Consider the following 288358-nt stretch of genomic DNA (forward strand, 5'->3'; position numbering starts at 1 on the left):
GAATGGCTGAGCGTGTGATGCATTGTGATGGACCAGTGACGTGTCCTGCATGCCCTTCTCCCAGGATGTCCAGGATTGGCTCTGGATCCAACCAGTAATTAATCAGCCTCATAACGAACTCAGGCCTCAAAATAAATAAATGAATAAATGAATATATAAATATATATAAATAAAAAAAACTGAAAGTAAACTCTGGAGAAGGTAATGATTAATAAGTGAAACAGGAAGAATTGCTGTTTGTGTTGAATATCATCAAACATTCATGAGTGTGAGAGGAGACGATCTCTTTATAATTCAGTCGGCCGCCTCTCTGTTTTCGGCTGTGCTCTGTACTGTCTGCATCTAAAGCGTGAATGTATTAGTCTCTGTCCGAGATCCATTCAGCCATTCATCTTCTGCTGCTGCTGCTTTATTATTGTTTCTTTCTGGTGTCACATGTAAGATTAATCCAGGCATCATATAGTAGTTTAAAACGTCTGGTCCAGAACCAGAGCATCAGTGCAAAGGTTCAGTTATTTATAATGTCAAATTATGATGTAAATAAGACTAGTTTAACATGTTATGAAACTGCACTGGGATCAAACAAGTCATGGTTGAGTATTTAGACAAATAAAAGATATATACTATCAGATATACAAAAATACAACATACTAATTGCCACTAATGAATCGTAATGAGAAGCTTTAGTTGGATAAACAATCATTCACTACCTGAGGGAACCGCTGTTCATACATAGTGAACATCTAACATTTCTAAGCAGTAGGATTGATAAGATGCTGAATGATGCTGGGTAATCTACAGAGGCCTCTTACTGGGTGATGTATTACGGATGACAGATAATCCCAGTTCATCTGCTCTGTACGACTGGATTTGGCTGTAGCTCCGTAATGCAGACGTCGGGCGGTGTTGCAGCGTCTCTGTCAGTAGATAAGATGACCCCCCCCCACACACACACACACACAAACACACACATACACATCACATGCAAAAAACTACATATACTATCCACCCCCCTTTCTCCATCACATTATGATCCAACTATTCCCTTCCAAATGACATAAAAGAATCTACACACACACACACACACACACACACACAGAGAGAGCAATTTAGTAGCTCCAATGAACTTGACTGCATGTCTGTGTGCTGTGGGAGGAAACCAGAGAACCTCCACACAGGAAGGACCCACTCCACCTAGGAATTAAATTTAGGAATCAAACCCTGGACCTTCTTGCTGTAATAAGCACTACTCATTGCAGCACCATGACACAACCACTCTCTCTCTCACACACACACACACACACACACACACACACACACACACACAAACATCACATGCAAAAACCTACATTTACTATCCACCCCCTTCCATCATCCCTTCATTATGATCCAACTGTTCCCTTGCAAATGACATAAACAAATCTACACACACACACACACACACACACACACACACACAAACACTACATGCAAAAACCTACTTTTACTATCCACCCCGTCCTCCATTGCATTATGATCCAACTATTCCCTTGCAAATAACATGCAAGAGTCTACACCACACACACACACACACACACACACACACACACACACAATATATTTCACCAAACAAAGTAGTTTATTCCTTTTTTATTGGATCCTATTAAGTTAAAGCCCACAAATTAATAATGCAACAAAAACATGTTTATAAGAGGTTTGTGAGAACATCATGCATGCTGTTGCTGCATAATCAAAAACTGAACTAATTCCTACCCAAACAACCTAACAACACCCTCAAAACATCCACAAATACAGAGGATGAGGAGTTGGGGGGTAGACAGATCATTACAATTATTCATTTTTGATCAAGATGATTTTTCAAGTGTTTGTGAGAAAGTCAAATCAGAATCAGTTCATCATGGTGCAAAATCTGGGTACGATCTCCACACTGAAGCTGTGAATTATTATTATTATTACACACACACACACACACACACTCACGGGTGTCCTCATGGGTGTTGTCTCTAAGCGCTTGTTGTAGATCAGTGCCAGAATCCGGCCTGCAGCAGAAGAAGCAGGACACTTTGACTGGGTTCAGTCCCGGGGTGTTTGCCCTTTCCACAGCATTCAGCAGCTGTGCTGCCCCCTCGAGCCGCACCACATGGGTACCCGATGCGTTCCGGCCAGCTGCCATGACCGCCGGCACTGAATACCCCCGTCTGTGCACTACGATGCTGTAGTGAGTCACACTGAGCTTCACCCAATACACAGACAACACCGTGACTTTCAAAATGTGCAGAACGGAGATAAAGTTACAGCTTCAGTTCATTCAAATGGATTTTACATATAAAATGGGGATGTGGTGGCACGCGGGCACAGCTGGCACAGCGGGTGGCAAACAGCAACGTGGTTCTTAAGCACCTGTGTTTAATCCTTGCCTCTAGTCACTGTAGGTTTTTCCATATGTCCCTGTGAGATTCCTCTAATTATTTCGGTTTCCTTTTCATCTCCTAACACTGCTTTATCCTGGTCAGGGTCACAGTGGGTCTGATTCCCATGCAAACTCCACACAGGAAGGCCGCGCCCTTTTTGCTGGAAGGAGACAGCACTACCCACTTTGCAACCATCCATCATGTCTTCTTCAGATTTTATTTTATTTTAATTTTGGTTTGAGCTCGGTCAAGGTTGTATTTCTGCTTCATATTCAGACCCTCTGTGACCTTGACCAGGATGAAGAGGTAAGTCCAGTTAAATTAAATAAATGAACATTGGTATGTTAATCATGTTTACACAGCTTGCCTGTTTATTTTTGTATTTAATGTGTTTCCATTCTAGGCGGCACGGTGGCTCGGTGGGTAGCACTGTCGCCTCACAGCAAGAAGGTCCTGGGTTCGATCCCCAGGCGGGGCAGTCCAGGTCCTTTCTGTGTGGAGATTGCATGTTCTCCCTGCGTGGGTTTCCTCCGGGAGCTCCGGTTTCGTCCCACAGTCCAAAACATGCAGACAGGTTAATTGGAGACACTGGGTTGCCCTATAAGTGAATGGGTGTGTGTGTGTGTGTCTGCTCTGCGATGGACTGGCGTCCCGTCCAGGGTGTTACTGTGTGCCTTGAGCCCATTAAGAAGCTAGGCTCGAGCCCATATATATATGGAATAAGGAATATGCATATGGCCACGGATTGAATCCAGACTCAAGGGCCTCGTGCAGCACCCACACTGCCAGCTGTGCCAACGTGCCGCTCCCTCAGATCATGATGAAGGTAAATAACGCTGTGTCATACTCTTTCAGACCTGAGGTGTTTGATGTTTAATGTTTAATGTGGTGCGGGGCCCGGCGGTGCACTCACTGTGTAAATACTGAGGCGGTGATTAATTGGGAAAAGGCGCCACATGTCGCGTCTCTGTCATGTCATCAATCAAAACAGCTTGTGAGACGCTGATGACTGATGAATGTTAACGAGATGAAAGCTCACGTCTCCATCAGCCTTCATCTTCATCAGCGACGAGCTTTATATTCTTCATGATCTCCATTCTACATGCTGATGGGATTTGCTTTAGATTTCGATTACACATTAATGTGCCACCATTAGTGTCGAATAACAAAACACAAGAGTTCAAAAAGCAGTTTAGTATTTTTAAAAGCACCTAAATTCCTTGTGCAACTGATTTAAATCAGACATCCTGCCGGTTTTCAGGCATGAATGGCTCGGTGGGTAGCACTGTCACCTCACAACAAGAAGGTCCTGAGTTTGATTCCCAGGTGGAGCAGTCCGGGTTCTTTCTGTATGGAGTTTGCATGTTCTCCCCGTGTCTTTGCGGGTTTCCTCTCACAGTCCAACATATTAACATGTAAGTGAGGTGAACTGGAGATACAACATTGACCGTGATGTTTGACGTGTTTGACATTAAACTTGAACTGATGAATCATGGGTAACCTGTAACTACCTGTCCTGTCATGAATGGATTTAAAGTGTAAAACATCACAATAACATCCTAATACACAAACAAACTCACCACATCAGTTTATTGTTTATTCTGTTTCTTTTCATTCGCATGTGAACTTGCTGTTGTACTTTGTATCTACGGGTATGTCTATCTAACCAAGTCCATCTCAAATTCAGCAGAAGAACAGATGACCTTACATTCTCTTTAACCCTTTAATGGTCTGCTTAACCATTTGGTTGAGTTTACTTTGAGTCTAAATACTTGGGTAAAATAAGCTGTATTTAATTAATCTAGTTTGGGCCGTATCTACACAGGGACGATGTAGCCAAGTGGTTAAGGTACTGGACTAGTAACTGAAAGGTTGCTGGTTCAAGCCCCACCACCACCAGGTTGCCACTGTTGGGCCCTTGAGCAAGGCCCTTAACCCTCAATTGCTTAGACTGTATACTGTCACAGTACTGTAAGTCGCTTTGGATAAAAGCGTCTGCTAAATGCCAAAAATGTAAATGTAAATCTACTCCTTGGTTGACGTGTGTTAAACTCAAATGAACTCAAATATATTGGTAGATGGTTTTAAGAAAACAGCTTTTCTAACCTTTATGTTAGCTTGAAGCTAGTAGCTGAAAACCATCTATGAAAGTCGCATCATTTTCATGCAAAGAAATCGTTTTTTAAACATTATTTTCTTGGTGAGATCGTTAAAGGGTTAAGAACATGTCATCCAGGTCCCAATACATCCAGGCACCACCAACACCATCACAGTACCACCACTGTATCTGTCTGTTGCTATTCTGTTCTCAATATACAGTAAATTACTGTATGTAGAGGCTAGCGAGGCTACAGGCATCTGCAGTTATTTAGTCTTGTGTTTTTCTCTTCTGGGATGTAATTTGGATAAGTTGTCAGTGAACCCCTGGAGAATATATTTTTTTAGCATTTACTAGTTGCTTTATTAGGAGATAATGTCTCTCACTGGTGGATCTGAAAGTCCTGGAGCTTTAAATATGACTCTGTAATCCTCTCCAGAATCTCTCTCACTATTTTTTCTGATTTTTTAGATTGAGGTATAGTGTTTCTGAAGAAGTCTGTTTAGGTTCAATTGGAAGGTTCAGGAGGTTTTTTACCGGGCTGTTACATCTAGCCTGGCTGTGTTTAATTAGCCAGACTGGTTTAATAATGAAATCTGTTTGACTGGTTTATTAATCAAATGAAGACGCCTCACAGCAAGAAGGTCCTCGGTTCAATCCCCATGTGGGGTGGTCCGGGTCCTTTCTGTGTGGAGTTTGCATGTTCTCCCCGTGTCCACGTGGGTCTCCTCCGGGAGCTCCGGTTTCCTCCCACAGTCCAAAGTCCTCCCACAAAATTGTCCTATCGTTACCTATCGTTTCCTGTCATGAATGTAACCAAAGTGTAAAACATGACGTTAAAATCATAATAAACAAACAAACAAACAAACAAACAAACAACAACATTGGTTGCAAGCTGTACAACATCAGTGTCTGACCTTAGGGACATTTTGGAATAATTATGCACAACCTCCTACAGACCGACTCCAAAATCATGTGCAAAACTTGCTAAGAATGGAACTCTATATGTCCATGGTTTTGAAATGCAGTGTCCGACAATCTTATGGTCAGGTGTCAACATACTTTTGCATAAAATGTATGCTAAAGGTGAAATTCGCGAGAATAAAATTACAATTATAATAACAGCACTGGCGAGGCAGATATTTGTACTGAAAAGAGAGCATTTACTGCGTCTGAATCCCTCATTCTGCCCCCTCAATCCAATTCTCGCTGTGGCAGGCGCTGTTATGAGCGCTCGTTTGACGTAGTGCCTACAGCAGGCCAAGAGATGAAGTTCAAACGGTTAATTGTTGGATTTCGGCAGCAAATTGGAAATGCAGGTTGATGTACCCACACAAATTAGGGTTGAGTGATCACAGAGGCCTCTGTACTGTTCACTTCTTATCACGGTTTAATGTATGATCACATTCTTAAGGCCCTCATTATAGACTGGCGCTATTATACCAGTTAATGACCCAATCATTCATGCCAGACCAACTGCTTTTTTTTCCTGCACACTGGGGCACAATAATCACTTAAGCAAAGCAATGAATCCCTTAACCTTCTTATTAGAAGGATATCAGAAAGTGTTTTCTAAATCCAATAATGTGAGGAATGAGCTCGAGCTTCTGGGAAGAACATGAGTGGCTAATGACCTTACAAGCATAATAAATGGACAATCCACCCACTGTTAGCATCAACAGTTTACATCAATCCCATTAAAATGCGGATTTCTACAATTCTCTTTTTCTGTAACTGATTGTGATGGACTACAGCTGATCACGTCTCTGTAAGGCTGGTTTTATTTGACTGCATCTATTAGACTAGGTCACAACATTGAAATGGGAAAGTCAAAGTTCTCAACAGATCTCAGGAAGTGCATCATAAATCCCAAATAAAAACAAAATACTTCATGTTAGAAAATATGTCAGGGCTGCAGGACATTAAATCTGTGTTAGTGTTTTGCTGATCACATGGACAAGGGAAAACGTCTAGAGAGGAGATTTGTGGTCAGATAACACAATGACATTGTCATAATTTACAATAACCAGATGTATGTTAGGGAGGCACAGTGGCTCGGTGCGTAGCACTGTCGCCTCACACTAAAAAGGTCCTGGGTTTGATTCCCAGGTGGGGTGATCCAGGTCCTTTCTGTGCTGAGTTTGCATGTTCTCCCCGTGTCCGTGTGGGTTTCCTCCCACAGTCCAAAAACATGCAGTCAGGTTAAATGGAGACACTGAATTGCCCTATAGGTGAATGGGTATGTGTGTGTGTCTGCCCTGCGAAGGACTGGCGCCCCGCCCAGGGTGTTACTGTGTGCCTTGTACCCATTGAAAAGCTGGGAAAGGCTCCAGCACCCCCTCGTGACCCTAATTGGATAAGTGGTTAATAAAATGAGTGAGTGAGAGATGTACATTTGATGGAAAAAAGGTAAGACATTCAAACCCAACAACATGGTCCTTGCTGTCAGGCATGGTGGTGAGATTAGGTTGCAACAGAACTGGTTAATTGAAGAATGTGGACAGAATTACAAAGGATGAAAATAACCTAAAGATTCTGCAGCTATCAAAAGCAGCTGATACTAAATATAGGTTCAATGTTTATCCAGATTAAAAGATTAGAAAGATTAGATGTTATGCTCCAGTATAATCTGTATATTAGTATTTTGCTGTTTTGTGCATTAAGGCCGTATAGTCATGTTGTTGCTCGGGGTGTGGCTGGGAGTGGAATGCACAGAGATAAGCAACATGTCTGACATTAAGCTGTTGTAGAATGTTGTAAGCAGATACGGAACAACAGTTATCACAGAATAGAGGTTTCAAAGTCCAACACCCATGCTGTAGAGGAAGTGTTGAACTGTAACATGACTACAGCGGTATAAAGAGAGGCCCATAGTTCTGTTCTTCATACAGTTCACATAGTTCTTCAGTTTGTTTGTTTATTAGAATTTTAATTTCATGTTTTACACTTTTGGTTACATTCATGACAGAAACAGTAGTTACTAATTACACAAGATTCATCAGTTCACAAGGTTATATCGAACACAGTCATGGACAATTTTGTATCTCCAGTTCACCTCACTTGCACGCAGACACGGGGAGAACATGCAAACTCCACACAGAAAGGACCCGGACCGCCCCACCTGGGGTTTGAACCCAGGACCTTCTTGCTGTGAGGCGACAGTGCTACAGTTCTTCAGTTCATACACCGCTGTAAGAACCCACGATCATGCCAATGAATTCTCCAATCCAGTCAAATGTAATGTTGTTTTCTTTTATCATCTGACCTCTTTTTTTTTACAGCACAATCATATTCCAATCATTCAGTTACAAAATAAACAGTTGCAGAATCATTTAATTCTCAGTACTGCCATAAATACTGTCATCTTCTTTACAACTGACCTTATCTGAATGTTGCATAAACAAGTGTTAGCATAATCGAGTCTTACCATGTTAGCGTCAAGAAACTTCTTTTAAAAAGAAAGTTAGAGTAGAAAAGACAAATAAGAAGAAAATAAGGTTTGAGTTTCATCCTGTGCTGTTTGGATGAATCAATGCTTGAGTAAATAGGTGTTGATTCTATCCTTCCTGACTGACAGCAGTATTAGCTCAGGTATCGAACGACTCCCGTCATCAGCAAACATCTGTGTGAAAAGCTCAGAGGGAGAAGAAATAAACAAGAAGAAACAAAATAAAGATTCAGATCAGATTCTTCATCTCAACAGATGCTTAGAAGTTATTAGACAGTAAGAATTAGAGTTAGGAGCAAGACTGAGACACATTCACATTTTATTTATTCGCTCATTCATCGGGTGAAAGGAAGGATACACCACAGACAGGTCGGCAGTACATCACAAATCAGAAACACACACACACACACACACACAGACATAACAGTTTCTAGTATCTTTAGTTGGCCTGACTGTATGTCTGTGGACGTATAGGAGGATACTGGAGCATCCAGAGGAAACCCACACTGATACAGGATAAACATGCAACTTTCACTCAGAAAGGACCCTGGCTGCCAGGTCGGGAAATCGAACCCAGGCACTTCTTGCTTAACCATTGCACCACCGTGCTGCCCACATTTTATTTATTTATTTGCTGATTTTATGATTCAGTCTTGCTGGAATTTTAAACTTTTTTGGGCGCCTCATGGGCGCCTCACAGCAAGTCCTGGGTTCGATCCCCAGGCGGGGCGGTCCAGGTCCTTTCTATGCAGAGGTTGCATGTTTCCCCCGGTGCTCCGGTTTCCTCCCACAGTCTATACATGCAAATGAGGTGAATTCTCACTCACTCACTTTCTTAACTGCTTATTCAACTAAGGTCGCGGAGGATGCTGGAGCCTATCCCAGCTTTTCAATGGGCGCAAGGCACACAGTAACACCCTACACGGGGTGCCAGTTCATCACAGGGCAGACACACATAAACACACATACCCATTCACCTATAGGGCAATTCAGTGTCTCTAATTAACCTGACTGCATGTATTTGGACTGTAGGAGGATACGGAGCTTCCGGAGGAAACCCACACAGACACGGGAAGAACATGCAAACTCCACACAGAAAGGACCCGGACCGCCCTGCCTGTGGATCGAACCCAGGACCTTCTTGCTGTGGTGCTACCCACCGAGCCACCGTGCCGCCCATGCGGTGAATTGAAGATACAAAATTGTCTGTAAATGTGTTTGACATTAAAAACTTGAACTGATGAATCTTGAAGTGCAGTTGTAGCCTAGCAGTTAAGGTACTGGACTAGTAATCAAAAGGATGCTGGTTCAAGCCCCACCACTGCCAGGTGCCACTGTTGGGCCCTTGAGCAAGGCCCTTAACCATCAATTGCTTAGACTGTATACTGTCACACTACTGTAAGTCACTTTGGATAAAAGCGTCTGCTAAATGTCAAAATGTAAATGTGTAACCATTAACTACCTGTCATCAATGTAGCCAAAGTGTGTAAAACACAACGTTAAAATCCTAATAAATAATTAAATTAATACATTTATCCAGTACAGTAGACAATACTTTAGCATATAAAGCATGAAACGTAATGAGACATATTAGAAAGCCAAGAGAAGCATAATCAATCACCATTTGATGTTATTATAAATATATAACTTGTATTTCATCTCATGTCTAACTCAAAATGAAACACTGTAGTAGATTTATAAAATCATCCAAGTCTCCATCATCCTGCTAATTAGTGTAACTGCTATTTTGGATCTCAATCTCCTGGCGTGTGATTTGGGGTCAATCATTGTTCTGTGAGAAATCTTCTCCTCGTGTAAAGCGTAATTAACAGACGTCTCTTTCTCAGCCGCTGGCAGCTCTGTAATACGGAGAGCAGGCTGTAATTTAGAGGGTACAGAATTTATTCAGCGGGCGTCAGGGATGCAGAGGTCAAGTCTCTTAGAAAAAAAAAAAAAGCGCTTTTACATCAAAGGTTTCAGTGGTTTTCTCAGAGCGACTGGATTTCCACCTCAAGTTTTCACTTTATCACACAGAGCTTCAGCGTAGCAGCAGGAAGATCCGTCAGACGTTCTGTTTGATATCGAGCGCCATGCGGACCACCTGACTTATTAAACGGACCACAAAGAGCTGCAGACGTTCAGCCCACAACATAAACATTCAATTCTAAACGATTGGAAAGCACTGCAGGATGCTGATAAGGCCGGAAAGAAGTTGGGAACATTTTTTGCTAGGAGCAAAGCACATGAAGGAAGAGCCAGAGACATCAGCTAGCTTAACTGGTACAGTGAGTGTTGTACAGCAACATGGGTCTTAGGGGCCAGGGTTTGTAGGTGAATGGGTGTGTGTATGTGTGTGTGTCTGCCCTGCGATGGACTGGCGCCCTGTCCAGGGTGTTACTGTGTGCCTTGCACCCCCAACCCCCCCTTAATTGGATAAGCGGTTAAGAAAGTGAGTGAGTGAGTGAGTTTAGATTTGGAACTATGGACCCTCTGATGTTGGATGTGCTGCTGTATTGATAAAGGCTGAGACAGACATGATTACTTCAGATTGATGAAGCACTTCATGAAGTGATGAATGAGAAATGATAAACAACCTGTGCACCTTCTCTCAACCTTAATGCCATTTTAATAAACTTCATTTAGTCTAATGCAGCATGAGTCTCCAGGGTATCTACTCTAATTATAAATCACACACACACACACACACACACACACACACACACACACACACACACACATACGCAGACTTTTAGTGGGTTGTTTTAAACATAAAACATTTATTGATTTTATTCTAGAATGTAAATGAAGCTGATATGCACTTGAAGTGGATTATAGTGAGGAGATTAATGTGCAATATTCTTGAGGCATGTTAAATAGGTCATTTGACTGCTCTAAATGACCCCTAAGTGAGTGAGTAAGTAAATGTTAATTTGTTTATTAGGATTTTAACACCATGTTTTACACATTTTGGTTACATTCATGACAGGACAGGAAGTTACTGGTTAACAGGATCATTAGTTCAAGTTTTTAATGTCAAACACAGTCATGGAAAATTTTTGTATCTCCATTTTACCATTTTACCAGACCTTGCACGTCTTTGGACTGTGGGAGAAACCAGAGCTCCTAGGGGAAAGGAGAAAGGACCCGGACTACTCCATCTGGGAGTTGAACCCAGGACCTTCTTGCTGTGGGGCAACAGGCACGTCCTGATATTGCAGAGTGAGATGTGGCCCTGGGTCAACAGGGGAGGTGCTTAAATTAAAATTGTTCAACCAATCACAAACTAGCTGCTGTGGCATCACCACATTTGCCATCACCACATTTTCCATCACCACATTTGCCGGGCCTTTCTTTTGTCTATTTTTACCCTCAACCAGAGAAGCTCTGTGCCATGCACTGAATCCCCTGCAGAAGGTCAGATATTTCTTTTAGAAGTTCCTTCTTATACATGCTTTTAACATGTAGTACTACTGCTTTTGCTTACACAGAATAATATTTTAGATATTGTAGCCTTGGCTTGGCTAATCTCTCATAGCTTTTGCTATGCTAGCTAGTTAAGCTAGCTGGCTAACCTAATGGTAAATCTGAGAAATGTATTGAATGCTTTCACACTGTTAAAATTTTGCTTGATGACAATGATTTCCAACAGTCTGTCAAATACTGAAAGTAAGACAGTTGCTGGATCTTTTAGCTTGCATACCCATTACCTAGCTAGATAGCTAGCATAGTTAGCCGACCTATGTAGTTTTAGGAAAGTCATGCCTAATATTTATTTGAAGACATCATATAGGATTCACTGTGTTAACCCAGAAGCAGTCCATTTTATATTAACTTAGCAGCAAAGTTCTAGAACTGACAGTTTAGCTTTAATGACACAGTAAGCTAGTTAGCATATTATGTAGTCCCAGGACCATCATCCATGTGGTACCAGGACCATCATCCATGTGGTCCCAGGAACATCATCCATGTGGTACCAGGACCATCATCCATGTGGTCCCAGGAACATCATCTATGTGGTCCTAGGAACATCATCTATGTGGTCCCAGGAACATCATCTATGTGGTCCCAGGAACATCATCTATGTGGTCCCAGGAACATCATCTATGTGGTCCCAGGAACATCATCTATGTGGTCCCAGGACCATCATCTATGTGGTCCCAGGACCATCATCTATGTGGTCCCAGGACCATCATCCATGTGGTCCCAGAAACATCATCTATGTGGTCCCAGGAACATCATCTATATGGTCCCAGGAACATCATCTATGTGGTCACAGGAACATCATCTATGTGGTCACAGGAACATCATCTATGTGGTCCCAGGAACATCATCTATGTGCCACATGCCTGTTTTTATCTATAAAAACAACAGATTTCTATTTAATAACTTCAATAGCTTTTAAAGTATTCAACATATTGCTCTAAAACAAGTTGGATATTATCAAGTGTAACCCACATTACATACTACAACTCTTACACTGACACTGTCACTTTTTATCATCAAGCAAAATTTTAACAGTGTGAAAGCATTCAATACATTTCTCAGATTTACCATTAGGTTAGCCAGCTAGCTTAACTAGGTAGCATAGCAAAAGCTATGAGAGATTAGCCAAGCCAAGGCTACAATATCAAAAATATTATTCTGTGTAAGCAAAAGCAGTAGTACTACATGTTAAAAGCATGTACAACCCCAATTCCAATGAAGTTGGGACGTTGTGTAAAACATGAATAAAAACAGAATACGATGATTTGCAAATCCTTTTCAACCCATATTCAATTGAATACACTACAAAGACAAGATATTTAATGTTCAAACGGATAAACTTTATTGTGTTTTGCAAATATTCACTCATTTTGAATTTGATGCCTGCAACACGTTCCAAAGAAGTTGGGACGGGGGCATGTTTACCACTGTGTTACATCTCCTTTCCTTTTAACAACACTCAATAAGCGTTTGGGAACTGAGGACACTAATTGTTGAAGCTTTGTAGGTGGAATTCTTTCCCATTCTTGCTTGATGTACAACTTCAGTTGCTCAACAGTCCGGGGTCTCCGTTGTCATATTTTGCGCTTCATAATGCGCCACACATTTTCAATGGGAGACAGGTCTGGACTGCAGGCACGCCAGTCTAGTACCCGCACTCTTTTACTACGAAGCCACGCTGTTGTAACACGTGCAGAAGGTGGCTTGGCATTGTCTTGCTGAAATAAGCAGGGACGTCCCTGAAAAAGACGTTGCTTGGATGTGGATATGTTGCTTCAAAACCTGTATGTACCTTTCAGCGTTAATGGTGCTTTCACAGATGTAGAAGTTACCCATGCCATGGGCACTAACACACCCCCATACTATCAGAGATGCTGGCTTTTGAACTTTGCGCTGAAAACAATCCGGACAGTCCTTTTCCTCTTTGGCCCGGAGGACACGACGTCCATGATTTCCAAAAATAATTTGAAATGTGGACTCGTCAGACCACAGGACACTTTTCCACTTTGCGTCAGTCCATCTCAGATGAGCTCGGGCCCAGAGAAGCCGGCGGGGTTTCTGGGTGTTGTTGATATATGGCTTTCGCTTTGCATGGTAGAGTTTTAACTTGCACTTATAGATGGAGGGACGAACTGTGTTCACTGACAATGGTTTTCTGAAGTGTTCCTGAGCCCATGTGGTAATATCCATTACAGAATGATGTCGGTTTTTAATGCAGTGCCGCCTGAGGGATCGAAAGTCACGGGCATTCAATGTTGGTTTTCGGGTTTGCCGCTTACTTGCACAGATTTCTCCAGATTCTCTGAATATTTTGATGATATTATGGACTGTAGATGATGAAATCCCTAAAATCCTTGCAATAGCACGTTGAGAAACGTTGTTCTTAAACTGTTGGACTATTTGCTCACGCAGTTGTTGACAAAGTGGTGAACCTTGCTTGTGAATGACTGAGCCTTTCGGGGATGCTCCCTTTATACCCAATCATGTTTCCAATTAACCTGTTCACCTGTGGAATGTTCCAAACAGGTGTTTTTTGAGCATTCCTCAACTTTCCCAGTCTTTTGTTGCCCCCGTCCCAACTTCTTTGGAACGTGTTGCAGGCATCAAATTCAAAATGAGTGAATATTTGCAAAAAAAACTAAAAAGTTTATCCGTTTGAACATTAAATATCTTGTCTTTGTAGTGTATTCAATGGAATATGGGTTGAAAAAATTTTGCAAATCATCGTATTCTGTTTTTATTTATGTTTTACACAACGTCCCAACTTCATTGGAATTGGGGTTGTATAAGAAGGAACTTCTAAAAGAAATATCTGACCTTCTGCAGGGGATTCAGTGCATGGCACAGAGCTTCTCTGGTTGAGGGTAAAAATAGACAAAAGAAAGGCCCGGCAAATGTGGTGATGGAAAATGTGGTGATGGCAAATGTGGTGATGCCACAGCAGCTAGTTTGTGACTGGTTGAACAATTTCAATTTAAGCACCTCCCCTGTTGACCCAGGGCCACATCTCACTCTGCAATATCAGGACGTGCGGGGCAACAGTGCTACCCACCGAGCCACCGTGCTGTCCAGTGTATTGACTTTGCTGCCCTGTGATAGATTTGCAATTGAAAAGCCCTCAGTAAAAATGGATTTGCAGTAAAAGCCCTCCTTTGTCTATAGACTTTCCACAAGATTTTGAAGCATACATGTGGGAATTTGTGCTCATTTGGTCAAAAGAGCATTTGTAAGGTCATGCACAAGGGCAAAATCATGCCTGTTCCAAAGTGTTAGCACAAACTTGAAAGTAAACTCTTTATTTTATATAATTTATTACTTGTGTTTTAATATTTGGAGATTTGGCAAACATGTTCAGCATAAAAACAGCTAAATCATCAACCCCAAGCTGCGGTGCTGATCCAGAGCGTGGATATATTTTTCAAGTCAAAGCTACAATACAAAATGTTCAAGGTGTTTAGAATTTGCTCAGGCTTATGCATGTTTATCCCTGCCAGGTGCCGTCTGTGATAATCCAAACAGCCAAAAATCAGCCGACACCTCCATGCTGTGAATCTGCTGTGAATAAGAACATCAGAAGCATCTGCACCAGTTCATGCTTGGCTACGAAAAATAAACAAGCATTTTAAGTTTGATGCCAATTACCAGGAATACTTTATATAAAAAGTAGGTAAATGCAGATACAGCAGAAGACTAAAGTCTTGTTGTGAGGGTTTGTTTGTTGACAGGAACGGTAGTTACTCATTTTACAAGGTTCTTCAGTTCACAATGTTGTATCGAACACAGTTCTGGACAATTTAGTGTCTCCAATTCACCTCACTTGCACGTCTTTGGACTGTTGGAGAAAACCGGAGCTCCCAGAGGAAACCCACGCAGACACGGGGAGAACATGCAAACCTTTCCACACAGAAAGGACCCGGACCGCCAAATCGGGGATCGAACCCAAGACCTTCTTGCTGTGAGGCAACAGTGCTACCCACTGAGCCACCATGCCGCCCTGTTGTGAGGGTAAACGTGGGGCGAAATGCCCTGAATCATTTAACAAATCATGGAAGCAAATATGAACATATTTGCCCTGGAACTACAATATTTAATTCTAATGTTCCTAAAGCAAAAAAGAACACATTGATACAACCTAACCCCCTTTAGAGATCAGAATATAGTAGGAAAGCATTTTGCATAGCATTAAATATATAAAAAAAAACCACAATATACAATTACAACATAAATGAACTAGATGGCAACACATAGACATCACATAAGCATTGTGAATAAGCAATTCACTGCCCTATGAGACGAATTCTATGTAAATGAAATGCAAATATGCAGCGCAGCATATACAGCAGCATCCTGTTTATAAAAGCTGCTGAAATAGCTGAACTGAAATACCAGAGTATCACATAAAATCTATAACAGGAGAATTTACACATGCTGTACATTAAAAATTAAACGGCATTTAAAAATGCTGCTAAAAAGGTTTAGTAAAAATGTTTTCTGCCTCCCATTGCATTCTCTGTGTGATGAATACCAACTCACTCAATCACTCACTCTCTTAACCGCTCATCCAATCAGGGTCGTGTGGAGGTGCTGGAGCCTATCCCAGCTCTTCAATGGGTGCAAGGCACACAGTAACACCCGGACGGGTCAGTCCATCGCAGGGCAGACACACTTACATACACACACACACTCATACACACACCCATTCACCTATAGGGCAATTCAGTGTCTCCAATTAACCTGACTGCATGTTTGTGGATTGTGCGAGAAAACCGGAGCTCCCGGAGGAAACCCACACAGACACGGGAAGAACATGCAAACTCCACACAGAAAGGACCCGGACCGCCCCGCTTGGGGATCAAACCCAGGACCTTCTTGCTGTGAGGCGACAGTGCTACCCACAAGCCACCGTGCCACCCCTAAATAGAAATAATAAGCCACAAAATATAATCTATCAGATAAGTACATCAGTAAATACAGTGTATCACAAAAGTGAGTACACCCCTCACATTTCTGCAGATATTTAAGTATATCTTTTCATGGGACAACACTGACAAAACGACACTTTGACACAATGAAAAGTAGTCTGTGTGCAGCTTATATAACAGTGTAAATTTATTCTTCCCTCAAAATAACTCAATATACAGCCATTAATGTCTAAACCACCGGCAACAAAAGTGAGTACACCCCTAAGAGACTACACCCCTAAATGTCCAAATTGAGCACTGCTTGTCATTTTTCCTCCAAAATGTCATGTGACTCGTTAGTGTTACTAGGTCTCAGGTGTGCATAGGGAGCAGGTGTGTTCAATTTAGTAGTACAGCTCTCACACTCTCTCATACTGGTCACTGAAAGTTCCAACATGGCACCTCAGGGCAAAGAACTCTCTGAGGATCTTAAAAGACGAATTGTTGCGCTACATGAAGATGGCCAAGGCTACAAGAAGATTGCCAACACCCTGAAACTGAGCTGCAGCACAGTGGCCAAGATCATCCAGCGTTTTAAAAGAGCAGGGTCCACTCAGAACAGACCTCGCGTTGGTCGTCCAAAGAAGCTGAGTGCACGTGCTCAGCGTCACATCCAACTGCTGTCTTTGAAAGATAGGCACAGGAGTGCTGTCAGCATTGCTGCAGAGATTGAAAAGGTGGGGGGTCAGCCTGTCAGTGCTCAGACCATACGCCGCACACTACATCAAATTGGTCTGCATGGCTGTCACCCCAGAAGGAAGCCTCTTCTGAAGTCTCTACACAAGAAAGCCCGCAAACAGTTTGCTGAAGACATGTCAACAAAGGACATGGATTACTGGAACCATGTCCTATGGTCTGATGAGACCAAGATTAATTTGTTTGGTTCAGATGGTCTCAAGCATGTGTGGCGGCAATCAGGTGAGGAGTACAAAGATAAGTGTGTCATGCCTACAGTCAAGCATGGTGGTGGGAATGCCATGGTCTGGGGCTGCATGAGTGCAGCAGGTGTTGGGGAGTTACATTTCATTGAGGGACACATGAACTCCAATATGTACTGTGAAATACTGAAGCAGAGCATGATCCCCTCCCTCCGGAAACTGGGTCGCAGGGCAGTGTTCCAGCATGATAATGACCCCAAACACACCTCTAAGACGACCACTGCTTTATTGAAGAGGCTGAGGGTAAAGGTGATGGACTGGCCAAGCATGTCTCCAGACCTAAACCCAATAGAACATCTTTGGGGCATCCTCAAGCGGAAGGTGGAGGAGCGCAAAGTCTCGAATATCCGCCAGCTCCGTGATGTCGTCATAGAGGAGTGGAAAAGCATTCCAGTGGCAACCTGTGAAGCTCTGGTAAACTCCATGCCCAGGAGAGTTAAGGCAGTTCTGGGAAATAATGGTGGCCACACAAAATATTGACACTTCAGGAACTTTCACTAAGGGGTGTACTCACTTTTGTTGCCGGTGGTTTAGACATTAATGGCTGTATATTGAGTTATTTTGAGGGAAGAATAAATTTACACTGTTATATAAGCTGCACACAGACTACTTTTCGTTGTGTCAAAGTGTCATTTTGTCAGTGTTGTCCCATGAAAAGATATACTTAAATATCTGCAGAAATGTAAGGGGTGTACTCACTTTTGTGATACACTGTACATAAATAGGTCTTTATCTACTGCACAAATCTAGTCGTCCAGAGACCTACTCATAGAAGAAGCCAGAGGGAATGCCATGCAAACTGGGTAACAGGAAACTTTAATAAAATCTTTAATAAAAAGTTCAATGATCAAACAGCCAACATAATAGAACAATAAATAGCATGAAATGACATTATGGGCTTGGAACTGAAATTCAATTTGCTGTTCCTGCCACACTCATGATAATATAAGGAAACTGAAAATTCACCTCAGCTGACGTCCATCTCTCTGGCCGCTGCTGCTCATATCTATAAGCTTGTTTGGGCTTGGTAATGGCCCTTTCTTATATAGCTAAACAAAATTTAGTGGACATGCACATTTCAGAGCACAGGAAATGTAATGTAATGTAATGTACTTCTGGATGTGACTATTAAATACTGTTTGCTGCCCTGTGAATACAATAAGCCAACAATATTAACTTAATGAATTAGATTTAAAAGTGATTAGCATGACAGATCTGTAATGCAGAGCTATAAAAAGCCAATGAGGTATTGCTTCAAGCAATAGAAATTTGAGGGTTGAAATTCCTACTTTATGTCATAAATATAATATTAATTTTAATAAATCTTAATAAACATGTACATTAAAATGATAATTAAATGACACTGTGCCCATTACAGAAGTAAACATATCAACTCTGATGTTACTTCAACCAGATGTCCGCTTCAAAAAGCCCAGTGTGTGGAGTCCAGGTTAAATGCACTGATGACATGAATTCTTTATTGTGAACAATGATGTGACAGATCGTATTCATATTTCGTATCTCATTTTGTGTTTACTTGCCCCATTGTTTAGTTTCCTAGTATCAATATCAAAACGAATCAAATCGTGTGTTATTATAAATAAATAAATGATCCGAAATTCTTCTAGGATAGAATACTGTACTTTTCACGACTTCTGCTTCACCACAATAGAATGGAATTTTACTACTAGCCACTGTTTGAGTCAGAATAACACTGGGACTGTTTGTAGGTATATGAAAACTGTAACGAAGACTCACACAGAGTTGTTAGGATGCAAGTGCAGGTTTATTAAATATTAACAGGCAAACAGCCTAAAAACAGAATCCAAAATCATAGTCACAACAAACCTGTGGTCAATATGCTAACAGGCTCTGATATTTCACACTCGTCCACAAACACGAGGGTTTAAATAGGCAACAGAGAAGGATGATAGCAAACTCAAAAAAGATGCAACAAATCAGGAGGATTAATGGAACTCAGGTGGGAAGTGTACATGGCTAAGGTACTAACATGCAAAGTACTAACATTTTGTGCGTGTTTAATTAAATATGTAATTAATAAACTACTGTGGATGAGTTGAGTCAATATTTAATTCACCTATACTAATAAAAAGTAGTAATACATGCAGATTCCAACTAAATCTACTTATTTTAGATTGTTAGCTGAGCAGAAATAACACTGACCTAACTCTGTTTAAAAATGTAGCATAAATTCTGTCCATTGAGTTTCCTTAGAGACCTGCAAACAACCCCAAACTTACATCTTCCTCTGGAAAAGCACTATAAAATAGAACATCTTTAATAAATGAACACACAAGAGCTGTTTGACAATCCTGTTTTATTTATGATTAGCTTTCAGGCTTTCGGGAAGCGAAATGGACCAGACTGTGGTCACAAAAACCAGCAAAGAGACAGATGAGCCAAATGCACAAATCAAACGGACTGATGGAAAATAAATGCATGGCATGCCTCACTGATTCAGGATGTCCAGTTTTCGTCTGAAGCTAGAAAACCTGTCTGACTGGCATTACTTAAATTTGTGGTTTGTAATTCACTCTGACAGAGGTAAAAGTACACTACATGGGAGTGGATAAAAGTACACTAAATTACCAGAAATATATAGACACATAAATATGTATGTAAGATATCCAACAAGATCATGGTTAGGTGTTCACATATAGTGTACCTATACTGTATTAAATTTACATGCTGTGTACCTGCTTTACATCTTGTATCTCCAATTATGAACAAAAATATACAATTTTATATAAAAAATATTATATATATATATATATATATATATATATATATATATATATATATATATATATATATATATTATATTAAACATTAATGGTGGTCCTGTGGTGGTCCTGACCATAGAGGAACAGGATGAAAGGGGGCTAACAAAGCATGTAGAGAAACAGATGGACTACAGTCAGTAATTGTAGAACTACAAAGTGCTTCTATGGTAAATGGAGCTGATAAAATGGACAGTGAGTGTAGAAACAAGGAGGTGGTTTTAATGTTTAATGTTTCTATGTTTATTTACATAATAAACATAAACAGATAAAACCACCAACTACATTTGCTGAACTACATTTAGGGTTACTACTGTTCACATTCATCTTTGGAATGCTTTTTTCGTACTGTATCTATATTTGTTACCTTGTTGTCTGTGTTTGACATTTAAAGACATAAAACACACAGACAGATATGCTATGATGCATCGTTCTCCTTCAAGGAGGGTTAAGCTCAACCCCACAATGCCCCACATTGATGTCAATGGATTTGAAATTGGATATCCAACAAACATGCTTGTTTTATTCACATCAGTTTACATTTCTTCGAACCTTAAGAGGATGAGGTTGTATTTGACTTTTATAGTAGCACATTTAAATAAACTGGAGTGTAATGAGTAAAATTAAATGCAGGAAAATTGAGCTTAATACTTTAATCCATAGCATTTCTACTGTATTTAATCTGTACTGTGGGTGGGAAGAACAAACATGTTTGGGACAGATGTATTTACCATTGGCTGATTGTATCACCAGTCTGGCAGAAAGATTCATAGATTAATTATCCGTTTTACACAGACCTGTCTGAGCACTGCAGGCTGAAGAACTGGAATTAACATTTAAAACACAGGAAAAGTCTCTGTTCCTTTATGTTCTGTTCTTAGACCTGAGGGAGAAGGAAGATTTTACAAAAGAGAAAGCTGTCAGCTTTGAGTAGAGATGGAAGACAATGCGGAGCCGGATACAGATGTGAAGATAACGATAAGTCAGGGCGGCTATAGATGGTCCTGTCCGCAATTTCCTCCAGAGCCTGTGCCTACAGAACACTAAATGAAGAAAACACATTAAAGAAAAGAGCTGTGAAATCCTATTACATGGGTGAATATTCTCCGTCTGTGGAGACTCGATGTGCAAAAGAAGTGTGACTCACGCATGCCAACACGGCTTTACTGTTTTAATGAGATCAAAAGATGAAAGAAGACAAAAAAATAAATAAATAAAAAGTTTAAAATGTTTTTGTCTAAAAATAGATAATAAATTAATGAAATATAAAAATTCTATCGACAAATTATAGATCATTATCACCACAAATGAGTGATTAGGATAAGCTAAGCCACAAGCTTGACAGTGTGAGCTCTGTGCAGATCTCAGAAATCAGATTATAAAACCAGAAATGACACATGGAGCCAGAAAATTATCCCTACGAGAATTATAAATACAAAACACATGGAACGGTGGTCTCTGTATTCAAACTCTCACCTTATGCCAAGAGGAAAATCGACTGGGTGAATAAATGTATCCAAGAACCACTAAAAAAGAGGTCTGCCATGAATTCCAAACTGCTGGAACCAAGGTGTCTCTAAGCAAGCTTAACATCACATTCGGCTTAAAGGTTGCCATGCACTAAAGAAGCCACTACTCCAAAAGCATTACATTCAAGCTTAAATATGTTTGTCACTCATCCCATGGCAAAAACCTTCTGAAATAGCTTCCACTGTTGGATACTAATTTGGACACAATAACCAGATATAAGTATGACCTTCATATTGTATTTGTACCTTTTGTTAAGCATGGTACTGGAAGTATCTGCACGGGAGCTGTTTTGCTGTCTCTGAAAAAAGAGTAGATGAATACCTCATATTTTCTGGTTCTTGAATGAAAATGGATTTTTTTCAGCAGATCAGTGAATCAAAACACACACTGATAATGGATTTTAATAAAAAAAAAAGCAAATTGAGTTTAAATCCTTGAAAATAAAAGAATCAAGAATGTGTGGGCTGTATATATTTTGTGAAAAGTCAAGTTTGTGCCAAACGTCTGGTTTAAATAACGCATTGACGAATGTCAGAAGCAGCTGATTGATTTAAACGTAGTATAATGGGCATATAGGTGTGCTTCATATACAGCGGTACCTTGAAACTTTACGTCAATTGGGACTTCTGGGACTGGTGGCGAGTTTTAAAGGCATTACGTTTCAAGGTATTTTTTCCTGCAAGGATGTTTGGGAAACCTGTTAATGAATTCCATGGTCCTGTGGAACTGCATATATTTTAAGCTATGTAAAATAATGGGGTTGTTTTTGACACTTATACACTTACACACTGAAAATAACACAAGTATAGGGTTACATAAAAGTAAATAAACCTGCACTTTAGCTTTACTAATCTTGGGAAATCGTATTCCGTTCACATGTGACAAAATTAAATTAAATTATAGAATATAAAACTGAAAAATGTCTAGTTTAAGAGAAACGGCAAGATTAAAGGTACAAAATTCTCTATGAAGTGCGTCGAGTATTAAAGATTTCGAGTCTAGGGGACGTCGACTTACAAGGTACCTCTGTACATGTTTGACCCAGCAGATTTGTTTATATTTTATAAAAACAAGTCATGTGTGTGTGTGTGTGTGTGTGTGTGTGTGTGTATGTGTGTGTGTGCGTGTGTTCCATTCCTTGGTTAAAATAATCAGTCATGATAAAAGAAGAGTTTCAGAAATAACTAAAACCTCTAACCTGCAATAAAATACACATTTCTTTATAGTATGTGAATTTAAAACTTAATAGTTTTGTGGTTTAAATAATTTAAACGACTTTGTGATAGAGAACAACAGGGTTGATTTAATGGTGCACTGTCACTTTAAGAGCTTAGCTTTCCCGCGCTTTGGAGGCTGAGGTAAAAAGAAAGTTTCAGGTAAAATTATGCTTTTCTTGCTCTAAACTGTATGTATATAAACTTTAAATAGCATATAATAACCACCTGAACTATTATTTAACCATTATATAATGTATTTTTGCTTAAAAGACGTTTTTGTGACATATTTTAATAGTATAGTGTTCTTTGTGTGGAATGGCTGGTGTAATCAGTTACTGAGGTGAAATAGTAATTAAACTGAATCAGTATTTATTTATTATTAGTTAAAATGCTAAACTGGTTTTATTCACACGTGTTTTTGTTCATCTTGCTGTCCGACATTACTGAATTATAAAAATAAATACTGAATTTACAAGAAATGAACTTATTCAAGTGTTAGGGAATCTACACCGATCAGCCATAACATTAAAACCACCTCCTTGTTTCTACACTCACTGTCCATTTTATCAGCTCCACTTACCATATAGAAGCACTTTGTAGTTCTACAATTACTGACTGTAGTCCATCTGTTTCTCTACATACTTTGTTAGCCCCCTTACCATGCTGTTCTTCAATGGCCAGGACCACCACAGAGCAGGTATTATTTAGGTGGTGGATCATTCTCAGCACTGCAGTGACACTGACATGGTGGTGGTGTGTTAGTGTGTGTTGTGCTGGTATGAGTGGATCAGACACAGCAGCGCTGCTGGAGTTTTTAAATACTGTGTCCACTCACTGTCCACTCTATTAGACACTCCTACCTAGTTGGTCCACCTTGTAGATGTAAAGTCAGAGACGATCGCTCGTCTATTGCTGCTGTTTGAGTCGGTCATCTTCTAGACCTTCATCAGTGGTCACAAGACGCTGGACTATTCTCAGTCCAGCAGTGACAGTGAGGTGTTTAAAAACTCCAGCAGCGCTGCTGTGTCTGATCCACTCATACCAGCACAACACACACTAACACACCAGCACCATGTCAGTGTCACTGCAGTGCTGAGAATGATCCACCACCTAAATAATACCTGCTCTGTGGTGGTCCTGTGGGGGTCCTGACCATTGAAAAAGAGCATGAAAGGGGGCAAACAAAGTATGCAGAGAAACAGATGGACTACACTCAGTAATTGTAGAACTATTATTAACCCATTATATAATTTATTTTTGCTTTCTAAAAGACGTTTTTGTCGTACCATGTTCACACGGTTACATTTTATGTTATGTGGTACATTAAATAAATTATATATGAAGTCTTGTTGATATGATACTTATACATGTGTCAGTTATTGGTTAAAAGAAGTTTAATGCAAAAAAAAAATACTACACAGTAAATTTAGCATCACTTTTAATACTTGTTTGTGCTACACTTTCACCCTATTGTTTTGCTCTGTAATTTGGACGGTGACTGATGTGGTGCCACTCAGCTTCATGTTGATCTGTTTTGTCATCAGATTCGCCACAACGCCACAGTCAGTCACTCTGGAGACATCAGACATTAAAGTAAGCCTTTCGTTTTGATTACAGGTACCGATTATGACCGTCAAACTTCATCTGACTTCTGAGTGTCAGAAAGAGCGGTGAGAAGATGGATAGTGTTCGGTGAAGACTAAAGGTAAGACTAAAGGTAAGACTAAAGGTAAGACTAAAGACACCGGGGACAGTTCCCTCACCTCCAAAGCAACACTATTCTGTAGACAATAGCTCATAAGTCAATCACTTCATATTTTAGTATTTAATAGTTATCTAGTTTATGTGAGACTTCAGAAGAACCTACATTTCTCATGGATAGTGTTATACACTGATCAGCCATAACAATAAAACCACCTCCTTGTTTCTACACACACTGTCCATTTTATCAGCTCCACTTACCATATAGAAGCACTTTGTAGTTCTACAATTACTGACTGTTTCTCTGCATGCTTTGTTACCCCCTTTTTGTTGACGTTCTTCAGTGGTCAGGACCACCACAGAGCAGGTATTATTTAGGTGGTGGATCATTCTCAGTACTGCAGTGACACTGACATGGTGGTGGTGTGTTAGTGTGTGTTGTGCTGGTATGAGTCCCTGCTGGACTGAGAATAGTCCACCAACCAAAAACATCCAGCCGACAGCGCCCCGTGGGCAGCGTCCTGTGCCCACTGATGACGGTTTAGAAGATGACCGACTCAAACAGCAGCAATAGATGAGCGATCGTCTCCGACTTTACATCTACAAGGTGGACCGACTAGGTAGGAGTGTCTAACAGAGTGGACAGTGAGTGGACACGGTGTTTAAAAACTCCAGCAGCGCTGCTGTGTCTGATCCACTCATACCAGCACAACACACACTAACACACCACCACCATGTCAGTGTCACTGCAGTGCTGAGAATGATCCACCACCTAAATAATACCTGCTCTGTGGGGGTCCTGTGGGGGTCCTGACCATTGAAGAACAGCATGAAAGGGGGCTAACAAAGCATGCAGAGAAACAGATGGACTACAGTCAGTAATTGTAGAGCTACAAAGTGTTTTTATATGGTAAGTGGAGCTGATAAAATGGACAGTGTGTGTAGAAACAAGGAGGTGGTTTTAATGTTATGGCTGATCGGTGTATATAACAACACATTTGCAGGAAACTATTTAAACACAAATGTTTCTGTTAATGCACAGCACTTTATGTTTGATGAATTTAAAATGATTAAACCTTGTAAATCTTGTAATATTTCGACTTTATTCTCTTAATATTTTGACTTTATTCTTAAAATCGATACTTAAAAAATTATTTTTCTTTAAAGTGGCCCTAATACGCCGTCGTACATTTCTTCTTTCAGTGTATTTAAGAAACTCGAGAGACTAAGTGTGTACATATTAATGATTTCTTCTTTATTGGAAAGCTATTTGGCAAAAAAAATTTGTCATGGCTGGTTGATCTTTGCAGTATCAATTCCCACTCTGCAGGATCTTGTAGAAAGTATACGTGCAGTAGCATTGTATATTATGATATATAATCCAGAATGAGCTGTTTTATATTGTGGGGCAGCATTACATCAGGTTGTCGACTTCAGCACTCTTTAAAAATGCTTGTTTTACACTGCAAAGATTGCACTTGCAATAAAGTTTGTTGTGCTGCCAACTATGTTGCTACAATTCAAGAAAACAACTTAATAAATATTTAATAGATCTTAGAGGAAGCTTTGACATGACGTAAGGAAATCATATTTGTGTGTAATACTCAGATACACAAACAGCTGACATGGAAAGAGTTGGATTTCTAATTGGATGTCCAACAAACTCATGCTTGTGTGTTCTCAGACGTGGAGTGAATAGACATACGTATAATCAGAATCAGAACCAGGCTTTATTGGCCAAGTATGCTCACACATACAAGGAATTTGTTTTTGGTTACACAGATGCTTGCAGTGCACGAAAAATATAATAAAGACAATCTTATTCACACAGCTCACACTCTCCTTAACACACACACTCATACCTGTAAACATGGAAAACATTGTAAACATCGGCATGTTCAATTCACATTGTGGGTTTCAAAAAGGTGCAGTGTTTTGTGCAATATAAAAACTATAGAAAAAAAATATATAAATAGAAAATGGAAAATCCGGTGTATGCACATTTTTTAAATTAAATAGGTTTTAGATGTACAAGTGTCCCGAGCATTAACAGTTCAGTACTGTTCAATTGTTTATAAGCATAATGGATTGTGGAAAAAAGCCTCTCCGTAACCTGGTCGTTCAGGTCTTCAGCGTCGGCCTGATGGAAGGCGCCGAAACAGGTGATGACCAGGGTGAGACGGGTCAGTGGTGATTTTCTCTGCACGCTTCCTGGTTCTGGAGGCATGCAGATCCAGCAGTGTGGGCAGTTTTACACCAGTGGTCCTCTCTGCAGACCTGATGATGCGCTGCAGTCTCTTGGTGTTGTGTTTCATGGCTGAGCTGCCCCATATAGACCATATAGTGTCAGACTTGTTAGGTTGTAAAAGACTGGGGTTTCATTCCGTTTTATTGCAAAGGTGTTTAAGGTTCCTCTCATTCTCACCGAGGGCCACATCTGCATTATGGTGGCCCTCAAAAGGCCGATCGTTACGTATCCTGCTGTGATTACAGTCTGCCTTTTAAGTCTTGGACACGTTATTGTTTTTTTTGGAGGCTAAATTCTGTGTTTGGTGTAAAAATGGCAAATTTATACTGTATATTTATAACGTATATCTACATTTATGTTGTACTCTTTTACCACAGACACGGCCTCATAACACATACCGACGTACCGGTTTCCCTTCTTAAAGCACAAACATGTTTTCACTTTCCCATCTTTTATTAAATTCTCCTCCTTCTGCTTCAATATTCTCTTCTTGTACATTTTGGGATTATTTGTAAATATTTCTCAGCATCACTTGTTGGAAAACCACCTCAGTTAAACGCTGATGTTGAAACACCGCCATCTAGTGGCACAGAATCAGCATGCATTGTGGGAGATGCTGTTTATGTATGATTTTACAGTGTATTTTAAGACAATCATACGTCTTTTAGGCTCTCGTGGGCCACATAAAATGACATAGCAGGCCAAATGTGCTCTACACCAAACTCATCAAACCAGGTTTTTTTTCTATCTCATTTTCTACACAAGGAACAGTAATGCTGAAAGGGCCTTCCTTAAACTCTTGCCACAAAGTCTGAAGCATGAAGTTTATTTTATGTAATTGGTTGTATTTCTCTTAGCAGTAGGTGTGGCTAAATTTTAAAGTCCAATTACTTTGGTAATATAATGCATTTATTCATTTGTTAAGTCAATGATCACCTTCCAAGTGTGAAGGGTATCATGCAGCGTAACTCTCAGGAAATAAGTGCAAACCAAAGTGACAACAACAGGATAATCAGTGTTTTACTTTAACACACGTACAGCTTAATTTTCTCTTTAAAAAGTGAAAACAGACTCATCATGTTAATGGGGATAATCACGGGTGATGCTGGAACCTAAACGCAGGAAGCTCTAATGCAATCATGCAATCAGAAAAGAAAACAAAGTGCACAATCATGCAATGACATGCTAACACTGTTTAACAGGTAACAGAAAGGTAACAGAAGAACTGAGTAAAACAACTATTATTTTTATGAACTATTTAATCAAATGAAACTACTTTTGTACTGTTTAGTTGACTATTGACAGCTTTGTTAAATGAATGATTATTATTGCATGTGTGTGAGTAGAATACACCTAATAACCAGTAAGTAAATGAGCACTTTTTTTTGGGTGTGGCAACAGCATCTGAAACAAAGAATTAGGAAGGGAGTCAGATTTTGACCATATAGTGCAGCGCTGCCCAACCTTTTTTGCACCACGGACCGGTTTCATATAAAATAAAATTTTACGGACCGGCGAGGGGGAGGGATTCAAAATAGAAGAACTATACTGCTCACAAATGAGCTTTTTTTGCTGCAACGAGACGCTGCTTCCACCTGGGGGTGATATGAGATGCTAAACACTCGTGTGTTGGAAATAGAAGCAGTCTCTAGTTTAGGAAGTAACATTTCTTTACAAGCATTTTTTAAATGCATTTTCTCCCCATTTTCCTCCCGATTTAGTGCTGAGGGGTACCCGATTGCATCCGAGGAGAGCATGTCGCTGTACACACCTCCTCCGACACATGCACAGCCTTCTTCTTCTCGCCCCTGCATTCTGCACAGACGTCTCTTCCACCAATCAGGGTCCTTACACAGCGTATGAAGACATACCCACCCACCCACACATAGCCTGGCACCCACTCTGCAGATACGGTGGCCAATTAGTATCTGCTACAGGCACTGCCATTTATACCCGCCAGATAACGCCCAGCTGACCGGTGGCAATGCCAAGTTTTGAACCGAGGAGTTCAGAATCTCAGTGCTGGAGTTTTAAGCCAAACCAAATGCCTGCAAGATCAGAACTTTATTTTTCATAATAAAACCAAAAGAACCGATGTGAAAAGAGCCGAGGTGCTGAACTTCTATAACTTATTTAATAACTATAGTCAATTACTGCCTTGTGATCAGTGTTTCTTGGTGAAAATAAGACATTTTACTTTAGATTATGTAACAATAAAATTGCTAAATATTTCTCAGGTACTGTTTTATGATTTATTTAAAAACAGTCAGTAAACTAATTTAATGTAACTCTCTTGTTTAAGGTCAACTTTATATTATATTATATTTATCTTATATTAGAAATATAAAATAGTACAACTTTTAAAATAAATAAAGCAGGAAATTAATCAAACACGAGAAACCGATGACAAAATCTGAATTAATAATATATTATTAAATATATGTAAATGTTAAGAAGCAGTTTTTGGGGAGTTGTAGCCTAGTGGTTAAGGTATTGGACTAGTAATGAAAAGGTCTCTGGTTCAAACCCCACCACGGTCAGGTTGCCACTGTTGGGCCCTTGAGCAAGGCCCTTAACCCTCAATTGCTTAGATTGTATACTGTCACAGTACTGTAAGTCACTTTGGATGAAAGTGTTTGCTAAATGCTGTAAATGTAAAAGTTGACTCAAAAGCAAGTAAGTAAAATAAGTAAAAATGTACTTTAAACTGCAAGAAGAACTTTAAAGCTCAGCGCTTTGTTCAACATTAGGAAAACGTGACTTAAACCTGCCATTTCTTCTTCATCCTGACCATCCAAGTTATCTTCTCTAGGATTGTACAGAAACTATATGTAAAGTAGTTTTGTATATTATGATTTATAATCCAGAATGACGTGTTTTAGATTGTGGAGCTCCGTTACATCAGCTTGTCGACTTCAGCACTCTTCAAAAATGCTTCTATTGTAAAACCAATACCTGCTCGATAATTACATTTCAAAATAAAAAAAAGCTGATGATCTGAGGTGCTGAGCCTGCAATAACATGTTCGACACGTTTCTCCACCATAAACAGAGAAACTTTACATTCAAACATGAAGTAAATTAATGTAAACCAAGTTGCTCAGGTTTTATAGATAGAATTAATATACACAAAAGCTTTTAGTCAAGACAAACAAATTTGAAAATGCCAATGCATCGTATTGTGTTACTATACAGTGCAAATCATACACCGATTAGGCATAACATTATGACCAGCCCAAACTAAATGCTTAATACATGCTAATTTAATGTTAATCTTTAACATAAGGGTGAATTTGAACTCCACAGGGTTCCGCAGGACATCATATTTATCTAAACTGAATTATAAGTAGGGGAGTCCACATACTTTTGACCATACAGTGTATTTGCAGAGACAGCAGCCAGATTTTTACACAGTTTAACTCTAAGGAAACACGCTTTTATTTTAGATTCCACCACAGGATTCCAGTATAGTATTATTATAATATGCTTATTTAATATTAATCTTTAACATAGTGGTAAAATAATTTGAGCTCCACAGGGGTCCACAGGGTAATTATGAGGGGAGTCCACATACTTTTGACCACATAGAGTATTTGCAGAAACAGCAGCCAGATTTCTACACAATTTAACTGTAAGGAAACAGTTTTTAGATTCCACCACAGGCTTCCAGCTCCTTCTGCTCTGCTTCACGGCTGTTCTGACAAGCTGTCAGAAAGGAAAAGGTCTGACGTGTCTGATTCATTACGTTTCCCCACTGGAATGTGTTAACACCTCACCCAAAAGGGCACGGGCTCACCCCACACTCTTTCAATTCCTTAATCTCGCCTCACACTGACCATTTCTATACACTCGGCTCTTCAGAACGAGTCACCCTGGCAACAGAGACGGCTATTGGACGGACTGAACGGTGGTTTACCAGCACGATGATATAAACAGAGCACCAGTATCTGGATCTGTTCTGCCACTATGACTCTCTCTGAAATAGCTGTTTTTCAGGCTGTACCCTTTCTGCTGGTATATTTCGGGTGAAGGTGCCAGATTGCCAGTTGGATTTTTTTTTTACAGCTGGAGGAAAATCACTGCACAAAGAAGTAAACGCAATACAGTGAAATAGTGCTGGGCGATATGACGGTACATACCGTGTACCGTCTTTGATTCCTCATACCGTATGGATTTGATTTCTCATACCGTAGCACAGTAAATACAACAGCTGTGGGCTTCAATAGCCAGCAAATCATATAATATTATTCACTGCTAAAAGCGCTATGGAGCGCTGTGCAGATTAGATACTGTTTGCCAGGTAGCGTTAGCATAACAGTATTAACCTATGAGAGAGGCTTCCTGGATATGGTGAAAAAAAAAAAAAAAAAAAACAGATGGAGGATGAAGAGAGGAGGACCAAATAACAGACTAAAACACTCTATACTGCACGGTTTGTCGAGCCACGGCTGTTGCAAACGACGACATTACGGAAGCAGTACCAACCCACACATGCAAGGACACGATTCCTCTTATAGACAGTCAAGAAAGAAGCTTTCAGAGCGATAATTAGAACTCTGAAGTCCAGGGATGTCTTACGGGGTGAAAATACTTCAGGTCAGTCAATAAACCATAAACGTAAGCGAACTGGAATCTGAGATATTTAAAGTCGTCCACTTTCTATGACAGACCCGTGGTCAAGCTGTACAGAAGAGTTTGCAAACATGGTTTTATCTGTTAAAGGGAGAGTTAAGGGTAATTGTACCATACTTAAATATTAAATAAACAATAAAAATTGCATTTATTACACCCGTTTCACACGTACTGATTCCATCATATATTGTACCATTTTGTGGTGCCGAGCAAAGCTTATAGTCCTCAAAACCTTCATTATATACATGGTGAAATTACAACTGTTTATTTTCTATGTACTTATGACAGTAGAATCAGCCACATATAAAGAGCCATACAAAAAAAATAAACATACGTGATATATCGTGAAACCGTCAGAATCTTAAAAAACACCATGATACATTTGGTCATACCGCCCAGCCGTACAGTGAAACCTCAGTTTTCAAATTCTCCTATAGGTCCTGGGTTTGATCCCCAGGTGGGGCGGTCTGGGTCCTTTCTGCGTGGAGTTTGCATGTTCTCCCCGTGTCTGCGTGAGTTTCCTCCGGGAGCTCCGGTTTCCTCCCATAGTCCAAAAACGTGCAAGTGAGGTGAACTGGAGACACTAAATTGTCCATGACTGTGTTCGATATAAACTTGTGAACTGATGAATCTTGTGTAATGAGTAACTACCGTTCCTGTCATGAATGTAACCAAAGCGTAAAACATGACGTTAAAATCCTAATAAACAAACAAATAAACAAACATCTATAATGACCAGTTCGGATTTCAACCATATTTTTAAAGAAAAAAAAATACGACAGTATTCTCGGGTTCTCTGTCATACAGTTTTGATTTTGCAAATGTCTGTTGGTCGGTTTACACTTTCACAAAAATTCCCTGTGTACACATCCCTATGTGTTTTTTGTATTATAGTCTTATTAAATAAGACTCCATATGACCACAGAAAGGAAGCAATGGCAAAACAAAATGAAAACGATCACAATAGAGGTGAAGAAAAGAACTCGATAGTGTCGTTTATGTGTCTAGCAGTTTGGAATGATGAAATCTACGATCAGCACCATGCTGAGAAATTAAGAGACCATCAAAGGAGCTGATATTGCAAAGGGTGTGAGAGCACTTAGTTGTTTAGTGGTGCAAAGAGACATAAAAGACCAGAAGGACACTTTTCTGACATTTTTATGGAAGGTGACTCCCCTTCCAAACAATAACGCCTCTCATCCTCTTCACCTTCCTCACCACCTTCCATTTAAGCCATTTAAAGGTACAGTGAAGCTATTTTTTGTTCATTTCATGATTAATGAGTTCAATGGGATTTTTTGTATGATGTTATGCATGTACTGTATTAATAATTAGGTTAAAATGCTTTATAATACATAATTATTGTGGTTCTGTGATGGATTTATCCAGTTGACATTGATTCCTTTGGGAAAAATTAATTCAGTTCTCAGTCGAATGGGTTTTTGACCAACATACTGTAACGGATTAAGTTCAGAACTGAGGTTCCACTGTATTGAGCAGCAGCATCACTAAGGACTCAAGACTAAATGTATTTGTTTCATTTGTAGTAGCACCATGCTGGGGTGTATGGGGGTGTCGTAGCCTAGTCTAATCACCAATGATGAATTAATCACAATTATAATGACATTCGGGCGGCTCGGTGGGTAGCACTGTAGCCTCACAGCAAGAAGGTCCTGGGTTCGATTCCCAGGCGGGGCGGTCCAGTCCTTTCTGTGTGGAGTTTGCATGTTCTCCCTGTGTCTATGTGGGTTTCCTCCGGGAGCTCCGGTTACCTCCCACAGTCCAAAAACATGCAGTCAAGTTAATTGGAGACACTGAATTGCCCTATAGGAGAGTGTGTGTATGTGTGTCTGCCCTGCGATGGACTGGTGCCCCGTCCAGGGTGTTACCGTGTGCCTTGCGCCCACTGAAAAGCTGGGATAGGCTCCAGCACCAACAACCTGCCGGGAACCTAATTGGATAAGTGGTTAAGTGAGTGAGTGAGTGAGTATAATGACATTCGTCAAACATTTGACAGAAATGTGCTCCAATCAGTCGTAGAAGAGAACAGTAGAATTCCGAGACCTCTATAAATCATGTCCCTTACATGTATATTTAAACCTTTGATTTTAACTATTAGTGTCTTCATTAAAAAAAAAAAGTAAAATATTAACAGCTTGGATGATAACACAGAACCAAACCCAACAACATAATGGATTTTAATTCCTCACAGTGCAAATTCTCCATCACTGTTCGTCCTCTGTCCGGTTGTTGCGGCTGTGTGCTGTGTTGTGTATAATTGCATTGAAGAGTCGGAGGGTCTGATTGACCCTGTGGTTCCGGTTTTTATCACTGATTGTAATGTGTGTTTGTACTGCTATAAATAGCACCGAAGGTCAAACACCAGTCTGGGGACATTCCACCACCTACAGAGGAAGTACATTCAGGAGGGTCTTACATACAGTCACAATAACAGTAGAGAAATTACCAATGTAATTAATATCGAAGTACCATATGCATTAATATGAAATTGATTTATTTATAAATATATACAATATATACAGTGTATCACAAAAGTGAGTACACCCCTCACATTTCTGCAGATATTTAAGTATATCTTTTCATGGGACAACACTGACAAAATGACACTTTGACACAATGAAAAGTAGTCTGTGTGCAGCTTATATAACAGTGTAAATTTATTCTTCCCTCAAAATAACTCAATATACAGCCATTAATGTCTAAACCACCGGCAACAAAAGTGAGTACACCCCTTAGTAAAAGTTCCTGAAGTGTCAATATTTTGTGTGGCCACCATTATTTCCCAGAACTGCCTTAACTCTCCTGGGCATGGAGTTTACCAGAGCTTCACAGGTTGCCACTGGAATGCTTTTCCACTCCTCCATGACGACATCACGGAGCTGGCGGATATTCGAGACTTTGCGCTCCTCCACCTTCCGCTTGAGGATGCCCCAAAGATGTTCTATTGGGTTTAGGTCTGGAGACATGCTTGGCCAGTCCATCACCTTTACCCTCAGCCTCTTCAATAAAGCAGTGGTCGTCTTAGAGGTGTGTTTGGAGTCATTATCATGCTGGAACACTGCCCTGCGACCCAGTTTCCGGAGGGAGGGGATCATGCTCTGCTTCAGTATTTCACAGTACATATTGGAGTTCATGTGTCCCTCAATGAAATGTAACTCCCCAACACCTGCTGCACTCATGCAGCCCCAGACCATGGCATTCCCACCACCATGCTTGACTGTAGGCATGACACACTTATCTTTGTACTCCTCACCTGATTGCCGCCACACATGCTTGAGACCATCTGAACCAAACAAATTAATATTGGTCTCATCAGACCATAGGACATGGTTCCAGTAATCCATGTCCTTTGTTGACATGTCTTCAGCAAACTGTTTGCGGGCTTTCTTGTGTAGAGACTTCAGAAGAGGCTTCCTTCTGGGGTGACAGCCATGCAGACCAATTTGATGTAGTGTGCGGCGTATGGTCTGAGCACTGACAGGCTGACCCCCCACCTTTTCAATCTCTGCAGCAATGCTGACAGCACTCCTGCGCCTATCTTTCAAAGACAGCAGTTGGATGTGACGCTGAGCACGTGCACTCAGCTTCTTTGGACGACCAACGCGAGGTCTGTTCTGAGTGGACACTGCTCTTTTAAAACGCTGGATGATCTTGGCCACTGTGCTGCAGCTCAGTTTCAGGGTGTTGGCAATCTTCTTGTAGCCTTGGCCATCTTCATGTAGCGCAACAATTCATCTTTTAAGATCCTCAGAGAGTTCTTTGCCATGAGGTGCCATGTTGGAACTTTCAGTGACCAGTATGAGAGAGTGTGAGAGCTGTACTACTAAATTGAACACACCTGCTCCCTATGCACACCTGAGACCTAGTAACACTAACAAATCACATGACATTTTGGAGGGAAAATGACAAGCAGTGCTCAATTTGGACATTTAGGGGTGTAGTCTCTTAGGGGTGTACTCACTTTTGTTGCCGGTGGTTTAGACATTAATGGCTGTATATTGAGTTATTTTGAGGGAAGAATAAATTTACACTGTTATATAAGCTGCACACAGACTACTTTTCATTGTGTCAAAGTGTCATTTTGTCAGTGTTGTCCCATGAAAAGATATACTTAAATATCTGCAGAAATGTGAGGGGTGTACTCACTTTTGTGATACACTGTATATATAAGGCTGTCAAGAATGTTCAGTCTTTTCCACCCTTATTTGTCTCAGAACGTTATTGCAGTTCATTAAACGAAATCGTGATTCACAAAGCCATGTGAAAACAACATATTTTGTTAAAAACAACATTTTATTTATTTTAGAAACAATGTTCTCTAACATGAATCATCCCTGTGAAAAAGTAATTGCCCCTTGGCTACTTAAGCAACCAATTCACCTAATCTTATTGATCAGCCAGATTAGTACATTAGCTAAATATTCAGGCCCAGTTTCAGAAAGGAAATTTTAGAAGAGTTCTTAAAGCCGCTCAGGTGGCGCAGCGGTAAAATATTCTAGCACACCAGAGCTGGTATCTCGAATACATCGTATCGAATCTCATCTCATCTCTGCCATCTGTCTGGGCTGGGCAGCTACATGAACAACGATTAGCTGTTACGACCTCTGCTGGCTGATTGCTGGCGCCTGTGCAGAGTTGAGGAATAATGCTGATCAGGCTGTGGCTCTAGAGGTGAGGCGTACCGCAATCAGGGTAATTGGATACGACTCGATTAGGGGAGAGTTCTTAAGAAGAGTTTTTAAAATTAATTCTTGAAAGTGTTATGAATCATATGTAACACTCTCGGACTTTCCTGAATTACTATGAGTGCCATTATCTGTTAAAGAAAACTTAACATTAATGACTCTACCCAGGAGTGGCCAAAATGCTTAACTTTTTATGAGCGCTTAGCATCAAGTCATTGAAAGAACACTAAACATAACTGAGGCTAAATATGTGTAAATTTTTTTAGTGTTCATAAAGAGCATAATATGAAAGTGGCAAATATTAATTTCATAGTTCAGTAGCCTGGTCAAAACTGTGTATTTATTTACCACTGGCGATAGTAGAACTAGCGTACCTTTAGTTTACCTAAAGATGCTTCAAGCATTTCAAGCTGTAACCTATACACCGAAGAGGCATAACATTATGACCACTGACTGGTGAAGCGGATAACACTGATTATCTCTTCATCACGGCACCTGTTAGTGGGTGGGATATATTAGGCAGCAAGTGAACATTTTATCCTCAAAGCTTGTGGGGTGTTCCCGGTCTGCAGTGGTCAGTATCTATCAAAAGTGGTCCAAGGAAGGAATAGTGATAAACCGACGACAGGTCTCATTGATGCACGTGGGGAGCGAAGGCTGGGCCGTGTGGTCCGATCCAACAGACGAGCTACTGTAGCTCAAACTGCTGAAGAAGTTCATGCTGGTTCTGATAGAAAGGTGTCAGAATACACAGAGCATCACAGTTGCAGGGCTGTTTTGGCAGCAAAAGGGGGACCAACACAGTATTAGGAAGGTGGTCATAATGTTATGCACCATCGGTGTATATCAACATGCAAATCAAAGTATGTCAGTGGCATTAAATGCATGTTTCTTTTGCACAAACAGTACTACCGCCTTGGACCCCTGGCATCAGTCGTTATGGCATGACTGCTCGAGGTCTTGATATTACTGGATGATGATGTTGTATCATGTTTTACACAATTTGGTTCAATTTATGACAGAACAGGTAGTTACTCATTATACAAGATTCATCAGCTCAAGTCTTTAATATCAAACACAGTCATGGACAATTTAGTATCTCCAGTTCACTTTACTTGAATGTTTTTGGACTGTGGGAAGAAACCGGAGCTCCCAGAGGAAAACATGCAAACTCCACACAGAAAGGACCCAGACCGCTCCACCTGAGAATAGAACCCAGGACCTTCTTGCTGTGAGGCGACAGTGCTACCCACCGTGCCATCCGATGATTGTGCTAACCGTACTGTTGTTATTGTGCTCCTTAATCAATTCAAACTGCCACATCACAACACTGATAAAAACACACAAACACAAAAAGCACTTGCTAACAGACAGACATGCAGCGAGACGCACTAGCAACTCTCCTGCTTTATGGTGATGCGCCAGCTCTTCAGCGATCCTCCCCTTCACTACTTCTTCTGATTGATGCCAATAGGAGAAGCATTCCTTCTCCGTCTTCCTCCTCCCTCGTGCTGTCTCTCCCTCCCTCCCTCAATCCATCCATCCTCCCCATGCTACCTCCCTCTCACCCCTCCTCCTCTCATGCTCATGCTCGCTCTCTCGCTCTCGCCTGCGCTCCCGCTCCTCGTCTCCACATCGCAGTAGCGCTCGCAGGGAAGGACCCAGAGAGACGTACGCAGACACCGGGAAACCAGGGAAAGGTAAACGGAGGGAAAGTTGTTTCCGTCGGATGAGCTCAGGTTGCGCGCTGTGGAGTGTCACACAGAGATGCGGGGTGTCCCACCCATGAGCCGGAGCATCCTGGAGCTGGAGTGACCTGGGGGACTCTCTCAGCGAGCCATCCGTGATTCCCACAAGACATATACACAGACACATCAGCCTCGGAGCTGACTCGGTACTCGGTACTCAGCTCGGGAAGGGACGTTGGTATGGCTTTAACTGGGTGATGGATATGAAAGCAGTTCTTAGAGAAACTGGTAAGTTGTTCTTCTTCCCCAGTGCATTCCCAGTTCAACTGGTGTAATCTCAGAATGCTTAATTGTGCATGATTTTGCTTAAACGTGCCTCATTTCGCCTTTATGTATCACCATATTTTGATTCTAAGCTGCACTGTGAGGTCCAGTCTGACGAAAACACGCTGTATGCAGTAAATCCATTGATTAATTACTGATTGCTGATTAATTACCTGATTAATGAACTGATTGATTGATTGATTGATGTCTGGCTGCGGTGACGAGGTAACTCTGGCTGGTTTTTCTGCTTCTATTTCGCCAAACTCTGCAGGAATTTATTATGCGTTCTGCATGTACAAGTGCCCAGACAGCGCAATCAGCAAGCGAAGAGCAAATTCATAATTAAGAGAGCTGCCACTTTATAGCTTGCCATTAAACTGCAGGGGGATCCGGAACTACTAACAAATGACGAATAACGCTCGCGCTCTTTGGACGATTCGGTTGTTTTGCTGTCTCTGACTTGTGTGACTTGAATCTATAATGCACAGGCTCTTCCAGAGAGGGTTTCTATCCAAAAAGACTCTCAGCTACAGGTCTAGGTAAAAATATAGATGAAGAAATGTCGTCAGGCACATAAACGTGTTACATAATGTAAGCCTGAGTCTTCTGGGGACCTGGATAAAGGTGTACAAAAGGTTATGGGTTCCTGGTGAGCACTGAAGTGATCATTAAAGAACCTGGCAGTGGTGATTCCAAACCATTTCCAGGCTTGGGCTTATTGCCCTGTTAGACAGGCCAGTTACATAAGAGCTATTTGTTCTCCAGAATGATATTCATCATTTCTTCTACACACTGACCATTTTATCAGCTCCACTTACCATATAGAAGAACTTTGTAGTTCTACAATTACTGACTGTAGTCCATCTATTTCTCTACATACTTTTTTAGCCTGCTTTCACCCTGTTCTTCAATGGTCAGGACCCCCACAGGACCACCACAGAGCAGGTATTATTTAGGTGGTGGATCATTCTCAGCACTGTAGTGACACTGACAAGGTGGTGGTGTGTTAGTGTGTGTTGTGCTGGTATGAGTGGATCAGACACAGCAGCACTGCAGGAGTTTTAAAATACCGTGTCCACTCACTGTCCACTCTATTAGACACTCCTACCTAGTTGGTCCACCTTGTAGATGTAAAGTCAGAGACGATCGCTCATCTATTGCTGCTGTTTGAGTCGGTCATCTTCTAGACCAGGCATGTCCAAAGATCGGATTCTATACGGCCCGCGCCTTCTGTCTTAAATTACATTACTTGTGGCCCGCCAGCAAAGTCAAACAGAAAAAAAATTATATTTCGTCGCTGTCTGATTAATAACACTTAGCGGTTTTTACTTTTTTACATGTTTTGATTGTGGGTATAAATCTCTGTCTGTTCATAGCAGCGCATATCAAAATAACCAATAAAAAGATGAATGAAATCACGCATTCTCTGTAACGAGTATCTCCATTGGCTGCTAGACCTGTCCATCAAACCGCATATCTCCGCCTCCTTCCCCTCCGGTACTGTTAGAGAAAGAAGTGAAACTCGTTTGCTGTGTGATGTTTCGTCTCTACAGTTTATTCAGGTTATTCAATCACATGGTTGTAAACATGATTTATATTTGTGATGTTTGTAGTGTTTTAAAAACACATTTGTATCTAATATTTATATGGACTAAGTGTTTACACGGACTGTATTTATTAACACAATCTAACTTTTTTATAGCAGTAAATAACATGATTTACAAAGTAGAGATAATGCCTGGTAACTTGATTTTTTCAGGTATTTATAGGTGTTTAAATGGTAATTTAGAACAGTATTTCCCAGTCATGTTTCTGCACATTACAGTATTAAAAGTTTTCTTAATAGATCTATGAAATAATCGTATCTGTGTTTTGATGCTTTATTAATGCATAATATTAGATCAAAATATTTAGAAAAGCATTATGTCTAAGTTAGCCAGAAAACTTAAGCACAGTGTCAAGGATTGTTCAATATGAACGTCTTTTTTTCTGTTTTGTCTTATGGTTCTGTATGCCAGGAAATACTCCAAAGGTAGCCATGCATTATTATACTGTAGTTTAAACCCAAACCATGTTTGGCACCTGAATGCTTACATTTGGTTGTTGTTCGCGGTGTGAAAATAAAATGATTAAATAACAGCATACTATATGCATATTTTATTGTTTTATATATATATATACAGTGTATCACAAAAGTGAGTACACCCCTCACATTTCTGCAAATATTTCATTATATCTTTTCATGGGACAACACTATAGACATGAAACTTGGATATAACTTAGAGTAGTCAGTGTACAGCTTGTATAGCAGTGTAGATTTACTGTCTTCTAAAAATAACTCAACACACAGCCATTAATGTCTAAATAGCTGGCAACATAAGTGAGTACACCCCACAGTGAACATGTCCAAATTGTGCCCAAATGTGTCGTTGTCCCTCCCTGGTGTCATGTGTCAAGGTCCCAGGTGTAAATGGGGAGCAGGGCTGTCAAATTTGGTGTTTTGGGTACAATTCTCTCATACCGGCCACTGGATATTCAACATGGCACCTCATGGCAAAGAACTCTCTGAGGATGTGAGAAATAGAATTGTTGCTCTCCACAAAGATGGCCTGGGCTATAAGAAGATTGCTAACACTCTGAAACTGAGCTACAGCATGGTGGCCAAGGTCATACAGCGGTTTTCCAGGACAGGTTCCACTCGGAACAGACTTCGCCAGGGTCGACCAAAGAAGTTGAGTCCACGTGTTCGGCATCATATCCAGAGGTTGGCTTTAAAAAATAGACACATGAGTGCTGCCAGCATTGCTGCAGAGGTTGAAGACGTGGGAGGTCAGCCTGTCAGTGCTCAGACCATACGCCGCACACTGCATCAACTCGGTCTGCATGGTCGTCATCCCAAAAGGAAGCTGACGCACAAGAAAGCCCGCAAACAGTTTGCTGAAGACAAGCAGTCCAAGAACATGGATTACTGGAATGCCCTGTGGTCTGACGAGACCAAGATAAACTTGTTTGGCTCAGATGGTGTCCAGCATGTGTGGCGGCGCCCTGGTGAGAAGTACCAAGACAACTGTATCTTGCCTACAGTCAAGCATGGTGGTGGTAGCATCATGGTCTTGGGCTGCATGAGTGTTGCTGGCACTGGGGAGCTGCAGTTCATTTAGGGAAACATGAATTCCAACATGTACTGTGACATTCTGAAACAGAGCATGATCCCCTCCCTTCGAAAACTCCCTTTTCCAACAGGATAACGACCCCAAACACAACCTCCAAGATGACAACTGCCTTGCTGAGGAAGCTGAAGGTAAAGGTGATAGACTAAACCCAATTGAGCACCTGTGGCGCATCCTCAAGTGGAAGGTGGAGGAGTTCAAGGTGTCTAACATCCACCAGCTCCGTGATGTCATCATGGAGGAGTGGAAGAGGATTCCAGTAGCAACCTGTGCAGCTCTGGTGAATTCCATGCCCAGGAGGGTTAAGGCAGTGCTGGATAATAATGGTGGTCACACAAAATATTGACACTTTGGGCACAATTTGGACATGTTCACTGTGGGGTGTACTCACTTATGTTGCCAGCCATTTAGACATTAATGGCTGTGTGTTGAGTTATTTTCAGAAGACAGTAAATCTACACTGCTATACAAGTTGTACACTGACTACTCTAAGTTATATCCAAGTTTCATGTCTATAGTGTTGTCCCATGAAAAGATATAATAAAATATTTGCAGAAATGTGAGGGGTGTACTCACTTTTGTGATACACTGTATATATATATATACAGTGTATCACAAAAGTGAGTACACCCCTCACATTTCTGCAGATATTTAAGTATATCTTTTCATGGGACAACACTGGCAAAATGACACTTTGACACAATGAAAAGTAGTCTGTGTGCAGCTTATATAACAGTGTAAATTTATTCTTCCCTCAAAATAACTCAATATACAGCCATTAATGTCTAAACCACCGGCAACAAAAGTGAGTACACCCCTAAGAGACTACACCCCTAAATGTCCAAATTGAGCACTGCTTGTCATTTTCCCTCCAAAATGTCATGTGATTTGTTAGTGTTACTAGGTCTCAGGTGTGCATAGGGAGCAGGTGTGTTCAATTTAGTAGTACAGCTCTCACACTCTCTCATACTGGTCACTGAAAGTTCCAACATGGCACCTCATGGCAAAGAACTCTCTGAGGATCTTAAAAGACGAATTGTTGCGCTACATGAAGATGGCCAAGGCTACAAGAAGATTGCCAACACCCTGAAACTGAGCTGCAGCACAGTGGCCAAGATCATCCAGCGTTTTAAAAGAGCAGGGTCCACTCAGAACAGACCTCGCGTTGGTCGTCCAAAGAAGCTGAGTGCACGTGCTCAGCGTCACATCCAACTGCTGTCTTTGAAAGATAGGCGCAGGAGTGCTGTCAGCATTGCTGCAGAGATTTACATTTACTCCTTTATTCACTGTCTGTTTTACCACCGTCTTATCTTGGTCAGGGTCGAGGTGGGTCTTATTCATTGGCGAAATGCCGGTCCATCACAAGCCAGACACACTCACACACACACACACACACTTGGGGCAGTTTTTTTTTCATATATTTTGTTTATGCATGTTTTGCTCCCGACTTTTAGCGTGTCCAATTGCCCGATTGCGTCACGCTTCCTCTCCACCAATGCTGATCCCCACTCTGATTGAGGAGAACGAATCTAACCCACGCCCCCTCCGACACGTGGGCGGCAGCCATATACATTTGGTCACCTACACCTACACTTTCAAGCTGTAGCCTAGTGGTTAAGGTACTGGACTAGTAATCAGAAGATTGCTGGTTCAAGCCCCACTACTGCCAGGTTGCTGCTGTTGGGCCCTTGAGCAAGGCCCTTAACCCTCAATTGCTCAGACTGTAAAGTTTAACTGTAATGTAGGTCGCTTTGGATAAAGGCGTCTGCTAAATGCCGAAAATGTAAATGAGTTAATATGTGGATCAGACACACCCTGATCAGCGCACTCTTTCCTCGTCTCTGTGCAGGCGCCATCAATCAGCCAGCAGAGGTCGTAGTTGCATTAGTTATGAGAGAGACCCTATCCGGCTTAATCCCACTCCTGTCTGAACAATAGGCCAATCGTTGTTCATGTGGCTGCTCAGCCCAGCCGGCAGGCAGAGCTGAGTCTCTATACGATGTATTCGAGATCTCAGCTCTGGTGTTCTAGCGTGTGTTTTACCGCTGCACCACCTGAGCGCCCACTTGGGGCAGTTTTAATTAGCTCCAACTGGCCTGACTGTCTTTAGCCTTGTGGGAGGAATCCAGAGCACGCGGAGGAAACCCACGCAGAAACAGGGAGAACATGCAAACTCTACATAGAAAGGAGCCGGGGTTCTTCTTGCTGTGAGCCGACAGCACTACCCTCTTCGCCACCGTGCCGCCCAATTGTCTGATTTGATCCCAATATCTGCAATCCTTGTTAGTTGTCTTCCCTAACAACACGCCACTGACATTCAGCTCTCCGTCCTGATTCGTTCTTAGCTTCAGAGCTGAATGTCGATTGGCCCGGCTGGTTGGGAAGAACGTATAAAGAATGAACGTAGCCTTACTCACTGGGTTTCTGGCAAATTTGGCCACGTTTATTCAGCTGTGGTTGATTTTATATGGCAGAATTCAAAATTCTTGTTTTATATCGTGCACAGAAGCTCCACTGCCTTTATGGACCCATTTTTTTACAATTCAACAAGGAAAAGTAATAGAAATAAATAAATAGAGTGAATGTATTCAATTTTGACTCCATATTTGCGGGGGTCAATCCTCCCCCATTGTGAACTGTTACAATAATAACAGCGCAGCACGGTAGCACAACTGGAAGAGTAGGAGCCACATGGCACCACGGGTTTGATCCTTATTTGCAGTCTGGCATATTCTCCCCATGTCTCTGCGTGTCTCCTTTGGTAATTCTGGTTTCCTCTATTTGCCCCTCGCTGGGAGTGAGTGAATGTGTGAGAATGTGTGCTGCTCTGTATTGATTCTGGTCCTGTCTGGGGTGCACCCTGAGTCTCTGGGTAATGGTGAACCCATCGACAGTTAGTAGGAACTAGGAGTGAGTGATACGTTCAAGTAAAATGCTGTAAAACGTAGCAGACAGAACCGGGAAATGTATTTTACTGTGCTAATCTTAGCCTCTCATTGCTCCTAGCAAAATTCAGAGACATAGTTAGAGTACAAGCTAAAATAATTGCCTGAGGCTCCAAATCGTAAAGGGCCCGTGAAGATGTTCAAATATTAGAACCCTGTAATATGTGATAACAGCAATAACAGACAGTAATGATGGCAAAATTAGCGGATAAGGTACTAGACTAGTGATAAGAGGGTTGCTGGTTCAATCCCCACCTCTGCCAGGTTGCCACTGTTGGGCCCTTGACCAGCAATTGCTTGCATTATTGTATACTGCCAAAATTTAAAAATGCCTGCTAAATTTCGTACATGTAAATAAACAACACTACACAACGAGACAAGCTGTAGCCTAGTGGTTAAGGTACTGGACTGGTAATCAGAAGGTCGCTGGTTAAAGCCCCACTACTGCCAGGTTGCTGCTGTTTGGCCCTTGAGCATGGCCCTTAACCCTCAATTGCTCAGATTGTATACTGTAACTGTAATGTAAGTCGCTTTGGATAAAGGCGTCTGCTAAATGCAGAAAATGTAAATGTAATATAAATGTATAATGTTACATTTAAATCTGTTTTATGTAGAGAATATATATAAGCAGTGGTAGCTAAGCGGTTAAGGTACTGGATTAGTAATCAAAAGGTTGCCAGTTCAAGTCCCACCACTTCCATATTGCCACGATTGGGCCCTTAACCCTCAATTGCTTAGATTGTATTCATTCATAGTTGTAAGTTGCTTTGGGTAAAAGCGTCCACTAAATGCTGTATATATGTACATACACTGATTAGGCATAACATTATGACCTTCCTAATATTGTGTTGGTCCCAATTTTGCTGCCAAAACAGCCCTGCAACTGTGATGCTCTGTGTATTCTGACACCTTTCTATCAGAACCAGCATCAACTTCTTCAGCTCGTCTGTTGGATCGGTCCACACGTGCATCAGTGAGCCTTGGCCGCCCATGACCCTGTCGCCGGTTTACCACTGTTCCTTCCTTGGACCACTTTTGATAGATACTGACCCCACAAGAGCTGCAGTTTTGGAGATGCTCCGACCCAGTCGTCTAGCCATCACAATTTGGCCCTCGTCAAACTCACTCAGATCCTCACGCTCGCCCATTTTTCCTGCTTCTAACATCAACTTTGAGGATAAAATGTTCACTTGCTGCCTGATATATCCCCCCCACTAACAGGTGCCGTGATGAAGAGATAATCAGTGTTATTCACCTCACCTGTCAGTAGTCATAATGTTATGCCTAGTCAGTGTAAATATATATATATATATATTGTGCTGTTGTTATGGTCAGTTCTTACATACCAAATGCATGAATCCATGTATTTAAGGACCTCATTAGCTGGAACTGGAAATTAGGAAACATATAATTTATATAATTGATTTTATAAACCTGTTAGCGATGAATGTGATGAAAACACCTGAACTTAATAATTAAGAGTGTTTACATACCTTAGGCCAAATAGTATACTTTCATTTCACATTCATCATCATGACAACGTTATAATATTCTAGAATAATTACAAAGATTTTGAGATTAGGTACTGAATAGATATTAAGAAATGGCCTCACAGCTGTACAGGTAGGTCGTATATAAAGTGGACAGATTGATGTAGATATGTACGATATGAAGATATTAATGAGGTCCTGCGGTACAGCAGCTCAGGTATGGATTAATGACGCACTTAGTGAAGAGGTGAAAAGCTCAGTGATGGAGAAACTATAATTAAATTCCCTAAAAATGTTCACATTATTATTTGGTATTATTTGGGTAGGTCAAGGTGTAGCTCAGGGCCATTTAAGTTTACAAAAATAACACCAGGTGAGTAACGAAGAACACAAAGACAGATGTATGACAGGGTACATTATTGATCCCAAACTTTGGGGAGTAATCTAAACAGTTTGGTGTGGAGGAACTGCTGTGGCCTGCACAGAGCCCTGACCTCAACCCCACTGAACACCTTTGGGATAAATCGGAACTTAGATTTCCAGCCAGACATTCTCATCCAACATCAGTGCCTGACCTCAGACATGCTGTCCTCACCAGTGTAATGATTTGGGCTAGACGTTACAAGAGAGGGGTGGACACACACGCAGAGATGTTTCAGAAAGTATTTTATAATAACACGGTTTAAACAAGACAACACACCAACACATGAACTATGCTAACTGCTAAGCTAAATGCTAAACTAAATCCTAATCTAAACATAAACAATGCAAAAGCTAAACTAAACATACAATGAACCTAACTAAAGCTAAACATGAGCTAGACTTCTAAGAATGAACAAACAAGAACATGAGCAAACTGGACCAAACTGAGCAAGGCAAGGCAAGGCAAGTTTATTTGTATAGCACCTTTCATACACAGTGGCAATTCAAAGTGCTTTACATAAGGAAAAATTAAAAGCATTAAAACATTCCTGAGATCTAGAGCCTCAGAAAGACTTCTTGCAAACATTTAGTTACAATTAAGAGAACATGAAATTAAAACAAGAGAGATAAAAAATTAAGAACATGAAAAACTAAAAGAAAATATAGTAAAATGAGGGCCACACAGACCCAGAGCCACACAGACTCTCAGTAAATATCAATAAATGGGGGCCACACAGACCCAGAGCCACACAGACTCTCAGTAAATATCAATAAATGAGGGCCACACCTTGAAAAGAAAACACAAATCAAAATAGTCTCCTCCGAATCATCCACCGGTGCCTTTTTAAATGCACAGAGAATTAGCCCTCAACAAGGTCCAGCTGTGGGTCTTTAACAGGAGACCAATCATACCGAGGGGGCATTGGCCCGTCACCGAAGACAAAATCTCATAATTACAGAGTACGTACTAGATTAGAGGAAGTACGCACTGCTCGGCCGGTAAAGAAGTACACACTTTCAGTACAGAAGTGTGCAGTACTACGTCCGCCATCTTACCAACGTCAAGTGATGACGTAATATCACCATAGTTACAGGCCGCATGCTCATTACAAGCCCCACTCGCCAAAATTTTGGACATTTATCGGCTCTTTGCGCTAATCATAACGTTATTTAGGGTCGTACGCAATAATAACATTTTATTTTGTTTATCTTACTTACACTTGTAAACCATTTTCCGCCATCCTTCTTGTTTCTTCTTCCGCTTCGAATGCCTACGCGGCTCCAGTTGAATTATGGGATACATTAGCGGCCCAAAAGTGTGCATCATTTGCATACTCAAACATGGCTGCCCAAGAAGTAGGTCATCCGGGTACTTCTCGCGTACCTGTTTATGTATACTACGTATTCGGACATACTAACCGCTCTCGCGTACTGCTTTGGCGTACTATTGAGTATGGAAGTATGCGTTTCGGACGCAGCTAAACACTCCTCCACCATGTGCTCCTGGAAAGGTGGGCGTGGCAGGTGCACAGGAGCTGTATTTGGACACAGTATATTCTGTATTTGGAATATAACCTGCAATAAGCTTATAATTTAATGACCACATACATTTGGCCACCTGGTTAATAGAGTAAAAATAAATATAATTATTGTCCTGGTGAACTGAAAGATTAAAGATATGATGAGGAATACCTGGTGATGAATGGAAAGCTTCTACTAAAGCTCCTTTAGCATTCTAACTGCTCACCAGGATGGATGACTGTGCAGATCCTTCTACCTTCAGACTTGTTGTCTAAGCGGATCTGATGCCACTTATCCACAAATGATCATAATATCCTCTAAAATGGATCTTAGTGGGAGCCAAAGTCAGTCTTCAGGGCCTGAAACAGTGCAGACGTATTTATTTAGAGGTGAATAAGCTTCTGTAAAAGATTAGCTGTCTGTCATTGTTGGCCAGAACATCCATCACTCCAGTGTGGAACAGGACACCAGCATTTTACCTATTTTGAAGAAAGGCGTGTGGCCACTGGAGCCTTGGGTGATACCTTCAGTAGAAAATCTATTACTGAGAGGATTAGAAAGTGGAGGATTCTGGGTAGCTGCCTGTGTTCTCCTGTATTCTGCCGTGAACCCTAAAGAGACACAGATAATGCCACCCTCAGCTCTCCGGCATAATGACGTTTTGTGAAGGTTGAGGATATTGGGCCTGGGAGAGATCGTTATCGGCCTGGACACATTCGCCACACTGATAGGGCACCACATGGCCTATGGGAGGTCAGAAGCCAGCCTAAAAATAGCCGCATGACTCAAGTCTGATGTGTTGAAGTAGTTGGAGTAATAATGAGAGTATAAAGAGGAAAACAAACAAGCCTCCTGTGGCATCCATTAAAAAAGTTGCCCATTTTAGAGACTATCTCCCTTTTCCTGCAGCCAAAAGAATGTGGACAGCTCTATTTATCGTGCTTAAGTATTCCAGCCACATATATTGTACACATTGTACACAAACTATATCAATATATATCAATTGTATACAATTAATTAATTAGACAGACAGATAGATGGATAGACAGATAGATGGATAGACAGATAGATGGATGGATGGATGGATAGATAGATAGATAGATAGATAGATAGATAGATAGATAGATAGATAGATAGATAGATAGATAGATAGATAGATAGATAGATAGAGGATGGATGGATGGATAGATCATGGACGGCCAAGGCTCATTGATGCACGTGGGGAGCGAAGGCTGGCATGTGTGGTCCGATCCAACAGACGAGCTCCTGTAGCTCAAACTCCTGAAGAAGTTCATGCTGGTTCTGATAAAAAGGTGTCAGAATACACAGATCATCACATTTGCTGGGCTGTTTTGGCAGCAAAAGGGGGACCAACACAATATTAGGGAGGTGGTCATAATGTTATGCCTCATTGGTGTATTTCAGCCCTTAAACTAGCGGAAACTTATTTAAACAAAACAGCAAAACAAGCAGCTACGATTTTGCTTCATTGGTCCAAATCTAGACGTTGTAAAACATGCCCTAGTTTCTGTGCATCATTTATTAATACTGTAAGTCCATTATAGCTGATGCAGCTGAATCTGGCTGAATTGATCAACTGTGTGTTGTCAGCATAAAAGTCAACATTAGAATTATGGATTAGCAGGTTCATCTCCCAGGTGCTGTATATGAAGTGAAAACAATAGCAGTGGTTCTTCAACTTTTCAGATCCTGTACCACTTAAAAAATTAAACAAACAAAAAAATCCCACCTATAACAGATCTTTCAGTTAACACCAACGCCACAAACACAACTGAGCCCTAAATGTTCAGTAAGCACTGACCATTTCAATATAAAGATGAAGCACAGTTAGGATGGTTTTGGTTTTTCCTCTATGCCATTAAACCCCAATCTTAGAACATGATTAACACCAGTTGGTTATCCATCCTCCTCATTCTCAACCGATTCTCAAGCCCAGTCCATCATGACAGCATCAGTGTGCTTCACATCTATACTTTTGGAGCAGCATGGTGGCTCGGTGGGTAGCACTATCACCTCACAGCAAGAAGGTCCTGGATTTGATTTCCAGCTTCAAGTACCAGAACCTACACCTTCCTAATATTGTGAACTGTCGAGGCATGGAGTCTGACATCTTTCTATCAGAACCAGCATTAACATCTTCAGTAATCTGAGCTACAGTAGCTCGTCTGTTGGATTGGACCACACGGCCCAGCCTTCGCTCCCCACGTGCATCGGTGAGGCTTGGCCGCCCATGACCCTGTCGCAGGTTTACCACTGTTCCCTCATTGGAGAACTCTTGATAGATACTGACCCCACAATGCTTTTGGAAACCACTACGCTTGTTACTACCAAAAAAGAAACATTTGTAGAAAGATAATAACCTGTTAATTTCCTATTTAAAATCATAAATAACGTCATTACTAATATCATCTATAGTCCAGTTCTCCAACATTCATTATCTTATCTGCTTATCCAATTAGGGTTGGGTTGGTGCTGAAGCCTATCCCAGCTTTTCAACAGTAACACCCTGAACGGGAGGGACGCCAGTCCATCGCAGGGCAGACACACACACACACACAAAGGGCAATTCAGTGTCTCCAATTCACCTCACTTGCACGTTTTTGGACTGTGGGATGAAACCGGAGCTCCTGGAGGAAACCCACGCACACACAGGGAGAACATGCAAACTCCACACAGAAGGGACCCAGACCGCCCCACCTGGGGATCGAACCCAGGACCTTCTTGATGTGAGGCGACAGTGTTACCCACTAAGCCACCGTGCTGGCCCAGTTCTCCAACAGCAAATCAATATTTTCCTCAACTTTTGACAAAATTGTCGTTTTAATTTACAAGACACAGGAAATGAGCATTTGCTTTCTCTCTCCACTGTTATAAAAACCCTTTTCTCTTTCCTACTGGCACCGGAATTGAACAATCATATCAATGAGAAGCAGGTGGTTCTGTACAGTGCGGTGTTATTGTGCCGCTGTCAGTTGCCGACTCAGATGGATGGAAATGCTTGCAGTGCAAGCTGTTCGGCACACTGCACTGCAGTGCCATATAACATAAAAGCTCATTACTAAAGTACACCCACATCGAACACGGCTCACCAATTATACCAATTACAGGCGTAAACAAGGCAAACCAGAGCCTGGTATTCAATGCTCTGGGACGTCTTAGGCTAGTGGTTTAATCACGGCGGTGCATCACTGCTGCGTTCCAGGCTGCTGCATTTAATCAGACACACGTCAGATATTAGATATGCTGCTGCCTTACTGGGAACGAGCCCTACATACAGATCAGGCTTCACCAGGACTGAGGAGTTTCACGTAGTTTAGGAACTTTGATAAGGCAAGGCAAGGCAAGGCAAGTTTATTTGTATAGCACCTTTCATACACAGTGGCAATTCAAAGTGCTTTACATAAGGAAAAATTAAAAATTAAAAGCATTAAAACATTCCTGAGATCTAGAACCTCAGAAAGACTTCTTGCAAACATTTAGTTACAATTAAAAACTTGAAATTCAAACAAGAGAGATAAAAATTAAGAACTTGAAAAAGTAAAAGAAAATATTGTAAAATATACCCTACAATTTGGTAAATACGAAATTAAAACAAGAGAAATAAGCAAATAAAACATAAAAACTAAAAGAAAATATAGTAAAATATACCTTACAGTTTAGAGAATATGGAATTAAAACAAGACTAAAAGAAATATGGTAAAATGAGGGTAATAGTAAAAATATCGAGCTCAATCATAGGCACAAGAAAAAAGAAAAGTTTTTAACCTGGATTTAAAGATTTCTATGTTTGAGGAACATCTAATATCTCCTGGCAGTCTGTTCCAGTTATATGCAGCCCAACAACTAAATGCTGCTTCACCATGTTTAGTTTGGACTCTGGGCTCTACTAGCTGACCTGAGTCCATGGATCTAAGAGATCTACTGGGTTTATATTCTCTGAACATTTCTGAGATGTATTCTGGGCCGAACCCATTCAGTGATTTATAGACCAGTAGCAGCACCTTAAATTCTATTCTGTAACTAACCGGAAGCCAGTGTAGAGATTTTAGAACTGGAGTGATGTGCTCAGTTCTCTTCGTCTTAGTTAAAACTCTTGCAGCAGCGTTCTGAATGAGCTGTAACTGTTTAATGGTCTTTTTGGGAAGTCCAGTTAAGAGACCATTACAATAGTCCACCCTACTGGAGATAAAAGCATGGATCAGCTTCTCTAGGTCTTGTTGGCACACTAGACCCTTGATTTTGGCTATATTTCTAAGATGGTAGAAGGCTGTTTTGGTGATGGTTTTAATATGGCTGGTGAATGTAAGATCTGAGTCTATTAGAACGCCAAGATTTCGGACTTGGTCTTTGGTTTTTAGAGCCCGGGAACTGAGGTGTTCAATGACACTAGACCTCTTTTCTTTGTTGCCAAACACGACAATCTCTGTTTTGTCCTTATTTAACTGTAAAAAATTCTGGCTCATCCATTTATTGATGTCCTCTAAACACTGACACAGTGAATCTATTGGGCTGTAATCATCTGGTGAGAGAGCCAGATATATCTGTGTGTCATCTGCATAACTATGGTAATCAATGTTGTTAGCCTGTAGCATTTGGCCTAATGGCAGCATATAAAGATTGAACAGGAGAGGTCCGAGAACTGATCCCTGGGGGATTCCACATGTCATAGCCACTCTGTCAGATTCATAGCTGCCAATAGTGACAAAGTAACTGCGGTTTTTTAAGTAAGACCTGAACCAATTAAGGACTGTTCCGGAAAGTCCAACCCAGTTTTCCAACCTGTCCAGCAGTATTCTGTGATCTACAGTGTCGAAGGCTGCACTAAGATCCAGTAAAACCAGAACTGATATTTTACCTGAGTCACTATTCAGCCGTAGATCATTTACCACTTTTATGAGAGCCGTTTCAGTGCTGTGGTGAGCTCGAAAGCCTGACTGAAATTTGTCAAAAGAACCACTGGAATTCAAAAAACTGCTGACTTGATTGTAGACAACTTTCTCAATGATCTTAGCTGTGAAAGGAAGATTTGAGATCGGCCTGTAGTTGTTTAACACAGATGCATCCAGAGTTCTCTTTTTTAGGAGTGGTTTAATGGCAGCTGTTTTAAGTGATTTTGGGAAATTGCCTGATGATAGTGAGCCATTAACTATTTGTTGCAAATCAGTTTTTACAGAGTTAAAAATAGTTTTAAAAAATTCAGATGGCAGCATGTCGAGACAACATGTCGATGATTTAAGATGCTGAACTGTTTTCTCCAGAGTTTTTTGGTCTATTGTATTAAATTGTGACATAATAGTCATGTTATTTTTAGGTGTCTGTAGGAGCAGCATGGTTTTATTGTTTGACTGAGTGGAGTTAATGGTCAGTCTAATAGTTTTGATTTTTTCACAGAAGAAATGAGCAAACTCATTACATTTCTCTGTGGACAGAAGTTCTGGCGTGATCTGTTTTGGAGGATTTGTAAGCTTGTCGACCACGTTGAATAGAGTGCGGGTGTTGTTGATGTTCCTGTTAATGATCTTAGAGAAGTGCAGAATATAAAGACTTATATTGGGTGTGCACAGAGCAACACATGGATTACAGTCAGTCATTTTTACTCAAAAAGTTAATCTGTGTGGCAGATGTACAACCCTAAATCAGAAAAAGTTGGGACAGCATGGACAGCGCAAATAATAGAAAAAAAGAACACAGAGTTTCTTACATTTACTTCGACTTTTATTTGATGTCAGACAGGATGAACCGGAGATATTTCATGTTTTATCTGCTCAACTTCATTTCATTTATTAATAAACATCCATTCCTGCATTTCAGGCCTGCAACACATTCCAAAAAATGTTGGGACATTAAAGCATTTACCACTTTGTAATGTTGCCATTCCTTTTCACTACAGTTAAAAGACGTTTTACAGGCTTGAAATGCAGGAATGGATGTTTATTCATAAATGAAATGAAGTTGAGCAGATAAAACATGAAACAGGAAATCAGGTTCATCCTGTCTGACATCAAATTAAAGTCAAAGTAAATGTAAGGAACATTTTTATTTCATTTGCATTTTGCACTGTCCCAACTTTTTCTGATTTGGGGTTGTAGCTTTTGATCAGTGAGTGACGTACTAGATTGAAAGATGTAGTTAAGCAATCTCCATTGACAAACAGTAGACACCACCAATGGATATCAAATCACTGAGGACATTTTGTCTGGATTGAAGAATTATGCTTCATGGTCTTTTTTGCATTTTCCCCAATTTCCACCCAGTCTTGTCCCAAAGTAGTCATATCCACTTACCCTATTGCATTTCGCTTTCTCTATACTGTTGCTGACTTCTTTTCTGATCGAGGAGAGCCGTGACAAACACTTACCCATCCTCCAAAGACTGCTTCTTTCACGAGGTGATATGGGGTTCATATGGAGCTCGGTCTAGCGTATGAAGAGTCACGCACCGATCTTCATTATCCCCCGTCGCTATGCAGACGCTATCAGTCCACCAGCAGAGGTCGGAATCGCATCAGTAAAGAGCATCAACAGACGAGCCAATCATTGTCTGTGTAGGCGCCAAGTCTGCTGGTAGAAGAGTTGAGCTACGAAGTAACACAGTATAGCAAAAGCACTTACTTTTGCAATGCAGCAGCTTACCCTGTTTACTAGGGATGTGACGATACACTCTACCCACGATGCGATACGATTCACCATACTGGGTTCATGGTACGAAGGGCAGTGGTAGCTCAGTGGTTAAGATACCAGACTAGTAATCATATGGTTGCCGGTTCAAGCCTTACCACCACCACTGTTGGCCCCCTAAGCAAGGTCCTTAACCCTCAATTGCTCAAACTGTATTCAGTCAAAATTGTAAGTTGCTTTGGATAAAAGCGTCTGCTGAAAATGTAAATGAAAATGTAAAAGACAAATTCTGACAAAGTTTCCTTTTATTATTTCTCTTTCAAAAAAAATAAAATACTGTCTTTGTGCTTATCTTTTATTTATCTAAATAATGAATTCCCTTTTATTTCTGAGGTAGGTACAAACTATGCACAATAGAGCTGGTTTCACTTTTTGTGTAAAAAAAAAAAATATCGCCAGTTCCCTCTGCTGTTTAAAGTGAGTATCGATTCATCTTAAATGAATAACCGATTCGGGCCGCTCAGGTGGCGCAGCGGTGAATACACACGCTGGAACCAGAGCTGGGATCTCGAATACATCGTATCAACTACATGAACAACTATTGGCCTGTTGTTTAGATATGGGCGGGACTAAGCCTGATCGGGTCTCTCTCCCATGACTGGTGGTAATTGGTGCAATTACGCCCTCTGCTGGCTGATTGATGTCGCCTGCACAGAGATGAGGAAAGAGTGCGCTGATCAGGGTGTGTCTCTCCAAACACAATGCTGAGCTGCATTGCACTCGTCAAAGTGCAGGTGATAAGATGTATACGGCTGCTGCCCATGTGTCGGAGGGGGCGTGGGTTAGCTTCGTTCTCCTCAATCAGAGCAGGGATCGGCATTGGTGGAGAGGAAGCATGATGCAATCGGGCAATTGGACGCCCTAAAAGGGAGAAAATGCATAAATAAAATATTTTAAAAATTGAATAACTGATTCAAATCGTGGCACATGTGCACCAATTTGAACTGTCTTGTGGTGCATCGTTACATCCCTACTGTTTACATCTATTTCCTCGGCTGCTCCCGTTAGGAGTCGCCGGCGGATCGTGATCCGCATTATTGATTTGGCACAGTTTTTACGCCGGATGCCCTTCCTGACACGACCCTCCCTCCCTATTTATCCAGGATTGATACTGGCACAACAATGCACTGGTTTATGCATCCTAGTTGCCGGGTACCTATAGGACATTTTAGTGTCTCCAATTAGCCTGGCTGCATGTTTTTGGACTGTGGGAGGAAACCAGAGCACCAGGAGGAAACCCACACAGACATGGGGAGAACATGCAAACTCCGCACAAAAGAGGGGTGGGGATTCTTGCTGTGAGGCGACAGTGCTACCCACTTAGCCACCGTGCCGCCCTTACCCTGTTTACTATAAAACATTCATTTAAAAGGTAAAAACGGTTTACAGTTGGTCGTGAGGCTGAGTTAGATGATAGGAATGTGTTATTTTAGTCTCATGGTTTTGTAATGTTTACAGGGCAGAGCTAAGCTTCCTAACAGCAGCAATTTAAATGCCAGCAAACCTCCAATGTATTAATCCTGAGTCACTGAACAACAGAAGCACAACAGCGTTCAATTTCTGGCTAAATTGTGCAAATCTCGGCAAACAACGTGACGTGTGTGTGTGTTACATAAATATAAAGGCTGACGGTGTTATCGAGCATCAAAGATTGCTGGGCTGCAGTAATGGTGGCAGATGCTCCCAAAACTCTGGTCAGAGGGGGTCCATCTGGAGTCTCTTTCCACTGATAAATGTGGTACTTGGGTGTGTACAGAGCAACAGATGGATTACAGTCAGTCATTTTTACCCAAAAAGTTCATCTGTATATAATGAATAATAAATAATCAGTAACTGACGTAACATTGTTTTGGTGCCATGACAGTAATGTAGCACACAAAGAGTGATCTACATAGAGTAATAACAATGCATTAAAAATACAAAATAATGAGGAAAAGTGCAAGTACAGACGTGTACACTCTCATTGTCCATGTTATCAGCTCCACTTACCATATAGAAGCACTTTGTAGTTCTACAATTACTGACTGTAGTATATCTGTTTCTCTACATACTCTTCTAGCCTGCTTTCTCCCTGTTCTTCAATGGTCAGGACCCCCACAGGACCACCACAGAGCAGGTATTATTTGGGTGGTGGATCATTCTCAGCACTGCAGTGACACTGACATGGTGGTGGTGTGTTAGTGTGTGTTGTGCTGGTATGAGTGGATCAGACACAGCAGCACTGCTGGAGTCTTTGAATACCGTGTCCACTCACTGTCCACTCCTACCTAGTCGGTCCACCTTGTAGACGTAAAGTCAGAGACGATCGCTCATCTATTGCTGCTGTTTGGGTCGGTCATCTTCTAGACCTTCATCAGTGGTCATAGGACGCTGCCCACGGGGCGCTGTTGGCTGGATATTTTTGGTTGGTGGACTATTCTCAGTCCAGCAGTGACAGTGAGGTGTTTAAAAAAACTCCAGCAGCGCTGCTGTGTCTGATCCACTCATACCAGCACAACACACACTAACACACCACCACCATGTCAGTGTCACTGCAGTGCTGAGAATGATCCACCACCTAAATAATACCTGCTCTGTGGTGGTCCTGTGGGGGTCCTGACCATTGAAGAACAGGGTGAAAGCAGGTTAAAAAGGTATGTAGAGAAATAGATGGACTACAGTCAGTAATTGTAGAACTACAAAGTGGAGCTGATAAAATGGACAGTGAGTGTAGAAACAAGGAGGTGGTTTTAATGTTATGGCTGATCGGTGTATACTGCTCTGTGGTCCTGGAGGAGCTGTATTTTACACCTCTGTGTGAGTACGTATTGACAGGCTGAAGGTAAAAAATAGACCTGGATTGATTTTTCAATGCTGACACAATTTGAACTGAATGACTGAGCGGCTTTTGTTATTAATAGAGGTGAAAGGTCAGTCGGAATAAGTTTCAGATCAAAATTTGCAAGTCTTCATTGTTCAGTTTATGTTTGAAGATAAAATTATCAGTCAGAGTCTCTATTACTGAACATGAATTGTAATCTCTGCTGCCTTCACTCACATTATTGGTCACATCTTTACTAAGTCCAGAGAAGGTTCTGTATGTTACTGTAAGTAGTTATGTAGCTCATTTGATACACTTCATTGCTTTCTCACTTACTAAATTAGACTCTCAGCACATTTCTAAGCTTTGCTTCAAGTTATGCAAACTAACAACCACCTTCTTTCCCCAAACTGTTGTTTTTATGTCAGTTATAGGGTGAGCCACCTCTAATCCCCATGTAATTCGAACCACGATTGAAATAGAAATAGGTATACCTTTATTTAGGTTCATGTGTACAGTACAATAAGAATTCTTTTTTCTTTATATCCCGGCTAAGTGGGTGGCACTGTCACCTCACAGCAAGAAGGTCCTGGGTTCGATCCCCAGGTTGGGCGGTCCGGGTCCTATCTGTGTGGAGTTTGCATGTTCTCCGTGTGTCTGCGTGGGGTTTCCTCTGGGGGCTCCGGTTTTCTCCCACAGTCCAAAGACGTGCAAGCGAGGTGAACTGGAGATACAAAATTGTCCATGACTGTGTTGGATAAGAGTAAAACATGACGTTAAAATCCTAATAATGAATTAATAAATAAATAAACATATCCCATCTTGCTATTGTACAGCGCCTTTTGAGCAGAGAGGGTTAAGGGCCTTGCTCAAGGGCCCAACAGTGGCTGAATGGCACAGCTTTTGGTTGATAGCCCACAGCTCTACCCACTAGGCTACCACTGTCATCTTATCATCTTGTAGGTGAACTATATTAAACCAATTATATTTTACTCCATGTTGGAATTATATACCAACATGACTACCTATAAAGACGACGTTTTATGAGTTTGTTGAGCTCTTTGCTCCCTAAGCTGTATATTTAATGCCCATGTGCTTTGAAACCACCTGCACTTGTGGCGAGCTTCTGAATCATATTTTTGTTGATGCATAAACGGCACATGATCTGCTGACATCACATGAGCTTGTCCTCTATATGTATGATAACACAACACCTGAGAGTGTTTTAATGAAGATTGAAGATGGAAGATCACGTCACTATCAACATCAGCCTCTTAATAAGCTCTCAGCGCTAATTACACCAGATGACACTTGGTTAAGATTTAAATTAAAATCTTCTTCTTTGGGTTGCCAGGCAAATTTTACTGCCGTGACTCTCGTGGCTACTCCACTGCCGGCAGCTTCATCTGTAATGAATCCCTCCAGCTTTTATCTTTTAATGGACCATCCACAGCCTTGACCACATTGCACTCCTTTTTTTTGAGTGATCTCCATTTAGTTCCCATGGAAACCCTTTTGTAACTCAAAAAATAAAAGAGATGAAAACACAGATACGGGGCTCGCAGATAAAGCCGAGCATGAGAGTCCACCTACTCAGAGCCACGCTGCAGACTCTCGGTGTAGGTAAAGAGCTGGAGCTCCACTCAACAACACTACACACTACACAACACTGAACTACACACTACACTACACAAAACTACACACTACAGACTCTCGGTGTAGGTAAAGAGCTGGAGCTCCACTTAACAACACTACACAACACTACACACTACACAACACTACACACTCAACAACACTACACTCTACACAACACTACACACTACACAACACTACACACTCAACAACACTACACACTCAACAACACTACACACTACAGACTCTCGGTGTAGGTAAAGAGCTGGAGCTCCACTCAACAACACTACACACTACACAACACTGAACTACACACCACTACACAAAACTACACACTACAGACTCTCGGCGTAGGTAAAGAGCTGGAGCTCCACTTAACAACACTACACAACACTACACACTACACAACACTACACACTCAACAACACTACACACTCAACAACACTACACTCTACACAACACTACACACTACACAACACTACACACTCAACAACATTACACACTCAACAACACTACACACTACAGACTCTCAGTGTAGGTAAAGAGCTGGAGCTCCACTTAACAACACTACACAACACTACACTCAACTACACAACACCACACAGCAATACACATCACTATACAGCACTACACACTACACAGCAATACACACTACACAACAATACACAACACTACACAGCACTATGCAATACACACTACACAGCACTACACACTACACAACAATACACACTACACAACAATACACAACACTACACAGCACTATGCAATACACACTACACAGCACTACACACTACACAACACTACACACTACACAGCAATACACAACACTACACAGCACTATGCAATACACACTACACAACACTACACACTACACAACACTACACACTACACAGCAATACACAACACTACACAGCACTATGCAATACACACTACACAACACTACACACTACACAACACTACACACTACACAGCAATACACAACACTACACAGCACTATGCAATACACACTACACAGCACTACACACTACACAGCACTACACACTACACAGCACTATGCAATACACACTACACAACACTACACACTACACAACACTACACACTACACAACACAGCACTATGCAATACACACTACACAACACTACACACTACACAACACTACACACTACACAGCAATACACAACACTACACAGCACTATGCAATACACACTACACAACACTACACACTACACAGCAATACACAACACTACACAGCACTATGCAATACACACTACACAACACTACACACTACACAACACTACACACACAGCAATACACAACACTACACAGCACTATGCAATACACACTACACAGCACTACACACTACACAGCAATACACAACACTACACAGCACTATGCAATACACACTACACAACACTACACACTACACAGCAATACACAACACTACACAGCACTATGCAATACACACTACACAGCACTACACACTACACAACACTACACAGTACACAGCAATACACACTACACAACACTACACAGTACACAGCAATACACAACACTACACAGCAATACACATCATTACACAACACAACACACTACACAACACTACACACTACACAACACTACACACTACACAGCACTACACACTACACAACACTACACACTACACAGCAATACACATCACTACACAACACTACACACAACACACTACACTGAATTACACATCACTACACAACGTTACACTGAACTACCCAACACTACACAACACTACACAACAATACACAACACCATTTACTGTTGCACATCACAGCACTACACTCTACAACACAGTATAATGCAGTTAAACACAAATAAAAACACACTAGATCTTGGAACATGACTGCCAGATTTGCTACCAATCATTTATAAGAACATTAGTTAAGTCAGGCACTGATGCTGAATGATCAGATCTGTCTTATAGTTTTTCCTCACTAAAACAAAGGGGGTGAACCAGGTCGTTATTCCTCCTCCACCAGACTTTACAGCTGACTCTGTGCATTTAGGGAAAATTTCCTGAACCATAATTCATCCATCAGGTCGTTAGGTAGTGAGGAATGATTAATCAATCCAGAAATGTGTTCACTGCTCCACAGTTTTTGTGATTTAGAGCTTTAAATCTGACGTTTTGCATTTCACATCATGATCCTGAGTGTGCAGCTGCTCGACCACAAAAACTGAATCTATAAAGCTCAGGATGACATTGTTTCCAGAGGCGGTTTGAAAGTCGTTGAGCGTTGGTTGTCCTTTATCTTAGCAAAAGTGCTCACCGTTTCTGTATTTTTCCTCTGGTTAATGCCATTCAGATTGGATGGTGTGTGTTTGACATGCTAAAGCAACCCCAGCAGTAAACGTGATCTAAAGCCACTTCAGTTCCCACTTGACGGAAGCGTGCTCTGAGGGAACTTGAGGGTCTTTTAGTGCATCATCGCTTGGACCTGATAAAGTTCCTGAGTCCAGAGACGGCTCACGCCGGCACGGTTTAATTACTATTAGTAAGAAAATGTTGCTGTGAAAATGCCAAGTGGATTACATCTTCGAAATATCCCAGAGAGCCATAACGCTAAATAGACTATTAGACATAGCATGATGCTACCCTGTATTAGCACAATCAGCTTGAGGGGACAAGGTTTTTGAACGAAGCCCGTGAGGAACGATGACTCACCTAAACACATTCACGTGCCTGGTTGGCGTTTTAATGGATTAGCGGCACGAAGATGAATCAATAAATAATAACGTGTGACTAATTATTTGTACTGTTAAATACTAATTATGTATAAATAACACTACACAACACTACACAGCAATACACACTACACAACACTACACAGCAATACACACTACACACTACACAACACTACACAGCAATACACAACACTACACAGCAATACACACTACACAACACTACACAGCAATACACAGCAATACACAACAATACACAGCAATACACACTACACAACACTACACAGCAATACACACTACACAGCAATACACATTACACAGCAATACACAACAATACACAACACTACACAACACTACACAGCAATACACACTACACAGCAATACACACTACACAGCAATACACATTACACAGCAATGCACAGCAATGCACAACAATACACAACACTACACAACAATACACAGCAATACACACTACACAGCAATACACACTACACAACAATACACAACATTACACAACACTACACAGCAATGCACACTACACAGCAATACACACTACACAGCAATACACACTACACAGCAATACACATTACACAGCAATACACATTACACAGCAATACACAACATTACACAACACTACACAGCAATACACACTACACAGCAATACACACTACACAGCAATACACACTACACAGCAATACACACTACACAGCAATACACATTACACAGCAATGCACAGCAATACACAACAATACACAACACTACACAACAAAACACAGCAATACACACTACACAACACTACACAGCAATGCATACTACACAGCAATACACACTACACAACCCTACACAGCAATACACACTACACAACACTACACAACACTACACAGCAATACACACTACACAGCAATACACACTACACAGCAATACACACTACACAGCAATACACACTACACAGCAAGTAGTAATGCAGGTAAGGAGCTGGAGCTCGCAACACAACACTACTGTGTGGCGTTTGCATGTTCTCCCTGTGTCCATGTGAGTTTCCTACAGATGCTCCGGTTTCCTCCCACAAATCCAAAGACATGCAGTCAGGCCAACTTGGAATTGTGTGTGTGTGTGTGTGTGTGTGTGTGTGTGTGTGTGTGTGTGTGTGTGTGTAAATTAATAAATAATAACGTGACTATTTATTTGCACTGTTAAATACTAATTATGGATAAATAATGCATGGAATCAGACATTAAACAGCCAGAAATATGTGGACAGCCCTTGTTATTGTGTTCAGGTATTTTGGTCACACCCATCACTTCAAGTTGTAAACAGATTAATAATTTAAAAAAAGTAACTTTATAAGAACTCTCTGCTTTTCCATCCATAAAGACACAGATCCGCAAGTTTGGTATTTACACCGAGCAGGCATAAAATTATGACCACCTTCCTAATATTGTGTTGGTCCCCATTTTGCCCCATACGCAACAAACTGTGATGCTCTGTGTATTCTGACACCTTTCTATCAGACCCAGCATGAACTTCTTCAGCAGTTTGAGCTACAGCAGCTCGCCTGTTGGATCGGACCACATGGCTCAGCCTTCGCCCCCCCACGTGCATCAGTGAGCCTTGGACCACTTTTGATCAATACTGACCACTGCAGACCGGGAACACCCCACAAGAGCTGCAGTCGTCTAGCCATCACAATTTGGCCCTCGTCAAACTCGCTCAGATCCTCACACTCGCCCATTTTTCCTGCTTCTAACGTCAACTTTGAGGATAAATGTTCACTTGCTGCCTAATATATCCCCCCCACTAACAGGTGCCGTGATGAAGAGATAATCAGTGTCAGTCACTTCACCTGTCAGTGCTCATAATGTTATGCCTGATCAGTGTGTTTGAATTAGCCAAAACTAATAATACAATAAAAGCCAGACATACTCGTGCCATGGATTCCTATTCTCAAAATACAGAACAGTACATGTGTTAAGGTACCAGGATGGATCTGAGATGACTAGACAGCTCCAGACTTTCTTACTCTCAACAAACCGAAATCCAGCATCATCTAAATCTTTCATTTCCTGGAGGTGAGGAAGAAAAGACATGGTTAAACATATATCTGTATCTATTAAATATTTCAGGAGAATTTAATGGATTTCTGCTTTTTATACCTCTGAGTCTGGCTCATTTACGCTCTATTCACCATCCTGAGGATTTCAGCTTACTCGTGGTCAAAAGGGCCAGAGATGAACATTTTAAAATCCATTAGAAGTATCTTTAATTTAAACAAACACGACACACGACTGATATACACTTTCGGACCAGAAATATGTGGACACCTGACCATGAGCTTGTTGGGTATCTCATACCAAAACCATTGGCATAAACATGTAGTTGACCAGCTTTACTTTCCATGGAAGACTTCTTACAAGTCTTTGAAAAGTGTCTGTAAGAATTTAGACACATTTAGTTGAAAATAGTATTTGTGAGGTCAGGCACTAATGTTGGAATAGAAGATCTGGCTCTTGATCAGTGTATCAGTTCTAGGTTCGATTCCAGGAGCTCCGGTTTTCTCCCACAGTCCAAAGAAATGCTGTACAAATGAGGTGAACAGGAGATACAAAATTGTCCATGACTGTGTTTGACTTTGACTAATGAATCTTGTGTAACCAGTAACTACCTGTAACAAGCAAAGTCTGTAAAACATGACGTTTTATAAATAAATAAACTTTCCCAAAGTGGTTAGTACGGTTGAGGTGATGAACCTGAACAGGTCACTGAAGTTCATTCACATCACATCTTTATGGACTTCACTTTGTGCACAGGGGAACACTCGTACCGGACGTGTTGCACCAAAGTTGGCTGCTTATTATTTATACATTATTATTACATTTATATGCCTGTTTGCAATGGGTGGGGCAGGAACAATGGAACACCTTGATCTGAACAATATCCAGGAGGAACGTACACATACAGTATCTTTGGCTACTGGATATTGTGGTGGAGAAACCCATAATGAAACACCCTGAAGTGCCTAAACTACAGCATGAAACAAGCTAGAATAAAGCACTAGAATTATTGTATATGTTAATCTATACATGTCTTCTGTGTAGTTAGAATGAATAAAGGTTGAAAGAGCTGTAGTGCTGGTATTCACCGATCGGGCATAACATTAAGACCACCTTTCTAAAATTGTGTTGATCCCCTTTTGCTGCCCCATACACAACAAACTGTGCTGCTCTGTGTATTCTGACACCTTTCTATCAGAACCAGCATTAACTTCTTAACACGTGCATCAATGAGCTTTGGCTGCCCATGATCCTGTCGCCGGTTTACCACTGTTCCTTCCTTGGACCACTGTTGATAGATACTGACCACTCCACAAGAGGTGCAGTTTTGGAGATGCTCTGACCCAGTCGTCTAGCCATCACAATTCAGTCCTCGTCAAACTCGCTCAGATCCTCACGCTCGCCCATTTTTCCTGCTTCTAACATTAACTTTGAGGAGAAAATATTCACTTGCTGCCTAATATATTCCACCATCCCATCTCATCAGTGTTATTCACTTCATCTGTCAGTTGTCAAAATGTTATGCCTGGACGGTGTATGTGGACAGTGCAATGTCAAAATCAGGCCCTATATTTACCTACTAATGTCATTAATACTAATTCTTCTGATTCAAAAACATACTCAACAGTCAAAAAAAGTTCGTCAATCCATCCATTACAAACAATTAAACTGTTCCTGTAGACGAGAGGACTGTTACTAGTTCTTGCGACCAGGAATCAGCTGAGTAACACAGATACGTTGAAGAAAACACCGGTAAAAATGGATCTGAGCTGTGATCACCGTCTCTCTAGATTTATTTTCCATTTTATCACTGATGCCGTACTGGGTACCAGATGATGTTGGTTGTGACTTTGCTCCTGTGGAGACATTTATAGTGTTCGGTCGTTACGTTTTTTGCTGTAAATCTGTCTGACCGCATGACCCCGGTTTTATTTGACTGCATTTCACAAACGCGCTCCCTCCACGTTTACTCCTGCAGCTCCGGGACACTGACAGTCATGTTTCAGCCGGATCCGCGTCAGTGAAAAAGGGGTACAGTTCACCCTGAACATGGTTCCAATTCATCACAGAGAAAAACTCACATATTTACTTACTCGGGGAATCAAAATTCAAGCTTTATTGTCACTACACAGAGTACAGTACAATGAAATGAAGCAGTCCTACTGGTGCGATCACATGTAACATACTATAGATAAACCCTGTCAAAACAACTTGTCTTTAGCTGTTTAGTTCTCTTAACAAAACATAGTCCTTCTTGCTTTTTTGGGAAGGAAATCTAGAGGAAGCCCACACAGATATAAGAAGAACATACCAATTTGTTGACATTCCTGGGACCTCAGGAACCAGCAGCCATGTAGCTGTACTTTACCCACCAGCACCAGGCGTGTCGTCGTATTGTCACACGACATTCATTTCTACATTTTTACTATCCTCTTCACCCCGGTCAGGAATTTGATTGGTCTGGCGTCATCTGAAACACGAGTTATCTGGGACTCGTTGAGGATTGAAAATAACTGCATTTAAATGTAACTCAGTGATGAGTAGTAACACTTATCCTAAGCCACTTATCCTAATCAGGGTCACTGGGGGGTGCTGGAGCTTATCCCAGCTCTCGGTGGGCGCAAGGCACTCAGAAACACCCTGGAGAGGGCGCCACACACACACACACACACACACATCTAAGAGCAATATGAGTATCTCCAATTAACCTGACTGCATGCTATTGTTCCGTGGGTGGAAACCGGAGCTCCGGAGGAAACCCACGTGGACACAGGGAGAACATGCAAACTCCACACAGAAAGGACCCGGACCGCCCCACCTGGGAATCGAACCCTGGACCTTCTTGCTGTGAGGTAACTGTATTTTGATTTTCATTTTGTAGTTTAATTCTGGTGATTTAAATGTTGGTCTCTTTGTTAAAGTCACTATGTGGAGTCTAAATACTGGTATTTTAAACCCATAATGTGGTACAAAAAAAGCCATTCAGATTTTAGTCTGTGTGTTAAGAAATAGTTAAAAATTAAAAATTTAAGATTTAAAATTAGGACTTTATTGTAAAATTTATTGATTATTGTCTTCATGGGATTATTTTCTCATGTTCTGTTTGGGGTCCCTGAGACCCCAGAGTCTCTTTTACAGCTGATAAAATCTCCTGAGCCCTTTTCAATCAGTTTGATACTTCATGACTATTCCTTAATTTTATAAAAACTGAAAACATAACAATATTTTCTGAACACTCCCGTATTTCTACACTTCTGTTTGGCCTCTCAGAGACCCCAGAGCTGATGCATGATTAAACAGAGTCTATTTTTATATGTATTTTGTTTTTCTCTGGTGTAGAGGGTTATTTTATTTTACCTCAGTGCTGTGTGCTCTCTGGGAACCCAAATAACACGGGACAGAACAGGTAAATTAAGTAAATTATTTGATACATATGAAGTGTCCATTTAGTGTTATTACACCCACATCAAGACAACAAATACAGTCAAGCCGGAAAGTCTGCACACGTTAGACTCATTCTATAATACATTGAGTTCTTTTTTTGCCTCAAACATTCACACACAATCGGCAATAATTACGAAGTGAAAACAAGGTTTAGAAAATATGTAATTTTATTTTACTGACAAAAATGATTTATTTAGGGGTTACACATCTGTACACACCCTGAGCCTTATACTTGGTTGATGCACCTTTGGCAGCAATTACAGCTTCATGTCTGTCGTCTTGGGAAAGAAGCTACGATCTTGGCACACTTGTTTTTGGACTTTCTGCCCATTCCTCTTGCCATATCCTTGCAAGCTCCGTCAGGTTGGATGGGGAGCGTCTGGACACAGCCATTTTCAGCTCCTTCCACAGATGTTTGATTGGATTCAGGTCTGGGCTCTGGCTGGGCCACTCAAGGACATTCACAGACTTTCTCCGAAGTCACGCCTTTGTTCTCTTGGCTGTGTGCTTTGGGTCGTCATGTTGGAAGGTAAACCTTCACTCCAGTCTGAGGTCCAGAGCGGTGGAGCAGGTTTTCTTCAAGGATCTCGGTGTACTTAGCTGCATTCATTCCAGCTGCTGAAAAACATCCCCACATCATGATGCTGCCACCGCCATGCTTCACTGTAGGGATGGCATTAGCCAGGTGATGAGCGGTGCCTGGTTTCCTCCAGACGTGACGTTTGGTATTCAGGCCAAAAACGTGGAGAAGGTGAAAGGGGTGTGCAGACTTTCCGGCTTGACTGTATGTACCTGATAGTTTTATTAATTGCAAACAAATGTTTGTTTAGATGGATTAAAGTCCAGTTTGTTTGGTGTGATATTTAATATGTCTAATGGTAATGCAAAACAGCATGTCAGGGTTACAATCCAGAGAAGGATTTATAATAATTCTGTAACAGTAATTGCGATGAGCCAAACACCGAGCGTTATTTCCGACTGCAGGGTCCGTACACGAAGCTCTGTAAACATTACACACATTCCCATTAGATATACCGCAGAGCCAAACAAGCTCTCTGTCGCCGTTTCACCGCACTGCATCTCCGGCTCATTTCATATTTTCCTTCACCAATTTATAGCACTGCAAGGTCATCTAGTGTTTAGATACTGAACACAGGCACCGGCGCAGTGATGGTCCATTTGTTCCCAGTCGCAGTTGCATCATTCAGGTCTAAAGTGAGCCAGGAAAGGAAGGATTTACTGGATTTATTTTCTGCAGAGTAGTGCCAGATTTCACTCATGTATCAAGAAGCTGTTAAAACTACACTATATGGCCAAAAGTATCTGGACACTTCTTTTTATTTCAAGTTTTAAGAGGTTTCAGCGACACCCTTTGCAAACAGCTCTAAAAAATCACTTCTATACTGTAAACTGCATTAAGTGCTTTTCCTGTCTCAGCATTAAAATGCACCAGCCCGGACCAAGGTACTCCAGTGACCTGCACAGAATCCTGATCTCAAACCCTTTAAACACCTCTGGGATTCATTTAAACATGGATTGTGAGACAGGCGTCTCATCCAGCATCACTGACTGGCCTTACAAGCGCTCGTCTGACCGAACGGGAAAATTCCTACAGATCCTGACCGATACGCTTCATATTATTGTGAAAAGCCTTTGAAATAGGTCACGACTCCCAGGATTCCCAGCAAACTCAGTACGTGTCCATATAATTCCGGACATATAGTCTACCAATTAAAAGTAAGCAAAAGCCAGTTTAAGAGCTAAAATACACACACACATAGATAGACAAACAGACAGATAGAAAGATAGACAGACAGACAGACAGACAGACAGGTAGATAAACAAATAGACAGACAGACAGATATACAGATAATAAATAAGTGGATAGACAGACAGATAGAAAGATAGATAGACAGACAGACAGATAAATAGATAGATGGATAAATAGACTGACAGACAGACTGATAGGTAGATAGACAGACAGATAGATAGATAAATAGACTGACAGACAGACTGATAGGTAGACAGACAGACAGATAGATATACAAATAGACAGACAGACAGATATATAGATAATAGATAGACAGACAGACAAATAGAAAGACAGACAGGTAGATATACAGATGGACAGACAGATAGATAGACAGACAGACAGATAGACAAATGGAAAGATAGATATACAGATAGACAGACAGATAGAAAGATAGACAGACAAATAGATAGATAGACAGACAGACAGATAGATAGATAGATAGAAATAGATGTTTGTGGTTCAATAATTAATCCTCACTTTTATGTATTTGCAATCTAGATCTATTTAAAGAGCTAAACGCACACACACACACACACACACACACACACACACACACTACAATTAGATCAGTAAATGATGGTAAGATTTGGAAACATAACTGAGAATTTTAAAATAATCCCCTCCACAGGTCTGCAGAACTCTTTCCCCACAGCTCTAACAGATTCAATTCAAATGTGTTTGAAAACAAGTTACTAAATAAAAGGTTGGACCCCTGTGTTACATTTCTATGAAAAAAAGTGTAAATTGGCAGGTTTGTTTAGAAGTGGAGTCGTGTGACGTGTATTACAGCTATTAGGCTAAATTCACATCCTGCTACTGGGTTCCTGGGCTTTGATTATAGAGTTTATGTGGGATCATGGGGCTCTGGGTTGAGATACAGTGCTGGATTTTAACTATTGACTTTGTTATTGGTCTTGACTTAATATGTTTAAATGAGAAGGTGGGTATTTTATAAGTGAAAATACAGTTCCTAATAGTAAATACACACGATACACTGATCAGCCATAACATTAAAACCACCTCCTTGTTTCTACACTCACTGTCCATTTTATCAGCTCCACTTACCATATAGAAGCACTTTGTAGTTCTACAATTACTGACTGTAGTCCATCTGTATCTCTACATACTTTGTTAGCCCCCTTTCACCCTGTTCTTCAATGGTCAGGACCCCCACAGAGCAGGTATTATTTGGGTGGTGGATCATTCTCAGCACTGCAGTGACACTGACATGGTGGTGGTGTGTTAGTGTGTGTTGTGCTGGTATGAGTGGATCAGACACAGCAGTGCTGCTGGAGTTTTTAAATACCGTGTCCACTCACTGTCCACTCTATTAGACACTCCTACCTAGTCGGTCCACCTTGTAGATGTAAAGTCAGAGACGATCACTCATCTATTGCTGCTGTTTGAGTCGGTCATCTTCTAGACCTTCATCAGTGGTCACAGGACGCTGCTCACGGGGCGCTGTCGGCTGGATGTTTTTGGTTGGTGGACTATTCTCAGTCCAGCAGTGACAGTGAGGTGTTTAAAAACTTCATCAGCACTGCTGTGTCTGATCCACTCATACCAGCACAACACACACTGACACACCACCACCATGTCAGTGTCACTGCAGTGCTGAGAATGATCCACCACCTAAATAATACCTGCTCTGTGGTGGTCCTGTGGGGGTCCTGACCATTGAAGAACAGGGTGAAAGGGGGCTAACAAAGCATGTAGAGAAACCGATGGACTACATTCAGTAATTGTAGAACTACAAAGTGCTTCTATATGGTAAGTGGAGCTGATAAAATGGACAGTGGTTTTATATAGTCAAAAGTTTAGCTTGTACTGTTCCAAAATAATGGACGTTGGTGGCTGGTAATCAACACTGGAATCATTTTAAAGGTGTTTAATGGGTTTGAGGTCAAAGCTCAGTGCAGGCCACTAGAGATTCTCCAACCAAACTGATCAAACCATGTCTATAACTGAATGTACCTACCTCAATAATTAATAGGGGTGTCCGCATATTTCCAGCCATACAGTTCAGTAGTGCAGTTGTGCTGTTTCCTGCTTGATACTGACATGATTATAACCCTGGTATTTTTTTCTCTTCCTTATAAATAGCTTCAATACAGAAATATGTAATAATGCTGTTTTTGAAGCACAGGCACTACACCGCCTTTTACCTTTCAAAAAATCCAGCAAAAACGAGTTTCTCTCGCTTATAATTGAAATCTCATTAAAGCTCTCTATTATTACAGGTTCTTTTAGTGCATGCAGCGCAGGTTTCATGGTCGTCTGCACTGATTCACTCCGAAAAAATGTGTTTTGAAGCGACTGTGCAGTTCAGACGTGGTCGTGCTGGTTGCTAACCGGTTGCTATAAGCTTTTCTACTTGTTGGCAGGATGTGCTTTTTAAATCCAGTAATAAACTAAAGTAAGACCAGAGATACAGAAACATTTTGTACTCAACTGCATTTACTGTAGAGTTTTATTTCATATCATCAGCCGCTTCATCCTGGTCAGGGTCGTGGTGGGTCTGGTTTCACCGGGAGACACTGGCTGCAGGGCAGGAATCCTTCACACAGACCAGTCCACCGCAGGGCTTCAGCCAAACTTTCTATCTTTAGCTATTGGTGGCTCGGTATCAAGAAGCTTTTAAAACTACACAATATGGCCGAAATTATCTGGACACTTCTTTTATTTTTAAGGTTCCTGCGACACTTTTCCTGTTTCAGCATTAAAGTGCACAAACAAGGTCCATAATGACACATGATGTGGGGTGTTCCCGTTCTGCAGTGGTCAGTATCTATCAAAAGTGCTCCAAGGAAGGAAAAGTGGTAAACCGGCGACAGGGTCATGGGCGGCCAAGGCTCACTGATGCACGTGGGGAGCGAAGCCTGGCCCGTGTGGTCCGATCCAACAGACGAGCTACTGTAGCTTAAACTGCTGAAGACGTTCATGCTGGTTCTGATAGGAAGGTGTCAGAATACACAGAGCATCACATTTTGTTGCGTATGGGGCAGCGAAAAGGGGACCAACACAATATTAGGAAGGTGGTCATAATGTTATGCCTGATCGGTGTATAGTAAAATAATATAGAAAATGGTTTACATTTATCTAAACATAAACACACAGTATAATAACAAACTTTAAAACTTTAGGTTCAAGTAGAACATTGTGCATTGGAGAAATTGAAGTGATTGTTAATACTCACCACCCAAAACTCCAATCCATGGAGGCCTCACCTCACAACTTACAGGAGTTAAAGGATCCAGATACCACAGCACACCTTCAGGGGTCTAGTGGAGCCCATGCCTCAATGGGCCAGGGCTGTTTTAGCGTGGGGTCATTTCAATGTAATCAGATTTTGTTTAGTTTGTTTGTATTTTCCTCATTTTTGTGCTTAATGTAACTTCATCTATACAGAAGTGCTGTTTAATTCTGTGAGCCTCTGAAGGGGAAGAGTTGGTGCAGCAGTAAATGAGAGGTTTGAAGCGTGACTCATGTTATAATGTGATGAGATTACATTAGATGGAGAGCTGGATATCGGTTGTTTGATGAACGGGCAGCGTGGAGAACCTTTCCTGCCCACGTCTGAAAGCTTTTAAAGAAGACCTGCGTATCAACAAAGGTGGCTAATGAGTGTTTGAAAATGTCAGAGCTCCATGCTGTAAAAATAGAATTCCATAAGTCATTATAGCTCCAGCATCCATGTGGAGTGTAAACTCACTTTTTCTGAACCTTTAATCAAAGTCAGGCAGGTACAGTATATAGCCAAAAGTATGTGGACGCCCCTCTGTAATTACATTCAGGAGTTTCAGTATCATTACGATTACATGAGCACAGTATCCGACCATAAATTAAAAAAACACCTTGACGAGGTACATACTGAGCGCACATGACCTGGCCGTGAAGACGGGCTGACACACCCGGTATAGAGTATAGTACACTCAGTATAGTACGCATACACGGGGAGAACATGCAAACTCCACACAGAAAGGACCCGGACCACCCAGCCTGGGGATCAAACCCAGGACCGTCTTGCTGTGAGGCGACAGTGCTATCCATTGAGCCACTGTGCGGCCCACATAATAAATTAGATGTTTAAAAATCTGATTCACATTTGTTGCGAGGCAGATTTGCATTAGCGCTGCATTCATCAGCACACTGAACACTGAACACAGCCTGGACTCGCTGCTTCCTTTTGAAATTCAAACACAGCCCACACATTTTCTGTACGCCTGGCACATACCTGTCAGGTTACTGCAACACGACTTATTAGTGCAGAGTAGCTTCAGTTTTAGCAGGTCCAGTATACAACAGTGAGAGAAAATAACTGCCCCCTTTCTGATTCCCTTTCTTATTGTATACCATTTTGCTAAATATCATGAAAATAAACCTGAGCTGAGGTAAGAAATGCAGATTTTAGATTTTCTTCCTTGCGTGAATAAATTGTTGCTAAACCCTTAAAGAAATTTCAGCAGACCAAACACTTCTGGGTAGATTCACTGCTGTTGCGAGGCGTCTGCATTCAGTGATAATGGTTCTTAACGTAGTTTTGGAGCCTTCGACACGGCTCTGTAAGTTTGTTTTCTTTTTTACACCGCGGTACATTCGAATAGGAAGCTACATTATGTCTACATAATGTGCTCAGGGTCTCATGATTTTGCTCTGTGAATTTCAAAACGGAGAAGTCGTTTACCTGTGTGTAATAACGTTCACATCACATCCTTGTGCTTTTCTTCAGACAGTTTAGCTGTGAGACATATTTGCTTGTATGTGGCCAATATCATCCTCACTGGGATCCTTTTGATTAATAAATGGGGTACGTGGATGACTAAGGGTCTGTCTGAAAACCTACTGAGCTGCCTCACTACCTACTGCCTACCTGATCAGCTGCTTCAGTAGAGAGGATTCTATCTAATAAGACATCGAACTCATAAGGCAGATTATTTAGACGCACTACTTAGACAGCAATTACACCGATTACTAAGCTAACACAGTTAGCCTAAGGCCATTCAAACCAACAGGCTGAGGCGGCACAACCCACTAGCACGCCAGCTAACGTCTCCCTCCGTGTACTGAAAATGGTTAAACTGACCCTGTAGCCTACTGGTGCAGTAATCAGAAGGATGCCGGTTCAAGCCTCATCACAAGGCCCTTAACCCTTAATTGCTCAGACAATATACTGTCACAGTACTGTAAGTCGCTTTGGATAAAAGTGTCTGCTAAATGCCGAAAATGTCAGTTTAGCCATGAGCCTTATTTGCTTGTATGTAGCAGTAAATAAAGGTGTTTCTGTAATCGTTGTGATGAGACTGAGTTAGGCCTTCATCCCAGTACCAAAAACAATGGTTTGTAGTCTTGCTGGATCAGCAGGATCATGCGTAAAGTCTTTACTCTATTATTAAGAGCTATTTTAAAGTTTAGCTCGGCTCTTACTCTATACATGAGGCATGATCAAGCCGGTCAGGTAAATTTTACTTAAAAAGGGAAAGGACGTAAATCACAAGCATCTTGACTGTATATGCTAAGAGAAAACACAAGTTGAAGAAGGAAAAAGGGAAAGATGTTTAGTGTACTGTTCTGTTGTGGTACACTGGTGGATTGAGTAGCTGACATTGCTTTTGTCATACCTCATTTTTCTATCTGCTCATAAACCGAATTATGTTGTCAGATTTCCGAGGGCCAATCACGTCCAACAATCATCTCTTTAGCTTTGTCCACATTAAGAGACATATTTTTAGTTCCAGAGGGAAACATCACAGCCCTCTGCACTCTTGGATTAATAATAATAATAATAATAATAAAAAGTTTAAATGTAAATCTAGTAACTGATGGCTAAATTTATCTTCTTTAAAATTTGCTGTGTCATTTTGGCTGTGTGGAGTCGTGCCCTCTTGACTTTGCGCCAATTGATGGAAATTAAAAAAGCTTAATTTTGGGAGACGAGGAGGAAAAAAATTACAATAATAATCATGATCTGCACTCTCATGTAATTATTTGAAGTACAGAATGTTTAGGCTGGCATATATTTGGGCATAATACTGCATATTACAGATTGAGATCATATCAGGTAACTAATGCCAAGTTCACACTACACGACTTTCGGAGTCGCCGGGTCGCTGTACAGTTCACACTACACGACTGGATCTCTTGTACTCGGGAGTCTTTTAAGTCGGTGTGGATTTCACACTTCACCATCTATCACCGGGATGAGTCGTTCTGAAAACACACGCGAAAGGTGACGAGAGGTTTTAATGAAATCGTGTCAAAAAATGCACGTCAACAAGTAGCGAGCGATCAAAGTTTGTGCAGCGTAAAAGCAAAGAGAAAAAATAAATGAATCGGAGTGGATTTGGCTACGCGACCAGCAGGGATCATCTGTTCTGTAGTGAGTTGGAGGTAAATAAATATATATATTTTTGCAATGCAACGTTGGTATTATGGTTTGGCGTGGAAGATAAGGTCAGAAATACTTTAAAGCTTGTGTGTGTGCGCTGATGTATTCTGATAGAATCTATATTATGCCCTGTCCCACGTTTTTACACTCCTCCCCCGTGTCTTGCGTTATCACTGACTGTAGTTCGACACCGCACTCACTGCCAGTCGGCCGACTCATATCGATACTTCAGTTCGCTCGCCGCTCGGATCGAGTTGTTGAGTAGTTCACACATAGAGATCGAGAGCCGAGTTTCGATCGCTGAGTGAACGCCGAGTTGCTCCCGAACTGCCACATCTAGTGCCGACCACCAGATATATGATCCGACATCATTCTGATCGTGTCATTTTCTGCTCTCTAGCCTAAAGACTCGTGACTCGACTCGGACTCTAGCCTAAAGACTCATGACTCGACTCGGACTCTAACCTAAAGACTCGTGACTTGACTTGGACTCTAGCCTAAAGACTCGTGACTCGACTCGGACTCTAGCCTAAAGACTCATGACCTGACTCGGACTCTAGCCTAAAGACTCGTGACTCGACTCGGACTCTAGCCTAAAGACTCGTGACTCGACTCGGACTCTAGCCTAAAGACTCGTGACTCGACTCCGACTCTAACCTAAAGACTCGTGACTTGACTCCGACTCTAGCCTAAAGACTCGTGACTTGACTCGGACTCTAGCCTAAAGACTCATGACTTGACTCCGACTCTAACCTAAAGACTCGTGACTTGACTCGGACTCTAGCCTAAAGACTCGTGACTTGACTCGGACTCTAGCCTAAAGACTCGTGACTCGACTCCGACTCTAACCTAAAGACTCGTGACTTGACTCGGACTCTAGCCTAAAGACTCGTGACTTGACTCGGACTCTAGCCTAAAGACTCATGACTCGACTCCGACTCTAACCTAAAGACTCGTGACTTGACTCGGACTCTAGCCTAAAGACTCATGACTTGACTAAGACTCTAGCCTAAAGACTCGTGACTTGACTCGGACTCTAGCTTAAAGACTCGTGACTTGACTCGGACTCGTATTTTGTGGCTTGTGAACTCGGCATAAATGACCAGGACTTCACACTTTTTGTTGTGACATCTAAACCCTGATGGAAACTTTACACTGACGATAGTCGACCCTCGTCTGCTCCGGTATTTTTGAAAGCTGTGACTCCCGGCCCGTATCGAGCCCTTGTTGACCCGTTACACTTGTCCGCTCGTGGCTCTGTACCGTGCCGCTGTACGAGAGTCTAGCAGCCAGGCACAAATGCCAGCGGGTCACATAGACCGGCGAGCATGATGCACTTTTCATTTATGATTAACGGGAGTCATTTGTGCTTGTGGAATTGCGGGCCGGTGAAGAATTATAGAGAAAATCCATTAGCATGTGGAGTCACTGTAGATGGACTCGGTAAAAAGGGGGATTTTAATGCAACACAAACTCGAAAAGAGTGACGATCAGAAATCTGCACAAAATAAACATCAAATTATTTATTTCTAATCATTATTAACAAAAATAGATAAAAGAAAAATAAATGTCAACAATCTTTGTGTCAAAGACCTGAAACGTCTTTTTTTCTTCAACTTTTTTCTCTTTTTTTTACTTCATTTATAACAATCACATTATCCTGGCCAGGGTCTCAGTGGGTCCGACTCTACTGGGGAACACTGAGCTCAAGGCAGAAAGACCTTGGATACCTCTTAGCTACCTACAAATATTTTAATTTTAGGACCTGGGTTGGATTCTCACCTGTGGTCGCCGTCTGTGAGCTCTTTTCTCTGAGTGGGTTTTTCTGGCTGCTGCAGTTTCAGTGAGATTTCAGTGACTGTTCATGTTCAGGTAATATCGAGTTTGAAAGGTGCAGCAGTGATGTTGGACAAGAAAAACTGGTCTGCAATCAACAATCCAGTTCATCCTGAAGGTGTTCGATAGGGTTGAGGTCAGGGCTCGGTCACACTTAATTTGTTAAACCATGTCTGTATGGATCTCGCTTTGTGAAAAGGGACACAGTTAAAGGTAGGTACAGATAGATGGATGGATGGAGAGGGGGATGGATAAATGGATAGAGAGAGAGAGGGGGATGGATGAATGGATGGAGAGAGAGATATATAGGTAGATAGGTATAGGGAAGGACAGACAGACAGACAGACAGATAGAGTCGCTTTGGATGAAAAGCATGTGATAAAATGTAAATGTAATATACATTGTTTTATGTATACAGGTATATATAGGGATAAATAATAAATATAAAGAATATAATATCAGATATACTGTAGGTATGAATGAGTACAATAGTGCTAATAATATAGAGATAATAATAATAATTATAATTATAGAGCTTTTCTTACTTGATATGATTTATTTTATCTGCTGGTCCTGGTTTGGACGAGGCTCTTATCTCTGCTCTTTACGTTTCACCTGGTAAAATAATGACGCTTCGTGATGAGACGAACTAATGAGCGAGCTAATGGGGTTATTTGATAGGATGTAATGAACAGGTATTTACTCTATTTACTCTGTATTATAGCAGATCAGAACTCGCCAAACTTATTACGTTTCCAATTTGCTGAATTTCTGAGCCAAAAAATGAAGTTCATTAAGATCAAGCTGTGAGGCACATTTAGGAAGTAATTAAGCGCTAATTAACATATTATAAACTGGCTGCCTCTAATAGCTGCGACTGAAACATCGGACACTTTAATGCGTGCTCATGGTGAAGAACCAACAGCTTTTTTTCCGTCTTTACATGATTTATACTCGCACTCAAGTCAGTTTGAGGATTTATTCAATTTTTTCGGACTGGCAGAAGCCGTAGGCGCGTAATTTTTCATGTTTCCTAAGGCAAATTGGTAGTGTAAGCAGAATGTACTTGATTTATTTATTCCAACACCATCAGACTTTATCTGTGCCAAAGCTGATGTTGTTGGAGCTGATTTATTACTGTTTGTACTGCAGTTTGTATTAAGCAGAACTGCAGCCATCAGTTTAAAATCCATTAATGCTTTTAACATCCTGATCATAACACTTCAGGCAGAAACATCTTTGGGACAGTGGTGGCCTAGTGGGTAGAGCTTTGGGCTATTGATGGTAACATTGTCTGTTCAAATCCAGCCTTTGCTTTGCAGCCACTGTTGGGCCCTTGAGCAAGGCCCTTAATCCTGTCTGCTTCAGCTTCCAAACAAGCTGGGATATACGGAAAAGAATTTCATTGTGTGTGTGTGTGTGTATATATTTATACACTGATCATCCAAACATTAAAACCACCTCCGTGTTTCTACACTCACTGTCCATTTTATCAGCTCCACTTACCATATAGGAGCACTTTGTAGTTCTACAATTACTGACTGTAGTCCATCTGTTTCTCTACATACTTTTTTTAGACTGCTTTCACTCTGTTCTTCAATGGTCAGGACCACCACAGAGCAGGTATTATTTAGGTGGTGGATCATTCTCAGCACTGCAGTGACACTGACATGGTGGTGGTGTGTTAGTGTGTGTTGTGCTGGTATGAGTGGATCAGACACAGCAGTGCTGCTGAGGCAGCTGATCAGGTAGGCAGTAGGCAGCAAGGCAGCTCATTAGGTTTTCAGACAGACCCACTATGATAAATTTAAATAAAGTTTATACACAAACTGATGGACCACACGATGGACTGACGTCCTCTCTGGGATGGTACCGCTTGCACCCAACGATTCTGGCGTACCAGTACCCGCCACGATCCTGAATAGAATAAAGCAGCGTATATTAGCCAGCATGCTAACGCTGTATTTTCTACACGGCTCGATGTCTTTTGTGTTTGAAGTGTTATTAGAAGACCGTTGATGAAATTTGTTCTTTTATTATTTATCAGTGCATACCCGACATTAATTTTGCTACTTGTGCTACTTATTATAATTTGTGCATCATGCTAATGTAATAAAAACAGTCTTAAACATTCTGAAATGTTACCGAGCGGAACGATTCTATTTTAATAACTAAATGCTAATGCAGGACCGTGACAGCGAATACTGTAGATGTGTTGATATCAGCCGTTCTTTATGTTTACAAAAATAACTGCGGGCACTTGTGGGAGCTCTGATAGTCTTATTTAAATGAGGACGGGAACACAGCGCTCAGACTCCGAGCTTTTTGTCGGGCGTGCTCGGCTTAATGAAAAACAAGTACTCGCGAGATACAAATGTAGCATAATGAGCGTTCTGCTGCCGAAGCTCAATGCTATTATCATAAAAAGGGGCTTTGCGAAGCTAAGTCGCTTCATTAAAATTATAAACGATCGCGGGACGGATCCGTGGCAGGTGTGAGTCAGTCACAACAACAGTTTAGCCAAAAGTAAGAAAGGGTTTAGGATTAATTATTTGAAACAAATAAGGACAGATAGTCTGTGACGAACATCTCCTCCAATTATTTCTGAACTCATTTAGACTTAATTTGCTCATATTAATTCCGCTGCTGATTTTATTGCATCCGCTATAAAGATTTTTAACTTTATATCACATCAAAGCACCTCGTTTACAACCCCGGACGCATTATCATAACGTTCGTGCTGCATTTCTGCTGTACCAGCCTCCACTAACCCCCAAAAAATACACGTCCAAACGCTCCTATTGCATCAGGAACTTCGGCCTCATATGTGACAACCATGCTGGCAGACGACGGCCACAGACCACACACGCATCCTTTGACGTGCAAAATCTCTGTACACGGTGCCTGAGTGTTTGGGACTTTTTTACACTAGATATTGGAACATGACTGCAGGGAATTGTTTTCATTTACTCACTATTTTTGGGTGATCAGGCCAAGTGAGTTCAGATTTACATTTACATTTTACATTTTCAGCATTTAGCAGACGCTTTTATCCAAAGCGACTTACACAATGAGCAGAACATGATGAGCAATTGAGGGTTAAGGGCCTTGCTCAGGGACCCAACAGTGGCAACTTGGTGGTGGCGGGGCTTGAACCGGCAACCTTCTGTTTACTAGTCCAGTACCTTAACCACTGAGCTATCACTGGCCCAGATAATGGCACTTCTTCCATGTGGCACTGTGGCATGTGTTTGGACTAGAGGCGTTCCCCTGGCATCTACCAAAATGAGCTTAGTTGGTCAGACTAGCAGTTGAAAAGCATTATTCATTACTCCTGGAAAAGTTTACACAAGGGTTGGTGGGTAGCACTGTCACCTTACAGCAAGAAGGTCCTGGGTTCGATTCCCAGGTGGAGCGGTCCAGGTCCTTTCTGTGTGGGGTTTGCATGTTCTCCCTGTATCTGTGTGGGTTTCCTCCAGGAGCTCCGGTTTCCTGCCACAGTCCGAAGACGTGCAAGTGACACCCCAGTGACACCCCTGACTAAGCAAAGTAATAAATGACACTTCATGGTCAATAGTGTGGCCTGCTTTTCATCTCAGTCAACACAGGTGGACACAGGTGACCAAATTTTCTCTAGACAGGTCAGTCAGTAATGACCATGTGGTGCATGAGGAGCTTTATTCAGGTCAGGGTTATGGTGGGTGTGATGCCATCCAAAAACACTGGGCACATGGCGGGAACACATCCTCGACAGTGTGCCAGTCTATCTCAGGATGACGCACACATAAAGGCAGTTCCGAGCAGCCAATCCACCTTCTGTATATCTTTGCGAGGTGGAAGAAAACCAAATACTCACAAGAATCCAATGCAGATCCATGAATAACATGCTACAGACAGCAGGGATCAAACCCAGGACCTCAAAAATCATGATGCCGTGTGGCGTCCGGTCTACCCGCTGTACCACTGGGTCAGAAATCCACAAGTACAGTATGTGGAGGAATTGCTTCCATATATACGGTGCAGCTGTTGTAATTCTGCTCCTCAGACGGATCAACAGGAACTGACCTTGTGTTTTGGATGTAATTAAACGTCATGTAACTTTAACCTGTCACAGATCTGGAACAAACATCAGGAGTTCTATTTTTGTCTAAACTCGGGGTCTGAACCTGCCGATACGACCACAGTTCACACGTTGGTGCGCTTAGCTTTTCAGATTTCACCGACACAAACACACGGATTCTCGAGAAAAACAATCACCTCATGAACCCGGGCATCAGTACCGACTCCCCCGGCTTCGATCAAGCTAATTGTGCCGTAACAATGTGGCTCCATGACGCCTGAGAGAGCAGCCTTATATATATATATATATATATAGCTGTAATTTTTTTCTCTCTCTGCTTGAGCACTCTACATCAGTCCTCCATCACCCTGCACAGCTGCTGAGAGTGATTGTGTGCCGGTGGAGGGCCGCTTTCAGCCCAGAGAGCTGATTTGAATTTTCAATGATGAACGGGGGTTGATAAATATTCCCGGCTTTAGGTGCCGACTGAACGGATCTGCAGGAACCAGCGGCTCTGCGGTGGAGAGTTATTTATTTATGAAAGCTGAAATATTGCATGGATCATGCACGCTGTTAGCAGCTGGGTGTTGTGTTGACGTGGGGTCACGGCAAAACAATATTACATTAGTACAAAACGGGACAGCATTTTACACCAGCACAACAATAATGTATATATTGTATATTAACTGCTATACTTATATACTCTATTTATTCTCATTTATTTAGCCACTGTAGTCACCTTTCATAACTTTGTAATTGTATTCTATACACTGGACAATCATTATCTGTTTACTGTTCTTAATATATGTCTCTTCATTTTACTTATCTGGTCACTTCTGCACTTTAACTGTATTATATGTAAATAATCTCTATCTTGCACTTCTGGTTAGATGCTACTGCATTTTGTTGGCTCTGTACTTGTACTCTGCACAATAACAGTAAAGTTGAATTTAGTTCAATCTAATTTTACTAGTATCATGCCAGACCAGTGGGTTTTGCCAGTGCTGAATCTAGTTACCATAATTTGCTGAGATACGTTTAATATTGTTTGGCTATTTTGAACAACAGCCAAGTTCATTAGCTCAACTCCATATAGACTATGGGTCTGTGATCTCTCTATATAGACGCACTTTACGCCATCCTACACTCCTGAGAAGAGGGCGTGTCTCAATTCTTATATCCCTTATTTGCTCTTACTGAGGCGCCTTAATTCTGAGCGATAATCTGACGCTCCCTCGACGCTGAAGGCAATCCCAGCATTCAGTGCGGCACGACTTTTCTCACAAAAAACTACAAATATATCGGACGAATGCGGAGCAACCAACGGAGTTCTTTTCAAATGTAAATAAATTCTCATTGATTTTTAGTTTGTATAAAGGTGTAATTATACAAGTGTCGTTTATTTGCAGATTTAGGCTCGTCAAGGGTTGTTTAAGCGTTTTCAGTGCAGTATTTACTTTTTATTATTTATTTATTAATTTATTACGATTTTAACGCCATGCTATACAAGATTCATCACTTCATGTTAGGGCTGGGCGGTATATCGCGGATATCGATATATATTCGATTGTACTTTTTACACGATGTTAAAAATGGCCATATTCGATATATCGAGTATGTCTAGGATACACAGGTTACCGTTTGAGAACGTTTAAAACAGAACACAGAGGCGCTGTTCAGCACGCTGCACACACGCGCAAACTGAATCACTGTCCGAAACGACTCTTTTCAAACGAATCACTCATTGGAATCGAATCAGGGAGCTGTGCTCTTATCTAGGGTAAAGATTCATTCGTTCTGCTCACACACACGAATCGGTTCATTTGTGAAAGAGATTCATTCGTGGTTCAAGCCTCGAAAACAGATGTATGAACCAATCAGAGCTTCCGAATTCAGATTCTGGGCGGAATTTCAATCTCTCTCTTGATTGGTTGCTGAGGCATACGTGACAGTTTAGTGAACGAATTACCAGTTTCTAAGATGGTTTTCATTAGTTTGGGGGACAAACACAGTTGGAAATGGATTTATATATTTTGGAAATATTCTGGAAGCATGCCAGGTGGCGTTCAGGTAAGCAGCGGTTATGATTTTATGCTGCTGTGTGGTTTATCTGGGTCGTGGCGCTGTTGGTTAACGTGCACTTTCATTTTGCAATGATAGCAAAGCATCATCAGATATTCAACTTTCTTGGGATATTTTTGATGCTCATTTATTTGAAGTAAAACGGAGCAGAAATGTGATTGTGAGATTCTGCTGGATTGTTTGATATAAATATTGTCAATATTAATACAAATACAGCCGTATAATAATACAAAATACTGTGTAAACACTGTAAATCTGTCAGAATGTATCAGAACTACAATGTTTTGTGTTTTTAAGAGAACTTCTAAACAAAATAAGCTAAAATACGGGCGGTGGCCTGCCATTGTACTTTACGTTTACATTTTATCGTATTGTATCGTATATCGCCACTTCTCAAGAGCATATCGAGATATTTTAGTTTTTTAGTCATATTGCCCAGCCCACCTTCAAGTCTTTAATGTAAAACACAGTCGTGTACAATTTTGTATCTCCAATTCACCTCACTTGCACGTCTTTGTGCTTTCGTGTGGGAGGAAACCAGAGCTCCCGGAGGAAACCCACGGAGGAAACATGAAAACTCCACACAGAAAGTACCCGGACAGCTCCAGCTGTACCCAGGACCTTCTTGCTGTGAGGCGACAGTGCTACCCCCGAGAGTTATTACATTAAATGATCAAATTTCATTCAGGATTTGAGAATTTTGAGCTTTTTTTAATCTATTTTTTAGCAAAGCAGCTTGAGAACATAAACCACCAACACCGTCGCGTTGGTTTGCTCTTGATTGGTTTGTCCTCAATTTCCTCGGCTTCTTCTGCTCCCGTTAGGGGTCGCCGGCGGATCGTGATCTGCATTATTGATTTGGCACAGTTTTTACGCCGGATGCCCTTCCTGACACGACCCTCCTTATTTATCCGGGTTTGGGACCGGCACTACAGTGCACTGGTTTATGCATCCTAGCAGCTAGGTACCTATAGGACAATTCGGTGTCTCCAATTAGCCTGGCTGCATGTTTTTGGACTGTGGGAGGAACATGCAAACTCCGCACAGAAAGGACCCGGACCTTCTTGCTGTGAGGCGACAGTGCTACCCACTTAGCCACCGTGCCGCCCCGCTCTTGTTTGGTTTGTGTTTTATGTTATTTTTCTTGTCGTGGTGGCTCCACCATTAAGGTACTAGACCTCTGATTGGAAGGTTGAGGTTGAGGGTTTGGGACTCGTTACCTCCACGAGCCTGATGCTTGGTCACTTAAGTGAGATCCTTAACCTTCAGCCTGTATCCCGTCTAAACTGTACATTGCTTTGGCTAAAACAAAATGCTAAATACATAAATGTGAGGTCTGGGTAAGAGTTGGCACTCATGTTGGTTTTAGAGAAGCACTAAATGAAGGTTTTCTATCACTCCAGAAATCTGTAATGGTCTCTCAAAAGGTCAAACTTCACTGCAGACCTTAAAGTGTAAGGACTGTAAACTTCTAGTGCTTAATCCGTGATGAAGTTCAGCCTCCAGAACACTTGAATTAATTGTGTTGGCTTAAATTTGCGCTCTAATGTTGCATAAATTCTTTTAATTAAAGCCACATAAAACGGAACGAACAGAACCGACGGCTTCAGCCTTCGTTTATGCATCTCATTTTTTCAGCGAGTACATCAATGGAGTGACTCCGCTAATGGCCGCTAATGTAATTAGCGAGTGGGCGTTGTGAAAGGGGCACTCGAGCACCGTACTAGCTCCACACCGGCGGAGTCAGCGCCGGCCCGGCCAGCGTTGTGTAACTAATTGTGACTCAGCCGAGTGTGAGCGAATGAGAAGCCGGCACCTTTTTCTCTCCAGGCTTTTATGTGAGTAACGATCGTTTGAAAGAGTCGTGGCTGGACCGCGATGCTCACGCTCGAACGCTCACTCGGAGCGATACGTGAAGAATGAACCTAAGGAGTTAATGGGTCTGGTTGGAGGCTGACAGGAACGTGGCGAGATCGAAACCCTCGCTGAATGAACTGCTCAGTCAGAGATGATGGAAGAGGAATAAAAAGGAAATGTTTGTGTGTCAGGTGGGACTGGTTATTTTGGGTAGAAGGGGGGCACAGCTGTTACAGAGGATGCCACACAGCAACACGAGGCCTGGCAACACCTTGATCCTCTGGTCTGAGGTGGGATTTTGTTTGTGTTGCTTTCTTCATCTCTGTGTGGGCGACTGTGAACTCTATTTTACTTCCACCTTTTAAAAAACATACAGTACATGAGGTAGATCGGCTAAGATAAATCATATAAAATCATCCAGTTCCATTAATATGTGGATTTAGTTTGGTAATTAGTGTTTCATAACATCTTACATCCATGTCACTATACTGTAGATATTTTTTCAATAAAATTAAAACTATGATTTTGATTTTAAGTCACAAATTCCCTCAAGATTATTTGAATCTGCGCTCTGTATGAACTGTCTGTAAAATACAAACAATTCATCTGAGTTAAAAAAAAGTCTCAAACCCTGACCCTAGCTGGGGCTAAAAACGTCTGTATTCCTTTTTTCTGTGATATTTTGTGACTTGAATAAAACTGTTGCTAAACTCACCAGCCGTTTCTGGGTGGATTTACCACATATATACCGCAATAGTAAATAATGACTCTCACTGTGGTTTAGTTGAGTCCTAAAGCCTCGCTGCCTGCTGCCTACCTGATCAGCTGCCTCAGTAGAGAGGATTCTAATAAAACATCAAACTCATAAGTAAGCGTGGGTTCATAAAATCAATTTTTCAATCCAAATCAATCTTTATTTGAAGGTTTCGATATCGATTCATATAAACGCGAGATCGATCTTTAAAACGAGCCCTTTTCACCCTTTTTTCGCCCTTTAATCTCGCGTGACCAGCCACTGTTTTTTTTGCGAGATCTGACCTGCACATCAGTTCAGCACGGCTGAAGCTCAAGTAAAGGTGCCCCAGAACCTGACGGCAGACGTCTGCATTCGTGATGAAATTACCTTCAAGTTCTCCCCGTGCCAAAAAAATAACGGAGGCTCTGGTAACTTTTATATGTGAGGATATACGTCCATACAGCGTTGTTGAAAACGATGGCTTTCGAAGCCTCATTAATACTCTGGAACCACGTTATGTTTTACCCACACGCAAACATTTGAGTGAAGTGGCCGTTCCAGACCTGTACGCAGATGTGAAACACTGCATCGCGATGTCACTTAAGTCGACAGAGAGGTTAAGTCGACATGTACACTGTTGTAGCTTGTCGGACATGTAAAATAATAATAAAAAAATAATGTTACTGTTTTCTGTTTTGGATTAATTATTTATGTAAACACAAATATTTTTAATAATGAGTGTTCTTTGTACAATTATCACATTCGTTCTCTTAACATCTTTACATATTTAAACAAAACCTGTTAATGTAACTCAAATATGCCTAAATGTGTTGAATCTAATTGAATCGGAAATCGAATCGAATCGGGACCTTGTGAATCGGAATCGAATCGATCCAGGAAATTAGTGGTGATACCCAGCCCTACTCATAAGGCAGATTATTTAGACGCACTACTTAGTCTGCAATTACACCGATTACGTTACCGCAGTTTTCGCTTACTAAGCTAACACAGTTAGCCTCAGGCCATTCAAACCGACCGGCTGAGGCGGCACAACCCGCTAGCACGCCAGCTAACGTCTCCCTCCGTGTACCGAAAACGGTTAAACTGACCCTGACGAGCCCGAACCTGCAAATAAACGACACTCGTATAATTTTGCCTTTATACAAATTAAACATCAATGAGAGTTTATTAACATCTGAAAAGAACTCTGTTGGTTGCTCTGCATTCATCCGCCATATTTGTAATATTTTGTGAGAAAAGTCGTGCTGCACTGAATGCTGGGATTGCCTCGTCGCCTCGTCGGACGCTCCCTCGTTATTCGGTCAGATCATCACTCAGAATTAAGGCGCCTCAGTAGGAGCCTTTAAAAGAATATAAGAATTTAGACACGCCCTCTTCTCGGGAGTGTAGGATGACGTAAAATCCGTCTATGTAGAGAGATCAACAGGTTTTTGGACAGATCCCTTATAATCGTTTTACTGTTTCAACATTTTTATTTTCTGTTGCTTTTTTTAATAATCTGAGCGGGCAGCAGAGCATCTTTGCTGTTTGTTTTTTACACTATAGTTTTTTTACACTTTATTGATTCTGTATAAGTTTGTTTCATGACAGGTGTATTAGTTCCACTGGATGGATTATTAATGATCACTCTTGTATTTTCTTTTTGTTTTGTAGCTAACATGAAACATGACTGAAAAAAGCAAAAACATTTCTGTTATCAAGTCGAGGTTTTCTATACCTACAAAAATCCAGAATGGAACAGCAGGACCTGTTTGCATCACTGCTGTCAGTTATAATATAGTCAAGCACCCAAAAATCTTCACAACCGGGTCCGAATCTCAGTGCTGCTATCTGCAGGCTGAGGCGTTTACCCAGACATGATTGGCCGAAGCCCCGCGATGGATTGGCCCCCCTTGTCCGGAGTATTCCTGCTCACAAGGCTTACTTGTGGAACTGGACCCACCGCGCCCCTGACCGGGATAAAGCAGTTGATGAAAACGAAATGAACAACTTTCTGATTTATTTATTTGAAAAGCAGTCGTCACACATTCACACCCACTCCCACTCCCACTTCACACGTGTTTGTGTGTAAACAAGCTGGTAACAGCACAACAAACACTGAGGTTTTGTAACTGGCAGCTCTGACTGTGTAACACAGATAAACACGGGTGGGTTTTATTTATTTCTTTATTTATTGATTTATTTGTTTCATGTTAATAAACAGGCAGCACATTGGCTCGGTGGGTAGCACTATCACCTCACAGCAGGAATGTCCTGGGTTCAAAATTACTGTAGATGTGAGTGTGTATGTGTGTGTGTTTGCCCTGTGATAGACTGGCGACCTGTCTGAGGTGTTTCCCACGTGAATTGGACCCACCGCAACCCTGAAAAAGATAAAACAGTGACAAAAACAGGCAATGAATGAATGAATGAATAATTGAAGAAATGAATGAATAAATAAATAAATGAATGAATAAATAAATAAATGAATGAATAAATAAATAAATGAATGAATAATTGAATAAATGAATGAATGAATAAATAAATAAATAATTGAATATATTAATGAATAAATGAATGAATAAATAAATAATTGAATATTTGAATGAATAAATGAATGAATAATTGAATGAATGTATGAATGAATAAATGAATAATTGAATAAATGAATGAATGAATGAATAATTGAATGAATGAATAATTGAATAAATGAATGAATGAATAATTGAATAAATGAATGAATGAATAATTGAATAAATGAATAAATGTATGAATGGATGAATAATTGAATGAATTAATGAATGTATGTATAAATGAATGAATGAATAATTGAATAACTGAATGAATGAATAATTGAATAAATGAATGTATGTATGTATGTAGTATAAATGAATGAATGAATGAATAATTGAATAAATGAATGAATGAATAATTGAATAAATGAATGTATGTATGTATGTATGTATAAATGAATGAATGAATGAATAATTGAATTAATAATTGAATAAATGAATGAATGAATAATTGAATAAATGAATAATTGAATAAATGAATGTACAGTATGTATGTATGTATAAATGAATGAATAAATAAATGAATGAATGAATAATTGAACACCCATTGTTACCAGGTGAATAATTGATTGTTTCCAGTATACCTACTGGCATGTTTTCCAGTCTATTGTACAGTAGTTTCTTTACTGCATTATAACATGACCGTTCCTCCTCTGAAGCCTCTGGTTTGTTTTTGGGTGTTCTGGGTTCTGAATTTCTCCATCAGTACCCGGTGAGATGAGACGGACGAGACATCTGGTCCCGATGAGCCTCTTCTGAGGAGCTGAAAATCAGACATATTTAATCTTCATCTCTCTGCCTGTGTTAGCTCCGGCAGCTGTTTGTGTCCATCATCAATCAGCCTGGTACCAAGTGGGCACACTGCCGCCTCACCTGCCACCCACCGCACCTCATTTACTACAGACTGGCACCGGTAGCCATGCGATCGCCGGGTGGTCTGAGAAACCCTCTCATGCTAAATTCTGAGAGATTCTGAGGCTGGTGAGCTGGTGGAGAGCAGCACGTAATTACACCTCTGTCAAACATATTAAAATAATAGCTGGTACCAGGTTTTACCTACCAGGTGAGGGGTAAGAAAAAAAATATTCTATTGTTTTATCACTTAGTTCTGATATCAAGATGATAATAATCTGATATATAAATATATATAAATATACCAACAAGTCATTCAAATACATGATAAATCCCAAACCAGAACCCAGCTAAAATTACCCTTAAACACATAAACACCTTAATCTTCCTTCCTTCCTTTATTCTAGACTTAATTTAATTGGTCTTTCTTTCTTTTTCTTCTTTTTCTTTTTTTCTTTCTTTGCTGGATCAATTTCTACCTTTCTGTTTTTCTTTCTGTCTGTCTGTCTGTTGTTAATTCCTTTTCTTTCTTTTTTTCTTTCTTTCTTTTTCTCTCTTTCTTTCTTTTCTTTTTCCTTTCTTTGTCTTTTTCTTTCTCTTTCTTTTACTTTCTTTTTCTTTCTTTTTTTCTGTCTTCCTTTTTTTTTGTCTTTTTCTTTCTTTTTCTTTCTCTTCCTTCCTTTCTTTCTTTCTTTCTTTTTCTTTCTTTCTTTTTCTTTCTTTTCTTTCTTTTCTTTCTTTCTTTCTTTTCCGTTTCTTTCTTTCTTTTTCTTTCTTTCATTTCCTTATCCTTTCTTTCTTTCTTTCTTTCTTTCTTTCTTTCTTTCTTTCTTTCTTTCTTTCTTTCTTTCTTTCTTTCTTTCTTTCTTTCTTCCTTCCTTCCTTCCTTCCTTCCTTCCTTCCTTCCTTCCTTCCTTCCTTCCTTCCTTCCTTCCTTCCTTCCTTCCTTCCTTCCTTCCTTCCTTCCTTCCTTCCTTCCTTCCTTCCTTCCTTCCTTCCTTCCTTCCTTCCTTCCTTTCTTTCTTTCTTTCTTTCTTTCTTTTCTTCCTTCCTTCCTCCTTGACTTTATTTAATTGGTATTTCTATCCTTCTTTCTTTTTCTTTATTTTTTTTCTTACTTACTTTTTCTTTTTCTTTCTTTCTTTCTTTCTTTTTTCTTTGCTGGAGTAATAGAAAGCCTGGACAATAAAGACTGTTGCATTTTTTTTCTACTTTTTCCCCCCAATCTAGTCATATCCAGTGTCCCTGGTTATATTTCTTTATCCTGAGTGAGGGGGGCTGTACCTAACACCCAGTTGCCACCTGCACAAGTCGGGTTCACACAAGGATCAGTATCACACAGGGAGAGTCACGCACTGATCTTCATTATCTCCATGAATACAGGCCTGTTTCTGTCTGATTTATAACTGCGCCTCACACACAGTTCATTTAGGTTTATATGTGTGATCAACACTGAGCATCTGACTGATGAAGGTCTGTGTAGAACTGCAGTCTTAATTCTTCCTATAATCAAATGCAGTTTGTTACCACAGTCCAGTTAAAACAACTGTTAGTGAAACAGAAACTAATTAATAGGAAATTCACAATGTCACAGAAGTGGTTTGTTTCAGCAGAATTTACTGATTTTAATGAAATAGCCGAGAATCGGCACATTAACAGAAAACGACATTTCAGTTTCTCCCCCCTAATTACCTCTGCTGACATTTCGGAGGTTTAGTTGAAGATAACGAGTAAACAGCACACTGTAATTAGCACGTTAGGTATGAAGCACTTTCTAAAATCTTCCCAACTGCAAAGTGCTGAGTGATAAACGAGCTTTAGAAAAGACTGGGCTGTATTTAATTGGTGGATACAGATCTGCTCTTTTGTGCTTCACTGGAACGTAAAAGTCTGATTCCTCCATCAGTCCTGAATAACATTAGATCTGATACTGGTGGAACGTTTCCTACGTTATTATAGTTTGCATATTAAACTGTGTTTAAAATTTTGAAAATTAGATTAAGATCAAGGTGAAAGCTTTTTTAAATCACGTTGTTTAATGCGTTTCATTATCAGTGGAGGCTCCATACCATGTTCAGGCTGCTCAGCAGCAGCAGACGACAATATACAATGTTTTTAACCACTGATGTGTCTGATTATAAACTGTATTACATTTACAGTAAACAGTCGAAGCAGTTGAGGGTTCAGGGCCATGCTCAAGAGCCCAACAGTGGCAACCTGCCAGTGGTTGGGCTTGAACCGGCAACCTTTTGATTACTGGACCAGTACTGAACCACTAGGCTACAACTGCCCTGGTTGCGTTACGCTTCACCTCTACCGATACAAACCTCCACTTCTGACTGAGGACGCTTCGCAACTGACACACGCCCCCTCCGACACGTGTGCAGTACCGACTGCATCTTTTCACCTGCACCAGGTGAGTTCATATGCAGACCAGCCTTGTGCATGGAGAGCCACGCCCTGATCAGCATTATTCCTCGACTCTGCATATTTAGAGACATAATTGCCCCAGTAATGAGGAACCCTGGTCCGGCTCATCCCACCCTGAGCAACAGTCAATCGTTGTTCGTGTGGCCGCCCAGCCCAGCCGGATGGCAGAGCTGAGATTCGATACGATGAACAATGAGCGGTTCAAGTCAATATTCATTCTTATTCATGCTGTTGTGAATCATGACCAGTTGTCTACATACTTCTACCATAAAGTAAAACTAAACACTCAAGTTTAAGTTTCAAGTCTTGTTCCAAATCAACGGTTATTAGTATTGAGATGGTGCCCATTTACCGCTGTACCAGCCCCCGCTCATCTGAGAAAGCTTTCCACAAGGCTACTGGGATTCACTGCAGTTTAGTGTGTCTTAACATTGAAATCTGGCTGCAGTTGGTATTCCAATTCATTCTAAAGGTGTAGGATTGGGTTGAGGGCAAATCTGTGCAAGCCAGTCTTCAACACCGAACACAACAGGGACAAACTGGCATTGTTACTGTTATTACACACTAGAAACACACTTTTAGCTCTCTATTGTTCTGATGTACAGACCCTCCAGCTGAGCTGTTGTTGCTCCTGTACGTTTCCACACCACATAACAGCATTTACAGTTGACCAGGCAGCTCCAGCAGGGCATACATTCGACAAACTGGCATGACGGTGCCATGTTGAGCGACACCGCGGCGCACCGGGTGTGTTATATGGCTGACGTAGCTTTTACAGGCGGTTTTATTGAAGCGTTAAAAGGCAGAAAGGGTGACATATGAAGATGAAGAGAATGCTGAGCATGCACAGGATATTTCATAATCCTCACACACACACACAAACACACACACACACACACACACAGTTCCAACCTCAGTTTGAATTTATTGCACTGCAGAGGAGCAGCAGTGTTCCGACTGTATGATCCAGCTCTCGCTTCTGCGTGTAGGAAATACAGAGATGAACTGAATCACAAATACATTCAGCTAGAAACAGGTAGCTGGCAGCGATGCATAATTCAGAAGGATCCGCTCACACAGACGCGCATTTCTTTTAGATCGATTGTAAACAAGGTTTTTCAGTGTAAATTAATCAGACTCTGTGCTACAGCAGTATTGTTTGTACGTGATGATACATGATATAAGATAAAACGGCACTGTTTTAAAAGCCCAGTGGTTCTCATATTATTTTAGAAAATGCTAAGTGTTAGGGTGCATTCACATCACTAATGAAGTTCATCGTTTGTTGTTTCAATACAATAAGTCACGTTAAGTTTTGTCCTCGTTAAGCTTTGTTCGTACAGCCTGAGTCGCTTTTACCACGCCATATCAGACAGTTCATCTCATAGGAGGCGCTTTGAAAAGGTCAGTGGCAAATTGGGTCAAAGTTCAATCAGGTGAACTTTGAGTGCCGTGAGAAGTGCAGAAATCGTGACCTCAACGTGCCCTACTCCATAGGAAACAACGGCACAGCCACTTCTCATGCAAATGTGCCCTTAAATGTGTACCTCCTTGTTTCTACACTCACTGTCCATTTTATCAGCTCCACTTACCATATAGAAGCACTTTGTAGTTCTACAATTACTGACTGTAGTCCATCTGTTTCTCTGCATGCTTTGTTAGCCCCCTTTCATGCTGTTCTTCAATGGTCAGGACCCCCACAGGACCACCACAGAGCAGGTATTATTTAGGTGGTAAATCATTCTCAGCACTGCAGTGACACTGACATGGTGGTGGTGTGTTAGTGTGTGTTGTGCTGGTATGAGTGGATCAGACACAGCAGTGCTGCTGGAGTTTTTAAACACCGTGTCCACTCACTGTCCACTCTATTAGACGCTCCTACCTAGTTGGTCCACCTTGTAGATGTAAAGTCGGAGACGATCGCTCATCTATTGCTGCTGTTCGAGTCGGTCATCTTCTAGACCTTCATCAGTGGTCACAGGACGCTGCCCACGGGGCGCTGTTGACTGGATATTTTTGGTTGGTGGACTATTCTCAGTCCAGCAGTGACAGTGAGGTGTTTAAAAACTCCAGCAGTGCTGCTGTGTCTGATCCACTCATACCAGCACAACACACACTAACACACCACCACCATGTCAGTGTCACTGCAGTGCTGAGAATGATCCACCACCTAAATAATACCTGCTCTGTGGTGGTCCTGTGGGGGTCCTGACCATTGAAGAACAGCATGACAGGGGGCTAACAAAGCATGCAGAGATACAGATGGACTACAGTCAGTAATTGTAGAACTACAAACTGCTTCTATATGGTAAGTGGAGCTGATAAAATGGACAGTGAGTGTAGAAACAAGGAGGTGGTTTTATGGTTTATATGGCCAACAACACTTGACCATGAGCTTGTTGGACATTCCTTCACATTGACATTTAACTATCGCCAATCTTATAATAAGCTTTCTCCAGGATTTTCCATCAAGAGAGAATTTGTGAGATTAAACACTGATGTTGGATGAGAAGGTCTGGCCTGTAAATGAAGTTCCATTTCATCCCAAAGTTGAGTATGTTGAGAATGGGGTTGAATACAGGTCTCTATGCAGGCCAAAGGTCTGTTGCAACAAAGAAAGCAATTCAGCAATTAATAGGGCTAAAACATCTGAATTGGAAGGAATTAGAAAGGATTAGAAGGGTTGTCCACATACTTTTGAACGTATAATGTTTATTCCGAACATGCCTGCAGTGTTTCTCAGGTTCGTGTTCTGATTATAACGTTATGAGCGGCTCATCTGAGACGTTCTGAAAAGGTGTCCCTCACCCCTCACCATCGCTCCTTCACCGCCGTGCTGCAGGAGAATAAAGCAGTGAAATGAAAGCACTGACCTTCAGTAAAGTACCCAGATTCTGACCAGGCGCATTTAACCGCCGTTTCTGCTGCGCTTCCTTAAGCAGCAAAGTGCTCACAAAGTAGCATCAGCATCGCCATCAGCATCGGCATCACTTCTGCACAACCTGCAATCTTCTCCCAGAACTCCAGAACTTTCCCTTCCATTTACAGAGGAAATATTCAGAACCAGAGCCGGTGGCATTCAGCATCCGAACGCTGCCCGGTAACCATCATGCATCATTAATGTAGCATTCATGAATGTAAGATCAGCAGTAAATGTGAGAATTAATAATACACAGCAGCTCCGGCTAAGAACTCTCCTGACGGATGTCTGGAAATAAACGATGAAACTTGTGGCTCCAGGTTTATTGTTCTTGTTTTTGTTGTTGTTTGTTTATTTTGTAGGGTTTTCTTGCTAGCTTAAAGCGTACTCTAGAGTTCAGTTGCTGCACAGCTCCAGGGTCCTAGTGACTTGGGTTTGATCCCAATCCACCTCTTTTAGTAAGTACGTAAGTAAGTAATTTATTTATAAAGCACATTTACACCCAAAGTGCTGTACATATTAAAACATAAAACACAGACCATCACAATCATTCAGAGAAAACTAACCGGTAAAAATGCATTTTTAATCTAGATTTTAGAACAGAAATGGAAGAAGCGGCCCTAATGTCCAGGGGTAGAGTGTTCCACAACCTCGGTGCTGCAACCGCACAGGCTCGATCGCCTTTGAGCTTCAGCCGTGACCGTGGCGCAGCCAAGAGCTCAGAGTGGGTAGCTAGAACGTCCTGGGTTCGATCCCCAGGTGGGGGCTGTCCGGGTCCTTTCTGTGTGGAGTTTGCATGTTCTCCCTGTGTCTGCATGGGTTTCCTCCAGGTGCTCCGGTTTCCTCCCACAGTCCAAAGACGTGCAAGTAAGGTCAATTGGAGACACTGAATTGTCCATGACTGTGTTTGATATAACCTTGAGAACTAATACATCTTGTGTAATGAGTAACTACCGTCCGTGTCAAGAATGTAACCAAAGTGTAAAACATCACGTTAAAATCCTAATAAACAAACAAACAAACAGAGATCTGGAAGAAGGACAGCGTTGGAGCAAATCCATATAACGACTTAAAAACAAACAGAAGGACTCAAAATTCAAAATGTTCATAAAAATATGTAAATAGAGATAAAAACAGAATGGAAATGAGTAGTGGGGGAACACAGTTATAATCTAGAGCAAATAGAACATTTTTATTTATCATATATACATATACAGATGTACACTGACTCACTCACTTTCTTAACCGCTTATCCAGTCAGGGTCGCAGGGGTGGGGGGCGGTGCTGGATCCTACTCCAGCTTTTCAATGGGTGCAGGGCACACAGTAACACCCTGGATGGGACGCCAGTCCCGCAATTAATTTATGCTAGTTTTTTTTTATTATTAAAATAGACAAAATGTTTTTATTTATTCATTAATATATTGTTTGCTTTACCATTGCTTTATCCTGGTCAGGGCCGCAGTGGGTCTAATTCATTAGATGAAAGGCAGGAAACACCCCTTTAATTCCAGTCCATTACAGAACACACACACACACACACTTGGGGCAATTTCTAGTACCTTTAATTGGTCTGACTGCATGTCTTGAACTCATGGAAACACAGGGAGAACATGCGATGGATGAGTGGGATGGATGGATGGACGGATAATCAATAGATGGACGAATGATGGATGGACGGACGGACTGACGGATGAAAGAATGGACAGATGAATGGACAGATAGATAGACGAATGGATGGACAGATGATGGATTGATGGACGGATAAATGGACAGATAGATGGAAGAATGGACAGATGAATGGACAGATGGATAGAAGAATGGATGGACGGATGATGGATTGACGGACAGAAGAATGGACAGATGAATGGACAGATAGATGGATGAATGGATTTTTGCTGTTGGGCATTTAATAGGTAATTCTAAGTAATAGGTAAGTTCATGACATTGGAAACACAGGGAGAACATGCAAACTCCACAAAGAATGGGAATCAAACCCAGGCCCTTGTTGCTGTTTACATTCATTAAGTATTATGTTAAGTATTCCTTTCTCTTTCTTTTTTATTCATCGTTTTAGTTGATTATATCTTTTCCCCTTCTTCTTTCCTTCATATAAAATTTAAGCTATAAATAGTTTATGAAGCTCATAAATAAGTGTTGTTTTTAAACCCACCATGACGTCTCTCCGTCTCTCTGTGTTCGTGGTGTAAATGCTTCAGGACGTGATCATCCAGTCTGCATGCGTAAATAAACCCGATCTAATAACCTGCACTATGAATCATTCATGATCATTTTAATTTCATTTAAAATTCCTGATGTCGGATTCCTCTGTCTGATGAGGCGCTGACGGTGTGCCACACCTGCACCGTGGTGTGGCGTCGGTGGTGCTGCCGGGGACGGCTGATTGAAGTAATTACGCGTTTGGCCGGGGGGGCGCACCTACCCCCGAGTCTCTCTGCTGTGAATAAATTGTGGTGGTGAAAATCTTACGCGGCGATGAGCCGAGCTGATAACAGATAACCTGAAGCTGTTAATTAACCGCTGGGCTGCAGCGGAACTCTGCGGTGGAACCCCGCGGCTCGGGCTTATTTTTATGACAAGAGAGACAGCCGGGTAAAGCGTGTGTCGTGTCCTCTGTCGTTTTAGGTTTAACTTTCACACTTTTATGAAGGACTGTAGGAACAATTAAAGCCCTTCTGGCTGCCTTAATTAAATCAGATATTTATCAAATAAAAACACTAATTAGGTTTCTGTCCCGTCACCTACAATAATAACCTGTTTTTGTTTTTCTCACACTTCCATTAATTAATGCGCACCACATTTCTGGAACTGGATTGATGAGTGGATGGATGGATGGACGGATGGATGGACAGATGAATAGACAGACTGATGGATGAACCGATGGATAAGTGGGATGGATGGATGAGTGGATGGACAGATGAATGGATGAATGGATGCTTGGGATGGATGGACGGGCAAACAGACAGACAAATGGACAGATGTTGGATGGACGGACGGACAGACGGATGATGGATGGATGAATTGACAGACAGACTGATGGATGGACCGATGGATAAGTGGGATGGTTGGATGGATGAATGGATAAGTGGATGGACAGATGGATGGATGCATGGATGAGTGGGATGGATGGATGGACGGACAGACGGATGAATGGATGGTTGGGATGGATGGACGGGCGAACAGACAGACAAATGGACAGATGTTGGATGAATGGACAGACGGTCTGATGGATGGACCCATGGATAAGTGGGATGGTTGGACGGATGGTTGGACGGATGGATGGATAAGTGGATGGACAGACGGATGAATGCATGGATGAGTGGGATGGACGGATGGACGGAAAGGCGAGTAAACTGACAGATGAATGAATGGACAGATGGACAAATGACAGATGGATGGGTGGATGGATGGACAGGCGAACAGACAGACAGATGGGCAGTTAGATGGACAGATGATGGATGGATGATGGATAAATGTATTTTTGCTGTTGGCCATTTAATAGCTTAATCTAATAAAATGTCTTGAGATTAAATGGGATCTAGTTTTATTGGTTAATAAACTGAATAAGGAGGATCAGGCATTTTTATTTCTTGTAGAGGAAAGACACAGAGTAATGCATTTTTTAATGAGAGGGAGGACGTTTGTGAGAAAGTGGAAGAGAAATGTCATTGTGTCTGGATCAAGCAAAGAAAATGTTTCCAGCATTTTAACTGATTATTCACCTCCTTATTTATGCTGTAGTGTTACATCCTGGGTGTCCAGTTTCCTCCCAGTATCATACAGACACAGTGATCCCAGTGGTTCAGTTATTTCTGTGTTTTTTAATTATGAATTATTTCGAGTTGTTCAGCGCAGTGACTCAGAGGGGTAGCACTGTTGCCTCACAGAAAGAAGGTCCTGGGTTCGATTCCCAGGTGGAGCGGTACGGGTCGTTTCTGTGTGGGTTTCCTCTGAGAGCTCCGGTTTCCTCCCACAGTCCAAAGACATACAGTCAGGCTAACTAGAGATACCAAAGGTGTGTGTGTGTGTGTGTTGGGTGTGTGTTTGTCCTGTGATGGACAGTATAATGCTAGTATATAAATCTGATAACATATTTATACTATAGGACAGTTTATGGTTGAAACTGGTGTCTTTGTACTATGTGTGAGCAATTATACAGTACATTCACATTAATGAGCCCAAGAAGGAGAAACTGCCCCAGATCTAAAGTGAAAAGTAGTGGCCTCATTAGCATCTTTGTTCTGATGATGCCCCTGCTGAATCCACATGTACAGTGTTGAATGATGTTTTTCACGTCGGTGCCCCCAGATTCTTGTTTATATGTGCCAGATTGAATGTGCAGCTGAAAATAAACAAAGCTAAACATGAAAAGAGAAGGACAAGGGGGAATATTTACCCTATTTACCCTCTGTTAGCTGTCCATGCTTTAAACTGGCGAGGGGTGAAAGAAAAACAATCTCCGTCCGCTAATGAAAAAAAGAGATTCGCTTTTCTGGTGTCCGTCACCCCTGAGGCGTCGTTGTGTGGAAGCCGTGACATGTGCCAGCAAGTTGAATAGACGGTCCTTTAAAATAAATTAGAAAGCGTCGATTGTTGACGTGTGAACAAACCAGAAGAGTTTTATCTCTGCACACGGAGGACGCACTGAATGATTTATGTTTGTTTACCATGTAAGACGTCACAGTTTTTAGAACTTTGTACTGTTTAAGATTGTGAGCATGAGTTCAGGGGGAGTTTTTATTACCTCGATGCCCGACGAAAGTTGTGCCAAGCATGTTTAGTTTTAAAATGATTGGCTTTGAATCCCAGATTGGCCGGCTGAACCAAATCCATTGAATGATTGAACAAATGAATGCCTTTATTTGACATTTATACGTACACTGACCAGGTATAACATTATGAGCACTGACAGGTGAAGTGAATAACACTGATTATCTCTTCATCACGGCACCTGTTAGTGGGGGGGATATATTAGGCACCAAGTGAACATTTTATCCTCAAAGTTGATGCTAGAAGCAGGAAAAATGGACGAGCGTGAGGATCTGAGCCAGTTTGACGAGGGCCAAATTGTGATGGCTAGACGACTGGGTCAGAGCATCTCCAAAACTGCAGCTCTTGTGGGGTGTGTCCCGGTCTGCAGTGGTCAGTGTGTATCAAAAGTCATGGGCAGCCAAGGCTCACTGATGCACGTGGCGAGCGAAGGCTGACCCGTGTGGTCCGATCCAACAGACGAGCTACTGTCTTTTTCTGCGTTTCTCAAAAGCACAGGATCAGATATTGTGTAGCACTTATGGAGCTGAGAGGGTTAAGGGCCTTGCTCGAGGGCCCAACAAAGGCTGCATGGCAGAGCTGAGATTCGAACTCTCAGCGTTTGGATTAACAGCCCAAAGCTCTACCCACTAGGCTACCACGCTCATTGACCAGAATGAAGCGGCTGATGGAAATAAATTGAATGTATTTTTTTTAGCTATTTGAAATTCCCTGTTGTTGCGCTTGCGTTGCCCTTTTTGTGCCTCACATCGCTAATACACACCACAACACGACTCTTGTTTATAGATTAGCCTCCTTCTAATCCTCCTTACCCATAAATCCTCACCACCTAAAGGTTCCCAGTCAGTCGTGCCTCTAATTTAGAACTAAACCCAGTAATTATGGAAAGTGCTTAATGTGAGATACAGACGCTAATGCATCTCGATGCAGAGTTGTGACAGCGAGCTAGCATCAGTGCTAATCTGACTGTGTCTGTGTTAACATGCAAAGATTTTCTCTAACCTGACTGAGTTCATTTTTATTATAGATCTGAGGTGTTTATATTAAAATCTCTGTGTACCTGCATGCTAGAAATAACAGGTAGAGTACCACTTAGTGTACACGTTACCATGACAACGAGCATCACTTGAGTCCAGTCAGTTGGCGTGTTTGTTTTTTTATTTTTATTTTCTTCAATTTTATTTATACATTTCTCCCAATTTTGCGTAATTAATTTGCCTTCCGCTGCTGATTGCAGTCGAGGTGGGTATATTGCTGCTCACGCCTCCTCCGACCCGCGTGCAGCCCTTAGCGGAACCCTTTTTCACCCATGCGCTCTGCACAGGCGCCTCTCTATCTGCCAATCAGGGTCCTTACACAGGGCTTGAAGACCCCACCCACGTAGTCCGGTCATCCCGCCCTAGCAGAAACAGGTCTGCTGCAGGCACTGACAATCATGCCTGCTAGATGGCGTCCAGTCGACCGGTGACAACGCCGAGTTTCGAACCGAGGAGTTTTTTTTTTTTTTTAATTGCTTTAATATTAAGGCAGACTCAGGAAACGTACCTCACGTCCACTTATTAAAGAAGGGGTGAGAGGAAGATGTCTCCTCCTGTAACATTCCGAGGGACGTGAGCTGAATGCCAGTCTCACTGCCGATGATACGAAACCTCAGGATGAAAGTGCGCAGTAAAGACAGTGGCAGGAGAGATTCACTGAATTTTGATATGAAAAAGGATCGCATGTATTAATAAAGGAAAGAAGTCTGTCCTAGAGAGAGAGTTATGACTGTCCACATTCCCACTGTGCGGTACATTTAAGATCAGATCAGATCAGATCAGAAAAGATAAGATAAGATAAGATAAGATAAAAGATAACACTTTATTGATCCCGAAGGGAATTGCAGATTTAGAGTCTGTTTGATATTTAGAAACAGAAAAATGACTTTAAACATCAACAGTTGATGTGTGTACTGGCCCAGGGTCATGTCATGGTTGAATTTGGATTATTTTAACCATCATTCAGGTTCAGAAACATATTACGGAACTCCTAACACCCCATTCAGGACCCTTAGGGTGTTCTGGAGCCCATTTTGAGAACCACTGCTCAACAGGAAACAGACTCTAGCACAATTTATTGACCAGTTGCGTAAGTATTTGCCAAATTGAAGTTTTTTTCCTTGTAAACTGTGTTAATTTCTTACGGTAAAACACGCTAGCGCACCAGACCTGACATTCCGAACCCGTCGGTTCGAATCTCAGCTCTGCCATCCAGCTGGGCTGGACGGCTACATGAACAACGATTGGCTGTTGTTCAATGGGGGGTGAGAAGCCAGAGAGGGACCTCATAACTGATGCAATTACGACCCTTTGATGGCTGATTGATGGCGCCTGCTCAGAGGCGAGGAATAATGCTGATCAGGGTGCGGCTCTCCGTACACAAAGCTGATCCACATATGAACTCGCCTCGTGCAGGTGAAAAGATGCACTCGGTTACTGCACACGTGTCGGAGGGGGCGTGTGTCAGTCTCGCTCTCCTCAATCAGAAGTGGGGATCAGCATCAGCAGAGAGAAAGCGTAATGGAATCAAATAGAATATATAGAATTAAATTTGGGTGTCCAAGCAGAAAACTGTAAATGGAAACTCTTTCCCTCCGCAGCGTCCGTGTGTTAAAGCTCAAATCTTTATATTGATTAAAGCGACGTGTGTTACTGCAGCAAACTCATAAATTATTCTCAGAATAGAGAAGATTGATCCGAGCGGTCACGCCAACGTTCCTCTCACTGTCAATGTATCGACCAACATACCTGCACTGATCTGATAAACACCATTGTTGTCCAATCTCTCCACACACTTAATTGAATCCTGCGTCTTGACATTTCATGCCATTTCATTATAATTATCTCCGCTGCTTGTTCATGTGTGAGAGGCGGCGCTTTCTCTCTTCCTGACGGTAATTAGAGTCGTTCTAGCCGAAATGTTCATGCAGAACATCACACCTCACCTTTATTCCAATAAAATACATCGTCCTATTTTACATCTATTGTATTAATAGAAAATGAAAATGTATGTTTGTCTTTTGCTGTTTGGATGGATCTGATTACAGCAGCACTAAAGCTGGGATTTGAAAAGTGAATCTGAAACATCGTATTGTTGATATGGAAGGTTTCAGGCTGGATTTCAACCCCTTAATCTCTTTCTTTAATTACAGATTGAACTTGTTTTGGCTGGTCCCATATTTATTGGTTGCTGCAGCAGATCATTCTGGCCCTAACACCTTATTTGACAAACCTACTTATTTTTATGACCCAATCGTGTCTTTGTAGTTGCCCGATCGGCTGGTAGCACCACTAAGATTTGAACTCAGCATTTGTAAGCTAGCGTATTTTACCACTGTGCCACCCGAGCCCCCTTTTGTCTGGTTATTTGGCTTAAAACTATAATTATGCATAATATCTTTCGAATTCCAACAACATAGCCACAGTTATTATTATTATTATTAATAATCATTATTATTAATAATAATAATAATATGATTATTAATATTCATACTATTTTATTATTACTATTATTATTGTTATTGTTATTAATATTATTGTTATTATTATTATTATTTTTATTATTATTATTAATAGAATTTTATTATTATTATTATTTTATTATTATTATTATCTTTGTTGTTATTATTGTTATTATTATTATTATTTTATTATTTTTTATTATTATTATTATTATTATTGTATTATTATTTTTATTATTATTTCATTATTATTATTATTATTAATAATAATAATAATAATATTTTATTATTATTATTTTATTATTGTTGTTGTTTGTTTTTGTTGTTTGTTGTTGTTATTATTATTATTATTACTATTATTATTATTTTTATTACTATTATTATTATTATTATTATTTTATTATTATTATTATTATTTTTATTATTATTATTATTTTATTATTATTGTTGTTTGTTTTTGTTGTTTGTTGTTGTTATTGTTATTGTTATTATTATTATTTTTATTATTATTATTATTACTATTATTATTAGTATTGTTATTATTATTATTATTATTATTATTATTATTATTATTATTATTACTATATGACAAAAACAAGCATGGGCTAAAACTAAATCTGTCCGGAACGCCCCTAGTTGATGTTGTACTTCATGATGTTGATGTTACTGTAAGTAAATGAAGAAATTAGAATGAAATATTTTTAAACATTTTGGTCTTAAACAGGACCAAGCTGCATCACTCTCATGTGTGTTTTCTAGTTGTTTTTTTTCTATTTATAGAAACCTAGTGAAACTTTTTCATGCTACCTGGATACCATATACTGTAATTCCAAGGCAGTGATCAGAAACATTTACCAAAATCACTGAGTTTACCTTTAATTCTTTACTCGTCTGTAGTGTTGCTGCTTTAACGTGTTGACGCTATAACAGGGTGTATTCTGTGTTCTCACAGTGGTTGTGTCGGGGAGCTCTGAGAACTTGTGGGAACAACATCCAGAAGCATCTCTGATCTACCTGCACTGATCCAGAAAGAACCGTAAGTCCTAACAAACCTTTTGATCTGTGGCAGTGGGAATAATCCGTCCCTATTCTAGTCTCTGGGTGTATCAGTCTGTTTTATTGGACCTCAGGAGGGATCTAAGATACAATAATTAATCTTGATTTTTCACAGTCTGACTTTAGAAGCTTTTATGTTTATACCGGTACATTATAAAACCAAAAGTATGTGGACACCCATCCTAATTAGTGAGGGCACACATTGCTGAGGTCTGTACAGTCAGTTATACAAAATGGATCCTATGCTTTCAGCTTTGCGATGTGAGTTTGGCATGTTCCAGTTCCAGTTCCAGCATGAATGTAGATAAAGTAGAAGATAGAAACACTTTTATCTGTCATACATACAGATACACGTGTACATGACAATCAAATGCTTTTTCTGTCTACATCAGCTTGATGGGAAGCTGGGATCAGAGCGCAGGGTCAGTTATTGTACGATGCTTCTAGAGCAGAGAGGGTTAAGGGCCTTGCTCAAGGGCCCAATAGTGGCTGCAAGGTAGAGTTGGGATTTAAGTTATACCCACTACACTAGGCTACCACTGTTCCTGACAATAATGCAGAGCAGATGGAACGGCTGTATTTGTCATATATACAGATTTTTTTTTCCTGAGGCTGTGCTGCGCCCCTTGAGCCGAAAGGTTTAAGGGCCTTGCTCAAGGGCCCAACAATGACAGCATGTCAGAGTCAGTATTCTAACACACAACCTTCTGTTTATTAGCCCAAAGCTCTACCCACGAGGCTACCACTGTTCCTGACAATAATGTAGAGCAGATGGAATGAATGCCTTTATTTGTCATATATACAGATAGACGTGTACAGGACAATCAAATGCTTTTTTTCGAGGCTGGGGTCAGAGCGCAGGGTCAGTTACTGTATGATGATCCTGGAGCAGACAGGGTTAAGGGCCTTGCTCAAGGGCCCAACAATGACAGCATGACAGAGCCAGTATTCGAACACACAACCTTCTGTTTAGTAGCCCAAAGCTCTACCCACGAGGCTACCACTGTCCCTGTACACTATCCAGACCTGGTTTGACAAGTGAGCTCCAACATCAGCCCTCTTAAACACTTTTGGGATGAATCGGAAACGTTCATTATTAGCCAAAACGCCTCGTCCAACCTCACTGTCTGACCTTACAAATGCTCTTTTAAGAAAATTGGGGGGCGGCACGGTGGCTAAGTGGGTAGCACTGTCGCCTCACAGCAAGAAGGTCCTGGGTTCGATCCCCAGACGGGGCGGTCCGGGTCCTTTCTGTGTGGAGTTTGCATGTTCTCCCTTTGTCCGCATGGGTTTTCTCTGGGAGCTCCGGTTTCCCACAGTCCAAAGACGTGCAAGTGAGGTAAATTAGAGATACAAAATTGTCCATGACTGTGTTCGATATAACCTTGTGAACTGATGAATCTTGTGTAATGAGTAACTACCGTTCCTGTCATGAATGTAACCAAAGTGTAAAACATGACGTTAAAATCCTAATAAAACAAAACAAACAAGTAAATTGGGATGAATTTTCTCGTAGAAGCCTGTTATATTTTAATGTCCATGGATTCAAAATAAGATGTCCAACTAGATGACGGTCAGGTGTTTTGGAAAGCTGTATAGTTTTATACCTGGTCACTGTGGCTGTGCTGATTCTTACACCTGTTTTGTAGCATCTGAACAGTTCAGAATCAGGCTGAGAGAAGATCAATCCCCACATCAGACGCCTAGGAGAACTTTTTATTCCTATTAGTGGATTTGTGAGGAGGATGAATGAGGTCAGCATGTGGTCTCAGCTCTCACAGGGAAAACACAAAGAACATTACAGGGTTTGCGTCTACGATCGTCGTTACTTCTCCAATTTATCCAAAGCTGTTCTGCATTACAGATCACTCACTGATATATTTACATCTTTCTGACTCATAGAAACAAACACTCATTCATTTCTGTCTAACGCTCAGCGCTGAATCATTATCTGAGTTTCTTTCTCACCGTCCCGGCGTCTTATTGGTGACAGGCAGCCGAGTGCCACCAGCTGTACTCATTCAATGCCCAGGGCACGTTAGATTGGGGAGCAAAGTGTACCTCAAGAGCACTAGTGTGCATTAAAGGAGTCAGTGATGTGTGATCTGGCAGGCAGGCAAAAGCACATCATGTTCCTCACATCAGGAATATGTGATTAGATCAAGATTTGTACGTCCATGGTAGTAAGGGAGAAAGAATAAAGGTACTGTTCAGAATTATTATCACAGGGGATATTATTTTAGTCATCAGATCTTGTGCCACAACACGTTTAGTATACTAATAGATTATTTATTTAACTAAAAATGCCCCATGATAATACCAACAGTGACTCTGTATGTGCATGTGTGTCATTACTAAAATAACATCCAATGTGACCATAATGATTGATGAGTTTGAATCAAATTTCCTCTTTCAAATTCATTTTTTTGACTTTGGTAAAGAGACCACTGTTCCATGTACTGTTTTCTATTAAACAGTTGGTTCTACCTGTAATCATGGGAGATAGATAGATAGATAGATAGATAGATAGATAGATAGATAGATAGATAGATAGATAGATAGATAGATAGATAGATAGACAGACAGACAGACAGACAGACAGACAGACAGACAGATAAACTGACAGACAGATGGATAGACAGACAGACATACAGAGATAGGTAGACAGACAGACAGACATACAGATAGATAGATAAACAGACAGACAGATAAATAGACAGACAGACAGATATATACAGAGACAGATAGAGATAGATAGACAGACATATATAGATGGATAGACAGGCAAACAGTATATACATAGATAGACAGACAGACAGACCGGTGGATAGATAGACACACAGGTAGATAGATAGATAGATAGATAGATAGATAGATAGATAGATAGATAGATAGATAGATAGATAGATAGATAGATAGATAGATAGATGGGTGGATAGATAGACAGACAGATATATACATACATAGACAGACAGCCAAACAGATAGATAGATAGATAGACAGACAGACAGACAGATAGATAGATTATACAACAGTGGAGGTACACATTCAAAAAAAAGTAAGTCAGCAGACGTAGTGAAGGTTAAATGACATTATAAACCCTTTAACAGCAGCTGAATGATCTGAGTTGATGTGTGAATATTTAACTCATATTCATGACTTTAATATCAGTAACGGTTCTAATCATTTATTCACAGTAAAATACAGTTGCAGAAATCATTAAAATCCCAACACTACTATAATATACACGTGCACGAGAGCCGTGTCACCTTCACTGTATGTTGTACTGTTACGGCTGTAGTGTTTTCATTCACACCGCGTCTAACCTCGGGGCAGATCCTCTCATCTCAGGTCTCCAGAAAGAAACATTTCCATTTTCAGTCTGTCTCTGTGTTCATGCTGATCTGAGCTCTGACATTCATCTCTGCCTCCCTCGAGGCGGACGTCTGACATGATGACACATTCAAACTGGGATCATTCTGATGTTTCCTAAAAAAAATAAAATAATAATAAAAACAAACTAAAAGCTTTTTTTAATGTATTTGGCGTGGTAATAAAAAACGGTCCCTTTTTTTATTCCTCTCTCCAATACAATCCTCTCTCTGAAAAAAACAGTGTTTAATGTTTTATATTTAAATAAATCAGTCTGGAAAAGGTTAGAAAGGCATTTTTAAACTTTAAGACTCCACCAAACTACAGTGAGAGCTATAAAGAACAGAGAGCAGTCTGCTGAACTTTCTTTAACTGAACTTTCTCTTTTTCTTCTCATCCTTCAAGACACAAACCCCCCTGACCCCCTCACCTTACCTCTAAAAAGTGAATTACATTTAAAGATCCAGAATTATTTCATTAATTTAATTTAGCAGAGGTCATCTGTAAATCCAAACACACACCTGAATTATAGCTGATCTACAGTTTAGTTTAGGTTTCTATAGTTATATAATGTTTTATATTTAAATATTTCAGTCTGGTAAAGGTCAGAGAGGCATTTCTAGGACTTTAAGACTCCACCAAACCACAGTGAGAGCTATTTATTTTCTAAATAAAGTTAACTAAGAACAGAGAGCAGTCTGCTGAACTTTCTTCAGCTGAACTTTTTCTTTTTCTGCTCAACCTTCTCCCCTTACCCCCTAAAAAGTGAATTACATGTAAAGATCTATAATTATTTATCTGTTTATCCAAACATACACCTGAAGTATAGCTGATCTATAGTTCAGTATAGTTCTCTATAAAGCTTCTGTCAGTTATAAAAATGTGATTACATATTTAATAGGACCTGCTGGAATCCTGCAGTAATGCTGGGAAAGATTTTAATGTATTCACACTGAAACAAGCTTGTAGCTCGAGAAGTGTGAGAACGTACAGAACGTGGCTTGATAAATAATTTAAGGTAGATCGGGGATGATCCATTTTTGGATTTATAGACAAGCATCGTTATTTTGAATCACATGCAGGCAGCCAGAGGAAGCGCTGTGTACTGTAGCAGCACTCGAAAACCAGGCATGCAGGTCATTATGAATCAGGTGCGACCTGACAGGAGGGTCTTGCACTAGTTCCACCTTAAAATGACAAGATATGGACAAGAATCCAAGTGACCCCCAGTGTAAAGAAAGAACCGGAATAATTGGGTCTGAGCAGCATGAGCCGAATAAGATCTGAATAAGAAAGCATGAAGGTTTGGTACATGTTCACATGGTGTGATCTGAGAGTCATTAAGTGAGCTGATAAGATCTTGGCTGACAGATTCATCACAGCGAATACATTTCAGCTCAGTCTTGCTGGATTGAAGCTTGAGATGATCAGACACTCATAATGAGACGTCTACCAGACGTGCCAAGATGGAGCTGAAGCTTTGATGTTTGACGGAGATGACAGGATGAGCAGAGTAAGGGTGTTAATATGGACTTGGCCACACTGACTGATTATAACAGCCTTCAGTCCTGTGGAAAATCTTTTCAGAAGATTTTTAAATTCATGCTCATGTAGTTAAAAGTGCATTTGTGAGGTTAGACACTGATCTTGGATGGAAGTTGGGCAGGCCATATGGGGTCTGTCTGAAAACCTACTGAGCTGCTTCGCTGCGTACCTGATCAGCTGCCTCAGTAATGAGGATTCTTTATATATATAAATTATGGCAAGCCAAACAGGAAATACATAGCAAACACTGATATATATAGAATGAAACTCGATATATTTGGAATGAAACTGATATATATATATATATATATATATATATATATATATATATATATATATATATATATATAATGAAACAGATATATATGGAATGAATACTGATATATATATATATATATATATATATATATATATATATATATATATTTTATATATATCAAGTTTTATTTTATATATATCAAGTTTCATTTTATATATATCGTTTCAATATATATATTAGTTTTCATTCCATATGTATTGAGTTTCATTCCATATATATCATTTTCATTCCATATATATCAGTGTTTGCTACATATTTTCTGTTTGGCTTGCCATAATATATACAGTGTATCACAAAAGTGAGTACACCCCTCACATTTCTGCAGATATTTAAGTATATCTTTTCATGGGACAACACTGACAAAATGACACTTTGACACAATGAAAAGTAGTCTGTGTGCAGCTTATATAACAGTGTAAATTTATTCTTCCCTCAAAATAACTCAATATACAGCCATTAATGTCTAAACCACCGGCAACAAAAGTGAGTACACCCCTTAGTGAAAGTTCCTGAAGTGTCAATATTTTGTGTGGCCACCATTATTTCCCAGAACTGCCTTAACTCTCCTGGGCATGGAGTTTACCAGAGCTTCACAGGTTGCCACTGGAATGCTTTTCCACTCCTCCATGACGACATCACGGAGCTGGCGGATATTCGAGACTTTGCGCTCCTCCACCTTCCGCTTGAGGATGCCCCAAAGATGTTCTATTGGGTTTAGGTCTGGAGACATGCTTGGCCAGTCCATCACCTTTACCCTCAGCCTCTTCAATAAAGCAGTGGTCGTCTTAGAGGTGTGTTTGGGGTCATTATCATGCTGGAACACTGCCCTGCGACCCAGTTTCCGGAGGGAGGGGATCATGCTCTGCTTCAGTATTTCACAGTACATATTGGAGTTCATGTGTCCCTCAATGAAATGTAACTCCCCAACACCTGCTGCACTCATGCAGCCCCAGACCATGGCATTCCCACCACCATGCTTGACTGTAGGCATGACACACTTATCTTTGTACTCCTCACCTGATTGCCGCCACACATGCTTGAGACCATCTGAACCAAACAAATTAATCTTGGTCTCATCAGACCATAGGACATGGTTCCAGTAATCCATGTCCTTTGTTGACATGTCTTCAGCAAACTGTTTGCGGGCTTTCTTGTGTAGAGACTTCAGAAGAGGCTTCCTTCTGGGGTGACAGCCATGCAGACCAATTTGATGTAGTGTGCGGCGTATGGTCTGAGCACTGACAGGCTGACCCCCACCTTTTCAATCTCTGCAGCAATGCTGACAGCACTCCTGCGCCTATCTTTCAAAGACAGCAGTTGGATGTGACGCTGAGCACGTGCACTCAGCTTCTTTGGACGACCAACGCGAGGTCTGTTCTGAGTGGACCCTGCTCTTTTAAAACGCTGGATGATCTTGGCCACTGTGCTGCAGCTCAGTTTCAGGGTGTTGGCAATCTTCTTGTAGCCTTGGCCATCTTCATGTAGCGCAACAATTCGTCTTTTAAGATCCTCAGAGAGTTCTTTGCCATGAGGTGCCATGTTGGAACTTTCAGTGACCAGTATGAGAGAGTGTGAGAGCTGTACTACTAAACTGAACACACCTGCTCCCTATGCACACCTGAGACCTAGTAACACTAACAAATCACATGACATTTTGGAGGGAAAATGACAAGCAGTGCTCAATTTGGACATTTAGGGGTGTAGTCTCTTAGGGGTGTACTCACTTTTGTTGCCGGTGGTTTAGACATTATTGACTGTATATTGAGTTATTTTGAGGGAAGAATAAATTTACACTGTTATATAAGCTGCACACAGACTACTTTTAATTGTGTCAAAGTGTCATTTTGTCAGTGTTGTCCCATGAAAAGATATACTTAAATATCTGCAGAAATGTGAGGGGTGTACTCACTTTTGTGATACACTGTATATATATACTGTTTATGCATTTTCTCCCTTTATAGTGCGTCCAATTGCCCGATATCGTCATGCTTCCTCTCCACCAATGCCGATCCTTGCTCTGATTGAGGAGAACGAAGCTAACCCACGCCCCCTCCGACACGTGGGCAGCAGCCGTATGCATCTTATCACCTGCACTTTGACGAGTGCAGTGCAGCTCAGCACTGTGTACGGAGAGACACACCCTGATAGCACTCTTTTCTCATCTCTGTGCAGGCGCCATCAATCAGCCAGCAGAGGTCGTAATTGTACCAGTCATGGGAGAGAGACCCTATCCGGATTAGTCCCGCCCATATCTGAACAACAAGCCAATCGTTGTTCATGTGGCCGTGCAGCCCAGTGTATTCCAGATCCCAGCTCTAGTTTTCTAGCGCGTGTTTTACCGCTGCGCCACCTGAGCGGCCAGTAAAGAGGATTCTAATGACATTGAACTCATAAGGCAGATTATTTAGACGCTCTGCTTGTGCAGAGATTACGCTGATCACGTCACTGCGGTTTTAGCTTACTAAGCTAACACAGTTAGCCTCAGGCTATTCAAACCAATGTGCTGAGGTGACACAACCTGCTAACACGCCAGCTAACGTCGCCCGCCGTGTACCGAAAACAGTTAAACTGTCCCTGATGAGCCTGAATTTACAAATGAACGACACTCGTATAATTACACCATTATACAAATTAAACATCATTACGAATTTATTCACATTTGAAAAGAACTCCGTTGGTTGCTCCGCATTTCATTCGTCCACCATGTGTAATATTTTGTAATAAAAGTCGGCGTCGGACGCTCCCTCGTTATTCAGTCGGATCATCACTCAGAATTAAGGCGCCTCAGTAGGAGCATTTTAAGGAATCTAAGAATTTAGACATGCCCTCTTCTCGGGAGTGTAGGATGGCTCAAAATGCATCTATATAGAGAGATCACTAGGTTTGGAGTATACAGTATATATGGAAAATGGTCCTGGTGTCACCAATTCACTTCTTTACACCAGTACTGAAGAGGCTACCTGTCTGCTGTTGTCACTCACTGGTTCATTTGATTACTGTGTACACCTGAGCCTCGTTTCTTGGTAATTAGTTGATGTATTTAAGACATTTGTCTTTTGTTCCTCCTGCCATCCAAGCCGGTGGTTCTTGTTTATTTCCTTGTTTTGACCCTCATCTCTATCCTAGACTTCGATTATAAATTATCCTGCGATTATTCTGCCTGTACATCAATCTACTAAATGAAATTGAAAATTGGTCCGCACCGCACTATTAATTGATTTGCACTGTAGAATATAGACTCAACTCTATAGTGGACTCCTCTTAATTCCCAGCTGCAATTGAGGTCGAGGCTGAATCGTCCAGGGTGAATTTTTGCTCTGTGAATCTCAAATTCCCTCACCGTCCATTTTATCAGCTCCACTTACCATACAGAAGCACTTTGTAGTTCTACAATTACTGACTGTAGTCCATTTATTTCTCTGCATGCTTTGTTAGCCCACTTTCATGCCGTTCTTCAATGGTCAGGACCCCCACAGGACCACCACAGAGCAGGTATTATTTAGGTGGTGGATCATTCTCAGCACTGCAGTGACACTGACATGGTGGTGGTGTGTTAGTGTGTGTTGTGCTGGTATGAGTGGATCAGACACAGCAGCGCTGCTGGAGTTTTTAAACACCTCACTGTCACTGCTGGACTGAGAATAGTCCACCAACTAAAAATATCCAGCCAACAGCGCCCCGCGGGCAGCGTCCTGTGACCACTGATGAAGGTCTAGAAGATGACCGACTCAAACAGCAGCAATAGATGAGCGATCGTCTCTTACTTTACATCTACAAGGTGGACCGACTAGGTAGGAGTGTCTAATAGAGTGGACAGTGAGTGGACACGGTATTTAAAAACTCCAGCAGCGCTGCTGTGTCAGATCCACTCATACCAGCACAACACACACTAACACACCATCACCATGTCAGAGTCACTGCGGGGCTGAGAATGATCCACCACCTAAATAATACCTGCTCTGTGGTGGTCCTGTGGTGGTCCTGTGGGGGTCCTGACTACAGTCAGTAATTGTAGAACTACAAAGTGCTTCCATATGGTAAGTGAAGCTGATAAAATGGACAGTGAGTGTAGAAACAAGGAGGTGGTTTTAATGTTATGGCTGATCAGTGTATATGCTATATGTGGGGTTAGGGCAGTGGCCAAACTGCAGTGGATTTGTAGTGGATCAGTAGAAAACGCACCCACCGATGCCCTGGCGGTCCTAATGAGCCATCATAACGGATGACTTGCCACCCTAATTAATAGCCGTGTTTTTCCTCACACATGGTAATGAATCCATTGTTTATGTCTCAGCTTTTCTCGTCAATCCTTCTAATCTCCACAAAAACAGAGATTATTCAAAACACACCAGAGCAGCACTGATCGTGCATGAGCCTCCCAGACACAATAAAAAAACAACAATAAAATATTTTTCATTTTATCCTGATCAGGGTCATGAGGGGTATCACTGGGTACAGAGACTAAACATCCTAGACTGGGAAACTGGGATAATCATTCATCTGTCCTCACGTCCACGCCTTAGAGCTGCCAGTCTGTATACAGGCACGCTTTATAGATCTAAACACAGAACAATGAGCTTCATAAACATTCTTTCTAAAATCATGGGCATTTATATGAAGCCCCCTGACTGTTCCTGCAGCTTGAACAGCCTTAATGCTTATGGAAAACTTTCCACAAGATTTTGGAATATGTGTGGGAATTTGTGCCCCTACAGTCATTTGTAATGTCAGGCACTAATGTTGGATGAAGGCTTGACTCATGATCAAGCAATCAGTCAATCACATATAATCAATACAGCAATGTACATTATGACACTGATTATCTCTTCATCACGGCACCTGTTAGTGGGGGGGATATATTAGGCAGCAAGTGAAGATTTTATCCTCAAAGTTGATGCTAGAAGCAGGAAAAATGGACGAGCGTGAGGATCTGAGCGAGTTTGACGAGGGCCAGATTGTGATGGCTAGACGACTGGGTCAGAGCATCTCCAAAACTGCAGCTCTTGTGGGGTGTTCCCGGTCTGCAGTGGTCGGTATCAATCAAAAGTGTTCCAAGGAAGGAACAATGGTAAACCGGCAACAGGGTCATGGGCGGCCAAGGCTCATTGATGTATGTGAGGAGCGAAGCCTGGCACGTGTGGTCTGATCCAACAGACGAGCTACTGTAGCTCAAACTGCTGAAGAAGTTCATGCTGGTTCTGATAAAAAGGTGTCGGAATACACAGAGCATCACATGTTGTTGTGTATGGGTCAGCAAAAGGGGGACCAAGACAATATGAGGAAAGTGGTCATAATCTTATATACTGTGTATAAGTATTGGATTGGCTGAAAGACCTAAACCTAATAAATAGGAGGGTCTTGTAATAAGTTATATGTCATTTTTTATGAACAAACACATGGTTAAGCAAGATTAAAATATTAAATATGACTCAAAGATACAAAAACAACAATAAATTGGCAAAATTGTAGGCAATGATGCCTGATTTTTATTTATTGCTTGGGCCATCTTGTCTGTGATATATTTATAATGTCTCTTGCAAGTGTATGTAAAGATTTTACCTAAACAAGGTTCTGTGTATCATAAATTCATTTAAAATGTTGTTAACTTTAAAACTGTAAAAAAATTCTAACTTTAAAACTGTTTTTAAAAGTTTGGGGAAATTAATCAAATCAAGTCTGTGATGAGAAACTCACTCACTCACTCAGTTTCTTAACCGCTTATCCAATCAGGGTCATGAGGGGGGTGCTGGATCCTATCCCAGCTTTTTAATGGGCACACAGCAACACACCCTGGACGGGGCGCCAGTCCATCGCAGGGCAGACACACATACACACACACACACACACACACACATACACACACACACACACACACACACACACACACACACACACACTCACCCATTCACCTATAGACAGACACGGTGAGAACATGCAAACTCCACACAGAAAGGACCCGGACCGCCCCGCCTAAGGATCGAACCCAGGACCTTCTTGCTGTGAGGCGACAGTGCTACCCACCGAGCCACCGTGCCGGATGACAAACCATTTACCAATTTAAAACGAGGAAACATTTAAGTGCATCTTGGCACACAGGTTAATATAATGTACTTTGTTTTTCTTTCTACTTTCCAGTGTATCATCAGGCTAATTCACTAAAAGCATCAGGCTGAATATTCAGTAAAGCTGCACTTAAAAAAAAAACTTGTTTCAATTAGACAGAATTATAGAGACAAAGTGCAGGTTTCCCAGACAGTGTTTAAATCATTTAGGAGTAATACTTAATCCAATAAATCAAGGTATTAAAAAGGTTTCTGGCCGCTCAGGTGACGCAGCGGTAAAAACACACGCTGGAACCAGAGCTGGGATCTCGAATACATCGTATAAAGTCTCAGATTTGCCTGCCGGCTGGGCTGAGCAACCACATGAACAACGATTGGCCTGTTGCTCATAACTAATGCAACTACGACCTCTGCTGGCTGATTGATGGCGCCTGCACAGAGACGGGAAAAGAGTGCTGATCAGGGTGTGTCTCTCCGTACACAGTGCTTATCTGCATTGCACTCGTCAAAGTGCATACAGCTGCTGTTCACGTGTCGGAGGGGGCGTGGGTTAGCTTTGTTCTCCTCAATCAGAGCGGGGATCGGCATTGGTAGAGAGGAAGCGTGATATATGTATGATCTATATGTATATCAGTATGTTTTAAAGTCCTACCATGGTAAAGTACACCATGTTTGTACACAGTGTGTTTGTTGCCAGTTTAAACCATTTGCTAGAACGTTTGAGTGGGTTTCTAGCCAACTAAACTATAAACAGGAATAAAGAACACGACAGTAAAAACCTTATACATAGCGTACTGTTTATTTATTCATTTGCTTCTTTTTACAAACCACTTCATCCTAGTTGGGATCCTGGTGGGTCCGGGCAGAGTGAAAACACTGGGCATAAGACCAAAACACACTGGACAGGGCATGAATCCAATACAGAGGGTCACAAATTATGCATACATGTTATATACACTGATCAGGCATAACACTGTGATCGTCTCCCTTTTGCTGCCCCATACACAACAAACTGTGCTGCTCTGTGTATTCTGACACCTTTCTATCAGAACCAGCATGAACTTCTTCAGCAATGTGAGCTACAGTAGCTCGTCTGTTGGATCGGACCATATGGGCCAGCCTTCGCTCCCCACGTGCATCAATGAGCCTTGGCCGCCCATGACCCTGTCGCAAGTTCACCACTGTTCCTTCCTTGGACCACTTTTGATAGATACTGACCCAGTCGTCTAGCCATCACAATTTGGCCCTCGTCAAACTCGCTCAGATCCTCACGCTCGCCCATTTTATATGGACACTCGAGCATAAGCCTGGACATCTGATTCCAATAATATGGAGGCTAACACCACCCCTCCTTCCCTTTACACCAACTTTACATCAATAACAGATCTTCACTTTTCTGAAAAGGAATTTGTATTGTGTCAATATAGAACTTTGTACACCACCAATGGTCATTTAAACCTGCATATATACAACCAGCCAAAGACCTTTTGAAGGATCTGGCACCACCCAGAAGCACTGGGCCCAAGGCTGGATGATACAGAAGCACCCCAAACAGAAACCCACACAGACATGGAAAGAACATACAAAACCTCTCACATGTGGTGACTACAGGCAGGAATCAGAACCCAGGTCTCCAGAAGCCATGTTGCTCTGCACCACTCCTCTCAATAAGCTTAATAAATGCTCATTTAAAGGTACTAAATGAGTTCCACATCTGCTCAGCAATTGTTTCTACTTCTACACAGTTGTAGCTTAGTGGTTAAGGTACTGGTCCAGTAATCAGAAGGTTGCCAATTCAAGCCTCACCTTTGCCTGGTTGCCATGGCTAGGCCCTTAACTTTCAATTGCTTAGACTGTGTACTGTCTAAATGAGTTCCACTTTGAATAAAAGCACCTGCTAAATGCCGAAAATGTAAATTTGCTTTAATTCATTTATTCATCCATGTATTTATTCATCCTCACTAAATGTTTTAACCTGACCAGGGTTGCACTGGTACTACTTCATGCTATAATTAAGTCTCTGACAGCACATTACACTTAGTCCAGTTCTGAATAACATTTGAGTCTGACTGGACGGCGGTGATTAGTGTCTGTTGGTATCCGAGCTGTAATCCAGCTGTGGATTATGAAAACATGTGGATTTGGCAGCAATTCTACTGACTCATAAATCCACCCCAGTATTGGTCTTTCGTTTCAGTAGCGGATTAGCCACGGGATGCCATGTTGTCCCATCATCCCATTTTCACTTCTAAACCAAAGCAAAGACAGAACGGTGATGATAAAAGTAAAATTATATTAAATTCCACTGCTGTCTTTATTCTTTGTGGTTCTTATTGTAATATTAATTCATTTAAGCATCTAAAATAATTAACAAATACACCAGAAATATAGCATAAGAATTAATTAATGAATTATTACTATTTATATATTTCTTTAATGTGCTAACATTCACACTACATTAAATCAAAAATACTTAAGCTCAATGATTGGGCGGCACGGTGGCTTAGTGGGTAGCACTGTCGCCTCACAGCAAGAAGGTCCTGGGTTTGATCTCTAGGTGGGACGGTCTGGGTCCTTTCTGTGTGGAGTTTGCATGTTCTCCCCGTGTCCGCGTGGGTTTCCTCCGGGTGTTCCGGTTTCCTCCCACAGTCCAACAACATGCCACCAGGCTAATTGGAAACACTGAATTGTCCTATAGATACCCGGCCGCTAGATGCACAAACCAGTGCATTGTAGTGCCGGTCCCAAGCCCGGATAAATAGGGAGGGTTGTGTCAGGAAGGGCATCCGGCGTAAAAACTGTGCCAAATCAAAAAAGACAAATCGGACAAAGGCTGAGGAACAAGATTAGGAAGGGTGTCCACATATTTTTGATTATACAGTATATCTGCATGAGTAGACTGTTCTGCTGACAGTCTCATCATGTCTTAAGCATTTGTAAGCAAATACACTGCAAGCACTTGAGAGTTAGGGCAACTAGGCAGTGGCAGGGCTTGGGCCGAAAACCTCCAGATCACTTGTCTGGCATCTTAACCACAGAGCTACTGCTGCCCACTCGAAGAACATTTGCTCTTCTGCTTTATTGGTGGTACAGATGGTACTTACACATAAACATTGTAAGATTAAATTCTACAAGAATTTCCAGCATGATTTAATGAGGCTACTTTAGTACTTTAGCCAGTTGGACGGAGATTGTGAACAAGCTTCTGCCATCTGTGCCATCATGTCGTAACCATCTAAAGAAAAGAATAATAACTAATTACGAGTCATGTCGCTACATGTGTACTAAATTATTTAGATCTGGTACAGTTATTTGGGGTGGCACGGTGGCTCGGTGGGTAGCACTGTCGCCTCACAGCAAGAAGGTCCTGGGTTTGATTCCCAGGTGGGGCGGTCCGGATCCTTTCTGTGTGGAGTTTGCATGTTCTCCCCATGTCTGCGTGGGTTTCCTCCGGGAGCTCTGGTTTCCTCCCACAGTCCAAAGACGTGCAAGTGAGGTGAATTGGAGATACTGACTGTGTTTGATGTTAAACTTGTACTGATGAATCTTAGTACCATTTCTGTCATGAATGTAACCAAATAAAAAAATATAAAAACCAATGTAACTTCACAAGTTTTTAGAAACACTCAGACTAGAAAAGATACACAAGGGGAAAAGCCAGCATTTACTTACAGTTGCAGGATGACCTAAAGACAGCATGAACAACAGATACAAGGAGGACAGTAAACAGACTTCATCATCAATCAATCAGGGCAGTTGTAGCCTAATCAAAATGTAATCAAAATGCCACTGGTTCAAGCCCCACCACTGCCAGGTTGCCACTGTTGGGCCCTTGAGCAAGGCCCTTAACCCTCAATTGCTTTGACTATGTACTACTACTATGTACACCGATCATGCATAACATTATGACCACTGACAGATGAAGTGAATAACACTGATTATCTCTTCATCATGGCACCTGTTAGTGGGGGGGATATATTAGGCAGCAGGTGAACATTTTATCCTCAAAGTTGATGTTAGAAGCAGGAAAAATGGGCGAGCGTGAGGATCTGAGCGAGTTTGACGAGGGCCAGATTGTGATGGCTAGACGACTGGGTCAGAGCATCTCCAAAACTGCAGCTCTTGTGGGGTCAGTTTCTATCAAAAGTGCTCCAAGTAGGGGACAGTGGTAAACCTGCGAAAGGGTCATGGGCGGCCAAGGCTCATTATTGCACTTGGGGAGCGAAAGCTTGCCCGTGTGGTCCCATCCAACAGACGAGCTACTGTAGCTCAAACTGCTGAAGAAGTTCATGCTGGTTCTGATAGAAAGGTGTCAGAATAAAATAAAATAAACATAAAGGTATCAGGAGAGAAGATTGTCAGAGTCAGACTGATTATAGATTACTGACAACACCTAGGGAAAGTCGTTATTGGACTGGTCTTTGAAGGGAGCTAAAATCGAGCGTAGCCACGTCCAGGGTTTCTCTAAAAGCCTTCTCAACCCTGGAGGAGTTCAATCATCAATATGAACAAACCACCACAGACTTAAGTAAACTGATGAAGTCATTAAAGTAATTGTTGTTATCAGGTGATTTTTACTCAACCAGACGTTGTTTACAGGTTAATTCCTGGCTGCATCCCATTCTGATTTGGGACACAACCGCTTCAGCTGTTCTTGTAACTTTGGGCTCCACCTTCAGGAGGAATAAATTGGCTTATACAGTTTAAACTGGGTTTGTTCCGACTCCCCTTGACGCCAGAATCACCCGACAGATTCTGCTGACTTTAATCCGGCCTCACAAAACTAGATTAGTGTGACTGTGGGGCAGGTTCGAGGGATCTGGGTTCAAATATTAGCAACAGAGGTAAAACACGCGCTGGAACCAGAGCTGGGATCTCGAATACATCGTATCGAGTCTCAGCTCTGCCTGCTGGCTGGGCTGAGCGGCCACATGAACAACGATTGGCTTGTTGTTCAGATAGGGGTGGGATATTAAAGCTGGATAGGGAATCTCTCATAACTAATGCAATTACGACCTCTGCTGGCTGATTGATGGCGCCTGCACAGAGACGGGGAAAGAGTGCTGATCAGGGTGTCTCTCTGTACACAGTGCTGATCCGCATTGCACTCGTCAAAGTGTAGGTGACAAGATGCATACGGCTGCTGCCCACGTGTCGGAGGGGGCGTGGGTTAGCTTCGGTTTCCTCAATCAGAGCGGGGATCGGCATTGGTGGAGAGGAAGCATGACGCAATCAGGCAATTGGACGTGCTAAAAGGGAGAAAAAAGGGAGAAAATATTAGCAACAGGTTCTTTTTTCTAATTCATCGGGTACGTAACTGTATTGTCACATTTCTCAGTTGTTGCACCCTAAGCTAAGCAGGTCGTCCTGCTCTGACTCTCGCGATCCAGGCGTTAAGCTAAGTGGAAGTGGATCATGCTAGCGTGTGTAGGTGGGAGGAACGGAGGCAGAAGGAGTCGTACTGATTAACACAACTCACATTTTTCATGATGGGAATCGTTAATTATCTCTGCACTCGCAGGCTAATGAAGAAATCACAGATCCACTAGGGGGTATTGGGCACAGAAGGGGGGCAGAGGAGGCAACGTTGCCAGAATCAGACACTTGAAGATGCTGCAGACGGGCATCCAGCTGAGATCCTTTTTGTCAAAACGCTCTCTTGCATATCCTGGCATGGCCAGTGTTAATGAAGGACTTAAAAAGCTAAAAAAAGAAAAAAAGTATTATAAGGAGTTATAGAGGATTATAGAGTGTTATGGATGATTAAAGATGATTATTGGATATTATAGAGAAATATGAAGGGCTGCAAAAAGTAATGAATGATTGTAGAGGGTTATGAATGACTAAACAAGGTTATGACAGATTATAGAGGGTTATGAAAAAGAAAAACTTTAGAGTTATAGAGCGTTATAGAGTGTTATAAAGGAATTATTGAGGGTTATGAAGGACTAATCAAGGTTATGGAGGATTAACGAAATCCAAAAATGATTATGAAGAGTTATAGAGGGTTACAGAGTGTTATGGATGATTATAGATGATGATTGGGGATTGAAGAGGAATATGAAGGGTTAAGAAGGGATGAAATAAGCTATGGATTATTGTAGAGGGTTATAAAGGACTACATAATGCTATGTTAAAGAAAGTATTATAAAAAAGTTATACTAGAGGGTTATAGAGTGTTATGGAGGTATTATAGAGGTTTATGAAGGACTAAACAAGGTTGTGCAGGATTATTGATTATCAAGTGTCAGTTATAGAGTGGTATGGAGGAATTATAGGGGGTAATGAAGGACTAATCAAGGTTATGGAGAATTATAGTAAGCTAAAAATGATTATGAAGGGTTATAGAGTGTTATGGATGATTATAGATGATAATTAGACGATAATAGGGGATTAAAAAGGAATGTGAAGGGTTAAAGAGGGCTGAAATTAGTTATGGATGATTATAGCGGTTTATGAAGGACTAAACCAGGTTTATTGATTATCGAGTGTCAGTTATAGAGTGTTATGGAGGTTTATAAAGGACTAATCAAGGTTATGGAGAATTATCATAAGCTAAAAATGTTTATCAAGGGTTATAGAGTGTTATGGATGATTATAGATGATAATGAGATGATAACGGGGGTTAAAAATGTATATAACGGGATAAGAGGGATGAAATTAGTTATGAATGATTATAGAGGGTTATGAAGGACTAAACAAGATTATGAAGGGTTATAGAAAGCAAGGGTTATAGAGGGTTATAGATGAATTATAGAGGGTTTTTTTGTAGGATAATTGTAGGATCAGGTCGGTTTAACGGTCGACAGCCAGACAGAATAAACAGGGATAAAATAAAGGTAATAATTCATGTCTCATTTTCCTGGATTTGTTTTTAATTGTGCTGATTAATTATTCATTTATATCTATATTGTAAAATGGTGCTGATTTAATAGACTATTACAGAATGTAATACTTATTTAATTATACATTTCACTTTAACATTATTCATACACTGTGTTAGTGGTGTCAGAATGTGGAATACAATGAACTACGACATTTTAAATAAACACTTTTGTTTATGTGTTTAACTAATAAATAATTCACTCTTTGATATTCCAGGCGCTTGTGGCCAGCGGAGTCGGTGATCCAGGGCTTATTGTGTCCGACCGGTTACAAGCCGTGAGCACTACATCATATTTGTACTTTAATTCCTGAACAGTTCAATTCCATGGTCAGTGACATCTCTCAGCGCTGGGTGGAAATGAGAGAGAGAGACACAGAGAGAGAGAGAGAGAGAGAGAGAGAGAGAGAGACAGAGAGAGAGAGATCATATGTTGTTGAGGCTCTGTGGTGACGGAGCAAATCCAATTACTTCACACTTTTCTATTCTGCAAACTAAATGTGCAAATGAGATGCTGCACTGTGCCGTTTTCAGGTGGGGGAAGGCTGGGTATCGAACTCTCGAGTGCCTTGGACGCACACTCATTAATGTAACACGTAGAAATGTGTGTGTGTGTGTGAGTGTGTGTGTGTGTGTGTGTGTGTGTGTTGGAGAGAGATGCTGGCCCAAACCGGGTTGTTCAGCCTGGCAGATAATTGCACACTGGCAGACCGGGCACTTGATATTCTCAGCACACAGGCAGAAAACACACAGCTCAGATAAGGCCACCGAAAAAGAGCATTCATCACCCGGCGTGCTGTAACATTCCTCCAGACAGGCGCACTTCTCCCGGGCCGAGAGCAGGCGACGCGGAGATCGCAGGGCCTTCCGGAGCGGACCGGAGAGACGACCTTAAAATTACAGAGCGGTGCAGGCAGGTCGTGCCGAGACTCGTGTGCTTAAATGCTTTTTAACCCCGGCGTGTCAGTGTGGATGTCATGGGTGCTGGCTGGCACGTAGCACAACTAGTAAGTGGGAGCTGCATAGCAACGTGAGTCCTGAGGAATTAAGTTCAATCCTCGCTTTTGGTCACTGTCTGTAAGGAGTTACTCACCTCTGATGAATAAGGATCAGTCGAATAGATGCTTTTACAACCCCAAATCAGAAAAAGTTGGGACAGCATTCTTACATTTACTTTGACTTGGTCTGGTCAACTTCATTTCATTCATCTGACCACAATACACGTTTCTACTGTGTGCTGGTCCATCCTAGATGCCTTAGAGCCAAGAGAAGTCGATGCCGCTTCTGGACATGGTTAACATAAGGCTTCTTTTTTGCACAGTAAAGTTTTAAGTATCATTTGTGCATGTAACTCCGTATTATAGAGCTTAATAAAGGTTTGATAAACTAATCCCTCACCCATGTGGTTATATCAGCTATTGTTGAGTGGCGGTTCTTGATGCGGCGCCGTCTGAAGGATGGAAGATCACAAGCGTTCAGATTAAGCTCGCACGCTTGTCCTTTACACACTGAAATTCCTCCCAATTCCTTGAATGGTTTAATAATATTATGCACTGTAGAGGGAGAAATATGCAAATCCCTTCCGATCTTTCTTTGAGGTTCATTGTTTGTAAACATTTCAATCATTTTCTCACACATTTGTGGACAAACTGGATCCTCTGATCATCTTTGCTTATCAAAGACTGGAATCACATCATTATTTAGTATTTTCACCTCATTACTAGCCCTAAATTGCCCCTGTCCCAACTTTTTTTGGAATGTGTTGCAGGCCTGAAATGCAGGAATGAATGTTTATTAATAAATGAAATGAAGTTGAGCAGATAAAACATGAAATATCTCAGGTTCATCCTGTCTGACATCAAATAAAAGTCAAAGTAAATGTAAGGAACTCTGTGTTTTTATTTTATTCGCATTTTCCATACTGTCCCAACTTTTTCTGATTTGGGGTTGTACTATATTGTGTAACATAAAACTGCAGGCTGTGTTCTGGCTTTAGAAGAAATGTTTGTACATGAGGTAAAAAAGTTAATAAGAGCGCTCTGGATCTAAACAAATGAAAATAATTTAAAAAAGAGTACAACTAGGCATTAAAACACCTCTATAAGAACTAAATAAAATGGTAAGTATATTTCTGATATATTTATATTTAACTTCTACTGTGTTGGGTGAGTTTTTGGAAGACGTCTTAGAGTGGGACGATTTCAGTGTTGTTCAAAATCTCTTAATGACTCTTTTATTAGATGTCTGATCTTAATAATACAAACCTGAGGCATTCACACCTTTTCTAACAGCTTTATTCATTTACGATAGCATCCAGCACCATCAGGCTAAGTTTGTTGGATTATTAAATGAATTGTGCAGGAGGTCGGGTCTGTACTCGGACAACTCGCTGCCTACATGAAATTAAATGCCACCATATGACAGTAAGCTAATCATCCTGACATGCATTCAGTCCGCATGACTGCACATTTCTATACGTTCCGGATGCAGTGACAGACCCGACACCACTGTGTATGAATGCTGATGCTGAACGTATAAACTCTATAAACGTCGGCCTTATTCACCGTGTCACTTCGTAGCTCAGTCAGTCAGTCAGTCACATTGTCAGTCGGTCAGCGTCGGTCTTTCAGTCGCGTGTAGCTGAGATTGACAGCGTGGTCTGCAGCGTTTCGCCAGGAATGCTAATCGGCCGCTCGCTAACCTGAGGAGCTTAAAAATGAGATGAAGACTGACCAGGAAAAGACAGTCCTGTACGAGGACTCTAGATTACCAGTGGATCAGGTATAAATTTAAATGTCTAGTCACATCCAATTGAACATGGTGTTACTGATTTAACAAAGCATGCATAAACTTAACGTATACACAGGAACCTCGATTTAACGGACTAAAAGGACGGAGCACTGGTCTGTAAATGCGATTATCCAAAACAGGGGGTGCGAAAATATATGAAAACACAGCACTACGGTCCACTGTGCTAAACATGCACGTATTACATGAACATAAACAGTAAAATGAACCATGTAAATAGATATGTAAATATGTCACATAAAACCTGAAAATAAATATTAAAATTGGTGTTATGTACTATTGGGGAGAAATTTCCTTTACCTTGTGTGGGGGCAGCACGGTGGCTCAGTGGGTAACACTGTCGCCTCACAGCAAGAAGGTCCTGGGTTCGATCCCCAGGTGGGGTGGTCCGGGTCCTTTCTGTGTGGAGTTTGCATGTTCTCCTCGTGTCTGCGTGGGTTTCCTCCGGGTGTTCCGGTTTCCTCCCACAGTCCAAAGACATGCAAGTCTGGTGAGGTGAATTGGAGACACTAAATTGTCCATGACTGTGTTTGATATTAAACTTGTGAACTGATGAACCTTGTGTAATGAGTAACAACCGTTCCTGTCATGAATGTAACCAAAGTGTAAAACATGACGTTAAAGTCCTAATAAACAAACAAACCTTGTGTGGTGGAGGAGCAAACTTCTTCAGCAGTTTGAGCTACAGTAGCTCATCTGTTGGATCGGACCACACGGGCATCAATGAGCCTTGGCCGCCCATGACCCTGTCGCCGGTTTACCACTGTTCCTTTCTTGGACCCCTTTTAATAGATACTGACCCCACAAGAGCTGCAGTTTTGGAGATGCTCTGACCCAGTCGTCTAGCCATCACAATTTGGTCCTTGTCAAACTCGCTCAGATCCTCACGCTCGCCCATTTTTCCTGCTTCTAACATCAACTTTGAGGATAAAATATTCACTTGCTGCCTAATATATTCCACCATCCCATCTCATCAGTGTTATTCACTTCACCTGTCAGTGGTCAAAATGTTATGCCTCGTCAGTGTAAATGTTTATACACGGTGAGGGTGTAGTAGCAGGAGTAATCGGTCGTGTCTGAGAGACTGAGAGACGCTTATAGTCCGGATTTAGCTCCATCTGATTTCCAGCTTTAAGGGGAAGAAGATTTTCATGTGATGATGTGAAAGCAGCGCTGCATCAGTGGCTACACGCTTAACCAAAAACATTTTTTGGCCTTTAAAAGTTGGTACGACGCTGGGAAAATGCATCGGAAGGTGACGATGTAGAAAAGTGATGGAGTTTGTAATTTGTTGAGTTAAAAAAGTGCAGGAACTTTTCAAAGGACCCTCATAATTCATCACAATTAGAAGAAAATACGTTTGATTTACTTATTCTAAAGCCCTGAGTCTCACTACTTGTTAACACCAATACAAACTACTATTCCATGACACTGTTTGAACTCTGTAGCTGCCCCCCCCCCATCCTTCCTTCCAAGCCCATGCTTTTTAAGTTTGAGTGTTTTTCACAAATAAACTTTTGGTAAATCAGACTGAGTCAGACAGCTCATTATGCGCTGAACTTCTCTGGGGATTTGCATCTTTTTTAATCCGTTCTGCATCAGTGCTTCAGCACTATCACACAGAGCCATCACATTCTAAACAAGATGGCCAACAATCAGCTCCCGCTGCCAGGGGGAATCTTCACATCTGCTGCTGAAGCTTCATTCGTCTCTCGTTTCGTCATTCACCGTCTGCGCTCCTTCTTCTCTCGTCGGCCCTCTGCGCTTCCACCGTTTCTCCCGTTTCCCCTTCTGCCAGCCTGCATTTGTTCTGGTATCACTCCTGTCTCACTTACGGCCAGCAGAACCCCCCCAGTTCTGTGTGAAAAATGCCGAGTCATTTTCCCATTTGTTTAGCTCTCGACTATAAAGATACAGCGGAGAGCTAATAGGTGTCGACGCTGCATTTAAATTGCTGTTTCATCACTTGGACATGATTGTGCGCTGAGCATAAATAGATAGGAGCAATGCTTCTCTCATCAATATTCAAATCAGGAGCGTGTACTGTACCTCCTCACCTCGCCCTGATTAAACCATCCACGTCTATCTGTCATGTATATGGGATTTATTGATGCTAAAGCATCGCTAACCTAATAAAGCTCCACCGCCATGCTGTAGAAAGTGTACTGTAATCGAATCAAATACTGTTTGTATCTCGTTCCACGTTCACCTTCTATGATTCAGATCCATGATAAGTGATCCTGATGCCTTTTTTAATCAACATTTTCACAATAATCAACAACCTACAGTCAGATTTAAACTAACACCTGACCTGACTCAGAGGACGTAGTGACATAATGTATTGGAAGCATAACTGCCCAGTTACAGATGCTAACTGCTACTGTAATAGCCATGACCCTATCTGATCTACAGACTGAAGTAAAGACACAACAGAAGTAAGACTGTGGCTGTCCAGAATGTTCTATATTGTTTTTTTGTTATGTTTCCTATCAACTGAGCCTCCTTTCTGTGTGGAATTTGCATGTTCTCCCCATGTCTGTGTGGGTTTCCCCTTGTAGCTCTAGTTTCCTCCCATGACTTTTTTTGACATTAAAAGACTTAAACTGAACGAGTAACTACCTGTCATGTTAAAAATGTAACCAAAGTGTGTCAAACATGATGTTAAAATCCTAATAAATAAATAAATGTTAGCTGAGCCAGCCATTAATCATATAAACAGTATGTGAGTGAGTATCTACTCGTAATTTAATCATCAATGTTAAACCATTGCAAACCTAAGCAAATAAATCCTTTATACCTGCCTATTTAATTTGTGCTGGAATGTGAAGGGTTAAATTAGAGAAGCCCCTTCGTCTCCCTATCAGAATTTTGGAACGAATGTTGATGATTGGTGGTCCAGCTGTAGTAATGTAATTATAACCCAATTTCAAATGACAGTAAAACTGACCAATCATATCTTCCCTCTAAATTGATGTGCTTTGTAATCACAAATTCTATGACTGGTTCCGCCTGCTGTGCCAGCTGTGTTGTATGAGGAGGTGACTGTGATGCATTTTCAAAGCAACTTACAACTGTGAATAAATACAGTGCAAACAATTAAGAGTTAAAAGCCTTGCTTAGGGGCCCTGACTTGATTTGAAGAAGCTCCAGTTGCTCCAAAGCCTTGACCTGAACCCTAATAAACACCAGTGGGATGAATGAGGTGACTTACAGTTTACAGTCTAAGTACTGGGGGGTTAAGGGCCTTGCTTAAGGGCTCAACAGTGGCAACCTGGCAGTGGTGGGATTTGAACCAGCAACCTTCTGATTACTAGTCCAGTACCTTACCAATAATTTATAATTTATAATAATTAATATAAATAATCTATCTATCTATCTATCTATCTATCTATCTATCTATCTATCTATCTATCTATCTATCTATCTATCTATCTATCTATCTATCTATCTATATATATCTGTCTGTCTATCTGTCTGTCTGTCTGTCTATCTGTCTTTCTGTCTCTCTACCTATCTATCTGTCTGTTTGTATGTCTATCTGTCTGTCTGTCTATTTATCTGTCTGTCTGTCTATCTATCTATCTATCTATCTCTTAACCACTAGGCTACAAATGCCTGAATGTGCACAGACCATGACAGACACACTCCTAAAATCTTGTAAGTCGTACCAGAAGACTGAAGGTGTTTATTGTTACACTGGTAGGGTGGGGATCGATCTCCATATTCAAACTGGTGTGTCTGAAATGGGACAGCCAATATCTGTATATCACAATATTTCAGCTGTAAGTAGGAAAGATGAAGAGAAATAAGTATATCAGTGTTACATAAAATATAAAACTAATCCATTAGGTTTGATTATCAGCATAATCAGGTTATAGTAGGTTTTTGAAAAACGAGCTCATTACTTGAGTAGGGCTTCGGAAAAGTTGCCAACATTATAGATACATCCTACATCAAATTAAAAAGTTGTATAAAAATGATAACGAATCACAATTCATTACTGGAATGATCCACTTTACTGGATGAACATTTAACCCTAAACATTTAATGTTCAGAATAAAATGAGCCATTTTAAAGGGTCAGCAAAAGTCTAACTGGCTTCAAACTGCATCAAATGTGATGCACTTAGATCCAGTAGTGGTGTTGGTGCTGCACAGCTTCGGGTTCACTTAGTGTCTGAAGATGCTAATAAGAATTTTGGCTCTCAGAACTTCTTCACTAAATGGTGGGGTGTAAGGGACAAAGGGAAAAAGAAGGTTAAGGTCTTTAAGAAGGAGGTTTCATTGTTGTTTCAGCTCTAAACGAGTACATAATAAAATGAAACGTTCCATAAGGACCAGGGTGCAACACAAGACAAGTGCAACATACGTAATACACAAACAAGGCATAACATTATGACCACTGACAGGTAAAGTGAATAACACTGATTATCTCTTCATCACGGCACCTGTTAGTGCAGGGGATATATTAGACAGCAAGTGAACATTTTATCCTCAAAGTTGATGTTAGAAGCAGGAAAAATGGACACGAGTGTGAGGATCTGAGCGAGTTTGACGAGGGCCAAATTGTGATGGCTAGACGACTGGGTCAGAGCATCTCCAAAACTGCAGCTCTTGTGGGGTGTTCCCGGTCTGCAGTGGTCAGTATCTATCAAAAGTGGAACAAGGAAGAAACAGTGGTGAACCGGCGACAGGGTCATGGGCGGCCAAGGCTCATTGATGCACGTGGGGAGCGAAGGCTGGCCCGTGTGGTCCGATCCAACAGACGAGCTGCTGTAGCTTAAACTGCTGAAGAAGTTCATGCTGGTTCTGATAAAAAGGTGTCAGAATACACAGAGCAGCACAGTTGCAGGGCTGTTTTGGCAGCAAAAGGGGTACCAACACAATATTAGGAAGGTGGTCATAATGTTATGCCTAATCGGTGTATACAGAGTGTAATAAATACAAGAGGCATTTTCAGACCTGAGAAAGTGAAAGGGACAGGACCAAAACACTGCACTGGGGTAAAGAATACACAACATGTTTTGATAAATAGCAACAGTCTATGGTTTAGAGTTTCTGAGGTTTGTAGAGCAGCAACCTCATTCAGGCTTTAATGGTGGTTAATACTGGTAATTATGGAAAACACGACTGGAGCTGAATGTCATTCTGATGTTCATTCAAACCACCGTTGAATCATTTTGGAACAAGATTCAGGTCTAATGAAATGCGACTCGTATAAAAAGGCTGAGATTAAAATGTCAGTCATTTTAAAACAACCAAAAGACAGCTCTGCTATGAATTAGCTGCTGAAACACAGGTACCACAAGATACAGTCACAAAAAAATGGCACAGTAAAAAGGTTCTGGGTTCGATACCCAGGTGAAGTGGACTGGTTGTTCTCCTTGTGTCTGTGTGTAGTGTAGTGTGTGTAGCGCTGCTGGAGTTTTTGAATACCGTGTCCACTCACTGTCCACTCTATCAGACACTCCTACCTAGTTGGTCCACCTTGTAGATGTAAAGTCAGAGACGATCGCTCATCTATTGCTGCTGTTTGAGTCGGTCATCTTCTAGACCTTCATCAGTGGTCACAGGATGCTGCCTACGCTGTTGGGTGGATATTTTTGGTTGATGGACTATTCTCAGTCCAGCAGTAACAGTGAGGTGTTTAAAAACTCCATCAGCGCTGCTGTGTCTGATCCACTCATACCAGCACAACACACACTAACACACCACCACCATGTCAGTGTCACTGCAGTGCTGAGAATGATCCACCACCTAAATAATACCTGCTCTGTGGTGGTCCTGTGGGTGTCCTGACCATTGAAGAACAGCATGAAGGGGGGCTAACAAAGCATGCAGAGAAACTGATGGACTACAGTCAGTAATTGTAGAACTACAAAGTGCTTCTATATGGTAAGTGGAGCTGATAAAATGGACAGTGAGTGTAGAAACAATGAGGTGGTTTTGATGTTATGGCTGATCAGTGTAAACTGGAGATGCAAGTGTTTGACATTAAACTTGAACTGATGAACCATGGGTAATCTGGAACAACATGTCCTGTCATTAAAGTAATCAAAATGTAAAACATGACCTTCAAATCCTAATAAATGAATGAGCACATGATGGTAAAATCCTTTTATATGCTTCAGCCCGACAGAAAAAATTAAGCCCCCGTCACACACTGCCATGGCACCAAAGATGGTGCTACTACAAAATTCCAGCGGTGTTATGGCATGACTAGCTGGGATGAGTTTAATAGCGTACGGAGCAGATGAACCCCGGTCCAGGACAGAACTGTCAAGCGTGAGGTCAGAGCTTGTGGATTTGGTGTGATACCGTCCTAGTCACGACATTTATTTGCCACTGAAGGTTGTGGTGAATGTAATTACATTATTAATGCCAGGATGGGGCAGAGTACTAAAGAGTTCACTCTGTACTGTGTGTGAGGAACCAGGGGGGGCAGTAATGTTTTACAAAATGAGCCAAGCAATTACGACAAGTGACAATAATTTCAGAACGTGTAATTATTGGACTATAAACTAATACACTTATAATTATGGACCAAACACACATAATGCGTTTCACATCTACAGGTGAAGGTCCCCATGTCTGGGGATTTTAATACTTTTTACTACTGTTCTTTCTCTGTGACTAAATAATTAAAACACCTATTTTTTGTCCCATAAAAATCACTGATTTGAGTTTTTCCATAATGGTCACATGACCACCATGTCCTGTATCACTGATCATTTACATTTTCAGCATTTAGCAGACGCTTTTACCCAAAGCGACTTACAGTACAGTGACAGTATACTGTCTAAGCAATTGAGGGTTAAGGACCCTACAGGGACAACCTGGCAGTGGTGGGACTTAAACAGGCGACCTTTTGATTACTAGTCCAGTACCTTAACCGCTAGGCTACAACTGCCCAAATCTTCATCAGGACCGTATTCAACACAATCCTTTTTATTTCTCCCTGAACTGCACTGCATAGTGTCATTAGTTTTCCAATTAAAAATTATTAGATGATTAATAGTTAAATTTTTTTATGATGTTTCTGGTTGTGCTTAATGTTTTTTTTTGCGTTCGTATGTCATGTGTGACTGTCTCTTTATCATATAAAAAGCTCTTTTAGAAATCTCTACATCAAATTAGCAAAACTGTTTGTTCTTTAATTAATTTAAAGTATTACAATAGGCATTTATTTTAAATATTCTTAAAAAAAAACAATATTTTGGTTACATAAAAAATATATTATTATTAGAGAAAGTCATTAATGAATTCTTTTCCCAAATTAGTCAAATTGCACAAACGTTTCTCTCAGATTAGTAGTTACCATTTACTACCTCCTAACGTTTTGTTGGCTTTATTTATCAGACAGAAGCTACCAGTCCGACAGGGTGAGGACTAGCATGTGCCAACTTTTACAGATTCCCAGTATTAGCTAGTGATACTAAGCGTTTCTACTAGCCTATAAAGAGCAGGGCTGTGTTTCTGTGGACTCCCGGCTACTGCTGACTCCGGCATCTCCTGGATTTGTACTTGCAATCACTTTAACTGTTGTGCCATTAGGGAGCTGTTTTCTTCAGCGGTTCTAGTGAGCAATGTGTATCGCATGAAATTCTGTTTATTTAAATGGAAATTGAGGTAATAGACAATTTCACAATCACATCATCTCATGTAAAACCAGTGTATGCAAAGAAAAGGAGGAAATTTTAGAAAGATATAAGTTTTTTTAGATTTTCCTGTATGATCAACAGTACAAGTGCTGACCTCTGAAGAGCTGGTAGTGCTGACTGTAGCAGCGTCCCAGCTGAGATTTCACACAACACCTCCCAAAAAGTGTAAATAGTTTAATAACACTTTAGAGAGGGGATTTACAGAGGGATTACACTGAAATACATTTAGTTTATGGTTGTGCTTTTTATTGTTTACAAAAAAAAACTTCTCAACCATGTTAATAAACAAATACAATTGTTAAATAATGAAAGACCTGGGTGGATTTAGAACTGTTTTTTATTTATTTATTTAAACGGGTCATGTCATAAATTGATACGACAAATGTAGACACTTGTAAGTAATGTTTATTAGTTTGGTTTTAGTTTTAGCTATTAAATCTCTAATAAAAGCTGCAGTTTTATCTCAGGCGATGATACCAGGGACTTTAAAATCAGTTCAGAATTCAGGAATGTGCTGTTATTGCTGAAGCGTCTGTAGTTGTGTGGTAAAGATGAAGAAAAATTATTTAATCTGAACTGCCGGCCACAAACGGGCCATCAGAAGCACAGAAAGTTTCACGCTACCACTTCAGTATCATCGGCTGAGAAGAAACTGCAGCTTTTATTTTATTATTATTACCTGAAAGGAACCAGTCATGATGGCTACAGCTAAAACCAAACTAATACACATTTGGCATAACATTATGACCACCTTTCTAATATTGTGTTGTCCCCCTTTTGCTGCCAAAACAGCCCTGACCTGTCGAAGCATGGACTCCACTAGACCCCTGAAGGTGTGCTGTGGTACCCTCAGGGTTTAAAAAGCCCTGGTCTAGGTCACTCCAAAGGGTTCACAATCTTTTTCTGCTACTTCTGGCCATACGAAACCTCTCATTCCTCCTCAGCGATACGACTCGGGTCAGTTCACACATCATCCACCCCCTGCGTTTGGCAAACATTATCACGAGCTCTCATGAATTGCACCCCCACCGTCTAAAACATCAATCACAGGTGCCGAGCTGCCACCTCTCACAACTGGCAGCATCCGTTTTTGGAGCCGGCCGTCAGCTAAAAGGCCTCGGAAGTGAAGCAAATGCTCAGTTAGCGGCTCGGGCAAAATGGTCGCCATCTGGCATTGGCAGGGGAGCAATTTGTGCAGCATAGTGAAGAAGGTGAAGGGCTGGCATTATCTAGCAGGAGTCGGGCACGTGGTTCGGATTGTACTTCTCTGTATAAATATGTCACAACACGTCACATTGTACGATACTTTTACGTTTTACGATGAAAAAAATCACATTTAAATTATACAGTCAAAAGTATGTGGACAGTTTTGGGAAGGCTTGTTCTTGTTCCAGTATGACTTTTTTCTGAAACCATACTGAACACCCTGAAATTAATTGAAATGTTGATTGCAAGCCAGACCTTTCCATCCCCACACCAGCATCTCATAGAAAGCCTTTTAGAAAGATTTTATAGCCACAAAGGGAACTTGTTATTGCTCTTACTTTAATTTATAAATACTTTCATTTACTGCTCATGAGTTTGGAATCGGATGTGTCCAACAAGTTCATGTGCCCAGTAAACACAAGCTTCGTTGTCCAATAAACCCAACCTTTCTAAAACCTTATTTTCTGGTTTTCTGGGTCAAAGCAAAATACATACAGCAACTGATGAATTGATTTAACTGTGTGGCATGGACTCACTCACTCTCACTCACTTTCTTAACCGGTCATCCAATTAGGGTCACGGGGGGGTGCCGGAGCCTATTCCAGCTTTTCAATGGGCGCAAGGCACACAGTAACACCCTGTACGGGGTGCCAGTCCATCGCAGGGTAGACACACATACACACACACACCCATTCACCAATAGGGCAACTCAGTGTCTCCAATTAATCTGACGGCATGTTTTTGGACTTTGGGAGGAAACCCACGCAGACATGGGGAGAACATGCAGACTCCACACAGAAAGGACCTGGACCACCCTGCCTGGAGATCGCACCCAGGACCTTCTTGCTGTGAGATGACAGTGCTAGCCACCGAGCCAGGGCCGGAGTGGGCCCCTTTTTCAGCCCGGGAGTTGTATGCCTAAACCCGGCCCACTTTTTCCATGGAGGAGAAATTTTAATAAATGAAACAGCAGCTAGCTCTTACAATGCCTTTTTATTGGGTATATAACAGAAAACACTTCACTTAAACATGTTCAATTCAAATTTAAATCAGATAAAGATTTAAAAGGTAAAAAAAAATGTGATAAAGATGAAACCGTATTTACATTTGTACCGGAGCAAAATTTGAAATAAAAATAATTTGAAATTATTATTGCATGTCTTCCCAGCAGAGAGGTGCTCTATTGTTAGGTTTACACTAAACTCTTAAGTAGCTTCACTACACGTATATTTAGTGGCTACCTACAGCATCAAAAGCCTCCTAAGCAGTGCACTGGTTTCTGTAACTTTATTAATAATGGTGTCATTGTTAATAGACATGAGACTGGCTTATCTGCTGCTCTGAGGCTAAAAAAACATTTCATTATAGGTTAGCCTCTTTTGCTGAATAACATAACATGAACATAATATAACATGGTGTAAAAATTGATAGTGATTTAGGCTAATTGTCTCCATTTGTTAAAATAAATTAGGCTATCGAGCTGACATCTGTCTGAACAATTTAACATATATCATGTATATTCTCCACATTATATTTTACATTACAAATAACTATCTTAGTTTAAATAAATCTGTTAGACTATCATCTACCTGTCCCTTCAGTAGTCATGGATCATCAGTACAGTAGCGTCGGAACAAAAACATTCCATTAATGAGTTAGGCTATTACACTTCAAATTATGTTTCTTATTTTCAGCTTGAAACTGGATATTTGTGATTAATGGTGTGTATTGGGTTCTACAAAATAAACTACACTAAGTTGACATTGCAAATGTCCATATCTCTCTTTACCGGCTGCATGGGGTCTATCCTCTGGAAAACAAGTCTGTTAATTTGGCACATTTGGCAGCATCTTCTTCCAACCCCCCTTTTTTAAACTGTTTTTTTCGGCTTCACCTGGCCTCTTCCTGCCCTCCATCACCACCGAGTCCGACTGATGGTTTGCGCTATTTACTTTTACCGGCGCTCCAGAAAAGACGCTTCGTGGGCCAAACCAACTTAAACTTTGGGGGGGGGGGGGGACCCATCTGATCTACTGTGATGTAGGGGCTGCGCTGTCAGATGAATGAATGCAAGAAGAAAAACAGAAAAGTGACAGATGTGTCAAAATTATTTTTCCCAACCGGCCCAAACTCGAGATTGACATGAGTGGGGCCATCGGGAATCCTCCCGAATCTCCCGATTAGCCACTTCGGGCTTGCACCGAGCCAACGTGCCGCCCGGCATGGGCAAGTTTGGGGAAACTGTCAACTCATGCTGTGAGTTCATTGGTCTGGACGTTAAGACCAAAAAAAGGTTTGTTATGGATTAAAAGCTGCTGGAACATGGGTGACACTGGTCACAGCCGAGCGAGCTTTATACTGTCGTGCATAGATGCTGCCACCCCAGAAAGCTTCTGCATTAAAACGTTTGACCAAAATTGGTTACTGCTGACTTGGAAGCAGCATTTAAGTCAATGGTGATGTAAAACTTGCTTGACTATGACGAGTCAAGTGTCCAATCCATGTATGAGCATTTTTTATAAATAAAAAGACCAGTTTTAGCTGGTTAATTTGGAAAAATGTTCCTTTTAATATAATGTGATGGCTCTTTAATCAGGATTTTAATCTTTCAGTCAGTTTACACCCAGAACGATACCACTTCCAAACCAAACAGAAGCGAAGCAGGATGAAAAAAGACCTTTTTTATTATTTAAGTATAAAATGTGGTTCTTGGTTTAGTTGGTGAACTGGATCTGTTTTTTTTTTCCTGTACTGGAGTGAGCAGTGACTGTGCAGCTTGCCTGGTCTGTAATCTACAGCCTGTAATACCAGGATTTATGAATCCGCTGAGAGAAAGATCTGCAGATATGTGAGAGCGAGGGAATCCCTCTGTCCAAATAAAATACGAGATCTATTACATCTGTGTCCTTCTACAAACAACGTTATTAAATGTATTTCAATTATAGAATTAACCTGGGGACACTCAGCAACATCAGCAAGTCGCTGGATTCACAAATGCATATTATTTCATTTATTTTCCTCCTAATTTAGTAGTGTCCAGTTACTCGATTTGTATTTTCGTCTGCGCTGCTGCAGACCTCCACCCCTGACCGGGGAGTGTTGTGCAGTAGCCGACCCGAACAGTTCATATGGGGATCCGTATTGCGCACGGAAACGTCACGCACAGATCCCCATTATTCCTCGTCTCTGTGCAGTGCCATCGATCGGCCAGCAGAGGTCGTAACTGCAGCATTTATGAGGCACGCTCACTTCAGTCCAAACCACCTAAATTAGCCCTGGATTATTGTTTCTCCTCCATAAAACTTCACAGCTGGCTCTTTGCACCAAATGCAGATTCATCCATCAAACTGCCATGTGGTAAAGTGAGTTGATTTATTACTTTAGAGACCAGTGATGGTATGCTTTACACCACTACAGGAAATAACAGTTTTGGTGCTGATGTTGTTGCTCCTAGACATTTGAATCCTTGACATTTACATCAACAGAACTTTTAGTTAAGCAGATTAGTCTTTTTTCCCCCTTTTCTTTAGCGCGTCCAATTTTTACCCAATTGCGTTATGCTTCCTCTCTACTGGTGTTGACCCCTGCCCCGATTGAGAAGAGTGAACTGACACTCTCCGACACGTGTGCATTTGCGGATCAGCTTTGTGTACAGAGAGACACAGCCTGATTGCATTATTTCTCGACTCTGTGCAGATGCCATTAATCAGCCAGCAGAGGGTGTAATCGCATCAGTTATGAGGTCCCTATCCGGCTTTTCCCTCTCTGTATGAACAACAAGCCAATCGTTGTTCATATAGCCACCCAGCCCAGCCAGATGGCAGAGCTGAGTTTCGAACCGATGAGTTCGAAATCCCAGCTCTGGTGTGCTAGCGTGTTTTACCGCTGTGCCACCTGAGCGGCCAGCAGATTAACGAAAAAAAAAAATTAAGCAGCTGAGTTGCTGAGATTGTGACTTCATTGTGTTTTCAGTGCCATGTTGCAATCACTGAGCTCTTCAGTGTGATTGATTACTTCAGAGACCAGTGATGGTATGCTTTACATCACTCCAGGTCACAGCTGTGCAGCTGCCTCCTTATAAGCACCTGATCTCTGAAGCTCCTTGAACAATTTTGGTGCTGATTTTGTTGCTTCTAGACATTTGAATCCTTGTGCTTTACATCAACACACTTTTAAATAAGCAGATTTACCTTAGCTTGGTAAAACAATAAAGAAACTCAGTTGATAAGATTGTGACTCTTTTTTAGTGCCATGTTGAAATCACTGAGCTCTTCAGTATGATTTATTACTTTATAGACCAGTGACCGTATGCTTTACATCACTACAGGTCACATCTATCTGCTTATAAGCACCTGATCTCTGAAGCTCCTTGAACGGTTTTGGTGCTGACGTTGTTGTTTCTAGACATTTGGATCCTTGTGATTTACATCAACACACTTTTAAATAAGCAGATTTACCTTAGCTTGGTAAAAAAAATAAAGAAGCTAAGTTGATAAGATTGTGACTCTTGTTTAGTACCATGTTAAAATCGCTGAGCTTTTTAGTGTGGTTCCTTCACAATGTTTATCCATGGAGATTTTTTTACTGTAAGCCAGACAGCAAGGCAAACTATGGCCTGCAGACCACATACGCTCCATTAGGCTGTTTAATTCAGTCCGTCAAGTATTTACAAAATTGGACCACATTAATTTCACCTTTCCTCCAGGGGTACCCTGCGTTTCAGTTGATTTCACTAGGTGGCGCACTCCAAAAACTTTGTGTTCCTACTGAAATTGAATAAGGTAGGTAGGTCATATTTGCTTCTGGGCGGCACGGTGGCTAAGTGGGTAGCACTGTCGCCTCACAGCAAGAAGGTCCTGGGTTCGATCCCCAGGTGGGGCGGTCCGGGTCCTTTCTCTGTGGTTTGCATGTTCTCCCCGTGTCCGCGTGGGTTTCCTCGGGAGCTCCTGTTTCCTCCCACGGGGTGAATTGGAGACACTAAAATTGTCCATGACTGTGTTCGATATAACGTTGTGAACTGATGAATCTTGTGTAATGAGTAACTACCGTTTCTGTCATGAATGTAACCAAAAGTGTAAAACATGACGTTAAAACCCTAATAAATAAACAAACAAACTATCTGCTACTGGTCCGGCCCATCTGTCAAATTTTAAAACCCAGTGTGGCCCTTGAGCCAAAAGGTTTGCCCACCCCTGCTGTAAGCAGTGAGTGATGCTGAAATAATCAATCCCCCCTACATTCTGACGATTTACATTTATTCCCAACACTGACGACGAGAGTAATGAATCAGGTCGAGGTGTCAGTATTCAGAGACAAAATAAAGAAGTTAAACATTGAAAGTTTAGATATAAGACTCGTATAAATGTCTTTTATTTTATTCTGTCTTTGATTTGTAAGAGCATTGTTGGCAGGCTCAGGAGCTCGTTAGTCCCGCAGCCAATTTGTCTGAGCGGTCTGCTGTTTTAATGTAATTCTGATGGACATAAAAATCAATAATGAGACGTGACAGAACACTTTGTTCTGGGTTTTAAGTTATTTTACTTAACCTCATGGAGTGGACACTTGAACCACATCATAAAAATGCTGTATAGAGAAATCTGAATATATTGTATAATGCACACAATTTTTATCATACACACTGCACATCACACGTACCTCCCACAATTTCCCTTATACAGTCAATGCACATACACTGATCGGCCATAACATTAAAACCACCTCCATGTTTCTACACTCACTGTCCATTTTATCAGCTCCACTTACCATATAGAAGCACCTTGTAGTTCTACAATTACTGACTAAAGTCCATCTGTATCTCTGCATGCTTTGTTAGCCCCCTTTCATGCTGTTCTTCAATGGTCAGGACCCCCACAGGACCACCACAGAGCAGGTATTATTTAGGTGGTGAATCATTCTCAGCACTGCAGTGACACTGACATGGTGGTGGTGTGTTAGTGTGTGTTGTGCTGGTATGAGTGGATCAGACACAGCAGCGCTGCTGGAGTTTTTAAACACCTCACTTTCACTGCTGGACTGAGAATAATCCAGCAACCAAAAACATCCAGCCAACAGCGCCCCGTGGGCAGCGTCCTGTGACCACTGATGAAGGTCTAGAAGATGACCGACTCAAACAGCAGCAATAGATGAGCGATCGTCTCTGACTTTACATCTACAAGGTGGACCAACTAGGTAAGAGTGTCTAATAGAGTGGACAGTGAGTGGACACGGTATTTAAAAACTCCATCAGCGCTGCTGTGTCTGATCCACTCATACCAGTACAACACACACTAACACACCACCACCATGTCAGTGTCACTGCAGTGCTGAGAATGATCCACCACCTAAATAATACCTGCTCTGTGGGGGTCCTGTCCATTGAAGAACATCATGAAAGCAGGCTAAAAAGGTATGTAGAGAAATAGATGGACTACAGTCAGTAATTGTAGAACTACAAAGTGCTTCTATATGGTAAGAGGAGCTGATAAAATGGACAGTGAGTGTAGAAAGACGGAGGTGGTTATTGTTATGGCTGATCGGTCTATGTTGACACCTGCACCAAGAAAAATTCCTTGTACATCTGGTGTGTGATTGAGCAGATTTTAAAATCAGAATCTTGAAGGAGATCGCTGCGTGTCTCTCCCTGTGCTTCTGATCCTGGTGTTTTCGATGAACCCAGCCTCACATGCCTCCGGGCTGTTGTTGTTCGCTGAAGAGGTCAGAGATGTTCACATTCATCTCTTCACACCAGAACGAGACGATCGGTTCAGAACGGGCCACAGCGGATCGTCCACAGAGCGTCTGGATCGGAAACCCAGGCGGCGTCCGTACGGATGTTTCATCATCCTGTACAGCAGTAACCAAGGCAACCATCTGGCCACCGATGCCCTTGAGATACGCTTTTGAAAGGTCGGGTCGTGACTGTAATGTTGTTATTTGTTCGAGTTTGTAGCTGAACATGGATTTTGCTATGTTTAGCTCACAGACTCTCAGATCAGAGTGAAATCAGTTTGTTAAAATTTTTTTAACATGGATACTTCAGCCTGTAATAAAAAATAAAATAAAAGTATGAAAAGTAATTTAACTGGAATGAAAAGTCTTTTCTGTGTGGAGTTTGCATGTTCTCAGTGTCTGTGTGGGTTTCTTCCGGGAGCTCCGGTTTCCTCCCACAGTCCAAAGACGTGCAAGTGAGGTGAATTGGAGATACAAAATTGTCCATGAAAGACTTGAACTAATGAATCTTGAGTAATGAGTAACTACTGTTCCTGTCATGAAAGTAACCAAAATGCCTAAAACGTGACGGTAAAATCCTAATGAATAATTAATAAATAAAAGCGTCTAAAGCGAGGCTGAAAATAAAGTTGTTGTTTTTTTGATAGTTGATATTGATTTGACATTGATAGTTTAAGTTTCAATAAAAAAGAATAAAAGTTAGGCCGCTCAGATGGCGCAGCGGTAAAACACGCTAGCACACCAGAGCTTGGATTTCAAACACATCGTATCGAATCTCAGCTCTGCTATCCGGCTGGATGATGTTCAGGGTGGGAAGAGTCGGACCAGGGTTCCTCATAACTGGTGCAATTATGACCTTTAAATATGCAGAGTCAAGGAATAATGCTGATCAGGGTGTGGCTCTCTCATAAGAACTCGCCTGGTGCAGGAGAAAAGATGCAGTCGGTACTGCACACGTGTTGGAGGGGGCGTGTGTCAGTTGCGATGCTCCTCAGTCAGCAGTGGAGGGTTGTATCGGTAGAGGTGAAGCGTAACACAATCAAGGTAATTGGATACGACTCGATTAGGGGGGAAATTTTGTTTTTGTGAACCTGGTAAACTGATATTTCTTTCACCGCAAAATTATCTTAGTAAAGTATTTACTCAAATCTCAAATCACTTCCTCCAAAAGAGGGATTAATATAAACAAATAAAGCTTGTGTTTATGTAATTCTGTACATAATTTGCGTATTTGTGTGTGTGTGTGTTGGGGGGGGGGGGGGTGTGATTATCGTATAAGCTTATTAAACAGCAGTATTTCAGTGTATAAAATCCGTCGCATTCTTGGTTTTATGAACCATCTGCTTCTGTCACACTGATATTTGAATACTCAGATTCCTCCAGGACGACCAGCTGGAACTGCAAATGTGCTGAAAAAAGTCAGGAAGATTAGAAGGTTTCTGCTTTTGTTTGAGGGGCGTTTTGCAGTTTTCTCAATAGAAGATCAGTGAATGAATTAAATACAACTAATCAGGTCATTGTTGGAACATAACATGAATTAATGAGACTTAAAAACAGGGTTGGTTTTATCTGTATTCAGTGTCGACACTGTAAAAAATTAGTAAATATTTTCTTCAGTTAATTTAGCACAATAGATACTGCTAGAAACAAAGTAACAACAATTTAAATTATTAAAATGAAGCAAAAATTAGTTTTTATTTATTATATTTATTTATTTATTAGGGTTTTAACGTGATGTTTTACACTTTGGTTACATTCATGACAGGAACGGTAGTTACTCATTACACAACATTCATCAGTTCACAAGTTTAATGTCAAACACAGTCATGGACAATTTAGTATCTCCAGTTCACCACACTTGCACGTCTTTGGACTGTGGGAGGAAACCGAAGCTCCCAGAGGAAACTCACACAGACACGGGGAGAACATGCAAACTTCACACAGAAAGACCCGGACCGCCCCACCTGGGATCGAACCCAGGACCTTCTTGCTGTGAGGTGACAGTGCTACCCACAATTTCCTTTACTCCGGATTACTTTTATGAATTAAAGTTGGAGTTTGGTGTGGAGGGAGTCCAGTGGCCCTGACCTCAATCCTGTTAAACAATTAAATTGGAATGTCAGTTTCCCTGGACATACTCCTGGCTATAACAGTCTCAGAAAATGAGACTGTTATAGCCACAAAGGGGTGAGGAGGAGAAAGTCCATACATGTACATTTTCGGCATTTAGCAGACACTTTTATCCAGAGCGACTTATAGTACTATGACTAAGCAATTGATGGTTAAGGGCCTTGCTTAAGGGCCCAGCAGTGACAACCTGGCCGTGGGGGGGCTTGAACCAGCGACCTTTTGATTCAACTGACCATAGTTATGCCCATGTAATTTGAAGGATGCCCAGCAAGCTCACAGTCCTGAGTCCACATACTTTGTCAACCTTAATCTGCTGGGTAATGCTGTATTAAATCTTAGATCATTCATGGTGATAATGAGTGTATTTTAGATCTGGTGTGTAGTAACATGAAGTGTGTGTGTGTGTAGGTGTATTAACATGGAGCTCCACTCTTTTAGAGGTTTATACATCAGAAAAGTCGTCCCGTTGGTTGTAGACACAAGTCTGTGTGTCGAATCGTAACAGATTTAATCTTGGCATGAATTCTATGATAAAATAAAATGATATTACTGGTGGAATTATGTGTCCAGAACCCTGGTGTGACCTCCGTTCTCCATCTCCTCAGGTGAATGAATGCACAACGAAGAGATCCTGTGGCTAAGAGACCCATCTCCATCCTGTCCTCTCCTCTCAGGGCATGGCCCAGGTCCAGGATGGACATTCATACGAATCTGACAGGTACCCTGCTTCATTAATCATCAAATGCAATACACAGTGGGTTAGCAGAGTCTGATGGATCAGTGGAACAAAATGCTCAAAAGTATGTGGACACCTGACCATAAGTATGTTGGATGTCCCAATTCAAAAACAAGTGGTATTAAAATAGAGTGACCTCTGTGTGATCATTTCAGCTAGACCAACAGCCACTCTTCTGAGAAGGCTTCTCACAAGACTTTAAAGTACTGTATGTCTGTGGGAATTTGTACCCATTCAGTGAGCATTTGTATGGCTGGACACTGATACTGGATGTTCCAGTTTATTCCAGGGCTGAGGTCAATAAACCGAGATTTGTTTTCATTTGCCTTCCCTAAGCTGTTGATGAAAAGTTAGAAGCATATAATTTCCTTTATATAATTAATTTATTACACCTGTTATCAATTGTTGTGGCTAAACCACATGAATTCAGTAATAAGAAGAGGTGTCCCAATACTTTTGTCCATGTGTGTATGTATATATGTGTGTGTATGTGTGTGTGTGTGTGGTGTTTAGATTACTCATAAACAGAGCACCACAGGTAACCAGCATTCCTTGTCGTTGTGTTTTGTTCCAGTCCTGCATTGTTAGAGGAGAGTCAGGATGGCATGGACAGTGGCAGCCTGACGCCTGGCACAGCTCGACACGTCTGCATCCAGCGCCACCCCGACCACGGCTTCGGCTTCATCGCCGGCGGCGAACGGCCTGTCATTGTACGCTCTGTCTCTGCGGGTAGGACACGTGGTTCTAGCAGGACCTGTGGACCAGACGTCTGCAGCCCACTGGGACACAGCAGCCGTCTGCTCCACCAGGCCACCCAATCTCCTCTATGCTCAAAGTGACCGCTTTTGTATGCTCAAAGTGGATCTGCTTTTGATTTCCCGCTTCCTGTATATGAGTAGGATTAACGTCCTGCTGTTGCTCTAAGAGAACTACACACCTTCTGTATGTTCTAACGTTGCAGACGGACCTTCTGACGGCAAGCTCTTTGCTGGTGACCAGATCCTAGCCATCAACGAGGAAATAATCAGCGACGCCCCCAGAGAGAGAGTCATAGACCTTGTAAGGTAACATCCTTTACTGTCACCAAAGTGAATGAACATTGTCTTGAGTTATAACTGACTTATCTTATGTACAGTGCCTTAAAAAGTATTCATCCATCTAACCAGGAAGCACTTGGGTTTATTACAGAGCATCAAACATTATCCATTCACTTACTCAGTCTCAATTAGGTGTAATACAGGTGTAATAAATCATTTAGACACTCCTACCTAGTTGGTCCACCTTGTAGATGTAAAGTCAGAGACGATCGCTCATCTATTGCTGCTGTTTGAGTCGATCATCTTCTAGACCTTCATCAGTGGTCACGGGACGCTGCCCACGGGGCGCTGTTGGCTGGATGTTTTTGGTTGGTGGAAGATTCTCAGTCCAGCAGTGACAGTGAGGTGTTATCCACTCATACCAGCACAACACACACTAACACACCACCACCATGTCAGTGTCAGTGGTCCTGTGGGGGTCCTGACCATTGAAGAACAGGGTGAAAGCAGGTTCAAAAGTATGTAGAGAAACAGATGGACTATAGTCAGTAGTTGTAGAACTACAAAGTGCTTCTGATAAAATGGACAGTGAGTGTAGAAACAAGGAGGTGGTTTTAATGTTATGGCTGATCGGTGTATGTATGAGCAAAAGTATATAGACACCTGAACCTGAGTTTGTTGGACATCCAATTTCAAATGGATGTTTATGAGTGTTACTATGGAGTTGCACACCTTCTCCATTTTGGGTATTGATGTTGACATGAACATCTGGCTTGCAAACAATATTCCAATTCATCCCAGATATGTTCAATTTGATTTGTAGTATTTGTTGTCTTAGCGATACATATAGACCTTATAAAGAGGTCATAATGTATTTCACAAGCTTGCACTACAAGAGATACACATTTATACATTAATAAATGTAACTATTTTTCTGTTTTTAAAGATTTGTTTAGGTGTGCAACGTGTAACCACCAAGATTAAAGGCTGGATACATTTTAAGGCACTGAACATGTTACTCGTCAGACATTCCTGAGACATAAAAATTCATCTCACATTTTTATGTGTTGACATTTTTCCTGGAGCTCTCTGACCTTGTTCTGTACCGTTCTCTGCAGGAACTGCAAGAATTCAATTGTCCTGACTGTGTTGCAACCCCAACAGGTGATGATATCTATCATCTATTCCATTTATTTTACAATCTGTTTTCCACCTGACAGCATCTTTTAATATCCATGCGAAATTGGCACCCCATGTGAGCAAAAAATAAATGAAAATGTTAATATATTTTGTGGTTGTGGGGTTTATTTTATGATCTGGGACTGCAAAAAAAAACAAAAAAAACAGTAGGACTGATCCTGGCCTTTTTTACTGTATTTTAATCCCAGTTTAGTCATATCCAAATACGTGATCATATTTTGCTTCCTCTACTGATGCAGACCTCCACTCCTGACCGAGGAGAGTCGTGACTAATGCTAACCCCTTCTAAACATGTGCAGTAACCAACCATTTCTTATCACCTGCACAAGGCGGGTTCATGTAGAGATCCGTATCGTGCATGGAGAGTCACACCCCAGATCTCCTCTATCCCCCGTCTCTGTGCAGCACCATCAATCAGCCAGCAGAGCTCATAACTGTAGCAGTTATGAGGAATCCTCTACGGCACTCCCACCCTCCAATAGCAGATCTGAGATTCCAACTCGTGAGCTCTTGATGTCAGATCTGGTGTGCTAGAGTTTTACCACTGCACCAGTGGTCGAATACATCGTATCGAGTCTCAGCTCTGCCTGCCGACTGGGCTGAGCGGCCACATGAACAACGATTGGCCTGTTGTTCATATAGGGGTGGGATATTAAGCTGGATAGGGACCTCTGCTGGCTGATTGATGATATTTATTTATAAAAATAACTAATAATTGGGAGGATGGGATGGTAAAGGTTGGAGAGTAAATTAATTTATTTTACTTACTTTTGTTTTTAACTTCTGTCTGATATTTGGCACTTTTAGCATCATAATCGTCGTGGCATTGTGTTGTGTCATATTTTATATTTATTTTCATTATTATTTCTTTTTCTACTTTAAATGTCTGATCATTTGGGCATCAGTCTGAGATTATTTTACTCAGTGTTATCAGAATACCCACCTCCTTACCTGTGTAATTCAGAATAGAGATTGTGTACAGTTTCATGCATTCTCTCTGTATCAGCTCTGTGTAATTACTGAGATGTGAGCACTCATGCATGTAATGATGGTTTAATGTGAAATGTGACTTTATAACAGGCTGAATAACTGAAAAGAACGTTAAAAAGCTCTTTTCAATTTATTTCATGACTTTTCATATTAGCTTTCTGAAATTACACTGTCTACCTATTTTCTAAATCGATGATCACGGTAAACAACAAATGTGATGTAATGTGATGTTGTTTTCTCTCTATTTTCTCTTTTCTTTTCTTCAGTCACCTAAATCTGCCTTCATAAGTGCCGCCAAGAAAGCTCGTCTGCGAACCAATCCCCCCAAAGTGCGCTTTTCTGAGCAAGTGTCTATCAGTGACCCAGACTCAGTATGTTCTGCTTTCTGTCACGCTCATCCTTTATCCCAGATCATCATCACAGCCGTAACGTCCTCGTGATCTCGTCTGAAATGAGAACCACTGAACTTCTGAATACGTCTCTGTACTGAACACCCTGAAAGTTCATTAACGAGTCAGAAAAGTGGCCACATTTTTATACAATGAATATGTATAAACGTCATGGGGTTCATGATGGTTAAATCTGAAATTCATGGACTTCAGTGTCACGTTGCTGTCATTTCAGACCCTCACACTGTCATCTCATGTCATCCATTGCATCATAGCGACCATCCGTTACCTGCAGGTTTGAGATGCCTGTCAGTGCCCATCACCCAACCGTACCGATGAGCTGCAATATATAAGATTCAGATGTGAATAATTAATCTATAAACTGTAGTTTAAAAAACTAGAGCACTTACCCAGCTAACCATGAAAACTATTTGCCCCTTAATGATAATAATGTGTTTTGCAATTTTTGACACGTTCACTGGTTTCAGATCCTCAAACAAGCATTCCATTTGGATAAATCCTGTGTGAAGATGCATAAAAGAAGTAGTTTTCATTTATTGTTTTATCTTATTGAAGAAATACTGTGTATTTTGACCCTGTGTAATGCCTAGTTCACACTACACGATTTTTGCCCTGATTTTTGCTCGCCGACTGGTTGCAGCTAGATGTGCCGGCTCGGAGGTAACTAGGCGATTGAAACGCAGCTCTCGATTGCTTTGTGTGAACTGCTCAACGACTCGATCCGAGCGGCTCACCGAGCACTTGCAGACTGAAGACGGGGGAGGAGTTGTAAAACATGGGACAGGGGCATAATATAGTTTCTGTCAGAATACATCGGCACACATGTTTTACAGTATTTCTGACCTTATCGTTCTCTACAAAACACCCACGCTGCATTGCAAAAATATTTATTAACCTCCAACTCACTACACAACAGACGATCCCTGCTGTTCTCGTAGCCAGATCAACTCAGATTTATTTCTTTTTCCTCTTTGCCTCTTTGCTTTTACGCTGCACATCAGCGCACAAACAATTTCGATCGCTCGCTACTTGTTGACGTGCATTTTTGGACGTAGTATAGCTCAACCCCTCGTCACATCTTGCGTGTGTTTTCGTGACAGAACGTAGTTTGGGAGACCTGACAGACTCATCTGCGATTCCTCCTGATGGTAGATGGTGTAGTGTGAAAGCCCCTATCGCCGATCAGTCGTGTAGTGTGAAAACCTCATCGACTGAAAAGACTCCTGAGTGAAAAAGATCCAGTCGTGTAGTGTGAACCTGGCATAAAAAACTAATGAAACTAGACGAGACAAACCCAGGCCTAATTAACACAGTCAAATAGAATCTGCACATCTAATAAACCTTCCAGCAATGTAGGACCCAAGATTTCAATAGCAGCACACTATGCCACAATGAAAAATCAATAAATATTAGAAAGAAATAATGAAATATATCAGTTTGGAAGGGATTATAAAGCAACGTCTGAGGCAACATGTAACAATGATGAATTTACACAAAAGAAGCTGCCTATCAAAAGCTACTTCAGTAGAGCATTGAAGATTCATTCAAGAAGCCACAAAAGAACCCAGACTATCTATAAAAATGCAGACATAGAAAAAGATAAGGTTCAGAATTTTACTATTAAAAGGAGACTGGGTAGGCACTTATGCCTAGTTCACACTACACACATTTTTCCCTGATTTTCACTCGGCGACTAGTCGGCGCTAGATTTGCCAGAGAAGCTCGCCTGCGATTCCAGTTGGTGATAGATGGTGTAGTGTGAAACCCTCTATTGCTGATCAGTCGTGTAGTGTGAAAGCCACACCGACTTGAAAGCCTCCCGATTACAAGAGATCCAGTCGTGTAGTGTGAACTGTACAGCGACCTGACCACTTGGAAAGTCGTGTAGTGTGAACTTGGCATTAGGTGGCGCAGCGAGATTTTCCACTAGCACACCAGCAACGAGATTCTGAACTTCTGAACCGAATCTCGGTGTTTCCACCGGTTGGCTGGGCGCCATCTAGCGGGCATAATTGGCAGTGCCTGCAGCAGACATGTTTCTGCTAGGGCGGGATGACTATGTGGGTGGGGTCTTCAAATGCGGTGTAAGGACCCTGATTGGCAGATAGAGAGGCGCCTGTGCAGAGTGCATAGGTGAAAAAGGGTTCCACTAAGGGCTGTGCATGGGTTGGAGGAGGCGTGAGCAGCAATATACCCACCTCGACTGCAATCAGGGATCCACCAGCAGCGGAAGACAAACTAAATACAATAAAATGGGAGAAAATGGAAGAAAATGCATCAATAAAATAGAGAAAAAAAGGAGAGGGCAAAGTGGTTTTTATACCAGATAGATTTGAAGGGCAAGAACCACCGTTAACCAGAGGGCACATAAAAGGCCTGTCTTATATATGTCAAAAACACTTTAATGACACCAAGCTCTTTGCGATGATGTGTCCTATAACAGGTGGGTCCTGTTATATCTGGCCTAAAGCTAATGCAGCATTAAACAAAAAAAACATCATACAAATTCAGGACAGATGTGCTTGTCTAATATACAGTGTGTGTGTGGGAAACCTTTGCTGCTTTAAAGCCTGGGCTGCTTGCCCAAGATTAACTAGACAACGTTGTAAAGCACAAAAACAAGCATATGGCTTAGGTAAGCATAAGTTTTTGGATCAGTCTGGCAAATTAATCAGGTTGCTGACCTGAACCCTATTAAGGTGCTGTGGCAGGATCTTAAACACGCTCAAAAGCCCTCCATACAGCTGAACTGAAGTAATGTACACCGACCAGCCATAACATTAAAACCACCACCTTGTTTCTACACTCACTGTCCATTTTATCAGCTCCACTTACCATATAGAAGCACTTTGTAGTTCTACAATTACTGACTGTAGTCCATCTGTTTCTCTGCATGTGTTGTTAGCCCCCTTTTATGCTGTTCTTCAATGGTCAGGACCCCCACAGGACCACCACAGAGCAGGTATTATTTAGGTGGTGGATGATTCTCAGCACTGCAGTGACACTGACATGGTGGTGGTGTGTTAGTGTGTGTTGTGCTGGTGTGAGTGGATCAGACACAGCAGCGCTGCTGGAGTTTTTAAACACCTCACTGTCACTGCTGGACTGAGAATAGTCCACCAAACAAAAATATCCAGCCAGCAGCACCCCGTGGGCAGCGTCCTGTGACCACTGATGAAGGTCTAGAAGATGACCGACTCAAACAGCAGCAATAGATGAGCGATCGTCTCTGACTTTACATCTACAAGGTGGACCAACTAGGTAGGAGTGTCTAATAGAGTGGACAGTGAGTGGACACGGTATTTAAAAACTCCAGCAGCGCTGCTGTGTCTGATCCACTCATACCAGCACAACACACACTAACACACCACCACCATGTCAGTGTCACTGCAGTGCTGAGAATGATCCACCACCTAAATAATACCTGCTCTGTGGTGGTCCTGACCATTGAAGAACAGGGTGAACGCAGGCTAAAAAGATATGTAGAGAAATAGATGGACTACAGTCAGTAATTGTAGAACTAAAAAGTGCTTCTATATGGTAAGTGGAGCTGATAAAATGGACAGTGAGTGTAGAAACAAAGAGGTGGTTTTTATGTTGGGTTGTGGTTGCTCCTGCAGTTTCTTTCTAAGCTTCAGCAGATCAGAATGCTCCAGCTCATGGTTTTACTGGATATTACAAATCTGATCATAATATTCTGGTCTAATTCAGCTTACACTGGATGCATGTTAAAATTTACATTGATTTTAAGTCCTGGTTGCGACTTTTAAAGCCTTTTGGTTTCATTTTTTTCCATATCGTAAGGATGTTCTTAAGTAGTGTAGCCCATATGAATCAGTTTGTTCAGCCAATGCAGCTACTATTGATCCATTAGATCCCTCTCAGCTCATCCAGTAAAAAAATGATTTTCTAGAGTGTCCTAGAAGATTTTAGGCTCCTTAATTTTTGATTCCAGATAATAAATGTACAGAGAAACTTAAACAAGCATAGAAGCTGTTAGACTGATGTTGTACAGCATCATACCAGTAAGCACATAAGCAGCTCCAGTTCAATCAAAGTTCAGTTTTGGATCAATTTGGCAATAAAAAAGATTTAAGTGACTTTGAGACTATTTATCAGAAGGTTGCTGGTTCAAGCCCCAATACCACCTCTTTGACATTGTTAGGCCCCTGAGCGTGGCCCCTAACCCTCAACTTTGGATAAATTACAGATTAAAAATGTACAACCAGGCCTATTAGTCGTTCTTATTGTCAAATGCATTATTAGTCATTTTTAATCAAATTAAATTCACCATAAATAAGTCTGCTGATGTAAAGCACCTTTTGGACTCATACTAGATAAATAAATATCATTAATAATAATAATAAACTAACACCTAAGATTGTTTAGTTCCTACCAGTCCATTCATTTGTAGCTTTTCATTTGCGCTTAGTTGCCATGCCTTCTAGCTGGACATGGGTCTACGGTGCCCATGTTAACGTCTCCTTCCTTCCATGGGTTATATGTCCTGTACAGTCTTATATCTGCCTTGCGAGCAAGGACGAGCGAACACGACACCCTCGGGTGCTGCCCACACCATAGTAATAAAGAGGAAGAATGGGAGGGGCGTGCAGCTCTCCTGGAAGAAGAAGCTCACTGATCAGGCCTAGAGGCCACAAATCGGTAAAAATCAAACCCAACCACCTCACCCGAGCCTGCCTTAACCATTTCAGTCCATCTCGCTACTCTGTTTACCAAACAGAAGACTAGCACTTCAGTAGTTTCTGTTATAGGGTTAGAAATGAGGGTAGAATCACATCAGTTCACCATCCAGTCATTATTCTACATACCAGTTCATCCCAGTTGGGCAGAATTGTAACTACAGCAGAAAAACCCTGTCACCTCGGTGCAGTGATTTACACCACATACAGTGGTGGAAAAAAGTAATGGACCCCTTTTCTAATTACCTCTGCTAGTCACAGTGGATAATTACAGATCATGGAACAAATCACATCACTGCATAATTAGATTATCTAATTAACCAGTTTATCAAACTTTATTTGTAACATTAGGGAAGTATTTGCATCAGGCTTTATTAATAGCAAAGTCAAGTAGTCATGTTAAAGTTTCTACAGGAACATTATGCCACAATCTTAGACCTTTAAAGAGAATTTGTTAATCTCTAGATGGAACGATGGTGCATTGGGTAGCGCTGTAACCTCACAGCAAGAAGGGCTTGGGTTTGATTTCCCAGCTGTGGAGTTTGCATGTTCTCTCTGTGTGCCTCTGGATTTCCTCCTGGCAATTTAGGGATAGACTGGTTACATGCTGGGGTGTTTCCTGCCTTTTGCCCAATGAATCAGACCCTCACTATGTAAATTAAAATGATTATTATTATTTTTACTATAATTTTATCAAAACAAGTGCATAAATAAATGTCCATTATTACAAAATACAGCACACGGAACAGTGGCCCCTTCTGTAGAGGCTGTCACCTTACACCAAGAGGAAGCTTGTCTGGTTGTCATTTGTTTTTCTGTAGAACTGTACTAGATTATGGGTGTCCACAGTCAAGTGAGCTTCACATCAACTTGAGCTGCTCAAAAAAGATGCTGATGCTCCAAAATAGGCGCCTTAAATGTCATCTAACGGGTTTTTGTGGGGGTGCCGATCACATAAACAGATTTTTAAAGAATTCTTATATAAACGACTTTCAAAAGGGTTTTTATTTTTTGCACAAAGGTCTACGTTCTAATCATTCACAAATCAGCAGCAGAAATCATGACCTTTCCAAGACTTGTATGACATGCGTGTTGTTTACAAGTCTGTGTAAACTTTTCACATTAATTATAAACACGACCGCCGGAAGTCTGACAGAATTCAATTCAAAACGAAGCGGCAGCGGAGGAACCGATCCAGAGGACGTGAGAGTCATTTACATGTGACACAGCGATCCAGGGCACGGCGTGATAGTGAAAAGAAAAGCTCTAAGAGCAAAATCATGCTAATGACGTCTCATCAATTCAGATCCAGCACCGCTGAGCTTGTAAATACAGGTTTACTGTTTACAGACGAGATCGGAATTAATAATCAGAGAAATATAACAAGCACGGAAGCTTTTAGACTTTGTACTGCAGGATACCAGTCAGCACAGGAGCAGGTCCAGTTACAATTCATTTTGGACCAATATGGCTATAAAAAAGAGATTTTAGTAACTGTTAATCAGAAGGTTGCTGGTTCAAGCCCCAATATTACCAAGTTGACACTGTTGGGCCCCTGACCATAATGCGTAACTCTGACATTTGGATAAAAGCGTCTGCTAAATGTTGCAATTGTGAATGAGAAGCACCACTATAGCATGATGCTGCCACCACCATGTTTCACTGTTTGGAGGGTATTAGCCTGGTGATATGCCATTCATGTGGGCAGTGATTAAGGTACTGGACCCGTAATGAGATGAATGCAGATTCAATCCATGTCATTAACTTACATTTTGGACCAATATGGCAATAAAAAAGATTTTAGTGACTGTTAATCAGAAGGTTGCTGGTTCAAGCCCCAATATTACCACGTTGACACTGTTGGGCCCCGGATCATAGTCCGTAACTCTGACATTTGGATAAAAGCATCTGCTAAATGCTGCAAATGTGAATGAGAAGCACCACTATAGCATGATGCTGCCACCACCACAGTGTTTCACTGTAGGGAACACTGTAGGTATTAGCCTGGTGATATGCCATTTATGTGGGCAGCAAATGATGGTTGCTGGTTCAAGCCCTGCCATCTGCCAAACGATGTAAATTATGAGTTTTGGAGAACAAATAGAAGGTGCTTCAGCCTAAAAACTGCTCAGCTTGTTAATGTAAAGGTTTGCATGTTTGACCCCCTGCAGTTAGAAGATTCCTGGTTGCTAATGGTTTGGCTGCACTTTTGCTCTTGGAGAGGAAGAGTGAATGCAAATTAATACACATACATTGTTACTGCTTACCTCGCAGTAATGATCGTCTCAGGTCATTCTGAATATGAATATTGGCAGTGTGATGCTCTAGACAATGTTCTGCCGAGCAACCCTGGGTCCTGGCATTGTTGTGATGGTAGTTTTAAAAATTTACCATTGTTATAGACCAAGTACACCCTGGTATTCTCTAATGGCAGTGGCTCCTTTTAGCTAAATAATGCACCCTGCCACGCTGCACTTTATAGAGGTGTTGGCAGAGGGTTTAAGTTGTATGGATCAATGTGTGTGTGTAAACAATTTGTAAAGTGAGCAGACCCACTCTCGATGGGATTCAGGGTTTGAGTCATCAGTGGTGCAATCTATAGGTGTTTACATACTTGGCCAATATACATTGATCAGCCATAACATTAAAACCACTTCTTGTTTACACAAACTGTCCACTTACCATATAGCAGCACTTTGTAGTTCTACAATTACTGACAGTAGTCAATCTGTTTCTCTGCATGCTTTGTTAGCCCCATTTCATGCTGTTCTTCAATGGTCAGGACCCCCACAGGACCACCACAGAGCAGGTATTATTTAGGTGGTGGATCATTCTCAGCACTGCAGTGACACTGACATGGTGGTGGTGTGTTAGTGTGTGTTGTGCTGGTATGAGTGGATCAGACACAGCAGTGCTGCTGGAGTTGTTAAACACCTCACTGTCACTGCTGGACTGAGAATAGTCCATCAACCAAAAACATCCAGCCAACAGCGCCCCATAGGCATCATCCTATGACCACTGATGAAGGTCTAGAAGATGACAGACTCGAACAGCAGCAATAGATGAGCGATCGTCTCTGACTTTACATCTACAAGGTGGACCAACTAGGTAGGAGTGTCTAATAGAGTGGACAGTGAGTGGACACGGTATTTAAAAACTCCGTCAGCGCTGCTGTGCCTGATCCACTCATACCAGCACAACACACACTAACACACCACCACCATGTCAGTGTCACTGCAGTGCTGAGAATGATCCACCACCTAAATAATACCTGCTCTGTGGTGGTCCTGACCATTGAAGAACAGGGTGAAAGGAGGTGTATGTAGAAAAACATATGGACTACAGTCAGTAATTGTAGAACTACAAAGTGCTTCTATATGGTAAGTGGAGCTGATAAAATGGACAGTGAGTGTAGAAACAAGGAGGTGGTTTTAATGTTATGGCTGATCGGTGCAAAATGTCAACATATTTTAAATAGACATTAAAGTCCAAATCTTTTAGAAAAAATTTATTACATCAATTTATATGGCGCATTTAAAGGTAACAGGCTGACCAGAGTAATTTCAATCCAGATTTACAGATCTGTGTAGAACTGGAGTTCCTAACATCCTCTATCCCAGAATTATTCCTGACCTCAGGACAATATAAGAAAATCTTCCACTTGCTGAGGTGTGAGGGCTTCTATTAAATAACAGAAGTCCTTTATCAGCTAAAAAAAAAAAAAAAAACAATAAAAAGATATTACAGTGGAAATGTTGCTTTGGAAGATCAGTGAAGTCTACTGGATTAAACCATTTAGGGCTTTAAATGTCATAGGCAGGATTCTGACGGAACTAATATTATTACTGGAACACAAGCTGCAGCGGTCTGATCCAATTATTTAATGAAACGCTGTGCAGCCAGTTAGAGACACGATGAAATAGTTTATAAAGCATGAACATGTTTTCTGGTCTTGTGTAGGTAGAGCATAGGTTGATTATTTTTCATTTTTAAGTAATATGCAGATTAAAAAATGTTTATTATGTCAGAAGCAAATGGAAAAGAATGTGTTAGATTTTTTGTTTAGGTTTTGACTTTTATATATGAATTTGGAGACCTTGAGTCTGAAGTGTGTGTGCTCGTCTGTGTTAAACACTGTGCTTATGTATTGAAGAGATGCACAGGAGACTCGAAATAAATTCACTTAATGAATTGTTCTTTGATCGTTTGCGATGTTCTTCTGCAGATTATAGATACAGAATACAGAATGAGTTTATAATTTAATCTCTGTTTAGAATGAAGTGTTGGCCTCAGCTCTGATGTAGTTCTAATTCTGCTCATCCACCTTCAGGTTTCCATCCTATTATTGTTCCCATCAACCTTTTTATTTGTCCCTTTCTCGTACTTTCTATTTAAAAGCTTTGATAGTACAAACCCAATTCCAAAAACGTTGGGACACTTGGTTAAAAGCAGTGATTTGTAAACTGTTGTTTACAGGTATTTAACTGATAGCAAAACAAAGAAGAGATTATGTTATGTACGTATTTATATTATCTACAAACCTGTCAGTATATAGTCAGTCACAGACTAAAATAGTCAGTATACAGTCAGTTCTTGTCGGTCTATAATGATTAGTACTCACTTAATGCCTGCAACACAATCAGTAAAGTGGAAAAAAGTTTGTGGGATGGAATATATGACAATGGAGACGCAGAGAAGGTTCGATCCCCAGACGGGGCTTTCCGGGTCCTTTCTGTGTGGAGTTTGCATGTTCTCCCCGTGTCTGCGTTGGTTTCCTCCAGGAGCTCCGGTTTCCTCCCACAGTCCAAAAACATACAGTAAAGTTAATTGGAGACACTGAATTGCCCTATAGGTGAATGGGTGTGTGTATGTGTGTGTGTGTGTCGATGGACTGGCGCCCCGTCCAGGGTGTTACTGTGTGCCTTGCACCCATTGAAAAGCTGGGATAGGCTCCATCACCCCCCGTGAATGGATTGGATAAGCGGTTAAGAAAGTGAGTGAGTCTACAATTGCCTAGTAATAACACAGTAAATAGTTTTATATTTAAACCAATAAAGTTGACTAGCTGAAGCATTAATATAAATATTTTACATATATTTTTTTATTTACATTTAGGTTTAAACAGAGTTTTGGTGTCTATTGTTATTCCTTTTTTATTTTCTTGCTGTCCCAACTTTTTTTGGTAAATGTGGGGTTGTACTTACTTGTTTTTGAGTGTTTGAGTTCCTCTGTATCTTTCTCTCTCTGGTAGACCATGCTGAAGGACGATTCGTTGCTGCTCATACCCAACGTGTTAAAGGTGTTCCTGGAGAACGGTCAGATCAAGTCCTTCACGTTCGACAGCCGAACTACAGTAAGGGTGAGTGTTACACCAACTGTTTGTCCCTTTAGCTGATCACATGGGCAAAAAAAGCAGGATCTTCTATCTTAATTTAATCATATTAATGTTTTGTGTCTAAAGTGTTGACAATTGTATGTAAAATCATGAGAAACAGTGGGACAGATTTTTTGCCGTTGTGAAAAAAACGGACCTCTGCTGGCTGATTGACGGTGTCTGCACAGAGGCGGGGAAAGAGTGCGGTGATCAGGGTGTGGCATTTGAACTCGCCTTGTGCAGGTGAAAAGATGCAGACGGCTACTGCACACGTGTCGGAGGGGTCGTGTGTTAGCTTTGTTCTCCTCATTTTGGGCAGGGATCAGCATCAGTGGAGAGGAACGTAATGCAATCCGGCAATTGGGCGCGCTAAAGGCAGGAGAAAAAAGGGAGAAAATGCATAAACAAAATATATATATATATATATATATATATATATAAACCTTACTTTGATAATAAATAAGCACTTTAAAGCTCTGGCATTACACAATATTTCCAGTAATAAAAATACCTGAATGTTTTGGTTCCTGTAGTCCTTTAGTTTATGTGCAAAGCTTTACAAAAATAGCATATCTTGTGCGCCCAGGTGGTATTCCGCTATCACACCAGCGCCGAGATTCTGAACTCCTTGGTTCGAAACTCGGTGTTGCCATCGGTCAGCTGGGCACCATCTAGCGGGCATAATTGGCAGTGCCTGCAGCAGACACTAATTGGCTGCTGGGTGGGAAAATAGTCGGATTAAGTGGGTGGGGTCTTTAAACGTTGTGCAAGGACCCTGATTAGCAGATAGAATCTAGGAGGAGGCGTGAGCAGCAATATCCCCTTCTTGAATGCAATCAGGGAGCTCCAGCAGCGGAAGACAAACTGACTACGGTAAATCAGGGAAAAAAAGGGAAGAAAATGCATAAATAAACAGAAAAAAAACAAATAGAATAGCTCATATAGCTTTTTTAAAATAAAATATTACTTTTGCCCAAATCTATTAAGTTCATCATGAGTCTTATTTGACAAAATGCAATTAATTACCGGTATTTAAATGTAATCCAGTGTGATTAGCGAAACATGACTGAAAGTGGAGGAGAAAGGCCATTAGTGTCTTTTAACCCACGCACCGGGACACGACATCTCATTAGCCGGCATTATTAGATTCTCCTAAATCTTTTCTTTAGCTAAAAGGGGGAGATTTCATTTAGAAATCAGTTCTAGAGGAGGAAAAAAAAGCATCTGTCGGGCTAATCGCTCCAGAGCAAATTAAAATAAAGTGGGAATAAAAACATATTCAGCATTATCGATTACACTGTAAGTAATGAATAATGTTTAATCACATATTTGAAAATAAAATCTTTACTAAAAATGAATCTGTAGCATAAATATACATTAAAATAAACAGAAAAGAGGATAAATACTCCGATCAGCCATAACATTAAAACCACCTCCTTGTTTCTACACTCACTGTCCATTTTATCAGCTCCACTTACCATATAGAAGCACTTTGTAGTTCTACAATTACTGACTGTAGTCCATCTGTTTCTCTACATACTTTTTCAGGACCACCACAGAGCAGGTATTATTTAGGTGGTGGATCATTCTCAGCACTGCAGTGACACTGACATGGTGGTGGTGTGTTAGTGTGTGTTGTGCTAGTGTGAGTGGATCAGACACAGAAATGCTGCTGGAGTTTTTAAATACCGTGTCCACTCACTGTCCACTCTATTAGACGCTCCTACCTAGTTGGTCCACCTTGTAGATGTAAAGTCAGAGACAATCGCTCATCTATTGCTGCTGTTTGAGTCGGTCATCTTCTAGACCTTCATCAGTGGTTACGCTGCCCACGGGGTGCTGCTGGCTGGATATTTTTGGTTGGTGGACTATTCTCAGTCCAGCAGTGACAGTGAGGTGTTTAATAAGTCCAGCAGCGCTGCTGTGTCTGATCCACTCATACCAGCACAACACACACTAACACACCACCACCATGTTAGTGTCACTGCAGTGCTGAGAATCATCCACCACCTAAATAATACCTGCTCTGTGGTGGTCCTGTGGGGGTCCTGAAAAAGTATGTAGAGAAACAGATGGACTACAGTCAGTAATTGTAGAACTATATGGTAAGTGTAGCTGATCAAATGGACAGTGAGTGTAGAAACAAGGAGGTGGATTTAATGTTATGGCTGATCACTGTATAAAAACCCAGAGGTCACTTAAAAAGCTCCAAACGTCCTGTGCAGAGTTGGGATAACTTGTTAGCCACTCATATAAAGGAAGCACATGTCAGCCTGTTCGGGCTCCAACAGGCAACATGAGTAAAAGATTTACTGGTCTGATGAGAGGAAATTTACCACATTGGGAACAGCAAGTACTGCGTCTGGTGAACAACAGGCTCATCAAGTTCTTATTTATATCATTATTGTCATTTATAAAATTTAAGGCAGCAGTTTTAACCCTGTTTCAATCCCATTCTTTGAAGCTTCTGTGCTTCCACAAACCTCCTATCTGCATATTCAAACAAACATCATATCTGCATATTCGGGCGGCACGGTGGCTCGGTGGGTAGCACTGTCGTCTCACAGCAAGAAGGTCCTGGGTTCGATCCCCAGGTGGGCCGGTCCGGGTCCCTTCTGTGTGGAGTTTGCATGTTCTCCCCGTGGGTTTTTCCCTGGGAGCTCTGGTTTCCTCCCACAGTCCAAAAACATGCAGTCAGGTTAATTGGAGACACTGAATTGCCCTTTCGATGACTGGATGTGTGTGTGTATGTGTGGTGCCCCACGACCCTAACTGGATAAGCGGTTTAGAAAATGAGTGATATCTGCATATTCAGCTCAATAGTTCTCTCTTTTTTTTTCTTTTGGCTTTGACCCTTATACAGGGGTCACCGTAGTGCTTTTAGTCCGCATCCCAGACTTGGTACAGTTTTTACAGCGAATGCCCTTTCTGACACAACACTCCTTTTTCTATCCTGGCTTAGAACTGGGATTGTCACCTCCCAATGGCTAGGCTGTTTCAGCCACCCTCTCTCTTAAACGTTAACCAATCATGTCAATGCAGATGATAGCACTGCTGAGATTCGAACCTTGTATTACCAGATCTCAGCAATAGTGGGCTGGCATACTTTACCTCTGCACCACCTGAGAGTACTCAACAAATCTTATTTAATGGTATTAATCAAGCAAAAATGATCATATTTAACAATATTTAGCAGATATTGGGAAGGGTGTTAAAGAATGTAAGTACTTAGAAGTTCGATTTATTTGCCTGAAACTAGATAATAATTGTTTTGTAAAAATCTCATGCACAGCCATTTGCGTCTTAGACAAACCCACATGTGTCCCAAAGGCCAAGTCTGAGAACTCTTGATAAAAGACGTGATCACTGGCCCAGTACGATCCACTGGTTTCTGTGTTGGTATGACAAAGTTACCTTTATAATCAGGACCTGAAAGTAAATGACTCTTCAAACCTCAGCTGAAATCAGAGCAATGTGGACACGAGTGGATATGGAATTTACACACACCACATTGTTCCTTATTTATATTCCATGATCTTTTGGTAGGCAAAGCCATGGAGCTTTGAGAAGCCAAACACATTTGTTTGGAGAGATGAATGCTCAGTCCAATCTCAGTCTAATTAATTTCACTGTTCCATTAGAGAAACAAATGTCACGTTTGTTTAACGGTTACTGTCTATTTCACTACAGTTTACCTAGTAAATCTAACACATCTATGTACAGACAACTTATTTATTGATCAACCATAAATATTTACTATTTACATTATGTAAAAATTATTTAAAATGAGGTCTTTAAATTAATGTTTGAGGACATACAGTAGGGGGAAACAAGTATTAACCACTTCTGATTTTATTATTTAATATATGCTATACACCGATCAGCCATAACATTAAATCCACCTTCTTGTTTCTACACTCACTGTCTATTTTATCAGCTCCACTTACCATATAGAAGCACTTTGTAGTTCTACAATTACTGACTGTAGTCCATCTGTTTCTCTGCATGCTTTGTTAGCCTGCTTTCACCCTGTTCTTCAATGGTCCTGTTGTACAGAGCAGGTATTATTTGGGTGGTGGATGATTCTCAGCACTGCAGTGACACTGACATGGTGGTGGTGTGTTAGTGTGTGTTGTGCTGGTATGAGTGGATAAGACACAGCAGTGCTGCTGGAGTTTTAAACACCCTGTCACTGCTGGACTAACAATAGTCCACCAACCAGAAATATCCAGCCAACAGCACCCCGTGGGCAGCGTCCTGTGACCACTGATGAAGGTCTAGAAGCTGACCAACTACTACAACATCTACAAGGTGGACCAACTAGGTAGGAGTGTCTAATAGAGTGGACAGTGAGTGGACACGGTTTTTAAAAACTCCAGCAGTGCTGCTGTGTCTGATCCACTCATACCAGCACAACACACACTAACACACCACCACCATGTCAGTGTCACTGCAGTGCTGAGAATCATCCACCACCTAAATAATACCTGCTCTGTACAACAGGACCATTGAAGAACAGGGTGAAAGGGGGCTAACAAAGCATGCAGAGAAACAGATAGACTACAGTCAGTAATTGTAGAACTACAAAGTGCTTCTATATGGTGAGTGGAGTTGCTAAAATGGACAATGTGTGTTGAAACAAGGAGGTGGTTTTAATGTTATGGCTGATCGGTGTTTGTCTAAAGGTACATGGACTTCTGACTATGAGCATGTTGGGCATCATGTTGTCCCATCCTTGGGTGATGCTTCAAGCACATCTGTGGATGATGATAATGAAAATAAGTGTTTGTTTGTTGTTTTCTATAAATATTAACTTCTTTGTTTTATTTCCTCTTGGGCCCTGAGACAGGATGTGATGTCATCGTTACAGGATCGTCTCTCTCTGCGCTACATTGAGCATTTTGCTTTGGTTTTGGAGTCTGGTGGTCTGGAACACAACCAGAAACTTCACCTGCTGCAGGAGAACCAGCCGCTGTCACACGTGAGTTCATATTTACCGCAGACGTTAAACAAATTACCGAAGGTTGTAGGACTAATCAGAGAGCACACAAATGATGCCTAATACATAATTTTAAGGTAGTATTTCTGTATTTCTGTTCTAAACAATGTATTTGTTGTAGGTGGTACATAGAACCTACTTTCAGGGGATGAGGTGTCTGTTCAGGATCTGTTTCTTTCCCAAAGACCCCGCAGACTTACTGAGGAGAGACCCCGCTGCCTTCGAGTACCTCTACATTCAGGTTAGAGTTTCTTATGCGTTTAGCCCGAGTGATCGGTGCTACATTGCTGAAATACACCAGACTGTGTGAAATAAACATAATAATATTCGGTTAAACAATTTATGTCCACTTCAGCATACAGTGGTACCTTGTAACTCAACGTACTCAACGTAGGCAGTTGTAGCCTAGTGGTTAGAGTACTGGACAAGTAAGCAGAAAATTGCTGGTTCAAACCCCACCACTGCCAGGTTGCCACTGTTGGGCCCTTGAGCAAGGCCCTTAACCCTCAATTGCTTAGACTGCTAAATGCTGAAAATGTAAAATGTAAAATGTAAACGTCCCCTAAACTCAAAATCTTTGAAACTCAACACCCGTTGTGGAGAAATCTGTACACTTAAACTCAACGTGTTCAGTTTGTTTTTTAAAATGTATTTATTTCATTTCAATTGAACAATGAACAGTCGCTTTGTTCAGCGAATCTGCATTAGTGTGGAATAAGCGTCAGATTCACTCTGAAAGCTCCACATGTATCTGTGTTTATCTGGATTTTCCTCCCTGTTTCACTTTTAAACTTGTGCTACAGCTCGAGCTTCTGAGTAATTGTAAGAATCAGCTTTTTATTTCAGTGTTTTTATATGATATTTGTGTTATTTTCAGTGTATATGTGTCAAAAACAACCCCATTATTTTACATGAGCCTAAAATATATACAGTTCAACGGGACACATTAACAGGTATTTCAAAATACCTTAAAACTTAACGTCTTTTAAACTTAACGCCACTCCCAGAACCAATTGATGTTGAGTTTCAGGGTACCGCTGTACATGCCATATTTACTAACAGCAAATAGAATAGAAAAATATGAAGAATTTGAGTTTTTAGGGCACTGAACATCCCAAGATTTTGTTCTTTTAAAAAACATTTATGCTAATAAGGGTATTCTTTTGTAGAATTTTGTATTGCCTGTGGGGAAAAAACAGCTAGACTCATAAAACAGGTAGAGACAATTAAGAGTGTACACGGACCTCATGAGGGATTAGTGTAGGGGGTCGTGCATTAACCTGTCTATGTGTCAAATGGTATAAAATGTGTACTGGTGGTAGTGCTGGGCGAAATTTGATACATTTGGGCAGTACACAGGACTCGCTGATTGATTTATTTAGCACATAATAACATAATAAATTGGTAATGTGAAGCACTTTGGTGTTACCGCACTAAATCCTGTCCTGATATTAGGTGGCAGTGTAATGGTAGAGCTTAAGCAGTCGCTATGGTAACAACATGCATATTGCATATAATATGGCAGTATTTCTCTAATATAAAAGGCACCCGGTGTAAACAAGTCATCACACTAAAGGTATTCTGCAACCGGGTGAGTCTTTCTGGTAAAAAGAAGCACTTCATGGGCAGATGTATATTATGCTGGCCCACTACTGCTGGGATCCAGGGTTCGAGAGGTGGCCAAGGACCCTCAATGGATTTGTGTCCTGTTCATGGTGTGTTACTGCATTGCGCCAGTGATTCTGAGGAAGCCGGACTAACCACGACCCTGATCAGGATAAAGCAGTAATAAAAACTTCAAATTGAAGTGAAATGAAATATAATAATTGAGACCCTACCTAATTCACAGGCATTAAAATCGCATCACGGACCGTGAAATGAGCCTTCTCCCGTGTAATATGTGATAGCTATGATATTTAAGGATTGTGTTTAGCAATTTATCATTTTTCATTCATGTAGCGTTCAAGTGTCTCAAGTTTATTGGTTCATTTGCACTATGAGGCCGCTCAGGTGGCGCAGCGGTAAAAACACACGCTGACACCAGAGCTGGGATCTCGAATACATCGTATCGAATCTCAGCTCTGCCTGCCGGCTAAGGCTGAGCGGCCACATGAACAACGATTGGCCTGTCGTTCAGAAATGGGCGGGACTAAGCCAGATAGGGTCTCTCTCTCATAACTGGTGCAATTACGACCTCTGCTGGATGATTGATGGTGCCTGCACAGAGATGAGAAGAGAGTGCTGTCAGGGTGTGTCTCTCTGTACACAATGCTGAGCTGCACTGCACTCGTCAAAGTGTAGGTGATAAGGTGCATACGGCTGCTGCCCACGTGTCGGAGGGGGCGTGGGTTAGCTTCGTTCTCCTCAATCAGAGCGGGAATCGGCATTGGTGGAGAGGAAGCATGATGCAATCGGCCAATTGGACGCGCTAAAAAGGGAGAAAAGGGGAGAAAATGCATAAATAAATTTTTTTTTACAAATCTGCACTATGAGGCGTCCAAACAATCCTACAGCAATTTAGTTAGCAATCGCTTAGTCAAAATGTCCCAAGATGTCGCTTCCATGTGAAAGCTTCCATTTATTCTATTATTCAATTTATGAGTGTAATTTAATGACGTAAATTGTGGCTCTTTTTTTAAAAAATCCATGAAATTAAGCACATTTTTTGGTGAATTTAGTAGCACCCTAATAATAATACTGTAATCTGATTTAACTGTACCGGTTTGTTAAATATCTCTCAAAATCCAACAGAGCCGCAATGACGTCATCAAAGAGCGTTTCGGGATGGACTGGAAGGCCGACGTCACGCTGAGGCTGGCGGCGCTCCACATTTACATCACTGTGTCAGTAGCCAGACCCAATCAAAAGATCTCGCTCAAGCATGTGGAGTAAGTCCAGACTTGTTCTGCTTTTGTCAGTGTGTGCTACAGTGGTACAAGTGAAGCATAACCATCACTAACTGAGCATTACTGATGCATTTCAGTTGCTGCTTTAGCAAAGAGAGCAAAAATCTTTATTTGCTTTTTAAGATATAAAAGGAAAGCATGATTATATCTTGCAAACTTTTCTTCCTAAGTTGTGGGCGTATTTTGGTGATAAGCACCTGAATAAAGTTAAATCTGCCGGTTAAACGTCTGGTATGTACAGTGTATCACAAAAGTGAGTACACCCCTCACATTTCTGCAGATATTTAAGTATATCTTTTCATGGGACAACACTGACAAAATGACACTTTGACACAATGAAAAGTAGTCTGTGTGCAGCTTATGTAACAGTGTAAATTTATTCTTCCCTCAAAATAACTCAATATACAGCCATTAATGTCTAAACCACCGGCAACAAAAGTGAGTACACCCCTTAGTGAAAGTTCCTGAAGTGTCAATATTTTGTGTGGCCACCATTATTTCCCAAAACTGCCTTAACTCTCCTGGGCATGGAGTTTACCAGAGCTTCACAGGTTGCCACTGGAATGCTTTTCCACTCCTCCATGACGACATCACGGAGCTGGCGGATATTCGAGACTTTGCGCTCCTCCACCTTCCGCTTGAGGATGCCCCAAAGATGTTCTATTGGGTTTAGGTCTGGAGACATGCTTGGCCAGTCCATCACCTTTACCCTCAGCTTCTTCAATAAAGCAGTGGTCGTCTTAGAGGTGTGTTTGGGGTCATTATCATGCTGGAACACTGCCCTGCGACCCAGTTTCCGGAGGGAGGGGATCATGCTCTGCTTCAGTATTTCACAGTACATATTGGAGTTCATGTGTCCCTCAATGAAATGTAACTCCCCAACACCTGCTGCACTCATGCAGCCCCAGACCATGGCATTCCCACCACCATGCTTGACTGTAGGCATGACACACTTATCTTTGTACTCCTCACCTGATTGCCGCCACACATGCTTGAGACCATCTGAACCAAACAAATTAATCTTGGTCTCATCAGACCATAGGACATGGTTCCAGTAATCCATGTCCTTTGTTGACATGTCTTCAGCAAACTGTTTGCGGGCTTTCTTGTGTAGAGACTTCAGAAGAGGATTCCTTCTGGGGTGACAGCCATGCAGACCAATTTGATGTAGTGTGCGGCGTATGGTCTGAGCACTGACAGGCTGACCCCCCACCTTTTCAATCTCTGCAGCAATGCTGACAGCACTCCTGCGCCTATCTTTCAAAGACAGCAGTTGGATGTGACGCTGAGCACGTGCACTCAGCTTCTTTGGACGACCAACGCGAGGTCTGTTCTGAGTGGACCCTGCTCTTTTAAAACGCTGGATGATCTTGGCCACTGTGCTGCAGCTCAGTTTCAGGGTGTTGGCAATCTTCTTGTAGCCTTGGCCATCTTCATGTAGCGCAACAATTCGTCTTTTAAGATCCTCAGAGAGTTCTTTGCCATGAGGTGCCATGTTGGAACTTTCAGTGACCAGTATGAGAGAGTGTGAGAGCTGTACTACTAAATTGAACACACCTGCTCCCTATGCACACCTGAGACCTAGTAACACTAACAAATCACATGATATTTTGGAGGGAAAATGACAAGCAGTGCTCAATTTGGACATTTAGGGGTGTAGTCTCTTAGGGGTGTACTCACTTTTGTTGCCGGTGGTTTAGACATTAATGGCTGTATATTGAGTTATTTTGAGGGAAGAATAAATTTACACTGTTATATAAGCTGCACACAGACTACTTTTCATTGTGTCAAAGTGTCATTTTGTCAGTGTTGTCCCATGAAAAGATATACTTAAATATCTGCAGAAATGTGAGGGGTGTACTCACTTTTGTGATACACTGTATTTAAATGCATACAGAACTGCATAAACCAGTTCTCACCAACTGATCCAGCACAAAACCAGCACTGTCTTGATTAAACCAGTAATAGAAAAGTATTTGGCAACATTTACACCAGCAAAGAGCTCCAAGAATTACAGCTACAGATATTTTTTTTATTTATTAATTTTTTTAAACATGAGGTCACATACACCAACTAGGCATAACATTATGACCGCTTACAGGTGAATTATGACACTGATTATCTCTTCATCACAGCACCTGTTAGTGGGGGGGATATATTAGGCAGCAAGTGAACATTTTATCCTCAAAGTCGATGTTAGAAGCAGGAAAAATGGGCGAGCATGAGAATTTGTGAGGGCTAGACAACTGGGTCTCCAAAACTGCATCTCTTGTGGGGTGTTCCCAGTCTGCAGTGGTCAGTATGAATTAAAAGTGGTCCAAACCGGCGACAGGGTCATGGGCAGCCAAGGCTCATTAATGTATGTGGGGAGTGAAGCTCCTGTAGCTCAAACTGCTGAAGAAGTTCATGCTGGTTCTGATAGAAAGGTGTCAGAATACACAGAGCATCACAGTTACAGGGCTGTTTTGGCAGCAAAAGGGGGACCAACACAATATTAGGAAAGGTGGTCATAATGTTATGCCTGGTCAGTTTATATACCAGCATAAGATTTTGGTCTGATTCATTACAGTTGACATGCTTTATTTACTGTTTTTTTTTTTTTTTTTTTTTAGAAAAGAATGGGGTCTGGAGCCTTTTCTTCCTCTCACCTTGCTGCCTACGGTCAAAGAGAAGAACGTCTGCAAGACTCTCTCACAGCTTCTAAAGACCTATCAGCACCAACCACCTGCTGGCAACAAGGTGCTTGCCTAGTGTGAAAATGCACTCACTTCTTACGAATGTTTTTTTTTTCTTCTCTAGTTGTATCTAATTACCCGTCTGCTCCCGACCTTCAGTCCTGACTCCTGAACACAACTGACATTTCTCACAGTCAGGCTAACTGTTTAATTCACATAGGCTTAGAAGCTGCTGTACGATTGAAGGTTTCTGTTTTTATGAAAATGTGGAATGACCCAGAAATGGTCAGTCTGATTAACTTCCTCCCGTAACTTAGAGACAATATCTAAAGAACTACAAATACACTGTATGGCCAAAAGTATGTGGACACCTGACCTTGAGCTTGTTGGACATCCCATTTAAAAAACAAATGCTGTCAAAAAAAACTTCTCACGAAAGCCTGTCTGGGAATTTGTGCCCATTTAGTCAAAGGAGCATTTGTATGGCTGGTCAAGAAAGCTCTGTGCAGGCCACTGGAATTGGAAGCATATAATATAAGCATACACCGATCAACCATAACATTAAAACCACCTCCATGTTTCTACACTCACTGTCCATTTTATCAGCTCCACTTACCATATAGAAGCACTTTGTAGTTCTACAATTACTGACTGTCGACCATCTATTTCTCTACATACTTTTTTAGCCTGCTTTCACCCTGTTCTTCAATGGTCAGGACCCCCACAGGACCACCACAGAGCAGGTATTATTTAGGTGGTGGATCATTCTCAGCACTGCAGTGACACTGACATGGTGGTGGTGTGTTAGTGTGTGTTGTGCTGGTATGAGTGGATCAGACACAGTCCACTCACTGTCCACTCTATTAGACACTCCTACCTAGCTGGTCCACCTTGTAGATGTAAAGTCAGAGACGATTGCTCATCTATTGCTGCTGTCATCTTCTAGACCTTCATCAGTGGTCACAGGACGCTGCCCATGGGGCGCTGTTGGCTGGATGTTTTAGGTTGGACTATTCTCAGTCCAGCAGTGACAGTGAGGTGTTTAAAAACTCCATCAGCGCTGCTGTGTCTGATCCACTCATACCAGCACCATGTCAGTGTCACTGCAGTGCTGAGAATCATCCACCACCTAAATAATACCTGCTCTGAAAAGGTATGTAGAGAAAGAGATGGACTACAGTCAGTAATTGTAGAACTACAAAGTGCTTCTATATGGTAAGTGGAGCTGATAAAATGGACAGTGAGTGTAGAAACAAGGAGGTGGTTTTAATGTTATGCCTGATCAGTGTATATGCAATAACAGGAGCATTTGCTTTTTCAGTTCATATATACAGTCTGAAAAAGGGTTCTGTAAACAAATGTGTTTTTGTAGCAACGCTTTCTATTTTACCTGTTCAGAATGAAATGCTCAGACACTCAGGGGCATCATAAACGAAGACGAATTATCACAAGGGTGTAGAGAGAGAACCCAAAAGGAGAGAAAGCTGGAGCTGAGCGTTACCTTCACAATGCTTAAGATTCCTACAAATATGACAAGAGTTGTATTTTACTTTGCAATTTCCATGCCAACCTTTCAGGCCTTTAATAATGCAGGATATTTCTGTCACCTCGATTTCCCAAAATGATCATGTAATTGGTAAAGAGAACCATGCATTGTTTTTTATCGTTTTTAAAGGGGTTACAGAGTGGGTACACATTGCCCCCTGTTGGTTAGACTGAATTTTTGACATCATTTTCCACTCTGTTATTGCAGGTTCCTCCTCTGCAAGGAAAGTTGCAGTACATTCGGGTGCTGAATGACCTGCCGCCGTTCGGTGGATTGTTGTTTCACACAGTCGGGCTGGTAAGAACAGATTATTTCTGTTTTTCCCTTGAATATGGAACAGTTGTAATCAGCCCCGGTTCTGGACTGCTTTGCTTGGGGGGGCAGTAAAACCTAATGAGGGGGCATGTTGATAGTCATGTTTTTGAAGCCAGAAATATATTCAAGGCTTGATTTGTGCATGAATGATGACAGCCAAGCTATTGATACTGGCTTAAAGTGATGTATGAGGTAAAGAAATAAAAATGCATGTTTTCGAACTTAAACTTAAAACCCAATGATTAAAAAATACATGTTGATTATGTACAGTGCCTTGCAAAAGTATTCAGCCCCCTTGAACTTTTCAACCTTTTGCCACATTTCAGGCTTTAAACATAAAGATATGAAATTGTAATTTTTTGTGAAGAATCAACAAGAAGTGGGACACAATCGTGAAGTGGAACGAAATTTATTGGATATTTTAAACTTTTTTTAGAAATAAAAAACTGAAAAGTGGGGCGTGCAATATTATTCAGCCCCCTTGCGTTAATACTTTGTAGCGCCACCTTTTGCTGCGATTACAGCTGCAAGTCGCTTGGGGTATGTCTCTATTAGTTTTGCACATCGAGATACTGAAATTTTTGCCCATTCTTCCTTGCAAAACAGCTCGAGCTCAGTGAGGTTGGATGGAGAGCGTTTGTGAACAGCAGTTTTCAGCTCTTTCCACAGATTCTCGATGGGATTCAGGTCTGGACTTTGACTTGGCCATTTTCACCTGGATAAGTTTATTTGTGAACCATTCCATTGTAGATTTTGCTTTATGTTTTGGATCATTGTCTTGTTGGAAGATAAATCACCGTCCCAGTCTCAGGTCTTTTGCAGACTGCAACAGGTTTTCTTCCAGAATGGTCCTGTATTTGGCTCCATCCATCTTCCCATCAATTTTAACCATCTTCCCTGTCCCTGCTGAAGAAAAGCAGGCCCAAACCATGATGCTGCCACCACCATGTTTGACAGTGGGGATGGTGTGTTCAGGGTGATGAGCTGTGTTGCTTTTATGCCAAACATAACGTTTTGCATTGTGGCCAAAAAGTTCGATTTTGGTTTCATCTGACCAGAGCACCTTCTTCCACATGCTTGGTGTGTCTCCCAGGTGACTTTTTATGGATATCTTTGAGAAATGGCTTTCTTCTTGCCACTCTTCCATAAAGGCCAGATTTGTGCAGTGTACGACTGATTGTGTCCTATGGACAGATTCTCCCACCTCAGCTGTAGATCTCTGCAGTTCATTCAGAGTGATCATGGGCCTCTTGGCTGCATCTCTGATCAGTCTTCTCCTTGTTTGAGCTGAAAGTTTAGAGGGACGGCCGGGTCTTGGTAGATTTGCAGTGGTCTGATACTCCCTTCATTTCAATATGATCGCTTGCACAGTGCTCCTTGAGATGTGTGAAGCTTGGGAAATCTTTTTGTATCCAAATTCGGCTTTAAACTTCTCCACAACAGTATCTCGGACCTGCCTGGTGTGTTTCTTGGTCTTCATGATGCTCTCTGCGCTTTAAACAGAACTCTGAGACTATCACAGAGCAGGTGCATTTATACGGAGACTTGATTACACACAGGTGGATTCTATTTATCACCATCAGTCATTTAGGTCAACATTGGATCATTCAGAGATCCTCACTGAACTTCTGGAGTGAGTTTGCTGCACTGAAAGTAAAGGGGCTGAATAATATTGCACGCCCCACTTTTTAGTTTTTTATTTCTAAAAAAAGTTTAAAATATCCAATAAATTTCGTTCCACTTCACAATTGTGTCGCACTTGTTATTGATTCTTCACAAAAAATTACAATTTCATATCTTTATGTTTAAAGCCTGAAATGTGGCAAAAAGTTGAAAAGTTCAAGGGGGCTGAATACTTTTGCAAGGCACTGTAAATGGCGAAAAAAGATTATCTAATTGTATTTCATTTTAATACGCCCCCTTAATTAAATTGCCATTACTAATAGAACAACTCTATTTCTTGAAAGGCTTTAATACAAATTTAAGTCAAAGCTGACAAATGTACCTACACACAGACTGAGAATATTCAAACGTGGAAATAGGAATGAGTGAGAATATTTATATTATTGGGAAATTAAAATATAAAGAAAACAAAAGAATACTAATTCTGTAAAAAAAAAGTGTTTACCAGTATACCTGCCTCTCGCTCACACTAACAGAACATATACTGCCGAACTGAACTGTTTGGGGCAGTCTGCCGATTTTTATATGACTCAAAGAGCCAATCAGGAATAAGCAAGGAAATATCTTCACACTGTAAAACAAAATGCATTTTTGTGATTGGTTCAGAGATAATTTTAAAAATAGCCGTTGCTTGCATTGTGCTTGGGGGGGCAAAGACACAATTTGGGGGGGCAATGCCCCCCTCAGCCCCCCCCCCCCCCCCCCCCTAGCGCCGGCCCTGGTTGTAATCAGTATTTGTTGTATCGACTTTACTCATACGTATTGTGTAGCATGATATGAGGCATCCAAAGAAAATTGATCTCCGCCAATATCCTGGAAACTAAAAGAGAAGCAAATACTAGTAAGACTGGATGACCAGGGATCAGAAGTTAGCTGGTTAAATGTCAATTATATAGAAGCTCTTTGTAGTTCTACAATAACTGAATGTAGTCCATCTGTTTCTCTGAATGCTTTGTTAGCCCTCTTTCATGCTGTTCTTCAATGGTCAGGACCCCCACAGAGCAGGTATTATTTAGGTTGTGGATCATTCTCAGCACTGCAGTGACACTGACATGGTGGTGGTGTGTTAGTGTGTGTTGAGCTGGTATGAGTGGACCAGACACAGCAGTGCTGCTGGAGTTTTTAAACACCTCACTGTCACTGCTGGATTGAGAATAGTCCACCAACACTGATGAAGGTCTAGAAGATGACCGACTCAAACAGCAGCAGTAGATGAGCGATCGTCTCTGACTTTACATCTACAAGGTGGACCAACTAGGTAGGAGTGTCTAATAGAGTGGACAGTGAGTGGACACGGTATTTAAAAACTCCAGCAGCGCTGCTGTGTCTGATCCACTCATACTAGCACAACACACACTAACACACCACCACCATGTCAGTGTCACTGCAGTGCTGAGAATGATCCACCACCTAAATAATACCTGCTCTGTAGTGGTCCTGTGGGGGTCCTGACCATTGAAAAACAGTGCAAAAGCAGGCTAAAAAAGTATGCAGAGAAACAAATGGACTACAGTCAGTAATTGTAGAACTACAAAGTGCTTCTATATGGTAAGTGGAGCTGGTAAAATGGACAGTGAGTGTAGATACAAGAAGGTGGTTATAATGTTATGGCTGATTAGTGTACTGCTTCATTCTGGTCAGTATAAAAACACTGAGCACATGGCAGGAATTTACTGGACAACCATCCTCTTCTCAGACAAGCCTGTGTAGATGCCTGGCGGGCTGACAGTAGCACTGAGATTCAATCCCAGATCTTACCAATGATGGAAAATCAGCAGGAACCCTGAGCTTTTTTCGCTGCAACGAGACGCCCCCAGCTAGGGGTGATAGGAGACAATAAGACTTGAAGTGTGTTCCTTATGTCCAGTTTACCCCGTAACTTTGTTTTGGTTGCCGTCACGGCAGAAAATCCCCCTTCACTAAGATTTTTCATTGCTTTTGTAGCGATCTCTTGATATTCTGCCTTGATTTTAATCCAAAACTGGTGGCCTGGTGGTTGGGGACCACTGTAATAGACCACAGCGCCACTCCATTGAAACACAATTTAAACACTTTCATTAAAGTATATCTTATCTAATGGAATAAAACATCTGGGATGTTGTTTTGGCTGCCGAGGCCACTTAACTCCTCAGAATTCGTTATTGCTTTGTACTCATAAATGCAAATACGGCTTAACAGCTAGAGCGTTTCAAGATGAAGATGAAGAGAAAAGGAGAAGACAAGATTATACGCAGTAATGCTTTTTTTTTTATTGCATAATTCTACTAACATTAAAGTTGGATATGCTGCCTAGTCGTATAACTGCTGTAAAATATTCTAATGTAGACACACCTGTTCAATCAGCATAAAATCCCCAACTTTATTCTGGCATGTTTGGGTTCATTTTATTATTCTTAAGTGACGATGCTCAGGCACCTGAAGTGCTTCCATCTGCACAGACCTGTTGTTCAGTACTTGATAATGGTGGTTTTAGCCTTTTATTTTATTGAATTTCATTACATCCCTGTGCCAAGTGCACTTTATGGCCAAACATATGTGGACACCCGACTATTAGCTTGTTAATTCCAGAACCGCAGCCGTTATTACAAAGTTGGGCCATAAAGAGCATCTGTGAGGTCAGGCACTGATGCTGGATGAAAAGGCTTTGCTTGCATTCGGCATTCCAGTCCAGTTCATGTTCAGCTGGGTTAAGATCAGAGCTTTCTCTGAACCAAACTCATTAAACTCATCATGTTTTTATGGGCCTTACATGATGCACAGTCATGTTGGAACAGAAAATGGTCTTTCCCAAACTGGTGACACAAAGATGGAAGCATATACAGTCAAGTCACATTACTGAAGTCATGTTTCGTGAGCTGGCTTGGTGGGTATATAAGACTGTCTGCACATACACTGATCAGCCATAACATTATAACCACATCCTTGTTTCTACACTCACTGTTCATTTTATCAGCTTCACTTACCAGGGCTCTAGACTAACTTTTTGCACTGGTTGCACTGGTGCGCCTAACTTTTTTTCTTAGGTGCACCAGCACAAAAGTTAGGTGCACCCAAATTTTCGACCGCATCGCATTTAACACCGCAGTTTTACAGGTTCACTTTTTTTTTTTAAATCACTGTCCACACAGGCAATATTGACTTGTAAATAACTAACAATCTGGTCAACATGGCCTTGTCTGATGATCTGTTTGCTACTGCCTGCCACTGAAAGGCAGTGGGGAGAGGGGGACACTCGGGCAGTGCATTTATCGCGGCATGTAATGTGTTTTATAGATGCATTGGGCTTTTTCAGCCTTTCAATTCGAAATGTATTAGAACCAGTCACAAATATACTATTGCCGGCCATGGTCTTCCCATGCTCTTTACAGTTAATATACTGTAGTAATTATACAGTTAATACAGTTAATTATAGTATTATAGACTAATTATAGCACACTTATAAAAATTATAAAAATAATAATAGAGTAAATGTGTATGTATGTGTGTGTATATATTTAAAATGATATGTATATGTTTGTGTGTGTGTGTGTGTGTGTGTGTATGGGGCTCTAGAGTGTTAGTGTAATCTTAAATGCAGTGCATTATATTATCTGCTTTACTGTATCTTTTACACAGATTCCCAAAATCGCTTGCGGTGCACTCACTGCGTATTTTGACTACATGTATTGTAATATATTTTGGTCTTTTAGTTATTTTTATATTTTACTTAACGAAAATATTGTCGTGTTTTTACTTTCACTATCGCGGCACTTTACCGCTAGCATTAGCCCCTTGCTACTGTAGAGGGTCGGCTCACCTAGCCGCTGTCCGGTGGGGATGCTGCGGGTCTTTTGCTGTGCGGTGGTGGAGGTGTGGGAATAAAGGCACACGACAGGGTCGAGTCACTTTAACTGTTTAGTCAGGACTTAAGTGAGCGTTACAACACTTTACACCGCCGAGCTCCAGAACCCGAACTTCCATTCTGGAACATCCGGCGAGTCTCATATACAAAACTAAACTTACTGCAGAACGTCCGAACATGTATAAACCGGGTGCTGCATTCTGATTGGCTGAGCTGAATGTCGCTCACATATCACCGCTACAATAATGTCCCGCCCTTCACTATCTCTGATTGGTTTAGACCATGATATTGGCCTAATGTGTGTCTGGTTTTTTTTCCCCTCGGACGCCTGGTCGCACCGGTGCGACCTGAGATTTTTTTTAGTCGCACCATTGAGAAATTAGGTCGCATGTGCGCACTCTAGAGCCCTGCTTACCATATAGAAGCACTTTGTAGTTCTACAATTACTGACTGTAGTCCATCTGTTTCTCCGCATGCTTTGTTAGCCACCCTGTTCACTCTGTTCTTCAATGGTCAGGACCACCACAGAGCAGGTATTATTTAGGTGGTGGATCATTCTCAGCACTGCAGTGACACTGACATAGTCGTGGTGTGTTAATGTGTGTTGTTAGACACTCCTACCTAGTTGGTCCACCTTGTAGATGTAAAGTCAGAGACGATCGCTCATCTACTGCTGCTGTTTGAGTCGGTCATCTTCTAGACCTTCATCAGTGGTCACAATACGCTGCCCACGGGGCGCTGTTGGCTAGATGTTTTTGGTTGGTGGAATATTCTCAGTCCAGCAGTGACAGTGAGGTGTTTAAAAGCTCCAGCATCGCTGCTGTGTCTGATCCACTCATACCAGCACAACACACACTAACACACCACCACCATGTCAGTGTCACTGCAGTGCTGAGAATGATCCACCACCTAAATAATACCTGCTCTGTGGTGGTCCTGACCATTAAAGAACAGGGTGAAAGGGGGCTAACAAAGCATGCACAGAAACAGATAGACTACAGTCAGTAATTGTAGAACTACAAAGTGCAGAATGGTAAGTGCAGCTGATAAAATGGACAGTGAGTGTAGAAACAAGGAGGTGGTTTTAATGTTATGGCTGATCGGTGTATATCCCTCGTTGCTGTCATGGGTAAAAGTACCATGGGTAAAATTGTCCCTGGGGCAAATGGGATCTTCTAGCAAGACAATTCAACATGTCACACAGCTAGAAATATCCGACATTGGTTGGAAGAGCATGACCAAGACTTCCAAAGACTAAAATAAATAATAATTAATATTATTTAATTTTATAGATTTTTTACTTTGTTAGTAAGTGTAGCTAAAATACAGTATACAGTATTATTAGTATTATCTCTACTGCACCTGGTGTGAATGAACCATTAAGTATATGGACGTTAATATTCTTTTTTCTCTTGTTTCAGGATGAAAAACACACAGCCACTACATTATTGATAGGGCCTAGACATGGCATCAGTCACGTCATTGACCTAAAAAATAACCTCACAACAGTCTTGGCTGAGTTCAGCCGCGTAGCAAAGGTTCAGCTCTTCCGCGAGCACCAGGGAGTCGCTCGGGTCGAGGTGGCCATGCTTGATGCTAAGGTACGATCCCGAGAACCTGGTATTTATTTCTCTGTGCTTAAGAACTGGTTTATTTACAGTGTCGTGTCTGACTTACTTGTTTAGCCGCTGATTTTTTTGATGGAGTGGCCCGACGCTTCAAACTTTGCCTGTCTGATTTCCGGCTATTACAAACTCTTTGTGGATCCCAAAAGGACCATCTACTACAGGGCACCGGGTCAGTCTCATATGATCAAGGCAGGTATGGTAGTCATAACATCTTTGTTTTTTTAAAGAAAATAAAGCTTAAATGTTTAGCAGTGTCACCGCTCACTGTGTTCCACGCTGCTTATTAAATTCTGGTTTTATTAAAGATAAAGATTTGTGCCTTTTGTTAGCATGTGTCAATGTTGAGATTTTTGCTTTATTTACTATAAAATATACTAATCTCCTGGTGAAAATATTAAATAGGGTTGCCAGAGCAGAGTTACCAAATTTCTTTGGTAACAAGCCTTTGTCTAGTAACCAATAAATAAATACACACACGGCAATCACACTCGCATTTTCTCCGGAAATGCACTCTCTAGTTAAATAAATTAATGAACATGGGCACGGTGGCAGGAAATGTATAGAAAGGTTTTGCGATGGCAACCCTAGTATTAAAGCTGCTGTAGGTGATTATTTAACCAAATACAAGGATAAATAAAAGTTAGTGCAAGTGACTGTTTTACTATGTTTCTGAAGGGGCAGGGGGGCTTTGGATGGACGTTTGGGAGAAACTTTGTTTACAGCAGCTTTAATAATAAGATAGAATGCTATCAAAAATGCTGAATACTAGAATTAAGTGTGAAATGACTCCTGCTCCTTCATGTTCTCTGGGACTTGCATCAGTCATGAGAATCATTCATTACTTCTTGCTGTTCTTGCTCCTTTCATCTTCATATCAAATTAATTCATGGGATCCATGTGTTCTGCCGTGACATTCTGGATTTGTACATTTCTTTGTGCTCTCAGAACATCAAATTCATTATAATCCACCATACATTGGACGCTGTCATTATCTACTGTGGTCTGCTAACGAGGACGACCACAACATTACATTGCTTGACATTCCAAAAGACCTCCATATGCAAGATCTCCCTCAGCTCCAGCTTCTACCATCCGACTCCTCCTCTCAATTCAAACCTTCTGATGATTCTGTCCTTCAGATTTCAGAAGCTCTCATCCTCATTCCCGATCTGGGGCCTCGGTGTCGAGTGGCAGTCGGCGAGAAGAGAGGGAGGGTTTGTCTCGAGAGCCTTCGCTCAAGATACCAGCGCAGTCGCAACATCTTGGCCTCTGTCACATCCATCTGAAGGAGCAACAACAGCTTCAGGAGCTCCAGATGCAAGCAGATGAGCAGTTGGATATCAATGAGAACCTCATCTTGCATGGACAGAACCGGTCCCAAGCCAAGTCTGATCCCACCCTTAAAAACGTCGATCCAGAGAGCCCTTCCCGCGACACCTCGGGCTTCAGGGGACGAGCAAGAACACTGGAGAACTCGCAGCAGAGATTTTTCTGTGACTCCTGCAAAGCCAAACTGAAGGCTGGAGGAGTGGCGCCAGATAAGGGTGCATCCGGAAAACTTGCTGTGCCAGGCATGAATGCTTGTTCCTCCTGCGATGGAGGAGGAGCCGTTGACCTTATCGCCCTCCCTCCACCTGGTAGTGAAGAGGATGAAGAGACGGAGGATGGAGGAGGGAAACTGCAACCTCCTCCTCCTGCCATTGCTGCTCCACCGCCCGGGTTTCGAGATAACAGCTCTGATGAGGATGACTCAAAAAAGAACCGTAAAGCTGCTGCTGCCGCCGCCGCTGCTGCTACTGCCGCTGCCGCTTCTGTTGCCGCTACTAATACAGCCGTCACAGCTGGCACAGCTGTAACACCTGTGACAGTCACCCTAGAGAAAGTGCCAGTGACACTGATTGATAACGTGGCCCCAAGAACGGTTCGGGATCACGCTCAAGAGCTAGATGATGCATTAGTGTCCACCCTGCAGGCACTGGAGGCTCTGGCGGCATCGGAGGACTACCCCCATCATCATCAGCAGGCTCCACAGACAGCAGGTGGACATACCAAATACCTCCTAATGCCTTCTGTGTCCACCAAGTTGCTGCTGTATACATTTGTACTAAAGTGATAATAATCCTAAAAATGAAAGTTGAATGTTGAGGCAAAATTGGAGGAGAACGCTTTTACGAGCTTCATTTTTTTGGCAACATCAACACATAATACAGTAGTTTAACCTTTAAAAGGTCCATTACGAATGAGAGCATTTGATTTTCTGCCATTAACCAGTCGAAGAATTTACCTCACAGAATCAGGCGTCTATCACAGAAAACGTCCTTGCTGCAGAATCCCTATGTAGGATCTACAACCCCACTGCTCCACCTTCTAGTGGCAATGCATGGAATTTTATTGGAATTACATACACACATCAGGCATAACATTATGACCACTATTCCTAATACGCAACAAACTGTGCTGCACTGTGTATTCTGACACCTTTCTATTAGAACCAGCATTAACTTCTTCAGCAGTTTGAGCTACAGTAGCTCGTCTGTTAGATCGGACCACATGGGCCAGCCTTCACTCCCCACGTGCATCAATGAGCCTTGGCCACCCATGACCCTGTCGTCGGTTTACCACTGTTCCTTCCTTGGACCACTTCTGATAGATACTGACCACTGCAGACCGGGAACACCCCACAAGAGCTGCAGTTTTGGAGATGCTCTGACCCAGTCATCTGGTCCTCGTCAAACTCACTCAAATCCTCACTTGCTCCCTAATCCAGAAATCCACTTGCTGCCTAATATATCCCACCCAGTAACAGGTGCCGTGATGAAGAGATAATCAGTGTTATTCACTTCACCTGTCAGTGGTCATAATGTTATGCCTGGTCGGTATATTTGTCTAAAGCTCATCGGCAATCAGTAATGGTTTTCGACCTTGTTCTTTATGCATAGTGATTTCTCTAGATTTCCCGAACCTGTGGTTGGTGTTGTGCATTGTAGATGGATAAATACCAAACAATCTATTATTGCTGGTTGAGTTCTTGAACTGTTTGATTACTTGCTGATGTAGTGTCAAGGCTCAACCTATCCTTCCGTAAGTGTGTCTTTATAGTGTTTCTGCTTGCACATTGGATACACCAAACTACGCAGCCTGTGGCCACCAACATAGACTTGCAATTTGCACCACGATTCCTTTACATTTTTACAAATTAGCCACAAAACGGCACTGGCTTAGCACTAACAATTCTAAAAAATATGCAAAAGGTGTAAAGAATCGATTTCAATTTCAAGCTTTGTGTGCATGTGTTATTTGTTTCTTTGAATGTTTTCTATACACCTCTGATTGTATCCCACTTATCATTTCCCACAGGGTTGATTGTCCTGGCAGCTATCACTCCGGAGTCATCACTCGACTCCGGGCACGAGACCAACTCATCAGAGCTTACTGACGTGTCAGAGATGGTGACTGCCATGAAGCAGCATCAAAATCAGGCCTATCTTTTGGCCCACCACATTAACAAAGAGCGAATCTTTAGCCGGCGTGACTTTCCTCTCACTATTCCCGGTTGCACAACCCAGACGATTGGCGGAGGAGCTTTTTCCGTGGGTCAAATCCGTAGTGGTTGCGCACCGAAATCTGTCATCCTTAGTAAAACTGTACCCTTAAGAGTCAGCCCTAGTCAAGCAGCCACACCCACTGGAGTTCCCATGGAGCAAGTAAAGACTGAATATGTAGAAAACAAGGAACTGCAGGTAAAGAAATCTATATCAGAGCCCATTAAAGAGTGCTGTTTGGAACCTGTTCCTCTTAGAACTGATGAACTGAAGGTTCCTGAAAAAGAGAGCACACCTGAGGTTAATCAAGAGCTAAAAACACCAAGTTTTAAAGATAATAAATTGAGCCCAAGTGTCTTAAAGACAGACAAAGAGAAAGATTCTGGGCAGTCAAGCCAAGAAACTACCAATAAAGCCTTACCTGTTCTCTTGCCTGTGGAAAGGAGTGCTTCTGCCAAAATTTCCCCAACAAAGATGTGCCCAGATGTGGAGTCTGCCTCAAGTGAGACCAATCAGCCTTCAAGTTCAAAGGATCTACTACCCGTTGATGACTTGTTCTGCACATGTCCAGTTCGACCAGATTCAGGTCCACAATTGCGTCTGAAGGACCCACAAACCCAAAAGATGGTTGTATTCCACTCCTCCTCTCCAACTGATGATGAGCGACTCCGTGCCAAAGGATTACAGATAGCCAACAACAAAGAGAGTGCAGTCAGGACACCCGATGTAAATTTGACGAAGCCTAAAACCTTGCCCCAGGCGAAGTACTCTCCAGTTGTACCTGTTAAAATAGAAAGGAAAGACACACCTGAGGTAAAGACAGAGAGCTCCAAAAGTAAAGCCCTTCCTGAGCCACAGAAAAGCACTAAAAGTGTGCCTGTTCTGGTCAACACAACTCACATTCTGAGCGCCGACCAAAAAGGGGCAACTATTCCTGGTGCCGAGTATAAAAAGCAGGAAAACAGCAAAGCAAAGTCTCAGCGTAGTGCTCCGTTCATGAGCATAAAAAATCTGATCTCGGCCACGTTTCCCGCTCGACTGCGCCGGGAGACAGACGAACGCCGAGCGCAGCTTCAGAAGGTGAGACAATATGAGCTAGAGTTTCTAGAGGAGCTTCTAAAGCCGAAAGCATCTCAAGGAGAGTTCCTACCCCAGGGGTCATCCCCGATCCCCTCGGGTACTCCGTGTTCATGCCAGCTGCGCACCAGCCCTGTACAGAAAGTGCCCGGGATTTCACGAGAACAACGACGTAGCTGCGACTGCAAAAGGATGTGCAGGGCCATGCGTCTCCCTGATACCCCCGTGGGTTCTGCAGTGGAGCTCAGAGACAGAGAGAGGAACATCTCCAAAACTCCCCCTGCAAAACCCAAATCTTCACACGTTCAAGAGAGCTCCGCCCGACCTCACACACTGGAGATCAAAACGACACGGATCCGGTCCACAAGCCTCGAGTCGAGAGAACCTAGGGACACAAATACATCCTGTTTACCCACTTGTACCTTGCATACAGAATGCATTGAAGCACCACAGTACAAAAAGCTCCAGCGGAGATACAGCATAGGGGAAATAGATAACAATGATAGCACACCCCTATATGCTGAAGTCAAATCGACCAAAACAAAGAGCCTGGAGAAGGAAATGGAAAGAGTTCGGGCTACAGGCCTAAGACTCCCAACACCCGTCGAGCCAATTCATACTCAAGCGGGAGATTCAAAGAGGAAGGGCGTGTTCTTTCTTCAAGGGGAAGAACTTCTCCGAGAGAGTCGAGAGGGAACCACCGAGGTTCTGCTTGGCTTACCAAGTGAAGATAATGAGGACAGGGAAAAATGTTGCTCCTTCTGTTTCTGCTATCGCAAATGCGAGGCCGCTGACGAGAGCAGTGAGAAAGATGAAGTCTCTTACACCATTCCTCTTCAGGTCTTACCTGGGATGCGACTTGATTCGAGATCTATGCCGGTAGTCAGCAAGACTCTGCAGGTACTCAATGCTGAGGACTGCAGCGGCGAGGAAGAAGAAGAGGAGGAGGAACCACAAACTCAGGAGATTGACCTACGATCCTGTGACAGTTTTGAAACCAGCTTGGCACGCGTGCAGTCCCTGCAAGCCAAAACATTCAGCCTACCTGATGGTTTCTTGAGTGCACAACTTGATGCCAATGAGCTACTTTCGATCTTGCGGCAGTGTGCTAACAGTCCGCAGATCGAGGGCGAGCCCCGGATGCTCCCGGCGAAGTTGGCAGAATACAAACAGGAACTCGCGGTGCGCTTTAAGGAGTTCAGGGCATCGTGCAGACGGGTGGCCAGTGTGGAAAAAAGTCCCTCGCGTATGTTAAGTGCTGTCACAGCCAGCTTCCAGGTGTTGTGCAGCTTGACTCAGACGTTCATTTGTTTGGTCAGGGGGGTGCGATCCGAAAACCAAAGGCTGCAGCTTTTAAGAAAGGTAGAAGAAGTCGCTGTGAACTATACTCTGCTTCTTCGGGCGGCCGAGGAAGCGATGGGGCATTCTAGCAGCCTGCCCAACAAGAGTGCAAGTCCACAATTACCTTCTACTAATATGGGCTCGCTCGGTCGCGCCATCAAAACCCTGCCCAGCAAGTAACGTTCTCTTTGCACAAGACTAATAGCTAACACAACTCGAGTGTCATGCCGGGGGGCTTAGGAAGGAACGAATCCCTTAAGTGGATTAAGTAGGCGAGGGATCATGACGCCTTAAGGAAGGGAACTTTTTCAGGGGAATGAAATTGTCTGGAGTTAAAGGATCCAGTGCATTAACCTGTCAGGGGCCCAAACTTTGTAATGGCGCCTCTTTTGGGTCATCTTATTTTTTCATTTCTGCCAAATAACATATAACATCACATGTTTACAGAGTCGTTTCAGGCCAAGCTGCCTAAATGTCCATGCAGAGAACTATTCGCCAGCGTCGGAGGAATTCAGACCCGTAGAAGGTTGCTTTGCCCGTGCTGTATGGACGATCGACAGGGCTATACACTCAAACCTTTTAAAGATATAATCGTCACTGTCAAAAACGTTTATTTTAAAACTAATTTATTCTTCATATATTACAAAAAAATAAATGATTATTTAAGAAGTGTTACAAATCTTGCAGAGACGTGATTGAAAATGTGCTCTGAGACAAAAATATTTCTAACAAAGTGTTCAGTAGCAGATTCTGTGAATTAGCTAGTAAAAGCGATGGTTAATTGGTGACGTGTTTGTACAATTTTGATTGTTGTGATATTAAAAGTACTCCCTCACACATCGCAATATCACAGTGTTTGGACTGATATTCCACAAAAGCTGCCACGTTTAAAATAGACACAGTGCCCACTCACACGGTGGTGAGATAGTTCACCCACTCAGGGCAGAACATGTAGCAGATATCCAGACTCACTAATAAAGCTCCTAATAGTTTCTTTCACGTTGAAGACACGAGATAAATTCAGCACCACACCACATTCAACCGGTTCAGTATTTCACTCTTACATCAGAGAATTATCTTTACGTGTATACTGTGAAGAGAAAAAGTTTGTGAACCCCATAAAAGATATCTGCATTAATTCCTTTACCACCTAAATATCTGATCGGTGGGAGTCCTATTGAGGTCTTTCTTGATTGATAAATAGGGTACAGGGGCTAGAGTCAGGAATTCTACACCCACAAACATCTGTATGGTGGGTTTAGTAAAACGAAACACAAAATGAAACACCGATCAGCAATAACATTAAAACCACCTCTTTGTTTCTACATTTACTGTCCATTTTATCAGCTCCACTTACCATATAGAAGCACTTTGTAGCTCTACAATTACTGACTGTAGTCCATCTGTTTCTCTGCATGCTTTGTTAGCCCCCTTTCATGCTGTTCTTCAATGGTCAGGACCCCCACAGGACCACTACAGAGCAGGTATTATTTAGGTGGTGGGTCATTCTCAGCACTGCAGTGACACTGACATGGTGGTGGTGTGTTAGTGTGTGTTGTGCTACAAAGTGCTTCTATATGGTAAGTAGAGCTGATAAAATAGAGAGTGAGTGTAGAACCAAGGGGGTGGTTTTAATGTTATGGCTGATCAGTGTATACTTAATTAAAACAAATGGTGGCAAGATGTAAACTACGTAGAACTATAATGAACTCCAGCAGGTTCACAAACTTTTTCTGGCACCTGGAGACGTTACGATGGCCGGATTGTTTTGCTCTTTTTAACTCTTCCCATATTAATCCCATTAATGACATGGCTGTATTTCCATTGTGTAATCCAGAATATATGAATAGAAAACAGATACAAGTTTTATATGTATTTTAATAAACTCAGCAGCTGTTTTCTGTCTGAAAACTTCTGTCTCCTGCTCCTGCGATTCATAATCCCAACAATTTAATCGAGTACTTTAAAGATTTATGTTCTGGTGTCTTGCATGTCGACACCTCCAGTATTTTAGCGTGAACTGATACAGATCTGAGGACACCATCGAGCTGCTCAATGACTGTTACTGGAAACAGTGAGAATATAATCATCTGTTAAAGGGAAAATCAAAACCAAACCTCTCAAACGTTGGACTTTCAAACTAAAGTGTACTTTTATTTCACTTGTACAAACGATGTAAAAAAAACATGAGATATTTGTGCAGCTTAAGATCTATTTAGCAATTATTTATCCAGAACAGATTATTCAGTTTTATAAACAAAATATCACGAGTGTAAATTCTAGTTCATAATTTATAGTAGTAATGTATCATAGTTATATAGTATTTATATTTTAATGAGTATATTCTAAATATACAGCATGGGACATGTTTATTTTTATAATATATATTATTATGATAAATTCACTCACAGTTTAGAAATATTTTTGATGTTACGATTTGGCCAGATTTCTGTTTTTTTCTTATTTATTTTATTGTATCTGTGCTCATTTTAAGTTCCTCTTGATTTCTGTCAGTGCGTCCGTGTGTTCTTCTGTTTCTCTGTGCAAGCTCATGAAGCAATAAAGAATCCTAAAACTAAAAACATTAGTTCAACGGTAGTTTAAATGTCTTAATTCTGTTTCATTTAACACTTTAACACCCCCCCCCCCCCCAACATACAGTGTATCACAAAAATGAGTACACCCCTCACATTTCTGCAAATATTTCATTATATCTTTTCATGGGACAACACTATAGACATGAAACTTAGATACAACTTAGAGTAGTCAGTGTACAACTTGTATAGCAGTGTAGATTTACTGTCTTCTGAAAATAACTCAACACACAGCCATTAATGTCTAAATGGCTGGCAACATAAGTGAGTACACCCCACAGTGAACATGTCCAAATTGTGCCCAAATGTGTCGTTGTCCCTCCCTGGTGTCAGGTGTCAAGGTCCCAGGTGTAAATGGGGAGCAGGGCTGTTAAATTTGGTGTTTTGGGTACAATTCTCTCATACTGGCCACTGGATATTCAACATGGCACCTCATGGCAAAGAACTCTCTGAGGATGTGAGAAATAGAATTGTTGCTCTCCACAAAGATGGCCTGGGCTATAAGAAGATTGCTAACACCCTGAAACTGAGCTACAGCATGGTGGCCAAGGTCATACAGCGGTTTTCCAGGACAGGTTCCACTCGGAACAGGCTTCGCCAGGGTCGACCAAAGAAGTTGAGTCCACGTGTTCGGCGTCATATCCAGAGGTTGGCTTTAAAAAATAGACACATGAGTGCTGCCAGCATTGCTGCAGAGGTTGAAGACGTGGGAGGTCAGCCTGTCAGTGCTCAGACCATACGCCGCACACTGCATCAACTCGGTCTGCATGGTCGTCATCCCAGAAGGAAGCTGACGCACAAGAAAGCCAGCAAACAGTTTGCTGAAAACAAGCAGTCCAAGAACATGGATTACTGGAATGCCCTGTGGTCTGTCGAGACCAAGATAAACTTGTTTGGCTCAGATGGTGTCCAGCATGTGTGGCGGCGCCCTGGTGAGAAGTACCAAGACAACTGTATCTTGCCTACAGTCAAGCATGGTGGTGGTAGCATCATGGTCTTGGGCTGCATGAGTGTTGCTGGCACTGGGGAGCTGCAGTTCATTGAGGGAAACATGAATTTCAACATGTACTGTGACATTCTGAAACAGAGCATGATCCCCTCCCTTCGAAAACTGGGCCTCATGGCAGTTTTCCAACAGGATAACGACCCCAAACACAACCTCCAAGATGACAACTGCCTTGCTGAGGAAGCTGAAGGTAAAGGTGATGGACTAAACCCAATTGAGCACCTGTGGCGCATCCTCAAGTGGAAGGTGGAGGAGTTCAAGGTGTCTAACATCAACCAGCTCCGTGATGTCATCATGGAGGAGTGGAAGAGGATTCCAGTAGCAACCTGTGCAGCTCTGGTGAATTCCATGCCCAGGAGGGTTAAGGCAGTGCTGGATAATAATGGTGGTCACACAAAATATTGACACCTTGGGCACAATTTGGACATGTTCACTGTGGGGTGTACTCACTTATGTTGCCAGCCATTTAGACATTAATGGCTGTGTGTTGAGTTATTTTCAGAAGACAGTAAATCTACACTGCTATACAAGTTGTACACTGACTACTCTAAGTTATATCCAAGTTTCATGTCTATAGTGTTGTCCCATGAAAAGATATAATGAAATATTTGCAGAAATGTGAGGGGTGTACTCACTTTTGTGATACACTGTACATAGACATGTCTGTTGATGCATGCTCAATAATCCAGGTACACAAATCCACAAAGTTGAATCAGTTCATCTGGACACACTTCAGTCTGAAGAAGTCATTCGGATTGAGTGACGAAACGTATCTCTACAACAAACTTGTGTCCAAATGAACTGATTCAACTTTGTGGATACATAGACATGGAACAGGCGCTCAGTGTGGCTAAGCTCCGGTCCTTGTGCAGGACTCATTTGTGGACCTTACTATATGTACAGGGGTACAGTCATGCTGAAACAGGAAAAAGACCTTCCTTAAACTGTTGCTGGTTCAAACCCCACCACTGCTAGATTGCCACTGTTGGCCCTTGAGCAAGGCCCTTAACCCTCAACTGCTGAATGCCGAAAATAATAATATGCCTTATTGTTTTATTATTACAGTGAACCCTTGGGTTTTTCAACTTAACATACGTACAAATTTCGGATTACGAACCGAAATTCGCGAAACACGTGACGTCACGAACAAGTTAACTCCGACCGTCTCTCTCTCGCTATATATATACAGAAAGCGAACATTCGGACAGCAGACAGTGTTTTTTCGGTGTTTTCTTTATATTTTGTAAAATTCAATATTAAAATGGCCTCAAAGAATGTGCAGAGAAAGCGCAGTGGTGAGAAAATGAATCTATTACATTTGTTGTTGTATAATTACTCCTGCCAGTAGGTGTCACTGTGTATCAGACAGAGGGGACAGTGAGTGAGAGAGAAGGAAATTATTCTTTCGTGCAATTACACCTACAAAATACAACGCTATTGAAATAAAGAAGGAAATAATAGAGAAATATGAGAGTTATTGTTGTTTCTGGTAGATACATTTTATAAAAAAAAGGAAATGTATTATGGTGTATGGTACAGCACACGTACTGTACTGAAATGTAATGTGTTTTTATGTACAGTACTACTGTGTATTGTTTATTATTGTTTATTACAGGTATGTCTATTCTATAATTTAAGATTTAAGGGGAAAAATACAATTTAAGACATTAGAAAGATTAGGTAAGGGGGGGGTGTGTGGAAGGTCTGGCACGGATTAATTCTGTTTACATTATTTCTAATGGGAAAAATAGGTTCAACTAAAAAACATTTTGACTTAAGAACAGCCCTTCAGAACCAATTAAATTCGTAAGTCAAGGGTCTACTGTACTTCCATCTATATTTTGTAAAACAACTCAAACTGGAAATAAATGTTGGCCACCCGGCTTTGTCGTAAGTTGTACACGTATCACAAAGACAAAAAGTGACTATAAGCACTCATTATTTTTGTGTACACATCGTGTAGACTCCCTGCTTACACCTTGTCATTTCATGCGTCTTGTATCTGTTAGTTTCTTTTAGTTTTGCTGTTGTCTGCAGTTTTTTGAGCCGACGATACGATGCAGTGTCAGTAACAACAGGTTTGTTTATCTTGAACTGAAAGGTTGTGGATTTATCCTTTGTAAAACTCATCATACTGTAGAGAGTGAGTTTAGTTAAGAGTTTGGTGGCTGTGTTTAGGTTCTTTTTTTAACCAGATAACCTGAGTTTCAGATAACCTGAACTAGCAGCACTTGAGGTTAATGTGCACTGTTAAGATACTAATCCAATGTACATCATTTATTACAATGTTTTATTTTCTTATCCGCTTATCCAATCAGGGCCTATCCCAGCTTTTCAATGGGCACAGGGCACACAGTAACACCCTGGATGGGACGCCAGTCCATCGCAGGGCAGACACACATACATACACACACCCATTCACTTTTAGGGCAATTAACCTGACTGCATGTTTTTGGACTGTGGGAGGAAACTGGAGCGCCCGGATAAAAAACCCACACAGACATGGGGAGAACATGCAAACTCAGCACAGAAAGTAACAGGACCGAACTGGGGATCGAACCCAGGACCTTCATGCTGTGAGGCGACAGCGATACCCACCCAGGGTATTTTTATTTGTCGTATATACATATACATGTGTACAGTACAACCAACTTCTTTCTTTGCATATCCAAGCTGTTTGGAGGCTGGGGTCACAGCGCAGGGTCAGCCATTGTACAGTGCCCCTGGAGCAGAGACGGTTAAGGGCCTTGCTCAAGGGCCCAACAGTGGCTGCATGGCAGAGCTGGGATTCGAACTCTCAACCTTTCAGTTGATAGCCCAAAGCTCTACCCACTAGGCTACCACTGTTATAAACGTCACCACCGTTTCTAGAAATGTCTCTTACTTGAACATTTGCATTCAAGATTTTTGAGGTTATGCATAAGTGTTATATATAACAGTAGGTACAGTGTTGTTGTGTTTTTGCCAGTCTCACCTTATCTCCTCCAAATGCAATTCTGGTTACTTCTGGTTAATCTTGGCTTCATTTGACCACAAATCTCATCTCTCCACTGTGAAGCTTTTTTGTACATGAAACCAGGAACAAGTTGGAGCAGGTTCTTCTTTCCTACATGATAGCTATTAAACCCATGATGATGTAAAGCTCACTTGACTGGACACTGACTCCTGTGTTTTCTTAGCTTTTACTTCCTGGCAGACCTAATTCAGTGGCTCTTGTTATTTAAGTTGCCTTTTTTTGATTGTCGCAGCTTCCCTCAGCTTCCCTTGACCAGATGTTTTAATTAGCTGGACTGAAAATCCCTTTATGATTGTACGAGTCCTCACATGTTTCATCGAAGCTAAACAGCCTCGATGAGCAATCTTGCCAACAGCGCTCGACAATGAAACCGAAATCCTGTGACAGACACATTTGTGCATTCATGGTAGATCAGAGGATCCTGGCATTAGATTCCTGATGCCATTTTTAACTTAATACTGAGCCTGACTCAACATCACACACATGCAGCATTTGGTCGTCGTATCATTAGGCGAGTCAAAACTATCCATCATTTAGATGGTTATTAATCATCTAGAGAAAACAATGCCAATCTGGATTCATTTCCTTTCAGCATAAGGTGTAAATATATATTATACACTGATCAGCCATAACATTAAAACCACCTCCTTGTTTCTACACTCACTGTCCATTTTATCAGCTCCACTTACCATATAGAAGCACTTTGTAGTTCTACAATTACTGACTGTAGTCAGTCAGTCAGTTTTTAACCTGCTTTCACCCTGTTCTTCAATGGTCAGGACCACCACAGAGCAGGTATTATTTGGGTGGTGGATCATTCTCAGCACTGCAGTGACACTGACATGGTGGTGGTGTTAGTGTGTGTTGTGCTGGTATGAGTGGACCTCACTGTCACTGCTGGACTGAGAATAGTCCACCAACCAAAAATATCCAGCCAACAGCGCCCCGTGCACAGCGTCCTGTGACCACTGATGAAGGTCTAGAAGATGACCGACTCAAACAGCAGCAATAGATGAGCGATCGTCTCTGACTTTACATCTACAAGGTGGACCGACTAGGTAGGAGTGTCTAATAGAGTGGACAGTGAGTGGACACTGTGTTTAAAAACTCCAGTGGGGGTCCTGACCATTGAAGAACAGCATGAAAGCAGGCTAAAAAAGTATGTAGAGAAACAAATGGACTACAGTCAGTAATTGTAGAACTACAAAGTGTTTCTATATGGTAAGTGGAGCTGATAAAATGGACAGTGAGTGTAGAAACTAGGAGGTGGTTTTAATGTTATGGCTGATCACAACCATTAGATGCAATATGATCACTGTTTCATGTACAAACCCAGTATCCTGGAGTTGCAACATTATTTAAAACACATAAAACTAGAATCTTTGAATCATTAATTCTCTTGTACTTTCATTTAACTGACAAAAATACAAACAACAGCCTCAATGTTTTGGTCGAGCATCTTGATTGTATTGTTTGTTAATATAAACAGATTTCTCATTGTATGCCTGCAACACACTCAAAAAAGTTGGGACAGGAGCAAAGTAAGTAAAAGCACACGCACTCCTGTGAACTGAGATGGCACTGCATGAGAAACTGTCACAATACTGTGATAAATATATCCACACGTGTTTGCAGGCACTTCGTAAAAACGTTGTCACTCAACACGGTCGCCTCTACATAAATAAATGCAACCTGACACTCTATAACGCAGAGAAAGCCATACATCAGTGCTGCCGGGTTCTCTGTGCCCGAAACAGAGGAAACGTGTGCTGTGGTCAGTTAATTCCACCTCTGTCATGGTGTGGAGGTGCATCAGTGCCTGCAGCATGGGTGACTTGCATACGTATGAAGGTACCATTGAGGCCGAGGCGTATACTGGGATTTTAAAGACACGCTGCCATCAGTGCGTCGTCTTTTCCTGGGAAGCTCATCATTATTTCAGCAGGACGTTTGGCCTCATTATGCAAGCGCTACAAGTGTGTGTGTGCTTGACTGGCCTGCCTGCAGTTCAGTTAGGAAAATGTACGACACATCACGAAGAGGAGAATCAGACAACGGCGACCGTGAACTTTTGATCAAGCAAGAATGAGCAGCAAATCAACTTCTGCATTTAATTTCAAAACCATTAAAGTGTGTTGCCAACATCAATTCTAAATTTATTCATATTCACAAAATACAATGAAACTGGTCAGTAAAAACAAATATTTTCATTGTCAGTAAAAATAAAAGCTCAAGAGAACAACTCACAGATTCTTCTTTTTATTGTGTTTAACAAAATGTCCCAACTGTTCTGGAAAAGGTTCTGGGTGTGGATAAACGGGCACAGCTATGGTCATTAGATCAGTAACAAAGGACAGGCCATAAAGTTAAATTATATCAGAACTTTCTAAAACAAAAGCCCCCAAACATACTCATAAAAGAACCTCAATTCATAAAATCTGCCACATTCAATTACAAATAAAAAAATAGAACATAACACAAAACCACAAATACAGAAATACTAGTGTACACTGATCAGCCATAACATTAAAACCACCTCCTTGTTTCTACACTCACTGTCCATTTTATCAGCTCCACTTACCATATAGAAGCACTTTGTAGTTCTACAATTACTGACTGTAGTCCATCTGTTTCTCTACATACCTTTTTAGCCTGCTTTCACCCTGTTTTTCAATAGTCAGGACCACCACAGAGCAGGTATTATTTAGGTGGTGGATCATTCTCAGCACTGCAGTGACACGGTCATGGTGGTGGTGTGTTAGTGTGTTTTGTGCTGGTATGAGTGGATCAGCAACACCTCACTGTCACTGCCGGACTAAGAATAGTCCACCAACCAAAAACATCCAGCCAGCAGCACCCCGTGGGCAGCGTCCTGTGACCACTGATGAAGGTCTAGAAGATGACCGACTCAAACAGCAGCAATAGATGAGCGATCGTCTCTGACTTTACATCTACAAGGTGGACCAACTAGGTAGGAGTGTCTAACAGAGTGGACAGTGAGTGGACACTGTGTTTAAAAACTCCTGCAGCATTTGTGTGTCTGATCCACTCATACCAGCACAACACACACTAACACACCATCACCATGTCAGTGTCACTGCAGTGCTGAGAATGATCCACCACCTAAATAATACCTGCTCTGTGGTGGTCCTGTGGGGGTCCTGACCATTGAAGGACAGGCTAAAAACAGTAGGTAGAGAAATAGATGGACTACAGTCAGTAATTGTAGAACTACAAAGTGCTTCTACATGGTAAGAGGAGCTGATAAAATGGACAGTGGGTGTAGAAACACGGAGGTGTATGTTAACGTTTGACTTTTAGTTATTATAATGAATAAGATCACTGGTGTTAAAGCCTCGGTGTCAGTCGGGTGTGTTGCGAATTGTGAAAGGTTTAAAACCCCCGAAACTAGAGTATCCAAAGACACCATCATATTCTACCCTGTAATAAATAAAAGACAAAATCAATACTGTGACTTGGTCACTAAATTGAACTAAACTGCACATTTCAGACAGGTAAAAAATATATAAATATATAATATTATTAATAATAGAAATCACATTCGATTTACTGAATTCAGTGCAAGAAAAAACAATACAGAAAAGGCCTTGAGCGCAGGTGAGAGGTGCACGTGTGCCAGTTACATGTGATTATACACAGACATTAAATCCCGCAGGAACATCCACGCAGGTAACCGAAAGCTCTTCGTCTTAATTTCCGACTAACGAATTCAATCACTGACCAAGAACGACAGGCTTCAGGGAAGAAAATGTACTGACTGGTGTTAATATATACCGAACTATACATGAGCGTATACTCATCTGCATAAATATGCGTGCGTACATATGAACATGGATATGGAGCTCGTTCAGACGGCGCGGACGAGCGACTGAAACGTGGTCGAGACGTGATTAAAAGTGTTTTGAGTAAAAGCCAGGCACGGGTACGGGGGGGTACTGTCGCTGAAGAAGTACCATGCAGACCTCACAAAGATGAACTACCGGGATCCTATATAATAATAATAATAATAATGAGCATTTCTTTCATATCACAGCACAGACTTCAAGCTGTAGTGACCCAGTTAACATTAAGCTTCGCTTGTAGCATTTCCAATACAAAAATAGAGAGATTTAACACCCTGGATGGTCAGTGTTTTCAGTTCATACATGGATTATGATCACGTGGGATCGACTGTGTGGTGATGAACGATTTACAACCGGGTTTTACTCCTACAGAGCTGAGCAGTGACTTTTCCTTTATTCTCTTGGTTCTGGAAGTAAATTTCAGGTTTATTTTCTTAGCCGACACACACAGAACATTCCTGAACAAACCTATTACTCATTTCATGAGTTTTCATGCTTTTCCACCATTGTATCCTGGTCAGGGCCACAGTGGGTCCGGTTTTCCTAGAGTGCACTAACACAGCCTGAACAGGACGCTGATCCATCAAGGAGCACTTTCAAAATTGTCCGTTTCTGCAGTTGTAGCCTAGTGGTCAAGGTACTGGACTAGTAATCAAAAGGTCACCAGTTCAAGCCCCACCACTGCCAGGTTGCCACTGTTGGGCCCTTGAGCAAGGCCCTTAACCCTCAATTGCTTAGATAGTATACCATCACAGTACTGTAAGTCGCTTTAAATAAAGGCGTCTGCTCTATGCCGTATTTGTAAACCCAGTTGGTGCTGTTTAGTGTTTTAAATAATTGTAGTATTTTTCTTTACTTATATATTATTATTTTACATTATTTTAGCCATTTAAATTGCACTTCACTACCTAGTATCTGATATACTTTAACATTTTAAGACGCAAGCACCAACTGTTCCGTCTGATAAATAGAATTAGGTCTAAATTATTTTAGAATTATGGGGAGTGTTTATTATTAATTTATTTATTTATTAGGATTTTAACGTCATGTTTTACACTTGTGGTTACATTCGTGACAGGAACGGTAGTAGGTTATATCTAACACAGTCAGGGACAGTTTGTGTCTCCAATTCACCTCATTTGCACATCTTTGGACTGTGGGAAGAAATCGGAGCTCCCGGAAGAAACCCACGCAGACACGGGGAGAACATGCAAACTCCGCACAGAAAGGACCCGGACCGCCCCCCACCTGGGGATCAAACCCAGGACCTTCTTGCTGTGAGGCGACAGTGCTACCCACCGAGCAACCGTGCCGCCCTATGGGGAATGGATTGTTCCCCTTTTATCTCCTAATCTAGTCATTTCCGGTTCCCAAACCCGATCCGATCAAGGAGAGCTGGATCACCACCCCTCTTCCCTTCCCATACGTGTCTCACGTCTCATACGGAGAGCCATGCAAAGCTCTGACCTTTCCTTTTCTCAAACACAGCCAATTGTGTTTCCGTGGACCTTGTACTTGTACGTTCAAACGTATGATGTATAGGTTCTGCAAAAGTGCAAAAAAACATAAAAAAAATAAATAGATAATGCTGTAGCTCATGCTTTAGACTTTTTTTTAAAATAAAAAATGCGATTCCCTGTGGAGGTCATTGTTACTTCCAGAACCCTCACTGTTCAGCGCTGTACTGAAGCTAGTACTGTATATTTATTTTAAAAGCCTTACGGCGAAGAATAAGGAGCAATTACAACGTCACCGTAATTACCAGATTAAACGGTACCATTTTCTGCACTGTGATTTTGGCTAAAGTTCATGACGTGGAGGGGAGGGGGCGAGTGTTACATCAGCATCTCTTTATGATGCCGCATAATGTGCTGATTTTTTTCCGAGGGTCGCCTGAAACCCTTCTTGCAGTAGTCGCATCTGTGCGGGTAGTCTTTAGTGTGGATCGAGATGACGTGGCGTTTGAAACCGGAGGCGTCGGCCGTGTTGTACTCGCAGTACTGGCACTGGTAGACTTTACGCCCGCTGTGCGTCTTTGCGTGTTTCTTGAGTTCGTTGGGCTGCCGGAAGCCGCGCTTGCAGCGTTTGCATTTGAACGGCAGCTCCTTGGTGTGCACCGAGAGGATGTGCCGGCTGAGCGTGAACGGGTCCGAGATCTTGAAGTCGCAGTGCCGGCACTGGTGCACCTTGTTGCCTCGGTGCGTCTCGGCGTGCTTTTTGAGCTCCGAAGGCCGATGAAAACCCTTCTCGCAGAGGTCGCACTTGTGCGGAAAGTCCTTGGTGTGAACCGAGATGATGTGGCGCTTCAGATCGCTCGAGTTGGTGCTCTTGTGCTCGCAGTGCGGGCACTGGTGAGTCTTATGGCCCTGAAAAATCTCCATGTGCCTCTGCAGGTCCTTGTCGTCCGCGAACGTCTGTGGGCAATGGGCGCACTTGAAGGGCAGCTCGGTGGCGTGCTTGCTCTTGATGTGAGTCTTTAGGTTGGACGGGTCAGCGCAGCGGAAGTCGCAGAGCTGGCAGCCGTACGGCTTCTCGCCCGTGTGCGTCCGCATGTGCTTCTTGAGTTCGGACGGGTGTCGGAACCCCTTGGCGCACTCGGCGCAGACGTGCGCGAAGTTTTTGCTGTGCACCGCCAGCAGGTGGCGGTTGAGGAGGCCCTGCTCGGCCGTCTCGTACTCGCAGTACTTGCACTTGTGCAGTTTGGGTTCCTTGTCGTGCAGGATGAGTTTGTTCGGGCTGAGCGGACTCGCCTCCTGGTAGTGCCGCGTGTACTCGGTGTACTCGGGGATCTTCTCGTTCTTCACGATGAGCTTGTGGCCCTCCAGGTGATTGTGAAAGCTGATCTTCTTGTTGGTGGTGAAGTCGCAGTCCGTGCACTGGTACTTCTTCTTGAACATGTGGTCCGGGTGGTTCTTCATGTGCCGCTTGAGGAAGCCTCGCGACTTGAATTTCTTGCCGCAGATGTGGCAGGGGTAAACCGTCAGGGGAAGGCCGTCGGGACCGATAATCACTGCTGCAACACAGAGGATCAGAAACGTATTTATTTATTTATTAAGATTTTAACGTCATGTTTTACACACTTTGGTTACATGTTTCATGACAGGACAGGTAGTTACAGGTTACACAAGATTCATCGGATCAAGTTTTTAATGTCAAACACAGTCAGGGACAATTTTGTACCTCCAGTTCACCTCACTTGCACGTCTTTGGACTGTAAGAGGAAACCTACACAGACACGGGGAGAACATGCAAACTCCACACAGAAAGGACCCATACAGCTTCACCTGGGGATCGAACCCTGGAGCTTCTTGCTGTGAGGCGACAGTGCTACCCACCGAGCCACCGTGCCGCTTCAGAAATGTATTTAAACATAATTATTCATCCCTTAGCAATAAACTAAACTAAATGACCATATGTGTTGTTTTTTTATTATCTTTCGGCTGCTCCCGTATTCACCACAGCAAATTATTTTGGTCTGCGTAGATGAACTGGCTCACTTTTTATGTCTGAACCCCTTGCTTTTTTTTTTCCTCCTTTTTCTCCCACTTTAGTGCGGTACAGCGCTGTGTACGGAGAGCCACACCCTCTACCGCACTCCTTTCCCATCCCATGCCGTGCAGGTGCCACCAACCAGCCAGCAGAGGTCGTAATCGCACTAGTCTGAGAGAGATTCCCCATCCGGCTTAATCCCGCCCCTATCCGAACAACAGGCCAATCGTTGTTCATGTGCTTGCTCAGCCTCAGCCGGCGGGCAGAGCCGAGATTCGATACGATGTATTCGAGATCTCAGCTCTGGTGAACAGTGTGTGTTTTTACCGCTGCGCCACCTGAGCGGCCCTGAACCCCTTCTTAATTTTAATCTGAGCTTGGGCTGACTCCTAATAGCTAGGCCTCTACCCCTCCCTCACATAACCAAAATGTTTATGGACATTTAACCACGAGCTTTTCTTCAGCCTGCACAAAGACTCTGAAATCGGCTTGGCACCAAACTACTAATCTGCACACAGGAGCTTTACCAGTCTGGCACTGCCGCGTTTCTCCCTTCCTCTTCTTCTTGATCTTCTGCTTGAGAGCACGGCTGGTGCTGATGCGGTCACTGATCTGCAGGTACGGCGTGGTCACACCATGCTTACCTTCTACATGACACTCCAGATTGTTACCTAAAGTGAGGGGAAACGACAGGAGCTGCATCATTTGCACTGAGCATTAAAAGGCTGGACATTTCTATACAGTATTAACACTAAAATAAGTGCATACTGTAAAACCTAAATTACCAGGCATAACATTATGCACTGATTATGGGGGGGGGGGGGGGGGTATATTAAGCAGCAAGTGAACATTTTATCCTCAAAGTTGATGCTAGAAGCAGCGTGAGGATCTGAGCGAGTTTGATGAGGGCCAAATTGTGATGGCTAGACGACTGGGTCAGAGCGTCTCCAAAACTGCAGCTCTTGTGGGGTGTTCCCGGTCTGCAGTGGTCAGTATCTGTAGCTCAAACTGCTGAAGAAGTTAATGCTGGTTCTGATAGAAAGGTGTCATCACAGTTGCAGGGCTGTTTTGGCAGCAAAAGGGGGACCAACACGGTATTAGGAAGGTGGTCATAATGTTATGCCTGATCGGTGTATAATAAAATGCTACACTATATGGTAGAAAGTATGTGGACACCTAACCATGAGTTTGTTGAACATACCATTTAAAAACCAGAACATGAATATGGGGTTGCCTGCTCCCCATCCTTTGAAGCTACAACAGGCCTCCACGCTCCACTCTAGGAACGTTTATAGACAGACGATAAACAGATAAAATCAAGGCTTTGTGCAAGCCACTGGAGTTCCTTTACGCCACATCAGATCTATGTTCATAGTGGAACAGCAGAGGGCCTTCCCCAAACCGCTTCCACTAATCTACAGCATATAACTACACTTAATTACGAGAAGGTGTGTCCACATATTTCTGGCCATGAAGTGTAGTTAAAATGAAAGTCAGACTAAAGTTTATGAGTAGAGAGAGATTTGGGAGCATCCGCTGGGTAGGAGCTGTGATGGATGTGCAGTGTATGAACCCAATTAACCCAATCAACCCCTGAATCCAGCATTCACATAACCCTGGTGCGCACACACACACACACACACACACACACACACACCTAACACCTGGGCATAAGAAAGCAGATACAGTGCATTCAGTGTGCCACCTACCTTCCAATTTTCAATATATGAATATATGCATTAAAATTACATGCATAAACACCCACTGTTTATATTACATTTCATTCCTAATTTTAAGAACATCACTCTCACTCATCACAGGGCAGACACACACACACACACACACACACACACACACACGCACAGCTAAGGGCAATTTTTTGTATCTCCAATTAACCTGAATGCATGTCTTAGGATTGTGGGAGGAAACCAGAACACCCAGAGGAAACCCACACGGACACGGGGAGAAGATGCAAACTCCACACAGAAATGACCCACACAGCTCCACATGGGGATCGAACCCAGGACCTTCTTGCTGTGAGGATTATTAGAGATTTTACCACACACTAAAATGCACTATTGCACTATACTAAAGTGTGTTTGTAATGTAACAGACTATGATACATGTTAACGGGTCTGGATGGGGCAAAGTGTCTAAAGCAGTGGTGTTTGGGGTTCAGGAGTGAAAATTACTGTATGTATTTACATTTACATTTTCGGCATTTAGAAATCGAGGGTTAAGGGCCTTGCTCAGGGGCCTAACAGTGGCGGGACTTAAACCAGGAACCTTTGGCTTACTAGTCCAGTACCTTAACCACTAGGCCACACCTGTCCCTAGATTCAAAAAGCAAAATACCTGAGTAAAGAGGTATGAAAGCTTACAGGTAGGGATATAATATCACTGAAACATTTAAGTGTGTGCATATAACTCGCTTGCTAGCAACTGAACCTCATTCATTTTGATTAAAGATGTCATGTAAAATAAACGATCAAATGACGAACCGTAAGCAGCAGCCCATGCGACAGGAACGAAGGTCTTATTAGATGTTGAATTCTCCAACTTCGCGTCCTGAAGGGCAGGAGCCTCGTCCTCCCCGACGATCACCTCCATGTAGACCTGGTCCGTCATCTCCGAGACATCTGTTCACACGACACATGAACCAGGGTTACCAGGGTAATATACACTATAGGTACCTTAATTATAAACATTGATCTGACTGAATAACGAGGGAGCGTCCGATGCTTCCTAAGCGTCTAAATAATCTGCCTTACAAGTCAATGTCTTATTAGAATCCTCTCTACTGAGGCAGCTGCCCAGGTAGGCAGTAGGCAGCAAGGCAGCTTACTAGACCACATATTGACAAAAGTATTGGGCAGTTGTAGCCTAGCGGTTAAGGTACTGGGCTTGTTATCCAAAGGTCGCTGGTTCAAGCCCCACCACTGCCAGGTTGCCACTGTTGGGCCCTTGAGCAAGGCCCTTAACCCTCAATTGCTTAGGTAATATAGTGTCACAGTACTGCAAGTCGCTTTGGATAAAATGTAAATGTATTGGGACACCCCTTCTAATTACTGACTTCATGTGTTTTAGCCATAACACTGTACGTAGAAGTAATAAATATATTATTTATAAAGGAAATTTCCAGCTTCCAACTTTAGAAAAACAGTTTAGGGAAGACCCTGCCCTGTTCCAGCACGACTGTTCCCCTGTGCACACAGCAGGCTCTATAAAGACACGACGAAAAGTTTAAAGACGCTCCAACTGGAACATCACTGGAAGCTTTCTAGACCAACATTTAGTGCCCAGCCATACAAATGATGAATTGATAGAATGGGCACAAATTCCCACAGACAGAGAACCCCTGCTCAGAAGATAGCTGAAAATAGCTGAATAGATCACAGAGGTCACTCTATTTGAATACCATTTGCTTTTGAAATGGGAAGTCCAACAAGCTCATGGTCGGGTGTCCAAATACTTTTGACCATATAGTGTAGGTAAGCTTGAAATAAAAACAGATTTTGCTGATGGTTGTCTAGGATCATCCTTATCCCATCACTCCCCTTCCAAATTGTCATCACACTACAAGATTTACCCAGAATTTAATCAGTATTCAGAGCCCTGTCTTACTCTCATGACATTGTGTCTATACAAATGTTGACGAGTCTGTGGATTTGGGATCAACAAGACAAAAACACACAATTCAGAATGAAAAGTGACGTACTTGTACCCTGATCTCCTTCGCTGACGTCCTTCACCGCCATGTAGACCATCTTTTCTCTGGGCAGCCGGCCGATGCTAGCCGGCTCCAACACGGCATGTCCATTAGGAAATTCTCCCTCCGAGACCACCTCCGTTTCACCTACACCAGCAGTAAAAGGTTTTACCACACACAGCCCACCAGTGCTTTATGTACTTTAGTTTCTTTTGAATTATTTTGTTTAAATCATCACCTATTTCCACATTCTCGTCCCCTTCGGCCTTGATGATGTACACCTTAATAACCTCAGAGCCAAATTCATCCTCTTTCTGGTCGTCGTCGTCCTGATCCATCTCAGCAGTGATTTTTATCGATGGATCGCCGATATCCAACTTGTCGCCAACGTCGTCCACTGTGAGGTACAGAAGAATAAAACTGTTTGAATCTTGAACTGTTCAACATGTGATTTGTATAGAACTCTATTCTATTTCCTCGGCTGCTCCCGTTAGGGGTCGCCGGCGGATCGTGATCCGCTTCACTGATTTGGCACAGTTTTTACGCCGGCACTACAGTGCACTGGTTTATGCATCCTAGCGGCCGGGTACCTATAGGACAATTCAGTGTCTCCAATGAGCCTGGCTGCATGTTTTTGGACTGTGTGAGGAAACCGGAGCTCCCGGAGGAAACCCACGCAGACACGGGGAGAACATGCAAACGCCGCACAGGAAGGACCCGGACCGCCCCACCTGGGGATCGAACCCAGGACCTTCTTGCTGTCAGGCGACAGTGCTACCCACCGAGCCACCGTGCCGCCCTATGTGATTTGTATGGAACGATAGAGATTATTTATTTATTAATTGTTTATTAGGATTTTAACATCATGTTTTACACACTTTGGTTACATTCCTGACAGGACAGGTAGTTACTGGTTACACAAGATTCATCAGTTCAAGTTTCTTTTAATGTCAAGCACACTCATGGACAATTTTGTATCTCCATTTCACCTCACTTGCACGTCTTTGGACTGTGGGAGAAAACCGGAGCTACCGTAGGGAAACCACACAAACATGAGGAGAACATGCAAACTCTACACAGAAAGGACCCGGACCGCCCCACCTGAGCCGCCACAATATAGATAAAACGTTAGTCTGAGATCGGGGCAGGGAGGTGATGTTTATTACTGGTTTGGCTGGACGAAAAGACATTAAAAAGAGCAAGTCGTTAAAAAGTGCTGAACTAACTGCATTCGAACTGATCTAAGCAATTGAGGGTTAAGGGCGCAACAGTGGCAAACTGGCAGTAGTGGGGCTTGAACCATTAACTTTTCGATTACTAACCCAGTTCCCTAACCACTAGGCTACAACTGCCCTCAAAGTTCTCATCATCCACTCAACCTTCATAAAAATCACTTTGTCTGTAATAAACAGGGAGAGAATTCAGCTCAATAAAATATGAATGAAATATACAAATGGGTAGCACTGTCGCCCCACAGCAAATAGGTCCTGGGTTGAAGTCCCAGGTGGAGCGGTCCGTTATGCGTCAATATGCATCAGTACAGTGCACATGTGGATCTCCACGTATTCTTTTTTGTTTGACTAATATTATGTGGATATTTTTGCATCACGTCTCAGTATAGACATATAAATCAGGGCAGTGGAAGCTCAGCGGTTAAGGGACTGCACTAGTAATCAAAAGGTTGCAGGTTCAAACCTCACCACTGCCGAGTTGTCCACTAAATGCCAAAAATATAAACGTAAATAAATATAAATCTAAGGGGGAAGTTGTAGCCTAGTGGTTATGATGCTGGACTAGTAATCAAAAGGTTGCCACTGTTGGGCCCTTGAGCAAGATCCTGAACCCTTAATTGCCTAGACAATATGCTGTCACAGTACTGTAAGTGGCTTTGGATAAATGCGGCTGCTCAATGCTGAAAATGCAAGTATACGTCTGCTAAATAACACACAACGTTGATAGGATGTCTGAACTAAATTCTGGAGTAGAATCATATAAAAATTATTACACTAAGCATTATTACTTACATGAGATCATCAAAAAGTCCTCCGTGGCGCTCTTGCTGTCCTCATCGTCATCGTGGCTGTTCAGAATGACGCTAGGAGGCGGGGTCTCGTGTGCCTGAACTATGGTCTCCGCCTCAGCCACCATCACCTCCTCAGACACCAGCTCAGCATCCAACGGGCCGTCCTCGCTCGGAGACATCAGGTCGGTCACGAACACCTGCACGGGCACCGTCTCTTCGATCAGCTCAGCAGCCAGGATGTGATGTTCGGCATCCAGGGCCTCCTCGATGGCCACCTCCGCCCCGAGGATGGACTCGGCCATGATGACGTCCTCGTTTCCGATGCCGGAGCCTTCCACTACCTCGGCTTCCAGACCGTGCTCCAGCAGGATGCCCTCGTCGCTCGCCACATCAGATATCAGCACCCCCTCAGGCACGGACACCACGATGTGCTCGCCGTCTATCTGAGCCATGCCCCCCATCCCTGCCGACGTCAGAAAGAAAATAAAACAGAACACTACATTAAGCAAGAAAGCATTCTGGGACCGTTTGGATGAGGAATTTGCAACACTGGGCCTTTTAACCGGGCACCAAGTACAGATCAATTAGTACACAGAACACAGGTAAAAACAGATAAAAGTGAGACAGTGGTAAACGTGCCTATATACATCATACATCGACCATAACAGGGGCAAGACAGACCTGCAGTTCCTTAGATGTTTGTCTGGGTTATTTTCTGACCTCCTTGGAAGCATTCTTGGTCAAATTTTGGTAGGCCGGCCACTTCTGGGAAGGTTCGTCACTCTTCCGAGCTTTCTTCATGTGTGGATAATAGCTCTCCATGTGTTTCGCTGGAGTCCTAGAGCCTAAGCAATGGCTTTGTAACCCTTAACAGACTGGTAGATTTCAAAGACTGTGTTTATCTCTTCAGAACGTGGCATCGTGCTGATTTTCGAGACCGTTTAGCCTGCTGCACATTGCCAGACAGGTTCTATTTATGTAATGCTTAGATTCAACAGGTCTGGAAGTTATGTCTTTTATTACCTGACAATCTACACAAGGCCAGGGCTGTGCTTTTATTTAATATTCTATTTATATCTCTGTTTTAATCATGTCTTTATTTTATATTCTCTTTTTTTTTTTAACCTTAATTATTATCTTTGTATTTTCCATGTAAGGCACTGAATAACCACAGTGTATGGAAAGTGCTATATAAATAAACCTGCCTTGCCTTACAGCAGTTCTTTATGTTTGTGGAAATGAAACAGGATCTTCTATAAGCTCATGTTATATCGTACACAAATGCCATAGATTTACTAAGCAGCCTTACCAAAGTCTTGCATGATCATTGTGTGGGGCTGTTTCAGATCCTGGGAGTGGAGCTCCAACACCCCTCCACCTTGATCCATTTTCTCCAGGTTTTTTATGATGCTACGTTTAAAGACAAGAAAAGAACAACAGTTAGCTTTTATTAAGAAGGGTAGTTTAGAATCCTGAGATTCTTAATGTAAAACAAAACGACATTTTATTTCCACTTATGTCCACCATACGTACCTTCACATTTGACTAGATGTTTAGTGTTATAAACGGCCATCGTGTTTCTCATCTGACAGCAAAATACCTAAAAAACACAGATTACAGGTAACTGACAATAAACCAATACGGCATTTTTTTCTTTTCTTTCAGCAGCTCTCGTATTAGGCTCTCTGATTCAACCCTCCTATTTTTATCTGGGTTTGAGGCCGGCACAGAGAGCACAATGACAAGTACACCTCTCAATAAGTAGGCTGTTCGCCTGATCTCAAGGGTAGAGGGCTAGTGTATTTTAAATTATAAGTATACGTCCATAAATCTGAATTAAACCTCAAACCAAGTATTGAATGTGTGAAAATATTAAGAACCTTCCAACGCAATCTGGCCTCACAACATGTCTGGCAAGCACTTTATTAGGTACACCTATATGGAAAATACATTTTTTGATTACTTTAAAAGCTGCACTTATCATACAGCAAATATATAATTACTGACCGTAGCCCATTTGTTGCTTGGTACACTTTGTCACCCTGTACTCCACTGAAAAATTAAAAGGGACCGCCGAGTCTGTAGCACCCCACCCCACCTACCAGATTATGTTTAGGTGGTAGATTGGTTAGACACTGTCTGCACTGCAATGACTAACATGGCAGTGGCATGGTATCGGGTGCAGCAGTGTTGTTGGGATTTTCAAATACTTTATGAACATACTGGCCTATTCATTAGGAACACATATCTAGAGACTAGAGTCTTCACAAGATCAGGATCTGATTACAGGATGAGATGGGCACTGTTCACTTCACATCACTGACAGCGAGGTGTTTAAAAATCCAAACAATACATACAACCACAACCATGAAACTGCAGTACATCACCACACTGAACATGGATAATGCAATGTAAACAAAAAAGCTGCTTAATCAGTAACCAATAGGTCACAGAGACATGTCTGCATAGGCATGGACTGAACAAAAATAATATGTTATGTTTCAATATAGTGCAGCACATGCAAAGATCTGATTTTGGATAAAACATTTTATTGATTTATTGGTTTTGGTGGCATATTGGGAACCGTGTGACAGGTGGGTATTCAGCAGGGTAAAAATACCCTAGCAAACCCCAAATAAACTCTATAATTCACTATTTATTTCTATGTAAAGAATGAAGAGAATTGTGTTTACTTGTTCTAAATCGACATGCACCTTTTAAATATGAACTGCGCATGCCCAAAATCCTGCGCATGCGCGATATCATTAAGGTGTCAACCGTCGTCAGGGGCCACTATTTTCATCACACCGGGCTGACTGCTATTGAAGAAGGAGCAGAAATCTGCCACAGGCGCGTCGGCCATCTTGTATTGATCTATTTTATTTCGTGCTAGTTAGCATTAGCACGCAACAATAATAGCGACTGGATAACGCATTCACGATACAATATGAAGTTGAACCTGCCCGATGTGTAACCGGTACCCAGAGTTCGGATTTTGCTAACTCGTTAGGTGTGTGTGCATCGATTTTGTTGCTAATTCAGACCGTCGCCTGGCTAGCACGCGTAGCTTGTTAGCTAACATGCTAAACTCGGCCCCAGCGCCCGCTTTGGATTGTTGTGCTCCGGTTTGAGGCCCGAGCAGGCCCCAGCTCAGGTTGAATCCCCCCGGTGAGAGTAGATTTGGGGTTTACCTGCTCGGTGGGTCCCCTCAGCCCCTCACTTTGCGCTTCTCCTCCCGCACTCTCACTCCTTAGCCCGCTTTTATTAATTTTGAGAGCGGCGCGCACTGCGGCCTGTACATTCACTATCATAGATCAGCCTTTTGGGCCAATCAGATGCTGCGCGCCCAACAGGGGCGGGAGGGGGCCTCACTCACCGCCAAGCCTGGTGTCATGAGAATAATTGACGCTGTCAAAAGCTGTCGCGTTGTGCATAAGTACGCATGCGCAAGATTATAAATCGTGACGCGCGAAGTAAACAATGTAAAAAAAAAAAAAACGCGGTATGAAAACTTTTTTTAGGTGCCTTAAGCACCCATGTACATAACCCACCTGTAAACAAGCGAAAACCCGGGAAATTAGATGCTCCCAAATTATCAGCAACAGTTTAGGGAAGGCCCTTCCCTGTTCCAGCATTGCTGTGTCCCAGTGCACAAAGCAATCTCCATAAAGACATGAAGAAAAGCTCAGTTTACATTTATGTCATTTAGCAGACGCTTTTATCCAAAGCGATTTACATTACAGTTACAGTATACAGTCTGGGCAATTGAGGGTTAAGGGCCTTGCTCAAGGGCCCAACAGCAGCAACCTGCCACTAGTGGGGCTTGAACCAGCGACCTTCTGGTTACTAGTCCAGTACCTTAACCACTAGGCTACGGCTTGCCCTAGTTTAAAAAGTTTTAAAAACTCCTGCACTGAGCCCTGATCTCAACAGCTCTGAAATGAACTGGAACATCGACTGAGGCTTTCTTGACTAACATCAGTACCCAGCCTTACAAACATTCTTTTGACTAAATGAGCACAAATTCCCACAGACGTACTTCAAAGTCTTGAGAGAAGCCTTCTCATAGTGGTCACTCTATTTTAATATCATGTGTTTTTAAAACAGCTACCTGCACGCCTTAGTAGTGATACCCTGTAAAAGACTGGCACTCTGTCCGGGGTGTTTATCAACCTGGTGACTGATAGGCTGCTCTAAATTGCATCTACAGTATGTGTGTGAGTACATTGGTGAGTGTGTCGCCCTGGACTGGTGCCCTGTCCAAGGTGTGGTCCTGCTCCGCACCCAGTGTTTCCAAGTGGCACCGGATTCCATATGTCCATGACCAGGATGTTCGACATAACCTGGAACGCTGATTGTGAGCCAGGCCTTATCCTAGGTGCTCTATTGAAGTCGGATCTTTTGACTGTAGAAGCCACTGATGTACACCAAAATCATTGCTGTGTTCATAAAAACAGTTATTGCACTTTACTTCGAGTATGTTGTACTTATTCCCTACTCAAGATACACAATATAGGCAAACATATTGGGACGCCCCTTTTTTAATTTTTTAATTTGTGTGTTTCTGCCACAACAGTTGCTAACAGGTGTAATAAATCAATTACATACAAGAAATGTTATGCTTCAAAATAAGCAGCAACAGTTTAGGGAGGGTGCTTTACTGTTCAGGTATGGCTGTACCCATGTGCACAAAGCAAGACATAAAGAAAATCTGGGTTTCTTGACCTCAGCCCCTCTGAACAGCTCTGGAATAAACTGGAACATCGATTGAGGCTTTCTAACATCAGTACCCAGCCAAACACTCTTGACTAAATGAGCACAGACATATTTTAAAGTCTTGTGAGAAGCCTTCTCAGAAGAGTGACTGTTGTAACTGAATAGAACACGTAGATGCCACTCTGTTTTAATAGCATGTGTTCTCCAACAAGCTTATCGTCAGGTGTCCAAATACTTTTGGTCATACAGTGTATATTCCCACCTTGCATGCAATTCTTTTAGGATAGGCTCCAGACCCACCACAACCCTGATCAGGATAGAGTGTATAATAAAAGATGATGTTTCAGCAGGTATTCAGATTATATCCCACCTTCCAAAACACTTACAAAGCTGATGGGTGTAGGTGTTGCCTGTATGTTCATCCGTGATGCCCTGTGATACACACGTTTCTGAGGTGGAACAAGACTCACCTTATGGGTTCACTTGGTGAAAACGATTCCTCAGCCATGAATGGTACAGAAAACACAGCAGTTTGGCACATGCAACTTCAATTTTATTCTAGCTCTTTTTTTATGAATGGAAGACTGCATAGATACAGTATTGTGCCTTAAAATACACTTTTAGTTTCCTTATTGACAGAGTAAACTTCATTCCCCAAATATACTTACAAAAATTGAAACAGTGCATATAGGAGCTACACTTTCCTTCATGTCTGGAGAAACAAACAGGATGTCCAGTTAAATCTGAATAAAATATCTGCTTCCAGACTAAAACAACATATACACATGTTCCATGTATTTCTTTACACTACACAACACCAAATATTCCAGCATCTTCCAGTTAAATTAAAAATAAATCAGAATGAAAAGAAAAACAAAACCAAAGTTCTAATGTTTAGTGTTCAGAAGCAGGTCTCGAGTGTCTCAGGTTTTTCCTCTGGTTAACATGGCAGTGGTGTGAGAAGATTCATGCTGGAGTGTGTAAAACTGAGCTTCATGTGTTTTTGTGCTGTTTCCCTGCCATGTTTCAGAGCCGATGGTGGTGCTTTATTGTTTTTAGAGTGTTAAAGGAAGAAAGAAAAGTCTCAATAACAGCCATCCTTCCAGGAATCGTCCATCACTGGAGTGCATGTTTTCGGAATGCCGAGAGATCTGCAGTAAGAATAAGACACTGATTGGTACACACATTTTTTTTAAGGGTTTTTGGATTATTTAAGAATAAATCAGCCTGAAGTTTGCACACAGTTTTACTGTAAACATGCGAGTCAGCCAAAATGCTTTCATGATTACTTTCAGTGTTTGTTAAACTATGAACAGCTGGGGAGAACATGCAAACTCCACACAGAAAGGACCCGGACCACTCCATCTGGGAATTGCAACCAGGACCTTGCTGTGAGGCGACCACTGAGCGGTATGAAAACTTCTCAGGTGCCATGAGCACCCATGTACATAATCCACCTGTAAACAACCGAAAACCCGGGAAATTATGTGCTTCCAGATTATCAGCAACAGTTTAGGGAAGGCCCTTTCCTGTTTCAGCATTGCTGTGTCCCAGTGTACAAAGCAATCGCCATAAAGACATGAAGAAAAGCTCAGTTAAAAAAACTCCTGCACTGAGCCCTGATCTCAACAGTTTGAAATGAACTGGAACATCGACTGAGGCTTTCTTGATTAACATCAGTACCCAGCCATACAAACACTCTTTTGACTAAATGAGCACAAATTCCCACAGACATACTTCAAAGCCTTGTGAGAAGCCTTCTCATAGAGGTCACTATTTTAATATCATGTGTTTTTAAAACAGCTACCTGCACGCCTAGTTGTGATACCCTGTAAAAGACGGGCACTCTGTCCGGGGTGTTTATCCACCTGGTGACTGATAGGCTGCTCTAAATTGCATGTATGTGTGTGAGTGCATTGGTGAGTGTGTCGCCCTGGACTGGTGCCCTGTCCAAGGTGTGGTCCTGCTCCGCACCCAGTGTTTCCAGGTGGCACCAGATTCCATATGTCCATGACCAGGATGTTCGACATAACCTGGAACGCTGATTGTGAGCCAGGCCTTATCCTGCCTGAACGAGTTCTCCAACAAAACTGCTGGGAATTACAAACTGACAAAGGCTCAGTTCACACTGCAAGTATAGTGATAGCTCAGTGGTTAAGGTACTGGACTAGTAACCAAAAGGTTGCCGGATCATGTTTTAAGCCTCACTACCACCAAGTTGCCACTGTTGGGCCCCTGAGCAAGGCCCTTAACCCTCAATTGCTCAAAATTGTGTTCAGTCATAATTGTAAGTCGCTTTGGATAAAAGCGTCTGCTAAATGCCGAAAATGTAAATGTAAATGTAAGTATAAAGGCCTAAAACTGACTGTTTACCCCCCACATGTGTTACACATTTGTACATGTCCTGTTCAATGCTGACTTGATCCACTTTTATAGGTGGTTTGAGCTTTGATGTGTGTTCTAACGTCATGTTTTACACACTTTGGTTACATTCATGACAGGAGAGGTAGTTACTCGTTACACAAGATTCATTTAGTTCAATGTGAAACAGTTATGGACAATTTTGTATCTCCAATTCACCTCACTTTTTTGGACTGTGGGAGGAAACTGAAGCTCCCGGAGGAAACCCACACAGACACGGGGAGAACATGCAAACTCCAGTAAAAACCATCTGTCTGGTGCCACCTGGAAACACTGGGTGCGGAGCAGGACCACACCTTGGACAGGGCACACTCACCAATGCACTCACACACCCATAGATGCAATTTAGAGCAGCCAGTCAGTCACCAGGTGGATAAACACCCCAGACAGAGTGCCCGTTTAAAAACACATGATATTAAAATAGAGTGACCACTATGAGAAGGCTTCTCACAAGATTTTGAAGTATGTCTGTGGGAATTTGTGCTCATTTAGTCAAGAGTGTTTGTAAGGCTGGGTACTGATGTTAATCAAGAAAGCCTCAGTCGATGTTCCAGTTCATTCCAGAGCCGTTGAGAGGGGCTGAGGTCAGGGCTCAGTACAGGGCTCAGCGCAGGAGTTTTTTAAACTGAGCTTTTCTTCATGTCTTTTCTTCATGCTATCCTTTGCTAAGCACTGAACAGAATTATGAGAGATAATCGTTACCTCCTGGGTGACTGGGCTAGCCTGCTTCTGGAGGAAGACGTACTTCTCCCCGCTGCTTGCTTTGTCCCCATGTTAGCAGTCCGGCATGCTGAGTAAGTAATTCCTTTGGCAGGCCCTGGCGACTGCACCCTCCGTACCCCTCGAGTCTGCCCTCCCTGAGCTGCAGAGGATGCTCTTGTAGACTGGTGTGCTGCAGCCATAGTGTTTACAGGGTTAAGAGCTTTTACAGGAGCCCGCAACGAGAGCGGCGACTGGCCGTTGCTTCTTAAGCGGCTAGAGGAGACGCCTACAGGACAGAAACAGTTAGCACAATGATTCAATCTGTTGCTCTGCACAGATCAGCATGGGACCAGAGCAGAGCAGATATTATCCAGAATAGTCAAGCTTTAAAAACGGCACAAGAGCTGTAGGTAAGGCGCTAAGCAGCAAGGAATGGGAATGATGGGGAGGTACCAACCTGTGGGAGATTGGGGGAGGCGGGTCATGCGGTTGCCTGAACTTTGCAGATTAGCCTCCATGCTGCGGCTGTTTCTGACCGCCTGCAAAGAGCGTAGACTGGTACGCGACATGCTGTGTCTTAACTCCTCTGAAACACACACATGCACACACTCTTTTAAGCTTGGTTTATGCTAAGGTGCTTCTGAGAACCAGCCAAAACAAACTTCTGAAAAGTCAAAGGTTGTTTTTTTTCTCTCTTCAGGACAGTGCAGCTCTTGGCCAGTGCAGGTTTCCATTACACTAAGGGGTGGAGTAGAAGGCAAAAATAGTAGCAGGTAAAACTATAGCTGTATACAACAATGTTAACTTTTTTAAGTGATCCTTATCTTCGCAACATCAGGTAAACATCAGGTTTTTTTACTGTACTGGTGTTATTTCAATAACGAAGTTTAGAAAAATACACCGATCAGCCATAACATTAAAACCAGCAACATGAGAGCCCACGTATATTCTCATAACAGAAGTGTGTGTGCGCGTGTGTGTGCTTGTGTTAAAGCAAGGTTTGATGAATCAGCAGTAGAAAAACTTTATCAGGGTTAGATAACTACGCAGAGCTGCTGCTTTAGCAGGTAAACCTACCATATACACTGATTAGCCATAACATTAAAACCACCTCCTTGTTTCTACACTCACTGTCCATTTTATCAGCTCCACTTACCATATAGAAGCACTTTGCAGTTCTACAATTACTGACTGTAGTCCATCTATTTCTCTACATACTTTGTTAGCCCCCTTTCACCCTGTTCTTCAATGGTCAGGACCACCACAGAGCAGGTATTATTTAGGTGGTGGATCATTCTCAGCACTGCAGTGACACTGACATGGTGGTGGTGTGTTAGTGTGTGTTGTGCTGGTATGAGTGGATCAGACACAGCAGCGCTGCTGGAGTTTTTAAACACCTCACTGTCGCTGCTGGACTGAGAATAGTCCACCAACCAAAAATATATCCAGCCAACAGACCACTGATGAAGGTCTAGAAGATGACCGACTGAAACAGCAGCAATAGATGAGCGATCGTCTCTGACTTTACATCTACAAGGTGGACCAACTAGGTAGGAGTGTCTAATAGAGTGGACAGTGAGTGGACACGGTATTTAAAAACTCCAGCAGCGCTGCTGTGTCTGATCCACTCATACCAGCACAACACACACTAACACACCACCACCATGTCAGTGTCACTGCAGTGCTGAGAATCATCCACCACCCAAATAATACCTGCTCTGTGGGGGTCCTGACCATTGAAGATCAGCATGAAAGGGGGCTAACAAAGCATGTAGAGAAACAGATGGACTACAGTCAGTAATTGTAGAACTACAAAGTGCTTCTACATGGTAAGTGGAGCTGATAAAATGGGCAGTGAGTGTAGAAACAAGGAGGTGGTTTTAATGTTATGGCTGATCGGTGTATGTTCTATTCTGCTGCAGTTGAATAGAATCTAAATACAAGTACATCTAAGTCCTGTCAATGCAGTAATTTTACTTCCATTAAATATCCAGCAAAAGGCTGCCGTCTACCTTCACTCCTGGCCAGTTTAAGGAGTTCTGTGCCCCCGCCCTGAAGCGAACGTCTGGGCACCCGTGTGCCAGCTGCCCCTGGATACCCGCTGGGCGACGGGCAGCGAGGTGAGGTGCCAGGGGAGGGCGAGTGGCGACGATGAAAGTGCGACAGACTGTCAGTGTCTTCATCCTCCAGGCTGTAGGAGTCCAGCTCCTGATCGCTGTACGTGCCTCGCCTTAGAGAGTGCAGAGAGGCTGCTGAGCTCCGCCGTGAAGCCGAAGCAGAGCTGGAAGCGTAGTCCTGCCTCAGACCTGCAAATAAAAACAGAGCCAGGAACACACAAGAGTCAGGCAAGAGGCAGCTGGAGGCAAATCTGGCTACCGAGCTGCAGCCAGTTTTGGACAAATGAAATTTGGAGTCTAGTCAACCATTTAAACAATGGTTTAAAATCCTGGTCAGGGTCACGGCGGGTCTGGTTTGAATGGAAACACTAAGCTAGAATACCCTGCACAAGGCACCAATCTATCACATGGCTTCAGCCACCCCTCCTCACTGTACAAACATTGCCAATCATGTCTTTGTAGATGCCAGGCCAGCTGATAGTGGTGGGCTGGTGTACTAGTCTGCTGCACCACCTGAGCGCCTGGAAACCCATCTGGATCCAAAACAAAACTGTAAAACTTCACACAGATGATGACTGGACGTTGTGTTCTAGTAGCACCAAGGAAAAATCTTAATGCTACAGCATAGAGTGACATTCTTAAGCTGCTTAGTGACAGTATCACTTGGGGGATGCCGCTTCCTGTCTCAGCCTGTCAGCGTTTTAAATATGAGCTTTACAAAGAGTAAATCCTAGGCATCTTCCATTAACTGGCCAGTTTAACGCAGGTCCAAAACGCACTCACTCTCTTCCTGCAGTCGAGCCATGATCTGCACGTCCGTCAGGTCCTGCAGCTTGTAGCCCATTGAGATGGAATCGTCGGATGTGCTCAGCTCACTGTCGATGGAGGACTGGGAGCTCAGCGCTGATTGCATGCCCATGTAACCTACAATCACAAACACAGAAGAAGAAGACGTGCAATTACACTCCATTCTACCTTGAAAAGAGTGTACACAGCAACCAGCACTGCACAGAAAACTCAGACAAACAGAAATGGATTCATCAGACGTAGCTATAAAGACTATGTTTAGGGTTTGTACATCTATGATTAACACTGTTCCCCATAACTGACTCTCGCTCGGAGAGAACTAAAACACAACAGAACTCAAAACTTGCATTTTGCTCAAAAAACATACATACGTCTTCATTAATGAGATCAAAGACAAACAACCAATTATCAGCCATCATGTTAGCAAATAAGCACTGCAGTTAAAGGGAATTAGTGCTTTAATTATAGTTCAGTTAAAAGATTTAATTCATTAAATCATAATTATGGCTAAATGCAGTCAAGTGAAAAAGCAGTGGCAAGGTAAGCAGCCCCGCCCAGCTCCATCGGAAAACAATGACACGACCAGTGCAACACAGTTTTGCCTTGATCATGAGATTGAACGCAAATATTTCAGTTCAGTGTTGTCATTTGAACACAGCAAATGTAATCCACTATATCTAGTGTTTATATTTTCCTAATTGTAGCTGATTCAATTATCTTTGGCCTTTAATCACGTATTGCACTGGACAGTGGCTCGATGGGTAGCACTGTCGCCTCACAGCAAGAAGGCTCGATTCCCAGGTGGGGCGGTCCAGGTCCTTTCTGTGTGGAATTTGCATGTTCTCCAAGTGTCTGTGTGGGGTTTCCTCCGGGAGCTCCGGTTTCCTCCCAAAGTCCAAAGACGTTCAAGTGAGGTGAATTGGAGATACAACACAGATATTTCAGCGACCGTGTTTGACATTAAAAACTTGAACTGATCAGTCTTGTGTAACCAGTAACTACCTGTCCTGTCACGAATGTAACCAAAAGTGTGTAAAACATGACGTTAATAAATAAATAATCATGTATCTGCTGATCATATTAACAGTTTTTTTCACGTTTAGAGATTTATTTCAATCCAGCAGTAGTCTATTTTACTCAAACTGTAAAATGTAAGCATTTTAATCAAGTATAATTAATCTCCACACTAACAACACACAACTTTACAATTAAAAACCTTTAAGCCAAAATCTTTCACATTTGTTAAGATGTGGATTCTTAATAACAATGACAACAGACCCAGTGAGTCTAATGCTAAACTAACAAGACATTGTTTTCATTAGATAGGGAAGATCATCCCTTAAATACTGTCTCTTATTCACTGTTCTGGATGGGTGTGTTATTTACTCTGCAAAGACAAATATTAATAGTAAGAGGTGCATGCAAAAGCAGTCCAAACATAGCTCAGTAAAGATGGGACAGAGTGTTTACAGTGATAAGAACTGTGTGTGAAATGCAAACGACTGCAGCCATCTGTTAACCTCATGCCATACCTGAGCTGCCACAGGTTAGTAGTGTTTTGTTAGCTGATTTGTGGTACCCAGAGGAGAGCGAGGAGCCGGCCTCGGCTGAGGGACCCGCGGAGGTCTGAGATGGGCTGGAGTACACGTTTCTCCATCTTGATGCTGTTGTAAAAACAAGGTGGAAAACCAGCATTGAATGATGAAAAATTCCCTGTACTCATAATACATTTCTATAACATATTTTATAAACCAGAACATTCATGACCATTTAGTTAAAATAAAACGATTATCTTGTTTATAGTATGTTGGGCAACGTGCTACGCCTCTACGCTATAGGTTTTTCTTTCATCTTAATGTTTTCCTGCCACATTATAAAAACCCTCAGTTAAACAGCACACTTAAAATATGAATTTATGTCACTTTCATTCTTTCATTCATAAGGAACAGCCATCAACAAACTTCTGGCACAACTTTTGTTCACTTCATGTGGCAGAATTAGTGGCCACTGACTACTATCAATCCAAAATCTTAATTTTAGCCTTATTCAGTCAGTCCACACCCAGCTGACGTGCTTATTTGGCTTACTGCACTGGTGTGATACCCATTAGTGGCCAATATTTAGAAAGGTAATTGAACGTCATTACTCTATTCACTCAATGCAATGCACCAGCTCCACTCAAAGCAGCCCTGCCCCTTAACCAAACTTTGTTTTATCTGACCACTAAACTGCCCTTCAAAAGCTTTTTCTTTGTAAAATTGGTCAAATTAAGGTGCAACAAATTTTAGTTGAGCTTAATGTGGGAGCTGGGGCGTTTTTTCTTGCCCTGCCCATAGCATAAGCATTTGCACTGTAAAGCTCACATGACTGCAGCTTTTAATGAATGCCAGACCTGTTTTGGTGGTTCTTGAATTACTGCCTTTTAGTGTAATAGTTTTGTGACTAAATCATATTATTCTATTAATAGTTACACTTTAAATAATAGTAATAAATAAAATTTTTGGGACATTTTAAACTTGTGTGGTAATATTTTCATACTTTGATCCAGGCGACTCAAGAGAGTCCTGCATGCCACCTCAGTTTCAGGACTCGGGTGATCGAGCACCTTCCTGCACCATTTGAGAGGAGACTCTGGGCCCTGCTCCGCCTGTACTTGCTTCTTTGGGGACACATACAGCCTGTAAATCAAAATAACAGAGACATTTATTGAACCAATTAACTTGGAAACAGATTTATTGAAGTTTGTCCCAATGGTTAACACGACCGTGCATGACTGGACAAAGAGCAGGAGGAAATGAGCATGATCTCTGAGAAAGGCATGCCTGACTGGGTATGAGAAGGGTGTGAAGGGCATGCAACCACACCTTGATTATTTTCCTACAGGTGGAACACGTTTGCATTAGTTTGTGGTGGAAAACACTCGTGTTGAGTTCATCGTTTTCACTTAGGAACGAGATGACAAGCAGAACCAGTATCTCAGTGATATGTGCGTGGCACGGCCCAGTTTGCTTCCGCTTAGCCTTCACCCTGCATTAGACTCACTACTCGAGCCTTACAGGCAGAGCTGAATAACACACCATGACTAAACGTGCAGGTTTCACAGAGCAACAGGATGATGAGGTGCTTTTGGAACTGTACACCTTCAACATGTGCCTGTAAATGTAAAAGAATCCCAAGAACACTGCTGTACCAAATACAATGGTACCAGACTAACACAAACTACATGTCTTTACCATGGTAGTATTACAGCAGAGCCAAGAATAGTCCACCACCCAAATTTGGTCACCGGGGGTACTAAAAAGGTTTCCTTGCTAATCAGTGGATTGTTTGGGGGAAGTAACATATACAGACCATGGGATGACTACATTCAGTAATTTGGAACCTACAAAATGATTTGTTTGTTGCATCATTAACAGTCTCAGCAGAGTTTGGTTCAGTTATTATGCACTTTAAACAGATCCAGAGTCAGACGGCCAGACCAGGCAACAACACATCCTTAGGAAAATAGAATATAAGTGTTTTTCGGAAGGTAGCTGAGCTACGTTGAGAGATCATTAGCGCCAAGTTACCCATCAATCAGCACTTTGCTTGGCTGTTATTTTGCACTGGCATCAGAAACTAAGGTGGAGATGTAAATCCCTGATCTTCTCACTAAGTCCGGCTCAAATGTAAACACAAAATGAATCAACAAGGGTTGGAAGCATTTGCATCACAACGAAGAGTAGAGTTATAAAACGCTTTATAAGCTGGTGAGTGGGTGTATCCTCTGTATCCTTAAACCACATACTGCTCTGATCTCATCCTCTCTTTGGAGAAACACAAAGGTGCTGGAGTCCCAATAGAAACAATAATATGGCCTTGAGCTAGCCAATCCAGTTTCAGTAGCCGGTCACTCGTATCATTTACAAAGAGAACGAAAGATTTAACAGCCGCCCACTCTTTTTGATTCTACACAACAGAAATACGGTTTTGGCCAAATGGAAGTTCTCAAGGTTGATAGGATGATGCTGAGGATGCATCAGTCGCTTTCTCTAGACATTCAAGCAAATGTAAGCAGTTACTGCATTACTTCACAATTAGCACAAAATTATTTTAAAAGAATGTTTTTAGGTTTTGGCCACACTAGCATTTTCCATCCCTTACTCGAAAGTTTCCTTTCAACACTGAAAAGTGAAAAGAATCATGTCTGAGCCATGACAGACTCTATGGCCAAGTTATGTGAACAGCAAATCATAAGCTTATTTGGCATTCTATATAATGTCTACCATATAGAGCTTTTTTAAAAATCTATGTATGTACAATACATGGAAATTTAGACCCAAAAAGTGCTACATAAATATGGCTGCAGTTCTGAATACGAAACAGTTTTTAATGTACCCAAATTAGAGTAGACTACGCCTTAATGTAGCCAGTTTGAATCATGAAGTTATAATGTCAGAATATCACCCACACCTTGTAACACCATACTTTTCACCAACCACCCCACCATCAACCTCAGCCCCCACCATCAGCCCATCAGCTTCAAGGTCACCAATGTCTCCTACAAGAGTCCTTATCTACAAAATCTCGATCACGTGTAGGTTTAGTTCAACAGAGAACATTTAAACCTGAGGATGATCGTCCGCTTCGACGGATTTTATGGTCGTGTTATTCACATATGGCAAAAAGACAAAACTCAGACACCGCTACACATGAAAATATAAACTTTATGTCCAAAAATAAAATGTAACTACTAAATACTAAATAGAAAACTGCATTACTGGAATAAACCACATTCCAGTAACAATCTATAAGTTTCAGAGCACCTGGCTGACACTCCCAGTGCTTCGTGCGGCTTAACTACATGACACAAAGCTGAAAGAAACAGTTATCCAGGTAATCTTACATACTTAGAAACAAGATGGGATGTATTGAAAAGAACTTCCAAAATACACCAGTTGGAAGTTGGTATTGTTACTGAATCATCTGACCTGATAGCCAGTATCATGAAGCATGTGTTTTCAGTTTGCATAATCATAAAATGTGATGTGGTAAAACATACTGGTGTTTTTGTAGAGCTCACGTTCCTAAAACAAATTATGGACAAGTCTACACCTGAAGATTAGCTTTAGCAGACCTCAGATTAGTTTTAGCAGATATTGTGTAGACGTTAAGCCTGTGTGCATGTACTAGAACAGGCAAAGCCCTGTTAGAGATTAGCAGGATTATAAACTGCTTAAAATCTGCTGGAAAACCAGCCTCACCAACTGTCTTCATCCTCAATATCAGCACAGTCATCCAGGTTAAGCACGTCCACCTCGTCCAGCGCAGACTGATCCATGCTTAGATCGCTCCTATCAACTGGCTCTGTATCACTGAGGTCTAAAGTACTAGCCTGTGGTTGCTCTTGAACTTCTTCATTCTCCAGCCTTGGGGTTTGGGGAAGTGGAGACACATCCTCACTAGTACTGCTGCCATGAGCAGGGGACAAAGTCTCAAAGTCTCTTTCGGCTTCATTTTCAGCGTCTCCAATTATGATCGTAGAACGTCCTTCACACAAAGTTCTTTCGTCAATATTTTCAATAGTGTTTGCACAGAGGGAGGACTTGGTACTCCGGTTTCTCAGGCTTTCGTTCTGTAATTCGAGGCGCTGCACAAGTTCGCGCAGTTTGCGCACCTCCTCAAGCTCTTCCCCGTGCTGTTGGTCTTCTTGCTCGGCGCTGGCAGTGAGGCTGCTTTCCAGCTGCTGCACTGCACTGTCGCTGTCCGGGACCACCATTCTCCCGCTCTGTGGGGTTTAAAATAAGGTTCAGGTTCAGGTCAGAATACATGTAACAGAGTTGATGGGTCAGAATAACTCAGGTCATGCTACCTAATCAAACGTATCACTCAGAGCTCAGTGATCACCACTGAGACAGAAAAATGTTCATTTACACAAGACGTATTAATACATGATTAATTACTATTTAGAAAATGTAGATATGCTTAGGGCATTTTTGCCAGCAATCATATTCCAAGAATACTGCTACAATAGAATGTTACTAGATGTGTACATGATAAGAAGTGCGTCAATTGCATTGTATGACGTAAAAAAACCCAGTTCTAGCTGAGTTAGACCAGTTGTTATGTTAACTGTGGAATCTTCCACTGTCCTACAAAGTCACCAACAAGATATATAAGAATGTTTGTTATTATTATTCTTGTTAACGCATCCACAGAGCCTCTATGTGAGACTCGGTCGGTGTGATCCTTCTCTGCGGACAAGATTAAAACTTTTCTACTCACAATCCAGTCTTTGAGGTATTTTATTAAGGGTTTTCCACCACACCACTAAATCCCAGAATGATGTTTCAAAGGGTATGAACACCTTAGGTCCAAAATCCCTAAATTAACAAACCTAAGGCAACAGGGTGAAGAAGAAACGTCCTAAATATTTGCATGTCATTGACCAGGCAAATCTCTTTATGGCTACAAGTGACCTAATGACCACTTTCAGCATGACAGTCACCATATCACGAAGTTCTGTTTGTTTTATTAGGATTCGTCACGTTTTACACTCTTCGGTTACATTTATGAGAGATATAGATTATAGTTACTGGTTACACAAGATTCATTAGTTCAGGTTTAGTGTCAAACACAGTCAGTATCTCCAATTCCCCTCACTTGCACTTGTCTTTGGACTGTGGGAGGAAACCGGAGCACCCGGAGAAAACCCATGCAGACACGGGAGGAACATGCAAACTCCACACAGAAAGGACCCGGACCGGACCGTCCCGTCCCACCTTGGGATCAAACCCAGGACCTTCTTGCTGTGAGGTGACCAAGCCGACTTAAATTAGTATCATGAATGTAATGCATTCAGTGCATTTAAATAGGCTCCCCAGTCACCAGATCTGAGTCTTATGAAGTACATTTGGGATGTTCTGTGCAAATGTTTACATGTTGACACCCCTGGTTAAAGCCCATAGTTTGTTTATGTTCATTTAACTACAGGAACAGCATGATATAGTGCACATTTTAATGCACTATTACTACTTGTTCAATTAAATTTATTAGTAAAAAAAAAAAAAAGTATCACGTACTGCACATATTTTCCCTCAATATGTTAAAATAAGCAAACGTATAAATAAACAAACAACACAAATACATACACTGTGCATACAAATGGACGTGCACTGCTACCTAGCAACAGAAAACCAGGCTAAGGTAATGAATTAGCCAGTTAGCTCGTAAGCGCTGTTATCGTTCAAATATTGTTCAATGAACGTTAAATAATTTATGAATGAACCACCTCACCTTAGAAAGCGTTTTCACTTATTTAATCCCCGACCGCGCAATTCCAACATTTGAAAGTAATTATCGAACCGTGCAACATCCTTCTGCTTCCACTGTCCAACTGCTCAGCTAGCAGCCTCGGCTGGCTGGCTCTCTGTTTTCCTACTTAGCCGCCGGTCTGTTATCAGTAAGACCGATTCCAAAAGAGTCGACTCCAAAACCAGGTATTCAAAACAGAGAGTCGACTCAATAAAGGAATCGATTTTGTGACACACACACACACACACACACACACACACACACACACACACTAGCAGAACTACAGTACTTCTTCATTTAGATCTGGGACGTTCTAATTTAGCCTGTCGATGTATTGTATTTTTCTAAGGTTGCAGGAGACTTGAATACCTGGGAAAATAAAACATGTAGACACTGGGTGACCAAGTGGCCGAGGGAAGGATCAAGCCCAGGGTCTCAAGCATTAGTGCCAACATTCTGTGTGTAGTGATATATATTTCCCCCCCCTTTTTCTCCCATCCAATTTCTGCCTGTCAATCATCCTCTCACTAGTGCTGGTCCCTGCTCCTGATTGGGGAGGACGAGGCCGCCCCACGCCCCCTCCGACACGTGCACAGCGATGGAACATCTTATCACCTACACTTGACGAGTGCAGTGCAGTACAGCGCTGTGTACGGAGAGCCACACCCTCTACCGCACTCCTTTCCCATCTCCGTGCAGGTGCCACCAACCAGCCAGCAGAGGTCATAATCGCACTAGTCTGAGAGAGAGTCCCCATCCGGCTTAATCCCGCCCCTATCCGAACAACAGGCCAATTGTTGTTCATGTGGCTGCGATACGATGTATTCGAGATCTCAGCTCTGATGAACAGCGTGTGTTTTTACCACTGCGCCACCTGAGCAGCTGTGTAGTGATAATTAATCATCAAAAGTTTCCCTATAAACTTTCAAAATTAGCAGGTATTTTTTTTACCAAAGTACAGAATAATATTATCTAATTAGCCTGAGATGTTTTAATATTTATAGTAATATAAGTATTTAATTTATATTGTTTAAACTGTACATACATACTTGCACACTTCTATACATTTTCTATATATCACCTGTATACAGTCTTATAGCTTGTATATTTTTGTGTTTAATGTTCTTGTGCAACCTGTACATTGCTTGTATATTTATACTAGAGAGATACCATCAGCTGGAACCAAATTCCTGTGTGTATCCTCATACTTGGCCAGTAAATCTGATTCTGATTTAAATAAGAAATAACTAGATTTAGGTTTTTGCTCATTTTAATTGCTTCATCCTGGTCATGGCTGTAGTCCAGTTTCAATGGGAAACACTAAGAGCAAGTCAAGAATACCCTGTACAGAAGCTAAACTATTACAGGGCCCCTTCTCTCTCCTCAGACATAGTCAGTCATGTCTGTGTAGACCCCTGTGGCCGACTGATAGCAGTGGTGAGCATAATAAATCGCACCACCAAGCGCCTATTGAGTTTACTCTCTCACTTTCTTAACCGCTTATCCATTTAGGGTTGAGGGGTGGGGGTGTGGGTGCTTGAGCCTGTCCCAGCTTTTCTATGGGCGCAAGGGACACAGTAACACCCTGGACGGGGTGCCAGTCCATCGCAGGGCAGACACACATACACACGCACACACCCACTCACATGGTGGACGCCTTAGCTATATACCAGCATACTAAGATACTTTGATTGTAGGGCCAACATCGCTGCTGTTGTTCGTCCTGTGGTAACCAAAATTGCACCTTTAAACCAAAAGCACATCTGCCATGTGTGCCACTGAAGAAAAGTATTTGGTGCAAATTGGCTTTTAAAGGCGATACTAGTTGGTTGTAGTTTGATCAGGTAGTGGTACTTGGTCTAAAGAATTCAACAACCACTGAGTCATTAAGAGTGAAGTGTAAATGGCGGGAATACACTGGACACAGGATCAAGGGATCAAGGATTAAGGGACAGTGGTAGCCTAGTGGGTAGAGCTTTGGGCTATCAACCTGTTGGGTCCTTGAGTAAGGCCCTTAACCCTTTCTGCTCCAGGGGTGCCGTATGATGGCTGACCCTGCGCTCCGACCCCAGCTTCCAAACAAGCTGGGATATGTGAGGAAAGAATTTCATTGTACTGTACTGTACATCTGTATATGTATATATGACAAATAAAGTATATCTTCTTCTTCTTTATCAAGGGGTATCCCACATTCACAGTTTTGCTTATTCATGTACCCCTGGGGGCAGTTTAAAGTAGACTGGGACGAAATCATAGCACTAGGAGGGAAAACCCACATGAAGAGTAGGAGAACAAACCCTTTATAACCGTATAACGCCACCTGCTGTGCACTGTGGATAATTTACTCAGTCATTTAAAGCTGTATGAATGGGACGAACACAGAAGGTGGCAGCAAATACTGTGAATTAGATTGCAGTTCCGTCTCAAACGTGTCGAAACAAAATTTCTCCTGATGGGTGGGTGGTTTCTGCTGGTTGCATTTCAAATTGTTGCAACATTCATTTGCACTCAATAGTGACAACAGTCAGATCTACAAAATGTGGGGCAAAATGGGAAAACTTAAAATAAAACTTGAATCAGTGGTCATGTTTGGGACCGGAGTTAGATTTATTTTTGGATTTTAGTGCATTTTAGTGGATTTTAGATCAAGTAATCTTTTTAAATATAAAAAGCTCAAATTCATACTCCAATGTAGTGCAACAAAAGTGCAGTGTTAATAAATGCAGCGTTTTGCTTTATTCAAACTAAGACAACAATACCAATAATAATTGGTTGATTAATTCATCTCAGTTCTCCTTTCACCCACCTCTAAATTGCTCCTAGCTGTGTATTTTGATTGCTGCCTTGGTATTACAAATACCTAATTATTTGTTAGTTTGAATGGAATTACTTTTTAACATGGGCAGCGTTCAGGAGTGGACTGACTGGTTATGTGAAAAAAACCCTTAGGAGCCTGAGCCAGAAAAACAGGCATGAATTTTGCTGGATGGGGTTTCTGATGATCCCTTAGGCTCTATTAATATTTTTGCTCCACCACTGATGTATGTGGCTAATACGCTTCTAAATCTCAACAAAAAAACAATCTCAGTATTAAGCTAACAAATGAAGGTAGTGTTTTGGAATGTGCATGAAACCTAACGTTCATGTCTGTGCACGTAAGAACTCTACAGAATTCCAAAAACATGCCAGATTTTACTGCTTGTAAAACACCTTTTTGGTTCTACCAACAGAAATGTGCACGCCCAGATGCATAACTTGTCTTTGTGTATTCTTTGTGCTTTGCCTTTGGTTCCTACAGCAGTCTGTAATTTTTTTTGTTTTTCTTTTAAAGCAATGCCTGCACTTTACAGGTTAGCACTGGGTGACCTTTCTGTAATGCTTCTTGTTTGTGTGTGTGTGTGTGTTTGTAGATAAGCAAGTAAGACAAGGAGCTATTTCATACAATTACCAAACATACCAGAGAGTGAAAAAATTATTGCATCCTTTACAATAGCTTTTCAATTGCATCCAGTTGCACTTAATGATTTCAGATAATTAACCAACGCATAAAAAAGTACTGGAGATGACTGCATGGTAGATGATTGGAACAAACAGACTCCCTATTGAATTTGGGGAGTATCAAATACTGCAGAAATGCTGCTGAAGTGAAGCCACATATGAATGTGAAGCCAAAAAGCCGCATTCAGGCTTTTGAGACCAAGTGTATCAGAAAACTGCTGAAAATCTCATAGAAGAAGATGAGTTTACAAGATTTTAAGATGACCTGAACAGAAAAGGAGCTACTATACCACATTAAGTCCAACTTATGTTACTGTGGGTGTATGAGGCCCCCACATGAGAACATTGAGCGCAGTGTTATGACAGGACCTGTGGAAGGCCAAGAATGAGCAGGATTGACAAAAGCACATCACAAGTGACACGAGACAGAGGGCATTAAAGAAAGTCGACCCATCTGTGCAGCCAGCCATTGCAAAGTGATGCCGGCATAGTCACATGACATAATATTACATAAAGAGAACTTAATAAATAAACATTCTAAACCTTTAGGACTTCTCCAAACCACAGTGAGAGCCAGCCAGTATCTCTAAGTAAACTTGACTTAACTTGAAACAGTGGTAAATCTATCCACAGGTACTGATATTTGTCCGGGTTTCCAGTGATAACTCATCCAGAAAGTCACTAAGAATCCAAAGAACCCAAAGAGAACAGCAGAAGATTCAAACCTAAAATAATAAAATAACATTTTGCTAATTAAAAGAAAGATAAATGCTTGTCTGACATACTGTATGTAAACAAAATCACATGGATGATCTCCAAAGCTTTTAGGACAATTTTAGTTCTGTGGTTGTTGCTGCCTCAATTAACTAGAATAATGATATTTTAATGATTTATTATTTATATCTGCTACTTAACTTCATTCAGCATGTGACATGTTTAACAAAAGTCAATAAGAAAGGAGACGATATCTTTTTAATGCACTGCACACAGGGTTTCATTCAGGTCTGTGAAGAGTAAAATGTTAGCAGACAGTCCAGCTCCAGACGTTGCACTGCAGCTAAACAGGGTCAAAGGGCCATTCAGCACGTCACCTGACTGAAACAAACCCTCCACTATCTCCACGATAAACAGTCTGTTGATGGCTGCACATGCTGTGATCTGACAGTGTCTGATTCACATCTACAACAGCAGGATCTGCGAGCATGGAAAATCACCAGAATTCAACCCTGTATGTATGACATTCCCACAACGTTTTCGACTGCACGGTTAGAGAACGCCCACATTTATCTCGCCCAGCGTTGTGCAATGAAGTGAAGTGAAGTGAAGCTGTTGTAAATGCATGGAATGCCTTTATTTGTCGTATATACACACACATACACACACATTACAATGAAAGCTTGATTGAAGTATGGGTCAAAGTGCAGGAGCTACTGGAGCTGAGAGTGTTAAGAGCCTAACAGTGGCTGCATGGCAGAGCTGGGATTCAAACCTATAACCTTCTGTTTAATAGCTCTAAGCGCTACCCACTAGGCTACAACTGTCCCTGAAGTCTCTAAAACTTCTGAGGTTGGTATTAATCATGGCTGAATGTTAAGCTGATGGCTTTCACTTACTTTCAACTTTTAATGCATCAGCTCAGCTCATCTTTTCCTGAACATGATAAACATCAGGGCACAAATATTTTAAATACAGGTACAGCCAGAGGACAACAGGTACACTACAGACTTCCTGTTAAACATGTACAAGTAATTTCAGCCTCACTTACTCACTGCTGTATGTTCTGATGTCTATGTTATGATATTTGGTTAAATGCTTTAAAGATTCGAATTATGGTAATTTCATTACCAGAAACATTTAATGCGCATACAAAGGTGTTTAGTTCACGTAATGTAGATCTTGGTCTTTTTCTTTATTTTTAAACTTAAACAAAATGTCTTGGACTGAATTTTCTTGACACTAATTCCTGGAAACAAACGGCAACTGTTATGAAGGCTCTTCATTTGTAAATAATCCTTTTATTTATTTATTAGAATTTTAACATCATGTTTTACACACTTTGGTTAACATTCATGACAGGAACGGTAGTTACTCGATACACAAGATTCATCAGTACACAAGTTTAATGTCAAACACAGTCATGGACAATTTTGTATCTCCAAATATCCTGACTGCATGTCTTTGGACTGTGGGAGGAAACCGGAGCTCCCAGAGAAAACCCACACAGACACGAGGAGAACATGCAAACTCCACACAGACAGGACCCGGACCGCTCCACCTGGTGATCGAACCCAGGACCTTTTTTCTGTGAGGCGACAGTGCTACCCATTGAGCCACCGTGCCACCTAAACAATCTGTTTAACAGTGACATTTTGATTTTTTTAAACTTTCTACATTGCTGAGCATCAGGAATTGAGCAATCGCTTCTCTGACGTCCTGACTAATTTACATTCATCTTTGCAAGAAGTTAATTGATTCATAGATTACTTTATTAATCCCCAAAGTGAAATTGCAGTGTTACATCATGAGCATCACACAAACACGTCCAAAAACACATCCATGTTGACACACATATACTGTAAGTGCTCCAGAACCAAACTACCAAAAGTATTACATGTTCTTTATTTTTTCACACAGAAAATGAAAGTGTGTGTGTGTGTGTTTTGCCACGCAAGAACATTGTTTACAGAAGTTTTTGTTAAATAAAACAAAGAAGTGAATTCTCCTGTTACCAGTTTCCTCCTCTGCAGTTCACAGCAGCAACAAGCAGTGACAAGCAAGTCGTGGCCCAGGTTTCAGGAGTGCACTGTCTTAGCTCTTGTGAATGATCTGACTGACCAATGACTTGCTGTTAGGACCATTAAAATGAATTTTGGGTTTATCCATTATTTTGCCTATTTTGTTTAGTTTAAATTAAAATATAGAGATAAAAACATAAGATTTTATATTCTTTTAAATGGCACCATAGTTCTCATGTATAGATCTGAGTGAGTTTATTTGTTTCTGAGAGTTAACAAGTACATATTTTGTTAGTTGTATTACTTTTGTTATTTTAGTGATTACATAGCTTAGACATCTTAATTTCCTCAGAGCAGTGTCTTAATCATTCTTGTTCTTACAACAGACGCAGCCTACATGCAAAAGCATGCTCGGCTAAGATCATGCTCAAGCAAGTCAAGTTCTGCAAGACATTCTTAGTTGTCACAAGCCAAATACATTTCCCATCAACCATAGCCGTGTATGTGTGTGTGTGTTTATTGTAAACATTACCCTGCTAATAGAAATATAAACTGCATGAGGACATTTGTTTTGTCCCTATAAAAATATTACAAAAAGCAAAGCGTGTTCCTCCATACATGCAAAGAAAAAGTAAGAATGAAGCATTGGCCATTTGTAGCTCATTACTCTCAGATTATTCAGCTTAAGTAATATACAAGACAACAAAAAATCCAAACAGTTTATGACTTAAGGATCAGGAGACAGTGTAAATTCTTAACAAGTGTAAAAGCCTTTAGGGCAAAACCAAATTTGCTGATACATATAAAACTTGAGCAGCTTCAGGCCATTCTGGATTCTGTAAAGTTGCTTTGTAAAGTTGTCTATTGTAAAAAGCACTATACAAATAAATTTGACTTGACTTGACATTTGAACATGCACATCAGGAGCCATGGGTAGGAATGTCTTCAACCTGTTAGTACTTGTTGCTGTCTGTCTTTCTTATTTTTCCCTCTCTTCATTAGAACAGTGTGTGCAAGAAGCTTGACTTTAATATTCCAAATGCAGTACATGGCAAAACACTCGACAGCCCTTGTAATTAGCTAGTTTGGTTATTTTAGCCACACCTGTTAATAATAGGTGTATAGAATCAAGCAGAAAGGAATGACTTCCATTGTTTTACAATGTCACCCTTTTAACATCTCAAATTGTCAAATTTGTGCTCTGAAAAAGCTTGTTAGACACCCAGTTCTCAAACCGTGTGCAATAATGTGGAGTATGGCCACTGAATTATCTCCTCACCAAACATTTCAAACAAAAACTTTATAGACATTGTTTTATGCACAGGATCCTAATCATGCTGGAACAGATAAGTGTCCCGCTCAAACTGTTCCCACAAAGCTTGAAGCATATCATTTACTTTACATCTATTGAATTGATTTTATACACCTGATATCACTGGGTTGCATTGCTGACACAACTTAACTCAATAATTAGTGTAGAAACAGTGTGATTTAAAATAGCTCACAATATTTTACACATGTGATACCCATAGACTAGTTTAGTTCACTGCTTTGGTCAAGCAGTCTCTAGATTTTAAACAGTCATTCATTAAAAAGTCATAGATTTAGTGTGTTTGTTTAAACCACACCTTTTGATAACCAGTGTAGAAAAACAAGGTGTGGTGCTTTCTTATCAAATTGATACAGTCTGGTAAAAGTACCTGCATGCACAGAGCTGGAAAAACAACCACAAAAGCCATTTTAATTATTCGTAGGCAAACTTTTCAGAATTACAGCTGAAGGCAAAAGTTTGACTACCACTGACTAAATAACATTTTGTTTATAACAAATTATGTGACTTTACACCTTGGGCTAAAACATAATAACCACAGACTTTCTATTTTGAATAGTCAAAAAGTTTAAGTTGAAGGCAAAACTCAGGGCAGAGCAAGATGACAAATAAAGAGCTGAATTAAAACCCTCATAAAACAGTAACTGGTCTGCAAAAATGTTTAGCTGATACAGTGGTGGTGGTGGTGGTGGTGGTGGTGGTGGTGCACTGCTCTACTGTGCAACAGTGCTTGCACAAACATGATCTGCATGACAGACTCATCAAAATGAAACCTCACCTGTGTCCTCAACACAGACGTCAATGTCTGAAGTCTGCAATAAAACCTTCAGATAAGACTGAGACATTCTGGACACCCCAAACTGACAAAATAAGCCTTATATAATAAATAATAAAATAAGAGCATGGGTACACCTATTGTGCTTTTGGATTGTGTTGCAGCCAGTACCATGAACAGATTCAACTAAATACTGAAACACACTAGACAAAGTAAGTATGAATCTTACTTAGCTGAAAAGGTGTAAAGAGCCTGAAGTCTGCAACAAGATAGATAGATAGATAGATAGATAGATAGATAGATAGATAGATAGATAGATAGATAGATAGATAGATAGATAGATAGATAGATAGATAGATAGATAGATAGATAGATAGATAGATAGATAGATAGATAGATAGATAGCTCTGCGTGCAAGACAACCCAAGAATCTCAGAATGCAGAACTGCAGGGTGGCACAGTGGCGCAGTGGGTAGCGCTGTTGCCTCAACGCAAGAAGGATCTGAGTTCAAATACACGGCTTGGGTCCTTTCTGTTTGGAGTTTGCATGTTCTCCCTGTGTTTCCTTCGCATGGGTTTCCTCCAGGTGCTCTGGTTTTCTCCCACAAGTCCGAAATTGCCCTAAGTGTGTATGTGTGTGCCCTCTGTTGGACTGGCAACCTGCCTGGGGTGTTTCCTACCTTTTACCCAATGAATCAGACCCACCGTGATGGTAAAACTGAATGAATGTAGAACTGCAAGGTAGAGTGGGTTACAATGGGTTTCCATTTACAGGATGTGATACTGTATAATATTAGGGTGTCTAAACTTTTGCCATAATTTCATTTGTTTACTTTCATTTTATTTTCATTAACTGCTTTATCCTGGTCAGGGTAGTGACAGGTCTGGTTCAACCTGTAAACATCTTTTCAGCATCCAGTGGAAAGATGCCAATAATTACAGTGTCTCAGAGAAGTATTCAGCCCCCAAAACTACTGACTCAGACTGCATATTTAAAATAAAGTTAAATATGTTATTCAAATGGTCTTTAAATCAGTTTGCATTGTGTCAAATTAAAAGGTAACATTTTAAAAGTATTTACACCCCTGGTACTTCTAAGATTAGCTGCAATTTTGTACATTACCACATGAAATTCAATTGGTTGATAGTCAACATTTGTTTCAATAACTACAAGCAAACAACCGATCTCTTTGTAAGGTTTATCAGTATGAAGTCAAATAAGTGAAAGAATTGTCCCTAATCATAAAGAAGCAGCGACCTGAAAAAAGGATCCAAGTGTATCTCAGTGGTACTGATACGACCTCAAAGCTCAGTTCAGTTCATCATATAAAAGCTGGAAGTATATAACTAGTCACACTACATAGGTCAGGCCAACCTTTTAAACTTACAGTCAGAGACTTATATAGATCTATGGCACACATTTATTTTATTTATGTATTTTCTCCAGATTTCGTGTAGTCAATTTGGCTTCCGCTGCTGGGGGATCCTTGATTGCAGTCGAGGTGGGTATATTGCTTCTCACGCCTCCTCCGACCCACGCACAGCCCCCAGCGAAACCCTTTTTCACCCATGCACTCTGCACAGGCGCCTCTATCTGCTAATCAGGGTCCTTACACAGCATTTGAAGACCCCACCCACATAGTCCGGTCATCCCGCCCTAGCAGAGGCGTTTCTGCTGCAGGCACTGCCAATTATGCCCGCTAGATAGTGCCCAGCCGACCGGTGGCAACTGGGCACCTATGGCACACATTTATGTTCACATATTCCCGTAAAAAAAGGCATTGATTTAGCATTTTTGTTCGTAGCATTTATATTTGTAATGACAATACATACTCTGAGCAAGTGTTATGAATGTTGATACTTTCTATTTTTATTCTTCAACACTTCAGAAATGAAATATTTCATGGCAAAGTAAGTCAAAATAAAACACTTTTAAAACATAGTTTGTTTATTTTTTTTAAACAAAAATATCATTTTACATGTAATTTACTGCATAACTCATCTTAACAGGTAACAGGAAAGAAGACAGAGTTATTGATTGGTGAGATACACACTGTGCTTACGTTTGCATAATATTCAAATGTATACTGTAAATGTGCATAGCTGTAATTATACATAGCTGTGCTTGCCCATCCATCCCGGCGGTGACACACCCTCTTGCTTTATGTGCATAGACTGACATGTGATTTAAACAAGAATTTACGGTGTAAAATATAAAGGGGGCCGAAATCTCATAAAAGAAGGAGAGTAAAAGGAGGGTTAAAAAAAAGGGAGACACGAAGAGCTACGGCGCCATTCTGGGCTTCATTTTCCACCCTCACCGGCTTTCTTCTCCTGCTCGATGTCTGTTAGAGAAAAAGGGAAGTGTGTAAGATTAACTATGTCGCAACAACAGAAACAAGCACACTGTGAAATTTTGGATCCTATTTGTGTCAAAAGCACTCACACAAACCCACAGCACATTGACTCTTACATATTAAATCTTATGATATTTAATATTTATGTATATCTGTTATTTAACACCCACAGCAGTGAATTTAACTGAAATGTAAAATTGTTTATGTATTGTAAATAGAACTTACTCTATAATGTTTAAAACGTGGAAATTTGATAATGCATGTGTAGGTATTAATATGCACACACTGTGCATATTGTAGAGCATTATAGCCTTTAGAGTCTTCATTATTTACAAGTATAGACCTGCAAGTCATGCTGATCTTTTTGTGGATTTACATGAATTAATTGCAAGATGACAGCAAGCATTAATTAGCAAATAATAAAGACTGGAGATCTTTATCCAATGATCCATGTTTTTTGCATATAATGATAAAAATACAACCACGTTGGCTTTATTTATTTGTATGTCCAGCCACAGGACTTAAATCTATTTTTGTGTCTTGTGCACCTTCTGTATTCTGGCACTACTAGTACGGGCAAGCGTGACTCTTAACATTACACCACACAAGCTCAGAGGACATTTGTATAGATGGGTAGATATGAAAAACATAAAAACAGGTCTTCCGTTGACTAAAAGCTGCTGCTGCTGAAACATGGGTGACACTATGAACAATGAAACAGGGTTTGTTTTAAACCTCTAACTGGATTTGTAAGAGAGAATCTCTGCTCCTGATTCTTCTTTAATAAGATTGAAAACTAAGTTTAGTTTAAGGTGGTGGTTTTTCAGCTACTTTTATAAGGCAGACCTGTTTTTAGTTGTTGTTTAATTACATCTAATCCTCTGGACAACTTTCGTTTCAGCATAAGATGAATGTTTGGCTTTTCCTTTCAACCTTGGCAGAGACCACTGTTCCATATACTTAAAAATGAGCGTAGCCAAACTAGCCTTATTTTTGACTGACAAAATTAGATGGCCATGCAACAAGGTTAAATTATGTTGTGAAAATAATAAATGCCCCATAAATGCCTCTTAAACATAAACTTTAGACTTGATCTGTTGCAGTGCAGGTCTCTCAAAAAAAATCCTTGGACACTGGTTATTTAGGTCTGACTAGAAGAAGGATGAAACTAGATTAAAGACTCATTTTTAGTATTCTGTATTTTTTAACTGGTGAAGTTTATCATTATTAAATTACACAGGCAGATCATAAAGGTAAATGTATGAATAAATTATACACATTCCTAAAAGAACACAGAACAAAAACACTATAAAAAGTTGTTCAGACAGTTGCTGTGCCTCTATCTCTATCTCTCTCTTTCTTTGCTTTTTTTAATATAAAGGATGTTTCATGACACAATTATAGGACATGCCTGTGTCTATTCTGGATCCTTTACTTGGCAGTACAGGTGATACACAGGATAAACAGACGTTTCCAGTGTTTCCTTTTCACATCGCCCGGGTGCCAAGTAATCCCAGTATCAGCTCTGACGATCTGCTGTTTGTGTTCTCTCGTTAAATAGCGTATATAAACACAGCTCTTATAAGCTGAACTAAAAGCTTAAGGGAGGCCTGCAGTTCTGCTTACCTTTCTGTGTCGGAAGAGTGTTCTTCTCCGCAGTGTTGGTCTTTTTTAAACACCTCTTGTCAAAGTTCTGCACCTCCTGCTTAACTGGGTTGTCACTCATTTTGGATGATCTGTAAAAAAGAAGGATTTGTTTAAAATGTTTTCTTAGTAAAAATAGTAGTATTATAAAGTTTAGCCAAAACCTGTGACTTGCATGGATGGAACAATTACTATAAACTGTAGAGACAGTTTTAAAGATTTTCTACCAGAAGACGTAATTATTTATTTAAATAATACAAATTGTGTCAGTTTTAGGAGTTCCAGTTGTTTCGTGGATGAAATACAATTTATTTGCTACTACATTAATCAGGTTGGTGTAGCTTTTTGTATTACATTATCTAAGCATTTTTTTTAAAATAATTTGCCCAATTTTTTCCCCCAATTTTCTCCCCTAATCTAGTTGTGTCCAATTACCCTGATTGCGTCCTCTATACTGATTCGACCCTTCACCGCTGACTGAGGACGCCTCTCAACCGACATGCGCCCCCTCCGGCACGTACAGTCAGTACAGACTGCATTTTTCACCTGCACGAGTCGAATTCATACACCGACGGGCACTGTGTACGGAGGGCCACACCCCCATCAGCATTATTCCTCAGCCCTGTGCAGGCACCATCAGTCAGCCAGCAGGGGCCGCAGCTGCACCAGTTATGAGGACCTATGATCCGACTTTTTACCCCTAACCCTGAACAATCGTTGTTCATGCAGCCGCCCAACCCAGTCAGAAGGCAGAGCTGAGATTCGGTACAATGTATTCGAAAACCCAACTCTGGTGCGCTAGCGTACTTTACCGCTGCGCCACCTGAGCGTATCTAAGCATTTTTGCAAAAACATTATAAACATGTTACAAATCGTTCTTTTTAAAAATGATTGGAACAATTGCAAACTATTTTGTGCCCTTCCTTGTCGTCTGACTACAAATTGACTTTATGATCAAAATAAAGAGACTCTGTAAGTGATTGTGACTTAAAACTAATTGGTACTTCTGCATAAAAGTATACTTTCTTAAGATTTAAAAAATGCATGCTGATGATACATGTACTAATGATATTTGCATGGTAATGCCTACAATCTGTACTTATAAACAATATTAATAAGATATAATAATGTTTCATTAAACAAACAGCAATGCAGTTATTATTGTGGTTTGCAATGAACTGTTTATGATCAGTTCATCTTTACTGTTGTTGTAAGTCATTCATGGCACTTGGGGGCCATTGGAAGTTGGTGCTGACTAACATGAACAGCTACAGTACAAACAATTCAGCTTTTGCTTGGTAACAGTTAGGTTATTTATGTAAGAAAAATTAGCCCCAAGTATTTTGTACCACTACTAATTAAAATACATGAATACTGGACCAATGACATAATTGTATTAAGCAGGTTAAGAACTGAATTATATTCTGGACCTCCTAGTTTTGCTACTACACCGATTATTGGCCTTTGAGTCAAAAACTATTGTATTTATGCAAATTACAGGACCAACAATGTCAATGAAATAGTTTGCATAGTTTGGTTTAAAAAAGACACCCTTTGCTCTGTTCAAATCAGTGCATTTAGCTGTTACAAACCAGCTGATAGTGTCTAATCATCTCAAATAAAGAGCTAACACATACAGTGTTCAAGTTAGGATTTCATTTATAAAGCACCTCCATTAAACGTTATCAGACTTTGGGTGTTGTTACACTTGCACTGTTTGTTCTGGATCTGTGTTCAGTACATTTGGACGTGTGTGGACTCTTGTGTGCTGAGCTCTGGTCTGCCTAAACACCTGAGATTCATATCAGCCACTCTCAGGTGTGCACCACACATTGAATTTTGTGATTGGTTGAACACATCAGATTATTTTGTCATACTGATGGGGAACAAGACCCTGTCTGTCTGGAACAAGCTGTATGCTGAGGCAAAAATAAATGTTCTACTGACCACACCAATGATGAACTATAAAAGATATTTACACATCTGAATCATAGTTTAATAGCCTGTTGCGCAATAAAGTATTGGATCTCGGTTGAACTGTGTATCAACATGAACTTTGCACCAAATTTTGTTTTCTCATTTCTCTGGTGAATTTTATTTGCATGTCGTTTATTGCCCCAAATACGATTTCAGTTTTGTTTCTGCATGAAATCTTGCATAAAAAAAATGGTTGTGGAGTTTTATGCTTAGTAATAATTCAATAATCCCTTAGTCAAATGCATTTCATCTTTGAAAAGGGAAACCCTGAGAACAGTGTAATTTTGCAGATGTAATATCAAGCTGCAACCAGTAAATCTAGTTACTTTAATTAAACATAACTGGTTCCTTAATAACAGACCTGTCTCAAGGATTACATCATTTTCTTTCTCCCTGTTCCTACACGTCTTTAACTAATCCTTTTCTTTTACTGTCTGTCTGTCTGGACACGTCAACCTGCCCCACCCAACAAGTTCACACTGTCTTGCACAACTTCATGTTAGGTGAAAGTTTAAATCTAAACAAAAAAATAAGTAGCACAGTAGACACAATCATTATAAAGCATAAATCCCTTCAATATGTTTTATTACAGTTTGTAGAGCTGGTACTGAGGGGGCAATACAGTGTACAGTGTAAAGACAGCAGACTTGACTTGGCTATGTAAAGAAGTATATTAAAAGTTTTTGAAACTGTACATTAATATTATAACAGGACATTTTGCAGTTTGCTAGATGTTTACAAGTAAATCTTGGATTTTTTATGATTTTTATTGGTCTGTGATTGAGTGGTTTTATAAAACTGTGACAATACGTCACAAACACATTTATAACATCTATAACGTTAATGAGTTTTGTGACATACTTTCCTAATTCTTCAGCTTAAATGAATGATTATGATTGAATACAGCCGGTGAATTATCTGTGCCTATATAAATAAGGATAGTTTGCACACATTACTGAGTAATTTAGTAATAAGTTTCATATCACAATGGTTTTGAAGGCTGTCAAGTCTGACCAGGACTGGTCCAAGATCAACACCTTAAAGCTACATGAGGTGTTTCTAATGCAAGAGAAGCTGCAAATATAAAGCTCTGTTCTTTCTCTATCTTGTCTGAGGGACTGTAGGATTAAATCTGACAATGTTGACATTTTTAGCATGAAATAACAGTTTGGTTTTTTTTATTTCAGAGCCTGACAAAAGACCACTGTTTTGTGTTCTTTTAATGGGTGCAGTTAAGCTACCACTTTTATACAAACACAGAGACGTCACCAAGTATAGTCTTATATAATCACTAGATAAAAGATAAATAAAAAGGCCATGTAGCAAATATGCAGCCTGTGTTTGAGCCAGCAGATTCTTCATTTATTTCCAGAAATCGCCCACAAACGTTACAAAACAAAACAAAAACATATTTTGATTATATAGTCACAGGAAAAGAGCATTTATGTTCCTGAATTTTACTTTAGTTGTAAATAAAATTCATTTAATTTGTCATTTTGTAGCTTCCAGGATGCAAAGAGTCCTAAATAAGGCCCATTTTAGTAGAACTGCGCCCACATTAACAGCTCATGTGATAGTGCTGCCCACACCCTGGCAAATGACAAAAAGCCTGTGTTTCAGCTTTCTTACAAGACAGATCGATGCCAATATCGAAGGTTTTCGTGTGCAAACATTCCTGTGTGCATTTCTTATCTCTGTTGGCGCTCTTGCACAAGAGCTGGGTGTGGAGACACACAATGGATCAAGTGTACTTGCAATGACAGGAAAGTTAAACACAATGAGAAATGAACTCTTCAACTCGCACAAGATTTAGGGGTTGGTTAGGGAGTGGTAATTAGTGCTAAAAAGCTGGACTAGCATCATTATATAATACATCTAACAGTTCTTGGAAATTTGGCTATTTATAATTGAAGAAATGCCTGTCACTGCCTGACAAAAAACAATTGTCACTGATTGTTGAAGTTCTGCAGTTACATACCTAATGTGATTCATCACAGACCCAGTGGTTCGTTTTATTTGACTTTTTGTCTTAAAATTTCTGTTTTAAATTTCAGCTCAGATAAGCTCAGTGGTTTGATCATATCACAGCATAACATTCAGCATTACCACACAAAACAAAGTCACTTTTATTCAATAGGCTAACTACATAAAATAACATCCTCCTGCACTACATGTATAATTATTATAATTATTGAAAGTTATTTTAATATTTGCAGATTGATTGTAATGAATGAAACTCAAATTTCAGATTTAATTAATGCATTAGTTTAATAAAACAATTTAGAAATGTCAAGTTTGCCAGCCTGCTCTGCATTTCAATAGCTTACATTGTGAACACTAAGCCTGTAACTATCGGTCATCTCGTTTGCACGATTCACTGCTTTACCTGCATGTTGTCACGCACTGGACATCCTATAGACATCCTATAGAACCATTTAAACCGCGCACGGTGCTGAACTGACCCTATATAAAGATGCACCATCAATTTAGGCTGCAGAAAAACATCCTAACTTAAACAAGGCTATACTGGCATACAATATTTCGGTCGTACCTACCTGCGAAGCGCTGCACAAGTCCTGCAAAAAAAATCACTGTGCGTGTGTGTGCGTGTGCGTGTGTGTGCAGTAATCTGCGCTTTAAGTACGGAACGCCCCGCACCGCACCCGCACGTAGGTGAGACGCGCCATCCGATTGGTGCAGCCCAAACCCCACGGGTGTTATCTGGATTAAATCCTGCAGTCGCGACCCAATCCACACGCTGTTTACTCTATAGGGCACTATATAGGGTGTGCACGGTTTACCACAATCTATGAGTGATATACGCATGTAGGGTACTTCTACAGGTCATGCAGAGCGATTTGGAAATGTTGCTGAGTAATTTTGGAATGATGTTGAAATCTGTACCAAAAGGAGTTTTACACCCGTTATGGCACACCCACTAACGGAAAAGAACAAGCTTTCACACCCCGTGTGCGCCAAAGAGTGCATTTACAAGTGCGTAATAATGCGCAAAAGTCTGCACACTGCACATCACAGACGACGCAGGGGCACAGGCAACATCGCGGTCTATGAGGAGTTTAGCACGTTCTTCTTTATCCAAAAACATGCAGAGGTTCTGCACATGTAAATCGCTTCTGGGTGTCACTAGCGGTTACTGGACTAGTAAGCAGAAGGTTGCTGGTTCAAGCCCCACGTCTGCCTGGTTGCCACTGTTGGTCCCTTGAGCAAGGCCCTTAACCCTCAATTGCTTGCAGTATGGATAAAAGCGTCTGCTAAATGCCAAAAATGTAAATTATTATTATTATGTAACCTGACTCTACACAGCAAAGTATGTAGACATAACATTTTCATAGACAAACATTGGCAGTAAAATTACTCTCTTTTGTTGATAGTACATCATGCATATTTCACCAATCCACCTTCTGCATGAATACATACTTTTGGCTGTGTAAAGACTGGATTAATCATGCATCCAGTTTCACTTACTGGCAAAAAAAAAACAGTGAGTGATAACATTGAGATTTATGGATGTGCACAGGGGTGCAGCAATAGTGGAACAGGAAAGGGCCTTCCTCAAACTTGCCACAAAGCTGGAAGCAAATAATTTATTATATACCTGTTAGCTATAAATGTGGCAATAACATTTAAACTTAGTGATCAGAACCAGTTACTTTTGGCCATACAATGTGTTAATGCACAGGTTAGAGAAATAACGTGGCACAAGCGCCACCTTGTGGTCATCAATACGTCTGGTGTGAAATCAAGGGTTTATTGTGCATTATAAGTATTTGGTTGAATACCTCAACTTTTACCCCAAACATAAAATAAGTAAACTATTAGGATTAATTCTTTATGTAATGTTCTTTATCCATGGTGACTAATAGACACACTCTGCATGAATACATAAATACATTTTATACAGTTTTTTTTTTACACACATTTAGTAGTGTTGCTAGAACAATGACAGTAATGAGGGAAAGTAAAAATTTTAGATGGGTCGGTGAAACCAGTGAATGAGAATTTATTACATACAGAATATAACAAGAAATCACAACTCACATAACATTGCTGCCTAAGTGTGCTCTTTGAACACCTAGGTTAAACATACAAGTGAAATAAAACCAAAACATGATGTTGGCAGCATGATGTCTCTCTAAAATACCTTAGCACCAATGGTCGTCCATACAGTGGGCATTGATGCACACTGACTGGTTCAGAGAAACTTAATAAACGTAATTAAACTTTAATGGGGATCTGGTGTATTTCTGTACATTTCACTTAAACACTGTAGGTAACATTAATGTTGTTCTATTCACTATAAGCATAAGTAAGTATACGTGTTTGGTGGTATTTAAAAAAAAAAAAAAAAGGCTAAATTATGGAAATAAAAACATTTACTATCATTTGTATAAAGTTTATTATACGCACTTCAACCAAGCTCATTGCAAGACTATTAATAAACATGCCAACTTCCACTTCCACTTCAAGAACTTGTAATTACAGTATGTCCAACAGGACTTGAAGGCAGCATTAATACATTAAACCCCTGAGAATAGTAAACAGGCAATAATACAGTAAGTAGTCATTTTTTCGTAAGTATTTGGCCTCACAAAGGTGGCACTGTCGCCTCACAGCAAGGTGGTCCTGGGTTCGATCCCCATGTGGAGCGGTCCGGGTCCTTTCTGTGTGGAGTTTGTGTGTTCTCCCCGTGTCTGCATGGGTTTCCGGGAACTCTGGTTTCCTCCCACAGTCCAAACATGTGCAAGTGAGGTAAATTTAACATACAAAATTGTCCATGACTGTGTTTAACATTAAACTTGTGACCTGATGAATCCTGTGTAACGAGTAACTACCGTTTCTGTCCTGAATGTAACCAAAGTGTGTAAACATGATGTTAAAATCCTAATAAAAAAATAAATTTGGACTCTCAAAAGACTTTATTTCGTGCATTAGAATACTGGTTGGTTTATCAGCTTGTGTGTCTTGACAGCAGGTCGTAAATTAAAGTGATTATACCCCATGAGATGCAGGAGCGCAGGATGACCAGCGAACCTCCACGGTACAGCAGCACCAGACTCTTTTGTCTTTTCTGCCACAGCTGATTCCAGCTTCCTCGCAGCCCTAGATTTTCTTCTCCAACCTGAGCCTGCATGTTGGCCACCAGCACTGAAACAGGGTACAAGGGCAGGCTTATCACCAAAGAACTGACCATTCCTGAGATAAATGAAGAGGCAACGGGTGGAAAGTGTTGCTCATTTAGCGCATTTGAAACTGGACCCTTTATGCCAAAGTATAGGCTGCTGCCGGTGGCATTGCGAACAAGCGTGGGTAAAAAACCTCGGTACCACCCATACGCCAACGGTTCCGATCTCATACGCGCCATGATTTTGCTGATTGTAGGAAGACACTGATCATTCCTGTTGTTTTGGAGAATGCACTGCACCCTCTCGAACGGGTTGAAAATCAAAGCCTCTACCACACCTGTCCCCAACCCAGCTACAGCGGGAAGCATCAACCTGGGTAGAAGTGGTTCAGCCCATGGGGAGAGCTGTTGCAGAAGAGTGTTTTGAAACCCAAACAGGATAGTTCCCTGAAGTGTCTTCATCAGCAGGGGTGGCGCCACCCCCCGGTAGAGTTTTAGGAGCCCTTCTTTGTACAGCTGCGCCACAGTCTGTTGGATCAGTGTGCTGTGAAGCTGCTGGCGAAAGACCGTTTTGTACACAGGAAAGGTGATGACGGTGCAAATAAGGCTGGATGCTCCTCCATGCAGATAGCTGTGGAGATACGCAACTGGCTTTGGGGCATTCCCATCACGCCTTCCATTGTTTTCTGCACTCTGCACATCTTGTGACATCTTTTTTGGGAGGAATAACACTATATAGGGAACAATAAATCGTAATATTAGTAGGCTTGATAATTAAATAGAACAGGTCATACTCTTAACTGGATTGTTATTTTTAATGCTGTGTATTGAAGTATGGAAAATCGAGTGGAGAAATCTAACATGTGCAAACGCTGAAAGAGCTGGAAAAAAACAACTAGTCAGATGATTAATGCTTCACCTGAACACCGAGAGAACTGTGCAGGCAAATGATTAACCCCTACCATGAGAGGGTCCAGGTGGTTCTGTTATGCCTGAGAGGGCATTTTGCTAATGTGGTTTGGGTTGACCTGTGATGAACTGGTGACCTGTCCAGTGTTTCTTGCCTTAAACAGGATAAAGTGGTAAAAAAGACAATTCATACACTTTCTAGGAGGGTAATTTCGAGTAGCCCCAATTAATCTGACTGTATGTCTGTGGACTTGGGAGCGTACATGGACACAGGGAGAACGTGCAAACTCCACACAGTAAGCACACTGGCCTAAAATATTTGAAATAATAGAAGAGAAAATGATAATGGGTGTATTACTGTTGTAGTGTATGTTATTATAGTTGTTATTACTATTATTGTTACCAGTATTTTGATTATTATTATTATTATTATTATTATTATATTTTACCTTCTGTTTACCATGTTCAGTTTTTTCATCAGAACTTTGGCAAACACAAGTAAGAATATTTGTTATGCCAACAAAGAACCATTAAATTGCACTGACTTTATATTCACAGCTGTAACAGTATACAGTCTAATCAATTCAGGGTTAAGGGCCTTGCTCAAGGGCCCAACAGCAATCTGGCAGTGGTGAGGCTTGAACCGGCAACCTTCTGATTACTAGTCCAGTACCCTAACCACTAAGCTACAACTGCCCTGACTTGAATTAAATTGAAAGAAAGAAAAGTGGGTAGCACTGTCACCTCACAGCAAGGAGGTCCTGGGTTTGATTTCAAGGTGGAGCGGTCTGGGGTTTTTTTGTGTGGAGTTTGCATGTTCTCCACGTGTTAGGTGGATTGTAGCTACTAAAATTGCCCTGTGGGGAATGTGTGTCACTGGCAACCGGTCTAAGGGGTTTCCTACCTTTCGCCTGGTGTATTATACCAGGTGTACACTGTGACCATGAATAGGATAAAGCAGTAAGTAAAACAATCAATGAATGAATGAATGAGAGATCAGCCTTGAGAGATCAGGTGGGGAAAACAGAGTTCCCACAAGGTCCAGCAAACCTGTCACACTTGTTACCGTTTTGTTTTTGTGTGGTGGGAAACCAACATGGATCAAGAGAACCTGCAAAACTCCTTACTTGTGCATTCAGTTTACTTGAAGCAAATGCATTTATAAGCAAGGTGTTCACTTTAATGACTAAGGCATTTTGTGCACGTTTATCTTAATGTAACTACAATTAACATTTGCTGACCCTCATATCAAGTGCAAAGAGCTTAATTAGTTAAAAACAAAACCTAATTACAGTCTAAATTACATTAGATGACTGTTAGCTACTAAAACCACCTGCTACTCAGCTGAAGACTAAATCTATCTAAATACTTATATTTATTTTATGTGACAAATTAGTAAAGATAGGAGAGAGAGAGAGCGAGAGAGAGAGAGAGAGATGTACCTTGTATTTATTCGTCTTTGTTTCACCATCAGTTTTTTACTCCGTTATTACTGTTCCGTCGTCATGGCACTCGTGTAACCATGTAACCCTTCACCTCTCTACAGTTCCGTTATTCTATTCTCATCTTCCGTTATATCACGTGAATAAAGAGGAAGATGCTTTGAGAACCGGGCGGATGCTCAATCATCTGTTCAGATTCACACCCAAACCTCCTCCCTCTCAGAGACCAGAGCCAATGATAAACCAGTACACACTGCCCCCCTGAGGATGCTGCTGATACCCTACCACACCATCATCACCAGAAATCTGATGCATCTTCACTGTCAAAAGTGTTTCTACTTCATCTGTATTACAGCTTCTTCCTAACCAACCCACCATCTGCATTTTTCTGATACCTGAATACCAACAAGGCCAGCAATCCTCTTTCACACTTTTACTCACTCACACTTGAGTAAGAATTTTTTTTCTCAGAATATTTATGTACAACTCGGTGTAAAGTTTGCATGTTCTCCCCTTCAATGTTGGTTTCCCATCACCCAAAAAACAGGATTTAATTTACAGACTAAATTAGAAGACTGCTAGTTACTAACCAAACTAACTTACTACAGAAGGAAGTTACTGACAGATTCCTACTGTAATTTAATGACGACCAAAGTAACAACATACACAGTAAATAATCACAGAAAAATCAATACATGAATCTAAGTACGGTGTAAGAATCATCATGAGAGAAAAGGTTCCACCATACCTGAATGTGTAACAGCTCTCCTTTCAGAATCACCAAGAAATCACACGATCAGAATTACAGCAGCTTTCGGTTTCCTTTCTGTTCTTGAAAACCATACTCAGTCATCACTGTGGGGTTTTAGACCCCCATACAAGTCAAATCTATTTTCAGCTCGTACACTCATTTTAATGCCCAAGCTGAAGGATATAGAATTGCAGTGAAATATTAAGGGAAACGCCTTAAAAAATCCCAAACTGCAGTGCCCACTTCACGAAATGGTCAATAATGAACAGGTTAAAGCAGTTGATAAAAGCTCAGTGGAAGCAAGGAATCATTCGAGAGGAAACAAACTCAGTCTAAACTGTAAAAGCTCCTGAAACCAGCTTAATGTTAGGATGGCATCTGGTCCCAAACCACACACTGCTACATGTCAGACACTTTTATCCAAAGCAACTTACAATTATAACTGCATACAGTTTGAGCAATTGAGGGTTAAGGGCCTTGCTTAGGGGTCCAACAGTGGCCATAACTTAACCACTGCCCACAAAATGACATTTACATTTTCAGCATTTAGCAGACGCTTTTATCCAAAGCAACTTACAGTTGGGGTGTGTCTTGCTCAAGGGCCCAACAGTGGCAACCTTTTAATTACTAGGTGAGTACCTTAACCGATAAGCTACAAGTGTCCTATGTTTGAAAACCCTAAGAAGATTAGTCTATTTCTGAAAGATTTATATTCACGACTTGCCCTATTTAATAAAGATGACGGCATTCTGCACGCGTCGTGGATTAAACTCATCTGGTTTGATGGCTGTGCTTGACTCCAGTGACGTTCATAGCTAACTTTTTTTAATGACTGCCCCCATGCCACCTCTAGTTATTATATTAGGATTTTAACGTCATGTTTTACACACTATGGTTACACTCATACAGGACAGGTAGTTACTGGTTACACAAGATTCATCTGTGTAATGTTTTTAATGTCAAACTCAGTCATGGACAATTTTGTATCTCCAGTTAACCTGACTGCAAGGCTTTGTACTGTGGAAGGAAACCCGGAGCTCCAGGAGGAAACCCACGCAGGCACAGGGAGAACATGCAAACTCCACACAGAAAGGACCCGGACCGCTCCACCTGGGAATCAGATGCAGGACCTTCTTGCTGTGAGGCAACAGCGCTACCCACCGAGCCACCGTACCGCCTGCCACCTCTAGTTAGGACGATGGCAGATTATTACTGCTAAAGGAATATTACTAAATTAATAATAATAAAATAAACGTTATGTGATCGCTGCATTTCAAAAGCAACACAAACATGTTACCAATAACATCATGTGATGCCCGGCTCGAGAAGCAAATCACAATCTCACATTGTGCTGTTAACAATCAGGCTAAAGTTCTCATTTTAAGGTGGACTAATGATCAGCAGCAGGATCAAACTAAGCACAACTTGCTTTCACACCCTTAGATTAGATCTTTTGCATACAAATATCATTATTCTTGCATAAAATGCTGACGAGTTTACACATTTACTTGCAAGCCTATGTTTTATTTACATAACCTTCACTGTTACATGGACCGCCACTGCTTTCCACTATTTTTTTTTTAATATGACTGTGGGGAGTTACTTCCATTTAACCAAGACTGGCATTTTATTTTCCTCTCATTATTAAGATTTTAGCACTATTTATTATGATTTGTTTTTAGAAGAATGATCAACACTACAAACTGTGGACAGAGAATTTCTTGCTTAATCACAATTCTTTAATAAGAACACATTTAGCAAGTTGAAATGAAAACATGAGAAAAATGACGTTTATAAAAGAATCAGTATCAAATACTAAAGCAAAACAACTAATTCAGAACATATTCAAATTTCTAAGTAAAAAAAGGAAAGAAACAAAGGAAGAATAGAAATGAAAATGGAAATTAGACTGTGAAGGAAGCTCCAGCCTGCAGAGACCCCAAATTACTCCTGATCCCCGACATCTAGTAAAACAATCCGCAAATAAGGACACACAGTTCAAACTTGCTGCCTGTGTTGACACCACCTACCTTCCTTTCGCTTTCATTACTGATACAAATAAATGCCAAATAAATTAAACTGCAACAGGCCGTCACTCGAACCGCAGAGCGTCTAGCCTCATGGTCATGAAAGTGAGGTCTACTGAGAGCTAAATGTCCAGAGAACTGAGAAAGTCCCGCTAAAATCCTGAACTAGATGATGTGCATGCCCGACAGGCTGGCACAGTGTTGCCACGCAGCAGGAGGTTAAATCCCGTCAGGGGTGGATTAAGTTCAGCCGATTGTGACTCGCTATGAATTTGGGGTCAGGCTTCGTCGGTTTTTGGTAACGCAGCGAGGTGATGAGCACGGGGGAGACGTGATGTTACAAAGGGACGTGGCTGAAGAGATACGAGACGGACTCGCCGTTGTGGGTCCTGCGGATAGCCTCCGCCAGAATCATGGAAATGTCAATAACCTGGAAAATAGTTAAAAAAAAGGTACTATTTTACTGTATTGACTTTAAACAACACTAACTCAAATACATGGAACTGTAAGAAAGAAAAGACAGCAACAAAATATCTGATGCTTTAACACATCAGTGTAATCGTTTTGTGCTTATGTACATTTATTCTAAATACATACAATTATTCTCTATAGCTGCAATACATTAAAAAATGGGACAGGGGCAATGTTCACCACTGTTATCACCTTTCCTTTAAACAACAGTCCGTAATCATTTGGGATCTGGTGACACCAGCTCTTGTAGTTGTGAAAGTGAATTTTAATTTAATTTTAACAAAGTTCCCCCAGTCCAGTTCTACATCCAGTTGTTTTATGATTATTGCATATTAAGTAGAGACTGAAATCAAACCTGAATTTTGGGACAGTGCTTCATTTTCTCCTCCTGTGGAATGGTGTTGGTGACAACAACTGCTTCAAAACAGGCATTGTTGATGCGTGAAATGGCAGGACCAGAGAAGATGCCATGGGTTAGGATGGCATATACCTTGGTGGCACCTGCAGATATCAGTCTGCAAAAATAAAAAAGAAAGAGATCTATAGTTTAGTATTGGATCAGGTATTGATTGAATAAAGCTTAACGCTACAGCACAGTAGATTTTAATACAAATAAAAGTCTGAGTTACTTGTCAGCTGCGTGGCAGACGGTTCCACATGTGTCGGCCATGTCATCGACCAGGATGGCCACCCGGTCTTTTACGTCTCCCACCAACACCATACGATCCACCTCATTAGCCTTTTTCCGTTCTTTATGAATGAGGGCAAAGTCCACATTCAGCCTGTCTGCAATGGAGGTGACCCTGCAGGCAGAAAAGCACCGAGTGTTAAACCAGTGCAAGCAAAACAACCGACTGATCCAAGCTCGCTGCTTGTCCACTGAAAACTGAACAGACCTTTTGGCTCCTCCAGCATCTGGTGAGACAATGGTGCAGTTCTTCCACTCAGGAATGTTCTCCTTAATCCACTTCAGCACGGCCGGCTCGGCATACAGATTATCCACAGGAATATCAAAGAAACCCTAAAAAAAATCCACATCCAATAAGAAAATACCTTTAAACATCCCCCAGCCCCAAAAATGCACACACACACTTTTAGTTCTAGCGCACCTGTATCTGAGAGGCGTGAAGATCCATGGTAATGATGTGATCGGCTCCTGCAACCGACAGCATGTTGGCCACCAGCTTGGCAGAGATGGGCGCTCGGCTCTAAAAACGAAACACGCGGCTTAAGTAAGATTAAATCATTAAATCAAGAGGTGAACGTGTGGACGTGTGCTGACTTGATTCACTCTATACACATAAACAATGACAAGCATTTTATGGCGGTGTCTCTGAATACATCATAAGTGGTTCTGTTTAGGGATGTTTATTTATTTATTAGGATTTTAACGTCGTGTTTTACACACTTTGGTTACATTCATGACAGAAACGGTACACAAGATTATACAAGATTCATCGGTTCATGTTTTTAAATGTCACACACAGTCATGGACAATTTTGTATCTCCAACTTGCACGTCTTCGAACTGTGGGAGGATGAAACCCAGACAGATATGAGGAGAACACGCAAACTCCCGGACCGCTCCATCTGGGAATCAAACCCAGGACCTTCTTGCAGTGAGGCGACAGTGCTAACCGCCGAGCCACCCAATTAATGGGAGTACATTTTCACAAATTCATTTAACCGACAACCAGTTATCATTCAACAATTAATAATCACCTAACAGGCTTACATCAAGCCAATAAAATATTAAACAAACCACTGAGCTTTGTGTCAACGAGGTCTCAGGCTTTTATATTTATTAATTAATTCTGGTTTTAACACCATGTTTAACACATACGTGTTGTTTAATGGCAAAATAAGTATAATTTCTGTCTGTTTATTCTATCTAGTCTTTATATTTTGGGCCATTTGACTAACAGCATGACTAACAATGTCAGAAGCTAGCAGATCATGGCGAAGCAGGCACAACACTGACAGAAAGTCGACACCCTTGGCAAACGTGTAACATCACATGTGCACAGTGATGCAAACAGAAAGTTCCTGGCACGGCTGGACCAAAAGACACACACCTGTCCTGAATGAGTGATCTGGTGCAACATCAAAGGTTTTCATATATAGCTAAAAGTATGTGGACACGACCATGAGCTTGTTGGACATCCCATTCTAAACCATGAGCATATAGTGTTGGCCCCTACTCTGTTACAGGATGGCTTTCCACAACATTTGAAGTGGGTCTGTAGGAATTTGCCAAGTTCTCCTTTGTCCTTACCAGTACTGGCACCCAATTAGGCATTGACAACTTTAATTAAGACACTATGTGACCTTACCTTGTCTTTTTTATCTTGACGAGCGTAAGGGAAGCAAGGAATGACGGCGGAGACTCTGGAGGCCGAAGCAATCTTGCATGCGTTGATCATAATCAGCAGCTCCATGAGGTTGTCGTTGATCTCTCCACAGCCACTCTGTACGATGTACACGTCCTCACCACGTACACTCTCCCCGATCTCCACACTGTTACACAAAACGACGTTAGACATACTGTTCATGTCCAGCATTGTTTTTTTGTTTTATTGGGTAGATTTTTGGTACTGGCACTTTTTATAGGCTACATTAGTTTAATTAAAAGAACACAATTGTATTTAAGTAGGACCTAAAAGTAAAAAAAAAAATAAGAACAGCAAGTGCTTGAATAGCTGACTGAGACTTAAAAATCACTGCCATTAGGAAATAAAGCTTCATAGTTAATTATTCAAGAACTTACCATGCGTCCCACAAAAAAATGCAGATCACTAAGGCTGCCTTTGTGCCTTAATAACCATTGTGTTTCTTAATACAGCACTTACATTCTTTGTATACTTCATTATCTGATGCTATTGGGAAATGGAGGTAAATTTATTAGACAGTAATTAACAATCTGAGAACAGATGAAAGGCCAAGTGTACAGTATTTCATTTTTAGGCGTCTAGCAAATAAATCAGCTGCAAGTGAGTGTGTTCGCTTTAACAAGAACACTGAAACCTGAGAACACAAGTGAGATGCAAATCACTTATTTACACACACCTACCTAGCTAGCTCTTCTGTAACAGCCGTGTCTGCGGTGAAATCAACCAACATTATTATACTTTCACTTCTTAATAAACTGCGTTACCAAAAATAATGAGATATTAAGCTTTAATAAAGGAATCAGATCACAGTGCATGAAGTGTGTACTAGGATGAGGCGATAAGACGATAAATACCCAATAACCATAGAAAATAAGTGAAAGTGTTTGTCTGTTTTGTCTGCACTGTGTATATGGTGTGCTGTTTGCACTTGTGTTCCTGGTGGAACGTTGTTTCGTTTCAGCATGTACTTGTCTATGTACAGTATGTACTAGTCTAGTCCTGTCTCCCTTAATCACTTTAAATTAGAAACATCTTGTATTTATAGTACTGTTTCTTATCTGCACTGTGTATTGTCTTGTACTTTTGTTCTATGTTGCACTCTGGTCCTGGAGAAACGTTTCTCAATATGTACTTGTATAAAGCCGAAATGACAATACAGCCTCTCTTGAACTCTTGAAGGATGTAGATGAAATGATAATGAAGTATCTTAAATCTCGAATCATTCAGCAAACACTGAAACTGAACTAAAATTCCAAAACATACGTTTAATACATGTTTACGCAATCTTTAAACTGGAATCTATACTTTATTTAATCTTCTTACTTTGATGTAAAGCTCTTAAATGATTTGGGCTCAGTGGGTAGCACTGTCCGCTCACAGCAAGAAGGTCCTGGGTTCGATCCCCAGGTGGGGCGGTCCGGGTCCTTTCTGTGTGGAGTTTGCATGTTCTCCCCGTGTCCGCGGGGGTTTCCTCCCACAGTCCAAAGACATGCAAGTGAGGTGAATTTGAGAGACAAAATTGTCCATGACTGTGTGTGATATAACCTTGAGAAGTGATGAATCCTGTGTAACGAGTAACTACCATGTCTGTCATGAATGTAACCGAACAAACAAATGATTTGCGCAAATGATTTATTTATTTGGGTTTTACGCCACTTTATACACATGATTGTGTTATTTATGGCATGATCTATGTTACGTTTAAGTCATTTATTCCTTGTTTCTATCTGTTTATTTATAGTTTTGTTTTCATTTTTGTTCCTGCCAAAAGGTTTAGGATTGCTCTTATTTTCTTGGTTGAGGGTTTCTTTAACAGGTCCAGGTATCTGTAGCTATTGTGACTCTCTGGTGTATTTGATCAGAATATGCTTTATTGTGAGCTGTGTTTGGCATCTTTCACATGTTAGAGGGATGTATATATGTGTGTATGTATATATGTGTGTATGTATATATGTATATATGTATATATGTATATATATATATATATATATATATATATATATATATATATATATATATATATATATATAGAGAGAGAGAGAGAGAGAGAGAGAGAGAGAGAGATTTGTATTTGTGTATAGTAATCACATCTCGCATTATGTTGCACAGTCTCTGCACTACTTGTCACTTTTACACACTTGTTCGGGGCGGCACAGTGGCTAAGTGGGTAGCACTTTCGCCTCACAGCAAGAACAACCTGGGTTTGATCCAAAGGTGGGGCGGTCCGGGTCCTTTCTGTGTGGAGTTTGCATGTTCTCCCCGTGTCTGCGTGGGTTTCCTCCCACAGTCCAAAGACGTGCAAGTGAGGTGAATTGGATACACTAAATTGTCCCTGACTGTGTTTGATATAACCTTGTGAACTGATGAATCTTGTAATGAGTAACTACCGTTCCTGTCATGAATGTTACCAAAGTGTAAAACATGACGTTAAAATCCTAACAAACAAACACACTTGTTTACTTTAATTGCTTCTATTTTTAAAATTACATTTTAAATTTTTCTACATTTTTACATTTCAAAAACATTTCTATATTTTTTGTACAATATATATTTTGACTATTTGTACGTTTTTGTAACTAATGTGGCTGAACAGTCACTAAAGCATTTCACTGCCTGTTGTACTGTGTATGACTCTGTATGTGACAAATAAACCTTGATTTGATTTCTATATTTGTGCTTTATAAATTACATATTTTATACAAAAAAAGCATTAATGTCTATTTCTACAATAACAAGGTTGCATGAACTCCATATACTTGTCCAACATTGTTTTTTTTATTGGGTAGATGTTTGGTTCTAGCACTTTTTATAGGCTACACTAGTGTAATTATTTATGTATGAGAAAATAAGAACAGCAAGTGCTTGAATAGCTGACTGTGCCTTAAAAATCACTGCCATTAGAAAATAAAGCTTTATAGTTAAATATTTAAGAGATTACCAAGCATCCCACAAAAAAATGCAGATCACCTAAGGCTGTCTTTGTGCCTTAATAACCATTGTGTTTCTTAATACAGCACTTACATTCTTTGTATACTTCATTATCTGATGCTATCAGGAAGGGGAGGTGAATGTATTAGTCAGCAATTAACATTCTGACAACAGATTAAAGTGTTAAGGTGTCTAGCAAATAAAAAATAAAAAATAGAAGCAATTAAAGTGAACAAGTGTGTAAAAGTGACAAGTAGTGCAGAGACTGCAACATTTGATTTTTATATTTGCGCTTTATAAACTACATATTTTATACAAAAAAAGCATTAATGTCTATTTCTACAATAACAAGGTTGCATGAACTCCATATACTTATATATTTTACGAATTAAATGCACCCAGATTGTATTTAAAACATTTAAAAGACATTAAAAGGCAAAAACGCGCTTCACTGAATGTGTTGTGGGGTCGCGCTGTGCATCATGGGACTTGTAGTGCTCTCAGCTCCACGTGGACGGACAGGCTGCACGAAGTGAACTACAAGCTCCAGCAGCACCCGAGAAACTGCGAACTGATGCTGGTTGTAAGGTAACACGAGTTATTTCTAAAACCAGGCTGCGTTATATTTTACTCACCATGTCTCCTGGTTGCTGAACTTCTTGGTGACGACTTTCCCGAGCTCGAGTCCGAGGCGGTCGGCGATTCTCTGGGAGAGATCCTGGTGGGAGCTGCCGCTGAAAATCTTAATGTTTGGCATCTTTACGCTACACGGGAGCACGGCGGGGTTACACGCGTCCTCTGCTTAACTTCAGTGATGTCGGTGTGAAAGCTGGAGCTCGGTGTGTCGTTACTGCAGCTGTTATTCGGTGGTACTAGATAAATTCCCCGGTGTGGAGTGACCGTCTCTCCTACCTCTCCGCCATAGTGGATCTCACGAAACCGATAGCGCGCGCGAGATCACACGCTGGGGCTGCGTGATGACGTCACATTGGGAGGTGGCAGCCTCTCCGACTTTACAAGCTAACAAAAAACAACACACATAAACAAACGATTTTATCTTTAATAATTACACTCTCACACCGACTATTTATATCAAATACATCTTTATTAACGTCTCATAGAGGGGAAAGGCAGCAGTTTATCACAAAATTATAATTTATCAGCCATAACATTAAAACCACCTCTTTGTTTCTACACTCACTGTCCATTTTATCAGCTCCACTTACCATATAGAAGCACTTTGTAGTTCTACAATTACTGACTGTTGTCAAGGACTACCACAGAGCAGGTATTATTTAGGTGGTGGATCATTCTCAGCACTGCAGTGACACTGACATGGTGGTGGTGTGTTAGTGTGTGTTGTGCTGGTATGAGTGCATCAGACACAGCAGCACTGTCCACTCTATTAGACACTCTTACCTAGTCGGTCCACCTTGTAGATGTAAAGTCAGAGACGATCGCTCATCTGTTGCTGCTGTTTGAGTCGGTCATCTTCTAGACCTTCATCAGTGGTCACAGGACGCTGCCCATGGGGCACTGTTGGCTGGATGTTTTTGGTTTGTGGACTATTCTCAGGCCAGCAGTGACAGTGAGGTGTTTAAAAGCTCCAGCAGCGCTGCTGTGTCTGATCCACTCATACCAGCACAACACACACTAACACACCACCACCATGTCAGTGTCACTGCAGTGCTGAGAATGGTCCACCACCTAAATAATACCTGCTCTGTGGTGGTCCTGGGGGGGTCCTGACCATTGAAGAACAGGGTGAAAGCATGCAGAGAAACAGATGGACTACAGTCAGTAATTGTAGAACTACAAAGTGCTTCTATATGGTAAGTGGAGCTGATAAAATGGACAGTGAATGTAGAAACAAGGAGGTGGTTTTAATGTTATGGCTGATCAGTGTATGTGCTTGTATTATTTTGATAAACATTAGTGGTACACAAGATTATTAATAGTACATGGACACACCTTCTAACAGACAAACACTGGCAATTAAATACCTTTGTGTTAAAAGAGACTGTTATCATTATTTAATAGGATTTTAACGTCATGTTTTACACATTTTGGTTACCTTCATGACAGAAATGGTAGTTATTGGTTACACAAGGTTTATCAGTTCACAAGTTTAATATCAAACACAGTCCTGGACAATTTTGTATCTCCAATTCACCTCACTTGCACGTCTTTGGACTGTGGCAGGACACCGGAGCGCCCGGGGGAAACCTGCACAGACACGGGGAGAACATGCAAACTCCACACAGAAAGGACCCAGGACTCCAGGCTCCACCAGGGGATCGAACCCAGGACCTTCTTGCTGTGAGGCTACAGTGCCGCCCAAAAGAGACTAGTTAAAGTCGTTAATTTTAGCGAATCTGCACTGTGACCTCACAGCAAGAAAGGCCTAGTTGGATTTCTGTTCCTTCTGTGTGGATGCATGTTCTCCCTGTGTCCATGTAGGTTTCCTGTGGGTGCTCCGATTTCTTTCCACAAGTTTAAAGACATACATTAAGGCCAATTAGAGCTACTAAAATTACCTTAAGTGTGAGTGTGAATGTGTGTGTCGCCCTGTGATGGACTGGCGATTTGTCTGGGGTGTTCCTGCCTTTTGCTGCACTAAAAGTAGTATTATGGTAAAGTAAAAACATTTAGGAGTAATAAGTCACGCTTCATTATTTAGCAGTGTGATGGATGGATCTAAGTTTGGCAGGTACCAGCAGAACAATTAGCTGGCATAGTGTGAAAAATGATCTGTTGCTAGATTGTTGAACTGTTTCTGGCTTGCAGCCAGTGTTTCCAGGTGTTGCCATGCCCACTGTGACCCTGATCAGAATGAAATAGAAATAAATTGAGTTAAGCACCGGAAAATAAGTAAAATGGTTTAAAGAACTGAACAGTATGGAGCAGGTTGGCAATGTGGGTTCACAACAGACAGGTAAACAGTCCCTCCCTCACAAGCAACAAAGGTTTTTTTGTAAACTTGAATGCTACTGGTGGCATGGAGACATCACATGTAGATGATCACAACAGTTTCATTTCACATTTTGTATACAGTGAAGAACTGGCAAAACTGGGGTTGCTGTCAACATACACCAAGTATCTTAGAAACATCTTGTTAAACGTTCAGGCAAATGTTTAGCTAATGGCCATTTATTAATGCAATACTATTTTTGAAGTAAATATTGTCAGAGTAATAAAACTACATACACATATACTGTACATGTCATGACAGTCTTGGGATCTGAATGATTTCCATAACTGTTCTATTTCTTTAAACTCTTCTCTGAACTCAACTTTAGGTTTCTGATCATCTGTAAAAAAAAAAAACACATTTTCTGTGGGTACAAAGTACATGAAAAAGTTGTTTGCGTGCAGATGTAAATTGGCCCAGGTGTTAATAAAGGGGCGAGTGTAAATTGGCACCGTATCCACCACGACCCTGATTAGAAAAGCTGTTGCTGTTGATAAATTTCTGAACGTCGTTCTGCACATCTTTTGTCCTCTAGATGTCAGTGTTGTGCCAGTTTTCTGTTTCTGCAGCTCCATATGGCACAATAATATAATAATAGTAACAATAATAATAATAATAATAATAGTAATAATAATAATAACTCATGTTCATTTTGATTAAACAGCAAATGTATAATTATCATTATTATTAACATTTATCACAATACATATATTACAAATGTAACACTGTACACACACAAATGCAAGATATATAAAGTTATTAAAATATGTTAAATATATAAATAAATAAGATGGGAAACTTAGAGGGTGGGAAGTGCTGTCTTCTCACAGCAAGAAGGGTCTGGGTTTGCTAGGATTCTTTCTGTGTGGAGTTTTGCATGTTCTCCCCGTGTAAACGTGGATTTCACCCCGGCTCCGGTTTCCTCACATAACTCAGTGTGTGTATGTAGGTGTATGTGCCCTGTGATGAAGGGGGTGATAAGACTGACAATTAATGAATGAATAAATGAATGTGGAAGCACTTCTGTAGGTCGCTCTGGATAAGAGCGTCTGCTAAATGCCAAATATGTAAATGTAAATGACTGAATAAATTGTTTTAAATGTTTAATTTAACAAATGACAATGATTAACGAATGTTAAGTGTTCAAAAGTCTTCTTATTTGGTTCAAAATGTTAAAAGAATAGTAAATGTGAGTTTAAATTAGGGTAAATCTGGGTTGATCTTTATTTGTAGGGTAATTTAATTGCTTTTATATCTGGGTTCATTTGATATCTGCACTCATTTAATATGCAATACCTCAAAATCTGTGCAATATCTGTTGTACAATACATTTTATAAAACGGTGCAACTTAAAAAAAAATATTTTTTATATACCCTTACATTTCTATTTTTAATATATGTATATTTTTTTATATATCTTTATATTTTTAAGGCTGCTGTAGCGTTACAGATTTCCCCCTGTGGGATAATTAAAGACTATCTTATCTTATGTTATCTCATGTTAATATTTATTATCATATATGTGACGTCACGCCGTGTGGGCGGGGCTACGGTCCGCATGCTAGTGGTACAGGGAGCGCGCAGAGAGAAAAGCGCGTTAGCTGCGGCTCACACAGTTCATGGACGGATCTGATCTGCTGCTTCTCATCTCATCTGTATATTCGCTTCTTAGACGTATTTAGTGCAGAGTATTATCTAGCAGCGAGCATTTTGCAGCATGTGTTTTACAAGTGAAGTTTTGTTGATCTAATTGGATTAATTTTCGGAGGAGCCTGCGATGGAGAATGCAGATTTAAATGACAGATACGAAATCCTGGAATTCTGAGGCACTTGGAGCAGAATGCATGGTATTGTTGTCTGAATTACATGGCATTGCATGACAGAATGGCACAGCTGAGACCTTTATTTTCTTTTTCCTGCTAATGAAGGAGGAATGAACTTGCTGTAGTTTAGGGGCCATTCGTCACAGTCAGGATTTCACTGTGCAGAAATTAAAATTGACTTACAACTGTGGAAGAGAACTAGCCAAGGCATTTTTCTTGACAGGGTGTGAAATTCTGCACCACTGTGTCAAAGCTTTACTTTTCTGCAAAGTTTTTTTTGTGTGTCATCAGGTCATTAGATCATACCTTCATTATGGCCTTGCCTGACAACCCCAGTGGCGTTCCAGAAGACCTGCCTTTTCCGGAGATTATCGAACTTAACGTAGGCGGCCAGGTATACATAACTCGATATTCCACTCTTACTAGTGTCCCTGACTCCCTGCTGTGGGAGATGTTTAGCCAGAAATGCACAAAAACCCTGCCGCGTGACACCAAAGGTCGCTTTTTTGTCGACCGCGATGGCTTTCTATTCCGCTACATTCTGGACTACATGCGAGACCAGCAACTCGTCCTTCCTGACCATTTCCCTGAGCGAGGCCGGCTACACCGTGAAGCCGAGTACTTTAAACTTCCAGAGCTGGTCAAGCTTCTGGCACCAAAAATCAGCAAGCAGAATTCACTCGGTGATGACGGCTGCCCAAGCGATCCAGAGGAGGCCTCGCCTAGCACTGACCCAGGCCGGAATTTGTCATCCTTTGGGGCAGCTACCTGCAGCAATCTATCATCTGGGGAAGGAAAGTGTTCAGGGTTCATTACGATTGGTTATCGCGGCTCGTACACACTAGGTAGAGATAGCCAGACCGATGCCAAGTTCAGACGAGTTGCCCGGATTATGGTCTGCGGCAAGACCTCTTTGGCGAAAGAAGTTTTTGGAGAAACACTGAATGAGAGTCGAGATCCTGATCGACCACCGGAGCGCTACACCTGCCGCTACTACCTGAAGTTCACCTTCCTCGAGCAAGCCTTCGACAAGCTGGCAGATGCTGGTTTCCACATGGTGGCATGCAACTCAACAGGCACGTGCGCTTTCACGCACGACCAGACCGACGACAAGATCTGGACCAGCTACACAGAATACGTGTTCTACCGTGAGTGAGATCACACCCTGTACCTGAATGTCCTGTGGTCCTAAATTCCAGTGGTCCTGTATTCCTCACGCCTTTTCCAAGCATCCTTGCCCATCCTAGATGTAGATGCCTCTTGATCATCCCAACATCTTCCAGACTTCTATCCTCAATGCCCATTATGTGGTTTACCACAAACTTCTTTCCTTTAGTGAGACACTGTTTACCAATTCTGTGTACACATTTCTTGCATTTGTGAAGTACCAACACTGTTTGTGTCATTTTGCTGCTGGGAAATTGGCAGAGGACCTATTGAGAAGGGTTGAAAGGGCTATCTGTAGCTTTACCTTCTGTAGACTTGGCACTAGGGGTTGAAATTAATTTGAGTTTGAGTAACTGTGTAAAAGTCCTTAATGCCAACAGCACTCTCCTATAAAATGGTAAGGGACACATCTCTTGTGGTGGATTTGTGACTTTGAAACTGGGAAAACAGTTAGTCATGTGTCTGATGAGCTTTAGAAAAAGGCCAGCTTGTCCACAAACTATCACTGATAATGTAAAGCAGTGTTTCTTAACTGGATGCGTTGTGGGCAAAACAGGTCAGTTAAAAATGCATAGAAAATAAAATAAATAAAAGGTCAACAATTTAATCACACTCATTTAAAAGTCAGTGGTTTTCCAGCCATATGTCTACGTTTATATGGTTTTAAAAGAGGTAATGATTGAAGAAATATGGACAGGTACTTAAATTATTGCCTTTATGTTTAATTTTTGGCATTTTTTGCCAGGCGTGCAGGATATATTTATATATATATAGTTTTTTTTTTAATTGAGGAGCTGCCTACTGAATGTAAAGATTAAAAAAGTGTATTTACTTTTGGCTGCTCCCATATTTTTTTCTTTAGGGTCACCACAGTGGATCAGTCCGGTCTGCATACTTGATTTGGCAAACAGGTTTTACGCTGGACGCCCTTGCGTACACAACCCTCCTTATTTTTACCCAGGCTTAGGACTGGCACTGAGAGCAAACTGACAAGTGCACCTCTCAATGTCCATTCCCACTTAGACTTAGCCAATCATGTCTGTGTAGATACCCAACTGTCTAATAGAACCCCATATCTCAGTGGTAGTGGGCTAGTGTATTTTACAGCTGCACCAGCTGAGCGCTTGATCTTCCTCAGTCTAAATAATGCAAATGTTTTGTAAAGATGTGTTCCAGGGCAAAAAAGAAGGCACTGCTTCTGATATTTCTCTATGTGATTAGCTACAAACATCCTTAATTTCCTTCGGGATTAATAAAGTATCTATCTATCTATCTATCTATCTATCTATCTATCTATCTATCTATTTGGAATAGTTTGGAGCAGGACCTTCTTTTTTACACAGGAACACTTTCTTTAAAACCATTTGCACCATTATAATGGAGGAAGATCAGGCGCTCATGTCTCATCTTATGGCAATGTAAAACTCTTGAATGTGGACAAGTGTTCAGGCACCAGCAGCTTTAAATTCATGAAAGTCCTGTTTTTGAAATGGTTTCTGGTTTACATCTAATCATCCAGACATCCAGGGTTTTCTTCACAACCTTGACTGAAGTTTTCACAGTTTCATGTACTTTGTAAACTGTGCAGATAAACTATCCTTTGCTTTGTGGTAAAATTTGGGATTGAAATGAAAACCAGTTAAGAAACACTGTTGTAAGGCTTTTTGTGGAAATGCTGCTCAGTGACGTACAGTGTTTTAGGGTCCAAGCCATTAGAAGATGAGCAGGTAGACTCAGTATCAGCACAAGCCATAAGTCGTTCAGAATCTGCCATGGAACTGCTTGTATATGAGCACAGTTGTCAAGAACGTTGATACATGATGAACCTGAACAGATGAACCTGAATTCCTGTAATGAATGAAGCTGTTTTATGATGTTAATTCTATTCCTACTTAGCACACAGTTTTAACACTTCAGTTGGTGTATAAGGGGTTACATGAAAGTTACATAAACCTATTAGTGGTGAGAAAAAGTAATTGCTCCCTCTATTCTGATTTTGTCAAAAAATGATTGAAAAACATAATATTGCACAAAGGGCACTCGGTTGGCACAAAATTACACCTACTTTGGTTCCGAACAGTCTTACTGGCCATCTGAATACAGACACTGTGTTTATCTAAGTCTGAAAAGGGGAAAGGAGCAGGACAGGGATAGATCGCCTCTCTATACAGTTGTGTTACTGCATTGCACCCAGTGATTCCAGGGTAATTGGACCCACTGTTAATATAATATGAAAAAAGAAATGAAAATATAATACACAAGGTGAAAACTGCCTAAACATTACTTGATTGTTGGTGTTTTTACTATTAAAAGCTGAATTAGTTTTTTGGCCCTTGTGGTCCAAATAGTTCCAGTTAAGATTTAGAGTTTTCAAATCATCCAGGTCCTTCTTTGCAGTCTCTTTCATAGAGTTGTTTGTATTTCTTTATGGTTTTCTGGAATCTCGTTTGACTTCATGAAAGAGTTGCCACTGGTTCCGTTCATAAATTGTAAAATGTGTTTACTGATCTGAAATATGTATGTGTGACAAATATGTAATATTAGAGGATATCAGAAAGGAGAAATTACTATTTTACAGCACTGTAGGTTTTATGCAGCCCTGTGAACATCACTAACAAGTACAGTATGACCTGCACAGTGTTAAATGAAAGGCTGATCTGGAGGAAGAGAAACAGTAAAGTTGAATCCTGGATTGAATCCTGATGATTTGATGTGACTTGACGTAATGTGAAGCAGTTACTGTTTTGATCACGTTTGGGTGTTTAATCAGATTATTGTTTCTCTGTCTGGTTGCCACATTTTTGATTAATCCTTCGTTTTGAAGTACATTTAGTACCTTATGAGGAAAATTCATACTGAAAAAGTAAAGCAGTGCCAAATCCTGAATATAGCACAATATCACAGTATACAGCTCAGTACAGCTACGATTTTATGTATTAGAGGGTGAAACCAAAACTCTGTATCCTTCATGCTCTTTATAGCTCTTTATTAATCAACGTTTTCACACTGCTTATCATTTATTAGCTCATTTGCATTTATAACTAGTTTCTATTATTAATTTTTGTGTTGTTGTTACAGTATTCCCTGACTTATGCTACATTCATATGCGGAGAGTTTCCATTTGCTGCTATACCAGGCTTTACAGTCTTCTGTAAGGCCTTTTCACCTTTTAGATTTTGAAACATGACTGTGGGGATGCACTTTCACTCATACACAAGAGCATTAGTCAGCTTGAGTACTGAAACAGGAACGTGCATTCCCCAAACTGTCAACAAGGCAGACATTTAAAGAACTGACTTGTTGAACAGGTGGATGTTATGGAGACTGTGTGGTTGTACACTTGATTTACGGTGTGTGTTAGCAATGGGAGTGTATAAAAGACATGGTTATGATATTTTGATGTATAATTGCTATAAAAATAGTAGTGTGGGTCCTTGTCCTGGTCATTTTCTGTAAAGATTTTTGCATGTTCCACCCTGCACTTGTAGAAAACATGCAGGAGGTGGATCGGGTTTATCAAACTGTCCCTAGGTGTGAGTGTGTGCTGAACTGCAATGAACTGTTACCCTCTCCAGTCCATATTTCGTCCTCACACACCCCTGATCAGAATGAAGCGGTTGGTCAAGGAATGAATGAATGATTGATGATGTAATTGCTGTTTCTGTTTAATAATTAATAGTTTAAAAACCTCGACTGGGAGTAACAATAATCTTTAATGTGACAGTGATTTATTTTATGAATTAAATAGATTAAGGACCGACTGTATATATTTATATATAAATGGGTAATGCATTCATTGTAACAGGCCCATACTACCAGTCAAAAATGTGGACAAAAGTGAAAAAAATAAGTGCTTAGCTGATGTGGGACGTCCCTTAAATTGTTGAAAACTGCAGCAGATGATTATAAAATAAATCTGATTAGAAGAAATGCGTGAGTTTGCAAAGTTATCATCCAAGCAAATGATTTTTTTTATTTACTCACTGCACATTTTCACACAATTTATTTTATATAGTTGTATTTTATTTTATATTATTCATAATCATTTCAAAGATGTAATATAATAACTCATTTTGACTAAGCAATTTCCCAATTTTTGACTGGTTTTGTAGGACAAAACTTACTTTTTTGCCACATAGCTAACAGATTCACTACAAGTACTGCAGAATTCTTTTGGAGACGTGTGTATGTGCGTATTTTAATAATTTTCATTTCTCTTTGCTAATTATTTAATCATAACTGAGAAGTTAACATCAGCACAAGAAACATGGTGTGTGAAAACTGTAGCTACATGCTCAGGATAATCTCGGCTTTACACAGCAGTGGTACCTCAGATAACAGAGGAGGCAGTTAAGCTAGCTACAATGCTAATTCATAAAATGCTCTATATAAAGCTGATTGTCACCACAGATGTGCTAATTTTATCATTTAATATGAACATGAGTTTACATTTGATCAAAAATTAAACTGATTTATGAATCCTCCTTTCTATCTTACTAATATATTATTGTGTACAATGCTAGCAACAAGAATAAACACTAACAATTACTGGTCTGATGAATTGAAGTGATCAGGTTTCATTTTTGTCACTCCTTGAATCTGATGCTGGTATCTTGTAACTTTGTGCTGTAAATGAACAGTTAGTAGCTTTGTGTAAAGAATTTGTGGCCTTATCAGCAAACATTTCCTTTCTTATTATTTACTGTTCACTCGCAAAATTTACATTTTATGTGAACAAATAGGATGAGATGAACAGGTAAAGAATGAAGTAAACATTAACATGTAATATTATGAGGTGTATAAAAGGTGTGAATTTTATTTGCCAAATTTCTATAACAATCTAAATCCTTTATGGTCCTAATTCTGTATTGTTTAATAGGGTTTCTGCATTATCGTGAATATTGTTAACGATTTATTAATGATTTTTGAAGGGAATGTAGTTAATTACTGTTCCTTTGAGTATGACAGGTGTGTAAAATATTTAGCTGCACACTCAGGCTTAGACTCATGACTTTACACAGCAGTGTTATCGCAAATCATACAGTTCTAACAGAAGGTAATAACAGCATTTAAGTTATTAATCCTCCTTAATGCTGGTTTTGGACACAAGTTGATATTATTTGATAAGAATATAAGTTTACACATGGAAACAATATATTAAAGTATTATTATATAATTGTGTGCTGTAGACAAAGTGTTGTTAACAAATCCTGATTAAAGATGCACTCTATGATCTTATTATCTGATGTGCTGTAAATAAAATTCTGTACCCTACACACACTTAGAGATCTGTAAGGTGACATGATATGGATTATTAATAATATGTTTTGTTAATGCTTCATTAATGTCTGTTTAAAAGATTATTTTATTATGTGTGTATAATCATAAACACTTGCTGGTTTTTCATTTGAAATATCACATGCATGAACACAGTTGTATAAGAATCCTTTTAATTATAAATTTCCCTTCTTAATTTGCTTTTTACTTTGTTGGTAAAACAAACCATTCAGGTTTATGTGATGTGAAACTGTTAGGAGCACAAATGTAAAGAAAAGGACGAGACCTGACATTCTAACACAAATGTGATTATCTGACAAGAACGTGTTTATATTTGGCCATTTAAATGAGAACATCATGTTAATAATGTTAATGACGTTTGATGTGTGTGTACATCAAGCAGCAGATGATTAACTGAGCATGATTAAAGCAGTAATTACTGAACGTTGTGATAAATAAAAGTAATAATTCATTTGTGTATCGCCATTTGGAAAGGACACCTCACACTATTTCATTTCTCTATATGTGCTGTAAAGTATAACATAAAGAATTCAGTATTCTGATCACGTCTTACATATCAAGGTTTTTTTCTTTTTGCTTTCTTTAAATCTGGGTCTGGTTGCCATGAAAAAAAATGATAAAAAAGACAATTCATTTCTTATCTGTAAAGAATTTTTGTTATAACGATATGACATTTGTTTGTGGCAGAATTAATAGTATTAACAGTATTTTGATGTGAACAAATCAATCATGGTTGCAGCGTGACTAAATCTTTGTGGAAGATGGATGAGTTGTTATCAGAATCACTACAGTAAAGCAGTTTATTTCCACCACCGAGATTTAAAGACGGATCTAACAGATAGGCCGGCCGGACGTCCACACAGACACGATTGGCTGTGTCTGAGAGGGTCTGAGGGGGTGACCGAAGCCCTGCAAAGGAGTGGTGCCCTGTCCAGGGTTTTCCACCTCGTGCCCAGTCTTTTCCGATGAAACTGGACCCACTGCCGAAGAGTTTCAAATCATATATTGTAAATGCTTGTCTGTAATTATCCATAACACATTTTACATTTATATTTTTGGCATTTACAGTACTGTGACAGTATACTATCTATGCACGTGAAGGTTAAGGGTCTTGCTTAAGGGCCCAACAGTGGCAACCTGGCAGTGGTTGGACCTGAACCAGCAACCTTTCAATTACTAGTCTAGTACCTTAACCACTACGCTACAACTGCCCTTATTTTAAATTTTTATGACATGTTCAAGTATTTACAATACTGTCAAGTATGTGGATATTTGACCTTGGACTTGTCGGTCATCTTCAACAATAGATGTTCCAAATGATCCCAGATGTGATTAATGGAGTTGAGGTCAAGGCTCTGTGCAGTCCCTCCACACCAAACTCAAGGAACCATGTCATTCTAAAATAGGAAAGAACCCTCCACTAACAGTTTATATTATAAAACTACTTTTATACACCTGTTACCAATGGGTGTGTGTTAGCATACTGTTCCATGTTTGTACTCAGTCAAATCATCATTTCTTCCTTCAGCAGACACATATTGTTGTAAACACGTCTGCATGGGGATTATCAGAATTAGCCTTGGTGCTGTTGTTGTTGCTACGTATGCCTCTGAGATGGCAGCGTTAAAGTGGATTATCATGAACATCTCTCTGGTAAACATTTCTCTTCTGTGAAATAAACGTTCACGTCTGCTCTCGTACATCCATCCTCTCTTGCTTTATCTTCCCTCTTTTCCTCCTGTGGAGATTTTAAAGGCACTTAAATGAAGTTAAAGCTGGAATAGAAATGAGGGCAGATGTATAGCCGGCTTCCTCAAAACAGATTAGACAGCACTGCTTTGACTAATCTGCCTCATTAACCTTCAGATTAGATCCTCACGTGGCCCGGAAACAGATCACCTGTATTTCAGATCCAATATTTTAACTGCTGGTTTTTGATTAATAGTCGGTGTAAGATGAGAGGGTTTTTATCAGATCTGTTAGGCAACAAATCATCTGATCTAATCTCAGGGGTTAAGAGAGCTGCTAGGGTTCTGTTTGCAGTGGTAATTGAGGAGTCTGTGGCTTTCCGAGTCTACTTGTCCTTCTAGAAAATAACTTTAAAGCACAGAAGAAATCAGAAAACAGTTTCTCACAAATTTTTTAGTAGAAGGTTTACATTAATAATTTTGGCATTGTAATGATTTCTTCAACTGTTTTTTTTTCTTTTACTGAATTATTAAAATATAAAAACACACCAGCGCGATATTCTTAACACCCCGATTCGAATCTCAGCTCTGCTACCGGTCGGCTGGGCATCATCTAGCGGGCACAATTGGCAGTTCAAAATTGGCAGACAAAAATTGGCCGCCATGTCTGCTGGGTGGGGAAATGACCGGACTAAGTGGGTGGGGTCCTCAAACACTGTGCAAGGACCCTGGTTAGCAGATCGAGGCACCTGCGCAGAAAGTGGATGAGCCTCATGTGCGAATCCACCGAAGAACGGGCGTAAAAGAAGGTGTCCTGGTGTCGCTGCTGGAGTTTTTAAACACCTCACTTTCACTGCTGGACTGAGAATAGTCCACCAACCAAAAATATCCAGCCAACAGCATCCCATGGGCAGCGGCCTGTGACCACTGATGAAGGTCTAGAAGATGACCAACTCAAACAGCAGCAATAGATGAGCGATCGTCTCTAACTTTACTTCTAAGGTGGACCAGCTAGGTAGGAGTGTCTAATAGAGTGGACAGTGAGTGGACACTATTTAAAAACTCCAGCAGCGCTGCTGTGTCTGATCCACTCATACCAGCACAACACACACTAACACACCACCACCATGTCAGTGTCACTGCAGTGCTGAGAATGATCCACCACCTAAATAATACCTGCTCTGTGGGGGTCCTGAGCATTAAAGAACAGGGTGAAAGGAGGTTAAAAAGTATGTAGAGAAACAGATGGACTACAGTCAGTAATTGTAGAACTACAAAGTGCTTCTATATGGTAAGTGGAGCTGATAAAATGGACAGTGTAGAAAAAAGGAGGTGGTTTTAATGTTATGGCTGATCAGTGTGTGTATCTAGTCCTTTTTCAGTAACTATGATCTGCTGCTACAGCTGGTAACTTCTCTGTGCCCATAAAAAGAGCTAGTTTGACTGCAAACATTAAAATGCGCATGAACCGGTGCTCAAAAGAGTCCCAAAGAGTAAACCTGAAATGTCACCGTATGCTGAGATGATATTTGTCCAGATGGTCAGATGTAACCCAGGAACCATTATAAAACGGGTCTCTCATGAATTAGAAGCTGCTGGAACATGAGTGATTGTCCAAATAGATTTTATATCACCATGGGCTGAAAGGCTGCTGAGCAAAAATGAAGATTTGAGCCTTCAGGTGCTTATAATGTATAATAGAGCTTTTAAGCACACTGCAGTATAAAGCCTGCTGCACTTTGGACCCCATTTTAGTGGCTTGTACTTGATGGCAGACCTGTTTGTTTCCCATCAGATTGCCACACATATTTTGGTGTTTTTCAACCTTTAGCATTAAATATAATTTTATTTCATACACTTTATAAAGTAAATGCAGTCTGGCTGTACGGCTCTCAACCAGCACGACGTTCCACACCGATTCTGCCGTAATGAAGTCCATTAATCATATCATCTGCAGCCACAGCAATGTCCTTGGTAAATCTGGATGCTAAAAAGAAAGTACAGCCGTAGCTCTTCCCTGAGCATAAATGATTAATAAAGAAAAAGCTTTTTTATTCACACTGTATCTGTGAGATGAGTTGCATCAGTATCTTTCATTACATCTGTGCTTGTTAAATATCTCAGTTTAAAACCATTAACATGAACTCGGTTCTCCTGTACTTTTTTGCAAGGCATTTGTGATCAGTTTTGGAACAGGGCTGTGGAACTTGTGTGCTTCCATTCAACAGCAAGAGCAGTGCTAAAGATGAAAAGGAATATTAGCATGTTAAAATGAGTTATTTCTAGTACAGCATTTTAGACAAGGCTTAATAGTCAAACTTCTTCACCCTTGCTTTTACTCATTTTATTTATTTATATTATCAGGATTTTAATGTCATGTTTTACACGCTTTGGTTACATTTATGACAGGACAGGTAGTTACTGGTTACACAAGATTCATCAGTTCAGGTTTAACGTCAAACACAGTCATGGACAATTTAGTATTTCCAATTCACCTCACTTGTATGTCTTTGGACTGTGGGAGGAAACTGGAGCTCCTGGAGGAAATCCACGCAGACACGGGGAGAACATGCAAACTCCACACAGAAAGGACCCACACCGCTCCACCTGGGAATTCGAGCTCAGGACCTTTTTGCTGTAATGCAACAGTGCTACTCTTTGACTCATATGCTCATTCGAACCGCTATTGTAACAGGTTGAATGTTCAGCACGTTCAAAATCCCTTTGGTTCAGATGGACTTAAATATTCTATTAAACATTCAGTTCCTTTATAACAGCAAACACAAAAATGCTCAAGCTGTTGAGGAGGAAAACTGGAATTACCCAAGTAGTTTTGTATCATACCTTTGTATCATACTAGAAAATTGTTTAATTATTTAGAGAGCATGGTTGTGGTAGACAGGTAGTTTTGTTCTGTTGCTGTTTAACCCTCACATTATATTGGGATACTGAAGGTCTTTCATCTTTAAAGAACAAATTATATAGAGGGTTATATAGAGGATTTAATTTTATAGAGGATAGCTCCTAATGGCCTAGGAGCAAGTACATATGGAAACGAAACAACACTCCTCCAGGACCACGTTAAACACAAAACAAAAGTGCAATACATTACAATACAATGTACACATTGCAGATAAAAACAGTACAATAAATACGAGAGACATTTGTAATATAAAGTAATCGAAGGAGACGAAACTAAAGACAAGTGTAGTGATGGCCACTGAGTAAATAATAAGTGAGGTAAAAACATATTCTAATACAATGAAATATTGTGCAAATTGCAATATTGTGCAAAGATGCAAGTAATATATTAACTAAGTTGTATGTGTTGAAGTTGTCCAGGGAACAAGACTGTTGGTTGTGTGTGATCTAATCTAATGTTGCTGTGAGTGAGTGATTGAGTGAGTGTATGTGTGAGTGTGTAATAACATGGGGTGCATTGACACCCCTCCAGGATGTACTGCCACCTTGCACTCTCAGTTTTTGGGATTCACTGCTACCCTGACCAGTATGAAGCAGTTAGTGAAAATGAATGCATAAATACATACGAGTCTCATCCTAAATAATGCCTCCATGTTCGTTCTTACCATTAAGGTGGATTTTTAATGCTTCTTTACACCTGTCTCTGAGACACAACTGGTGAGATGATCTGAGCTTTTTGTGTTCTTAATTTCACAGCCTCTCCCTCACTATTGTTTAATTCCTTCCCTCTATGCCTTAATTTTTTTCCTTGCCGAGCACTGCAGCACATATTCTAATGAACTATGTCTCTTAACCGAGCGTCACGCACATTCAGAAACTCTCTCACTCTCCGAGAAAAGGCTGCATCACCCGGCACCAAGCCAGCAAGCCAATGCAACCTGGTCTAAAATAATTTAACAGGACATCATAAACCAGGAAGCTATAACACAGGACAGAGGACGAACCCAAACCTGGGATAGAGAAGTGTCAGAGCTGACTTACCTTTGCAGTAAACCTCCCCAGGGTCAGATTTACACTTTAATGATCAATAACGTCTCTGTCCGCAGTGGCACAACCTGATGTGACCTGCACATCTGAACAGCTGCATTTCGGCCGGCCTCACCGCAGAGAGCCAGAAAATAAGAGATCAAATCTATTCGTGATGCACATATGATGAAAAATTTTCTGTTGTTATGCATTTGCCACACTGAATAATTTACAATCATTAAACAAGGCATGATATTCTATAACCATTTCACTTCTGTGAGAAAGCAACTCATTTATTCACTCTTTTACCACTGATTTGTCAGATTGGTCAGGGTTACTGTACACCATGACAGGGCAGAAACACACACACTCACACAGGACAATTTCTAGTAGCTATTGTTGGCCTGACTGAGGGTGTGTTCGAAAACCTAAAGATCTCTCTACATAGACAGCAGTTTACATCATCCTACAAGCTCTCCTGTGAAGGAGGCTGTTCGAATTCTTAGATGCCTTAAAATGCTGTCTAGTAAGGTACCTTCAATTTGAACGGTATTTTGACTGAATAACAAGGGAGCGCCTGATGCTTCCTTAGCGTTGAAGTCAATCCCAGCGTTCAGTGCGGCACAACTCTTTTCACAAAAAAATTACAAATATGGCGGATGAATGCAGAGCAACCAATGGAGTTCTTTTCAAATGTAAATTAATTATCATTGATTAATTAATTATCATTTCGTTACATGGAGGAAGATGTTAGTTGACATGCTAGCGCATTGTGCTACCTCATTCTATTGGTTTGAATGGCATGAGGCTAACTGTGTTAGCTAAGTAAGCGAAAACTGATGTAACGTAGCGAGTCCGAATGACCTGACTTATAAGTCCATGAATTATTAGAATCCCTGCCTGTGTGGATTTCCTCCAGGTCTGTTCGAAATTGCCTACATAGGCAGAGGCTATGTAGGCAATTTTGAACAGACCTGGAGGAAATCCACACAGACAGGGAGAACATGCAAACTCCACACAGAAAGGACACTGGCCACCCAACAGGGGAATCTTGATCAGTATGGAGATTTTTTACTGCTTTAAATCAGACACACTGCTTTAACTAATTTTTGTATATTGTTGTTCTGCCGCGTACCTTAGATCAACCTCAGCTTCAACTTACTGACAGATGACCTTACATTCCCCTTGATTTTTTTCTGATAGATAGTGGAATTCAAGCTTTTGAATTTAAACTATTTTGTTTCTGGTGATCAGCTGCTTTTGTGTTAATGTTAAACAGGCACTGGTGTATCTCTTGCTTTGCTTTATATCTTTACTAACCAGCAGTGAATTCTATTTAAGTCATGAACATCAACCTTCGACTAAATATATCTTCATTTTATGTTTGACTGAGTCGATTTCTAGTTTCCTTTATTTAAAGAAAGCGACTCTTTATGTGGTATGGTAAAGTCCTTGACCTCATGTAGCTCTTCTAGCAACTCTTTTAATAGCATCATCTTTAACGACAAGCTTCAAGATCAGTGAGATATTCAACACGACTGCCGTAACCAAAGGAGTAATTGCTTTTTTATAAGCATGAAATTGATAAAATAAAAATTAATTAATTAAAGGAAAATGTGATGGAGGCAATTATAAATCATATGGGGGCAATTACTACACTGCGCTGACCTTACTCTATAAATTGCATCACAGCTGGTCACTCTTGCATGCACACACACACACACACACACACACACCAAGACGTGGGCAGTTGGTAGCACTGACAAAATGTTTTCAGTTTCATTCATGTTTTTTAATTATCTTTATTGTTTGGACATACAGAGAACAAAGATAATAATCAGCCATAGTGAATGGCTATAAGATCTATAAGCATCTATAGGGTTAAACAACATACACCATAACATCAGCCATAACATTAAAACCACCTCCTTGTTTCTACACTCACTGTCCATTTTATCAGCTCCACTTACCATATAGAAGCACTTTGTAGTTCTACAATTACTGACTGTAATCCATCTGTTTCTCTGCATGCTTTGTTATCCCCCTTTCATGCTGTTCTTCAATGGTCAGGACTCTCCCAGGACCACTACAGAGCAGGTATTATTTAGGTGGTGGATCATTCTCAGCACTGCAGTGACACTGACGTGGTGGTGGTGTGTTAGTGTGTGTTGTGCTGGTATGAGTGGATCAGACACAGCAGCGCTGCTGGAGTTTTAAAATACCGTGTCCACTCACTGTCCACTCTATAGGACACTCCTACCTAGCTGGTCCACCTTGTAGATGTAAAGTCAGAGACGATCGCTCATCTATTGCTGCTGTTTGAGTCAGTCATCTTCTAGACCTTCATCAGTGGTCACAGGACACTGCCCATGGGGCGCTGTTGGCTGGATATATTTTTGGTTGGTGGACTATTCTCAGTCCAGCAGTGACAGTGAGGTGTTTAAAAACTCCATCAGCGCTGCTGTGTCTGATCCACTCATACCAGCACAACACACACTAACACACCACCACCATGTCAGTGTCACTGCAGTGCTGAGAATGATCCAGCACCTAAATAATACCTGCTCTGTGGTGGTCCTGTGGGGGTCCTGACCATTGAAGAACAGCATGAAGGGGGCTAGCAAAGCATGCAGAGAAACAGATGGACTACAGTCAGTAATTGTAGAATGACAAAGTGCTTCTATATGGTAAGTGGAGCTGATAAAATGGACAGTGAGTGTAGAAACAAGGAGGTGGTTTTAATGTTATGGCTGATCAGTGTGTATTAACCTGCTCCATTATGCAATTATTCAACCAGCACAATGCATTAAATAATGCAGAGTACATTGAAGAGAGCTTGCACCTTGTAAGCTGAACTAAAGCATTTCTCACTGTTTGCCATTTTCTCTGGTGCATCACCTTAAACTTCTCAAGAGCACTAGACAAGCGCTTTTGACTGACTGCCGTTGGGTTTTAAATATGGGCTTGTCTCACTCCACTGGAAATTCTGTCTGCTCCAGTATGCTTGGTCCCTGACCAAGAAGGGTAACCTTTTTATTAATAAGGGTACTTAGGTACTGTACAGGTCACCTGGCAATGTAAACAACTACTAATTGTAGGATGAAGGATTTAAAGACCTGCTGTACCAAAGGGTAGCGTGCAATAGAAAACAGGCATTACACTCCTTCTGTTTTTACATTCCCCTCATGAAATAACAATATAAACAACTTAAAGCTTTTAAAACGATTTGTTGCTTTCAGCCATTGAAGAAGTACATGTTGGTGAGGCGTAACCATAGAGATAATAGGCATCTTTAATCCCACATCCCACTCAAGGGTTTTTCACAGGGCTCTTAGCTGGTGAGAACTACACTAAAGATCTCCTCACATGGTTCTCCAGGCGTTTACTTATGCAAGACAGCGCAGAGTCAGGTCTGATTATGCAGCCCTTAAAGAAGCACTTTAAAATTTAGCCATGGTTTAATATGCGTGGTGCATTGATTCCATGAAATGTGTGCTAAAGATGATTAAAATCAAATGATTATTGTTTATCTGTTTCATCTGTGAATGGTTCTGGCTGGAATGGAGCGAAATGTGCAAAATATTAGATATTTTATCAAATGAAACTTTTACACTTACATGTACATTTGGGGGCGGCACGGTGACTTGGTGGGTAGCACTGTCGCCTCACAGCAAGAAGGTCCTAGGTTTGATCCCCAGGTGGGGCGGTCCGGGTCCTTTCTGTGTGGAGTTTGCATGTTCTCCCCGTGTCCGCGTGGGTTTCCTCCGGGAGCTCCGGTTTCCTCCTACAGTCCAAAAACTGGCAAGTGAGGTGAATTGGAGACAGTAAATTATCCAGGACTGTGTTTGACCTTGTGAACTGATGATTCTTGTGTAATAAGTAACTACGGTTCCTGTCATGAATGTAATCAAAGTGTAAAACATGACGTTAAAACCCTAATAAACAAACAAACGTGTACATTTGCAGCATTTAACTCACAATTATGACTGAATACAGTTTGAGCAATTGTGAATTCAAGGCCTTGCTTAAGAACCAAAGAGTGGAAATTTGGCGGTGGTGGGACTTAAACTGACAACCTTCTGATTACTAATCCAGTACCTTAACCACTGAACTACCACTGCACAGTGTCAGTTAAAGCTGCTGTTGTCTTCAAATCTTTATTTTCTTGTTTATTCTTGGTGCAGCCCTACCCTTTTTTTAAATCTGGGCTTGGGACTGGTACTGAGAGCGCACTCACATGGTTAGAATGCTCTTCCTTAATCAATCTGTTGAATGAAATGGAACACTGACTGATTTCAAAGATTAAAAACAATTCAGTAGTAATGGCGCCGCAGATGGCTACCTCGGTGGGAGCTCTCTATGTTTCGTGTTGGTTTTTGTTTGTTAATGTTGTTAATGTTATCTATTGTGCGTTAAACTCTGTCAGTTGGAGCAAAGAACAGTTACCGACCTTCAGGGACAATGTTTATTTGTACAATTATGTGTATTATTATGTGTATTATTATGTGTATCACCGAAACAAATTCCTCATACGTGTAACCTGGCGAAATAAAGTGATTCTGATTCTGATTAGTTGAAAAAAGTAAAATCCAATCTAGTCTTTTGGCTAACACACCTGTTAGAAAACATAATTTATTTTAAAATGAGTTAAAATGCTTTGAAACTGAGAAGAAAGATTCATTTGTAAAAACTTCAGTAGCTTGCACAGAGCCCTGACTTCACTAAACCTGAATTAGCACCTTTGGAATGAATTGGAATGATGATTGCAGATAAGACAGGCCATCCTATCCCACACTGGTGTCTGGCCTCACAAATGCTCTGTTGACTAAAAGGGCACAGATTTCCTCAGACACAGTCCGAAAACATGTTTAAAACCTTCCCAGAAGGCGCCTAGGTGGCACAGCGTGATATCCCTCTAGCACACCAGCGCGAAGATAAAAAAAATAAAAAAACCTTCCCAGAAGAGCAAATCAGGTGTCTACATACTTTTGTTTGCTGTCTTTAAATGTAATTTCTCATAAAACAAGATCTGTTGCAGTATACAGTACTATGAACAATTATAAATAAATCATTTTAATCATTAGATTTTAATGCTCGAACAAAATGTTTATTGTGGTTGTGAGCTTACTTTACTGTCTACTTTAAGTGTCCAGTTAATTATGACACACATGTAAAGCATTTATTCATTTATAACTGATGATGTGTCTGAGATGACAAGAGCAGTAATACAGGATTCAGATTTACTGGAAATTCATCGTGTACTTATTACACAAACCTTCTGAGAAAAGTGATTGAATTCCTTCAGCAGGTTGATTCTCTAACGTCGGTGATGAATGTGATTCCCGAGCAAACACGTGGTCGTTAATGAGAGGCTGAGGCTGCCTATCACATTAGTGTTGCTAATAGCAGTAATGATGGTTCACTAGTAAAAGTGACACCGGTAACAGATGAGCAGCCTGAATAGAAAATAAGAGAGATGCTCGAGAGTGAGTTCATATTTTAGACCACTGACAGGAAAATGGAAGAGTATTTTCCTCTTTACTCTATAAGCTTTGACAGTGAAATGCAGCACATCCCCCTTAGACTAGATCATTCAGTCGGCACCGAACCCTTCCCACATACACCCACGAGTAGCCTGCACAACCCACACGGTGCCACTGTGAGGTTATAAAAAAGGAAGAATTTATCCTCACATTCAGAAAAACACTGTCTGGTAATGTATATTCATTTTTACTAACACAGCTTCATCCTGGTCATTATCACGGTGGGTCTAACACCACCCGAAAACACTGGGCACAAGCAGCAATACACCATGGACAGGGTGCCTGTCTATCACAGGGCATCAAACACTTTTACCCACCTCCACACAACTAGTCAGTACATCGGGTGAATACACAAACTGTCTGGCTGACATAACAAACAATAAATGTGTATTTTAGCTTGCCTGTTCTTTTTTGTGGAAAATGTCATGACTGTAATAATCTGGATAAAAATGTGAGCTTGTGTAATGCAAACAGTTAAAACTATAGGACCCACTGTGGACTTCGGAAATTACATGATACTTGGTTTGTTCTCTTGTTAGGGGCCTTCCTTCATAAATTCCTTCTGTCTGTCTGTCTGTCTGTCTGTCTGTCTGTCTGTCTGTCTATCTATGCAATCTATCTGTCTGTCCGTCCGTCTGTCCGTCTGTCTATCTATATACTCTGTATGCCTGTCTGCATGTCTGTCTGTCTGTCTGTCTATCTATATCTATGCAGGTATAGAGTTAGTGTAGATAAGTAAGTGAATGTGTGAGTGTTTGACCTCCTGTGTAGGATTGCTGTGCTGTTTAGGATGTTTCTTCTTTGCATTCAATGTTTCTGAGTAATACCTGACCCAGAGTAACCTGGGTAAAGTGGTTAGTAAAATGAAATAGCACACTGCTTTTATAACAGCAATAAAAAGCAGAATTAAAACTCAAAATATAGTCAGCAGCTTCAAAAGTCATTAATAACTACGGCACAATGTGGGAATGTGTCTCTCGGTACCACGTGATCATGCTGCTGTTTTAATGAGATGCGAACTGCAAATTGTGATCGCTTTTGTGTGAGTCTTCGCTTATGTGTGTGTTTAATGTAGAGCCAGATAAATGCATGCTGGTGTCTGAATAAAAACTAAGTGCTTTCTTAAAGCCCATGGGGGTGAATTCTATCCTAATCCGTCTTCAGTGCGACACGCCGACCTTCACTAACTAAAGCTAGAAAAGCACAAACACACACCAGGGAACTTCTACAGGCTGGCAGTCTTTGACTTTTATTCCTCTTCATCTGTTCTCTTCTCCTCTAAGTGAAGTAAACATTCCCAGTGCATCTCATTGTCTTTTCTTCTTCTCTCAGCCCTGATTCGACTCACCTCAGATCACTTCTCCAAGCCAGGCTGATCTTAAGTTAATGTTGAGGAGCTTTCTTGGTTTGGTTACTGCAGTGAAGCTCATCAAAAGCTGATCAAAAATTCAGTTTGAAGTCCTTCTGACCAGCTAAAATCTTCGATCAAACCAGCAGGAATTCTGATGAACACTGTTTGCCTTTGTATTGTCTCTTTGTTTTCTTGTAATACTCAGTTTTAAAAAAGGGTATTTTTTTACTGTTAAGTGAACTAAAAGCAAAGCACTGAATTTGTGAAAAACATGTTTCTTCTGTAAAACAGCAACAGTTTGACGGAATTTAGTCATACCTGCCAATCAACAAATCTGGACCTATTTAACAGGACAAAAGGGCATCTGGGTGGCGCATCAGTAAAACACGCCAGCCCACAAGTGCTGAGATTTGAACATGCAGACATGATTGGCTAACGTCTGTCAGGCGGAAGAGCAGGAGGGATTCCTCATCACTGCTGCAATTATGACCTCTGCTGGCTGGCTGATGGCATCTGCACAGAGACGGGGAATAGTGGAGATCAGTGCTGGACTCAATACTGATCCCTGTGTAAGATGTCGAAGGGGCATGTGTTTGTACAGCACTCCTCGGTCTGTGTAGGGGTCTGCAGCAGTGCAGGAGGTATAACTGGGGTCACTGAATGAGACTAGATTGAGAAGAAAAGAGAAAAACAATTGAATAACATTAAGATTCTAATAATACTAAGGAATGAAAGTCAATATGCCAATATAGAAGAAATTTGTCAAAACTGAACCCCAATGCTGCAAATAAATACGAGGGATCTTCCAAAAGTGTCTGCACTTTTATATTTTGGTTATAAGCGGTGAGGGTGTAGTAGGAGGAGTAATCAGTCGTGTCTGAGAGACTGAGAGACGCTTATAGTCCGGATTCAGCTCCATCTGATTTCCACCTTTTTGGACGCTCAAAGAAGCTTTAAGGGAAAGAAAATTTTCATGTGATGATGATGTGAAAGCAGCGCTGCATCAGTGGCATACAGCAGCAAGGAATTAAATCCTCAACCTCCCCTCCCTCAGACACGGTCGTGCACCAACAAGCTTAACAAGAACTTTGCTTTCATTTGCCACTGTACACATAATTACATTTTACATGATACCATGTGAATAGCTTCTGTGTTCGAACATGTGAATAGTCACAGTGTTTTTTAGATAGACTGTGCGCTCAAAATACAGATGTGATAAGTTTCAGTATTAACCTCTCACCATACTTCCCTATCTTCTGTTCACAGGTAGCAAAACTATACTCCCATCACCTACATCTAACCCAGGATCTTTTGAAAGTCCAGAGGAGGCACCAGACAAGGACTTTTGCCCAGACCCAAACAACAAAGACCTGGATTTGCATGATGTACCTCCTCCAGACCCGATTTCTCCTCTAGAACCCGAGAACTGTCTCGACCTTCCACTTCCTCCCCCTCCACCTCAATTCTTCGATCCATCCACACCTTCACCCAGCTCTTCTCCACTTCTAGTAACCAGCCCGGTGAGGCCCACCACTCTGGCTCTGAAGACGATGCCCCGTAACCCCGGCACAAAGGAGAACGGTGGACTCCTGGTCCAGGAACCAGAGAACAAAGAGAAGAAGATGATGGATGAGGAGTTGAAGAAGTGCATAGAGGATTTCCGCAAGATCCGAATCCCCAAGCTGTTCCCGGATCGTAAAAGACACTGGCAGAGTGACTTACTCAAAAAGTACAATGCCTAAATAACATGAATTGAATTCTCCGGTTATGAATGAAACAGATGTGACGGCCTTAGAGGTGTGATGAGGAGAAACATTTTAGAATAATTTTATGATCCCTGAAACAGAGGGGTCCACAATGATCAGAGATGGTACCATTCATTCTGTTGCTTATTATTCTCAGGTTTATTGAATGAGTCACAATGTTTATTGCTTTAACATGGTCAGACTAATCTTTGAAGCTGTTGTACCACAAATGTATGCAGTGTCCTGTTTAAGCAAATTCTAGGTACATTTATAAATTGTTCTTTATTTGGTTGCTGCCAATTTTGTCCACAACAAAGTCTCCCATAGAATAATACTGTTATGCTTAATAAATAATACATAATTTTAGAAATGTTTATATGAGTTAAAAGCCACACATCAAATTCTGTCAGCAATTAAAAGGTCATGTTAATCACATCAGTGATTGAGTTTACAGAGATGCAGAGTTCTGGAATGTAAAACATTGAATGTAGTGTGCACGCTAGGCCAACTATTGAGTTCATGTTCAAAAACTGAGATTATTTATTTATTTATTCATTTATTTCGGACAAGCGTGGTCATCAAATTCATCAAATGACATAAAAGATTGGTATCAAATTATAGAAAGTGTTTAGTTGCAGTAAATGTTGCTAAAGGTAGAATGACCAGTTCAGGAAAGTACTATTTGTGGTGAAATTTTAAGTATATAATATTTTGTGTATGCATATATATATTTTTGTGATGTGTGTAGGTGGGGCATCCAGATACTAGCTGGAAGGTACAAATGGATTACAACTGGAATTTACAACTGGCCTCACCCCAGGAGTCCTACATCTGTTCCACCCTGGGGGTCCAGTGAATTCATGTGAACACTGCATGGTCAATGCATGGACAGTTGGGTTAGCCAATGAGACTACACCATGAACTGCATGCATTTCACATGGAAAGGTGTTTTTGGAGTATAAAAAAGAAAAGTTTTAACAGTTCGGGGAGGGTCTGGTCAGATACCGTCTGAAGTCTTTCCGCTGGTGTTACGTTCTTAAGAATAAAGGATATTCTTAATTCCTAAGGCGAACTGGTCTGGTCTGATTAATATCACGGAAAACATTTCCACAACATATTTTTACAGAGATTGTTTGTGTAACATTTATTTGAATGATTTCAAATTATTCACTGTGAATTAATGTTATGAATTAACAGACGTAATCATAAAAAGGGGCAATTACTTTTTCCCACCACTGTAATTGGTAAGTGGGCTCTGTTGCAGTATTTTTTTAAATGAACAGAAATGACTATCCTAGAGCGTCTTTCCATTTAAATTATGAAAGCACCATATGCCATTCAATATCTAAAAGCTCCTCAGGTCAAACACTCCACACACAAGTCGTTAGATTTTATTCGCCCACTTTGGGTGAATAGAAGCTCAAAAGAAAAACAGCTAGACACACACACCAGACCAGGCTTTGCTGTGGAAGAAGTAAACCTGAGCTTTTAAGCCACAGGTAAACTTTTTGGTTTAGTTTGGCCTCTTGCTGAGCCTCCCAGAGAGCTTATTTTTTTATTCACTTCCAAGCACCCGGGAAAGCTTTCAATCTCCAGCTGTCAGTTTCTTCTGAGCTCCAGAGTGTTGGTTCAATACTGCAGCTCATCGGTAACCATTGCTTCATCAGCTCATTTTCACCGGTTTGTATTTGAGCGCTGGCGGGTTTCCTATCACAGTTCCAGGTCATTAAGACGAGTTACAATCAATCAACGCCCTGCCGCAGCAAGTGAGAGCGATTTTCATTCACGCACAATCAATAATGTAACGTCCCACTGTGTACTGTGGTAAACACTGAGAAAGTTCCTCTGAAACAAACAGTGTGGGGAAGAAACTGACAGAAAGAAAGAATGACATTTAGAAGAAATAATCCTGAATGTAACGTAAAGTATACGATCTGTCATAATCGTGTCTGTGTGGGTTTTCTCTGGATGCTCCGGTTTCCTCCCACAAATCCAAAAATATGCAGTCGGGCCAATTGGAGCTACTTAAAAGTGTGTGTGTATGTGCCCTGTGATTTTGCTCATTGAATCAGACCCACCGCAGCCCTGACCAGGACAAAGCGGTGACAAAACAGACAATGAATGAATGTTTGTTCAGTGGGTGGCACAGTGGCTCGGTGGGTAGCACTGTCACCTCACAGCAAGAAGATCCTGGGTTCGATCACCAGGCGGGCCAGTCCAGGTCTTTTCTGAGTGGAGTTTGCATGTTCTCCCCGTGTCTGTGTGGGTTTCTTCCCACAGTCCAAAAACATGCAGTCAGGTTAATTGAAGACACTGACTTGCCCTATAGGTGAATGTGTGTGTATGTTTGTCTGTCCTGCGATGGAGTGGAGCCCCATCCAGGGTGTTACTGTGTACCTTGCGCCCATTGAAAAGTTGGGATAGGCTCCAGCTTCCAGGGCGTTTTATACCTTTTGCTCAATGAATCAGACCCACCGCAACCCTGACCAGGACAAAGTGGTGATAAAACAGACGGTGAATGAATGAATGTATAGTCCACAATTTGACCATCAATGCACATTTAGCAAAGTTACAATTACATTCTAAACATTAAAAATCACAATTAATCCAAATTTTAGAAGCACCCTGTGTTTTATTGAGAATTAGTATGTCAGAAGGGCCTGTGAGAACCCTGTTTTTTTAAAACTTTAATTTCTTATATTGGCATGTTTTTTTTTATTACTAGGTAATAGAAAAAAACCTCAGGGCCCTGCTGTGTTTATGCAGGTTCAAGTTAAAATCAGATTTTCTGAGCATTTTAAATTATATCTTCACCAGATTATTAGATACAAAGACAACCCTAGGGTTCTTCAAACAGTGGAAGGTAAGGGGTTTAATTTAGGTAAGGTGAGGAAATAAGGCAAATAAAGGCAAGGGAATTAAATATGAATAAAATATGAAGCCAATTTTTCTCAGCATAAAATAACATTTACACTTGATTATAGTTCTGAATAATTAAATCAAGCAGACTGGTGCATACGGCAATATTACAACAGCACACATTAAAGCGGATGCACGGTTTCATCCCATTTTTAATTACACCCTATCAAACAGGCTCTTAATCAGCTGCTGTTTTTGAAGTAGACCTAGTTTCCTTCCCTGCTGGTATATCAGCCTTCAATTTATTTATTCATTTATTTATTAGGATTTTAATGTCATGTTTTACAAACTTTGGTTACATTCATGACAGGGCAGGTAATTACTGGTTACACAAGATTTATCAGTTTAAGTTTAGTGGATCAGACACAGCAGACACAGCAGAGCTGCTGGAGTTTTTAAATACCGTGTCCTCTCACTGTCCACTCTATAAGACACTCCTACCTAGTTGGTCCACCTTGTAGATGTAAAGTCAGAGACGATCGCTCATCTATTGCTACTGTTTGAGTTGTCATCTTCCAGACCTTTATCAGTGGTCACAGAACGCTGCCCACGGGGCGCTGTTGGCTGGATATATTTTGGTTGGTGGACTATTCTCAGTCCAGCAGTGACAGTGAGGTGTTTAAAAACTCCAGCAGTGCTGCTGTGTCTGATCCACTCATACCAGCACAACACACACTAACACTGCAGTGCTGAGAATGATCCACCACATAAATAATACCTGCTCTGTAGTGGTCCTGTGGGGGTCCTGACCATTGAAGAAAAGGGTAAAAGCAGGCTAAACAAGTATATAAAGAAACAGATGGACTACAGTCAGTAATTGTAGAACTACAAAGTGCTTCTACAGTGTATCACAAAAGTGAGTACACCCCTCACATTTCTGCAGATATTTAAGTATATCTTTTCATGGGACAACACTGACAAAATGACACTTTGGCACAATGAAAAGTAGTCTGTGTGCAGCTTATATAACAGTGTAAATTTATTCTTCCCTCAAAATAACTCAATATACAGCCATTAATGTCTAAACCACCGGCAACAAAAGTGAGTACACCCCTTAGTGAAAGTTCCTGAATTGTCAATATTTTGTGTGGCCACCATTATTTCCCAGAACTGCCTTAACTCTCCTGGGCATGGAGTTTACCAGAGCTTCACAGGTTGCCACTGGAATGCTTTTCCACTCCTCCATGACGACATCACGGAGCTGGCGGATATTCGAGACTTTGCGCTCCTCCACCTTCCGCTTGAGGATGCCCCAAAGATGTTCTACTGGGTTTAGGTCTGGAGACATGCTTGGCCAGTCCATCACCTTTACCCTCAGCCTCTTCAATAAAGCAGTGGTCGTCTTAGAGGTGTGTTTGGGGTCATTATCATGCTGGAACACTGCCCTGCGACCCAGTTTCCGGAGGGAGGGGATCATGCTCTGCTTCAGTATTTTACAGTACATATTGGAGTTCATGTGTCCCTCAATGAAATGTAACTCCCCAACACCTGCTGCACTCATGCAGCCCCAGACCATGGCATTCCCACCACCATGCTTGACTGTAGGCATGACACACTTATCTTTGTACTCCTCACCCGACTGCCGCCACACATGCTTGAGACCATCTGAACCAAACAAATTAATCTTGGTCTCATCAGACCATAGGACATGGTTCCAGTAATCCATGTCCTTTGTTGACATGTCTTCAGCAAACTGTTTGCGGGCTTTCTTGTGTAGAGACTTCAGAAGAGGCTTCCTTCTGGGGTGACAGCCATGCAGACCAATTTGATGTAGTGTGCGGCGTATGGTCTGAGCACTGACAGGCTGACCCCCCACCTTTTCAATCTCTGCAGCAATGCTGACAGCACTCCTGCGCCTATCTTTCAAAGACAGCAGTTGGATGTGACGCTGAGCATGTGCACTCAGCTTCTTTGGACGACCGACGCGAGGTCTGTTCTGAGTGGACCCTGCTCTTTTAAAACGCTGGATGATCTTGGCCACTGTGCTGCAGCTCAGTTTCAGGGTGTTGGCAATCTTCTTGTAGCCTTGGCCATCTTAATGTAGCGCAACAATTCGTCTTTTAAGATCCTCAGAGAGTTCTTTGCCATGAGGTGCCATGTTGGAACTTTCAGTGACCAGTATGAGAGAGTGTGAGAGCTGTACTACTAAATTGAACACACCTGCTCCCTATGCACACCTGAGACCTAGTAACACTAACAAATCACATGACATTTTGGAGGGAAAATGACAAGCAGTGCTCAATTTGGACATTTAGGGGTGTAGTCTCTTAGGGGTGTACTCACTTTTGTTGCCGGTGGTTTAGACATTAATGGCTGTATATTGAGTTATTTTGAGGGAAGAATAAATATACACTGTTATATAAGCTGCACACAGACTACTTTTCATTGTGCCAAAGTGTCATTTTGTCAGTGTTGTCCCATGAAAAGATATACTTAAATATCTGCAGAAATGTGAGGGGTGTACTCACTTTTGTGATACACTGTATATGGTAAGTTGAGCTGATAAAATGGACAGTGAGTGTAGAAACAAGGAGGTGGTTTTAATGTTATGCCTGATTGGTGTACGTTCTTTAAGTATAATTTTTTTTAATTATACATTTAAAAACTATAGTATGTAAAACTATATTGTACTATTTTACATTTTGCTCATAGACCTCAACAAGTGGGTGTTAAAACTGAGAGCAAAAATAGAAGGAATCAGGAAGGCAGTGTTTAAAAGCCTCTCTGCAGCATTAGCACTTCCATTTCCATCATTAAAACCTGCAGACTAATCCCACTCTGCTACAGAAGATAAATGCAAGGCAGATTTTTTCAGCTGCAAAAACTGGAGAGCAGCAGCAGATGTTCAGAGCTTTTAGAGCAGCAAGCCAAGAAAGTCTTTTTGGTTTAAATTTGAACACTATCTGTCGTGTTTGCGAGTCCTTTCTGCTCTGCAGCTTCTATCTGCATCCACACAGAGTAAACATTTGCTCAAAGTGCTGGAGAACGCTTAAACCGAGTGCTAATGAACGTCATGTTTCATCCGGGGGTCTTTTTTTCTCCTTCTGAGTTGCCTACCGACTTGCAGGGTTCAGTAAGCAATGCCATCTGCTGAGAGTGCCGTTACAGGGTTGTACAATGCGCCTATAATGGACTTCAATCTTCACAACAGCAGCAACGCTGAATGATTTTAGCTTGGTGCTAGTCACCCTAATGGAGGCTGTCTGTGATCACTGAGGCTTGACAAAGCTAACACGAGGTTCAGAGTGACAGGAACAAACGCTTTGTTTAGATTAATTTTACCCAAATCTTTTTCCTTCATCATTTTTGTGCTAACACTGGATGACATTTGACAGGGTACCAATCTCTCACAGAGCATTAAGGACATTTACACCTGAATGCAATCTGGTGTAGCCAATACATCCTCCACATGTTTTCAAGGGCTGGGAAAAACTGAAGTATCTTGAGGAATTGGCAAAACTCTTCACAGACAGTAACATGAAGCAAGTATCGAACCAAGGACCTCAGGACCCAAATTACAGGCACATGTACTCTGTTATCCCAGTAACAGTTGTAGTTTAGGTTAAGGTTAAGCGGTTAAGGTTCTAGAGAAGTAACTATAGGGTTGCTTGTTTAAATCCCAACACTGCCAGGTTGCCACTGTTGGGACCTTGTGCAAAGCCCTTAACCCTAAATTGCTTGAACTTTATACTGTAAGTCACTCTGGATAAAATCATTTGCTAAATGTAAATGCTATATGGAGACATCCCTCCTAATTATGAAGTGTTAACAGGTTCATAAAATTAAATATATACAAGAAATATTATTGATCCAACGTTGTGGCAACAGTTTGGTGGAGGCCCCTATCTGTTCCAGAATGTCCTTGTCCACAAAGTGAGATCCATACAGACATGGTTTGATAACAAAAAAAACAGTGGCCTGCACAGAACCATGACTTTAACCCAGATAAACACATTATGGTAGAAGTTGAACGTCAATTGACTAAATGGCCACAAATGTCTACATACACACTCCAAAATATTGTGGAAAGTCTTTCCAGAAGCATGGAGGCTGTTGTTGCCGAACAAATCCATGTGAATGTTTATGATTTTGAAATATGTTCAATAAGGTGTCCATTAATTTTGACCATATTGTGTATGTAGGGTCTTTCAAACCTTAACCAAAGCCAAAAAATGGGTCACCTCAAAAAAAAAAAAAAAAACTATTTTTAACAGACTCGAAATGAACTTGTACACGAACGCCCTTTTGTGGAGGCATTATATTACATTTTGTAAACCACAGGTGGACCAGATTGTACAGAGCAGAGCACAGGGTTGTGTAAAAAATCATGAACAAAATGTGAGTAGCTTGAAAAAAAGTTCAGTGAATGTCATGCCCATTTTGATATTTTACTGTTTTTGTGAGTGAATGGAACACACTGTCCCCCCAGTATAACAGACACAAGTCCCATATATTAGACTTCTAACATTTAAGTCTGCACTGTTTTCTTGTTGTATGCAACACATGCACTTCATCACTTGAGGAGAATGTGGTAAAAGGATGAGCCGTCTGATGGTACCACCTTTTTAAAAACATCTCTGTAGACTTGAATTATAATAGAATTATTTAACAGAATAATAATTATTTAATAGAGTAATAAAAATATAATTATTTAATTGTAACACATAGTACAACCTGTCAGAAAGCATCTGCACTCACTGCTCATTACTGCTATCTATATGTGATTGTGAATATTCTTCTCAGACCAATGAGGTGTTTTGCTGGGTAATCAGATTTCCATTCACGTAAAAATGCAGAAGGTAGAACAGATGCTCTAAATTGGCCCTAGATATAAATAACTAAGTATTTACCACCCTGATTAAGGTATTTCCCACCTTGCTTTCAGTATTTCCACATACATCTTTAATTAGAACAAAATACTAGCTCTTTAATAAGTCCATTGTTCTAAAGTATGGCAGTCCATTGTGTTAGATGTTGCAAACAGTGGATAAAAAATAAAGAAAAAAGATGAGCTAAACATTAATCAATTTTGGACTCAATCAGCTTCACAACGGCCCAAAACACACATCAACATCACAACTGCTGTGAATTGACTAGATAAGTTTAAGCGTTCAGAAAAGTCCTCTCAAAGTCCTGATCTCAATCCTATCAATAATATATCTGGACTGCACTGAAAAATTAAATCTGTGCCAGGAAACTAACAAACGTGGTATAAATCTACCAATCCTGCCAAGTAGATTGGTCAGATATCCAGCCGGACATGTGCCAGCAGCTCAAATTCTGAACAGTTGCAGCAGAAATCAATAAAATGCCAAGACTGTAGTAAAAACATTTACTTTAAATCTTGCTGAAAGCAAAGTCTTCACAAACAACTTTAACTAAAAAAAAACAGCCATCCATCTTCCTGTCTGCACATTCTTTAGTTTAATCACTTTAAAATAGAGCCAAATTTTTCAGCTCAGGCTCTGCGCTACCTGCTGCCTTTGTTAATAATGCAACAAGGATTGTAGATGCCCCAACACACACACAAACACACACACACACACACACACACAGCGTTGCTTTTTGCACCTCTTTGTTAATTTGGCACAAAACAGAGTGACTCTCCATATCAATAAATGTTATCCTGTTTTTTACTCTCATTATACACAGTACACATCATGCAGGTGCAGAGGTGAAGATGCTGAGATTTTCATCGGGAGTGATGAGGATGGACAAGATTAGAAACACGTTTATAAGAGGGACGGTGCAGGTATGATGTTTTGGAGACAAAGTTAGGGAGGAAAGAGATGATTGAGATGGTTTGAGCATGTGTAGAGGAGGGATGAAAGTTATAATCATGAGAAGGGTGCTGATGATGCCAAAGATGAAATGTATGGATGCGGTGAGGGAGGACATGTGGGTGGTTAGTGTAACAGAGGAGGGTGATTAGGACAGGACAAGGTGAAGATGAATGACACACTGTGGCGTCCCCTAACGAGAACACCTGAAAGAAGAAGATACACAGTACATATCATTTCTTATCTTCTGAACATTTCAAACAAAAAGGTGACCATGAGTGTCGCTATAAATACCATTTGGTTTATATTTAGAAGGTAACTGGACCTAGTTTTCCTAACAAATCTGTGTGGCTTTAAACTGATCAGCCATAACATTAAAACCACCTCCTTGTTTCTACACTCATTGTCAATTTTATCAGCTCCACTTACCATATAGAAGCACTTTGCAGTTCTACAATTACTGACTGTAGTCCATCTGTTTCTCTGCATGCTTTGTTAGCCCCCTTTCATGCTGTTCTTCAATGGTCAGGACCCCCACAGGACCACCACAGAGCAGGTATTATTTGGGTGGTGGATCATTCTCAGCACTGCAGTGACACCTAGTCCACCAACTAAAAATATATCCAGCCAACAGCGCCCCGTGGGCAGCGTCCTGTGACCACTGATGAAAGTCTAGAAGATGACCGACTCAAACAGCAGCAATAGATGAGCGATCGTCTCTGACTTTACATCTACAAGGTGGACCGACTAGGTAGGAGTGTCTAATAAAGTGGACAGTGAGTGGACATGGTATTTAAAAACTCATACCAGCACAACACACACTAACACACCACCACCATGTCAGTGTCACTGCAGTGCTGACCATTGAAGAACAGGGTAAAAGCAGGCTAAAAAAAAGTATGTAAAGAAACAGATGGACTACAGTCAGTAATTGTAGAACTACAAAGTGCTTCTATATGGTAAGTGGAGCTGATAAAATGGACAGTGAGTGTAGAAACAAGGAGGTGGTTTTAATGTTATGGCTGATCAGTGTAATTACTAAATACAGTGAGAGTAAACAAGTATTTAAGTGATTTAGTTTTTTAAATCACTAAACTTACACACAATGTGTTTCTGACAGTGTATAAAATAATGAACCAAAAAGTTAGGAGGTGCGATCACCTGTTTTTCATTTCCAATGAGATCAACTTCTTCTCCAGTGTGTCCCGACAGATTCACTCTAAATATTTTTCCTTCAGTGACGTGATGCTCGAGAACGATGTGTTCAATGTGTTCAGCGTTCCAGGAATTATACACTTACGCAACCTTTTCTTCTCCAAACACGACCAGTTAAATGATTGTAGAGTTCTGTTTTTGAAATGTCCTGAACAATGTTCTAATCAGTCTTAATGCCTGTGTGCATTATGTGCTTCTTTGACAGAGGAATTTTGCATCCAGCATAGTCCTGGAGATCAACGCTGCTCAGAGTGTAACTGCAAAACTTTAGGGATTTTACCATTGACAGTCCATAACATTATTAAAAGATTCAGAGAAATCCAGAGAAATCCTTGTACATAAAGGCATCGCCAAAACCAGTACTAAACACTTATGGTCTTTGCTTCCTCACATAGCACTGCATTAATATTTGACATTCTTCTGTAGTGAATATACCATACATGCGCAGAAAATACTCCAGAAAGCCCTTGTCAGTAAACAAAATCCGTTGCAACATCTACAAAATAATTAAGACTCTGCTTTGTAACACATTTCAACAACATCCAGAAACGCTGCCGGATTTAATGGGCTTTTCCTCATCTGAGAAAGACTAATGTAAAGTGGAAACTGTTGTCCGAAGAGTCCACATTTTAGATAGTTTTATAGACCTGTATAGATGGTATGCAAGAGTGAACCTCATATGTTTGAATTTATGGTTCTGATATAATTTACAAAATTTTTTTGTAAATCACTTTATACCACATCACGGTTTGTGTACATGCAACTGGATGATGGTCCTTAGGGTTCATTCACATGAGAAGAGGAAAAACCTCAGCGTAAACTGCTGCTTTGCTCGACGCTCAGCTTGACCGGTGCGGTAAAACATCATCAAAATGCAAAACGCAACACATATCTGCATTTGTGTGAAATAACCGTCAAATCCAGTCTGAAAGCTCCACATGTATCTGTGTTTATCTGGATTTTCCTCACTGTTTCACTTTTATACTTGTGTTACAGCTCGAGGTTCTGAGAAATTGTGAGAATCAGAATCAGCTTTTCTGAGAGTCTAAAACGCTTATCATTAAAAAAAGCTTTTAATGTGGTTTAAGGTACTAAAAGAACGACACAGGAGCACTAAACTAAACTCTTCACTAATGAAATTTCTCGGTCATGGTTTTAATACAATAAGTCACGTTAATTAAGTTTTATTCATGTTAAACTTTGTTCGTACGGCCCGAGTCGCTTATTGTAATAATAATAATGAATTCATCAATATTCACTGTATTATTAAACTTAAAGTTATTGCTAATGCTAATGTTGATGTCAATATTAATGTTAAAGATCAATTTAATGTCAAAGTTAGACTTAATTTCCTAGGTTGATGATAGTGGAATAGTGGGTTATTAGTTGGGTCAAACCTGAATAGAATCCCAGCTCTGGGGCATGTCGACATTCAGAGTAACCTGTGAGGTCTTGTGAGTGGTATCGTAAGATCCCGGTATTGTTGTTTGCCGGGATGTAGCAGCCGTAGGCAGATAATGACTGAATAGCAGCAGGTTCTGCAGTGTCAGGCTGAGTCATGCTGAAGTTCTGGCACCGTGCACTGCTGATGGGGGCACCGGCGAGGCGCTTGGCTCATACATCCTAATTCACTTCTATACAGCAGTGTGCCAGCCCCCGAACGCCTTCAGGGACTCTCCGGAATAACAGATTCCCACTGCAGCAAGCATCCAGCTTCTCATCTAGCAAAGCATAAATACTGCTGAAACCGGAAGCTGTAGGAAAATGTGAGATCAGCTTGTTTACCACAGACTCATTAACATCTTAGTAATAACGAACACTAAATATTCTCATACATTCATGCCAATTAGCAACTGTAGGAAGGGATAAATCCTGAATGGCTACCTGTTCACTACACATGGACTACAACAGGTATAAATAATACAAGTAATAAGTTAAACATCCTATATAAACTAATAAACTAATAGCACACAAACTGTACTATTGTTTTATTAAACACATTGATTATTCAATGACAAAGAAGAAGGAAATAGTATGTGAACCCTTTTAGGTAATATGTGTTAAAAGCTTTTGCTTTTTTAAAATAAGGGCAGTTGTAGCCTAG

The 288358-nt window shown here is 41.2% G+C and overlaps 8 protein-coding genes and 2 long non-coding RNA genes across 10 annotated transcripts; 5 read left to right on the forward strand and 5 right to left on the reverse strand.

Moving 5' to 3' along the window:
- The first annotated feature begins 23025 nt into the window (after window positions 1–23025).
- LOC134318775 (uncharacterized) lies at window positions 23026–29053 on the forward strand. Its single transcript, XR_010013428.1, has 3 exons — window positions 23026–23046; window positions 24505–24604; window positions 28558–29053. It is a non-coding gene; the product is annotated as an uncharacterized LOC134318775 (long non-coding RNA).
- An 8793-nt stretch (window positions 29054–37846) lies between these two features.
- On the forward strand, window positions 37847–147077 carry LOC134319650 (FERM and PDZ domain-containing protein 4-like). The gene is made up of 6 exons (XM_063000944.1): window positions 37847–38149; window positions 103857–103940; window positions 143280–143392; window positions 143985–144139; window positions 144372–144469; window positions 146904–147077. Exons 3-6 carry the CDS (start codon window positions 143352–143354, stop codon window positions 147075–147077), a joined length of 468 nt encoding a protein of 155 aa, XP_062857014.1. The 5' UTR covers window positions 37847–38149; window positions 103857–103940; window positions 143280–143351.
- frmpd3 (FERM and PDZ domain containing 3) lies at window positions 146951–183439 on the forward strand. The gene is made up of 11 exons (XM_063000381.1): window positions 146951–147008; window positions 156999–157106; window positions 161971–162102; window positions 162242–162361; window positions 164872–165008; window positions 167639–167765; window positions 169455–169544; window positions 176508–176687; window positions 176772–176907; window positions 177854–178753; window positions 180072–183439. The coding sequence occupies exons 2-11, from the start codon at window positions 157002–157004 to the stop codon at window positions 182852–182854; spliced, it is 4710 nt and encodes a 1569-aa protein (XP_062856451.1). The 5' UTR covers window positions 146951–147008; window positions 156999–157001; the 3' UTR covers window positions 182855–183439.
- A 9391-nt stretch (window positions 183440–192830) lies between these two features.
- On the reverse strand, window positions 192831–205682 carry znf711 (zinc finger protein 711). Its single transcript, XM_063000382.1, has 9 exons — window positions 205566–205682; window positions 203908–203974; window positions 203684–203784; window positions 202376–202837; window positions 200590–200748; window positions 200361–200498; window positions 199144–199281; window positions 197170–197313; window positions 192831–196166 (listed from the first exon to the last, which is right to left on the reverse strand). Exons 3-9 carry the CDS (start codon window positions 203760–203762, stop codon window positions 194989–194991), a joined length of 2298 nt encoding a protein of 765 aa, XP_062856452.1. The 5' UTR covers window positions 203763–203784; window positions 203908–203974; window positions 205566–205682; the 3' UTR covers window positions 192831–194988.
- Window positions 205683–207621: 1939 nt separating this feature from the next.
- On the reverse strand, window positions 207622–220582 carry zgc:66447 (SLAIN motif-containing protein-like). Its single transcript, XM_062999705.1, has 9 exons — window positions 220413–220582; window positions 218381–218904; window positions 215676–215815; window positions 214670–214801; window positions 213114–213254; window positions 212226–212519; window positions 210671–210799; window positions 210214–210499; window positions 207622–208241 (listed from the first exon to the last, which is right to left on the reverse strand). Exons 2-9 carry the CDS (start codon window positions 218893–218895, stop codon window positions 208175–208177), a joined length of 1704 nt encoding a protein of 567 aa, XP_062855775.1. The 5' UTR covers window positions 218896–218904; window positions 220413–220582; the 3' UTR covers window positions 207622–208174.
- Window positions 220583–230698: 10116 nt separating this feature from the next.
- On the reverse strand, window positions 230699–237409 carry tmsb1 (thymosin beta 1). The gene is made up of 3 exons (XM_062999706.1): window positions 237302–237409; window positions 232752–232861; window positions 230699–231113 (listed from the first exon to the last, which is right to left on the reverse strand). Exons 2-3 carry the CDS (start codon window positions 232849–232851, stop codon window positions 231073–231075), a joined length of 141 nt encoding a protein of 46 aa, XP_062855776.1. The 5' UTR covers window positions 232852–232861; window positions 237302–237409; the 3' UTR covers window positions 230699–231072.
- Window positions 237410–239179: 1770 nt separating this feature from the next.
- LOC134319651 (solute carrier family 25 member 53-like) lies at window positions 239180–240600 on the reverse strand. The gene has a single exon (XM_063000945.1). The coding sequence runs from the start codon at window positions 240598–240600 to the stop codon at window positions 239716–239718; it is 885 nt and encodes a 294-aa protein (XP_062857015.1). The 3' UTR covers window positions 239180–239715.
- A 2021-nt stretch (window positions 240601–242621) lies between these two features.
- On the forward strand, window positions 242622–244254 carry LOC134318911 (uncharacterized). Its single transcript, XR_010013441.1, has 2 exons — window positions 242622–242691; window positions 243985–244254. It is a non-coding gene; the product is annotated as an uncharacterized LOC134318911 (long non-coding RNA).
- A 464-nt stretch (window positions 244255–244718) lies between these two features.
- prps1b (phosphoribosyl pyrophosphate synthetase 1B) lies at window positions 244719–251742 on the reverse strand. Its single transcript, XM_063000383.1, has 7 exons — window positions 251442–251742; window positions 247822–248005; window positions 246599–246697; window positions 246386–246510; window positions 246119–246292; window positions 245845–246004; window positions 244719–245448 (listed from the first exon to the last, which is right to left on the reverse strand). Exons 1-7 carry the CDS (start codon window positions 251561–251563, stop codon window positions 245356–245358), a joined length of 957 nt encoding a protein of 318 aa, XP_062856453.1. The 5' UTR covers window positions 251564–251742; the 3' UTR covers window positions 244719–245355.
- A 4059-nt stretch (window positions 251743–255801) lies between these two features.
- On the forward strand, window positions 255802–257332 carry kctd12b (potassium channel tetramerisation domain containing 12b). Its single transcript, XM_062999707.1, has one exon. The coding sequence runs from the start codon at window positions 255914–255916 to the stop codon at window positions 256754–256756; it is 843 nt and encodes a 280-aa protein (XP_062855777.1). The 5' UTR covers window positions 255802–255913; the 3' UTR covers window positions 256757–257332.
- Window positions 257333–288358: the final 31026 nt, after the last annotated feature.

This window comes from Trichomycterus rosablanca, chromosome 8, assembly GCF_030014385.1.
Source record: "Trichomycterus rosablanca isolate fTriRos1 chromosome 8, fTriRos1.hap1, whole genome shotgun sequence".
NCBI lineage: Eukaryota > Metazoa > Chordata > Actinopteri > Siluriformes > Trichomycteridae > Trichomycterus > Trichomycterus rosablanca.

What these genes read in the sequence shown, in the direction of transcription:
- LOC134319650 (XM_063000944.1), top strand. Translation starts at nt 143,352, where the DNA reads ATGGCCCAGGTCCAGGATGGACATTCATACGAATCTGACAG. An exon ending in CATTCATACGAATCTGACAG is followed by an intron (nt 143,393 to 143,984) that starts GTACCCTGCTTC and finishes GTTTTGTTCCAG; the next exon opens with TCCTGCATTGTTAGAGGAGA. An exon ending in GAGAGAGAGTCATAGACCTT is followed by an intron (nt 144,470 to 146,903) that starts GTAAGGTAACAT and finishes TCTTTTCTTCAG; the next exon opens with TCACCTAAATCTGCCTTCAT.
- frmpd3 (XM_063000381.1), top strand. Translation starts at nt 157,002, where the DNA reads ATGCTGAAGGACGATTCGTTGCTGCTCATACCCAACGTGTTAAAGGTG. An exon ending in ACAGCCGAACTACAGTAAGG is followed by an intron (nt 157,107 to 161,970) that starts GTGAGTGTTACA and finishes GCCCTGAGACAG; the next exon opens with GATGTGATGTCATCGTTACA. An exon ending in GCAGGCTCCACAGACAGCAG is followed by an intron (nt 178,754 to 180,071) that starts GTGGACATACCA and finishes CATTTCCCACAG; the next exon opens with GGTTGATTGTCCTGGCAGCT.
- znf711 (XM_063000382.1), bottom strand. Translation starts at nt 203,762, where the DNA reads ATGGATCAAGGTGGAGGGGTGTTGGAGCTCCACTCCCAGGATCTGAAA. An exon ending in AATGATCATGCAAGACTTTG is followed by an intron (nt 202,838 to 203,683) that starts GTAAGGCTGCTT and finishes TGACGTCGGCAG; the next exon opens with GGATGGGGGGCATGGCTCAG. An exon ending in GGACTTTTTGATGATCTCAT is followed by an intron (nt 200,749 to 202,375) that starts GTAAGTAATAAT and finishes TGTACCTCACAG; the next exon opens with TGGACGACGTTGGCGACAAG.
- zgc:66447 (XM_062999705.1), bottom strand. Translation starts at nt 218,895, where the DNA reads ATGGTGGTCCCGGACAGCGACAGTGCAGTGCAGCAGCTGGAAAGCAGC. An exon ending in GGCTCGACTGCAGGAAGAGA is followed by an intron (nt 212,520 to 213,113) that starts GTGAGTGCGTTT and finishes TTTTATTTGCAG; the next exon opens with GTCTGAGGCAGGACTACGCT. An exon ending in CTAGCCCAGTCACCCAGGAG is followed by an intron (nt 208,242 to 210,213) that starts GTAACGATTATC and finishes TTCTTACTGCAG; the next exon opens with ATCTCTCGGCATTCCGAAAA.
- tmsb1 (XM_062999706.1), bottom strand. Translation starts at nt 232,851, where the DNA reads ATGAGTGACAACCCAGTTAAGCAGGAGGTGCAGAACTTTGACAAGAGG. An exon ending in CACTCTTCCGACACAGAAAG is followed by an intron (nt 231,114 to 232,751) that starts GTAAGCAGAACT and finishes TTTCTCTAACAG; the next exon opens with ACATCGAGCAGGAGAAGAAA.
- LOC134319651 (XM_063000945.1), bottom strand. Translation starts at nt 240,600, where the DNA reads ATGTCACAAGATGTGCAGAGTGCAGAAAACAATGGAAGGCGTGATGGG.
- prps1b (XM_063000383.1), bottom strand. Translation starts at nt 251,563, where the DNA reads ATGCCAAACATTAAGATTTTCAGCGGCAGCTCCCACCAGGATCTCTCC. An exon ending in GATGCTGGAGGAGCCAAAAG is followed by an intron (nt 246,293 to 246,385) that starts GTCTGTTCAGTT and finishes TTCTGCCTGCAG; the next exon opens with GGTCACCTCCATTGCAGACA. An exon ending in AGCACTGTCCCAAAATTCAG is followed by an intron (nt 245,449 to 245,844) that starts GTTTGATTTCAG and finishes ACTATTTTCCAG; the next exon opens with GTTATTGACATTTCCATGAT.
- kctd12b (XM_062999707.1), top strand. Translation starts at nt 255,914, where the DNA reads ATGGCCTTGCCTGACAACCCCAGTGGCGTTCCAGAAGACCTGCCTTTT.